Here is a 288,358-nt window from a genome sequence, read left to right as displayed (position 1 = left end):
AAGAAGGTAAAAGGGGAGAGGGCTTAGTTTTTAAACATTGTCAGTGAACGTTGCCGCTGTAATGAAAGCATTTCTCGTATCCGATATACGGGTCATTCCTGATTGGTGATCGATATGTGGGGTTCAACGTCTCAAAACCACCATTTGATTATGAGAGACGCCGTAGAGGAGGGCTCCGGAAATTTCGACCTCCTGGGGTTCTTTAACGCGCACCCAAATCTGAGCACACGGGCCTACAGCATTTTCGCCTCCATCGAAAATGCAGCCACCGCAGCCGGGATTTGATCCCGTGACCTGCAGATGAACAGATGAGTACGTAAGCCACTAGACCACTGCGGCACGGCTGCGGGTCAATCCTGAAAAATACTTGAGGTCAAGATTTGATCCATGAACATGGTGATGCAAATCTTAAAAATGAGTAAAATCTGGACAACCATTTTGATATTACTGTTTGTGTTTCATAATTACGCTTCAACAAAGATGAAAACATGGCGTGCCGCACAAAAACAATGCTTTGGACCACTCATTTCTGTTTAGTGCTCGCACATGCTTTTTGTGAAAAAAAAAGGGGGATGAACATACCTTTGTTTAGGGCACGGGCTGCAAGACGAGACGTTCGCAGGCAGGATGTGGCCCGCGGGCCGCGTGTTTTAAACGCCTGTTCTAGTACGTTGCTCGACCGGCACGCGTTCTCGTCGTTCTCTATTTTATCGACTTAGGTCCTTGATAATTAGGATGATTTAGGTTAAGATTGCTTACAACACTTTTAAGTAAGATCAAGCTACTTTATGATGTTAACAAGATTTTTATGGTAGTTACGGCCTTTTTAATTAACACGTTAGTTAAAACTTGCTCATTAAGAGCTTGCTTGTGAAGAATCTAATAATTAGAATCTTATATAAGACAAACTTCGTTTGAACAACGCGAATCAAGGACATGAGAACTTAGGTCTTTCTGATTCAGTCCAAGTAGAAAAACGCTGTTTATTGTTTACTTCACGCTGCCACGAGAAGACTTCTCTAAGTTCTACGCTCCGCATGACAAAGACTTCCAATGCCAAGGTAAACCCAGAAATGACTAAGACGAGCCTGTAAAAGCCAGCAGAATCTAAATCAGCAACAAGCTTCACTCTTAGTGAAGCCTTGCGTCACTAGAGCAAGCGGCCCACATTTCCATGAAGGCTCCCGTCAACTGAAGAGGTTTTTTTTAATAAAACAAGGTAATCTTAAGGGTAATCTAAAAAATTCAGAGTCTCACTTCAGAACAAGTAGTCGGCTCTTATCAGAGAAACCAACCTTAACGTTGACGCAATGAAGTATAATCTGACGAGTATCACTACGGAGTGTGCAGTGGAAGTTGGAGGCATGGTAGTCAGACGGGACACTCGCAAGCTGCCCTAAAAGACGAAGAACCTCATTAAAAAGCGTCAAAGCATGAAAGTCTCAAGTACAACAGACAAAATAGAGCTGGCAGAGCTTTCGAAGTGGATTAATAAGCGTAAGGTATCCGATGTTAAAAGGTATAACATGGAGAGAATTGAACACATTCTGCAAAACGGAGGAAGCATCAAAGCAGTGAAGAAGAAACTTGGGATAGGCAAACATCAGATGTATTCACTAAGGGACAAAGAAGGCAAAATAACTACCAATATGAATATGATAGTTAAAATAGTGGAGGAGTTTTACAGAGACCTGTACGGTAGCCGGGACAACCCGACCTTAATACTATAAGAACTAGCAGTAAGCCAGATGACACCCCAACAGTAATGATAGAAGTCAGAAAAGCCTTGGAGAGCATGTAAAGAGGTAAAGCTGCTGGTGAGGACCAGATAACATCAGATATTCTGAAAGGTGAAGGAGAGATTGTGTTCGGAAAACTAGCCGCCCTGTTTACGAGAAGCCTTCTGACGGGAAGAGTACCAGAGTCTTGGAAGAACGATAACATGATTTTAATACATAAAAAAAATGACATGGACTTGAAGAATTATAGGCCGATCAGCTTGCTCTCCAGAGTATATAAGCTATCTACAAAGGTAATTGTTAACAGAGCTAAGAAAACATTGCAATTCAATCAACCAAAGGAGCAAGCAGTATTTCGAACAGGCTTCTCAACAATCGACCATATTCATACTATCAATCAGGTAATAAATAAATGCTCATAATATATCTAACCGCTATACATAGCCTTCATAGATTACGAGAAGGCGTTTGATTCAGTACAAATATCAGCAGTCATGCAGACACTGCGGAATCAGGGTGTCGATGAAGTATATATAAACATCCTGGAAGAAACCTACAAGGAATCAACTGCTACCATACTGCTTCATCTAAGAGGCTGAAACCGGAACTGGCGTGACGGCTCAAGGCGAACACCTCATCGATTGCACTGTATCAAGGCAGTCATCGGAAAATGTAATTACAGAGAGGTTCCTCATCATTCTGAGCTCGATGCTCGTTAACTCAGTGGCTTGAAGACGACACCAGGTACTTAAAGAATGGCATGTCAATGAGGGCATATGGGAATGAAGTGTACAAGAGAGGATGAAGTGCATAATATATGCCTACACTATATGAGCACTCCGCATCAAATGCGCTGCGTTCATTCTGCTCTCACTGTAATTGCAGGAATAAACACGTAGGCGCCTTAAGCGTAAGCCTGTCATTTTATATGTATGGGTGCCCATGTGCATAAATGAAACGACCTGTTGTGGAACGAGACAAGATGGCTGCTGATGAGGCCGTTCCATGGTCGCAGCTTTTATTTGGGTGAAAACGTAGTGAAGCGGTCTCGCCTACAGCGTCCAGCCATGTCAAGAGCGCGCGTGACTCGCTCATCACGTGCCAGGTGGCTTGTTTTTGTCCGTGGCCAGTTGGCCAAGACTGGTGTGGTGCTACAGACATAATTGCTCGTTTGTTCGCGTTGTAGTACGAGTCATTAGCGATGAAGTACAGTGAGCTTTTATAAAGCTGTTTTGGTACGGAAATTAAGTGCTCATGCTCGTTGCAAGTGCCGTAGCCATGCTGTCATACTATTCAGCGAATTCGAGTTAACAGTATGCCACTGCAATGCGCTAGCAAGCAAAATCAAGAAAAAAAAGGCGCTGATCGCGATGTCCGGCTTTATAGCGTGCCATTTTTGGAGGTCACACGATCTGCGTTTAGCTCATGCATTGCAATTTAGATTATAAGAGTGGCGGTCCATGAAATCTAGGCTTTGAGACACATACACTTTACTAGCTATAGCGACACTCTTCGTCGCTTCGAGAGCAGCCAGTTCAACTGCTCGCAAATTTTCTTCAGTGCACCAGTGTGCTTGACACCGTCCTTGATAAATAAATAATTTACAGAGAACTGAGCTATATTGTGCCCAATAATTCAGTGTTAGTGTAAACGCTGCTTCTGGACAACTAGACACATATACTCTGACGTATAGAAACATGCGTAGACGCAGAAGAAAACGTATCATTAGCTAAAGCATCTTTCTCGCGCATCGGGACAGCAACATGCATGGCTTGTGCGTCATAACAGCCGATGTTTTTGTTTGTTTTTTGTATAGAAGTAGTCTGTGAGTGGCAAAGTATGCATGTCACAAAAAGGCCATGGTCAATAAAGCAGAGTCTGCTTACACCTCCGTTTAACATTGTGGCTCATGTCACATTCGGCCATAGTTCCAAGTCGACCATGCGTAACCTGGATATATTCTGATTATGATGACCTTGTACAGCAACCAACACGAAAAAAAAAGGTTGACATCGAACCAATTTGAATAGCACGTTGGACCGGTTGCCACATGCAAGGTTTGATGTCAGAATAGCTCTTTAGCGTCAAATGCACTAGAATTCAGAAGAAAATTACAGTACGATCAGAATGGCACAAGTGGCGCAGTGAACACAACCGAGTGTCCTAATCAGTCAGGCTGCCATAGATGACTCAGACTGATCCTGATGTGTTGGTCGCCGCTAGGAAATAACGTAATGACGCTATCGTATCATCATTATTAAAAACAAACCGAACCTCACAAATGAATTCCCTAGCGTCCGCATGTCGCTGCCTGCTAAAACAGTAAAAAAATAGTGGCCCTAAATCTTCGCCTTTAGGAGTTGAAAGCGATTGCGATATTCTGTTCCTAGTGTCTACTTCAAACACTTAGTGCATGAAACCTTTTCGAAATTCCTATGTACCCACTACATGGCCTTCAGGGAACAGATGCAGTAGCGTGTGTGCCTTTTGTAGTCGGATGCGCGCTTTCAACCGCGAATTCAATATAATGACGTGTTCTGACGCCCTATGACGATGGCAATTGTACCACGTATTATTACTAGAATAGTTCATGTTGTATTGTGAAGCTTGTAGCACGCGTGCGTCTGTAAAACATGCGTTACTTTTCCTGCATTTACAAGCAGATGAAGCTATTTTTGCTGTATTCAGAAACACACGCATGGCCGTGTGGTAGAATATTCGCTTGCCATGCAAGCGATCCGGGTTAGATACCGAATCGAACCTAAATGAACTGGGTTCAATCCCCACACTAATCCAGGATCCCCATCCCATCCAAGACTAACCAAAGAAGAGAGTGTGATTTTCAGACGCCTACAAAGCAACACCTGCATACATGGCACTATAATGCACCGCCTCTACTCTACGACACATGGCTACATGTGCCTGCTCTGCGGCATATATACTAGACACGCTGCCGGCGCACTTGTTCCTGAAATGCCAGTGTCATGCAAACCACGACGTGCAACTAGAGCGGGACCAAGCCCCAAGAATAAACGAAGACCACCTTATTGCAAACGCGGCAGGCCAAGCTCGTCGTCGAGGAGCAAGAGGGCAGTCGAAGTCCTGGACTAGGGAACCTCCCAACTTAGAGTGACACCGAGCCTCGCTCAGAACACTGTTTCTAAACAAACGTTTATTTCTCTCTCTTGCATCGTTTTCGATTTTTCGGTGACGCATAATATAATGATTTTTCGCTCACGACCAACCACGCCGACACCGACACCGGAATTTCTGCAAAACTAGCCCTGTAACATTATCTTGTTAATTTATTTGTTAGCTCAAGTAAGAAAAGACGCATGCATTGCTTCATTGCATGCATTGCTATCGCATGCATTGCTTCACCAAAGGGCGAAGCAATGCATGCGATAGAAACATATTCGAATGTTTTACGAAGCAAGACTAGCACTTTAGGGGTAATACTAATTGTGGGAAATATGCGCTTGCTAAGTATCCAAGTTTCCTGTGGCACGGCCGCAGTAGATGACCACAACAAGGTTGGTGCGTAGTGACGGCGTTGATAGGTCAATACATGGTCAGTCAGCAGTGGAATGAAAACTGGCCTGGATTCACTTCTGTTACCATTTTTGCGCACATATAGCCTCAGACTGTAAGATTCCTGGTAGTGGTTGCAGTCATGTGTTTTGTATATTAAGTGCGCAGCACCTTAGAGACCTGGTTTTTTGTGCGTAAATGCATCTCATGTTGTGCGATCCGAATCACAGTGAAGTGCTAAATACTGGCAATAAGAAGGCTACCGAAACTCAGGACAGATTTAAACGAACCAAAGTGGCTGCAATATTTTATTTATCGAAGATAACCAAGTAATTGCCTTGAGAAGTTCTATCGCTGAAAAAACTTCGGAAACATGCACCTGATTCCCGTGCCGCACAGCAGTTGGCACCACCGTTTCGCCAAAATAGCGATAGTACTTCAACGGGCAATTTACCGGCACATAGTTGCTACATCTGTAGAGGGAAACAACGGAATGAAACACGCATGCAAAAGACACGTGTTTAAACTGCCTTTATACGAGCCAGAGATCATTAAAGAGCATCAATAGGTAGTGCGCATGTTACGCATGAGTTTGATAATCTCCCTAACCTGATTCCGCTCGTGCAGGGCAATAATAATGATCCAAGATTAACGTCCCTAAAGCACGATGCGATTACGATGGACGCCGTAATTGCGGGTTCGAAAATTTTGACGATCTGGTGTTCTGTAACGTGCACTGGCGTCGCACAGTCGTAAGTGTGAACGTGAAGGGAAGGAGGTAGAGGGGAAGCTGCCCCCCACCTAGTTAAGAAGACAGGGGGGGGGGTGCTGTGACGAACATTCTCACCCCCCCCCCCCCCGCCTGAAGGTGCATCCTATGCACGCCGCCGCGCACAGTTACCGAGCGAAAACTCAGCACCACGGCCGAGATTAAAACCATGGCCACTGGAACAGCAGCCGAGCCCCCTACCCACTACAACGTCGCCGCGGAGGCACCGCGAAAACTGTACACGCTTAGCTCAAGTATTAAGATCATCATTCGTGCGGTAAATGAAGAAAATGGACGGTCACACAATGATGCCCTCTACGAACGGGCATCGTTGTGTGACCGTCCTTTGCAACATTTTCAGGTTTCGAAGAAGTGGAGCTGCATTTTTTATTACATTTTGGCTGGCTTTCTACGTAGTCTTTGTATTTGCTTGTTAGCTGGCTCTGTTGAAACGATGTTTTTCGGCCTACTTGAGTTCATCTCGGTATGTACCGTACCAAATACCGTACAAGCCGATGAAGACAAGCGTCACAAGCTAACAAAGGATACCTGATTTGGAAGAAAATAAAAGCGTGTCAGCAGCATTATCTTATTCGCTGATGGTAAGTAGGGAGCGAAACAGGATCGCTAAAGAACGAATGCACTCGTCAAGACTGACATTGAATAACGGTGCCTCTTCACTGTCGGCAGGGGGAACAGCTAGCCAGCCAAAATACTTGGTCAAAACCTCAACTGGTGACGTTCTTACCACTGAGTCTCAGGTAGAACAATAGCTAGCACTACCGTTACTTATTTAGTTTGGCTATTTTTTTAACAGTGTTATTTTTGAAATTCTCTAGAAATATGCGAAAGATTGCGTAAAATGAACATAGTTTTTAGATGAAGCGTAAAAATATAGAGTGGCAGTTTTCTTACGCTACAGTTGACAGGTTCTTGATAAGTTGGACGTAAACTGCAAGAGCGCATGAGAAAAGCATTCATCTCATTGTTCAGCAAATTAGCAGCAAGTTCTTCATCAGATACACAGCCCGTGCAAGGTGACTTTCGGTTACTGTACTTCTTGGGCGATCTGCTGCACAAATCATGTTGTTTTTTAGGACTCGCGAAACCTTACAATTTGAAATAAACTATGCATGCGATAACTCAATCAATCCTTTAACATTCATTTCTCTTTCAGCGAAGAAATGGAACAGGGAAATAATGAGACAAGAACGACAGTCTTCAGAGAAAAGGAGCTCTGAGCTTTCTACTTCGTTTAAATGCAAATAGACTCGCGCGACAATGAGATTGAAATCGTCGCGAGCTTCTCAAATTTGATATCACTCTTGAGCGAAACTACTCTGGCCGGCATCTGAAGTAGAGTGCAGAATAAAAAAAAACTGGAAAGAAAGAACAAAGTGGTCGTATAGATCTGGTATTATAGAAGCCGTATGCAAATTGGAATAAACGAGGCTCGTCGACACGCGGCTTGGTATTTGCGCGTGGCTGCTCTGAAACGTGCACATTCGAACTAAGGGGCTTGCCGCAACCTGCTTGCCTCCCTCCTATACTGTTTTATAATTCTCTCTCTTCTCCTTTAATCCCCTCACCTTTTCCCCCAGTGCAGGGTAGCAAACCGGACGTGCGTCTTGTTGACCTCCCTGCCTTTCATTTCTTCCCTTCCTCCTCCTCCTCCTCCTCCTCCTTTTTAAAGCTTGGTTTCCACTATCTGAACTCTGGACACCGTTCTTCGTTTCTCATGTAGTACCCGCATCAATCATTGAGTAGTGACATTTTGCTCAGTGAACACGTAAATGTAACGACATTTCTTTATTCATTGAAAATGTAATTTCAGGAATGCGTATTTTTTATTCGTCATCATGAGAGTCATATATGTTAGTAAAATCTCGTTTTATGGGGCGAAGGAGACCACAGCTGTGCTGCCTCAAAGACCCTCAGGCTCATCTGAACCCCACTTTTGGTGGTCTCGGCACATTGTGTACTCAAATATTATATATATATATATATATATATATATATATATATATATATATATATATATATATATATATATATATATATATATATATATATATATATATATATATATATATATATATATATATATATATATATATATATATATATATAAAAAATATGCAATGGCTCGCGCCTCGCGCCTATTGAGGGCTAAATAAAGTTGTTTCGCTCGCTTACTAATTTTACAGCATTGGCCTTTTATTTTCACAAAGATATTTGGCAGTAGCTTGATGCTGTGGGTGCGTGAACACTAATTATAAAGCCAGAAAGCAGAGAGGAAATTCATTTCACAGTATACTTACAGTTTGATAAGCAGCAACCATTTATTCTGTATAACGACTGTAATTGCTCGTGATGAGTACTTGCTAGTGATGATCATGTCATGTCCCTGCAAAACAACCATTAAATGTTCTGATGTACGTGTCGGAGTCAAAGTTGCACCGATATGAAACGAGATATAGGCTCTGCAAGTAAAAGTGCGTACTTGGCTTTGCCATGTATTGCAGAATTTTAATGCGCCAGTAACTTACTCACTGATGGCCTGTGAGCCTCTGTGAAGGTTTCCAAGTGGGTCAGCTGTCGGGCTGTTTTAACTGTACCGCCGTAAGCTGCAGCTACATGGCTCGCGCTGTTCCTGCCATCTTCTGTTGATTTGTTTGCGCACGCTTTGAAGTCTTATTGCATCTATACAGCTCCGTTCCCCAGCTGGACACGTTAGGTCACAACAGCACTGCATCCATCGATGGGCAAGTATATACCTGGTGGGGCCAATGAATGCCCCGATATGCGTTAATGAATGGACCGGCTCGACACGCTACATCTCGGTAGCCGTAGAGGCACCCGCATTAAGCTGTACTGCATATGCACATTCATGCGATACTCTTAATCAAGTAATTGGAAGAGAAGGAGGCATAGAGCAAAGAAACTGAGCTCTCCTTGTCAAAGTCGAGGACTAGACGGGACGAAGACTGTATTTCATCGCGGTCCTCCCGAGTTGCGTACTAAGCACGGCTATCTTTCTTCTCGTCTCCATCTGTTTTCGTTGGTGAATCAACACATTTTCTCTCAGTACTCATTCAAGTGTCGCACATTCATGCCTGGTATACCAGAGGCGAAGCCTCATGCACAGCAGTGTACAGCGCGTGTGAATTGCGACAAGGACTGACTGTGTGTGTACGCCTGTCTCTCTCTTTCTCACTGTGCATCTGTATACCTTTTTTTCAAACCTTCTTATTCCTTTGCATATAGTATAGAGTAGAAAGAGATGTGATCCGTAAAGACAGGGAGGAAAACCACAAAACAAATATCTGGTTGGCTACCTTACAATTGAAAATTTATGGATAAGTGGAGACAAAAAGTAAGGAAGAAATAAATGAGAGAGAGAGAGAGGTGAAGGAAAACAAACACACGCACACAAAGGAATGTCTCAATCGTACAACGAGGCGGATCGCTCGCAGGAACTTCAACAGCGCCTACGTCACTTTCTAACATGAAGCTCGATCTTTCCGGCATTCCAAGATTGCTTTCTCTGATAGCGACTGGTCAGTGATGCGTGCAAACACTGCCGCGATGGACTGCCTCTGAGAGCTGTACTAAGGGCACTGACATAAAACATATTCAGTGGTAGCATACCAATGACTGTACTTCTCCTTCCTTCCTCTCCTTAGTGGAAATATGGCGTAGCGAACCGAATATTACAACAATGGTTAACATCCCTGCATTTCCTGCATCTCATCACACATCGATCAGCGAGTATCTGGTGTGCCTAATGGATGCCCTGATATGTGTTAATGAATGAACTGGCTCGATGCGCAACATCTAGTTATTTATCCATCCATTCAACCTGTTCCTCCCTTCCTCTGAAATGCATACTTCGGAAATTTCCTTGAAGTGAGAAGTTTTCCAGGCTGAATGTGCAAATGTGGTGTTCGCCGGAGGAGTCGATTTTCACAGACTCTTCACGCAATTGGTGGCGCGAGTGTACGTGTGGTATCCATCATCGCCCTTCCTCGGACTGTCTTTGGTGGATGATGTTTTAAAAAAGGGAATATCGTTGTAGCATAGTTGTACGTGCCGACGGCGTAAAAAGACACGAAGGCTTGTAGTCTTCTTCGGTACGTGAAGTCAATGGGTGTGTTGTGCCGTTTTTAGACTTAAATTGAAATGTTGATCAAGTCATAACCGACCCCCCTCTTCCGGCGCCATGTCGGACACATCGAAACCTTTACGCTACTGACGACACTACGCTTAACGAGACCATTGATTGATTAACCGTATTGAAATGTACAGTAACTCTTCGCGCTATGATAAACATCATTTGTCGTGGTCATCATGCACGAGAATGATGATGGACTCGCTTTCTGCAGATGGCAGACATACAACAGACGCTAATTAAGCTATCGAAGAAGTGGATTAACAACTTTTTTTTATATTGACTGGATTTGTCTTTCGTAATGCTGGTACACGTGACAATCCACCATTGCAGACACTGCCTCAACTGTGTACATACGATGTTCAAGTACCTCGGCTCTTTCGCAGTTCATGCGTTGACAAATTAACGAGGTTGTCAGTATATTCTGCGATTCTGGTAAGTAGGAATTCTCAGTGCATTCCGTAATTTTCGGAAGTGTTCAACAACACTGAAGAAAGCGCGTTCACCACAGGATTGAAGGAAGGCAGGGTGCGTAAGCCTAATGTTCTATAAAGCGCCCCATTTACTCATTCGAAAAAACCCCCGCCCTATTTGCACGGGCCATCAGTTAGGCTGAGCGTATTTTCACCAAAACCCCTCCCGCCTTCTTTCTATATTTTGCTCTAGAATGTACACGACACCTCATCAGGACGAATGTTTGTCGTTTGCGTTGTGTTCTTGTTCTAAGGAACATTTCACAAGCAAGCATATACGGGCTGCTTTTTTGGAGTATTGCTTTTTCGCAGCGTGTCTCACGTAAATCCAATTGCAAACACACACAACTGCCCACATACCCACTCGCAGCCCTCTTTATTCCCCACCCCCAAAGCGCACTACACCATGATTGAGGTGCGATTGCGCATATGCAGTGATTAGTTTCAATATTCTCATTGTGTTAGACCTAAACTTTTTCTGCAGCTTCAGAGTCCTCGATTCTGCGCGGGAGATTAAAAAACGGCTCACGAAAGGCATGTACTCTCATTCAACACATATTGACTGCACCACTACACATCTGGGTGATGTTGATTTGACGACTACGTCTAACAAAGTGGGGCGTGATACCTCTTCTTCCATACGGGCGATACTGGAATATGCCAGTATTGTCTGGAGTCCCCACTAAATGTGCTTGTAAATAAACTTGAACGCATACAACGGTTTGCAGCTCGCTTTATGTGCTCGAGATATAAGCAGAACGATTCAGTCACAGAAATGCTACAATTTTGTAATCTGGAGATGCTCCACAAGCGCAGACGCAAAAATGGATTAAAGTTTCCTTTTCAATTATAAGAAGGTGAGTTTAAAATTAACAGAAATGACTACATAGAACAGCCTGGCAAACGAAGCGAGAAGGCAAACCATACACGAGTACTACAATCTTATTTTGCACGAACGAAGGCGTACCATCATACTTTCTTCCCCGTTGTCATTTAAGATTGGAATGGGTTACCGAGTAACATAGTCAATGCGGGTGATGTTAATGAATTTGTGCATTTACTTGATTTACATTTATGTGATTTGTTGTAAATATTACTACGATTGTTATTCGTTGCATTGAGAATTAGGGTGTGTGTTTTTCGTTTTTCGTTTGGAATGCAGAGCTTTCATGGATTTGTATATATGTATACCTGGTTTATCATTGGGAGATGTAGTTATATCCCCAATTTTTTTGTACAGTGTGTCGTACCTTTCCTGTAATTACCCTCAGTAGAGGGTTGACAGTATTTCTAAATAAATAACAAATAAATAAAGTACATATTTTATTTTCTTCAGTGTGGCATCACTTTAATTTGTAACGCCAGACAAGGCTATTAAGATGCCGCAGAAACAAAATTTCTGCAACCAGTGTTTGCACAAGAAGATCCACGCTTGGCAAGGCAGTTCTTTCTATGATTTCTCACAAAATAACGCACATATCACCTGAATCATATGAGGAAAGAAACAAGAAATTGGCATACGTGCTGCTCAAACGCAAATCAGCAGGTGGAGAGGCTTTACCATATTGCAACCACACAGTTATACACGCATACAATACTAAAGATGAAACAGGTAACACCAGCTTGATTCTTCTTTTACGAAAAACCATTCAAGACAGTCATTCAAGTCACTCTATTTGAATCTGCTCTATCTTTGTTCTTTCCGGGCCTCAAGTTAGGATATCCGAAATGTCAAATAACGTTCGTTTCGTACAGTGCAGTTCTGATATACGAGTGAGAAAAGATGATCGTTTCCCATTTCCACTCGGCGATGTGTTGCTCTGTTTTATATGGTTATGTGGAGAAATTCACACTTGAAGCTCATATATATTTCATCCGCTCCTCCTGAGAAAAAGATGATGTGGGAAATCGGCACTGCCGAGCTCCACTCCTATATCCACCGAAAGTGAGTCCCCCCCCCCCCTTCCCCTATTTATCCAACTAGCTCTCTTTTTGCCGGCTGGGGCGTCTTTCAGAATCGATTTTGACGAAAAATGACAAAAGCATTTTTTTTTCAGAAGCCCTTTCGCCTTTGGTTCATCTTTAGTCAAGATTAAAAATGGCTATTGTGAATTGTTTCTCGAGGCAAGAATTCTGAATTGTCTTTTTTTTTTCGCATTTTCCATTCTCCACTTTTTTGCATTTTTCAATTTTTTTTGCATGGTCCAATCTCAAAAGCAGCGGCTGAGTTCTGATGGGAGTGTCATGCAAACAGTCAGGCATGTATCATGTGTTGAGAAAACACAGATGAAGAAAAATTAAACCGTAGTCGCCGACTAACGCCTGCCTCGCCAACATAGACTGTCGCTGAAATCGAGGTTTCTACACGCTGTCTAGCCTCCTGCTATATAAGGCCAGTCGGCAGGCTCCAATTTTTTTCTTTATACCCCCCAAAGCAGCTCGGGAACTCTTAGAGTAGCCCGCGGTGATCACGTTTTCCGAATATGACAGCGCCGTGCAGCGCGCAGAGCCTCCATTTCGAAAAACAACTACCGCGCTCCTTTCCTATGCCTGACCACTCCTCCTCCCACGCGCAGTGACGCAAAATCGCCGATAAGTGACTTGACACAGCACGCAGCTCGTCAATTGGTCTAAACCAGTCACAATGACGGGATGCACCTTCCCCTCCTTGTGGGAGAGAAGGGTGGCGAGGCCGCGCGAAAATTTAAAATCAGCTAAATCTGCTGGTCCAACCCGTGTCAGCTCCTTAATATAGCAGATGTTCTCAAAATTCCTGCAGCGTCATGTCCAGAAAGCATAAGTGCATGTGACGAGGAGACGTGAAGGCTGTACGATCAAGCATTTATTTGTCTTCGTCTTCCTCCTTCTCTACCATTCCCCCACACCATTCTCGTGTGGTTCGTCACACGCTTGCCCCCTCCCCTGAGAGAGACGTAGATGCAGGGGCGGACGATATTGTTTAAGTCTCCCGACATGAACGATGTCAGTCTGGCGACCGAGTGGAGCCACGCTGCGGTTGATCTCGTAGTTAACTGCCGAAATCTTGTGTATGATCGTATAGGGTCCTTCCATGATTGCGCTGAGTTTGCCGCGGTTCGGGTGCCAGGGTGTTTCATATAGAACAAAGTCTCCCACTTGAAGCTCTATTGAAAGAAATTTCTTGTCATATATGATCTTGTTTTTCTCGTGATATGATACTAAATTGCGGACTGCGTTTGTACGAGCTTCCTGCAGATTTTCGGTAACGCCTGGAAGAAGATTGGGATACGATGGTGTGCTATACATAAGAAAGCAGGGCGGGTAGCCTGTGACTTCGTGAGGTGTTCTATTGTACTCGTCGACAACGTCCGAGAGGAGACGCGGCCACGGTTTCCGGGGTTCGTCGTTGATCTTGCATCGGTGGCGAGTAACGATCGTCTGATTAGTGCGCTCATTTAGGCCATTACACTGCGGGCGTTGTGAGCTTGTTAAAAGCTGATGAATATTGTTGTGCTTGAGGAACTGCTTAAATTTTCCGGCAGTGATTCCTGTGCCGCGGTCTGAAAGGAACTTCCGCGGCTTTCCAGCAACGAAGATACTCTTCAGGCAAGAGATGTACGCTTCGCAAGTCTCATTCTTGTGTGCGAAAGCCCAGACATAACGGGTGGCATGATCTACGGCTAAGTGAATGAATCTTTTGGATGAGCCGTAGTTGCCAAAACCTCCGATTGTGTCCATGGCCAGAAGATCAAACGGTTGTTCCGCTGGTGGAAAAGTCTCCAAGGAACCAAATCGTTTGGTCTTCGGTTTCTTGCAGCACTGGCAGGTATCGCAGTGGCGTATGTACTCGCTCACGTCAGTGATAATGTCGGGCCAATAGTACTGTGGAGAGAGAAGCCGCAACGTCTTTTTTACCCCGACATGACCGAAAGCGTCATGAGCTTTTTGGAGAAGAGAAGACCGGAAGGCAAAATGCACATAGACTTTTCGTATTCCTCTGCGTGTCACTATACTCAGTCCGTTCTCATTGGTATGCTTTCCGGCTGGTTTGTCGTTGTGATGCTCTCGCAGTTGCTCAGCAGCTAGTAGTTGAACTGCCGGGCTTCGAGATAGTGCATCAGTTTCAATGTTGTCAATGCCCTTTTGGTGTTTGGTGTTGACGTCGTACATGGAGAGTTTCAAGGACCACCGGAAGAAGTCGGCTTCGGGGATTCTTGATGCTTTTAAGCCATTGCAACGCTGCGTGATCTGTGATCACAGTGAAAGGTTTCCCGTGTTGATAGCAGTGTCATTTATCAATGGCGTCAATAATTGCCAAACATTCGTGTTCTGTGAAGCGTAATTAATTTCGTGTTTTAGTAACTTCCGGGAATGGTATGCAATTGGGTGTTCTCTACCTTCATCATCAGCCTGCTTCAAGACGGTGCCGATACCTCTGTTGGATGCATCGCAGTATAGCACACAAGGCTTAGTGGCATCGTAGATGTTAAGGATTGTCTCTTCTGTCACGCATTTCTTGAGCTGAGTGAAAGCCAGTTCACACTCCAAATCCTAGTTCCAGGGGGCGTCATTGCTGAGCAGGCGCGTCAGTGGGTGAGCGATTTGACTGAAGTAGTCGATGCATCGACGGCAAACATTGACAGTGCGGAGAAAACGCTGCAACTCTTTAGGGCGTGATGGGGTCAGAAACCGTAGGATTGCATCTATGTTGCTTTGCTTCGGAGTGACGGTGCCAAGCGAAACCTTGTGTCCCAGGTACTCAATGGAGGTTCGAGCAAATTGACATTTCTTTAATTTCAGCATGACGCCTTCGCTTTTGAAAGCTTTCAAAATTCTCTCCAGATGCCTCAGATGGTCTGGAAACGTGTCAGAGTAGACAACAATGTCATCGAAGTAATTCGTGACATTCTGCAAACGGTGTTTTGCCAATATGAATTTCACTGCCCATTCGAAGGTGGCCGGATCATTCCGAAGACCAAAGGCATGACGAGCCACTCGTAGTGACCGGTACGTGTGACAAACGCCGTTTTCGGAATGTCATCAGGGTGAATCGTCGCGTGCCAGTAACATGACGTCAGGTCTAACGTCGAGAAGTACGTAGATTTCCCCAGAGAATCGAGAACGTCATCGATGCGAGGGATGGGTTGATAATCAGGCACCATCAATTCGTTCAGCTTGCGGTAGTCGATGCAGAAGCGCGTGCGTCCTTCCCCTTTTTTCTCTGCCAGAAGTGCTGGCGCAGCGTATGGGGAGGTAGATAGTCGTATGACACCTTGCTTGATACGCTCGTTGATCTGTCTGTCCATTTCAACGCTGTCGGTTTCTGAGCATCGATAGGGAGCTATACGAATGTGAACATTGTTGGTGAGATAAATGCGATGCATTTCGCCATTGATGCACCCAATGTCGGTCTGTGACTTGGAAAAAATGTCATCGTACTTGTGGATAAGCTGTTTCGATGCCAACTGTTGAGTTTTATTTAGATGTAGTATATCGCAAACTTCAACACCTTGCAAAGACGTGCCCATGTTAGCCGTGGTGTGGTTTTGTGTACGAGAATGTAGGATGTCTTTCCCTTAGCGTAGAATCATGGTATCAAGGTCCAGCGACAACTTAAAGAGGCAAGCACTATCCAAGCCAAGAAGTAAGTTGCTTTTCATGCCATGTAGAACAGGAGCCTGAATTTGATTGATATGTGGGGTTTAACGTCCAAAAACCACTATATGGTTATGAGAGACGCCGTAGCGGAGGGCTCCGGAAATTTAGACCACCTGGGGTTCTTCAACGGGCACCCAAATCTGAGTACACGGGCCTACAACATTTCCGCCTCCATCGGAAATGCAGCCGCCGCAGCCGGGATTTGAACCCGCGACCTGTGGGTCAGCAGCCGAGTACCTTAGCCACTAGACCACCGCGGCGGGGCGGGAGCCTGAATTTCTCTTGTCACTTTTCCTATCTGTAACTTTAGATTAACGTGACTCAAAGTTTTGGTAGATGATGTGACTTGTTGAACTGAGATGCATGATTACCTTCAAGGTAATCGGAGAAGTAGCAGAGCTTGTCTCGCTCCGTCCATGCGGCGGCCGCAGTCCTCACCTCAAAGAGCCGGAGCCACTTGTCAAAGGGGACGTCCGTAGATGATCCCGAGTACTTCGGGATGTTGATGCCTTTCTTGGATATCGCCATGATGAAGGGCAAGGTAGATCCTGTCGACTAGTGTGACGCAGGAGACGTGATGGCTGTACGATGAACCATTTATTTGTCTTCGTTTTTTTTCTTCTCTACCATTCCACCACACCGTTCTCATGTGGTTCGTCACATGCACATAATTTTTTAATAAAAATTTTCCACCCGCGGGGTTGCTTAGTGGCTCTTGAAAAGATTGGGATTGTTTCAGCAAATTGCTGACACGTTGGCTCCAACGACACTTAGTTTTTCAAAACTTTTCAACTCCTCAATTTTTCATCTTATCTTGAACTTCTGCCTTCCTCGTATGCTTCCTAGTGGTGCAATTTCCAAAACCTTCCATTCTAATTTTCACAGCTAACGCTGTGGTATAGCATCAACCTTGTTGATTGCTTACAAGAGACAGATGCATTGTTGCGAATGGCGATGAGTGCTTCTTGCGAAGACAATCAAGATAACTTGTGACGTACATCACAATCTCTTAAAGAGCTTTCATAAAGAAACAGGAGCCCGAAAAGAGTGCAGGATAGAGTTGGTGTGTTTACACGGTAAAGTCTTATGCGCGCAAACCAATCAAAGCAAGAGTGATCACTGAGGTTTTTTTTTTTAGGAAGAGCGGAGAGATACCAACAAAACAAGTCTGAGCGCGTCGGAGTACACAAAAGCCATTACCTGTCGCACAATCTCAAAATACCATTGCAGACATTTCCAGGTTGCTCTTTGCGTTCGATAATACACGGAATATTGGCATAAGATAAAGTACTGACCCAACAGAAATAATAAAGAAAGTTGCTTTAAGGAGTCTACGATTTTGTGCAGGAAGAAGAATGAGCATCCATCAAGCTTCTACCTAACTACTTCTACCTAGCTACATCTAACTACTTTTGTGACATAGAGTAGTGGGCGAGTTAGTATATATTTATGTCGAAATTTAGTGCGAGGAAAACGCGACACTGCAAAGAACACACAGGACAGGCGTTAAGTGGAAACTAAAGCTTTATTTCTTAGTTATAGCCTATCCTGTGTGTTCTTCACGGTGTTCCGTTTATCTTGTGCTACGCTTTGACAAGAACGTTAAATACTTTAAACATCTTGCTCTTATGCTCCTGTGATTGTGACACGTCTCGTGAAAATAGAGGCTATTTTGTTCAAACTCATGTGCCACAAGATATAGATTATCGACAATGGGTAAATGAAGATGAATTATATCAGAGTTCTCGCCTGAAAATGCCCTACACACTTCAAAAGTGGCAGCTCGAATAATTTGCTATACCGAGCTTTGTAAAGCACTGAGGTGTATTATTTCAGTTTTCTTGTCACATATTAATACGTACTTCATATTCTCGAGTAATATCTTAGTAGTTGCAGTAACATCGCCGCAATTTCCCCGTAGCATCGTCAGCAAAAACCCCCATTTCGAATCTATCGTATGCAGACTGCGGTGTGAGGGGGGCAATGATTTCCTATTTACGCTGTCGTGTGAAAACTGATGTGCCTTCGCGCCTATGAACTTCAATCTTTCATGATTCAAACCTAGTTCCTCGGAATCCTCGACATGATTGGTGTACTCTTCTACAACTGCTTGACAAACACTAAAGTTCAAGAAACCTGTAACCGAGAGTACGTGCTATAATGGGGAAATATTGGCACAGCAAGCGAAAATTTTTAGGTCAACTTTGATGCATAATTCACATACCATCACACTGTTAGGTTAGAGTGGACAATCGGGCGTGTAGATTTTGCCTGATTCAAGGTAAAAGCACTGAAGGTGGTGATGGAATAGGAGAGACACACACAGACAACCCAAACAGAAGCAGGGCATCCTGTTTGTATGTTTGCGTGTACATGTCACAGTCTTTACCTAGGATACTTCCTTTATCGGTATTGATCACGTCTTCCACTATCTTTCAGTGTAATGTATCCAACTGGGCACAACCTCATTTAATTACCGACAGCTTGCGGGTTCCGGCCAGTCCATCGGTTAATCACGCGACTAACTTTCTGCAGTGCGAAAAAACAAGGAGAATGAGCAACACACACATCGAGACTAGCGCTAGTCCTGTTTTGTGTGTTCCTTCGTTGTCCTCATTTTTTTACGCTGCTTCCAGATATTGTCACCAAATCTTCCTCCACTTCCGTGTTCTTCTTCAAACTTATTTTAACACGTTCCCGTTTCCGACGCTCTCCAAACTTTACTGCGTCGAGAGCAACAGCATCAAGCTTAAATGCTGTTGTTAGAAACTGCCATCGTTAATGCTATTCCTAAATGAAGAGAGACAGAGAGAAGGCATGCACACAACAGTAGCGAAAGAGTCAAGAGACAATGCACAAGGTGGGAAAAGACAGGAATGAGAGTGAAGCGTCGCTAAATGAAGCCAAGAGTGCTGAAAGCGCAGGAAGAAAATGGGGACGGAAGGATTCGTGAATGTGAGGGCATAAGGGTGCTTAGAACTGCAGGAAGTTGACGACTTCCGCTATTAGAACTCACGGCTAATTGCCTCGCCGGCGGCTGCAGCGCACAAGAACGTCGTCGGTCTCCCGCCTCTCTCGTTCGGTCGAAGACGCCCACACCGTCCACTCACGTTGGCTGCGTATTTAACGGGGCCAGCAGTGAAAAAATGTAAGGGAAGGAAAAGATGGCTAGGAAGCAAGCAAATGACTTTTACTTCTAGAGGGAATCCACGGGCGTCAAAAATACTTTTTTTACCCCCGAAACTTTGAATCTTGAATGTACGCCAATGGGTCAATACCGGCTGTGACATGCCGGACAAATTTCTTTGCCACTGAAACAGAAATTGCTTCTCTCATTGTTGCGGGGCATCGCGGATTTGCCGCGAAAATGAGGAGCGAGCATTAGGCGCAGTTGTCCGAAAAGACCACGATAGGTCGTTTTGGTTTACGCGAAAAGGCGAGGCTATAAAATAGTTTGGAATGTTTTTTGCACCGCAATGACTCGTATGTGTAGCGCTTGCTTTCTCTAAGCGAACAGCTTAATAGCTTGATTTGAAGCGGTTTCGCATAACACGAAATCATTATTGGTTAACAGCAAATGATCTTTTCGACCACACACTTGTTCACTTGTTTTTTTTTATTTCATGACTTCTCGTGGAAAAATCTTGCTTCCCTAACTATTGTTTCTCCACCCGCGTAGGGCGGCAAACAAAAAATTGGCAGCATATCCACGGAGTGAATGATGGAGAGTGGGGCGAAGCATTCGCCCGTCCATTCGTTCTTGCTTCCGTCCGTCCATGCGTCCGTCTGTGTGACCGTCCATGCGTCCATCCACCCGTCCGTGTGTGCGTCTGTTCGTGCGTCCGTCCCTGCATCCGTTCATGCGTCCATTCATGCATCTGTCTGTGTGTCCGTTCGTTTATCTAGTCAACACTCCAAGTACCACCATCTCGCATTTTTTCATCATATATTCCCCATATAGAAGCACCGCCATGCAGCGGAGATTCCAAGGACTAAACGAGAGGTGGCACACGCACACTTTCTTGCGGCTTGCGCTTTGGGTCTACTTCCCACCTTTAACCACCTCGAGTTCATGGTACATACAAGTTCACTGTATTCAAGGCACTGCGGCCCAACGCTCGCTAAACCTTTCTAAAAAATAGGAGGTTACACCCAGCGAGTATAACGTAGCAACCCTTTCTTGTCAGATAGTGCTCAATGTACATGCCAATGGCTGCTAATGGGGATCGCAGCGTTCGCGTTAACTAAAAGCCGAGTGCTCCTGCTTTCATTCCCACTTAGCTGTCATTGCCATGTACATTGAGCATTATCTTTTATTGTTTAACAACGCACAGAAAAAATTTCTCACCGTCACCACTTTGGAGGTACAAATGTTATACTTGTTACACACAACAGCTACGAGGGACGAATGGGTGCCGCTATAAAAAGCTTCGCCCCTAACGATCCGCTTTTTTTCTCCTATCTCCATCCCAGAAACACAGCAAATCACAAAGCCACGGTACCACCATTACCCACTTCAACAATACCGGTAGCAATACCGGTACCGCCCTTACAGCAACGTAGCACAATATCGACAATGCCAGCGTGTAGCACTATAAGCGGTCTGTGTGAAGGATGTTTCAAATGCCGCGATTGCAGCGAAAAAAATCGTTCCGTTCGCTCCAATCACTTTCTTCGCAACCGTCGCTAATGGCGGTTTCGTTTCACATGGTCCGCAAACGGTCCGCGATTTTCGTTCTGCGACTGGAGCGGTGAGTTCTTGCCACCGCTCGTTGTGGCAGACGCGAATGTAGTGTATTAATATGTACATTAGGATATCATGAAGTTACCGTGAACAGTAACGAAGGGCTTGCTTGCTTCGTCATTTAAGAACACTTTCCAGTCTGAATTCATTTTAAAATGCACAGCATCGGCCATTACAAAAACAAACACGTCGACTCTATTTCGACGGCCTTGCCGGATCAGCCCTATTTCGACGGGTCCCGACCAAAAATCACCCCTCCGCTGCGATAAGAGCAAAAATTTCCAACATGTTGGAAGCTCGCCGCGGACCGCTGCGGCGGAAGCGAACTGCCTTTTTTTTCGCTGCGAGTGAATTCACAGTCTGAAAATCGCTACTTTTTGTGTCATGTGAAACGGCCTTTAGCATCCTACCTATAACATTGGTACCACTGCACATTGGCACCAGTACCTTGCTTTCACTGATACCAATAACAGCGGTATACGTACGATACCAATTACAAATAATTGCCGCTTGTGAAAATGGTCATATATAAGTATTTTTTTCAACAGCGCAGTTCCAATGCAGCATAACTCGTTTTACAATAACATTTCCCATGCGTATATTAACGGGACATGGGAGTTTAGTTTTTAAATGCGAAGCATTTCTTAGCGAACTTCGGCTACTTTTAGCGTATCTATCTATCTATCTATCTATCTATCTATCTATCTATCTATCTATCTATCTATCTATCTATCTATCTATCTATCTATCTATCTATCTATCTATCTATCTATCTACCCGCCTACGACTTTTAGCTCTCCTGGCCGTTTCGGCAATTGTATCTATACCAAACTTGATATGGCATAACATGACTGTATGAAGAACATATTTGAGTAGTCAAAACATGAAAATCGTGACATGTACGGCATGAATGTGATGATTTATATTTCATGGTCCTACAGTTCTTGCGGTGGTTTCGTTCGCATGGCATGTTGCAAAACTCGTACAGTATGGTATGATTGCATGGCGAACTCAAGCGACAGACCCTAAGATGATAATCATCACATTTGTCTAATGTAACAACATGACTACATGCCACGCTCACGATGCACTCGCGTCCGTTTCGCTAGCGTCACATACACCAAGTTCGGTGTTACGCGACGTCAATGAATGAGGAAATGTATGACTAGTGCAAGTATGATAATCCTGACACGCGTGTCATGTAACAACATGACAACATACCACGCTCATAGCGTGCTCGCGGCCGTTTCGCTAGCTCCACATATGCTAAATTTGGCATCAACAACGAGAAGAAATGACGAAGGTAAACGACACATCCGAACATCATAATCATGACACGGAAGTCATGTACGGCATCATTTACGTTCACCTCGTAACGTTGTGCTGATTTTAAAGGGACATGTCAAGATTTCTCAATCGTGCTTCGCATATCATCGATTCCCGCTGTACGTGGAATCTGCCAATTCTTTTATGCACATGGTGTTAAGTGATGACATATGTATGTATGTATGTATGTATGTATGTATGTATGTATGTATGTATGTATGTATGTATGTATGTATGTATGTTTGTATGTATGTATGTATGTATGTATGTATTTTAGAATGCGCAGGTTAACTTCCAGCCGCTTACTAACCACGCTGATTATTATTATTCTCGATCGCAAACTTTTGAAAATGCCCTTAGATCTTCAAACGACGTGTGTGATCTTCATATATATATATATATATATATATATATATATATATATATATATATATATATATATATATATATATATATATATATATATATATATATATATATATATATATATATATGATCTAACAGACAATAATGCCAAGGAATGTATAGGGGAAGTTATTAGAACCAATGTAATGTAAACAGGAAGAAAAGTGGGTGCAAAAATAACTTGCCGTGAGTAGGAATCAAACCTACGGCCTTCAAATAACGCGTTAGATGCTGTTACCACTGAGCTATCACGGCGGCAATCCCCCTAGCAAAAATATTGGGTTTATATATGAAGTTAAACGTGGGAGTGTCAGTCAGCGCCATCTGTAGCCATAGCGGCGAATGTGGAGTACCCTTTTATGAGCCTGTGTGGCGTCACGTAGCACGTGAGCTTATTACGAGTGGGCAGCTGACCGATAGTTCCTCGTATACAACCTGACAGCACCAAGTCTGCCAGTACGAGACCCTCGTTAAAGAATAAGGGAAAGAAGTGTATACCTAAGGGCTCGTTTTTTCATGTTTTACACTAATTTTTACACCCCCTTTATATATATATATATATATATATATATATATATATATATATATATATATATATATATATTGCTGCGACAGGTTCGCCACATTCAAGTAGCCCGCCACAATCATCGTCACCAGCACCAGCAAGACCCGGCTCGGCTGGCATGCGCCACGCGTTCGGACGTTCAACAACGAGGAAGAGGAAGTTAGTCAGATCTGTGCCACTCGGCTACTCGAACTTGACGACCATAGTTTTTAGAATCGTGGGCACAAGTTCGCCCTAATAAAGACGCTTGTTTTTTTAACCTGTCGGCGTCAGCATCGCTACATTTCTGGTGGAGGTGCTGGGTATGAATCGAAGCCCCACGAGCTCAAGACAGCGTAGCCCCGACGACCAGCGTATCAACCCCGTGGAAGTGACTCCTGTACACCAGAGGGCAAGTCGCCGTCTTCGAGGTGACTCACCTGAGTTCGGTCCTCTTCACTTCATACCAAGGGGAATTCAAACGATGGATGCCACCACTATGACTAGCCAGGTAACACCGGCACAAGTGTTCATTAGCCAACCGCACCAGCTGCCAGTTTTCCACGGCGATTCGTACGAGGATGTTGAAGATTGGTTGGACCTGTTCGAGAGAGTAGCGAGCTTGAATGGATGGGACGAAAGAGAGAAGCTCCGTCGCGTATACTTCGCCCTGGAAGACTTCGCGAAGACATGGTTTGAGAACCATGAAACCTCGTTGTCTACCTGGGATGTATTTCGACGACAAGCGGTGGCTACGTTCGCGAACATAGACAGGAAAGAAAAGGCGGAGGCAGCTCTTCAATCGAGAAACCAGCTAACAAACGAGAGTGCTGCTATGTACATTGAGGACATGGTCCGCCTGTTCAAGCGTGCGGATTACAACATGGCTGAGGATAAGAAGGTGCGCCATCTAATGCGCGGAGTGAAGCAAGAGCTGTTCGCCGTTCTCGTCCGCAACCCTCCGAGCACGGTTGCTGAGTTTTACTCGGAAGCGACGGCCATCGAAAGAACACTGGAACAGCGGGCTCGGCAGTACAACCGGAATCTTAACTGCGCATCTGCACAGGTATTTCCCGGAGGCGTGCGAAACGACGTTGAAGCCCTGCGAGAGCTAATTAGATCAGTTATCAGAGAAGAACTGAGCAGACTGCATATGCCCCAGACTTCAACTGCACTATCTGTTACGGACGTTGTTCGTGACGAACTGAGGCAGGTGATACGAGAGCCAGAGCGTGAGCTGCAGCCGGTTCGACCTATCCGAACATACTCTGAGGTTGTCAGACAACCCACGGTACACAGCAATGCAGCAGTTGCGATGGCAACGACTCCTCTCCCACCTGCGGCACGCAGCGCACCTCGTCCACGGGAACCGACAGCTACCTATCTGCCCCCAGGAGCACGTAGCACACATCACTATGTGGAGCGTAGGCCCAGGAAAAGTGACGTCTGGCGTGATCACGAGCGCAGGCCTCTGTGTTTTCATTGTGGGGAAGCGGGTCATCTGTACAGATTCTGTCCTTACCGACAGGCTGGATTAAGAGGCTTCCCGTCATATGCACCGTGCCCCCGAAACGGCGAACGACCAGCGGAGATTGAGGAGTACTTGTCGACGCGCCAGAACTCGCCAACTCTACGCCAACACCGGTCACGGTCACCATCGCCTATGCGCTACCGGTCATCCAGCCCACGTACACCTTCAAGGCTGCCTGGTCATCGCTCTCCAAGTCCACACCCGGAAAACTGAAGCAAGCGACCTGTGGAGGTGAGGCCGCTGATAACGTCAGTTACAAAGATCCTCCAATTTGGTTTGAGGGTGATGACGGTGTATTTCCGGTAGATGGGTGCAGCAACGAAAACGTTACTTCAGATTTGCGGTTGAGAATGGAAGGATGGGAGCTGAATGCCTTAGTCGACACCGGTGCTGATTATTCAGTGATAAGTCACAAGATGGTGAAAAAGCTAAACAAAGTTGTGACACAGTGGAGTGGATCGCAGATACGCACGGCAGGCGGTCACATTATTACGCCCCTTGGCAGATGCACTGCAAGACTTGAAATACGGGGCTTTATTTACGTGGCCGATTTCATTGTGCTGCCAGAATGTTCAAGAAAACTCATTATAGGAATGGATTTTTTGCGAGCTAATGGCGCCATAATTAACCTGCGTAGGTCCAGCGTGTCGTTTTCGACTGAACGAGCTATACCTGTGGAGGAATCTGAGGAACGACGCCTAACTGCTCTACGCGTTGTTCATGATGACGTAACTGTGCCGCCACGCTGCAGTATAATGGTGCTCGTAGAAAATGATGCATTGTACAACCGCGAAGGCATAGCGGATACAAATGTAGGACTGTTTTTGAACAAAGGTGTCTGCGTAGCTAGGGGTCTTGTTCACTTGACGAATGGCCGTGCAGATGTCCTACTCACAAATTTCTCCAATGAGCTTCAACACATCGCTCAAGGCACGGCTATCGCCTATTTACACGACTTCTGTATGGCGACCGAACTATGCAGCTTAACGACATCAACTACTCGACCAGTGGCCTGCAACAACGACACATCCGTGACCGTCAATCAGAGCCTTCCGGACAGTCAGAAGAAACAGATTTACGCCTTGGTAAAAGAATTCTCTGATTGCTTTTCAAGTACCTCGAAGGTCCAGCGCACGTCAATCACGAAACACAGAATTATAACGCAAGACGACACGAGGCCTATATGCCAGCATCCATATCGGGTGTCACAGAAAGAACGGGAAATTATCAAGAAGCAAGTGGAGGAGATGCTTTCTGATGATGTCATCCAGCCTTCGAATAGTCCATGGGCGTCTCCCGTAGTACTCGTTAAGAAGAAAGACAACACACTTAGATTCTGCGTCGACTACAGAAAACTGAACAGTGTAACTAAACGAGATGTCTACCCCTTGCCACGTATCGACGATACACTAGATCGGTTGCGATCCGCAAAGTTTTTCTCCTCCTTAGATCTGAAAAGCGGATATTGGCAAATAGAGGTCGACGAGCGGGACCGTGAAAAAACGGCATTCGTAACACCAGATGGCCTCTACGAATTCAAAGCGCTTCCATTCGGCCTCTGTTCCGCACCAGCGACGTTCCAGCGGATGATGGACACTGTCCTCGCCGGATTGAAATGGCAGTCATGCCTAGTGTATTTGGATGACGTGGTGGTATTCTCTGCAACGTTCGACAAAAATCTAGAGCGACTACGCACAGTATTGGAAGCCATCCGGTCAGCGAAATTGACGATCAAACCCGAAAAATGCCACTTCGGCTTCGAAGAGCTGCGATTCCTTGGACATGTCATTAGTTCTGATGGTGTTCGTCCTGATCCCGAAAAGACAGCCGCTGTTCAGAGGTTCCCTACACCCAAAGACAAAAAGTCAGTGCGTCGATTTTTGGGTTTATGTGTCTATTATAGACGATTTGTGGAAAACTTCTCAAAGATTGCGGAACCTCTAACAAAACTGACAAAAGACGACGTGCCCTTCACGTGGGAAAGCGAACAACAGAAAGCTTTTGACGAATTAAGGAAACGACTACAGGGTTCACCAATACTTGCCCATTTTGATGAGACAGCCGACACAGAAGTCCATACCGATGCCAGCAATGTCGGCCTCGGCGCCATCCTTGTCCAGTGGCAAAATGGTCAAGAGAAAGTGTTAGCCTATGCCAGCCGCAAACTATCAAAAGCTGAGGCAAACTACTCTGCAACTGAAAAAGAGTGCCTCGCAGTCATCTGGGCCATAAACAAGTTTCGACCCTACCTTTATGGTAGACCGTTCAGAGCTGTCAGTGACCACCATGCTCTGTGCTGGCTGGCAAATCTCAAGGACCCGTCAGGTCGACTAGCAAGATGGAGCCTTAGGCTGCAGGAGTATGATATTACGGTCGTGTACAAATCGGGAAGGAAACACAGCGATGCCGACTGCCTGTCACGCTCTCCCGTCGATCCAAGTGTACCTGAAGAGGACGACTTCCCGTTTCTAGGCGTTGTCGACACATCCAAAATCGCTCAACTACAACGAGATGACCCGGATTTGCTGGCACTTATACAACACCTGCAGGGTCTCGACGTTCAAGTCCCTCGCATATTCTCCAGAGGGCTCTCCGCGTTCTGCCTTCGAGGAAGTGTCCTTTACAGGAGGAACTTCGAACCTAATGGTGAAACGTTTTTACTAGTCGTGCCCACAGCCATGCGAGAGGAAATTCTGCACGCATGCCACGACGAGCCAACATCTGGACACATGGGTGTGAGCCGAACATTCGCCAGGATTCGCCTGAAATACTATTGGCCTAAGTTGCTCGCATCAGTGCAGCGCTACGTGAAAACTTGTCGTCAATGTCAACGGCGCAAAACTCCACCCGTAAAACCAGCCGGCCTTCTCCAGCCAATAGACCCTCCAGATGCCCCATTCCAACAAGTCGGCATGGACTTCCTAGGACCTTTGCCGACATCGCGTGCAGGCAAGAAATGGATAGTCGTAGCCACAGACTATCTCACCCGTTATGCTGAAACTGACTCTCTATACAGTGCGACAGCTGCCGAAGTCGCCAAGTTCTTTGTGAACAACATAGTGCTCAGACATGGTGCGCCAATCGTCGTTATTACGGATCGGGGCACCGCATTTACTGCAGACCTAATGCAATGCCTGATGCGCATGACAAATACCGATCACAGAAGAACAACGGCGTATCACCCTCAGTCAAATGGCTTAACCGAACGCCTCAACAGAACTCTGACCGACATGCTATCAATGTATGTTGATGTTGAACATAAACAGTGGGACGAAATATTACCCTACGTAACATTCGCATATAATACAGCCGTTCCAGAAACAACCCACGTTGCCCCTTTCGAACTAGTATTCGGCCGAAGAGTGACCACCCCGCTGGATGCCATGTTACCACTACAGGACGAAAGCAGCTATCCACCTGACTTAGATGACTTCTTGCAAAGAGCCGAAGAAGCACAGCAAATGGCAAGATACCGAATACACCACCAACAGCACGTCGATTCTAGTCGCTACAACAAGCGACGCAGTGACACACTTTATCATCCCGGTGACAAAGTGTGGATATGGATACCAGTGCGCCGCCGCGGACTCTCTGAAAAGCTTCTTTGCCGATACTTCGGCCCTTATGAAGTACTCAACCGTATCAGCAACGTCACTTATGAAGTTAGGTCCGCTGGACACGTGAGTTCAAGACGCCGCAATCCCACGGAAGTGGTCCACGTAGTCCGCATGAAGCCCTATCATGACAGATCGTCGAAAAACGAGTGAGAGTGCACGTGTATCTTTTCACTGTCTTAAGCATCGGGACGATGCGTCTGAGGAGGGGGGCAATGCTGCGACAGGTTCGCCACATTCAAGTAGCCCGCCACAATCATCGTCACCAGCACCAGCAAGACCCGGCTCGGCTGGCATGCGCCACGCGTTCGGACGTTCAACAACGAGGAAGAGGAAGTTAGTCAGATCTGTGCCACTCGGCTACTCGAACTTGACGACCATAGTTTTTAGAATCGTGGGCACAAGTTCGCCCTAATAAAGACGCTTGTTTTTTTAACCTGTCGGCGTCAGCATCGCTACAATATATATATATATATATATATATATATATATATATATATATATATATATATATATATATATATATATATATATATATATATATATATATATATATATATATACGTTCTGTAAAGGTTTAGGTGTCAAACTCATGCACAGATCGCACTCGCTAGCCTGTATACTATATGTTCAAGCGAAAAAGCCCCAGTATCATGCTCTAGATTTCAGCGACACGAAGTATGTGGCGTGCACGACTGAACATCCGACATGACTGGATGTCTAAATAGACCGAATATCCAACTATAGAAAATTTATAAGAGGCCCAAATTTCACAAGTATACTAAAAATGTCCATCTATTTGGAATATTTTCTTTTCGAAATCGCCTATTCTTACAAATTAAGGTCTGTTGAATGTCCGGACCGCTGTGACACTAATGTTTGGCCCTAAGGTGGCACTCAGGTTTTCTATAAAATGTCGCACGATATCTCAATATTGGCCGAGTCTATGTGAAATATACAGGCTACGTTTTCAGCGATGAGACAGGAAGCTTAGAAAGGATTCCATAGCGTTATGTTCATTATCACTTATGTGTTTCCGCTAGTGACCAACTCTTGATACATTCTTTTTGAAGAAGAAAGGAACAAGTGCTTGACCCTCTGTGATTGTCACTGTGTGGTAACGAAAGAGAGAGAAGTAGCTTCATGTTCCTAAGTACGCATCTTTGTTTTAATTTTTATTTAACGGAACTACATGCACTTTTAACGATCAAAAAGCGCCAAAAAGCGCACCCCTTTCATGCCCAGGACTGAACTACGCTTATGATTCTCTTTTAAAACTGTATTTAAAGAATAAACAAGTTAATAATCAAATACTTGTATATCAAAGCACGAACAACAGTTCCTTTTTCCAACACTTCTCCCAAATGCGAGCATGATGATTGGTTGAGAAATAAAAGCTCAGAGGAAAGTATTTCACAGGAATAGGCGATGTTTCAGTACGGAGCATGTTCTCGGGCAAAAATTAATCATTTCTGCTTTATTAGTAGTACTGACATTTGTCACGCTAAGAAGCTGTGGTCCTGGTGAAAACAAGTGTCCTTGCCCAGAAAACATGCTAGAGTCACAAGGACTACTCGAGCAACGTTGCGGGCTTTTAAATTTTTTTTCTGTAGTTAGGAAGCCTCAACGCCGAGAGGACAGACAAATGAATTCCTGAAAACCCTTCTTCGCAAAATAATAAATAAAAAACTCGCGACATGGTATACACACGAAAGAAGCGTTAAAAATCAGCGCGCAACTCATGTCTGTGATGCGAAATAGAAAAGTGCACTAGCATAACAAGCCACACGTAGATGTGTTGCTGATAAAAAAGGAAACGTTGTATAAAGGTATTACGTATATACCACCAGGTCAAAGCAAGCGAGAACGGGTTGGCTGCAGAGCACTCGCTCAAATTCACCGACGCAATTACGTTCCAACGTAGTCACCATCGCATGAAAAAAGACCAGCCATTGCATCAACGAGTGCGTACCGGCACAACTCGCCAAAAAGGCCCAACAATGACCAAAGTGTAGAACGACTGGAAAACAGTTTGCCCAGACGACAAGGATAGTGATTTGGGTTCACGAATAACCGAGAAAGTCTCCACGTTTACGTGTGTTCGTGTGGCGACGAAGGCGATGGTTTTAGAGGGTAGTTGTGTGGAAAGGATGCAAAGCGAGCGTCGGTGAAACCGTGTTTTGCAGTGCAGGAACAGTGTGAGAACAAAAGAAAACCCAAACGCGAAAGGGAAGAGTTGGGGAATGAACATAGTAATGAAATGAGCGCGAGATCAAGTCGCAGGAATAGGACTGGGTAAATGCTATGCTCCGAAGCGTCGGCTTTGAAGACCGAGGTGCGTCGTACGAGCTGAAAAAGAACAACTTTCATACCCACGCACGCGCAAACAGAGTATATAGCTGCGGAAAGCGTAGTCTTGCGAAAGGCCGTCGCGTTTAACTGGCGAGGAACAGGCAGCGAAACAGATGAGCGCGACAAAGCGCAGGATAAAGAAGCGATGAAAGTAGGAAACATCTTTGCGATGACCGTTCTTCGCGCAGGGAATTGAGTGACGTAAGGAAACGTGAGCCTTATAGTGATGGAAGCAAATGTATCGTGTTTTATCTGCTCGAATCGAAATCTCAGTCGTCATATTGTGCACATGGTACTGCAGGCCATACACAACGAACAATAGTCCAGACAGAGGCGGGAGCGTTTAATATATGTCCGCTGGTTTTCGCAGTAACAGCTTCGGCTTTGAATGCGCAAAACGCAGGTGAGCAAGAGAGGAAGGAACTACTGACTAGTAGTAGAGCATGATTTGCGAGAAAGTGATTGTATTACTAAGAGCCTTGAAAATATGACATTCAGCCCTTTTTATCTAAAAGGTCACATGTTTTGTTGCTTTCAGGTTTGATCTCCATCGTGCAGCTACAGACGCGAAACTGATTTCTTATTCAGAGTACTGGGCTTTGCGTGAGTAAATAGCTGGACTCAACAAAAGCAAATGCAACAACCTGGCTTTAACTACCATGCTATGTAAAGCAGAAGTTTTCGCTTGAGTTATATGCTCTGAAACTCAAACGTACTGGATAGCAGTACACGGTTTTGCGGAGTACCTCCCGAAGAGGAGTTACTAATTATTTATTTTTTCAGTAAGCTGGTAAATTGGGCCAGTTGGTTGGGATTCATCGTGAACCTGTTTACAGCGCAACACCAGAAACACAGACAAGAAAAGAGCAAAAGCAAAAGAAAAGACGGCGCTGCCTTTTCTTCCTATTTTGCTCCTTGCTTGTCTGTGTTTCTAGTGTTGTGCTGTAAACAAGTTGACGATGTATTCCTTTTCATTTTAATTCATTATTCTTTTCTTCTTCAGTATTCTTTTCTGAACGAGTGAATGAGAACCAGAGTGCCTGTTTTTATTACTGCATCCCACACCTACCCGTTCTAAATAAGACCGCATATAGACAGCATTTACCATGACTATATATCATTACGCGATACAAGCAACAAAGGAAGTGACATTATGTGCCCTTACTGACAACAATTCTCTGAAGCTTTCCTTGTACAACAACAGCTGACCGTGCGCTATCATACGTGTTCAATTTTCTTTTGCGCATTAGACAAAGTTGACTTGTCTGTCTTTTTAAAATGTTCCGCGGGGTTCTTTGTCATGCGGTAAGAACGCAACAATAAGACATCAGAAATTAAGTATATGATGTGCATCGCAAATTTAGATGCAAATGTACTGCAAAATGTGGCCTCACTGATGGGACGCGCAGCATCGAGTAGAAATAGAAGAAATAGTTCAGATAGAAAGAAAAAACAAAAAACGGGTGCCGCAATCGCCTTAAGTGATAGGGGCAGGGATAGTAGCAAGAACGTGCTCGCGAGAACTTGTAGTTCGATACTGTGCGTTCAACGTTTTCTACAGTAATAACAGCAATATCCACTGCATGTGGTTTCCCAAAACATTTTTTACTCCTCAACGTTCTTGAAATGACTACACTAAAACTTAAAAAAACCGCTTGTAAAGCTGTGCACCTTTTTTGTCTGCTGTTTCGCACAAATCAAACTGTGTTTACTACGTAAACACAGTTTGATTTACGTAGTAGCTTTACGTAGTAGCTCATGTAAGACTTCACAGATTTGAGACAGCGGGGGAAAAAAGCGATAGACGCAAAATGTCTACGTCCGAAACTCAGCGTGGTTGGTATATAAATATGCCTGATGCCACCACAAGAACAAAAAAAAAGGCAAGTAATCAGTAGATGGTTTTATCTTTCATGTATGCCTATTTCCCGCTATTCCATCTCATCTGCAATGCTACTTTAGTTTGAGTAAGAAAATGGAAAAGCACGGCATGCCTATGAATTTTTCGGTCCACAAGTCACACCATCATTGAGCGTCTGGGTGCCAAAGTTAGACCCCTGTTCTCGTTCACTCACATTAGCGTAAAGAATGTGTGCCGATGGGCAGTGCTGGATCCCTAACACTCAGCAAGTGGCCACAGCACATCTAAAGCGGCGTTGACGATTAGAAGGCCCGCGAGAGCGAGATAGTAGTAAGGAGAAACAGGGGGGTTAAAGAGTCGTACGTCCACCTCGACACCCTACACTGGTGCAAGAAATCTGGGGGCGAACTGAAAAACAGGCGAAACGAAAGTTATGGCCAGATTCACGCCTACCGCTTGTTATAGGTGTGTTAACCCTATAGTACCATGATCTGGTTACCTCACGTCTTTTAATATGCAAAACATAATTACTGGTTTAGATATTGCCTCTTGCTATTGCGAGGTTTTCTGGAAAAAAATGGGCATTATGGGCAGAAATAATTAAGTGCGAGGATAAATAATGAAAGAAAAAAAATCCCGTCAGTATTGTATTAAAAATGACGAAGCTTGCGTTAAGTCGCAGAAGACTTGAAAACAGCTTACCTGGACGATTCTCAAGTCTAATCTGCTTGCTTCTTGTTTGTCACCAGGGTTTATCTTGGTGTAATTAGGTTTTTGCTCGGTTGCTTCTCAGCGCAGAAACTACGTACAACTACAGATAATCATAGACATGACATGGATGTACCAATTCAAGAGAAAGAATGTTGCGTGTAAACTGAGCCTTTGCATTACTTATAGACGTACAAGAACGTTGCCGCTCGGATTGGTCTTCTACCGCTTCGTGTTCTTCTTGCAGACGCCGTCACCTTTCCGGCTCCGTTGTATTATCCGGTTGTGCGTATTTGCGGAAATACTTCGCTGAGATGTTTCAGCAAAGCTGGAACACGCAGCCACGGTTGTTGTCGCCAGGTTTATCCCGACGGTTTACTGAAGGATTTCTAAATTAGTGTTTACATCTATCTAGAAATCTTACTTGGTGTTTCCTGTTTATCTGTACCCTACATTTTTATTGTACTTGTGTGGAGTAAAGGAGTTTTCCCAATTTCTGTGACACATACCCTGTTCTGTTCTGTTTTAACTGTTTTGCTGTGGAGAGGGTGAGGTGCCTATTGCCTCGGCTACTCCATATCCCAAAGTTCCGCTGCGAAAAATGAAATAATAATACAGAACGGTACCCAAAAATTAACACTACGGAAAAGAAAAAAAACATAATAGCACACTGAAACAAGTTCATGCCAATACATGCCAAAACATATCATGCCAATACACAGTTTTCTTCGCGCAGTTCACGCAGTCATAAACTACTTACACACGCACTTTACTAACCTAATGTCAGTATATACATGACCACATTTTATATATTACCCATTTTTGGCTGTCAGTCATAGGCGCTTGTCCAGTTCGGTCTCCACTAAAAAGTCTGTAGGGAAGATTATGGCCTTTTTCTGGAGATGTATCTGAGGCCATGGTCCAAGTAGTTTCTTTATTGTGAGGGGCCGTCTGTCCAAACTTGCTAATTTGTTCTTTAAGTTTTCTCTTTCATTCGTGTATTTAACGCACTCCAAAAGAATATGGCGAACATTTTCTTCTGCATGACCACAATGGCATTCCGGTGAGTTGGATCGATGTATCTTGTGCAGGAAGCTGTTTGTGTATGCTTCTTCCAATCTAAGTCGGTGGATCAATGCCTCTAGGTGTCATGGGAGGTCTGTCAATATAGAAAATTTTCTGTGTGGATCAACTCCATGAAGTACCGTTTCCTTTGATTTAGGGCTTTCAAACCACTTCTCCATCGAACAATGGTTAGCTCCTTGCGATTTAAAATGTCGAATATTCGCCCCAGGCATATGGATTGCGCAATCCCGTCCTTTCTTCAATGCTTTCTTCGCGAGACTATCAGCATCTTCATTTCCCTTTATTCCAATGTGGTTGGGTATCCATTGGAATACGATGTTGTGACCCTGCGATGAGGCATATTCCACAGTTTCTGCGATACATTGTGCTATTTCACCATTTTTGTAAGGTGATCTCACATTTCTGATTAGCTGAAGAGCAGTTTTGCTATCAGTGCATATCACCCATTTTCGTGGCTCAGGATTCTCGCAGATAAGCTTAACTGCTTCAAAGATAGCCACCGATTCTGCTGTCGTCGATGAAGATTTGTGCGATAATTTATACATCTTCTTTTTCTGATTTTTGGGTATAAAGACACCACAGGCTGACGCTTCTTCTGTGCATGATCCGTCTGTATATATCTTCGTTTTTTTATTATGCATTACATGAAGCTGATGAAGTACCAACTGTGCCGCTACTAGAGGTGCCATGTCAGCTTTCTTCTCTATGCCGTCTACTTCACGCATAACGTTGAGAAGTGGCAGCGTCCAAGGTGGTTTTGAAGGTTTCCATTGTTTAAATTTTGGTACTACTGCTTTAAATGATGATGTAGTATCCTGTAGTCTCATTGCCGTCCTTTGTGTTAGTGCACCAGATAAAAAATGACTTTCATGTTGCGTGAAAATTCTAAATAAATTTCGAGATGTTTCTTTAGTTCGGAGTACTGCCAAAGGTGGCTCTCGAGCCTCCGCATACACTAAAGCACCTGAAGTTGACCGTGGTAAACCCAGCCATACCCTCAAGCTCCTTGCCAATAACAAGTGAAGTCTCCTTTCGGTGGAGGCTGGGAGTCCATGCAGCAGAGGCAGTGAGTAAGTTACGATGGGGCGTATCCAGGCAACATGTAGGGCTAATAACGACTCTGTAGTAGCACCCCATTTGGTCCCGCAGAGATGCCGGAGGATTCGAATGGCCTGATTCACTTTTTGTTCCAGGGACTGGACATGAGGTGACCATGTTAGTCTCCGGTCTAAAATTACTCCCAAGAATTTATGAGTTTTAACTATTTGAATAGGCTGATTATACAGAATAATCTAGAAATTTCCAGGTCTTTTTAATATAAACGGAAGCATGGCTGTTTTAGCCAGCCTCAGTGCCATACCTCTTTTTTTTAGAAAACGGTCTACATACTCCAATCCTTCTTGTAGAGTTTGTTCTACATCCAAAAACGATGGACCAGACGTCCATATACATATATCATTAGCATATACTGAACATCTGATGTTAGGTGGAAGATTATACGGGAGCTGCGCCATGACTGCATTAAAGGGAGTAGCGCTTAGCACGCTGCCCTGTGGCACTCCTTGGTTGACGACATGTTCTGACAAATACCCGTTAATGACATTGAAAGTTATCTTTATGCCCCCAAAGCTTTTGCGAATGACTTAATGAAAGAGCTCCGCTGTAAAAATACCGATTTACCATAAGCCCAGGATTGATCTTGAAATCACCACGAAGTTTTGAAACGGCCTTATTTTTTCGGATTCGAGCAAGTCTGGTTTGCAACGTATCCAAGAAGTAAGACCTTCACTCTAAGCAGTGTCTGCCTATTAATTAGCTGGATGGCGTTAATGAGCGCAGGTTGCGTCTGTTTCCGCTAACCAGGGTGTTTAGAGAGAAAATGGGCAGATCCCCCGTGCAGTGGGAATCGATCATATGCGAAGCAGGAGTGATAAATGTTCATATGTCAATTTAAAATCAGCGCAACGTAACGACGTGAAGGTAAATGATGCCGTACAAGACCTCCGTGTCATCATTATTAAGTATGAATGTGTCCTTTACCTTCGTCATCTATTCGCGTAACGGGATACGAAACTAAGTATATGTGGAGCTAGCGTAACTACCGCGAGCACGCTATGAGCATGTTATGTTGTCATGTTCTTACATGACACGCGTGTCAGGGTTATTATGTTTGCACCAGTCACATATTTCGTCGTCCATTGACGTGACGTAACACCAAACTTGGTATATGTGGAGCTAGGAAAACGGCCGCGAGCGCATCATGAAGGGCCAAATATACTCCAATGTAGCGTTGACGCGCGCGCACCCTGGGCACGGCGGCGCTACGTTAACAAAGCGCAAGCACTCTATATAGTCTGACGACAGGCTCGACCAGCGTACGTCGGCCCAGCCCGACGGCAACCGGCGCAAAATGCGACATCCTACATTTTGCGCCGATGCATTACCCAGACAGCACTGCTTCTCCCTCTTTTCGTGGGGGCGCTGCGAGCGCTCGATGGTGACGGACGCACTCCACATCGCCTCCGTAGATTTTCTGCTATTTCTGCGGACATCCACCCTGGTACCCCTGAAACTTCGGTTTATCGTCACCGCCAAGTTCTCCGCTTCGCTTAGACAACACCTTCATCCAGGTGGGTCCAGTTTTGACAACCTGAGGGACGTCCTTCACTCCTGGCTACAACGCCGCCTCGCTAAGGACTCTCAGCCCGGCGATGGCGGCCGCGAACGTGGTTACGGGCTATGATCCTATCTCAAGCCAAGTACTGTCCATGGAGCTTTCATCCTCCATAAACACTATGCCATAAGAAGACGAATACCTCGACGACATGGTGAGACTGTGGCAACGCAAGCAAGCGAAATCAAAGTCTGCGTGTCAACAACAACGAGACGCCCCAGCGGGCCGCCATTCCCCAGCCTTGCAAGGAACGCCGCCGCGCCATCCCTCCGATGATGTGCCTACCTCTGCTCCGTCCTCGCAGCCAGCGAAGCAACGCAAGTGGCGTCCGCGTCAGACTCCTCGCCTCTCTCGCGACGACTACATCGTAGTAGTGAAACCTCGCGTTCCCTGCGAGCTACGCACATTCGTCCCGGCCGATCGCGTGGGCGACGCCATCCGCAGCTATCTCGGCGACCGTACTACCACGCAAATTCAAGAATGGCCGATCTGGGAACAAAACATCTTGGTCTGTAGCACCACCATTTTCCCTATGGCACAGCGACTCTTCGGGGACTTCCAGCTGCAAGTGGGGGATCAGCAGCTGCCCGTTCGGGGCCACGCCAAGGCACCAGGGGATACATGCAAGGGCGTCATCAACATAAACCCTGCTGAAAGCCCGGAGAAGATAAAGTCAGAACTGCATTGGCCTCGAAGTACTATCCTCGCGGTCCGCAAACTCGGCGATTCCGCGGCAGCGGTGGTGACTTTCGAGGGCACAAAGTTACCCCGCTTCCTTTTCTACCACTGCGTGGCGACGTATATCCGCGCCTACAAGAAAACGGTCCCTGTTTGCACCAAGTGCGGTACCATCGGTCATCGACCACCTCAGTGTCCTCACCCCGCTCCAACCCAGTGTGCCAAATGTGGAACCCCCGCACCTGCAGGTCCCAATGCCCACGACTGCCACCCCAAGTGCCTCCTCTGCCACGGCGCCAATGAGACTGGGACCAGTGGCTGCACGGCAAAATATCGGAAACGCAAGCAGCCCTCAACATCTCCTCGAGGGACCACCTCATGTTCGTCACAGCCAGACAGCGGCACCAACCTGCATCAGTCGGCTCCACCACTCCACGCCGACACTCAGGCATTCCCACCGCTCGAAGCACCAGCGGCGGTACCTCAAGTGAGCAGTGTGGCAGGGAATGCTGCTTCTAAGCCTCTCTCAACCCCTTCTGTCGATCCTCCTTCACCCGAACTTGCGGCCCTTCGCCAGCAAGTTGCGGCACTTTAAAAGCAAAATTCTCTTTTAATTAAACAACTCGAACTCCTAAAAAGGCGACTTCAACCCCAACAACAGTGTACTGCAAGGCCATCCGGTATTGCCTCCTCTGTCCAGGCGACTACGCCAGCTACGCCCAAGCTTAGTTCTCGCGCTAAGTTCACTCCCATTAAACCGCCGGTTCAAGCAGCCATGTGTACTCCAGCACTCGGAACCGGTGCCGCAACTACTCCAGAAGCTCTTGAGGCTCCTGGGGCACCTCAGGTTCTCTTGCCCGCTAACCAAACTCTCCCTAGCGAGGAGCACTTCCGCGCATAGAGGAACGCCTTACGCGCGTCGAAGCTTCAAATATTCGTCTCCTCACCAGCTTCTCTGTCCAACGCATAGTAGTAGAGGTTACCCAGGCTATTCAAGCCTGGACAATCACCCAGTTTCAACCCAAGGCATCGCGTTCCCGCTCCTGCTCGGTGAGCAGTGAGGGTGCAGCTCCACGGCGTCGTCGTAAGGTGGCTACCACCACGCAGCCGTCGAACAATCCAGCCTCCGTGCCCCTCCCTGCCTCTGAGGATTCCGAGCGGGACATGGAGGACCAAATAAACCTAAGACAGTCACGATGGCTACCAATTGTACGTCCCGTTCAAACACCGTGCGCCTAAATTCGAGATCATACAGTGGAACCCTGGAGGCTTCGGGAACAGGCGAAAGCGTTCACATCTTTTCCTTTTCCTCAGCTCACTTGGCTCTCAGCCGGCCGTCTTGGCGCTCCAAGAATCTGGCCCTGCTCCATCCCTTTCTGGATACTGCTCCTATGTAGGCGGCACCACCACATGCCTCCTCGTGCATAAAGCTTACACGGCGATACAGATTGACCTCGATCTGAATCTTCCTTACGACTACTGCATGATATTGTCACGGGGTCGTGACGTGGCCGAAGACAGGAGACTTCTTGTTGGAATTTAACTGTTTATTTGGGCGAACCTGTGCCCGGTAAACAGAAAGTCCAATTACAGCAGCAGTCTCGCACAGATAGCAGTCTCAAACTGATAGCGGCGAACGGAGCGTCGGCCTTCGATCAACAACTGACAAGCGGCGAAGCGCGTCGGCATTTATACTCCCGCCGTCGAATGTTCTAGTGCTATCGCTGGCGGCGGCGTGCGTTCCAGAACAATCTGTACCATTCGCACAGTGGGCGTGATCTTATCGAAATGATCTACTACAGTCCGGAACCCTCTAGAAAACTGCAGGCGCGGTTTGCGCTCAGAATCGTGTGGTGTTTTGGGACGATAACAAAAACTTGGGAAATGGAACGTGGCATTGCCCCCCTCTGAAAACGGCATCGTCTCGATGCTTTAACTAAAGATGAAGGTACAATAATAATGCAAGAAAGTACAATGAATAAATTACGATACAACAATAATACAAAAAAAACACTCTTTCAGTTTGTTAACGCGCATGAAACGGCTTGAGGCGTGCGACATGGACGACGTCAGGTCGCGATCGACGTCGTTGAGAGTTCGTGATGCCGTCGGGGACAACCTCGTAATCAAGTGGGCCGAGACGTCGAACAACCCTGTACGGTCCGAAGTACCGTCGCAGAAGCTTTTCACTTAGTCCACGTCGGCGTATCGGCGTCCACACCCAAACACGTTCACCGGGCTGGTATTCCACGAAGCGTCGTCGAAGGTTGTAACGGTGGCTGTCGGTCGTCTGTTGATTCTTGATACGGAGCCGCGCAAGTTGTCGGGCTTCTTCGGCGCGATGAAGGTACTCGCTCACATCGAGGTTTTCTTCGTCGGTGACGTTGGGTAACATGGCATCGAGCGTCGTTGTCGGGCTCCTTCCGTAGACCAATTTGTATGGAGATATCTGCGTCGTCTCCTGCACCGCCGTGTTGTATGCGAAGGTCACATACGGAAGAATGGCATCCCACGTCTTGTGTTCGACATCGACGTACATTGACAGCATGTCGGCGATCGTCTTGTTAAGCCGCTCGGTGAGGCCGTTGGTCTGTGGGTGGTACGCTGTCGTCCGGCGGTGGTTTGTTTGGCTGTATGCCAAGATCGCTTGAGTTAAGTCGGCAGTGAATGCCGTTCCTCTGTCGGTGATAAGGACCTCTGGGGCGCCGTGACGTAGGACGATATTTTCGACGAAGAACTTAGCTACCTCGGATGCACTGCCTTTTGGCAGGGCTTTTGTCTCGGCGTAGCGGGTGAGGTAGTCGGTGGCTACCACGATCCACTTGTTTCCGAAAGCCGACGTCGGGAACGGCCCCAATAGGTCCATACCAATCTGCTGGAAAGGTCGGCAAGGTGGATCAATTGGCTGCAGAAGTCCCGCTGGCCTTGTCGGCGGTGTCTTGCGTCGCTGACAGTCCCGGCATGTCCTCACATAACGAGTGACGTCGGTTGTAAGACGCGGCCAGTAGTACCTTTCTTGTATCCTCGCGAGTGTGCGAGAAACACCGAGGTGCCCTGCCGTCGGATCGTCGTGCAGGGCCTGCAGGAGTTCTGGTCGCAGAGCTGAAGGCACCACAAGGAGATACTTAGCCCGAAGCGGTGAAAAGTTTTTCTTTTGTAGAAGACCGTTTCGTAGAAAAAACGACGCAAGTGCGCGCTTGAATACCTTCGGGACTTCGGCGGTCCTGCCTTCGAGGTATTCTATTAGGGCCTTAAGTTCCGGGTCGGCCCGCTGTCGTTCAGCGAAGTCGTCGGTAGTTATCATTCCCAAGAAGTAGTCGTCATCCGGGTCGTCGGGTGGTGGTTGGTCGACAGGCGCACGAGAGAGACAGTCGGCGTCGGAGTGTTTTTTGCCGGACTTGTAAATGACAGTAATGTCATATTCTTGAAGTCTCAGGCTCCATCGTGCGAGGCGACCTGAAGGGTCCTTCAAAGTGGCTAGCCAACACAAGGCGTGGTGGTCGCTCACAACTTTGAAGGGCCTGCCATAGAGGTATGGGCGAAATTTCGACGTAGCCCAGATGATGGCGAGGCACTCCTTTTCTGTTGTGGAATAATTTGCTTCTGCTTTGGATAGCGATCGGCTGGCGTAACTAATAACCCTTTCAAGTCCGTCAGCCCTCTGCACAAGAACGGCGCCAAGACCTACGCTGCTTGCGTCAGTATGTATTTCTGTCTCGGCGAATTCGTCGAAATGGGCAAGTAACGGAGGCGTCTGGAGGCGATGTTTAAGCTCCTGGAAAGCGTGTTCCTGTGGCGTTTCCCACTTGAACTCCACGTCGGCCTTGGTAAGGTTAGTGAGAGGATCGGCGATGCGGGCGAAGTTTTTCACGAACCGCCTATAATAGGCGCACAGGCCCAGAAATCGGCGCACGGCTTTCTTGTCAGTGGGCGGCGGGAATTCGGCGATGGCGGCTGTTTTCCGTGGATCAGGACGAACTCCAGACTTGCTGATAACGTGCCCCAGAAACAAGAGCTCCTCATACGCGAATCTGCACTTTTCTGGCTTCAGTGTGAGTCCGGAAGTCTTGATGGCTTGAAGTACAGCTTCAAGGCGCCGAAGATGCTCGTCGAAACTCGAGGAAAACACGACGACGTCGTCCAAGTACACAAGGCAAGTCTGCCACTTCAATCCTGCCAGTACTGTATCCATAACGCGTTGAAAAGTTGCAGGCGCTGAGCAAAGGCCGAAGGGCATCACCTTAAACTCGAAGAGGCCGTCCGGTGTTATAAACGCCGTCTTCTCTCGGTCTCTTTCGTCGACTTCGATTTGCCAATAGCCAGTCTTGAGGTCCATTGACGAAAAGTACTTGGCGTTATGGAGTCGATCAAGTGCGTCGTCTATTCGTGGGAGAGGATACACGTCCTTTCTTGTGATTTTGTTCAGGCGGCGATAATCGACGCAGAAACGTAGGGTCCCATCCTTTTTCTTCACTAACACCACGGGGGATGCCCATGGGCTCTTGGACGGCTGGATAATATCATCCCGCAGCATTTCATCAACTTGTCTCTTGATGGCCTCACGTTCTCGCGTCGAAACCCTGTACGGACTCTGACGGAGTGGTCTGGCATTTTCTTCGGTTATGATGCGATGTTTCGTGATTGGGGTCTGCCGAATTTTCGATGATGACGAAAAGCAATCTTCGTATTGCAGGAGCAGGGCCTTGAGCTGTTCTTGCTTATCGTTCGGAAGTCTGGGATTGACGTCGAAAGCTATGGGAGAGGCTTGGTTCCTCTGAGCAGGTTCCGCAGAATCGGCGAGAGTGAAAGCGCTAGTGGCTTCGACAATTTCTTCGATGTATGCGACCGTTGTTCCTTTGTTCACATGTTTGTACTCATTGCTGAAATTTGTGAGCATAACCATTGCTTTGCCTCCCCGCAACTCTGCAATTCCTCTTGCGATGCAAATATTTCGGGTGACCAACAGATGCTGACTGCCTTCAACGACGCCTTCGAAGTCAGGTGATTCAGGAGTGCCGACTGAAATAATGACGCTTGAGCGAGGCGGAATGGCGACTTGTTCTTCCAGCACATTCAAGGCATGGTGTCCAGACGGCGTGCGCGGCGGTAGTGCTTCTTCTGTGGATAACGTTATCGACTTTGTTTTTAGGTTGATGACAGCACCATGGAGGCATAAGAAGTCCATGCCAAGGATGACATCTCTCGAGCAACGCTGTAGGACTACGAAGTCTGTAGGATAAATACGGCCGTTTATGGTGACTCTCGCTGTGCAGATTCCTGCAGGCGTTACGAGATGACCTCCGGCTGTGCGGATCTCAGGGCCTTTCCAAGCTGTCCTAACTTTCTTTAACTTCGCGGCGAACGACCCACTGATGACAGAATAGTCGGCTCCAGTATCGACGAGAGCGGTCACACTGTGGCCGTCGATAAGAACGTCGAGGTCGCTAATTCGCCGTCTCGCATTACAGTTAGGGCGTGGCGTCGGGTCACGGCTGCGTCGGCTTGTTCCGCTGCTTCCCTGTTGCGTCGTCAGGCCACCTTCGGTAAGTGAGCTTTCGCCGTCAGGGCTTTGCCTGTTTGGCGTTGTGTTCGGAAAGCTCCGTCGCGGCGTCGTCGTCGTCGGAGGATCTTCGGTAGTTCGTCGCACAGCAACCGCACCTCCACCGGTTGCTGCCCTTAGTTTCCCGGATACGGGCTAGGAGACCGGCCCCGCGTTGGGCCAGAGTACTGTCGGTGGTGCGGTGACGTGCGGCGGCTAGGCGACGGCGAATGCGAAGGGCTTCGTGGTGTCCACCGAGTTCCTGTCAGGTAGTCGGCGATGTCACGTGGTCGTTCTCCTGGCTGTGGACGCGGTGCGTTGACGGCGAAGCCACGCAGTCCCATCTGTCGGTACTGGCAACGGCGGTATGTGTGTCCGGCCTCGCCGCAGTGGTAGCAGAGCGGGCGATGGTCAGGGGTGCGCCAGACGTCAGTCTTCCTCGGTGCACTGCGCTGGGCCGCTGGCGAACGGTATGACACCGGTGGGGGTGGTGGCGTCTGTCGACGGAAGTGCGATGGGGCGGCGTTTTGGCGTGGACGGGGAGGAGCGTTGTGGCGCAGTGCAGCGGCGTAGCTCATAGCTTCCGGCTCGGGCAGCGGTGCGTGGGGAATTTGAAGCGATTGCCGAACTTCTTCTCGCACAATGTCGGCGATCGAATCCACTTGAGGCTGCGCCGAAGGCAACAGCTTGCGCAGCTCTTCCCGCACGATCGCGCGGATCGTTTCACGCAGGTCTCCGTAGTTACTGACTTGAGCAGCAGCGCAGTCTGCACTCAGGCGACGATTATACTGTCTGGTGCGCATGTCCAGGGTCTTTTCAATAGTGGTCGCTTCGGCTACGAATTCTTGGACGGTTTTCGGTGGGTTTCTCATCAGCCCCGCGAAGAGCTCCTGTTTGACCCCTCGCATGAGGAAACGAACTTTCTTTTCCTCAGGCATGTCTGGGTCAGCGTGACGGAATAGGCGGGTCATCTCCTCTGTGAAAATTCCAACCTTTTCGTTTGGTAGCTGAACCCGGGTCTCGAGTAGAGCAGCGGCCCTCTCTTTGCGAGCGACGCTTGCGAACGTTTGAAGAAATGCGCCGCAGAAGACATCCCACGTTCGGAGCATGGACTCCCGATTCTCTAACCAGGTCCTTGCGGTGTCTTCCAGGTAGAAGTACACACGACGGAGCTTTTCTTCATTGTCCCAGTGGTTGAGGGCGGCCACACGGTCGTATGTTTCTAGCCAGGTTTCCGGGTCTTCGAACGATGACCCATGGAAAATTGGTGGTTCCCTGGGTTGATGCATGACCATCGTGGGCTGGGACGCTGCGATTGTCATTGTCGCTGCAGTCGCGGTCATGGCTTTGGTCTTCCGCGGCTTGTCGTGTAGAAGCCCGTACTCCGGTGGTAGCCCTTGCTGTCGGCGGCTTGTTCGCTGCTCCTGGTTGGCGTCGGTGTCTTCTCCGCGACGTGGGCTGGGTTCACGGCTTGACGGGGGCGTCCGGTACATGAACGAAGCAGCACCTCCACCAAATGTCACGGGGTCGTGACGTGGCCGAAGACAGGAGACTTCTTGTTGGAATTTAACTGTTTATTTGGGCGAACCTGTGCCCGGTAAACAGAAAGTCCAATTACAGCAGCAGTCTCGCACAGATAGCAGTCTCAAACTGATAGCGGCGAACGGAGCGTCGGCCTTCGATCAACAACTGACAAGCGGCGAAGCGCGTCGGCATTTATACTCCCGCCGTCGAATGTTCTAGTGCTATCGCTGGCGGCGGCGTGCGTTCCAGAACAATCTGTACCATTCGCACAGTGGGCGTGATCTTATCGAAATGATCTACTACATTCCGGAACCCTCTAGAAAACTGCAGGCGCGGTTTGCGCTCAGAATCGTGTGGTGTTTTGGGACGATAACAAAAACTTGGGAAATGGAACGTGGCAATATCAGTGCTGTCTCAGCGGAGGGGCCAACCATCAATACATATTTTAAACGTGTACTGTCCCCCTCGCTTGCGAGGGCTTCGTTTGCGCATCTCTTCCATCGGGCGCTGCGTATAGCGGCCCGACAACCACTGGTGATTGTCAGGGACTTCAATGACCCCAGCCCTCACTGGGGTTACCACTACGAGAAGGCCCGGGGCAGAGAGCTCAAGGAGCTCATTTCCTCGCTGAGCCTCACGCTTCTTACCGATCCGGCACAACCCACACGTTCCGGCAACTTGGTCACGCGAGACGCATGCCCCGACCTCTCCCTCACCCGTCACATCCGCGATGCTACATGGAAAAATTTAGGTGAAACCCTAGGCAGCGATCACTTTTTACTCCGCATTTCGTTCACACCGCGCAGAAAATGCGCCAACACTGGGGCCAAGCCCGTCTCGCCGATTGGACTCAGTTCAGAATGCAACCATTCCCCGCCGTCCTCTCCTCGACCGAATATGCAGCGTGGGCATCATACGCCCTCCATATGAAACAAGCGAACACTCGCACCCTTGCAACCTCTAATTTGACTCCTGCAATCGATCCACACCTCCTAAATCTTTGGCACGCTCGCCGCGGGCTTGTAAGGCGCTGGAATTGCAACAAACTTAATCGGAAACTTCGCGCTTGCATTGAGGCGCTCACTGCAGAGGCGGCCGCATACTCTGCACAATTTTCCGATTCTAACTGGGCAGGCACCTGTTCGAAGGCTGCAAACCAGATGAGCTCTAAGAGTGCGTGGCGACTCTTTAGAAGCCTTCTCGATCCCTCCACCACCAGGGGAGAAACGCAACGCCAGCTCCGCCGTGCTCTGCATGCCTTTCAGGGCACTACGGATGAACTCGCGCGAGAACTTTGTGACCGCTACATCTGCCGCACAATTGATCCCGCAGGTCCAGTATATACGTATTCCGGCGCCCCTAACACTGACCTCGACGCCCCATACATGCTTTCCGATTTACGAATTGCACTCACGAAAATGCGACGGGGCACGGCCCCTGGACGCGACGGAATCACAGTATCGCTCCTGGCAAATCTTCCCGACCAAGCACACCTCTCGCTACTCCACCTTATGAATTCCATATGGGACGGCTCTCCGCTTCCAACGAAATGGACCACATCGGTCGTGACATTCATACCCAAATCGGCAAAGTCCGTTAGTATCGAGGCACTGAGACCCATCTCACTTACGTCTTGCGCAGGCAAACTCATGGAAACCATGGTTCGCGAACGCCTTTCCGCCTACTTGGAGGCCAGGAGGACCTTTGCCGACACGATGTTTGGCTTTCGCCCGCATCTGTCGGCGCAGGACGTCCTGCTCCAGCTTCAACACGATATCATAGAGCCGACTACTATGCGCCATAACGATAAAGCCATGCTCGCTCTTGATCTCCGCGGGGCGTTCGACAACGTCAAACACAGCACTATACTCACTAACCTGTCTACCACAAACTGCCGGCAGAAGACTTTCAACTACATTCGTGCCTTTCTATCACATCGCACCGCCTTCATTCGCCTTAAGTCTACCGAACACGGCCCGTACTTATTAGGCACGCGGGGTACACCTCAAGGAGCAGTCCTGTCTCCTCTGCTTTTTAACCTGGCGATGATGAACCTTCCCTCTCTTCTAAGTGAGGTCGAGGGAATACAACACGCACTATATGCGGACGATATCACAATCTGGACGAACACCGGCTCCTTAGCGCAAATCGAAGAACGCCTGCAAAAGGCTGCCCTTCTGGTGGACACCTACGCTGGTTCATGTGGCCTGGAGTGCTCTCCAGCTAAATCGGCTCTTCTTTCAGTCTCTCCGCTACCGCCGCCTCAAATTTTTCTTCCGTCCGGGCCCGTCCCGTCAGTGCAAAATATTCGGGTTCTTGGCCTTCACCTCACATCGTCCTTGGATCCAATGGGCACAATAGCAGGCCTCAGACGCACCAGCGAACAGGTGAGCCGCATGATACGGCGAGTTTCTACCAAGCGCGGTGGCCTCCACGGGTCTAAGTCCCTCCGATTGGCCCACGTGTTTGGGACCAGTCGCGTCCTCTACGCCTTGCCTTACCTTCACCTCTACGCCTTGCCTTACACGAGCACCAGCTGGACGTCTTTCTTAGTTCAGTATACAACGCGCTCTGGACCTACCTATGGCAACTTCCAACAGCCGATTCGCGGCTCTGGGGGTACGCAACACCTTTGCAGAGATGCGCGAATCTCATCGCGTTAACCAAATCAATCGACTGTCGCAGACGCCTTCAGGGCGCCGTCTTCTACACAGACTTGGCCTTAACCCGATATCTGACCAAGATCCTCTGCAGCCGGTACCAGAGCTCTGGCGTCAAAAGCTATGGGTAGAACCTCTACCCGTAATATGAACCCCGACCTCCATGCTGGCCGTAGACTAGCACGCGCCGCGGTCCTTCATACGCGACACTCCGATCGTCCTGGTGTTTTCTACGCGGACGTCTCGGGTCCCTCCCCCTCGGGTCACTTCACGGCTGCCGTGATTACAGAGGGCAAACACGTCGATGGCCTCTCCTTTCGAGCAGACACAGTAACGCACGCTGAAGAGGTTGCCATAGCTTTGGCCGCCTCTCACCCTGCCTCACGCACCATCCTTACGGACTCGCACTCGGCCTGTTCTCAGTATCTACAGGGTTCCATTCCCCCCTGGCGGCTAGCCTACTACAGGCAGCCTCTTGGCGCTTTAACCCTCATCCCATTCGTATAGTCTGGACCCCAGGCCACTCGGGCCTGCCCGGCAACGAGGCCACAAATGCCGCTGCCCGCGCTTCTCCTGTCCGAGCCGTTGCCCCTCCATGTCCCGAGACGGAATCTGGCAACACCAACCTGACGCGCTTTCGCGAAATTTTGGCTTATTACTGGGCTTCGCGCCGCCTCTACCCGGACCCCGCACGCGGTTTGGAGAAAGCGGACGAACGACTGCTACGCCGCCTGCAGATGAACACCTTTATCAGTCCGGCGGTCGCCAGGCACTTTTTGCCGGAAATCAATGGCACCTGCTTGACCTGTCATGACCTCGCCGACACATATATCACGTCGTAGCAACGTGCCCAGTTAATCCCGTCTCTTTGTCATCCCCTTTTCTTATCCCAACTAGAGAGGCTTGGGAGGAGCACCTGCTCGGCTGCTCTACCTTGGCTGCGCGACGCTCCTTGGTGGAGCGCGCACGGGCAGCTTCCAGCTCCACTGGCGTCCCGGAGTAGGGTCTGGCCACTCTAGCACGCCGATGGGCCACGTCGGCACTCTCTAGTAGACTTTTTCTGAAATAAATGTTTTTTACCACCACCACCACCTCTTTTCGTTATGGAGGGAGGCTGGACAGGCTGAAACGTGCATGCGTCAAAGCAACGCAGTGCGGCGCACGCCTGCGAGTATACGGCAGGACCTGCGCCTGGCGTGGCTACGCCGGCGTGACGCGACGAAATGAACGCCAGCGAGCACGCGCACCACCTCTCGTCGAAATGTTTTGGCGCCTTGACTGTGGCATGTAATTATGTTCTTACATGACACGCATCTCATTATTATAATGTTTGCACCAGTCACATACCTTCGTCATTCATTGGGGTCACGTAATACGAAATTGGACATATGTGAAGCTAGCGAAACGGCCGCGAGCGCATCATGAGCGTAGCATGTAGTCATGTTGTTGCATGACACGCATCTCATTTTTATCATGTTTGCACACCAGTATCATACCTTCGTCATCTATTCACGTCCCATGATACCAAATTTGGTCTAAGTGAAGCTAGCGAAACGGCCGCCAGCGCATCATGAGTGTGGCCTCTAGTCATGTTGTTACATGACAGGCATCTCATGATTATCATGTCTGCAGCAGTCACATACCTTCGTCATCCGTTCCCGTACTGTAATACCAAATTTCGTAGATGTGGCACTAGCGAAACGGTCGCGAGCGCATCATGAGAGTGGCATTTAGTCATGTTACATGACACGCATGTCATGATTTTCATATTAGGGTCTGTCGCTTATGTTCGCCATGCAATCATGCCATACCATACAAGTTTTTCAACATGCCATGTGAAGGAAACCACCGCAAGAGCTGCAGGACAATGGAATGTAAATCATGACATTCAGATATGTTTTTCATATAGTCATGTTATGCCATACCAAGTTTGGTATCGATATCATCATCGAAACGGCCAGGAGACCTAAAGTCGTAGGTGGATAGATAGATAGATAGATAGATAGATAGATAGATAGATAGATAGATAGATAGATAGATAGATAGATAGATAGATAGATAGATAGATAGATAGATAGATAGATAGATAGATAGATATGCTCAAAGCCGCCGAAGTTCGCTAAGAAATGCATCGCATTTAAAAGTAGAGTATGAGGGAGGGGGGTGTATTGCAGTACCATAGTTCCAAAGTGTATGTGCCTTTGCAGCGAAAGCCATCGAGTGAATAAGCGCCAACGTGAGTTACAGCTGCTGTTCGCGCATGCATAACCACCCGTTGTCTACATGCTTGCTCTTGATGTTCATTTTTCTGTTTCGCTTTTATTTCTGCATAGCAGGTGTCGGCAAGCTCAACTTATGAAAGCCAGGGGAGCTGGCTTTCGCAAGATATCGAACATCAAGTATTTTAACCCGTTAACGTTTGCCGCTAAGGTTCTCGCCATGTGATCTCAACGCTAATTATTTCGGAGAGTACTATTAATGCAGTGACCTCGTTATCAGTCACAGCCTTGAGCGTACGAACGTGAAATAATAACAGATATGCGCAGAATGTTGAAACAAATAGATCATTGCATATTGTGCTTCAAGGAACCAGTGGCTTAGGTTGATCTCAGTTTGTACAGTGACAAAGGAGAAAAACTCCCAAGCATTTCCCCGAGGGTGAACATAGTTAAGTGCGAATACACGGGGTGATGCTATGAGGGGTATTTATTAATTCGCACTATTATATTTATTAATCACACTATGGTGCCTTTATGGTGTAATGGTTACTGGGAATCGCAATTTGATCACACGGGGGAGTTTACGTTAACTCACTGGCGAATGCCAACGGATTTTAACTTTACTCCCCCTCAGGACCCGCTCTCGATGGGAGACTGAGGGAGAAGGTGGGCGCGCGAGAGAGAGGGGTGTGCGCGCAGCTACAGCGAGCGAGGAGAGCGGAGGAGCGAGCGAAGGGAGAGGGGGTATAAGGCGCGTTACTGACACCGATATCAGCGTCGCGTCCGTGGCTTAATCGGTAGAGCGTCGCGCTGCGGCCCGCCAAGTCCTCTTTCTTTTAAAGATAGGGAGAAGACTGCGGACGCCGCCGACGGCGGTGGATGATTTGGGGTCGCTTATAAAGTGTATTCACACTTAAAAATCAAAAAGAAAAATTATGCGGAATGCCTGGAACAAACATTACCGGCGCCTTACTGATCCATCTTCAGTTTGTTCGCCACGGGAGCAAAGACAACGTTGTGCTAATACAAGTCATAGCAGTCCTCTTTCCGGCTGCGTAATGCAGCGTTTGAAATGATGTTTAACGCGGCACCAGTGATATCGTTATTGCCCCGCCGCGGTGGTCTAGTAGCTAACGTACTCGGCTGCTGACACGCAGGTCGCGGGATTGAATCCCGGCTGTGGCGGCTGCATTTCCGATGGAGGCGAAAATGTTGTTGGCCCGTTTGCTCAGATTTGGGTGCATGTTAAAGAACCCCAGGTGGTCGACATTTCCAGAGCTCTCTACTACAGCCTACCTCATAATCATATCGTGATTTTGGGACATTAAACCTCAAAAATCAATCAATCGATCAAAACAAGTGAAATCGAGTACTGCAACACAGCTGTTCAACCGGAACGCTTAGCTTTTGGAACACTGTGCGCGTGCAGTATTGAGAATACTGAAGGCCTGAAACCTTAGCCCATTCAGCGTTCTACTATGAAATGAGGTGCGCAACTGAGATACCTAAAGGCATTTGAGAACACTGTCACAGGTACAGGAGGGCACCAGGTGACGGCTTTCCAGCAAAAAAAAAAAACGCCTGTTGCCCGCCTACCACTTCTGAAGAGCCGAACGACCTATCTCAGAGGTGATGACTATGTGGATGTACAATACGGTCTGCTGTTAAATGAACACTCTAATTAGCCTGTTTAGTATTGCTTGCGCCACAACTGCAGGGGTACGTGAAAACGTGGTTTGTTGCATGGTGCTTGACTTTCAAGGGGAGACAAAACTTACAGCCATTAGTCATCTTGTGCAAACCAAGGCGCCTATGCTTTTCCAAGACAGGAAAATTTTGATAGCCACTGCGCGTAAGTGTTCCATTTATAGGTGGATTTGCCTCTGATTCTTAAAACCCACTATTATCGAGTTAATCTTTACGCAGATTATTGTGAGAGCTTATGTGCGTATGTGGGTCCAGCCAGTAACGCATGATTTTTTTTTTTTTTGCGCTGGTTGTACAATGCTTCTGAACATTCCTTATTTGCCTGGGATATATATATATAAAAGTTCAGTGCGACAAAATAACTCTGAACCAATCCGTCAAATATGTCGTGATAACGCTCATGAATAATATTTTGTTCCATACGATACATAAATATTCCAATGCAGGATTTTGCAAAAATTCAGTGAAATCTAATAATATATTGTACGAAAATTTGTTCGCAACTCATTCATAAAGTTCTTACCGTATATGGCATTACCGCCGTGAATTTCTGACAGCGGTGCCTGTATTCCTATGTACTTCCTGTATTCATGTACCACTCTTAGACGGGCCGTGAATGACTCGCAGTGTAATCCAGTAAAAGACAACGTTTTTAATAATATATTTTCTTGTTATGCAAAGGCTTCAGTTGTAAGCCTCACGCGAATAAGCCTGTCATTACAGTTGATATTTTGTTACAGCTTATATGACGGCAGCCCTCGCGCTTTTGCTCGAAAAAGGAGAAACGTCCCTGAAATGAAGCGTGCTAAAAACTATTCATACTTAGTTCGTAATAATGACTATCTACCATTGTTTTTTTTTTATGTTGACGATTAATAGTAGATAAAGTATGCGAGCCCTTGAAAGAAAAACAACCTTGTGAGACTAGCGCGGTCTTCCCCAAAGCTCCAACTTTTCGTTATTCTCTATATGGTTTCGTTTTTCTCGCTGTCGCCTCACAGTTGAGTCACTGTGAGGCCACAGGAGGAAACTTGAGTCAAGTTTCGCACACCACCGTAAGATGTGATGAGATACTTTCTTTACGACACACGTCAATCGAGAGCTGCTAAAGCCCTGAGCAGTTTCGAACCACACGACAGTCTATTCCAATGCTGCTGGGAGTCCTTAACAAGCTTGCAAATTAATAGCAAATAAGCTCTGAATAATCCTGTTTAAGTAAGGGTAGGGTTCTCAAGCGGTACTTTTCATATCCACTTGTCCGCGTGGGGAAGATACTAGTAAATTCATGTGGATTTTTCACTAAGGAAGCTTTCTTACTTGACGAACAATTAGTCCTGGGACCAGGTTCGTTCTCAGGACCAACACAAATCTTGTACTAAGGGAGCTAATCAAGACCATAGCAGACGGGAGCGCTAGGCCTCATTATTCGATAAATTAGTTCTTCAGATAAAAACGAAAATAAAAACTTGCGCTTCCAACTAGTCCCTGCTTGGCTATATTGCTACGGGTACTGCCCTCGAGAGGTGTTACTAAGTGGTCCCTCGTTGCTTTGCACACTAATCATCGTTCACTTTCCAGATATGCTGTGATTTTTGTAGTCTTTTGGCACAAGTGGGTGGATGTTAAGTTATCACTCTCACAATTTGCAAAATGAACAAAGCGTATAAATTGTCACGGGTTATAAATTACAGGGGGTTTATTTAAAAACACGGACAGTGGGACTTGTAGAGACGCTCTCAGAGAAGGCCGCTAAGATTATCGTCTTCTTCACTCTGCTGCGCTGCGCCTCTCGAGCAAATCCGCGTTCTTCGTTGTCGTCGCTATCTCGCCGCTAAATGCAGCTATGCACGCGGCATTACCCTCCCGCCAGAGTGAGCGTCGTCCCGACGCTCAACAGGTAGAGATGCGGCCATCTAGTGTTTACATCACTGAGAGTGGTAAAGTTTCATGCGGACCACGTGCACTGTCTCAGGCAGATGCTGGCGACGTTTCGAACAGGAGGAGGCGTCGGGCACGACTTCGTACGTCACGTCGCTAAGACGGCGCAGAACCTTGTAGGGTCCGAAGTATCGGCGTAAAAGTTTCTCTGAGAGGCCTCGTCGTCGTACAGAAAACCAAACCCAGACTCTATCTCCTGGTTGATAAATGACGAATCGATGGCGAAGGTTGTACCGTTGGGCGTCAAGTTGCTGCTGGTTCATTATTCTGACGCGGGCAAGCTGCCTTGCTTCTTCGGCGCGCTCAGTGAAGTCTGCGGCGTCTGTCTCTGAATCAATGCAATCGTAAGGCAGCATGGCGTCAAGCATTGTCGTAACTTCTCTGCCATGAATTAGTGCGAACGGCGTCATTTTTGTTGTTTCCTGGCACGCCGCATTATACGCGAATGTGATGTACGGCAATATTCGGTCCAGATTCTTGTGTTCTACGTCGACGTGCATGCAAAGCATGTCTGCGATTGTCTTGTTAAGTCTTTCTGTAAGCCCATTCGTTTGTGGGTGGTAAGCTGTCGTCTTCCTATGCGCTGTGCCATGAAGCGTAAGCACAGTGCGCAAAAGCTCGGCTTTAAACGCGGTACCTTTGTCTGTTATGACGACAGCTGGAACACCATGTCTCAGAACAATGTTCTCAATGAAGAACTGGGCCGCTTCAGCTGCAGTGCCACTCGCGATTGCCTTGGTCTCCGCGTATCGGGTGAGGTAGTCCGTCGCCACAATAACACATTTGTTGCCACTGTCGATGTTGGGAATGGGCCCAGCAGATCCATTCCAATTTGAGAAAACGGGGTTTCTGGCACGGGCACAGGATGTAATAGTCCAGCGGGTTTGACAGGTGGTACCTTGCGCCGCTGACAGTCAATGCATGTTCGGACGTAATGTTTAACCTCTGCTGCGATTCTTGGCCAGTAATATTTTTTTTGATGCGTGTCAGTGTTCTTGTGAAACCGAGGTGACCCGCAGTGGCTTCGTCATGGCAGACTTGTAAAATTTCGCTGCGGAGAGCTCCAGGAACTACCAGCAGATAGCTTCTACCTGTTAATGAAAAGTTCTTTTTGTACAGAATTCCGTCCCGTAAACAGAATGACGATAAGTTCTTCGAAAACACTCTTGGTGCATTGGCGGCTCGTCCGTTCAAGAATTCTATAAGCGAGTTGAGCTCCCGATCATCTTGTTGTTGCCGAGAAATGATAGCTGCATCAACAACTCCTAAAAAACCTGGGAAAACATCATCCTCTATAGCCGGTGATTCAATCGGTTACCTTGACAAACAGTCGGCGTCTAAGTGTTGCCTTCCGGACTTGTAAAATATGGTCTTGTCGTACTCTTGGAGCCGTAAGCCCCATCGTGCTAAACGTCCAGATGGGTCTTTCATGTTTGTCAACCAACAAAGAGAATGATGGTCGCTTACGACTTGGACAGCGTGGCCATATAAGTACGGACGGATCTTCGCAACTGCCCAAACGACGGTCAGACACTCCTTCTCCGTTGTTGAGTAGTTGGACTCGGCGCGTGTCAACGTTCTGCTAGCGTAGGCAACCACTCTCTCCACACCATCTTGGCATTGTACAAGAACAGTACCTAGGCCCACATTGTTGGCGTCTGTATGGATGGCTGTTGGTGCATTCTCGTCGGAGTGAGCGAGGACAGGTGGAGTTTGTAGACGCTGTCGCAGCTCATTGAATGAAGCTTCTTGCTTTTCACCCCATACAAATGCGATGTCTTCCCTTGTAAGGCGGGTGAGTGGAGAGGCGATGTGTGCAAAGCCTGCTATAAATCGCCGGTAGTAGGCGCAGAGACACAGAAAACGCCTGACCGCTTTCTTATCAACAGGCCTTGCGAACTTTGCGACGGCTGCTGTTTTATCTGGGTCAGGCTTCACACCTTCGCGACTGATCACGTGTCCCAGGAACTGGAGTTCTTCGAAGCCGAAGTGGCATTTTTCCGGTTTGAGTGTGAGTACAGCGGACCGTATGGCTTGAAGGACTGACAGTAGCCGCTTTAGATGCTCTTCAAACGTGGCCGAAAAAACGATCACGTCGTCGAGGTACACAAGGCATGTTTTCCATTTCAGGCCGGACAGAATGGTATCCATTAGTCTCTGAAATTTGGCTGGGGCTGAGCATAGACCGAAAGGGAGGACTTTGAATTCATAAAGCCCGTCTGGCGTCACGAAGGCGGTCTTTTCTCGGTCGCGCTCATCTACTTCTATTTGCCAGTACCCACTTTTAAGGTCCATTGACGAGAAGTAGCGCGCATGCCGTAGCCTGTCCAAAGTGTCATCGATCCGGGGTTATGGATAAACGTCTTTTTTTGTAACATGGTTCAGCTTACGATAATCGATGCAGAAACGCAAGCTGCCGTCTTTCTTTTTCACGAGTACCACTGGCGATACCCAAGGACTCTTTGATGGTTGGATAACGTCATCCCCTAGCATCTTCTTGACTTGCTGCTGGATTACCTCACGTTCTTTCTGAGCGACGCGATATGGGTTCTGTCGGATCGGTCTTGCTGTGTCTTCCGTAATTATGCGATGCTTAGTCAGAGGCGTTTGACCCACTCGTAATATCGATGAGAAGCAGTCCTTGAACTGGTCGAGCAGCTCCATAAGACGGCATCTTTCAGTCGGTGTTAGACTCGGACCGATATCAACTGGTGGTGTATGTGGAGGTGATTGAGCTGTGGCTTCCCCTTGCATTAGAAGACAGTCGTGAGAGTAGTCGAGCTCTTCGAGGTGCGCCACAGCCGTGCCTTTACCGATGTGCCTGCGCTCATTCGTGAAGTTGGTCAGAAGCACGTCTGCGCGCCCATCCACTAAGCTGACGTTACCGCGAGCGATGGCGATGCCTTGGTGAAAAAGAAGGTCAGTGATGCGTTCGGCTATGGCGTCTTCATTACAGTGCACGGCGCAACACACGGAAACAAGACTACAAGACAGTGGTGGCACGCAGACGACGTCGTCGACCACACGTAACACCCTGAGTTTTTGGTCTGGATCAGTGGTCACAGACTTGTCAGCGGCGAATGTGATGACACCGTCGCGTATGTTGACCACAGCACCGTACTCTCTTAAGAAGTCCATTCCCAGAATCATAGGTTTGCAGCACTCCGGTAGGATCAGAAATGTGGCTACAAAAGCCACATTCTCAATAGTGAGTCTTGCTGTACATTTTCCCGTGGGAGTCATTATCTGGCCTCTAGCACTTTGGATAGAAAGGCCCGTCCATTACATCCTGACTTTCTTGAGTTCGTCTGCCAATCGTTCACTCATTATGGAGAAGTCTGCAACCGTATCGACTAAGGCCGTCACTTCAACGCCGCAATCGTCACAGCGAGGTCGGCAGTCACAGTTTTCTCGGCGAAGTCTTTATCGTCGTCTCTCACGTGTTTCGGCAGCAGTGGGGGTTTTTCGGCAATTCGACGGCTTGCAACCTTTCCCCCAGACGTCGCTGCTTTCAGTTTCCCCGCCGTGGGCTGGAAGACCGACCTCTGACGGCATCAGCAAAACTACGGCGGCTTGGTGAAGCAAAGCGAGCCGGTGATGGTGACCGCGTCCGGAAGGTAGAAGAGCCTTCCCGCCTGCCAGCCTGGTCGTCGTCGATGGGGGCACGGCTTTCGTCGGACTGTCGGCGCGTAGCTGTAGGTGCACTACCGCGGTATTCAGCTCGACGATGTGGGCAAAAACGGCAAATGTGCCCTGGCTCTCCACAGTTATAGCAGAGTGGTCGACGATCCGCAGTGCGCCATATGTCGGTCTTCCGCATATAGGGTCGCCTGACAGAATCCTGCTGAGCCAAGGCTGCCACAGGATACGGTTCGAGGTACTGCGGCACTGGCATGAACGTGGGTCGACGAACAGCTTCTGCATAGCTGTATCCGTTCGGCTGGTACGATACTTCTTGAGCCAATGGACGACGCACAGCGTCTGCATAGGTACACGAGTTTGGATGGTGCGGTGGAGCGGAATTTTGCTGAGGAGGAGGCAAACGCTTGTCGAAGTTCATGGCGAAGGATTTCAGCGAAGGAGGCTACCGTGGACTCCTGCTGCGGGGGCGCCTGTGACTGCATTGTGTATTTTGCGTTCTCCTTCGCGATCTCCTCACGCACGATCTGTCTAATCAGGTGGCGTAGAGAAAACTCGTCGTTTTCGGTAAGTGCGGTGGCGCCTGCAGCTGCGTCGGTGGCCGGGCGATCAGACTGTCGGTACCGTTGCTGTAGCGCACGCTCTATTGTGATGGCCTCCCTGGTGAACTCGTCCACTGTTGTCGGCGGATTGCGCATAAGACCAACAAATAGCTGCTCTTTGACGCCCCTCATGAGATGGCTTAGCTTTCGAGTCTTGGGCATGTTGCGGTCCGCGCGGTGGCACAAGCGCACCATATCCTCAGCAAACATGGCGACGCTTTCATGCAGCTGCTGGGTGCGTCCTTCAAGAAGGCGTTGTGCGTTTTCGCGTCGGTCTGCGTTACCGAAGGTGTCAAGAAACCGACGAAAAAACTCCTCCCATGTCGTCAAGGTTGCCTCCCGGTTTATAAACCACGTCGTCGCGCCGTCTTCAAGGGCGAAGTATACGTGGAAGAGCTTTCCATCGAGACTCCAGTAGTTCGATTTAGCTACCCGTTCGAACTGCTCAAGCCAGTCTTGCGCATCTTCGTTCGGCCGGCCATGAAATGGTTCAGGAATGCGCATATTCTGGACCATCACCTGTGCAGGACTTCCTGCCATTTCTCGAGTAGAGGTGGTTGTCGGAAGTGTTGCTCCCTTTAAAAGGCCAAATTCTGGTTCAAGACCTTGAAGGCGAGGCTTGAGCGGTGCACAGGCGTCTACACGCGTGGCTGTCTCGTAGGGCTGGACTCGGGGCTTCTCACAGGGGTGCTGATCATGAGGTGGTAGTACCCAGCACTTCCACCAGTGTCGCGGGTTATAAATTACAGGGGGTTTATTTAAAAACACGGACAGTGGGACTTGTAGAGACGCTCTCAGAGAAGGCCGCTAAGATTATCGTCTTCTTCACTCTGCTTCGCTGCGCCTCTCGAGCAAATCCGCGTTCTTCGTTGTCGTCGCTATCTCGCCGCTAAAAGCAGCTATGCACGCGGCAATATTGACACATCTTGCCGGATTCTTATTCGCGGATCTCCATAAATCAAGCCTCAAAATACAACTCGTAGTCTGCTGCGCTCTCTAGCGCCTAGATATGATCCGCACGTTGCGCTGTGTTCATAAAGTTGAGATCTCCTTGCTATACTTTATGTTTTTGTAACAGCTGCATCGCTGTTATGACGGGCCCCGTCACTGCTACAATTTCACTACCGTGACGGGCCCCGTTATTCTAACGATAGTACTATGCCGACGGTCCGCGTCACCGAATCACGACTGCACTAAGCGGACGGGCCCCTCACTCTAGCGATAATACTGCGCTGACGGGCGCCATCATTGTGTTAACGATTACACTACGCTGACAGGCCCCATCCCTCTAACGGTGGTACTGTGCTCACGGGCACCGTCACTATAGTCACTGCCTCGCGCAAAAGGGTCCCAGGGAAAAAAGGAAACTCCAAACAATCTGCACGTCGCTGCATTGCCGAGCTCCACGGCGCCATGCCAGAAGGACGCAGTAGATGTGGGACGGAGAAATTCAATAGCTGTCCGTCCCGAATGATTCATGGCCAGGCTGCCGGTGAAATTAGGGCGATTCATCTTAGCGACATCAACGTCTTGCTCTCGGCACCGCTTAATGCCTTACTCTTTCCCTCCCTCGGAGAGAGGTACATTATTTTCTACACTTTTTCTTTGCCCATTGTAAGCGTTAGTGCCCGCTGCATCTCATCTATACATAATTCTGTTTATCGGGAGATGGAGTAATTTTTATTTGATGATAAATGTATTTGTTACCGCTCAATAATTGTTATCCAAAATTTGATTAACTATCTGGAAAAGCGAAAGTCAGATTCAGTGCGTGGCCCTGATCGTGTACTCTCAGATGAAGCAGCACTCTTGGTGTTCTGTGTGTTTTATCACGTTTCCACGTATTACCAAATTACGGTGGCACAGCGGACACTAATCTGGCTGCTCTGCCTACCCTTTCATTGTCTAGTCCACCCTCTTTCTCTAACTAGTGGGAAGTATTCTCCGTCTTGCCTGAGATTGAACCCTTACAAGCTTCCCTAGTTCCTGAATGATTTCTATATTTCTCAATATGTATTTTTTTTTTATTAACACTCGCACCAACAGACAGACAGATAGTGAACTATAATAAAACCGGAGGAGTTACTGCAGGACCCTCTAACGATAGTAACCGCTGACCGCGCCCACGTAGAGGACAGAACGCCATGACGGTCCGCCCGTTCCTGGGCCCTCTGGACTGTCTGGATTTGCCTGCTGAGTTCTGTACTTCTGGTGGTCTCCTCCCCACCAGCTTCGCTTGAGAGACGGTTGTTAGGCAGCGCGGGGCATCGCCAGAGCATGTGAGCCATAGAACAAAACACTCGCGCTAAGTTCCTTACTATTTCGATACCTTCCAATCCTTCATATGTTCCAACATTTCAACCGATCCACCCCCCTCCCTCCCTGTTGCTCGTCATATTAAACGCGTTATCATGACCTTCCTAAACATACGAGACCAGGTTATATCATCTATGATTGAAAACGTACTTTGGCTCTCGCTGAGTGCTGTCGTGATAATGGGGACTTCAATCAGATAAGACCATCTGTCTGGCATCTGTGCCTCTTGCCTTCGGCGGACACGGCATCCTTTCTATTACGCCACCATCCACGGCTCCACGAAGTCGGCGCAAACGTTGCCACGTCAGGTGCCGATATTGCCATATATTCGCAGGCGCGCGCCGCGCTGCGTTGCTTTGACGCATGCGCATTTCAGTGGGCCCAGTGTCCCTCCGTCACAAAAACAGGGAGGCACAGTGTTGTCTGGGTACCGCATCGGCGCGAAATGCAGCATGTCGTATTTCGCCCGGTTGCCGTCGGGCCACGGCGACAAACGCTGGTCGCGCCTGGCGTCAGACTATAGAGTGCTCGCGTTTTGCTAACACAGCGTCACTGGGCCCAGCGTGCGCGCGCTTCAACGCTACATTGGAGTATATTGGGCCCTTCATGATGCGCTCGCAGCCGTTTTGCAAGCTCCACATATACTAAATTTGGTGTTACGGGACGTCAATGGATGACGAAATATACGACTGGTGCTAGCATGACAATCCTAACACGCGTGTCATGAAAGAACATCACAACATACCACGCCCATCGCGTGCTCGCGGCCGTTTCGCTAGCTCCACATACACTAAATTTGGTATCACGTGACGTGAATAGAGGACGAAGGTAAAGAACACATCCAAACATGATAATCATGACACAGAAGTGTAACCTCATAACGTTACCTCCACCTCATAACGTTGCGCTGATTTTAAAGTGACATATCAACATTTCTCATTCATGCTTCGCATATCATCGATTCCCACTGTACGTAAGACCTCCCACTTTTTTCTTGCGGTGCCCACTTGAAGATCCCATGGCTTCGCTCTCTTACTACATATGTTACGTTACGTAAATAAAGGATTGGTGTTTCCGACTATATTAGCCTATAGGAATGAGTATTGGGGACTAAATATTCAATAAATATTTTCTAAGAGTCAGAGCTGTGCTTGGCAAAACTTGCAGCACAAAGGCACACTTGAAGCAGTATCTAACTGAAATTAAAAAAATGCCACATTTTATTTTGTGAAATCTCTCATATCGAAAACGTCGTCTTGTGTTATTTTCGCTGTACATAACAGCTTGCACTGTACATACACATGATCATCATTGTCTGTATTTCTGTGTGCACATAAATTATATAAGATGTATCTGAAAATAAAAATATCTTAAACCTTGTGCAGCATTGTCGACAGTGGCTGTTTGTGACCACCAGCCCGGGCCTGTCCCAAGCGTAATTTTTGTCAATGCGGCCTCATAAAGTGTAAAGCCCAAGCTCTCCCATATATAGTACAGTACCAAGTACACGTAGATGTTAACCACTTTTTCTAAACAAACAGCGCTTCATATAAGGGACAGCCTAATTCTCTCTCCAAGTCGACTTCTACGATTTATAAGATGTCGACCATTTGTTCTTAACACAATTCATACCAGTTTGAGCGAGAGTAGTAGTGAAAAAGCTGTGTACGAAGCAAACAAAGCAACATCGAAAGACGGAGGTGTCATTTCTGTCTAAAATCACGACCTGGTGCGACATCGCAAATGGCACAGAATTCAACGGTTTTAACGAACTGGAGAGCTATCTAAGATTGCGTAAGTAAGGGAATTGGCGCTGACAGCTGGAGCTGAATGCTTTAACAGCCCTCTCTTTTTTGGTGGTGAAACGCAAGGGAGCCAAGGTGACGAGTCCATCGAGAATTTTTTGAGGCAGTTAAGACCGTTTCGCGAGGAAGGTGCTTCAAACATACAGAGCCTTGCAGCGCAATTTACCGTGAGGACCTTTCCGAATGCTGTGCCAAATCGCCTTCAGTTTTCTCGTAATCCCAGTTTTGCCCTTTGTTAGTTCAGTGCGTTCCAGTGAGAGCACGGTGAACAACGTTGCGGACACATTCGATGCCAGTATATGTCTATCAGTGTACTTAATGCGAACGTTATTTTTGGTCCCACCCCCTCTAGAAGCAACTGGTCTTTTTTTAACACGAAAGTGTTTTATGCCGGGGTCTTCCAAGATATCAGTGACATATTTACGTGACGGAAACTATATAAAATGTCTGCTTGATGAGAATAAAAACTTGGACCACTTCCCGCAAAAGTGAACCATGTGTAGATGCGAAGCAGCGGATTGGATTGGATAAACTTTTATTGGGTCCAACACGACACAGATCACTGTGTCGCGGGCCGCTCCGACGTGGGGACTGAGCGGGTGCTAGTGCTTTCAAGGGCGGCGACGTTAATGCTGGCGCTCATCTAGAGAAAGCCAAGTAAAGACACCCTTGACTGAATTCCGAAGCCGCGATTCAGTGGCCAGTGAACGGTTGTGCAGTGTGAGCAGTGAGTTTTATACTTGCTGACTCTGCCTGCGTCTGCCTTTGGGAGGGGGTGGGCGAGACCGACAGCTTTGCGGGTGCTTTCCTGGGGCCGCACGAAACGAAAGCACGCAGCGATGGTGCGCAGTGGTGGTGCGCGCGAGGGACAGCGTTACACAGGCTAGTCAAAGAGCTAATTTACCTCTAAAAAGTTTTTACTATGGGAGTCGAACATATGACCTCTAGTTCCGCGAGTACAGATGCCTGGTACGCTATCCACTGCGCCATTTACGCATTCTTTAATGCGTGAAATCAACACCAGTAATCGCTAAGTACGCTCAACATAATTCATCAGAATTCAGGCACAAATGTCCAGAATGGAAGCCACTGTGGAAGGGGGTCAGAAGTCTCAACAACACTGCGAACTTTAGAAGCTTCTTCTCGGAAGACAGACCTCGTCGTCCGCGGTGGCTCAGCGTGTCTGTCAATCATGTGACTTTTCTATAGTAAATAAAGTCCCATCAACATACACAGATTCTACAGAGTATTGTCGGTCAGGCTCTTCTTGAAAAAACAAACGAACCTAATGCCATTAGCTGTGATTTGAAGTTCATTACCAATTCATTTTATAATGTTTCAAAAATGAAATGCGTCACAACAATGAATTAAACAATGCTCTATCATCCCAGGTTGGTTGCAGAGCCTACAATTCACTGTCCAGGGCGTATATATTGATATTTCATTGAGCCACGTTTTCACTGGTCGAGTGGAAGTGTACAGTTTAAAGAAAAATGCTTTCACAGCGGCAAATATCCACTTCCTCGCACAAGAAATAATACATTGCGTCCAGACAAATACGAAAGTGGCAGTCGATAAACAGGCTCAGAGAAAAGGTTATTCACAGGTGCAACTGTCAACGTTGTTTTATCGATATTATACAAATAGTCTAAACTAAATCTGGCTTTCGAAAAATTGACTGTATAACAATTTATTTTAGAAACCTCCACAACAGCGATTTCTTAGCAACGCCTGTTGCGACATACATGAAAGCAAGGTGGTAACACAGACAGTTACGAAGGACCGCTAAAAGAAACAGGTGACACACGTACTTGAGGTTAAAAAATCTCAACACCTAGCTTCGCTTCCAGAAGATCGACCGAGTGCCTCCTTCTGTAAGAGAGTATTGACTTTCCGTGAGTGCCTTCCAACAGTCTACACACCTCCGGAACGGATACTAACACCTCCTTGGTGCTTGGACCGACCAAAACTGCGCTTGACAGTGCCGGGGATTCGCAAGAAGGCGGAGCTCTCGGCGCCAGCTTTAAAGCAGATGATTCTACTCATGCTACACGAAGAATACAAAGATCATGTCAAACTTTACACGGATGGCTCGACAACTGTTGGAGGATCTGCAGGAGCTGTGATCTTCCCAGCAAGAGCCGAAACCATCCAGTTCAGAACGTCACACAAGACGACATCGACAGCCGTGGAGCTCGCGGCACTCCGCAGCGCACTCCGCAGGATTGACCAAGAGACACCACAAAAATGGAGCATTTTTACTGATTCGAAACCAGCTCTCCAATGTCTACACAATACTCTACGTCGTGGACCTCAAGATCAATTGGCGCTCGAAATACGACAACTGTACCATCACCTAATAGACGAAGGACATGACATATCTTTTCAGTGGTTACCAGGCCATTGCGGCATCATCGGTAACGAGCATGCCGACAATGCAGCTAAGAATGCTCACGAAAATGGAGTGATGGAACCCATTCCACTATCAAGAAGCGACGCAGCAGCAAAGATTAATACGCTTGCGCAGGATGTCGCAAGGTCTATGCGGAATACGCCCGGTTTTCTCCACACCCGTCTTCACCGCCTGGACCCATGCCTACGACTTACTATTCCATCTGGCCTACCCCGATCCGAGACGACCCTTCTCTGCCGTATGTGGCTTGGGGTGTCTTTCACGAACGCTTTTGCCTGCCGCATCGGAATGAGAGACAGCGCTACATGCGACCATTGCGACAATGACGAAACAATTGAACATATTTTATGTCAGTGCCCCCAGTACAGCTCTCAGCGACAGTCCCTCTCAGCAGTGTTTGCTCGCCTCGACGACCAGCCATTTTCTGAGCAGTCAATCTTGGAATGTCGGAAAGATCGAGCTTCACGCCAGAAAGCAACGAAGGCGCTGATGAAGTTTCTGCGAGCGACCCGCCTCGTAGAACGATTGTGACACTACTGTGTGCGAGTGTGTGTATGTGTGTTTGTGCTTCTCTTCCTCCCTTTCCCCTTACCCTTTCCCCAGTGCAGGGTAGCAAACCGGATATGTTTTCTGGTTAACCTCCCTGCCTTTCCGCATTAAAATTTTCTCTCTCTCTCTCAACACCAGCTGCCGCAAAAACAAATACACCAGTTTGAAGCACCTCTTTTCAAGCAGAAGAAAAAGCTTACCTCTCACCATGGGTTTCCATGAAGAGTACAAAATAAGCCAGGCAAATATCCTGTGAAAGGCTACAATGTGCACACAATAGCAGTGGAACACCTGCAGAACACATAAGCTTTGATGCAAGCTATACATTTTAAGCTTTTGCTCTCGCAAAAATAAAAAGGCCTTGTCCATGCCATGGTGCCACCTTTTGGTGGATCGTTGTTATCGCAAAGGTCCAATGTGGGTCACTATTACGATACTTATCGAGAGGCATACCAAGATACCGCATAGTATTCACCTCTATATAGATATACGAGAAGACCAAAGGAGCTTGGGTCCACATGTCCAGCCAGAATCCTCTGCTTTTATAAAAATGTATGCTGGCGCCAGTGACCTCACAGAAACAAAGCAGTGTTTATTGCTTCTCGAGTGCAGGATTTATAACAAAAAAGAAGGCAATGTTATCTGCATGAGCTAGAGCTTCTAAATTCCTCAGCCTCATATCCGTGTCCCCTTATGCTAGAATTTTGAACCACACTTAAATATAATGGTTCCAGATAAATTGTAAAGATCAAAGGTGAGAGTGTCAATTCTGACGTACAGATGAGTTTAACTCTTTCATACATTAAAGTGTGGGATTCACAATTAGACTTGCAGTGTACTTCTTTAAATAGAGTGATATACCATTGCATAGTACATCACCCTACTGCAGGTCTCTTAGAAGCAGGAACAAAAAGGCATATTGCACCTTATCAGATGCTTTGGCAAGGTCTGTTTGAAGAAGGGCCACCTGGTTCATACTACCATCAACACACTCAAAGAATTACCGGGCTATATGGATCGATCCCGAATTCCACATGTTTGGTAGTCACCTGCACTCTTAGTGATCACTGCCTGTAGCCGTTTTGACCGCACTTTCGCAAAGTAAACGTTACATAATATTACAGGCCTATATCGGATAACTCCCTTTAATGCTCCATGATCAGTAAATTGGGGAATAATAATGTATGACTGTGATAAAAAGGAGGAAGTTCTTCACTTTCATAAGCCTCTTTAAAAAGTTGCTAAATAAAAGGTATCAGAAGTTCCTGAAGTGCTATGTGAACTTCTCCACTGACGCCATCTACAGGCCAGGAGTTTTGTTGTTTTTTTTTTGCAACGTTGTTATTGCAAACCTTATTTCATCCCCGGTCATCTCCCTTTGTATTCCTCGTTTCAAGGTAGGCCAAACCAGGTCTAGCGTAAGGTAACCGACCGGCCTGCTGTCTGGCTTACCGCACTGCCATCTCCCTTTGTATTCCTCGCTCCAAGGTAGGATAAAGTAAGTATAGCGTATGGTAACCAACCGACCTGCTTTCTGACTAACCGTACTGCTATCTCCTTTTCTATTCCTCGTTCCAAGGTAGAAAAAGCAGATCTAGCGTAAAGTAACCGACCGGCCTGATGTATGGCTAACCGTAATGTCATCTCCCTTTGTTTTCTTTGCTCAAAGGTAGGCTAAATCAGGTCTAGCATACGGCGACTGACCGGCATGCTGTTTGGCTAACCTTACTGCCGTCTCTCTTAGTATTCTTCACCCCAAGGTAGAATGAAGCAGGTGTAGCGTAAGGTAACCGACCAACCTGCCGTCTGGCTAACCGTAACACCATTTCCCTTTTGTATTCCTCGCTCAAAGGTAGGATAAAGCAGGTGTAGCGTGGGGTAACCAACCGGCCTGCTGTCCGCCTAACCATACTGCCATTCTGCAGACTACCCTTTGTATTCCTCGCTCTAATGTAGAATGAAACAGGTCTACCTTAGAGTAAACGACCGACCTGATGTCTGGCTAACCGTTCTGCTATCTTTACTTGTATTCCTCGCTCCAAGGTATAAAAAGCAGGTCTAGCGTAAATTAACCGACCGGTCTGTTGTATGGCTAACGGTAATGTCATTTTCCTTTGTTTTCTTTGCTCAAATGTAGGCCAAAGCACGTCTAGCGTAGGGTAATTGACCAGCCTGCTGTCTGGCTAACCGTACCACCATTTATCTTTGTATTCCTCAATCCAAGGTATAATAAATCAGCTCTATAGTAACGTAACCAACTAGCCTGCTGTCTGGCTAACCGTACTGCCCTCTCTTTTTGCATTATTTGCTCAAAGGAAGGATAAAGCAGGTCTAGCGTAGGGTAACCGACCAGCCTGCTCTCTTGCTAACCGTACTGCCCTTTGTATTTCTCGTTTCAAGAAAGACTAAAGCAGGTCTAGCGTAGGTTAACCGACCGGCCTGCTGTCTGCGTAACCATGCTGCCATCTCTCTTTGTATTCCTCGTTCCAGGGTAAGCAAAGTGGCTCTAGTGTAGGGTTACCAACCGACCTGCTGTCTTGCTAACCGTACTGTCATCTCCTTCTGTATTCTTCACTCAAAGGAAAGATAAAGCAGGTCTATAGTACGGTAACCGACCAGCCTGCTGTCTGGCTAAAAATACTGCTATCTTCCTTTGCATTGGTAGGATAGAGCAGGTCTAGCATAGGATAACCGACCGGCATGCTGTCTGGCTAGCCATACGGACATCTTCCTTTGTATACCTTGCTCCGAAGAAGAATAAAGCTAGTCTAGCGTAGGGTAACTCACCGGCCTGTTGTCTGGCTAACCGTACTGCCATCTCCCTTTGTACTCCTCGCTCAAAGGTAAGTTAGAGCAGGTCAGTATAGGAATCGAACTGTTTCGACGCGACTCGATTGTGTTTGTCTGCTTTTCCGAGTTCGTTCAGCACCAGCATCAAACTTTAGAACTCATGTTCTTCAATGTCACCTAGAAGCTTCCTAGAGGTCCGATAACGCAGTGATAACATTAAAATGGCAACAGCGTCTCTATTTCGCGACCTGGATTGCCTCGACTTCATGGCTTTTATATATGAGCGGAAGTAGGAGGAAACGTTCACGCTCACGCTCTTCACTACCACTACACTCCACATTTCTTTTTTAGCATGCTCATGAGATAACAACAAATAGACATCGGAAGCTAAGTGCTATTTTTGGGCTATGGCATCTGTAATTTCTTGTATGGGTTTTAATGAATGTACTGTCGAGCCACTGACGAGGACGCAAAGACAGACGACACACGATATGCAAACCACTTGCTCGGGCTAGCACTGTTCTGAAGCTGCACTGTGTGTCTAATGTTTTTTGCGTTAGGTGTCACAGTTAGTTCAACGGCAACATTAGCTAGTACTGGTTACCAATTTTTAACAGGAGTTCGCTCTGTTTTCTATATACAGTCATCTCTAATAAAGCAATCTTCCAGCTGTCTATATAGCAATCAGACTGTCTATCTCGCTTTTCACTAATGAAAAAAAAAACATTCTTCAGTCTACCGTGCTATGAGTGTTCACATTATTTAACATATTCATCAATAAAACTGAATATCCTACTGTCAGAATTAACACATCAAACACGGTTACAATAGACAGATACGACATACTCCGCATGAGGGCGTTGCCATAAAATATTTTAGGGCAAAGAGGGGGCGGGGGGGGGGGGGGAACACCATACACGACGTGTAATCGTGTGTGTGCTTTTATATGCGCGTATATACGTCGATATAGAAAGCGAAAAAAAAATGGAGGGTGTGGCAATGGGGTTGATCCCAGCAAACTCTCCCGGCTACACCAATGCTCTACGCTGTTCAATTACAAAATAAAGTTCATAAGCTCCACCAATAGGCTGCCGTCGCCCCCATATCCACTTTTGTTGCTGTTAGATTTATACGAATGTGTTTATTTTTGGGGGGGGAGGGGGTAATCACATAAGAAAAGGGCATCAAATTGACAAGAAGAATAAGAAACTTTCAAATGTGTGTGCGTAACGTCTCTGCGTGAAGAATCTAAAAAGAGACTCCGTAGAGATGGTGCGTGCTGTGAAATTCGGCACTTCACTCTGTGAATACACAAAGTGTCCCCGCCTTTTTAGGCATAAATTTTAAGAATGTACGCCAGGTTCACTACGACTGCATTTTTTTCCGTCCAAGATACCTGTTTGCTCGACCGCTTCTCTACTGCGCTGTCGTCTAATACTTCGTGAGCTTAGGACGTTCGCTTTAGCTAAATAACAAGAAATGATCACACAGAATGTAGTCTTCTTAAAGGATTTCTGTGGATTTATATTATTCTATTTGAATTGATTTTGAATTGCTTTATTCAGCGCTGATAGGGAATTTAAGTAACAGAGCAACACGAATCTGGGGATGACAAACGTTTAAAGAAAGAATGAATGGCACGCCATTACCCTAGGCAACTGAAGACCGTTTCACGACAAAGTACAATTCTGCCTACCATGTCAGATCTTCTTTCGCTGTACAGTAATCTACTCCAAGACTCTTGATTAGCCAAGAATGTTTCGTTGCATGCGACGTGTCTTGTACTGACAGCGGGAGTACAAGTTAGGTGGAACTGTGTTGAAATTTTAACGAGGCGCCACTTCTCTTTTAATCTTTCGTCAATATAAAGCTCTATTCACGACCAGCCTGCTATATCCACGAAGTCTTTTTTTTAAGCTCAACAAGCAATTCGAGCATATGCACATTCAGTTCTGAATAAAGAGGCCAATCTTGGTATTCAATTCTCCCTATGGATTTAAAAGCAGTTCGTTTGCGACAAACATTCAATAAATTATCCCAGGAATTGATTTTCAAGAATGGGTCTGGCGAGAAGACACGATCTGTCCAAGGCGACTTAGGGCGTGATTAGAAGAATTTCAACTGCTAAATAATAAAGAAAGAAGCCTATACGTGAGTGGATAACATGCAATCAACTTACACTTTTCAGCTCTCATTCTGCTCTTCAACGATGGAGACCTATTGCAAAAAGTGAGTGAAAACATCTAGAGATGAGAAAGTAATGAAGTAGGGTTGACAATAAATCTTGAAAAGGCAAATGTAATGCTGAATAGCCTGGTCTAAAAACAAAAAATAAATGTAGCCCACCAGCGCCTACAGTATGTGCAATAATATTTGTATACTAAGGCCACTTACTATCAAAAGAGCCTATCCACCAAAAAAATCATCAATAAAACGATTGAGCGGGAGTGCGCACTGCAAGCACTAGCAGAGGCAATAACATGTGCCATGGGACACATCGGTTCACTCAGAAATAGATTTGAGTGAAAAAGGACGACACTTGACAAGTCGTTGTGTGTTCTTTTGTTATGACTTCGCAATTTTTTTTTATCATGGCCTGACAGCCTACCACTGTCCTTGTACAAAAAGTGTAGAATCATTGAAAGTTTCTAGAACTAGCGTACTGGGCTAGCTTGAAAAGTGCACTGACATTGGACAGCACACGGGCGTCTTGCATTTCGCCTACATCTAAATTTGTAGCCTTGAGGTCAACATGTAGTGCTTACTTTTTTTTTTTGTTAAGTGCGCTGTATAGCATGCACTTGCGCAGTGCAAGGTAGGTGACTTTAGAAACAAAAGACAAGGAGTGAGTTTTGATTGTCGCGAAACAAGAACATTACAAGTAGCTTCTAACGGTTGGATACAGTATTTTTTTTATACAGAGAAGAAAAGTTGCAAGAGAACTTTGTGAAAGGTTAATTAAGCCAAGTGATAAAAAGCGAACACCAACGCATAGCCAAGAGCACGAATCAATGAAGAAGCTCTTTCATTTCCTTATTGTTCAGCATAAGATGGTGACAGGAATATGCGCGTGCCACCTACAAAACAAGATCTTATTTTTCTAGGTTGGGTTAGACAAGCTGAGTCTTGCTATAATGATGTTTCTTAAGGATAACAATAAATAACAAAGGGAAACCTCGTCTTGTTTCTTCCACTCTTCGTTGAATAATTATGCATTATTTTTTACGGCTTCCAAAGCCTTTTGAACCCTGTCATCTCTCCCAAAAAGCTCAAAATGCAAACAAAGGATGGCTATGGTCCCTTTATGTTAGCTCGTTAAAAAGTATAAACGGACGCGCAGCACATTTCTAACTGACGCCAATCTGTCAGTCCTTTCTATAAAAGCTTGGAAGCTCCGGGGCCACTGTCACTCCCCGCAATATTTCCTCCAGCTGCCAATTTCAGAATTCTCCAAAATATTAGGGAACAAATAAAGTGGTACACGTAGAATCCACGTGAACTGACTGAACTTTTAAGATGTGTCCAGTGAATGAATGAACACAATTATTTCTTTAAAAAACAAATTATAAAAAATAGACAGACCTCACCACCAAGGGGTATAACTATTCAGCTTCAAAGTCAGCGATGAAAAAAACCTGAAGTTCACAAGAGAAAAAAAAAACATTAGGCGAAAATGTCTAAAACAATTATTCCACCCATACTTTTGCTGCAGTTAGCCTCACAAAGGCAGCAACAGCAACCTTCAGTCATATCAGCGCAGAAAGCGAAGCCGAAAACACGCGGGGCTAGCAGAGCGATGGGTGCAACGCACCCGTCCTGAAAGCAGGACGTTCAAATTTTGAAACAAATACAAAGTTCCACCGAGCGAATATAAAGTAACCAAGTGCATCACGAACGAAGGGCGGATTTCGAAGAAAACGCGAGAGAAATAACGCATACTTTGGCAGGCACCAGCGATTTGCCGCTGCAGACGAACGATCCGGCAGCGAGTATACCCTCGGGGCCACAGCAGACGTCCATCTATTGAAAGCCTATGTGCAGGCGCGCGCACGCACAGAGGCATCAATGCCATTTCTGTTCTTGGGGAACCCAGAGTTACCCGGGGAAACGAACGCCAGAAGAGACACGGAGGCAGGCACGCTCAAATGAAAGCTGCGATGAACGCGAGGGTGACAATGTTTCCTAAAGTACAAATGCTAGAAAAATGAGTGCCAGATAATCGAGATACCAGCAGGCAGCACGTGCGCGGAAAAACCAAAGTTCAAAAGAGACAAATAGGTCTGGTTGTGGCGTACTCTCATGATGGTGCGCGGGACAGATATATATATATATATATATATATATATATATATATATATATATATATATATATATATATATATATATATATATATATATATATATATATATATATATATATATTACGAGACAGACCGACCGAAGAGGCAAGACATAAAGCAGCATATGCCATTGAGAATTGTTTTTATACAAATATCTTATAAACGTAAGAATACGCTGTGATGACGCGATGTCAAAATCGTTGACATTACTTTCCATTTTTCTCGTTCTCTTTTTTTTCTCTCTCTCTAAATATAAAAAGTGAAGAAGAGGGAAAACAGCGTTATGCCAGAGACTGTGCACTCGAATATTTCAGCTGGGATATATTTTCTTTTCTATAATTATTAAGAAATAAAAGAACAACGTTCTCCTATCGGCTAACCTGTGTAGAGTGGCTAGTTGGGCTGTTGGTAATGCCTTTTTTAAAGGAATATACTTTATTAGTGCACAGGGCACGTTTCACAAAGACGACAAGACAGGATAGTACACTCTGTCCTATCTGTTTTCTTTCTGAAACGTTTGCTGTGCAGTAAGAAAGTATGTTTCTTTCAAAATTAACGTGTGTATGTGACAGCCTGCTCTATATGCTCTGTTTTCGTGAATTTTTCGCGCACTGCTGAATGGCACGCGCTGAATCTCATATTCTCACCAGGAGCCACCCACCAAATGGCGCCGACGCAGGTGTCCTGTGGAGCGGACTTGTTGACAGCTGAAAGGGCAGGTCATTTTTCACTTTCTCGGCAAGAGCGCGTTCTTCATTTTGCGTTTTGAGGAATGGCGTTCGCCAGAGCAATGAGAAGAATGAAAAAAAAAAACGCTTTCTTATTGGTGGCAGCAAGAGTAGAGCGCAAAGAAAGTAAAGAACTTATGTTCGTAAATGGTGCTTAATGACGTAGAGAAAATTGACTCTCATCAAGGCAATGCGGTAGTCACAGCTGACACGGATTACGAGAAGAAATGCTCTAAGCTTCTCTTTAGGCTTCTCTTTGCAGCTACGTTCACTGCATTTCCAAGCAGAGGAAGTTATTTTCAGTATTCTCGCAAGAAGAGGCGTGGCCTTGTGGTAGAACATCCGCTTGCCACGCCAACTACTTTGGTTCAATCCCCACTTGGACCTAAACAACCCTGGTTCGGTCGCTAACTGCTATAGGATTTTCTTTCCATCGTTCTAAACTTTTGGGTCACGCATAACATTACAATTTTAACGGCCGACACCGATGCTAACGCCGATACCGATGCCGACACTGGCATTTCTGCAAAATGAGCTCTCTAACGCTATTGTGTTAACATGCAGATGTTGAGGGTCATGAAAGTAGAGCCACTAAAGCTTCTTGAGAGGGCCCATGGTTCCTCGAACTTGTCATCGCCAGAAGACAACATGAACACGGAGTGCCAAAAATACACTATCGTCTTTCACTCCCCAAAGATGTTTACAAGAAGTAGTTAACAAATTAAAGTACGTGGTACTCGACTATGGGAGAGCATAAAGCCCTCCCGTGAGCCTCACACTTGATGAGGCTCTGTCGATGCCAATAAAAATTACGCTGTGAATGAGTTCAAGAAATGAAACTACAGCTCTCAGAAATGATCCTATGAAGCACGTACAAATTGTGTAGGAAAAATTGGTAGCTACTTAGAGTACTAGGTAATACTATGGGAGAGCTGAAATTTGCCTTGTGGGCCTCACATTTGATGAGGCTATACACCAAAATTTAAGGCTGCGAAGGACCCCCAAGAACAACCTAGGGGAATCAGACAAGGACACGTTCAACCCGTGCAATGGTCTAACTGCAAGGTTACGAACGCGCCATTGCTGCCTGAACAAAAAATGCCATGGTCAATAATCTGCTCGCAAATTTTGAGATAATGTAATGCAATTTCACGTTAGAAACACATGTTAAGTACATTATAACACTCGTTTTTGGTACGATGCATAACATACATTGTAATCTTCCTGTAAGTAATGAGACGTATATTGCAGTCATGATGGGTTCAAAAGTAGAACTTAATAACTAGTCAAAAAATATGATGTACCTAACGAAAGATATATATATATATTTATATACATATACATATATATATATATATATATATATATATATATATATATATATATATATATATATTCAGAATATGAAACACCATACCTTCTGATCGAGAGCGCAAAATGGGGCGAGGCAAAGCACCATGGCAGGTCACAGCAGCAAAGAAAAAGCCTCAAGTGTTCATCTCATATAGGGCTCCGAATAGGGTCATAAAGACTGCCGAATAAAGCATAGGGAAACATAGCAGTAAACGAAGAAAATGGCTGCGGCCCGTCACGGACACCGGGAAACCGGAAGGCCTCTCTTGAATCCCCGAAGGAGCAGGGCAACGTATCCGCGATTCAACACGGCGATCGACTGCCACTGCCTTTGTCCTAAATTCTGTCTCTCCTTTCACGTCGACTGGCACTGGTTACGTATTTACTGTTATTTGCCCCAGTCTTGTCGTTCTGTCTCGACTGCTCGGACGTGGTGGGCGAAGCGTGTAAACACGTCGCCGCGACCGTAACAGACGCCACGGCAAAGAGAAGAACTATAAAGACATTACCGACATTTCATCGGAAAGAAAGAAAGAGAAAAAAAGCAGAGCTGCCACCAACGAAATATACATTGGTTTTTTTCGTTACGGCTGCCGGATTTTATCCCAGTTTTTATAGCTGAATTTATGGCCATAATATTAGCTCTCCAAAAGTTACCCAGCCTAAATACAGTAGTAGCAATCATCACTGACTCATTATCTGGGTGTTCTTCTCTCTTTGCATCTGGTGAAACCTCTCTTCTAAAGCTTTTTAGAATACTAGTTCCCGCGTACCTACAATGTCTCCACTTAATTTTGGTACCAGGACACAAGGGTTCGCTTTCAAACGAAAGCGCTGATTCTTTAGCAAAGGCGGCGCTTTTGATGCAAATCATTCCGATTTTTCCACAGACAATATACATTACAATTGCACGATTCCGCACCTTAACTTTCAAAAAATGCTTATCAGACCCCGTCTTGACAGCTTCTCCAGAATATAAGTACCTATTATTCTCCTGGAAAAGTGAGTTATCGTGGACGAGAATAATGGAAGTAGCCATAACAGAACTGCGCTGCCGGGTTACCTCCTTCAACTTTTACCTGCATAGAGAGTGTCCAGCGTTGTCTCCTCTGTGTATCTTCTGTAATGAGGGGAAACAATAAGTCATTACTTTCTATCCTGTCGCCGCTATACGTTCTTGAGAAGAAAACTCATAGCACCACCTCTTCGAAACTCGGGTCTGGAAATATCCGCATCAGTTGTTCTATCATTCGGTGCCTCTACTCTGGGGTACAGTCACAGGGATGTTTACTATGCAATAGAGGAATTTATCAGTCAGACTCAAAGAATATAGAGTTAAATGCTTCCTTCTCTTAACTGTTAAAAAAATATTATTTTTAAAAATATTATTTGCTTTGAAACATATCCCTAGCATATACGAGTAGTATTGCGAAGAAACAAAAAAAAATCAAGTTCACCTAACACACGGCCAATCCCCTGCATTGGGTAAGAAGAAGAAGAAGAAGAAGAAGAAGAAGAAGAAGAAGAAGAAGAAGAAGAAGAAGAAGAAGAAGAAGAAGAAGAAGAAGAAGAAGAAGAAGAAGAAGAAGAAGAAGAAGAAGAAGAAGAAGAAGAAGAAGAAGAAGAAGAAGAAGAAGAAGAAGAAGAAGAAGAAGAAGAAGAAGAAGAAGAAGAAGAAGAAGAAGAAGAAGAAGAAGAAGAAGAAGAAGAAGAAGAAGAAGAAGAAGAAGAAGAAGAAGAAGAAGAAGAAGAAGAAGAAGAAGAAGAAGAAGAAGAAGAAGAAGAAGAAGAAGAAGAAGAAGAAGAAGAAGAAGAAGAAGAAGAAGAAGAAGAAGAACAAGAAGACGACGACATATCGTAGTCCACAAAATTTTGTATATATCAACTCTGATGAAACGAAAAAAAAACAGGAAGATGAAGTAGAAGAAGAAGGAACTGAATATGCGCTAACCAGATAGTGGCGCTGACTTGCCGGATCCGCTGGTCACTCAGGTTTTACAAATGTGAAGGTGGTCACAACGTTTTCTTTTTTTGAAGATATAGCCAGTTTTGTAGTCTTAGCAACAGCTACAACCTTATTCTCGAGACTACGTGCTGGTTATATTGGGTGCCAAGAGAGAGTGCATGCCTCTGAACGAAAAACAGGACGTAGACCTAAAAGCATTGATCTGGTTGGTGAAACCAAAGTTGTCTTCCTGAACAGCTTCCGTTATTCAGTTTTGTTTACAGGGTAGCATAAATCAATACGTTAAGTCTGTTTTTAAGTAGTCCTCATTTCTTGATGTTGCCATTTTTGAACTCCGCCCTTAGAAATCTCCGCGAAATATACGTGTTTTAACTATCCTATATTTACTGACATACACGTAAATTTAGGTTAACTAGAGGCTAACATTACAAAACTCATCCCTATTCACCCTCGCTATCCTCTTACTCCCGTCGGAACGCTACCACATTCCCTTAAAAAATTGGCTTTTGGAGAATCCAAACGTGATTATGAGACATGCCACTTTGAAACGCATGGAATCATTGTTGACAACCTGAATTTCTTCAGCGAGACATATCTGCACGTGCCCACATGAACTTTCATTTCAGCTTCATCGAATAATCGAACTTTGCGTACTCGAGCTAAGCAGTGGAACAATGTAGCTAATGTAGCTGCAAATCCACCATGAAAGGCGCCACTACCTTCGATCCTCTTGTAACTCATTCGCATACCAGTACCATTCCCATCCACGGCGACCCAGAAAGGATAACTAAAATGAAAATGGCTCTAAATGACAGTCCTAGTGAACATGTGTCAACTCTGCTGCGTTTTTGCATTCGCCAAGATATTTAAGACTGACCAACTGTAGCTGCGGTAAACAATATTGGAAGTCTAGCTCTCTGAATGTGGACCAACGATAACAAACTGGCACCACTCCCAATCTTTCGCGGAAATAAAAAAAATATAATTTTTTTCAGATAGAGAGAAAAGATGTACACTTCGCTGCAGAACCTGATACCTAAGAAAAATGATGATGATCTTCTATTTCTGACAGTGCTCTATCTGATAACGCCTTATCAGTAACGTGACCCTATATTAGCGGCTGTGGAGATTGCCAGTGTCGCTCAAATACAACCACGCCCAGACAGACTACTTTCGTACACTACGCTATCTGTGCGAGCGGGGGCTGAAATCAAATGGCGCTGATGATGCGCTTCCCGTTGGAAACAGAAATTGTGACGCTGCTCTAATGCGTTTCCATAGAATGCAACACGAGCAGAGGTAGCTGACATTTGTTTCGGTTGGGCTATTACTGCGCGCTCTTTTTCTTCTTCATTTTTCATTTTATTATTTTGCAGCAGCGACACTATATACACTAACTGCCGGGCACAGATGGGTCAACAATATGCGAGAGCAGAAGCAATAACGGCAACAGCCACTGAAGTGTTTGAAGGTCGTCCAGCCGGCTGTTGTATGTCACCATTTGCGCCCCACACATTCTGGCATTTCGTTCAAATAAAAAGTCACCATACTTTTGACAACTGTCCACTCGAATCAATAAGCTTTCTTGACTTGTCAGCAAGCAATTATAGTGATGTAGAATCCGCAACCCCCCAGACACAGCTTACAATAAGCGTCATATTGATTGGTTGGTTGGTTCCTCAACAGATTGGCGCAACCCAACCAGGGGGATAGGCCATAAATCGGACGGTGCCTTGCTTGTTAAACCAATTGACTTCTTGGAGAAAAGTGTTTAGTTCATTAGGTAAAACAGGTAATAATTTAAAGTTGTAGGACTTTAAAAAAACTTTGAAAAAAGTGACATAATGAACGCAAACACACACAAAAAGAACGTCATGTATCATCACGTTTTTGTTGTTCGATGGTTGGCATCATCGTTGTTCTTCTTGTTCTTCTTCTTGTCGTTATTCTTTTTGTTTTTGTTTATATCCCTTTTCATCCAATTTTATTTTGTCACATTTACATTATAATTCCTTCTGATAACACACCCTGCACTTTCTTCGGGATCTTTGCCTGTTAGTCCACTTTACTATAATGCGTTTAACAGAGAAAAAGAGCCCTCAATTTTACACCTATTTCCTTCTTTGTTTAGCTGTGGCTTATGACGATGATCAATTATGGCGGAACATTTGTAGTGCGCCTGAAGCAATCAATGACGCGGTCACTCGTTGCACAAGCTGTATTGTGGAACTCTGTTATTTTAGTCTTCTACGAAGCCATATTACATTAATAGCATCGTATACATAGGTCGTTATTGCCTGACCGACATGGAGCTTGTATAGGGCATATTTGTGAAGGAGCCTTGAGCACCAGCGCGGTTTTTTCGTAGAATACTCGAATGCTGTTCAGTGGGCCCCGTTGAAAGCCCATCCACTCCTAGAATATATTTTCTATTTCGCACAACGGCGGTTACGAATACTGTGGCAGCGGCGGTGGATAACTACGGCACCAAAATTCGCTCTTGTAATGTCAAAGAAGCTTTCGCTATAACATATATCAGTGTCTTGTGATGCAGGTTTAGTGTAGCTGCTGTTCAGGCTGAGGCTGTGTCTCGCACGAGGAGAGGAAAAGCGATTTTCACACTCGCTCATCACAGGCCACAAACACCGCCCCACTCTCACTGGAGACATGGCCGAGAGAACAAAGTGACTGCTTGCCACTGACTCGGTAGGTGGTGAATGGAAGCAAAGAATAACAGCAGTATCTGTCGCACAGGTTGAAGCCATCGCTTGATCTTCAAAAGCGTGGTTATGAGCATTGAACCTTACCCGCTCTTAGATGTGCTCATAATTGGATGATGCCGCACCACGGTAGTCTAGTGGCTAAAGTACGCAGATACTGACCCGCAGGTCTACGGGATCGAATCGTAGCTGCGGCGGCTGCATTTTCGATGGAGGCGAAAATGCAGCCCGTGTGCTCAGATTTAGGTGCACGTTAAAGACCCTCAGGTGGTCGCACTGAACCAAAGGCCCGTACCCTGCTCATATTAAGCAGATGGGCTGGTTGTAGGGTGAACTCTCATGCGCACACAGGTGTGGCCTTTATGAAATGCCACTCTATTTTCTAGCACGCCCACTGGCTCTAATACTTTTTTATTCTCAGTTTGTGTTATAAGTTCGCGATATTATTATGAGGCGAGCCATATTGGCGAGCTCCGGAAATCTAGGCCACCTGGCATTCTTTATTGTGGACTGGCATCGCATAGTACCCGGGCCGCTACTGTTTCGCCTCCATCAAAATGTGACCGCCGATGCGGGATCGATCTGGCGACCTTTAGGCCACCGGCCGAGCACTGTAACCACTTCAACACCGAGGCAGGCACTTACTTAAATGGTGAAGTCTTATGCTCCAATATCGCGTCAGCATTATCTGTGGCAAGGTACTACGGAACAATTTCTGACACTTGCAATTTTCTAACGCTTTGGGAGGGGAGCGAGAATATAATGTAGAGAAAGGGGAGCCCCCTTTATTGGCCAAACACAGGGCCACAACTGTCTCATGCTCTTCGCAGCCTTCTTTCTTGCAACCCCAGCGACCCCACAAATTGCACTTGAAGCATCATTCGCACCCCCATTGAAAATCTGGCTACCGTATTCGGCAAGAAGCCCGTGCCCTCAAAATCCCAGGGCAAGGCCACCACTTCAAGTTCTCCACTTAAATTAAAAGACTATATTACAGTGGCACATTTACTCCTGTATTATTGATTTATAACCTACTTTGATGAAAGCAAAGGTCGATACACACAGGAACACTGACCTTTTTTTTTTGTTGTTGTTCAGTGCGTAAATAAAGGAAGACCGACGCCTAGAGACCCGACTTTTGGTGGTGAACAGGAAAGGGGAGGTCGAACGTGGGAGGTGCATCAATTTGCATTGCATGTAATCTCTAGAGACAAGCACCGCACGACTCAGCGTGGGAGCGCGAGCACGAGGTCCATTAAAATTCATTACTGTCTGGCTCGGTGTTCTAAGCGGTGGCTGGCGTTAATGGACGGTGCGCGCCAAATTACCTTGAGAAGGTGTATAATTCATACGCTTCTGATGCGGCCCGCCAAGCAAAATGCCCCCCTCCCAGAAAAATTTTCGTGATGGTGTCTCGGGCCCTTTTTGTTTCTTTGTTAACTCTAACACTGGTTGCCCGCCTTGAAACGGCATCCGTGTTTATCCGTGACTTGAAAATACACTCTGTGTAACACGGATCGGACACGTTCATACATCAACCAGCGTGGCTTAGAAAGAATCATGGTTTCTTAGAGGCATGGCTTTTGCAAGGCCTAGTAAAGAATGCATAGAGTCTGGGAGTCCACGTAGCTCAATCGACAGCTTCGAACTTCGAATTTAAGGACGAAGTCATAAGCACTGGCACGTGTGCTATCCGACAGACATCAATAGACAGCCCACATACATTGTGGTTATAAGAGGGAAAAGAAGAGAAAAGTGAGCCCCGTAACTGTCTGCATCAGCGTGTGACACCTTAACAATAGTTCACAAGGGGTGGTGGTGAGGAGGGATTAAAAGGATATGATTAAAGGTGTATGTATATATAGAGAGAGATGCGCTAGGACAGCGAGCGATGACATAAGAGAGATAGGATAGATGGAAACACGGTCACAGGAGTCCGAGAACGGGGCACCACTTGCGAGAGCTCTCGACTGGAGGTGGCGTAGGTCTAATCCAGTCGGCCAGAGCTGCACTGACGTCATCGTAGGGGATCGGCGGCAGGAGTTGGCGTAGGATCAACTCAGTCGGCCAGAGCTGCGCTGTCATCGGAGATCGCGAGGGCACAACCGGTCGGTACAAAATCCAGCGAGCAAGTCCTGCTAGACAGCCCGTTCAAGAGGTGTGCTCTCTGAGTGCTTACTATACACCGACAGCACGAAAATCCACTTTGCTCTTTAGAGTGGCGGCTATAAGACACTCTAATCAGAGTTCCGTAGATTGGCAGGAGATCGCATTCAAGAGCTGGCTACTGTACCCTTAATTTGTATAACACTCCAGCCGGTTGCTATTAAATTCATCGCTTCGGTTTTGCGGTGAAACTGATTTTCATTAGCAAGCCTTTTTTGCTAAATCTTTGAAAAAAAAACACAAGTGATAAAAAATACAGCAGTCACTCTTTGCTCATTCCACAAAAACGTGCGTCCGTATGTGCTTCTTTCGCACATCTTCCCGAGGGTAATTTGTATAAGGCTGTTTCATTCTCAACGTAACCATGCAGATGTATTGCAGAATATCCGAATAAGCTTAATATGAAGAAACACTGCACAAAAGCGCTGAATAATTAAGTCAGTACGAGGCTGTAAAACGCAAATGTGTTCTATTAAGCGACCGAGCGCACTTCATATTGCAACAGCCGTGCGGATATTCTATTTATCTGCAGTTTAACTTCCCACAAAGAGCCATATGATTATGAGAGATCCCGTAGTGGAGGGCTCCAGAAATTTCGACCACCTGGGGTTTTTTACATGCTCCCGAATCTGAGCACACAAGTCTACCGCATTTTCGACTCTATCGGAAATGCAGCCTCCACTGCTGGGATTTGATCCTGCGACTTGCGGGTCAACAGCCCAGTGCCTTAACCAGGGCGGGGCTAGCCTTACAAATAAGCAGCCGGCAAATGGCAAAAAACATTCACATGTTACATTAGCAGCGTGCGCTGGGCGAGTTCCCTAAGTGATTTAGTACCACCGAACTCGTCACAAAATAGATGAGATTGCCCCGGTGCCTTTACTACGAGGTAGACTCCCAGCAGCGAGAAGAAACTTGGTTGAAGTCTACGCAGCACTCATGAGGAAAGCAGCCAGTGAGCAGTGAAAGAAAGAAAGAAAGAAGGAAAGAAGGAAGGAAAGAAAGAAAGAAAATAGAAAGAAAGAAAGAGAGAAAGAAAGAAAGAAAGAAAGAAAGAAACTATCACGATAGATTAGGCAGGGAGTAAGTAACAGCATTATTAAGCAGAATTTCCAAGTAATTGACTACCTGGCCAGTCCTGTAGACGATGCAATCAAGGCGATGATATCGTCAGCAAACCTAAGTGCGAAAGTGCTTTTGCTACTGCTTTGCATGAAATCTGTTTGTGCAGCTTGCATGAAGGGGCACAACATCAACTTCAATGGACCATCCTCGACCTTTAAGAACTGCGCCCATAAAAACGAAAAACTAAACGTGGCTGATTCTTTTGTCATAGCAATAGGTAAAACACGAAGGTCAGATGAGTCTTCACTGAGGTAGTTGATCGTTTATTATGCATTGTTCCGCCGCAAAGGCAAACGAATGAATGCTATAGCAAAGAATCGTAATGTCCCTCAAAGAATGGCAAGCAGTTCTAAACGTGCAGCTCACTGCTCAGGTAGAAAGGACGCATGCAAAGAACATACACAGGACGAGCGTGTACTACACTACTATCAAACCTCCATGCATCGAGCGCTCTGCTCAAATACAATTAACTCCCTAAACGGGTGCACAAGTTAACACACAAGGCGCGCACGCACTAACAACTCCCACATACTTCAATTCTTTGTGCGTGGCCAGCGTGCTCCTTTCGCAAACGCAGCCGCGGCAGCGAGCGAAGTGAAACTCCTGAGCAGTCTCTTCAACGAAAGCTTCAAGTAAAAGAACAAGCCGTACAAACCCCACCTATCAATAGAACAGCACAAGCGCTTTGCAAAGCGTGGGGCGACGACCTTTAATAAGAGCCCTCCACGGTCTTCGCGCCATCTCACCAGTGAAAGCTAGAACGCCTTGACGCAACGAAGTTGTGAGTACCATCAAAGTTAAATCGTGTATAAAGAATAGCTGGCTGTTAGTAAGCTGAGAACGCACACATTAGGGCCGACTCGATTTGTGCCACGTGCTGAAGAGCGAGAAGCAGTAGGTTCGACTCCCGGATACGAAACTCTTTCTTGCAATTTTTTTCGTTGCCATCTTTCAGTGTATATTTTACCACGTCATATATTTCATGGAAATACTTCAGTAGAGCCCTGGTAGATCTAGACATAAAAAATTGGCACATCCCATGTACAGTGGAACTCGATGATATGCGAAGCGAGAATGAGGAAGGTTGATTTTGTCGTATTAAAATCAGCGAAACGTTACGAGGCGGACGCAAATTATGCCATACGTGACTTCCATGTCATGATTATCATGTTTTCACTTAGTATTTGTGTTCGCCATTGATTCACGTCACGTGATACCAACTTTGGTATATGTGAAGCTAGGGAAACGGCCGTGAGCACGCTATGAGCGTGGCATGTCGCCATGTTTTACATGAAACACATTTATTTACTTATTTATTTATTTATTTATTTATTTATTTATTTATTTATTTATTTACAGTACCTTACAGAGCACCTCGAAGGGCATTGTGTAAGGGGGGCGGCACAGATAATATGTTAGAAAAATATATATACATAATATCTCCACATACATGGGCAAATAATGAATATAATAGAAAATGCAGTTCAACTTATGAACATGTACGCAAAATACATACTAGAAAAGTGAGTTACAGTATGTGAAGGTAAAATACAAAAAAACTATTATGACAGTAACTACAACCTAGCAATAGTGCAAAAACATCGGCAACAGTCCTATACACACTGATGATTACGAAGATGCGATAGAGCAGTTTTTGGTGCATAAGTATTTTTTAGAGTATGATAGAACTTTGTGTGGTCTTCTTCTGACGCGAGATCATCTGGCAAATCATTCCACAAACGAATAGCTCGTGGAAGAGCCGACTGGTAGAAAGCGTTAGTATTGCCGTACATGCGTGATGCCATGATTGTCATGTTCGGGCGTGTACCTTCATCGTCTATTCACGCCGTCTTATACGAAATTTGGTATGTGTGGAGCTACCGAAACAGCTGCGAGTGCGCTATGAGCATAGCATGTAGTCATGTTTTACAGGACAGGCATGTTATGACTATCATGTTTGGACGTGTCCTTTACTTTTGTCGTCTTTCCATGTCACGTGATACCAAATTTGATATATGTACAGCTAGCGAAACAGCCACGGGCACGCCATGAGCGTAGGATTAAGTCATGTTTTACATGACACGCACGTCATTATTATCATTTTTGGACGTGTCATATACCTTCGTCATTCATTCACATCCCGTAATACCAAACTTCGTACGTGTGAAGCTAGCGAAATAACCGCGAGTGCACCATGAGCATGGCGTGTAGTCATGACTTTCATCACATCCATGTCATGAGTTCCCCGTTACGGTCGGTCACTTATGTTCACCATGAAGTTTTGTCATACCATACCAGTTTTACAATGTCATGTGAACGAAACCACTGCATAGATAGATAGATAGATAGATAGATAGATAGATAGATAGATAGATAGATAGATAGATAGATAGATAGATAGATAGATAGATAGATAGATAGATAGATAGATAGATAGATAGATAGATAGATAGATAGATAGATAGATAGATAGATAGATAGATAGATAGATAGATAGATAGATAGATAGATAGATAGATAGATAGATAGATAGATAGATAGATAGATGTGCTCAAAGTCGCTGAAGTTTGCTAAGAAGTGCTTCGCATTTAAAAGTGGAGAGTATGACAGCAATTTTTATGTACGACCTGTGAAGTGCTGAAGGGTTTTTTTTTTTTCACGGCGGAGTATTCTTACGGCTCACGTCGGTGTCAATCACATCCCACGTTTGGTAAACACAAGCTGGGCAGGCTGCACGTCTGGAACGCCAGCGAGCACTTGCCCGTGAACGCCAGAATTGCCGAAGGACTACAGGCCTGACCACACATACCAGCTGCGGCGCGTCAAGGCAAGGCTACAGAACACCTATGTGCTACCATTTTGCGGGGCTTTCCGACGCGGCGCCGCGCTCTCTTCCTAGAGAAAGAGGGTGCGTGGTTAAAAGAAGCTGCCTGCCCACTCTCTTCATACAAAGAGGGCACGGCACCGCGTCAAAACTCCATGCGCTGACATGCTGCAACAAGGTTGGTGTGGTCAGGCCTTAATGCGTCAGTCCTAACGAGCGAAGCGACTGCAAAACTTCACCATCGGGAGTAACAGGCATAGAGTTTCACACAATATTACCTAGAGAGGAATCTGGCGCTGCGATCGTGTACCTCCGAGGGAATTATGGGAAGTACAGGCTTTGGATTGGAAAGGGTTAGCTAGCGGCTCACTTTTCTCTTCCTGTCTCTCTTAGAACCACTTGTTAGCGAACTGTCTAAGGACTTGTTTTTATAGTTTCAGTTTCGTTTTTCGCGCAGCGAGGGTTGTGGGCTGCGGTGAAAAAGCACTGAAGCAGCGCATTTGTCGTTCAAAGAGGCTAAAGACCACTAGGTCTAAAGTTTGCAGCGACGATAGAGCTTTACGAGTCGTATTTGACACTATAAACGAAGCGTCGTCCACTCACCGCTGTGCTTAGCTGTAGCGTCTCATGGCAGTGCAAGATATTGCATCGAGTTCATGTTTTTTCACAAACGCGTCTAGTCTCAACTTGTTTTAAATCGACTGTAAAACTACGAAGAAGCTAAGACACACCGACACGCTCCGCTGCCTCAACTTCACAACAGAACCAGAGGTGCGCTGGGGGCAGACCACTTGGACAAACGCCCCTAGCATCGTAGCAGACGAAACGTTGAGTGTTTCTTACTTAATATTGTGCTGTTATTTCTATAAATAGATCATTCGTAATTTCGAAAGAAAAACAAACACGTTTGCTTTCAAGCATTGTATAAAATATTTCATCGAATCTTGATGCCAAATCTGGAACGGAATGGCAGAGCAATGCATACTCTGATGATTAAATTTGCTCAGGTTTCACTTTTTCCACCTCGTCACAAAAGCTTTTTCCAATAAAGTTTACATAAAAATAAAGCAAGTTTCAATGAAATTCAATTTCATATCACTTTGTTTTACAATAGGAAAAGGAGCGTCGCGAATCTCAAAAACGAAATCCATTCGAAGCGGATCCGAAGCCTGTACTTCCCATAATTCCCATGGGGGTACAAGTGCCGTTGAAGGAGCCCGTATAAATTCCCTAGAAGAAACAACTTGTTTCATCTAGGGACCTTTAGCCCGCATTTACACTAGCACCAGATTCCTCTCTAGGTAATATTGTATGAAACTATATGCGTACAGGCAACGTGCTGGGACCAGCAAACAGTATAAAAACATTAGAAAGGATATAACGAAATAGAAAACGGATAATTGCATAACAATCCAGATTTCCTCAAAAAAAAACAACAGGAATGAATATAAGTATTCAGTGTTTTAACAAAACAAAGCTCAGAAAAGCGAGCATGCACCACAAAACAACACAAATGAAGAAAAACAGCAGATAATCCCAAGGTATATATGAGAGAAACACAGGCGGATTGATACTCTACAATTTGTGCAGCTGTCACTTTTTGGTGGAACATGTTCTAAACATGTGTTGTCTGCGGTTAATGTACGGGACGGCCCACAATGAAGTACCTCGTACTCTAAATTGTCAGCATTTCTTGGCGAACTTCGACGACTTTGAGCGTATCTATCTATCTATCCATCTATCTATCTATCTATCTATCTATCTATCTATCTATCTATCTATCTATCTATCTGCCTACGACTTTTAGCTCTCCTGGCCGTTTCGATAATGGCATCGATACCAAGCTTGATATGTCATAATATGACCAAATGAAAAACATGTTTGACTAGTCATGAAATGAAAATCATGACATTTGTGTCATGAATGTCATGATAGAATAACAGAATAGAAAGTTGGGCGAGTTGGTGCGTATTCATATTCAAAGAAAAGCGGCGCACAAAAAAGACGGAGACAAAGAAGAGAACCACACACAGCTAAGTCATGATCTAGATTTCATGGTCCTGCAGCTCTTGCGGTGGTTTCGTTCAGATGGTATGTTGAAAAACTGGTATGGTATGGCATGATTGCATGGCGAACACAAGCGACAGACCCTAACATGAAAATGATGATATGCGCGTCATGTAAAACATGATTACATGCTACGCTCATAGCGTGCTCGTGGGCATTTCGCACCTCCACATATACCAAATTTGGTATCAAGTGACATAAAAAGATGACGAAAATAAATGACATGTCCAAACATTTTAATCATGATATGCATGCCAAGTACAGCATGGCTCTGTCCTGCACTGATAGCGTGCTCACGGCCGTTTCGCTAGTTCCACATATACGAAAATTGACATTACGCGACGTGAACAGACGACGAAGGTAAATGGCTCTTCCAAACAATATAATCATGGCATGGAAATCATGTATTGCATAATTTACGTTCACTTCGTACCGTTATGCTCATTTGAAAGTAACATATCAATCTTCCTCAGTCGTGATTCGCATATCATCGATTGCCACAGTACGTGGGATCTGCCCCTTTTTTATTTTACCAGTTTGTCATTCAATATCCAAAAGGCTGGCTTCAAAAGCTGTACTAAAACAAATTTTGAGGCGTTTGTGGGCGCACAACGGCTCTTTAATTGCTCTACGGTTAATACATTCTCTCGCGCTTCAGCGGCAAGACAAAATTTATCTGAGAACAACTACAATGTAGTTGCTTGTCGTGTTTTTTTTTTTTTTTATTTCAAGAAAAAATGATGACAGCTGCACCGACAGATGACTAGAAAAAGGCAATAAATGGTTAAGTAAAGACCATTAGCACAACTAGATTACACTACCCTCTCCTGATGCTCAACATGGTTTCTCAAGTACGCCAGTAATTCTAAAAGGGGAAGGGTGAGACCATAAAGTGTGCAAAGAATTCAAGGAAATAAATATATATGTTGGTCCTTTGGCAAGTTGCCCCGCCGCGGTGGTCTGTAGTGGCTAAACGTACCCGGCTGCTGACGCGCGGATAGTGGGATCGAGTCTCGGCTGCGGCGGCTGGGTGTTATATGGAGGCGAAAACGCTGTGGGCCCGTGTGCTCAGATTTGAGTGCAGGAACCTCCGATGGTCGAAATATCTGGAGATCACCAATTCGGCGTCTCTCATAATCATATGGTGGCTTTGGGACGTTAAACCTCCGTATCATTATCATTTGGCAAGTTCTAACATGTCACACATACATCTACCTTTAAATGTGCTTGTTAATTTTGTTTTAGAAATTAGCAACTTTCGGAACTCTTCTGAAAAAGTGCAATGATCTCCAAAAGAAAGTTATATTATATTTTAGGGGCGAAGCTCCTTAACGCGTGTGTCTGTACATCCTCCGATGTATGTAGTATAGGTAGCCAACGGTGGCACATACGGGCACTGGAGCTAGCATGTGCCACAGGGGATGCGAGATGAGAGATGGCCGTACTTGGAGTGTTCACTAGATGGAGGCACGGACGGACGCATAGGTGGACAGACAGACATACAAGCAGACGGATGGACGGACGCACAAACGGATGGACAGACAGATGGACGGATTCACGGACGAACGCATGGACAGATGAATGGACAGAAGGATAGAGAATAGAAGCAAGGATGGTCGCGCGGACGGACGGAAAAAAGAACGAACGGACGCACGGAAGCACGGATGGGCTGATGAACGCTTCGCCCCACACATCATCATTCACTCCGTGGATATGCTGTGATTTTTTTGTGCAGAGTCATATATATTGAAAGTCAAGGACCACAATGATAACGTTACAGACAATCATATTTATTTATTGTGTGCCCTCTGTTTCTGCTCTTATCACTCTTTCTCATAATTACACATGTATTATTTCTCCACGATACTTCACTGCTCCACGTCACAAAATATTCGGCAGATCCCACGTACCTGGAAATGACGTTATGCAAAGCATGCGGAGGGAAGGTGACCATGTTTTAATTTTTTATTGAGTGACAGGTCATGAAATGACGCTTAAATATGTACAAATGTTGCACGCACACTGCAGACATCGGTTGAATAGTAGCAGATGTTTATATAACCAGTTGTGTGCACTTGAGCAACGATGTCAACTGGAACAAGCGTATTAAAAACACCAGAAGCTGATATGAAGCGCTGATGCTCGCGGGGATGCTGGCCCTGGACACTGCGACATAAATTAACTTCAGCGCATGGCACCTAACCGCAATTGACGTTAAACCGATGTGACGGCTGTGAATGATCAAAAGAGTGTTTGTGATCAAAAGAGCACGTATGTAATGTTTATAAAATTGAGTAGGCAGCACTGCAACCACTATTGACGTTTCACAGAGATAAGCGTCTATTTGAAAAATCGTTCCGAGCCCTGGCATATCTCTGTGGTAAAACGCTTTACTGCCCCGCAGAATGCTTGGGTTCTATTCCAGCTGGGACCCTGACATTTATTCTTTGCATTCGTCAGGTGGACGCTAACGATGCCGGCTATTTCTCAACGCTCGCGCGTCAAAATTGCCCATGTGTGTTCTCGTCGTTCCTGGGTGAATATTAAGTGTCAATCTACCGGGATACGTATATAGCAGCGGCACTTACCCCCCCCCCCCCTGGGTAAGTGCCACGGTCTGGTGGGAAGTGTTTGACAACGTACGTGATGATATTGTCAAATAATTTATGTCTTGACCAGCGCGTCATATTCGTCAAACCATCTTACCCTCCCACACTAATTTTGGATCACGCCAAGTTAAGGGGGTGATTGCAAGAGCACCCAAACGTAAGCGGCTAGAAAGATAGATACGCTGAAAGTCACCGAAGTTCGTTAGGAGATGATTCGCATTTAATAAAGCAAACCTATTGAGATCTTCGCAGCAACGTTGTTGAAAGCGCGAACCTTCCAACATTATTTGGAATTGCGAGATCCCAGACGCACGCAAGGTCTGCGCAGCGCACAGGAAGAGATCAATATCGCTCGGCGTATTGAATAAAGCGAAACAACGAATCCGAAAAAAAAATGTTTGAGACAGATGAGGCATCGCAAGCGCAATTGCGAAATTGCGGTGAAATTCGGGTCAATTTCACTGCCACGCCGGATTGCATCGTTATCAATTTCGGTAATGATGGTTTCGGGTGGAAGCGAAGATGCGCCGCCAAGGGGCGCTGACGGGAATCCGGTGCGACGGTGATCTCTTTGCAAATCTGTTCCCGCCTCCTCAATTCTTCTACCTGGTCTCGCTGTGATATCTCTCATTGTTTTTTTCGCTGTGACCTGGAAACACGCCTAGCTGACAGAGCACCCGAAAATCACATCCTTACAATGCATCACGGAGTTTGTTTCGAAAGTCAGCACAGGCAGAAATCGTTTCCATAGGCGTGCACAGGATTCCCCTTCAGGGTGAGGTGGTGGGGAATTCGTCTCAGCGATCTCCTCCTTATGATGTCAATGTATAGGGTATACTTTGCGGCCACCTTCTAGAAGACATGTGAGAATGGGGGGGGGGGGGGTACCCCTCCCTGCCTCTTTCCCGTATCGGACGCCTATGATCGTTTTGACTGGTGTGGTAGATAACGAGCAAGATGAGGCATGGTGCAGAAGCCGTGGAGCACGAAAGTCTGGGATGGAGGGGGATAGTGTCTTCATGAGAGGAACTATTTCGTCACACGCGTCCATCGACTCCAGCAATTTCTGGTACTGATTGCGCCATCGGCGACCCGACCCCATGTACCGCAAATATAAAGCTTATAGGCGCCACGCAGCAAGCACGAATGATCTGTTGACTCCGAAGTTCCAATACGAAAACATGAACGTCCAACTGGGCAGTTGCTTTTGCTTTTCTTTTTTTGTTATTTGTTTATACGTAGTCATCGCATGATGTCGCTGGCCTTAACTGCGGTTCCCGGAGTTAAGTGATGTTGCCTCACAATGAATCTTACTCGCCCTAACTAATAAGGCGGCATAAGCTAGAGTAGCCTAATGGAGTAAACAATCTTTTAATAGTTTGTTGTGCCCAATAAAACAGTGTTAAAAAGACTTATATAGCGGCAAACACTTTTTTGCGTTTTCCCGAGGTGACTAAACTGACGCATCTAAACCACTATTGTGCTCGTGCTGGTACGTTAAGAGAAAAGTTGAGCTTGGCATCTCCTGTGTCTAAATGCGCAGAAAAACTGAGACGAATGTTCTTTGAAGATATTGAATGGACCAGATATAGTGTGCTGCGCCTAAAGGGTGCGTTTAGAAGCACAATAGTCGCCATAATAGGTGAGTTGTTTGCTTCTTGCAGCTATCCTGAAATGAAAACAAAGAAATGTCGAACCTAAATAATTTAGAAGACGGTGAGTATGACGTTTGAAGCACTAATTCAGCAATAATATATCTGTTGCAATTTATTTGGCTACATATTATAACACATCAAAAAAACGTGCTTCGTTAACATTTGGCACTTTTAAAATCCCTCAAGATAATATGCATTTTACTGTGTTCATGCAAACAAGCAGACACAAAAAAACGACACATGCATTGCCCCTAAGTGAATCATCACGAGTGGGCATCACGAGATTGGTTCTTACCGTAAGTCATCGGTGACATCACCCACTCGCGCATGTAAATGGGGGACATCGTGTGTGTACGTTTGTAGAATGTTTTTGCCTTGTCACATAAGAAGTGGAGGCGCAAAGTCTGCCCCATACATTGACTTAAGGAGAGGAGGGGGGGGCGCTGCAACAAGCCTCCCCCTAGTGAAGGAGAAACATGCGTACGCCTAGGCATAAATCTACCCCATCCCTTTAATTATACCGAATACCGCGTAGCGGCTGTAGTGTACTCAATACCACTTTGCCCACTTAAACTTCAATACAAGAAGCGTGACAGCGTCTCGGTCAATGTCAGTGTGACTGCTGGTACGAGGTCGAACGGGCATCTGATGTTCAAAAAACGGGATCATGGAAGAGTAAGCAATTTTAAAGTGGCAAGGCCTATCACACCGAAACGTTTTACGAGGTGGAACTAAAGAGGAATGAACCTTAGCATATTTTGTTTACGTCGCGGTAACAAGCATCCGTAGGTAAAAAATCACAGCATATCCACGGAGTGAATGATGATGAGAGGGGCGAAGCTTCGGAGGTTTTCATCGGTAAACCATTCGTGTTTCCAGTGAACGGAAGAGTACTGAAAAAAATGAAAGACTGATGCGACTCACATTTCATTGAATGAGGGATGCATGCACCAAAAATGAACACTTTTTCAAAACTAAAGGGCCCGCGTTTTTATGAACTTTCACTATCTCATGCGTTTGGCGGTTTAGCACACACTGTTATTACAGTGTGACACATCTGTACACTGTTTATTTCTTTTTTTTTCTTGCTCTACGCTGTGATGATGAACCCTCACCCTCCATAATTACTACGCAGTAGCATGACACGTCATGACTGATATGTCAGGTTTAACGTCGTCTCAAAACGACCATATGATTATGAGAGACGCCGTGGAGGGCTCCGTAAATTTCGACCACCTGGGTTTTTTTTTAATGTTCCCCGAAATCTGAGCACATGGGCCAACAGCATTTTCGCCTTCATCGACAATGCAGCCACCGCCGTCGGGATTCGACACCATGACCTGCGGGTCAGCAGCCAAGTACCTTAGCCACTAGACCACCGCTGCCTGGCAGCGTGACACGTCAAGGAAAGAAAATATGCATATACAGCTTTATATTTGTGTTCTTATCACTCCTTGTTATATTGCACTACGCCGTATTAATTATGAATCTCAACCAAGTAGCATGGTATAACGTGCCGTAGTAATCTCTCCTGCTTCCGCATGAGACCACATTCCCCAGTATAGAAGAAAAAATAGCCCGCTATGCTCAGTATAACGTAGCACATCGTTTGCCCCCTTCTAGTCAACTTACCAGCAATTCCCTTTCCTCTGTTTTGTGCTTTTCGTACACATAGCCTTAGTGAACACCTAACTGGCCAGTAAGCTATAGTAAATTGACGCGTGATTTATATTTGCAACTGGTGTTCGTAAATTTCCTTCAATAATGAATGAAAGGCTCTCTTTTAAACAGGTTCTTGGAGTACGTGATTCAATTTTACAACTGTCAAGGATTCCAAACACGGTGCCTATAGCATGAGCCTACCTTAAGAAAGTCCAGCACAATTCGAAAATTATGAACTTGCGTTTATGAAAAAAAGAAAAAAGAATGAGAGCGTAGATAGACAGATCAATGGATGAAAAAACTTTATTGAGGTCCTGAAGGATTCAACGGGCGTTGTAGTGGGGAGGATCGCGGGCCGTTCCCACGTAGGGACGGTGACACTTCTGGACAACCTCGGGTATTTGCAGGAGGACCGGGCTCTTGAACTTGAAATGAAGGTCATTTTCAAAAAAAATTCTTGAGCTTTTCCCTTTGAAGAGGGGCACTTCCGCAGCACTTCGCTATTGAAAGAGCAATTTAATGGACACATAGAGCGGCCCGCAATCCTACCCCTATAAAACGCGGGTGAATCGTTCAGGACCCCAATAAAAGTTTTTCATCCATCCATCCATAGACAGAAAGTGTCGAAACTAAGTCACCTGGCTGACAACGACATCTTCTTCTATGTCACAATTTTTAGTCAATCTTTTCAAGGAAGAATAGCTGCCAACAACCAATACTACCTTATCACAATGTAAAGCAGGTTAAATAACTGATTCACCCATTTCAAAATTTAATTGTGTTCCTGCTATCCGTGTATCCTATGTTTTGAGAAATGCGTGGTGTCATGAGAATTGGTCGCAACGCTGACGGGCATTTTTCCTATCAGGTTTCTTTTCTATCTACAAAAGCAAAAGAAAGGCTTACACGTGGCAGCCCAAAGCCTGCACGTGAGCCAGTTGTCAGAAGCACGAAGCTGAATGAATGAGAAGGGGGAAAGAGAAGCGCCCATAAGAAGCGAAAAACGTGACATAAGAAAACAAAATCTAGAAATAGTGATAGCCTTGATTCATTTTCTATGGGCAAATACATCTAAGTTGATAGAAGAGACAAGAGGAAGATTGGGTGGCCATACCATTGCGGCTGAGCCACCGCAGACATTTGGCCCTCATCATCAGACGCCGGATCGGCATCACAGACAGCCGCCGGTGGTCGAGAGTTCTTTCGGGGTGTTGTGGCAGATGGCGATGTTATCGAACATACCACGCCAACCAGTCGCCATTTTCCATCCCCAACGTCCGTCGTAGAATTCGCCCCGTGCTTTTCTCGGTGTACTAAGCTTAGGTTGTCTCACCACTGTGGCCGGATGACGGAGAAAAGCTAAATAAAGCATCGACTCTTGGCTAAATTCTAACGAAAAGAGGCTAAGAAGGACCATGAGTACGCAATCATATAAAGTGAAAGTAATCTGAGCCAAGGGCCTGGTGCAAAAACATAGACATGAACGATGATGATGAGCCAGCCATCGGGCAACCCTGCCCACTTCTATCTATCTATCTATCTATCTATCTATCTATCTATCTATCTAATTATCTATCTATCTATCTATCTATCTATCTATCTATCTATCTATCTATCAACGCAGATGTGAAAATTAAGTTAGGCACATGTGAAATTAAATAACGAATTAGTGCTTGAGAACTGCTACATTAAATAATTTGTCCAGTATTCCTCACCCGCATTCTTCCTTACTGTCATTGAATATCTCGGTGTTCAAAATGCGCAAATCACTGACCGTATACTTGACTGTAGTGTCTATACAGTTCAACCCTCAAGCATATTGTCGAACGCCTCCAAGGTTACCCTCAATACGCAAACCCTTTTGATGTCCCATACGTACCCGTCTTCGGCAAGAATGAAGGCATACGAGGGACCATTGAAAACGGTTCGGCATAGAAGAGAAGGAGACAACTGCAAAACGCAAGAACCCTCTTGCGACCCCTTCGATCACGCGTGACCTTTGATGCTGCACCACTATCATAGCCTCTTCGTGACATTGTTAGCCAAGCCTCCCCGTTTCATATCAACGCCCTTGTAGGCACTCACTGTCCCCATCCATGTATATAAGCATGTTCGCCACCGACGTTTTGAGCACACCTCGCTGCGTAGACACCAAACCAGCGCCGCCCGTCTATACAGGCACCCTCTCGCACCTTCTCTCTATGCCTCTAAGAGATGCTTCGGCGAGGTGATATTGCTCGCGTTGACAACTTGGTACAGTGGGTGTTCAAGTCCGACCTGCTCTAATTAATAAACTACGCGATGCTATGAAAACGCGGCTTGCCTTGCCAGGCAGTTTACTATGCTATCACTTACGCGAGGGCAGAATTATGGTTGACGTCATTAATTAGGAGAATTAGGAGAATGACGTCAATAATTAGGAGAACGCTATTCTTTATTCATCAATTTTTCTCTTAGCCATAACTTAGTAGAGACCTATTTGAAAAGGTGGCTTCATGAGCGTGCCTGTTGCCATCGATGCGTGGAATGCATGAACTGCCTGTTCCATAACGAAGTTCCGTGTTCTTGGTCAGTTGCCCAGCAGTGTTTTGTTGGGCCAGTCGGTCACACATGGTAATAGTTAAAATCAGCACAAACTAGAAAAGGCGAAGTACGTCAGTCATTTCTTCGTACTTCACCTCTTCTAGTTTCCGCTGTTTTTACCTTTTACTTTGTCGCTTCCTCTATTGATCCTTTCATAGCGTAAGCAAGGAAGCGCTCACCGCATTCTTTTTTTTAACAAGCATTTGGCTTTAATAAATGTACCCGAACGAAAGAACGTGGTCAAAGGTCAAATAGAACTCTTTTGTTTGTAAAATTTATTGTAGAAAGCTTCGCTGAACCTAAGATTGAAATGAAGCATGAACAAATTAAACCACACGGGTGTGCATCCCATTATTATTGTAATCTACAGTGGATATTTCCAGGGAGCAAAAACTTTTGTTTCTCTTTTGACTGGTCATAAATATGCCTAATTTTTGCTTGAAAGTAAAGAGCATTGATCAAATAGTGTTGTGATTCCGATAGACACACAAAAGATAACGTCGGCTGCAACTCCTGGGTGCGTTTGCCCGTGCGCACAACGACAGCAGCGGTGACGCATCTGTCACTCCACTGAGAAAATCCGAGCGACGGGAGTGCGACGGCACGTAACGATGACGTCATAGGCGTGCCCAGTGTTCCCCATCGAAGGGGGGAGGGGAGCGTTCAATGTTAGCCGCGGTGCTCCCTTCCTATTATATTAATGTATTGGGTTAACTTCACGCCTGGCCCTTTTATATGAGAAGGGGAGAGGGGCGCCTCCTGCACACGCCAATGCCCACGCCTATGAATGACGTCGTTTAGCATGCAGCCAAGTCAATCGCGTGTTGGCAAGACGTGCTTATCAAAAACGTTCTTTACGCAGTTTTGCGTATGGGATCACGGCGTTACGTTTTTTTTTCAGTGTGAATCGTGAATCACATTTTCCTGAAATGCTCATATGCAACTTTCAAAGCCACCATGTCCCCGCATACAAATAGGCGTAGCGCGCTTGGGCCACTTTTGAACAAGAACACACTTTGAATACTTTGCGACGCACCACGAAATCTGTGCCATAGAACACCGTATGCATTGCTGCTGGATGTAGCATGCAGAGGCCACTAGCAGAACGAAACCAAACTTCAAGAAATAATACTTGTAAACAGTTGACTAGAAAACACTATCCGATCCGAAGCCTGTATTTCCTATAGACGGCTTTCCGCAGCGGCGAACGGGCGCTGCCACGTTTGAAAACGTGATCTAAGGGCCTTTCCCTTGCCACTTCACCGTCACCGATGGCCGGCCGATTCGCGCCGCCGCTCCCGGGTTGAAGGCCAGCAAAGCTGACGCGGTGCGTACTTCGCGCCGCCCCTTTCTCTTTAATTTTTTTTTCTCTTCGACACTGCGCCGTGTCGCCTTATGACTGACAGAAATTAGCTGCCTTTTTCCTTCTTCAAGAATCACTACACCCCCGTTTCTCGCCGTGGGCTACAGGGCAACGTCCGCCACACGCCATATCGCGGCTACGCCACCAAGGAGAAGGCCGTGGCGCTTCGGCACGGTGGCGCCATCTAGTTCAGCATAGACAAATTAGCTACCGAAAATGCTCCATAGTGGTTGAGCGATTGCAGCGCACAGGCCTGCATTCGGAAACAATCACGAAAGATATCGCCTTCAGTGAGCGCTGTTTTGGGCAGTAATCGCCTTCCCACAGGCGATCATCATGTGGCGTCCTTACGGCTATGACTGCTAGTGCTGCGACGATAATTTCAGGTTGGTCTAATTAGGTCAATACAAATCTAATATCAGAGGCATAATTTAGTGTAGCGATAAATAATTATGCAAGCAAACGTGCTTAGTCCTGAATCACGCTTGAATTACTTAAGAGATTGTGAGAATGCGAGGCTGCCTAGTATAAGCCTTAATGTGCGTACTTGCGCTTTCTTTAAATCTTTCAAGACAGGCGCCATAAATCAAACATTGCTTCCTCTCGGCTTCGTAAGGAAAATGGATCGCAAGTGTGGATAGGCGAACATTGTTATTTTTGTATTTGTAAACCAAAAGATAGCGAAAGAGGAAAAGCAAAATTAAGGAGCGGTTAAAATGTCTTGCTTTTATTTGTGATTTATTTTGTTCAGATTTTACGATAATGAATACGGGCTATAAAATAATCAGCAATAAAATGTGAAGCGAGATGCAGGGATTCTCGCTTGAAAAGTAGACAAAATATATGATGTGTTCCCAGAGTTCGTTACTCCTGTTCCTGAACATGCATGTAGCGGGTAAACTTTTCACTCACTTCGTCGCAGCTTTGTTCCATGTTGGGACATAAGTTATACCAGGTGGGTTTTTTTCGCTCTCGCAATAAGTATACCATTAATTACCATGAACATGAATACCAAGTTCGCGATGGGCCACAAACATAACCACGTGACTAAGATAACCATGGCGCCTGTTATATGAGAGGAGAAGGAGGAAAGAAGTAAGCGGAAGGACAGGTAGGTTAGCCAGTTCTGAAAGCGGCTGGCTACCCTGTGCTGGAAAAGAGGGCAAAGGGAATAAAAGATGATAGAAAACAGATGTTACAAAGAGAGAGAGAGAAGACAAAACACAGCGATAGAGGAAAAGCAAAATTAAATAAATGCGACACCAAAATTTGTCTCTAAGGCCAGTTGTTCGCAAAAAAAAAGTACGACAGCGTTCAAAGCCTTCTGGGCCGAGCATGGACTCAGCCAATGACACAGAGGGCTTTGTTCTAACAAAGGCCGACCATCTAATTTTATAGAGCTTTGGTAAGTTGTTGTCTTGGAGCGTTGAAATGGATATAATCGCACAGAAGATGGACGATTGTTTCTTCGCAGCTGCGGTTATTGCACGTGGAGATGCTGATCAATCCAATAAGAAAGGAATATGCTTTCGTGAATACCAATCCAAGCCACAGACGGCACGGAAGTGTCTCCTCAGCTCGAGGTATTCCTGGGGGAAAGGCTTGAGATCGAGATCGAAGTTATGTAGGCGAGCATTTGGTACTTCCATCGAGTTCAACTGTGCCAATGTGAGGTCCCGTGCGAGCGAACAAAGCCTTGTAGCAGCGTCAGTTCTTGAAAACGGAATGGCTGTGTATTGCGTACCATCATGTGCAGATCTAATGGCCTCCTCTGTGCAGTCGTTGCCACATGTACCGCAATGACCTGGTAACCACTCATACGCTATAATGTGCTATTTCTCGATTACTTGGTAGTGAATAAGCCTTATATCGGCTACTAAGTGCTCTTTAGGTCCATGACAAATGGGTAGCATGAGACATTGAAAAGCTGCTTTTGAGTCGGAGAAGATGGACCAAGCTTGCGAAGGTTTTCCAACAAAAAACGCCAGTGCTTCACGTATAGCAGTGAGTTCTGCAGCCTTCGATGACGTCAAATGCGATGTCTTGAATTTAATTGTAACGGACTTCATGGGAATAACACCACTCTGCTGAGCACTGCTGAGCTTACTGAAGAAACAGAACCATCCGTGTAACTGTAAGTGCGTCCATTGCACTGCTCGTCCAGAAATATAGTATGGTCTGTTTCAGGGCCAGATGTTTAAGAGTAATCGATTCAGTGCACCTAGACGAGCGGTATAAGATAGTGTTGATAGAAGATCGTTATCGAAGGAAACCGTTCTTGGAATTCTCACTGACAAGTCATCGCGTCAGTGGGGGACGTGACACCACCACGGTGGTTTCCATCGTGTTTCTTAAGCGCAAAAAAAATGCAATGCAACTGGCTTCACTATGGAAATGAGCAACAGTCACAATATAAATGATCAGTGCATGGACCAGTTCACGTTGTTCCCGTGTTGTCTTTTTGCTACCTATTCGTGCCGGAAAAGCTCGGGTACTTAGTTTTCAAGTGTAATAAAAAGGAGATAATTACTAAACAAAGTTAACATTATCACCAAGATTAAGCGGCCAGTTCAAACCTCTGATTTGCCTATAAGTGGTCGTTCAGAAAGTATACTTATATGAGCGCATCCTTTCGCATTGGTATGGCAGACACTCCTACATGCGTATACTGCGGAGCTGAAGAGACCATCGAACACGCCCTGTGCAGCTGTGCTTGCTTCGACACACAGCGATACCAGCTCCGGATGGTTTGAATCAACTTGACCCCAGACCATTTTGTGTGCAGAAGATACTAGGACCTTGGGCATCTGCCTCAGTTGCGCAGAAAGCGACTAAAGCACTGCTACCTTACCTAAAGTCAACAAACCTGAGTGACCGCCTGTAGACTGTGTGTGCTCTCCGAGTGTGCTCGTGATCGTGTGTACCTTCTCATCTCTCTGCAACCTCTTTTCTCCCTTTTTATCCCTTCCCCAGTGCAGGGTAGCAAACCGGATGTGCGTCTGGTTAACCTCCTGTCACAGAACGAGCGCTAAAAAAAAGGGCGCGGCGCCAAATTCTTGCGATAACGCGCAAAAGATACGCCGCGAGGTCAAAAGAAAAAAAAAACAAACATCCAAGGCTCCCGGGCGCGCACTCTCCCCGCAGAAGCATGGCTTCGCAGACGAACCTCCTCACCCCACATCGGCGGCCCAGCAAGCCCGCGATTTTTCTAGAACGAAGGGGGCGGGGCCATACCGAGTTGACTGACCGGCCGGAGAGGGCATTCCAACCGTCTCGCCCTCTTCCCAGCTTTCGCGGCGTATCGGGCCGACGAAATGACGAGAAATTTCTGGAAGGTGGCGCGGAAGGTATTTAATCGAGCGGCCGAGACGAGACATCAGGAGGAGACGGAAGTGAGCGCCAGAGCGCGTAGGGATTCCGCCGGGTAGTCGGCGAAGTTTTTGGTCCGAAGGGACGAGGCCGGAGGTGAAGAGGATTTCCACCTGAGGGGTGACGACTCGAGCTACCGGCAAGAGTGTGTGTTTACCGCTATCGAGCGGAGACGCGGGGCAACAGCTGCGTGTGTGAAGCCGACGTGTTCCGGCGAAGAAGTTGAAGTTGGAAGAGTGGCCAATTGAAGACGGGAGGTTTCCTGGAAGAGAAACTTCGAGGGCTGCTGAACGACAACAACACTGAACTTTGAGTGAGTGATTCTCGGAAGAGTATCATCTAGACTTTGGTTCCAAGAACTTTGGACTGAATAGGTTTTCTATCTCTTTAGTCTTTAAGTGTCTTGGTTGTTCAATGCATGCGACTGCATTGTAGTGCGTATTGTTGTCCGTGTCCGTTGTTTCAAGCGTGGTTGATTGTATTGTGTAGTACGTTGATTGATTGGTTTGATTGGTGACATATTGTATGCAACTATTGTGGAGTGTGCATTTTTTGTGTATTGTTTTCGATCTGCCATTATTGAGAATATAATTTGTTTGTTTATCAACTCTCGGCTCTGACTTGTTCTTTGGGCCACAACCGGCGTCTGCTGGCGCGCCAATAAGGACCACTTCTAAATTGTCCACGCTTTCGTGGTGCGGTTCGGGGGCCCGATACTTCGGCCCTTGGAATTAGCCCGGCGATCGCCTCCCTAATTAACGGGAAAGGTGTGACAATTAATCTGGCGTCCGCGACAGGACCTTTTGGTGCACAGTGTGTCCAAAGTAGTGAGAAAGAGCCTCGAGTTGTTGATAGTGCTATCGGAACGATTTTGTGTGTTGTTCAGTGTTCTCGTTAACGAGTGCAGGGGAGTGTTCTGATAGACTGATTTAGGCAGATACTTTTTGCACGCGGCAAGGTTTTAGTTGCGAGTTGTGAGACACAATGGATCTCGAAAAGTTAGTTGCTCTTGGTGAAAAGATGGGTCTTTCTGGCGCCGAACTACGGAAGTGGGTCACCCAGAAGGAAAAAGAAGAAAAAGAGAGAGCCAAAGAAGAAAAAGCAGCCGAGCTGGAAAGAGAGAGGTTGGCAGCCGAGAGGGCGAGAGAAGAAAGAGAAGCGAGGGAGCGCCAGCTGAAAGAAGAAAGAGAAGCGGAGATGGCTGAAAGGGAACGGCAGCGGCAGCACGAAATTGAACTCGAGCGGCTCCGTTTGCAACAGCGAAACGAAACTCCCGTCCAAGCTAGAGTTGAAAGCAGCGAACGGGAAGACCATGGCTTTCGCTTGAACCCAAGCAAGCTGCTCGTAGCGTTTGATGAAAGGAAGGACGACCTTGACGCGTACCTTCACCGATTTGAGACGATTGCGAAGAGCCAGAATTGGCCGGAACATCAATGGGAAACTGCTTTGAGTACTTGCTTGAGTGGTGAAGCGCTCAGTGTGTACGGTAGGCTGACGCCGACCGATGCAGCCAACTATGCAAAGGTGAAAGCTGCTTTGCTGAAGCGATTTAGATTTACCGTGGAAGGATTCCGGGACAGATTTAGGACAGGAAAGCCAGCTGATGGGGAGACGGCTACGCAGTATGCCGCCCGACTTTGCCATTATTTCGACAGATAGATTGAACTTTCAGGGACAGCGCAGGAGTACGATGAGCTTAGAGAGCTGCTAATTAGAGAACAATTTCTTACTAGTTGCCACCCAAGCCTGTCACTGTACTTAAAAGAGAGGAAGGCTGACTCACTTGAAGACATGCTTGAATTGGCTGATCAATTCTTGGAAGCGCAAGGTGGCACTAATTTGGCCAAGGTAAAGAAGGAGTGCCCCGATGATTCGAAGAAATTGGCTCCAGAAGAAAAGAAGCGTGCACCAGAGAACATTCCGCGATGTTTTCTATGCAACCGAGTGGGTCATCGCGCGAAAAACTGTCGAACGATCTTTACGAGCCCTACGGTAGTGAAATGTTTCAAGTGTGGTCAGACTGGGCACAAAGCAGATGCATGTCGGAACGGAGTGAGTCAAACTCACCAGGTATCCTGTGTGCAAGCAGCACCGAAATCTGATAATAAGGCCGTCACTGATGGATTCGTAGAGTTGAAGAATGGGGAGAAAATTCCTATTGTGGGTGCTGTAATGTCAAAACAGCCAACCGGTGTTACGAAAGGAATGCCAACGCTGCCTGGAAAAGTTGCGGGCAAAAAGATTACGGTGTTAAGAGATACCGGCAGTTCCACTGTTATCGTGCGGAGAAATTTGGTACGGGAAAGTGAGTTGACAGGCAGGACGAAACCGGTTTGCCTAATTGACCGTACGGTCCGGATGCTTCCCGAAGCAGAAATTGAGGTTGAAACCCCGTACTTCAGCGGGAAGGTTACTGCTTTATGCATGAAGACCCCCCTGTATGACCTTGTCATCGGAAACATCGACGGGGCGCGAGGGCCAAGTGATCCAGAATGTTTGGGAGAAGACCCGAAGATAGAGCCCTCGCCAACACAGCGGCCGCGAGATACAGTGGAGGAACATCCCGTGACGGATCTCACTAGACCCCAAGGTGAAGCTGCGGCGCAAGAGACAGCGAAGGAGAAGACGATCGTGTCGAATCAGTTCACGGGCCGAGCAACCGGACTTACGTCGGCACAACCTCAACCGACCGACAGTGTAAAGGAGACGGAGTTGGCCAGCCGGGAAAAATGTAGAGGCATGATCAAGCGGGTAAATAAACAGACAGGACCCGTCGAATGTAATGACGCGTTAACGGTGTCGGAAGAGACAACGATGGCTGAGACGACGCCTCAGATATCGTCGTTGGAAAGGGCTCGCCGAAAAGGAACGTGGAAACACAAGAAGAGATCGAGTGAGCACCGCAAAAAGGGGCGCAAGCGCTGCTCGAAGTACTCAGGATAAGTGCTGAAGTCAAATCAGAATGGGGTTGGCAGTGCTGAGTGACATATGTTGTGTTAATGTTGTGTTATCCTGTGTCTCAACTGTATGTTGAGTGAGTCAAAATGTTTGTTACGGTGATGTGATGTGATGTATTGTACAATTGTTGCAATGAATGAACGTTGTACATTTGTATAGTTGGGAATGTGTGGTGGAGTGTTGTACTCATGTGCTTGTGGTTGTGTTTTTACGTGTCGTGTAATTGAATTACAATGTACAATTGTATTGAGTGATATATTGTGAATGTGAAGTGTCATGAGCGACGGATCGTGTTACAGTCTGTGAGAGTGTGTGGTGACTTTTCGCGCTCGTTTGTGTGGTCTTGAATATTATGAGATAATATTCTTAAAGTGGGGGGCAGTGGCAGAGAACGAGCGCTAAAAAAAAGGGCGCGGCGCCAAATTCTTGCGATAACGCGCAAAAGAGACGCCGCGAGGTCAAAAGAAAAAAAAAACATCCAAGGCTCCCGGGCGCGCACTCTCCCCGCAGAAGCATGGCTTCGCAGACGAACCTCCTCACCCCACATCGGCGGCCCAGCAAGCCCGCGATTTTTCTAGAACGAAGGGGGCGGGACCATACCGAGTTGACTCACCGGCCGGAGAGGGCATTCCAACCGTCTCGCCCTCTTCCCAGCTTTCGCGGCGTATCGTGCCGACGAAATGACGAGAATGTTCTGGAAGGTGGCGCGGAAGGTATTTAATCGAGCGGCCGAGACGAGACATCAGGAGGAGACGGAAGTGAGCGCCAGAGCGCGTAGGGATTCCGCCGTGTAGTCGGCGAAGTTTTTGGTCCGAAGGGACGAGGCCGGAGGTGAACAGGATTTCCACCTGAGGGGTGACGACTCGAGCTACCGGCAAGAGTGTGTGTTTACCGCTATCGAGTGGAGACGCGGGGCAACAGCTGCGTGTGTGAAGCCGACGTGTTCCGGCGAAGAAGTTGAAGTTGGAAGAGTGGCCAATTGAAGACGGGAGGTTTCCTGGAAGAGAAACTTCGAGGGCTGCTGAACGACAACAACACTGAACTTTGAGTGAGTGATTCTCGGAAGAGTATCATCTAGACTTTGGTTCCAAGAACTTTGGACTGAATAGGTTTTCTATCTCTTTAGTCTTTAAGTGTCTTGGTTGTTCAATGCATGCGACTGCATTGTAGTGCGTATTGTTGTCCGTGTCCGTTGTTTCAAGCGTGGTTGATTGTATTGTGTAGTACGTTGATTGATTGGTTTGATTGGTGACATATTGTATGCAACTATTGTGGAGTGTGCATTTTTTGTGTATTGTTTTCGATCTGCCATTATTGAGAATATAATTTGTTTGTTTATCAACTCTCGGCTCTGACTTGTTCTTTGGGCCACAACCGGCGTCTGCTGGCGCGCCAATAAGGACCACTTCTAAATTGTCCACGCTTTCGTGGTGCGGTTCGGGGGCCCGATACTTCGGCCCTTGGAATTAGCCCGGCGATCGCCTCCCTAATTAACGGGAAAGGTGTGACAATTAATCTGGCGTCCGCGACAGGACCTTTTGGTGCACAGTGTGTCCAAAGTAGTGAGAAAGAGCCTCGAGTTGTTGATAGTGCTATCGGAACGATTTTGTGTGTTGTTCAGTGTTCTCGTTAACGAGTGCAGGGGAGTGTTCCGATAGACTGATTTAGGCAGATACTTTTTGCACGCGGCAAGGTTTTAGTTGCGAGTTGTGAGACACAATGGATCTCGAAAAGTTAGTTGCTCTTGGTGAAAAGATGGGTCTTTCTGGCGCCGAACTACGGAAGTGGGTCACCCAGAAGGAAAAAGAAGAAAAAGAGAGAGCCAAAGAAGAAAAAGCAGCCGAGCTGGAAAGAGAGAGGTTGGCAGCCGAGAGGGCGAGAGAAGAAAGAGAAGCGAGGGAGCGCCAGCTGAAAGAAGAAAGAGAAGCGGAGATGGCTGAAAGGGAACGGCAGCGGCAGCACGAAATTGAACTCGAGCGGCTCCGTTTGCAACAGCGAAACGAAACTCCCGTCCAAGCTAGAGTTGAAAGCAGCGAACGGGAAGACCATGGCTTCCGCTTGAACCCAAGCAAGCTGCTCGTAGCGTTTGATGAAAGGAAGGACGACCTTGACGCGTACCTTCACCGATTTGAGACGATTGCGAAGAGCCAGAATTGGCCGGAACATCAATGGGAAACTGCTTTGAGTACTTGCTTGAGTGGTGAAGCGCTCAGTGTGTACGGTAGGCTGACGCCGACCGATGCAGCCAACTATGCAAAGGTGAAAGCTGCTTTGCTGAAGCGATTTAGATTTACCGTGGAAGGATTCCGGGACAGATTTAGGACAGGAAAGCCAGCTGATGGGGAGACGGCTACGCAGTATGCCGCCCGACTTTGCCATTATTTCGACAGATAGATTGAACTTTCAGGGACAGCGCAGGAGTACGATGAGCTTAGAGAGCTGCTAATTAGAGAACAATTTCTTACTAGTTGCCACCCAAGCCTGTCACTGTACTTAAAAGAGAGGAAGGCTGACTCACTTGAAGACATGCTTGAATTGGCTGATCAATTCTTGGAAGCGCAAGGTGGCACTAATTTGGCCAAGGTAAAGAAGGAGTGCCCCGATGATTCGAAGAAATTGGCTCCAGAAGAAAAGAAGCGTGCACCAGAGAACATTCCGCGATGTTTTCTATGCAACCGAGTGGGTCATCGCGCGAAAAACTGTCGAACGATCTTTACGAGCCCTACGGTAGTGAAATGTTTCAAGTGTGGTCAGACTGGGCACAAAGCAGATGCATGTCGGAACGGAGTGAGTCAAACTCACCAGGTATCCTGTGTGCAAGCAGCACCGAAATCTGATAATAAGGCCGTCACTGATGGATTCGTAGAGTTGAAGAATGGGGAGAAAATTCCTATTGTGGGTGCTGTAATGTCAAAACAGCCAACCGGTGTTACGAAAGGAATGCCAACGCTGCCTGGAAAAGTTGCGGGCAAAAAGATTACGGTGTTAAGAGATACCGGCAGTTCCACTGTTATCGTGCGGAGAAATTTGGTACGGGAAAGTGAGTTGACAGGCAGGACGAAACCGGTTTGCCTAATTGACCGTACGGTCCGGATGCTTCCCGAAGCAGAAATTGAGGTTGAAACCCCGTACTTCAGCGGGAAGGTTACTGCTTTATGCATGAAGACCCCCCTGTATGACCTTGTCATCGGAAACATCGACGGGGCGCGAGGGCCAAGTGATCCAGAATGTTTGGGAGAAGACCCGAAGATAGAGCCCTCGCCAACACAGCGGCCGCGAGATACAGTGGAGGAACATCCCGTGACGGATCTCACTAGACCCCAAGGTGAAGCTGCGGCGCAAGAGACAGCGAAGGAGAAGACGATCGTGTCGAATCAGTTCACGGGCCGAGCAACCGGACTTACGTCGGCACAACCTCAACCGACCGACAGTGTAAAGGAGACGGAGTTGGCCAGCCGGGAAAAATGTAGAGGCATGATCAAGCGGGTAAATAAACAGACAGGACCCGTCGAATGTAATGACGCGTTAACGGTGTCGGAAGAGACAACGATGGCTGAGACGACGCCTCAGATATCGTCGTTGGAAAGGGCTCGCCGAAAAGGAACGTGGAAACACAAGAAGAGATCGAGTGAGCACCGCAAAAAGGGGCGCAAGCGCTGCTCGAAGTACTCAGGATAAGTGCTGAAGTCAAATCAGAATGGGGTTGGCAGTGCTGAGTGACATATGTTGTGTTAATGTTGTGTTATCCTGTGTCTCAACTGTATGTTGAGTGAGTCAAAATGTTTGTTACGGTGATGTGATGTGATGTATTGTACAATTGTTGCAATGAATGAACGTTGTACATTTGTATAGTTGGGAATGTGTGGTGGAGTGTTGTACTCATGTGCTTGTGGTTGTGTTTTTACGTGTCGTGTAATTGAATTACAATGTACAATTGTATTGAGTGATATATTGTGAATGTGAAGTGTCATGAGCGACGGATCGTGTTACAGTCTGTGAGAGTGTGTGGTGACTTTTCGCGCTCGTTTGTGTGGTCTTGAATATTATGAGATAATATTCTTAAAGTGGGGGGCAGTGGCAGAGAACGAGCGCTAAAAAAAAGGGCGCGGCGCCATATTCTTGCGATAACGCGCAAAAGAGACGCCGCGAGGTCAAAAGAAAAAAAAACATCCAAGGCTCCCGGGCGCGCACTCTCCCCGCAGAAGCATGGCTTCGCAGACGAACCTCCTCACCCCACATCGGCGGCCCAGCAAGCCCGCGATTTTTCTAGAACGAAGGGGGCGGGACCATACCGAGTTGACTCACCGGCCGGAGAGGGCATTCCAACCGTCTCGCCCTCTTCCCAGCTTTCGCGGCGTATCGTGCCGACGAAATGACGAGAATGTTCTGGAAGGTGGCGCGGAAGGTATTTAATCGAGCGGCCGAGACGAGACATCAGGAGGAGACGGAAGTGAGCGCCAGAGCGCGTAGGGATTCCGCCGTGTAGTCGGCGAAGTTTTTGGTCCGAAGGGACGAGGCCGGAGGTGAACAGGATTTCCACCTGAGGGGTGACGACTCGAGCTACCGGCAAGAGTGTGTGTTTACCGCTATCGAGTGGAGACGCGGGGCAACAGCTGCGTGTGTGAAGCCGACGTGTTCCGGCGAAGAAGTTGAAGTTGGAAGAGTGGCCAATTGAAGACGGGAGGTTTCCTGGAAGAGAAACTTCGAGGGCTGCGGAACGACAACAACGCTGAACTTTGAGTGAGTGATTCTCGGAAGAGTATCATCTTGACTTTGGTTCCAAGAACTTTGGACTGAATAGGCTTTCTATCTCTTTAGTCTTTAAGTGTCTTGGTTGTTCAATGCATGCGACTGCATTGTAGTGCGTATTGTTGTCCGTGTCCGTTGTTTCAAGCGTGGTTGATTGTATTGTGTAGTACGTTGATTGATTGGTTTGATTGGTGACGTATTGTATGCAACTATTGTGGAGTGCGCATTTTTGTGTATTGTTTTCGATCTGCCATTATTGAGAATATAATTTGTTTGTTTATCAACTCTCGGCTCTGACTTGTTCTTTGAGCCACAACCGGCGTCTGCTGGCGCGCCAATGAGGACCACTTCTAAATTGTCCACGCTTTCGTGGTGCGGTTCGGGGGGCCGATACTTCGGCCCTTGGAATTAGCCCGGCGATCGCCTCCCTAATTAACGGGACAGGTGTGACACCTCCCTGCTTTTCCTTGCATCTTTCTTTCTCTCTCTCTCTCTTTCTCTTTGTACAGCCGTATGCCTTTAGAGTATTCAACTAAACAGGCCTTACCAGACGCACTTGAAAGGGAGATTTTTAATCGAAAACAAGGAGAAAAAATCGCGAGATCGTTGGCAGCCTGAACATTTGGCAAGGGCCTAGCGACTATCACGCCCAGTTCATAGAGATAGTGACACTGTTCCAAACCAGCCACCAAAAGTTCTACTTTTATCCAGAAAGCAAATTACCAACAACCAAAAAGAATATGAGGAGACTTACCTCTTTTTTTCCCCTTCTCATGTTCCAGACAAGTGGTGAATGGAAGGGCTCGACCTCTGCGCTTGACACCTCAGCGAAGCGATAGCCCGCAGGCGGTAGGCATTTTCCAGCTTGATATATCGTGCACCGACAGGCGTTGTACATCACAGGCTTTTTCTTAAACGTATCGTTCCATCCCTTCACATGATGCAGCGGACAGAAAAAAAAAGGATACTAGCACACTTGCAGCGTACACTTCGGTCCTATATCGGTATGGTTGGCTTACATTTCGCCCGACACAGCGCACGTCGCAGAGCCTGCCATTCTTGCGGCAGTACGAAATGGTTAAGTAAAGGGCTTACGTTTCATAATGAGATCACGAAGAACATTAAAAAAAAAGGGAGGCTACACTCACCAGGAGGCGCCGGAAAAAAAGACGCTCATCTTCCGGTTTCCGCGACGTTTGCTGCGAAGCATAATTTAAGCAGACGATTGATAAAACTGTCGGAAGCAGGAAACACGAAGCGCTGCGGGGATAATAAGAAACAACACTAAATAATGAAAAACAGAAAAAGTAAGTCAAATGAAATCTGCCGTAGCCGGGCTGTTCAACGAGTGACAGACGCTCGCGCAAAGCACGACATCTGCTTCCAGACGTTCCTCCTCGCGGTGCTTATCAGTTTCCCTGTCTCAACATTGGCTTTACGCATTTCGTCTTACATTTCAATATATCTTTTTTAAAAATGATAGTCTTTCTTGGGGACCTTCGACGCAGAAATTTTGGTCTGTCTGCCTGTATATCTGACTGTCTGTACATTTCTCTGTTTGTCTGCCTTTAACGCTACCCAAAACGGCACCAAAGTGGCCAAACGATACTCCAAACGGCCGACCTATCCGCAGCGCCCACCAATATTGCTCAAGATTCAGCGTTTATACTTGTGCGATTGTCAATTTTTCTATACGATTGCTTCCCATTGCAAAAACTGGTGCTTTTGGCTGTCTATAATTTAGAATAGTTTTTTTTTTACCTTTGCCTCGTAAGAACTCGGGGTATAGTTGTTGCCTCCGTATCGGCTACTGTCGTTTCTTATAGTTATTCTGTCACCGCCAGCGGGAAATTCAGAAAAGGACACGTTGTTCGAGATGTTGCGAGAAGCATGCGACAAACTAAGACTGCCTTATTTTTCTCGACGGCCAGAGGAGAATTGGTTAATGTTACACTACCGCCACCACCACCTCCAGCACCACTACTACTACAACTACTACTACTACTAATAATAATAATTATTATTATAGGTATAAGTAAAATAATAATAATAATAGTAATAATAATAAAGTTTTTATTGTGTCACGTCTCATAAGCGCCTTATGAATATGAGGAACACCATTGTGAAGGGCTCCGGAAGTTACAAATATCTGGTGTTCATAACATGCACTGACATGACGCAGTACATGTGCCTCTATCGTTTCTCATCTATCGAAATTCAATCGCCGTGACCGGAATCAAATCCGCGACTTTAGTGACAACAGCTGTGCACCCTAGCCTTTCTGCCTTTTTATTTTACTGCCTAGGCGGATCATTGGTCATTACTGCCTAGGCGAATCAATCTTAGGCATTGCTGTATAACGTGTCGTGCAGATTTTTTAATGTGCTCGCTTGTGAAAACCTTCCTGTGCTATTTCTTGCTTATCTTGGTTAACGTAGTGTGTAGCCTGCGCACGTTTTCTTGTTTTTTGTCTTCTTTTCTTGTTGAAAAATTGCTGTTGTCACTGATTACTGTATGAAACCCCCCTTATGTAATGCCCTAGAGGCCCTTAAGGTATATAAATAAATAAAAATAAATAAATAATTGGTACCCTTTGAAAAAGTGGGCAATGTGCAAAAGGCAGTGCAGATAGTTTTAATTTAAGCCATTAGGTATGGGTAGGGGGGGGTAAATATTTGAAAGTTATTCTACAAATACGCCCCGCCAATGCTATCACGCTCCAATTCGGGTAAACTAACGCACTTGCACTCGTAAAAACGAACCCAAAGACCCAGAATAAGCTTTCTCCGGTAACCGAGCGCACAGATACGCACGCTTGAAGTAAATCAAATGTGAGATCGGTGCTGCAGTAAAAACAAAAGAAAACCCCAGCCTCCACGAAACTTCGCCGGATGCCTCATCTCATTTCCATGCAAATTGACTCGAGCCACCACGAGACTGATTCATTCGCCCTTGCACAGTTTCAGCATCACTATTCGTTTGAAGCCAGCCTGACACACGCAGAGAACGTAATGAAGTTAAACTGAACAAAACGCGAAGTCCTGCGTTTAATGAGCGTCTTATACAAATCGGGTTACTTCTTGCTGCCTGAAACACTAGCTCAGTATTAGGAGAAGTGATACCCAGATTTGTATGCATACTAAATTAGGTGCGGCTTGCACCGCGTTGTGGTTCTTAGCTGCCATTCACTATCGTTTTATCTCAACTTTCAACTGCTCCAGGTTGACAGTTACAATGACTCCTTCACATTTTTTCGTCCCTCAAGTAACACTACTACCTTTGTTATCTCGGCTGCTGACCCGCAGCTCGCGGGCTCAAATCCCGGCTGCGGCGGCTGCATTTCCGATGGGGGCGGAAATGCTGTAGGCCCGTGTGCTCAGATTTGGGTGCACGTTAAAGAACCCTAGTTGTTCGAAATTTCTGGAGGCTTCCACCACGGCGTCTCTTATAATCATATGGTGGTTTTGAGACGTCAAACCCCACATATCAATCAATCATCAAGCGACTGCGATCCCGGCCACTGCGGTCACCTTTTGATGGAGGCGAAATGGCAGAAGCCTGTGTACTGTGCGATGTCAGTACAGGTTAAAGAACTCCAGTTGGTCCGAATTTCCGGAGGCCTCTACTACGGCGTCTCTCATGACATCGTTGTTTTTGGACGTAAAACCGTACATATCATTGTTACTACTTTCCTTATGAACATCGATCAACGAGCACACAGACTAGTTTGGAAAGTTCATATTGGAATTTGGTGCGTGCGTATTATGAGCGTAAGCTTTTAACCAGTTTTTCATACGCAAAAGCGCGATACACCATTATGCTGTTTGTCGTCTTCATTTTACTCGATAGTTTCCCAATTTCGCAGTGCCACATAAGCCCGTTTTATTGTTTTTTTATTACAAAAACTGTGAAAATATTAGGGCAGTGTATAGGCGACACATTACGCAGTTCCTCCTGTCATAACGGCATACTACCTTTACTACTGGTGAATTAGGCCAAAAAAATTCTGTATCTATTGTAAGAGAAGTCATGTCATATTTGCTTTGTAACACCGATGTCAAACTCACATAAAATGATTGTCGAAGTATAGAGTAAGAGATAGCACCTGTTGGAAGAATGGTAAACTCAACACAGAAATCACTCTTCACCTTTGAACTCGGAGGCCTTCAAGGGCCTTTTCATTTATTAGGTAAGTACTTCTCCCGTACGTACACATTTAGAGCATGTCTTTGTGGTCTAGTGAGATAATAAATTCGACGCATTTCTTTGAGTACAAAAAGGAACAAGCAGGATTTCGAACAGGCTACTCAACAATTGACCACATTCATACTATCAATCAGGTAATAGAGAAATACTCGAATATAACCAACCACTATACATAGCCTTCATAGATTACGAGAAGGCGTTTGATTCAGTAGAAATATCAGCCATCATGCAGACACTGCGGAATCAGGGCGTCGATGAAGTATATATCAACATCCTGGAAGAAATCTACAGGGCATCAACTGCTACCACAGTGCTTCATAAAGAAAGCAACAAAATACCAATCAAGAAGAGTGTAAGGCAGGGGGACACTATCTCCCCAATGCTATTTACTGCGTGCTTACAGGAGGTTTTCAGAAGCCTAGAATGGGAACAGTTAGGGATAAGAGTTAATGGAGAGTACCTTAGTAACCTGCGCTTCGCCGATGACATTGCATTGCTGAGTAACTCGGGGGACGAATTGCAACTCAGGATTACGGAGTTAGACTAAGACAGCAAGAAGGTGTGTCTTAAAATTAATCTGCAGAAAAACGAAAGTAATGTACAAAAAACCTTCAAATAGAGCAGCGCTTCGAGGTAGGTAATAGTGCACTTCAAGTTGTAAAAAACTATGTCTACTTAGGACAGGTAACAACCACGGAGCCGAACCGCGAGATTGAAGTAACTAGAAGAATAAGAATGGGGTGGAGCACATTTGGCAAGCACTCTCAAATTATGACAGGTAGATTGCCACTATCCCTCAAGAGGAAGGTATATAACAGCTGTATCTTGCCGGTACTTAGCTACGGAGGAGAAACCTGGAGATTTACAAAGGGGGTTCAGCTTAAATTTAGGACGACGCAGCCAGCAATAGAAAGAAAAATGGTAGGTGTAACCTTAAGAGACAAGAAGAGAGCAAAGTGGATTAGGGAACAAACGGGGGTTAAGGATATCATAGCTGAAATCAAAAAGAGGAAATGGACATGGGCCGGGCATGTAGCGCGTAGACAGGATAACCGCTGGTCATTAAGGGTAACTAACTGGACTTCAGAGAAGGTAAGCGGGTTAGGGGGAGACAGAAGGTTAGGTGGGCAGACGAGATTAAGAAGTTTGCGGGTATAAATTGGCAGCAGCAAGCACAGGACCGGGTTGACTGGCGGAACATGGGAGAGGCCTTTGTCCTGCAGTGGACGTAGTCAGGCTGATGATGATGATTTCTTAGAGTACTGCAGGTTCTTTGGGCTAATATCTATCTATCTATCTATCTATCTATCTATCCATCCATCTATCTATCTATCTATCTATCTATCCAGCCGCCTACGTCTGAGTTCCCAAGTGATCACCCCCTTAATTTGAAGTGACCAAAAATTATTATAGGAGGGTAGATGGTTTGACAATATTACCCGCTGTTCATGACATGAATAATGTCGAAATCCCATCACGGACTTCGCCGAACACTTTCCGTCTGACAGTGCGGATACAGACCGGCGGGTATGTGCCACTAGTATACGGGTGTGTGCCACAGGTGATTCGCACTTTATAACTAACCAGGAACAGCGACAACACGCATGGGCGTTAAGAAAAAAGCTCACATTGGCAGCATTGACCCGATGAATGCAAAGAATAATCGTAAGGGTTACAGCAGGAATCTAAACCCAGCATTCTGCGTGTCAATCAAGTATTCTACGACAGAACCAAACCAAGTCTCAGAATAACTTTTAAAATATACCAGAATGCTTATGAAACGTGAATTCTGGTTGAGGTGCTGGCTATCCAATTTTATCAACATCACATATGTATCCGCATGATACAGCCGTTACGTCTGCTAAACGTCACTTGTAGTTAGTTGCGATCCACTGAATTTGATTTATGTAGCAGTGTCTAGGGCTACCTCGCGAGCACCAGCGCTTCGTATCAGCTAACCGCTTCTCGTGTTCACATTCATCTTGGTGTTCAATAATAATTCAATAATAATCATCTTGGTGTTGGCATGGTAACACAACTGTAAACTGGTATTATGAAACATATGTGGCTGTTTAACGCATGTCTTGCGTGCACTTGTAGATATATTTACACCGCTTCACGACATCTCGCTCAATACGAAAATTGCAACGCAGTCAACTCGCATGTACATGCTTCGCATAAGATGGATTCCCGAGGTAGGAGGGATCTGGCGAGATTTTTTCTTTCTTTTTACAAGTCACTCAAAATATTTCCGGTATTTTCTTTAATATTTCGTAATGCGTTCCTTTACGTTTGCTCTTTCGTGAAGTTTCGAAGCAATGCATTCAGCCCCCCCCCCCCCACCCATTCATTCTTCAATCCATCCACCAATCCATCGATCCGCCAATTTTTCTACCCATACTCACGCTTCACATGATCGTCTGTCTTTCTACTTTTCTTTTGTATATCTATCTCTCAATCATTCTGCTCGGCAGGCATCATTCTGTATTTGTCAGCCTTGCCACCCATCAGTCATATCCGCTCAGCTCTAACATGATATCAATACAAGAAACGTTGACGGCACTGAATATGGCATCTATTACTCTTATATGTTTTTTTAGTATAAATAAAGTGGAATAAAACATGCTGAATCGGGAGGGAAGCACAGAGAGAGAGAGAGAGAAGACAAGGAGGTTAACCACAGGGACTTTCGGTTGACTACCCAACTCTGAAATATAAGGGAAGGGGAATCAAAAAATGAGAAAGAGAGAAAAGGTAGTGAATGAAGATGCGTAAAAGAAATAAGATAGAATCAGTGAATTAGAATCAGCACGCAGACCTCCACTGAAAAAGGACACACAAAATTATAGCACAGTTCGTCACGCTGATGCTTGCTAAAGCTGAGCCTGCAGCAGCTCCACTTGACATGTTTGATCACCAAGCTATTTTTCCTTGCTATTGTAGAGCCAATGTTTTTAATTCAGCTATTTTATGTGCGTCTTCATTCAACCAAAGCTGTTAAAAGGACGTGCTAAGTTACCAAGCGTGACATTTCAACAGCGAACAGAAGAAAAAGGCTGTACCACTGGAAGTGATTTCATAGCCATAGTACTCAGCCATGCAGTGCGATGCACCCACTGCATGTAAATGCGTCAGGGTTACACTTATGAAGCATGCCGTCATTGCCAGTTCCGCTTCCACGCACGAACTGTGCGACTCCCGCAATACTTCAGAAACAAGCATAGAAGACCTTGCGACCGTGCTACGACGTACATTGCGGCGTATTTTTTTTTCTTTCCTTCTTCATTTTACGTCTCTCTTTCTCTCCCAATTTTCCTTTACAAACAAAGTTTGTGTTCTCTCACTACTTGACTGGCAAAAAAAAAAAAAACTCTTGGTGCCCTCGAGGACAAACAAACTGGACCATCGAAGGTTCCTCGGTCCCAGGTGTAATTTGAGTACGCCGTTTTCCTCTATGTTTGGCTGGTAGGTGATCAGCCACTTCTCGCATGACAACTTAATCTTTTATCGGGGTTATCACAAAAACTTATCATTTCACAATTCCTCGTTGCTTTTATATGTGTGCGCACAACTTTCGTTGTTGCCTGTACCAACTGAAGTGTTGCGCAGCAAAAAGACGGGTGATGATCAGCTTGAGGAAGCAAACAGTAAGGAAGGAGTGAGAAAGTGCTCCAAACCTTGATAATGCTTCGTTTCACAGACAGCTTTTTTTTTTTTTTGAAGATTGCGCACAGTAACATTTGCAATACAGTGGAAACGTTCACGTCGCAATATTGCTCCCAGGGAAAGGGAAAAAAATAGAGAAGTAAAGGGGCAGATTGCGCCGTGTTATAAAGTTGAAATGTCAGTGCCATCTGCTCACTTATTCCTTTTCGGCGTACCTGTGGGGAGCAGCATGCAACGCAGATAAGCATGGACAATATGAAATGAAAGCGAAATAAATAAACGCAGTCTTGCGCCATCGCGCACCTGTCTCCCGGATTTATTGTGCTTGTTTTCAGTTATGTGTTTGTATTTATAGCTTTGGTTCTCTTTAGTGACAACTCAGATACCGAGATTGGTGGCTTATCCGGCTGCTAAATTGTTTCTGGAAAATGTTTCGCAATGCCGTTGTGGCGTGAGCTGAGCCGCTGAAGTATCAATTTCTATGACGGGCTAACTATTTACTGGCGTTGTGTTGGAGATATCTTATTTTTTGCTCTTCTGAACCCTTGCGCGGAATAACTGCTTAGCCGTTTCACAACGTAAGACGTTGCAGGCTTGGAAAGCCTGGATAAGGAAAGAAAATTGCGAAGTTATAAAGTTGCTACGTTTAAACCATTGCCACCTAGAACAATATTTTCGGGCATGCTCACTGCTGCCGTGATGTAACTTGTTTTGCCACAGCGAGGGCGCATACGGAAGGCTGTGAGTCTATTGCCACTATCCTATCCCGTTAAAATATCAACTGTTCGCGGTCAGTTTTACATGTTTAACTTCTTTATCCTGCCCTTTCTGTAAAAAAATGCGCTGGTTTGATTTGATTGACTGATATGTGGGGTTTAACGTGCCAAAACTATCATATGATTTTTATAGACGCTGTAGTGGAAGGCTCCGGAAATTTCGGCGACCTGGAGTTCTTCAGCGTGCACCCAAACCGGAGCACACGGGCCTACAGCATTTTCCCCTTCAACAAAATTGCAGGCGCGCCGCCGCCGGAATTCGATCCGGTGGCCTGCGGTTCATCAGGCGAGTACTTTAGCCACTAAACCACGACGGCGATGGAAGGCACTGATTTGTGTAATTTATTACGCTTGAAAGTGTTTCGAGATTTACATCTCAGCCATTTCTTTCACGAGAAAGTAAAATAAAATGTGTGCTATCGAACGTGTGGTAAATCTATAGGAGCAAAATTGATGGACCAACAAAGTGATGAAATGAATTGGGTAAATTTTATTCGTTTCTTTTACATACACACACACACACACACACACACACACACACTATCTAGAACATGCAAAGAAACTGTTTATATTCATTTGTGCAATTTTCGCAGTTTAATTTGTACTCTTTGAACGTTTGCCATATAAACACATAGTTATTGAGAAGAGTGTGTGCTGGTGCCACGAGTATGTTATTCAGCCCAATATCAGAGTGATTATTATTGCAAGAGAAAACAAAATCTTTCATTTCATAAAAGTCTTCCGTGACCAACCCAAGGAGCGGCGTTTCCTCTTTTCCTCTGGCCCCTCTCGCATTGGTGCGTATTCACTTATACAACTAAGGGCCTGGAAAAAAATCTTAGTACTGGGTCTACATTAAACCGTTCAGCCCCCATGGATGTTAAACATAGTTGTCTTTTTGGAGCTGTCCATAGCAATATTTATGAACGAGTTCATGCTTCTACTTTTTATGAGCCTCACAAAAATTGAATAGAACTACAGGCTAGAAGCACTGAAGTACAAGCTTTGGCCCATGTTGACCGCCTACAGATATTTAGAGTAACGAGTCCATTTCAAAGCTAATTCAGACAAAAAAAAGCATGTAAAAAGACAAGCTTCGGAAGAACGTATCTTCAACCCAGCTTTGCCCCGCCGCGGTGGTCTAGTGGCTAAGGTACTCGGCTGCTGACCCGCAAGTCGCGGGTTCAAATCCCGGCTGCGGCGGCTGCATTTCCGATGGAGGCGGAAATGTTGTAGGCCCGTGTGCTCAGATTTGGGTGCACGTTAAAGAACCCCAGGTGGTCGATATTTCCGGAGCGCTCCACTACGGCGTCTCTCATAATCATATAGTGGTTTTGGGACGCTAAACCCCACATATCAATCAATCAACCCAGCTTTTCCCTTCAGAAGCAAGTAAGAAGGACAGGCCAAGATATGAGGAACATGAGGCGTCGAGTACAAAGCACAAGAAAAAGTGTTTGGGAAAATAAAGCACTCGCATTTGCAGCATAAAAAGATTTCCTTCACAAAGTCTATTCTCATCACAGCGTGACGCCAACCAGCAAAAGCATGCATTTCCCATGAGGAAAAAAAGACAAAAAAAGTGCGCTACACCGACAACCACTCAGGAATGTTCATCTCTTTCTCACTCTCGTATAACTCGCTTCGTTAACTTCTAGCGCACCTTCCTTCAGGCAAGCTGTGCACAACATGAGAAAAAAACAAAAGAAAAGAAAAGTAACAAGCATGTCCACCTTCTTCGAATCAGTAGCCACCGACAGTCGAGCACTCCCTGGCAAATACGAAGCCCCACAATTAAGGTAAAAGCACGAAACCAAACGAATGATGAAAAAAGACGATGCGCTGATATAAAATTGCGTGCAGCTGCATGTTCACCGGCGATGGACAAAAACTGAAGGCAAGGAACTACTTGTGAGGCATCCAGACATGAAGGTGCCTCTTGTACATTCGAAGGGAAGGCGAGTCATGGCAGAACCGAAGTCACGGGCCCAGGCGACTCACACGGATAAACAGCTGTTCTCTATCTCTCTCTTTTCTAGCTTCGTTTCCCTCCAGGGGCTGTAGAGCAACAAGTATTTTTCCGTGTCTTCGTAGCTGATGCATGGAGATGTGGAAGGTCTGTCCGAGCACTCGGGACCCTCTCCTGCGCATCACTACATTGTAAAAGAAAGAAGCCAAAAGAAAATGAAAACACTTGTTTATAATTACCTGCTCACTTCGACAAATACATTATTGGCATATTAAGGGTTACTGGAGAACAGCAAATAAAGAAAATAAGGTTGGAGGACGATCAACAGAAGGTAAGTGAACAAAAATGAAAGTTGCCATGAAACACTTGAGGTAGTGGAAAGCGGTGGTTACTAAGCCGAAAAGAATAAAAATTATGGATCTTCTCCCCGAAGGGAACCGTGATGGGAAGCGAAGCAGCAGTGGTTCGCACGCCATTGACCCAGCTCCTCTTTTTAGGGGCGAAGCTCCTTAGGGCATGGGCTGTGCGTCCCCTGTAGCCTGTATGTAGCCACCTCTAGTTTAGTTCTTGCAGTGTTTACTAGATGGTGGTACCGTCCCCTGTATGTAGCCACCTCTAGTTTAGTTCTTGCAGTGTTCACCAGATGGCGACGTCGTCGTCTGCAAAGCCTTGTAGAATGAAGCGTGCGTTGTTTCGTTCGATGCACGAGCGCGCATGTGTGTGTGTGTGTGTGTGTGTGTGTGTGTGTGTGTGTGTGTGTGTGTGTGTGTGTGTGTGTGTGTGTGTGTGCGTGTGTGTGTGCGTGCGTGTGCGTGTGTGTGCGTGTGTGTGTGTGTGTGTGTGTGTGTGTGTGTGTGTGCGCGCGCACAGGGGATGCCACAGGGGATGCGAGATGGGAAAGGGCGGTACTTGGAGTGTTCACTAGATGGATGCACAAACGGATGGACGGACAGACAGACTAGCAGACGGACGGAAGGATGGATAGACGCGCGGACGCACGGTCGGATGGACAAACGAACAGACAGACAGAAGGATGGATGGACGGACGCACGGACGGACGCATGGACAGATGGACGCACGGATGGTCGCACGGACGGGCTGGCAGACGCTTCGCCCCACTCATCATCATTTACTCCGTGGATATGCTGTGATTTTTTTTTTATTATTATATGGTTGTAGCCTTGAAGCGTCAAGCATAATTCAACTCTCTGCAGTGAACATCAAGTGTTTTTGTCTGTTTCTAATTCCCGATTTTTATTATGTGCCTTCGTCACTCAAAACACGAATTATGATTTAGAACAAATCGACACATCAAGTTTATTTTTTTAACTCTGTGCGTACGCGAAAGATGTGTTGAAGAAGCTTGTTATAGGGACTACTAATGTTGATAAATGTAATTAAAGCTGCTTCGTCTTCAAAATTTTGCACTGCATGACAATAACCTGGTACTATCGTCCTACATGCCCGTTCTCTATGCTAATCATTCCCAAGACTTCGAATGGAAAACTGTTTTATATATCTGCGCAAACAGCAATAACGCAAAGCAAAGCGAAGAGAAGACGTGCAAGAGCTTCGCTTTGCGCTGGGTTATTACCTTTAGCACAGAATGAACCTAATACCCACATAACCTACATATCTGAGTTATGATACATGCTTTACCTCCGTCAATTTCAAAGCGAACCGAGCGCAGCAGCAGAACACTGCGAGCGGTTTGATCACCACATCGATCCCGACGAAGGGGTGATTCTGGAAAAAGAAGGAAACCCTCACCGGCAACTCTTCCTCGAATCCTGGCACACTGAGCTGACAGCGAGGAACATAACCACTCCAAGGAGACATTGCCCTCCCTCTACTATCAGGTCTCACGAGAAGTCATGGAGAACTTCTCCCACACGGCAAGCAACCTGATGTAAGCGCCGAACATCTCGGGCTTTCTCACCATTGAAGAAGAAGCCGACTCAGCTTCCAAATGACGGGTTTATTTCCTAAAATGTATTTTGGTAAGAGTTTTCTCATTCCTTCCCTCTCTATCCCAATCGGGCAGGCTTCTGGCAAATGTTCACTTCTGAAGTTATCTTACTATTTTCAACGAATACACAATGTGCTCCAAGTATATGACACTAAAGCCTGCCTAGCACGTGCATTATATTTGTGTTTAAAAAATATATGAAGTCATTAAGGAAGGGAAGCCATTCATTCATTCATTCGTTCGTTCGTTCGTTCGTTCGCTTTGATGCAAGTTCCTAAGTGAGCGAGAGAAAAAAATCCTCTGTCATCACACATGGGCAATGAAGACAAAGATCGCGAGAACGCTGCAAAAACGCGCGCACGAACATAAAACGATTTAATGATCTTCGCACGGCTTCGGCGCGCATTCGTGCGAGGTTCTCCTCTGAGGTCACGTGCATAAAAAGCGCGGCAAATGTGCCGAGGAGGCAAAAGATGTATAGCAGGTCGGACCTAGGCGCCCGAAGTAGTGCTCACAAGTACATCTACAGTGGCAGAACACCGCGAGAGAGCAATGGCCATCAAGCTAAATTCCCCGGTGGGATATTGATGGGGGTTCCCTTCGGCTCTCCATCGGAAGGGGTCATAAAATGCGAATTCCTGGTCGGCTGTGGAGGTAGAATAAAGAACGCTTCCTTTCCTTTACCACATGTATGCCTTTGATCGTCATCCTTCTCGATTATGTCTTTTCAAATCCATTCGTTCATCATTCTTTCGTGATATTTTTTTTATCCTGAAACCCTGTGCGAGGTGCCTCGCTCATGTGGAAAAAAAAAATATTTCGTGATACTCTGGGTCCATCAAAAAGCGACTCTAGGGACGGTATTATTGAACCTTCGAAGCTTATTGAACCCTAATTTCCCCCACTTCTCTTTTCTAAGGCGTCTTTCTTTATATATTATGACTTTCTTTTTTTCCTCCTTATTGTAACTTTCAAATCGACTCAGGTTTACTTATAGACACTTACTTTCATTCTTTAAACTTCACGCCATATACTCAGATAACTTCTTATGGTCTTCTTATTTCGATCACAATATTCATTCGTTATGCTCGGCCAAGCGCCAGTTGTAGCAGAAGTACTAAAGCACTTGGGCCGCCACAAGAAAAATACACGAAGAAATGGCTCTCTGGGTGCTCGCTCAAGTTGCGAAACGAAAGATCGTGCCTACATAGTTGCGTTTTGGGAATACCGAGGGAACAATCGCGGCTGCATAAAACGGGAGCTTTAAGCTAGACCCTCGGTGCTTTCCTTTGTGCCAGATTTGTCTTATACAAACCGCCTACGCAGTAACGCAACTTCCTAACGCAGAGACGTTGCTCTTGTGGTTGCTCAGAGTGTTCGAATTTGAGTGACACACCTTGCGTTAGGAGCATGCTAACTTCCTCAGCTGTGTTTGCCTTGACCTATTTATTTATTCTCCACAGACGCAATTCGTTCCCGACTTTATGTTTATTTATTTATTTTTATTTATGTTACGGTATGCCCGGTACGGCTACACACTAAGGGGACCGTAGCGGCCAATCTCAGACGGACGCTAATGCGAGTAATGTGGCCTAACATCGTAGTGAACCAATTTGCTGGAAATGAAAAAAAAATGCCAAGTTTGTTCTAACTCGTGCAATCCTTGAAACGATAAAACTGAACGATTCTCAACTCTTAACATGTTTATCCTAGATTGTTGCTGTTCTTCAACTAGGTGACGCGAGGTGACGCAGATTTCTGAATTTAGTGCGCTTGTTTGGTTCTGTATAGTTTTCAAAAGCAAAGCCGCTTTGCCAATCGTTCCTTGTTCACCCTGTACCAAAACAACTATCATCATCTTAAACATGTATGCGCCCCATAAGTTAGGTAAATGCTTATGCACACAACTTTGAATAAACAGAAACAAAGTGACAGTTACCCCAACAAATGGCTGTGAATTCACCGCGGGAAAGGCTGTGGGAGAGGCAACGGCGGCTGCGCGAGGGCACAGAGGTGACTGAAGGCCTACGCCAACGACGTCGACGTGCCCATGTGGTGTCTGTGGCTGTCTGTTAAGTAGAACTTGTCTGCGATGAAAATTGATGTGAATAAAAACCCATTATCTTTTAGCTAATGCCTAGCAACTATACATAAAAGAAACCTATTGAACTCCTGCTTGTCATACTATATATATATATATATATATATATATTACCAGTACTATTACCTAGAAACAACCTTGACGCAACCAGATTAGTTTTCAGAATAGACCAGTTTTGCTGTTTCAGTGTTTGCGGGGCTTATTGTGCATTTGACCAATTGTTTGCTAGACAGGATTTAAAAAAAAACTGCGGGGAGTATACACGCTACATATTAAAAACTATGTGGCTTATAAGAATACCGATGAATGAAGGCCCGTGTGCCCAGAATTGGGTGCAACGTTAAAGAACCCCAGGTGGTCGAAATTTCTGGAGCCCTGCACTATACATGGGTTGTTCGTTTTGGGTTTTATATTTTTTTCAAATTCGGGGGGTAAAAATCAGGCGGTATTTTTCAAACTGATATTCGGGGAAAAATCGGTTTTTTTTGCGAAACCATTCCTTACTTCGGGTTTTTTCGGGTTAAATATATGGTTGTACTTATCAGAACTTACACTGAGCTTATCAAAACGTATCACAGGCTTGTTAAGTATAACACGTTAAATTTGGTGTTTCAAGCTGGTAATTGGGACAGACACCAGAGTATTATAGCAAATACAGTATACTACCCGAAATTTTGTGTTTGTTTGAAAATGAATCAGTGGTGTTTGAAAATGAATGAATCAGTGAACAGTGACTCTTAGAAATTATACATTTTATTTTCGAAAATCTGTTCATCGATTTTTTACACGTCCTTGTTGACATACATTATCATCTGCATGCGCAACATGTCAGTCTCCATTCGAGATCTGTCCGGTCGTTGAAGATATCTCAGCTGGGAGAAAGTTCTCTCCACATCACAGCTACCATTAGCTAGGCACAACAATGTCAGTGCAGCTTTTGCAAGCCTTGGGTAGCGAGAAGTAGAGTCATGCCAATACTTGATTAGTTCGACAGCTGGGTTTGTGGGGCTCGCTGCCAGCAAATACTGGTTGAAATCGTCATTAAGGGAATCTACATTGTCGGTTACGGACATGAACAGAGGTCGGTATTCCTCAAATGACTGCCCCAGCAGACGCTTCTGAAATGGATCAAGGACGGCTCCCAACTTCCACAAAGTTAGCTGGTTTTCCTCTTTTTCTGAGACGTTCCGTCCAAGAGTGCAGCGCCATTTTGTGGCGAGTTTCGTGCAGAACTCTTCAGAACATGTTTTTACTAAATTAGCGCTGCGCTTGGATAACATAGACAAAACAGCTTTGGCCTGATCGCTTTTACCGATCATCGCCGAAAGCTCTCCGACAATCTGCTGCAGCTTCACGTTTACCAGGTGATCAAAGCTGGGCATCAAAAGCTTCCCACTTTCAAGCGTTTTCTGGGCTTCCAAAAGTGGGCCGAGTGCATCTCTTGTCAAGATTGCCTTCGCATAAACAACTTCTTTTTCAGAAAGTATCCCTCGAATAGCTTCCGCTTTGCTGCTATCATGCGAGCTTTCAGCAAGTTCTGTTAACGAGCTCCACATTTCTACGACTACCACAAGTGCCTTGTAGAAGCTTTGCCGTCGATTCGGGACAACAGAAGGTGGCTTCTTAATGTCAGGTCCAAAGAGGCCATTAGAAGAACAAATTTCAGTGTACTTTTGGTAAAGCTTGTTAGCATGCTTAAATAACGCTCCAAACTTGATCACTACGGATCGAACATCAGACATGCATGGTAAAGAAATGGCATGGTCAACACTCACATGAATAAGGTGTGCTATATCTTTCACATGCAAGATTTGGATCCCTTCAGCCTGACAGATTTCTCGAACCATCTTTCGCATGTACTCCGCTGAGTCTGTGGCTACTGCCACAACGTCTTTCCACGTCTTGCCAACCGTCAGGAGTGCCTTGATAACTGCGCTGGCCACCGTGTAACTGTTCGATGCATTTACCCTGTCGACGTCGACCAGAACAACGTGCTTCTTCACGTTTTTCTGGCTGTAGTATCACAGGAGAGTGTTCATAATAGGCACACCAGTGATGTCTGGGGATTCATCGACGATGACGCTCACTTTCACATCTCGCATATCATCGCGGATTTTCTCCATGTCCTTGTCAAAAGCTTCTTTCAGGTATTTCAGCCGAATTCTTTGTCCTGTTGGCATGGTCTTCGTGGCCTTGCAGTATTTGCGTGCGAAGTCTCCCAGCGGTCCGCCCACCTGGTGCATGCTTATTCCGCTGTACGCTAGGGCACGAACAAAGTCATGGATAACGCCGTCCACTTCAGTTTCTTTCGCACGCTGTCTACAGGACATATCAAAAAGCGTCTGCTGAGACGTTCCCGCAGTCTCAGCTTCCTTGGAAGCCGTCTTGAACTTCTTATGACGAGATGACATTAGATGCTCACGAATTCGGTCGTAGGGCTTCTTCGCTGGATCGGTGACCATCTCGGTGTTGCAATATTTGCACACTAAAGTGCGGGTGCCTTCACTGTCTTTCATTGCGATCTGGAGATCTTCATGTTCTTTACACCAGTCATCCAGTGTCTTTCGTTTTCTTCCCATCTCCACGCTGAAGTTTCCGGTGCCGCCTTATGTCCGCGACGGTGGCTTTGCGCTCACAAGACGCGCCTGGTAATGCTAAGTGAGGATGGCGATATGCGTCTCGTCTCGTGTCGCGCGAGAGAGTGAGGGGCGTTCGCGCGGAGTTGGACGCTGGGGGAGGGTATGGCTGGCTTCTTGGTCGCTCAATCTCTCCCCCACTGACTGGTCACCCGTCCCTTCCGCGTGAAATTCTTGGAAGCAGGTGCACATACCCGAGACTAATCTGCAGTGGGCAAAGGGGCAGATTTCTTTGCTTTTCTTTCACCTTAAATTTGTTCACGATGTACTCGAAGCGTGGCCGGCCTCAAACGTGTTTCCCACTTTCTTCTGCAAGCATTTTTTTAGGGGGGGGGGGGGGGTGCATGTACGCTCTCACGCATGTGCGTGCAGAGGAGAGAGGGGATGTAAAGAATAGAGAGGAGAAAGGGGTGACAAGGGAGACAGGTAGTGGTGAGAAGAGAAGGGGAAGAGCATCAACACGAGTTAGCAGCAACTCACGATTGTGCAGATCGCTACAGGGAGGTTTATTCGGGGAGAAATCGGGTTTAACCCGATTCTCCTGAAACTTGTTCGGGGTGCAAGAATCGGTAAAATCGGGTTTTACCCGAAAACGAACAACTCTAACTATACAGCACCTCTCATAATGCTATCGTGATTTTGGGACGTTAAACTCCCCATATCAATCAATAACACTAATGAAGGCAACGCATTCATATTATACAGAGTAGTGATTGTTACATAAGCTGTGAATCGTTGATCTGCTCAATTTGCAGCGGGATTCGACATGCAAGCATTCTGTTTTTATCTCATAATGGGTACAATGTTAATTCGGTGCCACTTTATATGATGACAGCCTATGCGCAGACGCACGCAGCTATAAGGAATGTACGCGTTGACGACGCAAGCTTCTGTTACGCACGTGTACGTGTTTCTCCAACGCAAAAATAAGCACTTTCTGTCACGCGATAGCGGCATTGCGTAGACGGCTCCCATACGGAGCGTGAAACAAAACCCTGCATGTGCTTTATCTCGCACGTCGATGCGGACTCCGGGCCGCGTTTAGTTATCGGCACGCGTACATTCAACAGTGCGTTTACTTAGCATACGCACGTGCCACCCAAGATGAATCTGCAAGCTCCGTGGCATGTCGCAATTGTTCCCGTAGTGTGGCCGTTCTCTCTTTGTGGCAAGTGGACCATCAACTCGTAACTCGTGACGGCCCGTCAGATCTGGACAGGCACTCGAGCTTTCGGTAAAGCACCGATATTAAAATAGGCGCTCAATAGCTTTCGCTACAGCGGTTTCTGAGGCTATTCGTAATAACTTGTGATAAAAAAGAAAGCGAAAGCTTTACAGCCGCGAGCTTTTGGGTTGAGTGACAATATATTTTGTTCTCTTTGTAGAGTCACTTTGAGATTGCTTTCATTTGCAATGGTTTGTAGGCATGCATAAGATTACCTGCAAGCAACAAAAATTCTGATGGGTATAAACGTAATCGCTTAAACATTAATAGGAGAGGTTATTAGAACCAATGTAATGTAAATAAGAAGAAAGAAAAGTGGGTGAAAAAATAACCTGCCGTGAGGAGGTTATTTTTTCACCCACCTTTGTTTCTTCTAATTTACAATAGATTGGTTCTAATAACTTCCCCTATACATTCCTTGGCATTGTTGCCTGTTACATCTTATATATATATATATATATATATATATATATATATATATATATATATATATATATATATATATATATATATATATATATAACGAAATCTTAATCGAAATCTTTCTTAATCGAAATCCCATCAGAAAGTCTGTTTATTTCCTCTTTCAGAATTATTATTTATTAGCAACGTTTTCTTTATAATCTAAAGATAATGTTTGTTTTTAGTTTCGTAGTTCTCCAAATTAAAGACCCTGCACACGATTCTTGCCCCATCTTTCTTTATGCGGGACCGCCATCACAAGGAGGACAATAACATCATCATGATTATAATCATCATCATCAACCTCATCAAACTCCTTACATATGTATAATATTTAAAAAGTTATAGGTTAGCGGTAGTCCTAATGACCGGTATGACTAGGTCTACTATTTAAAATGCAGGACGACGGCCTCTACTATTATCGGTTGATGGCTGATTCCATCAGATGCAGCGTGAGACCCAATACGAAAAAAAAAAAACTGGAAGGAATAAATTGTAGCGTGCGAATACTTACCAAATTCAATTTCAGGCCAGTGGCTTTCCTTGTTTTCGTCTATGTCATTTCTTTCTTTTTTTTTTTGGCTAAGAGTATATCTTTGTTCAGGCAATTTTTCTGGTCCACCCGTCGGTATCAATCGTGCATGGCTAACAACACCGGGTCTGCGCACAAGTGAGTCATTGTCTTGACTGCCACTGCGGTGCTCCAGAATCAAACCGGTGTAACCAATCTGAGGATAAAAAAGAACTTACGCGAGTTTGTCGAGAGAATTTTAAATGTGGCCAATGTTTTCAAATCGCAAAGCACGGAATAGTGTGGAACATGTTCGCAATAAAAATGGGCATGAAGTACTTGCTGAAACCGACGCCATGTTATTTGCGAGGCGAGTGATCACAAATAGCCACTTTGGTCCCGTGCACCTGCTTTTACATCTCCGAACCAGTCAAATGCGAAGGATCACGATGTGAGCCTTATTTTACGGAGTGATTGCTGCGCCAGCTGGTGCGAATTCAGTGCGGTGGCGAAGTGCTCACATGCGTGTGTGATTGTCGGTCTCCTTGCATCGCTTTTTGATAGCCACGTCGAGAATGGTCGAGCGAGAGGTTCTGTAGTCGGAGAGTGTGAATGAGCCGAAAGCTTTGGGGCTAGTAAAGCTTGTAGCTGGGCGGGTTGGTTCATAATTCTGACAGGGACAAGCGCTTGTCCCTGTCCTTTCTTTTCTATTGTCATTTGTCTGCATTTGCGCACACAAGTTTACCCAGCACGGTGGGGCTACGTCCCGGTAAACTTAAATTCAGTACTATGAAAACTTTAGTAGCCGGCCGTACGGTATATTCAGCTTGTACTGACGTCCCAGAAAAAGCCCCGTTGGAGTACCGACACACGTGCGACGAGAAATTTGTAACGTCACGTTAATGTTATCAGTACATCGCACGCTATATGTTTCGCTATGAATGCACAGAGGCCCGGTAATGTTCTAGCGTCTTCTTGATCACACTGAAGCAGGTTAGTAGCCGCGTGATTATACTGCCACGGCGTTATCTAAGGCGCCTTGTTAGAGCCAGGTTGTATGTTCATGCTTTCACTTGCACTATATCAATACGGGCCGTCTTGTGACAGAATTGAAAAAGAAGCACACAGAGACGCCGTGGTTTTCGGTCGTATAAACAAACGTTCCCGTTTCCGCCTTTATTGTGGTCTGTAAGATGCGCACAAGAAAAAAATGACAAATCACATTTCGAGCAACACCGCAGGTCGGGTAAAATGAAGGAGGCCGGGTAGGGTGACACAGAGAGATTCCAAACAACTTTTTTTCTTCCACAAAGGTACCGATAACAACAGCCAACAGTCTTTTTTTTCCCTTTCTCAACTAGATATTACGTATGTACACGTCAAGCACAATGGTATTTTATATTCAACACCTAGTTCGAGTATATTGCAGTTTGGAAAACAAATAAGTGGTGAAGCGCGGTCCTTTCGAAACAATGAAAGGACCACACTCCAATCAGTTTCTCTAGTGTTCATCAGTTATAGGGAGTTTTGAAAACTTTGTTCCCCAAAAAAAACGTTGGCAAAAGCTGAGACGAGTGACAGGTACAATGTCAAACCAATTTCCTTATTATACCGACAAACAACGGTTACGAAAAGATGAGACCAATATTCCATGGTCTTGCGTGCAAAACCATACGTTTTAAACTCAATCCAGAGCCCACACGCAGTGGGGTGCACCCCGAAATAATTTCGATCACCCGGTGCTTTTTAAAAGGCTCCTAAATTACTCGTTGTCCAAATAAGAGAGTGTGGTTGTTTTCTCGCATTCCCTGTGCTTTGTACCGGAGCTATCTTCTCATTACTTCTTGTTTCTGCATAAAACTCGTCGGCAATGTTCGCAATGAGGGTGGAGTTCATCAGGATTTCGCGCTTCTCGGCTGCTCACCGCTGCCTCGGCTTGCACAGTTGAAAGCGCACACAGCGAAATGGAATCATTTGATCACACGGGACAGTCGTGCGAGACAAAGAAGAACGAGCACGCAGAAGGAAGGGCGGTAAATAACTTTATTTTAGTCCAGCAGTACGCGACTGAGTCTGCACGGAAAATTAGGATATAGAACACAGTCCGAAACTGATACTCCTCTTGTATCGACCAATATAAAAGTGATTTATTCCAGAGTTGACGTAAACAATCTGATGGCGTTGCAAATTGCGCTTAATAGACTGGAAACGTCCGGACAGAATAGCGCGCTCGTTCTTTGTACGACTACAGGTAATTTAGGGGCCCTTTTACGTGCTCCTAAACCTAAGCACACGGGTGTGTGTTCCTTTCATTTTGCACCACTCCATCGAAATGCCAGCCCCCGTGACAGGCACTCGAACCCGCACCCTCCCACATTGCGACGCCACCCCTCGACTGCTAAGCTAAAACGGCATGCGTGTGATGAGATAAGCAGTCATGAGTGTGAAGCTGATACGGTACTCTGAAGAGAACATGTCAATCGAGACTGGTCAAAGAATTGTTTCGAAAATCCTTCCTTAATCTTGTCTCCGAGGAGCATCGGTCGATTACGGTCAGCTCGCGAAATAAATACCCGTTATCACTTTAGTGTTTTGCTGCCAAGTGAAGATGTCATTAATTACTCGTTGATTTCATACCTTTCGATATATTTCTGCAGCATAGGTGTGAAAAAAATACAGCTTTTCAATGTTAAATTTTTCTTGATACCAATTGAGAGCCGGGGCTTTTTTAATAAAAAGTCTGATTAGTCTATTTGTTTTATTTTAAACAGTCTGGTGGTGCGTACCAAATATTACTTGCTCAAATTTTTACCTTCTTACAGTACGATAGTTATAGCGCGAGAACAGTACGATGACAAAGAGACAAAAAGGACGCGAGCGCTCGTGTCCTTCTTGTCTCTTTGTCGTCGTTCTGTTCTCGCGCTATAACTATCGTCATGTTATACCAAGTAGCCCAAACTGCCACACTTCTTACAGCAGTTTACATTGGCGTTTCAGATATTTTTCTTTTTCCAGGCACGTCCTAGACATCAGCTCCTGTGTGGTCAGTTCGGATAACTTATTTGCACTTAATATAACCTCTTATCTCCTTACCAGTCTGTAATAACTGATTGCTTTTATTCTAGTGTCTTTTTATAGACACAAGTTTGGAGATACTGATTCCTCAATAAAGTTTTTCAGAGCGATGACTCCGCTGGATCGGACGCGCACTTGCAGTGCAGGACCAGACCTGAACGTTATTCTCCTCAGCGCAACCTTTTCAATGCAAAAAAAAGAAAGTTGCTAAATGGTCACGTAACATTGTCCGAGCAAATATGCTACAAATACCAAAAGTGCCTCTACGAAACAATCGACGATCTCACTCCTGCCCTTTACCCGTGTCGTGACGCCGCCTATGTTTTGTAGGGTATGAGCTTTCCAGTCATCGCTGAGAGTCAGTAATGTGTTCTGCCACACACCCTCCTTATTATTCCACCTGAACTATCTCTTGCATCAATTCGATAAAATCCGGTGAACAATACTGACTTGAGCTTTGAGTAGCAGTTCTCTTAAAATAACGCGTTAAACAACTATCACCGCTTCGAAAAGAGAATATGGTGTCCATGCACCCTATTTTCCGATTCGATGCCTCTATAAAGAAGCTGTGCTATCACGCTCATTCTTTCTGTTATCTGCGTATTCTTAAGGCTGCGGGTTTTACCGATCTAGTGACCATCGTGACGGGGTTAGTGTGTCAATGTCGTAGGCTGCCAAAGACACTAAGTAATGCGAAAATCCCGCACATGTGATATGTGCGTTTTGCATCATTCATTCGCAGCATTCGAGTTTGCAACCAGTGTTCGATCATTGAAGCTGCCAGCTCCAACATAACTTATTTCCGTACCCACGTAAGAAAGGGTGGCGGTAGGATGTTATTACTGGAATATCCACTATATATAAACACGTATTATAACTCTTGCACCAAGGTGAAGGGATCGAAGCTAAAATCCTCGACGCTTAATAATTGAAACCTTCTCTTCAGAATTTGGCTATCACTTTTCATACTTGGATTTGTAGCGTACATCAAAACCTCTTAACCACGAAGATAGAACGACACAAAGATGAGCAGGAGATCTAAAGTATACAGAGATATGAACGGCATTTCAAGCTTACTCTTCAAATGATTTAAAACATCTAGTTGGTTTGAGTCCGCCCACAACGCAAGTGGTGACCGGTAAAATGACTCCTAAGCCACACACAGATTGAGTACAGTGCGAAACAAAAAGCTACCATAGGTAGATGGTTCAAATGGTGCGTTTATACGGTCAGTTCTAAACAAGAGAAACGTATACAGTGCAAGATGTGTATTCATAAGAGTAGTGCCTTGATTGACACTCGTTCGTGAAAGAGGCCATAAATTGTTCACCCACGCGAGCAGGCAAAGCTAGAACGCATTTTGCGAAATTGCTTCCTCTTCTAATCTTTGTCCGGGGCTCGTCCCCAAAACTCGCCTTGAATAAAAGGACCACGAGGAGTCCCCAAAAGCATACATCTTGCGCAGCAACCGGTCAAAGTGTAGCGTGTTCAATCAAAATTTTGTTTTTGCTGTTGCTGTTGTTCTTACTGTTGTTGAGGGACGGGGCGAGGTGGGCCAACGTCTCAAGTATAGTGGGCGGTTTGCATCTTTCTTGGCAGCCCACTCCCGTCTGCACTGGCGGGAACTTGCCCGTTTCAACTCGTGACAGGGCAAATTCACCTTATAATCGACCAATCCCCTTCTTTGGGTACGAGCCATTTGCACAGGAAAACAACAACAACTCGTGACGAGGATGCCAGGTATGAACAACTCTGCGAACATTGCAATAGGCCTCTTTACAGACCTTTCATTTACCCGCTTCTTAGAGCTTAGCAGCGTGGCATGGTGGGTAATTACTCTTGCCCCCGTTATACTATAAAGTAACATTTTGTGCAGTCCTCATTGGTGCCTGACACTCAAAACTACCGCGATAGATTTGACAAGTGCGTTACTTGACTTGGTTCATCCTTTCGTGTAAACCTCCTTAGTGGACTCGGCTTTGTACCCTTTCCAGGTGCGTCTTTGGATTGCGGTATACATGACGGGTTCGCTTGCGGGAAAAAAGCGTGCGCGAACCATATGGGAACGACAGGACTCTCTTCTACCCACCACTCAAACAAAGAGACAGGGCTATAAAAAAACATAAGCCACTAAATATTAAAACGTGGTATTACGATTGCTCACTCTTCGGCAAGCTTTACTAATACCCATTACCACAGTAAACTGAAAATTCTTCACAACGACGCTGCGGTGACGTACAGCATTAACGGATTGAAAGTTTGAACATTTTGGGCTAAGTGATGCACGTTATTCTACAATCTATCAAAAAGGTGTCCTTTACCCATCTTTCCTGCATGTGTAGCACTTGCTTTAGAAAGGCAAGCTAACTCTCTTTAGCAGAGCATTGCATTGACTCTCTTTTGAAATGTCGTGCGTCGTATGACTCTTGTGAAGAGAGTCAGCTTGTTTCTGTAAAAAGAGTTCTACATATGAGAATGTCTCGTGTATATAAAAAAAGCCAATGTTCTCGCAGTGTAAAGAAAAGAGGGCGTCGTTTGGCTATACTCTCATACATGTGAATGTCACATGTGTAGCACTCCATTTAAAGAGTCACCTTGACTATATATTGGAACGGTGTTTGTCTCATGACTTCACTAGAAAAAGTCAAAGTTGAATCGAATTGAAGTTTATTTGTCCTGAAATTCTTACAGTATCGGGAGCAGAGACTAAAGGCTATATTCCTCGTCTATACCATCGTTCTCATCTTCTACATTTTATGTCACATCGTCGCTACTTCGACTTGACCACTGGTAATCACGACTAGCTACTGCTTCTTGACGAATTAATTACAAGCGCATTTGCAAGCTCTCTCACGCGTTCTGAGGAATGAGCAGCATGGCGGTTGCCCGCCTAAGTTTCATTAAACATTCACATCACAGACAAAAATTGCTTCCCGAGGCCACCAATTGCCCCATATACGAAACGAAGTCTCGAGCAATATGCCTAATCAGATATGCTGGGCCATAGTTTATTTTTCCCTTTATTAATCATACCGGGTCGCCGATGCGTGAAGCACTCTATATTGTATTGACTGCTCAATTACGTCTTCGGTAGTTCACGAAGCGTGTGACGAGTTGTTAATAATAATATCTAGGATTTGACGTCTCAAAACTATGATAATATATAAAAGACCCCGTAGTGGAGGGCTCCAGAAATTTTTTGACCATACGGTTTTATTTTACGTGCCCTGACATAGCACGGTAGACCTCAACTCAACGGCTTCAACCCTTTCGCCTCCATCGAAATTCGACCGCTGCGGCTGGCATGGAACCCGCGACCATGATATTGTTGACACAGGGAAACGCATGCACAAGAAGAGTCTGGACATGAGGCAAAGCGCTTATTGCGGGTAAGAAAGGGGGCGAGTGAGCCGTGCTAGTTGATAAGTAGCTCCCGCTCGTGCTTTCTTTTTTTGCCTTCGTTTCATCCAACGATTGAGATGAAATGCCCCTTTTATGTAACAGACGCATCAATACAGGCCCTGAAGAAAAATCCGGGAACACAGTTAGTAAAAGACTACTAAGACGTGCAGTTAAATACGGATGATGTCGATGACGTGCATTTGTTTTTTACAAAAAAAAAACAATGGTGTGTACGCGCGCGTGTGAGCAAGATGCAAAGTCAAGCGCGCACGTTCAATGATGAGTTGGGCTTAGTGTCGCCATTTTCGCACACACCTTGCCGCCACAAGGAGTTAACGTGTGTTCGTTACAAACCACCTCGCGATTGCTGGCGGAGGGCGCAGTATATTTTACGAGTGGGGGAACGCGCTGACCAAACTACGTCGCACTACGCATGCATGGCATTACGACACATTGTTACAGCGGCTGTTCAGTTCGTTTTCTTTGTGTGTTTGATTCTGTGTGTGAGTGCGTTTGCTTGTTTTTATCACACACGCACGTAAACGATTACAACTACACCAGGCAAGTAGACAGAGACAGCTTGGAGTACGATGCATGCACGCCCCTATTTACATGCGAGGAATCGTGTCGATGTGGTCACGTGTTTTCTGTGACTTGTCTACTATATATATATATATATACAATGTATAGACACACAGATGTCGTCACGCAAATGAGAGAACAATTGCATTCCCGAGACTGTGTGACAATTGCAGCTACACTCAAACATTGGCCTTAATTACGCAGTTGTCGGCCTGGAATGAAGAATCAACATGGCAGTTGCAGCAAAAGAATTGAAAAAGGTCATCTTGTTTCAACCGCTTATACAAATGTGCCTAATCTTTAGCAGCAGCGTACTCCACCAGGAGTCGTGCTACGAAATTGTAGTTTGGTGAGTAAGGCGAGCGTCAGTTGTGCAACTTGTCCAGTTCGAGAATTCGAACCGAAAAGTGGAGCTGAACCTAACATCCGAGGTGCGAAGTGCTTACGCACTAAGCCCATACGTCGTGAATATGCAGAAAGCAGGCCACAAAATATTCAAAGACCATCTTCCTCTTAAGAAAGGACTTTTCGTGATTGTATTACTCATGATTTATAATACAGCAATACCATACGTATGGTACATTGCTCTCATGATCTTGATCGTTCATTACAGAAGTATTCGCTCATTTTATATATTTGGACAACTAATTTTCTCAATTTTCATACCATTCAGTGTTTTTTTTAAATTGTCTACAATGTTACTGTAACTACTGATTTATGAATACCTCACAATAGATAATGGCCAAGCAGTGGAGTATTCGCCATAAATATATAGACTATAGGAACTCGAAAAAATATTTATAACATTTCGAACTAAGTTCACAATGCGCCTTCCTCCGAGAAATTTCAGCATTGATTGCCAATTCAGAAGTAGAACAAAACTCATTGGCTCCATGCTGAACACACATGCTCAGACACACACATGCATGCACACGTAACAGGTGAGGTATTGCTTCACGTCTGAAGGTTACACGGGCACAGCTACCATTGTCGGGGCTCTGCGGAATGAATTACGGAGAGCATATTTTCCGCGGATAGCTTACGGAAGCGCCAGACTTGGCATGCCAGCAACGGTTTGTTGGCCGCACTTGAAGTCGATTCGGTACGTTTCAAAAACGGCTACACATTACGACATTACAACTACGCAGCAATGGCTGAAACTTTTATGTAAGGGAGCTATATGATGACGAACAATGAAGTGAATGAAATACTCTCGATGAGTCCTTTTTTTAATATGAGAGATGAGCGAGGACAGTTTTGCAGCCGGCAGCACAGCAGAGTTGTGACACAGAAGAGAGATGTAAAGCGTTACAATGCGACGAACTACGTCATACGCGTCAAGTTCTTTGTTGAACTAAGAAGGTTTCAACAGAAATATTCGTTAGAACATTCATCACGCAGTCTCTAATCGCAACATCGTATAAATTCCGTAGCAGCTTCGTCCCTTCAACCAGTCAGTACGCGCGCAAATAGTGAAAAGAACACATTTCGAGCAGAGTTTAATTACTTAAAAACAACACACTTATTGTTCACGGAAAAAATAACGCGCACCAATTTTAATCGTTTTAACCACGACATTTTAAACACGTAAGATTTACAAGCAAGTTAGCAGTGCATACAAGAGTCCGGCGCGTGAAGCCAAATGCAATAATTTAGGCAACGAACGTGACACGCAAGTTGCTCTGCTGCAAATTATTTGGGGTTACGCACTTCGACGCGCTGGTAATTCGGAATTACCTGAACACTAATCGCGAGGACTCGCTAAATTACCGCGCCTGCCCTCCTGCCACAATGAGTTCTACTTAGCACAAATCATCCTCCGTATGCACTGAACTTTCAGGCTGAAGAGAAGTGTTAAATAAGAACGACCGATTCTCTCACCTCACGACCACCAAGGCAACTTGTGTTTTAAACACACATTTTAACCTTTGTGTGTATACAGGTGCATCATACCAACTTTACAAAATAAGAAAGCTTTATATATACAAATGTTCAAGTTGCAGGATCTGCACGGGTCACAGAATTCGCGTTACCGGATCGCCGGTGATGTGAATGGAGAAGGTCTCTTCGTCTTCATCTTGACGTTTAGATTGTTTTTTTTTACCTATAGCAGCGATTTATATCCAACTGAAAACCCGAAGTTCCAACTGCGTGCGTGAAACCTCAGAGGCATAATGACGTACGACAACACGCGGAAAATTCATTTCACTTGTCTACGTAGATTTGGAGCTGGCAGGTATCTTACACTGGTTGTGTCGCAAGTCGCGCGTCTTAGAACGACCACGCTGTTTTCTGAATCCCGGTATTTCATAGTAGCAATGACGAAATATTTCAGTTTTTTTTTTGTTGGCTACAATACTGGGTTAGAATTCGCGAAACTTCTGATTCGTAAATGCGTTTTGTTATTGGTAATCCATCCTAAATACTCATATATCGCGCATCATGATTGGCTGATATATCCTTTTACGACTTTTTTTTTCTCGTAAGCTGTATTTGTGTATATACAGGTTTTCATTTCCACTCAACAGCGATCACAGGAAGGATGAAACTGGTTATGATGTGCATATTGTCTTCGGCAGCATACGACAATATACAGTGGTAACGATAGAGATATTGCCTAAAGTTTTGTAAACTACAGCTGCAATACAAAACATTATAACGCGTCATTCACCTCGCCAATCAAGATGGATTCTAGTGGAAGTGTATCTGGGCACTTATATGTGAAAAACGTTTTGCGGAGCAGGTATACACAGCTCCTATTGAATAAAAAAAAGAACTATTGGTATCGTTCCTTTGGAGTCATCGCTTAAGAGGTGCGTTAAAATATGACTTGATACTTCTTCATACTTAAAAGCGCATGCTCTTGAATCCATGAAAAACGATTTGAGCGAACATGATCCTAAAGAAAGTGCACAAAATGAGCCTCGTAATAAAAGAAAAGTGGTGCTTGAGCCGTATAACCTAGATTTTCCTGCCTTTAAAAAAAACAAGAAAGAAGAAGATCATTCCATATTTATAGTTTTAACTCGTAGTACACTTCATCGGTGTACTTAGTGAATCGACACTCATCATTTAATAAATTGCACACCAGGACAGTTCTTTAACGTGGTGCGTAGGACAAACATGTGATAACTGTAGTTCAGCGTTTGTATTCGCGAACACGTGAAAAACTTCAAACACGCATGGTCTCTAATGCAACTCTAAAAACCGCAATGAAACATTTGGCACAAGATCCAGCACATTCTTGAGTGAACTCTTCAAGGCGTGGTCAGAAAACGAATACGATACATACTCGTTTCGTCACTAGGATGTCTTGACGCACGTACCATCTATTATATACAAAAATGGTGACCTTTCCTTTTTTCTTAAATAGCTATGTACAGAACATATACAAAATCCCTCTCTCACCCGACACTTTGATACCAACTTCACAAGTTCTCGCACTTTTTTTCCGCACGCAGTGTACGTGTAGAATGAAATATATCCCTGACCTTTGAGACATTCTTTATATAAATGCATTGGAGTACCTCCGCCACAACACAGACTTTACGAGTCTTGTTCTATCAGATGTGTCCTTCACTATAGGTGAGAAACAGCAACTGTCCGGGCTGTCGCCTGGTAACGGAGACTAGGTTTCCATCGACTGCAACGTCCTTATACCACTAGCCAGGTAAACTCCACTTACGCAATTTGACGACAGGTTCACCTTTCATTCCCGCAAACGACTTGCGTGACGCGTGAAAAACTACGCACCCTGCAGCTGGACTAGACTAGAAGAACTCTCTTGTAGGAAAAGTCCAAACTAACTTCTGTTTGATTTTTTGTTTTCTTTTTCGGGAGAGCTGACGCACGTGTCTGCCAACCAATGCGGTCGATTCGAAAGTTGATTCCAGAGATTCCAGTAGTAATACACTACAGGCACCATTATTTTCAGCCTATCAAATTCGTAAGACGAATAAAGTAGATGAAGAACTAATGAGAAGACACCAGACAACCACGGTCGTATTCCCGACTCTACACCTTTCTATAGTCTACACAAACAAGACATTGAGCTAATGGTGCACCAGTCAGCAATAATGAGATGTCACTATGTTAGCGTTACATATTTTTATGAACCACCAAAATTTTCATGCGCAATTTGTGTTCCTTGATTGTTATTCCGTTTTGAAACCCCGACTTTTCGAGTTCATGACGCTGTTCAATCTGAACTGCTGAACGGGCATGGGGATAAACACTGGTGCTGGCTTATGTCATTTACTGAAGCCTACTTGCAGCGCTTCTGTGTACTAATGGTAACACTCGAAGGACACTGCTTTGAAAACCACCTGTTGAAGACAAGTGTGAGAAAAAAAAATAACTGTATCAGTAATACTGCAGGTAGTGTTTGTGTTTGTTCATGGAATAGGAGGGATCTTGAACGTTTCACAACAGCAGCTCGACTGTTTTGATAAGAACATTGCACTGCAAAGCAACACAACTGGGAGCACAGAGCGTGAACCGGCTTCGACATGTACATACTGCACCGACAAACACGCGAACACAAATTGTTTGGCCCAAAAAAATGCTAACTTGAGCTGTGTAACAAACCCGGTATTTGGTGAACAATCGCAATACAAAGAGTCTTTAAACGCACTCCGGCAAATGGCGCACTCATACCTCTGCTGGTCGGGCCCACTCGAGAGAGCTTTGCCAGCAAGGGAATTTACTCGTCTTGAGTGACAACGACACATAAGCTCTCGACGAACCTGTCGGCCATCATTGCACCATGCATCTCTTGTATCATATCTTCTCAACAATATACTGCAAACGAAGCCTGTAGTAACAGCTTGTAGAACTAGAATTGGTGGTTTAAACAACAAACCCATACAGTTACTGATTGACAAGCCCCGGAAAGCAGCACTTCGCTTCTGCCCTCACAATATACAACCATTGATCTCAATTCGCTGGTTCCTGAAAAAAAAAGTGACAACGCACAAACGTCCGCTTCTATTCGTTGGATTAACGACACAGGGAAAGGAACATGAAAACGACTAGCTCTACTGAAGGTATATTCTTCGCCAGTGGCAAACGTTTCCGCATCACCGCTTGGTATTAACAACTTCTTGAGCACCACTCCAGTCGCTGCTAATGGCGACAAGGGTGTAGAGGTTTTTTTAAATACTCCGGTACAGTATAAGCACAGAAAGAATAAACATGTATTCGAGAGCACGGTAACACGAAAGGAAGAATGTGGTAAAAGAAGCTTGCTTCGATTTGCGTATTTACAAGTGCCAACACACACACACAGCAATGACAGAGATAAACAGCACGTGTTTTTTGAACATCGAAAGGATAGAGATGATTCAACATAGAGCTACGGAGAGCAGACGCCATTTCGAATGCGCACTGTTAAGCTGTTAAAGATATGGGTTGGTATTTTCGTGACATCAGTTCGTTTGTCTGCGTTTCTCTGTGTGTGTGGGGGGGGGGGGCAGGGGGTGTATTGTGTTCGCCCTTGCCAATCAAACATTCAGTTCAAGTTTAACTAGTCAATCCACTAGAGCTTCGGAACACACCTTTAAAAAGTCACCCTAATTCCCACGTGTAATGCACCATATAAATATATTATTTTGCAATCTATTATTTTGTAAAGCAAAATTTTATAAATATACTTCACGTCTACTCTACACACTCGCCGCAGATTCTTTATGAACCTCAATTTTGACTACATTATTCAGCATCATAGTCAGAAGACATACGCAAATGGCAGCGTCCAATATAAACTCATTATTTATAAAGGAAGGGCATCCATGTCTAGGGCTAAATGTTTTCATAGCGAGTTATTCTGATTTTTGAGCGTGGAAATAAATGGCGCCTACTGACTCAGCCACAATAAATAATCACGATAGATGAAAGCCTAGCTGTGAGAAACACATAGAAGAGAGAACTGAACAAAATGAAGGTACATATCTGCCTATCGCCTTGCTTTGCATCAGTTCCATTCGAAACGACGTAGGAATGTTTTAACGAGTGGAAAGCTGCTTTCTCGCCGGTGTCGTTCGTATTGGCAGCGATAAAAATGAATAATGAGCATTGTTTCTTCACTTACGAAGCACACGAAGCAGGGAATGTGTTGTGTAATAAAGTAATACACTTATGGTGATGAGTAAAAAAAAACTGTGACCTCGCGTCGACTTTGTCGACTTTGAAAAAAGCGAACAACACTGCGGTTACAAGGAGCACGCTGAAAAATAGTGAAAACTGCTCGAGTTTCACAGCTCGTCTGTGCATGGTAGGTTTTGTATCGGGGTTATTAGTACTCCGCATACTATAGACTACTTGATAACACAGGTTGACTACGGACAGTGGGCATCATCTCAGGCAGCGATGATGTTCAGCCAACAGAAAGAAAAACGGTGCAGACACTTGGTAACACGCACGGGAAGGGTTTTCCCACGTGCACCCGGCAATGAAACGGGCCGTCTTTCACTTGCCTATTGAAGCAGGAACACACGGTCGACCACGATAGGCTGTGGGGTAGAGGCTGCCAGAGGTCACATTCATAATCGCGTGAGAGATAGGTTCTCGGATGTCGCATGTGCTCTCCCACGACACGGGAAGACAGGCTTTGGGAGCCGAAGTAAAGAAGTGATGACACTCTTGAGCGGCACGATTCGCGGGCGTTTCATTTGAAACGCACACGCTGCTCCCACAAAACACGCAGAACACACAAAAGAACACCAACAAGGGCAGCGGTAGCAGAGCCACCCGTCGTCCGCTGCCGTATAGCAATTCACACGTTTGCCGAGGGGTGCCCGTCTGAAAACTGCAAGCATTGTGGGGGGGGGGGGAGGGGGAAGGTCTTGGACTTGAGAAAGTTGGCCTCGATAGATAGAAAACTTTCACCGGAATATTAAGAAGCGCCGGGGGAGACACGTTCACAGAAGTAGAAAACAAACAAACCCCTATTCTGCAAACCACTCGACGGTACCTTGAAATGGCTACTGTTGTAGCCACCGCAGTAAGGGGCATCGAAGAGAAAGCCGAACCATTCACTTGCCGAAGCGTTCTTGGCCTGAGCATCCTGACGATGGGCCGGCCCAGTACGAGGGCTGTTGGCCGGTCCCTTGAGCATTGCCATTGTAGGACCTGAGCAGTAGTTGGGCCGACACTTCGGCCCACGGGGACGAAGATGTCGACGCAGCGGCCATGGCGTCTTCGCCGCTATTTATGCTTCTGGCACCGCTACTGCCGCGACGGGGCGTTATCACCGGAGATGCTGGAGTCTGACGCACTCGCACCGCGTCGGGGCTTCCGAGACTGATGATAATGTTCTTGTAGACGGCGGCGTCCTCGCTGCCGCTGCTGGCGCTCTCCTCAACGATCGAGGAAGCGCCTTCCAGCAGGGACTCGTCGCTCTTGAAGGCCGCTGAAGCACCGCCGCTGCTGGAAACGCTGCGACCGTACCGGACTGAGCCACCCGGTAGGTGGTGGTGATGCTGCTGCTGCGAGCTACCGCCGCGGAACACGACGTCCAGAACCTCGTCGTCGCTAACGGAGGGCACGTGACGGCAGAGCTTCCGATGTCGGAGACCGGGCACCACGTCGTCTTCGTCGTCGGGCGACAAGGTCGACATGAGCGTCTCGGAGCGCGCGATGCGCCTGCGAAGGCAGGGCATCCACATTTCGACCAGGTCGTCCGTCGTCTGGCAGGAGACCTCGCGCTTCGAGGCCGACGCGGCGCCGTACGCGATCTGCTGCTGCACCAGCCTACGGCGCTCGTGGGCGCCGGGAGGCGAGTCGGAGGAGGTGCGCTGCGCGGGCACCTTGGTTGTGGTGCCGAACAGCGGCTCGACTGAGTGCCGCAGGTGAGTGCGCCGGTCGAGCGCCTCGGCGGCTCGCACGGCCCGGATGTGCTGGGCTACGCTGGCTGCGATGCGGTCCTGCTTGCTCGCCCGGAAACGCTCCAGCAAGTTGAGGCTCTTGGTTCGTGTCGGCGGTGGTTTGATGACTGTCTCTGCGGTGTGGTTTCTGCATCAAACACGCGAAAGGTCAGGTCAGAAAACCCCTTTCGGTATTGCATTTCATTTGCGAAAGGGAGACTATATTTGTGTTTCAACAATGACATTCAATACTGATTACTACACTTCACCGAAAACATGCAAGTAACCACAGGTGGTCGAAATTTCTGGAGCCCTTCACTACAGCATCTCTCATAATCATATGGTGGTTTGAGAACGTTAAACTCCGCATATCAATCAATAAAAGCATGCTGGTGATATCAATAACTCTGGTCTGCCCACCGATCCCTCGAAGTGGCTGAAGGGCTCGGTCTCTCGGTCATCACGTGGATGTCACCCACGGCGCAATGACCTGTGTTTTGGTAGACGCCATAAGAGTCTACCCAATCTAATAAATTTATTTGTAGAAAGTACGGCTGCTGCACTGCGCTACTTGCGACCACCAAGTGGACTAGGGTCTGATTAAGGGAGTTGCGGTAGTTTTAGAGTAAGGTAGAATATAACAAACGAAAGTGCGTTACATCTGTTTTCTTTTTCTTTGATTGTGCTTAAAACGAGGCCATGTTATCATGTCTGAGCCACGATAGTTCATTAGACGTGAAGTTTACGCAACAGGCCCCAAGATCGCAAGTTTTGCTCTTTTCCTGCTTACAACAATTCATTCTAACAGTGTATTGCACATGATGTCAAGAAGGGACGCAACGCTCTTGTCCGTAAGCGTGTCGTAGTTTATATAGCCTCAGACTACCGCCCCCCTCCCACACTCACGCACACAAACAGATGCATGCAGCCTCGGCGCAAGGCGGCGCAGTTTCCAGTGATTGGACGCGCTGCGCGACCGTCAATTATGCGCACGTTTTCCAGCTACAGAACGCGGTAGACAAGAAAACGCGGAACAAGAACACAGGCCACGCTAATCCGGTTCTTCCGCAAACAACTTCGGCATAGATCGATGGCACACAGCAAGCTACCGAACATGAACTGCGAGGGACAATGGAGAGGAGGAGAGGGTGATACACGAGAAGGGACGACCGTGTCCCTGGGTGCGAACAGAGGATGAGGCATGTAGCAAAGGCTCCAAGCTGGCAGCTCTGAAGCTGCAACTGGCGCGCGCTGCCGGCCGAATACGATGTAGATATAACTACGAATAGCAGCAAACGAAAAGGTATAAAACTCGTTTATAAATAGCAGAGCTACAGATACCACCACCACCAGAGAGAAGTGGAACGAAGGTGGAGTTGCTCAGCGTCGAAGTAGATTACGTAGCACGATGACAACAACGCGGTGCTTGTTTCGACTTCGCTGACGATCTGGAGCCCTCAGCTACCAGAAAGCATAGGGGTTGGTAGTATGTGAAATTCGGCGGGCTTATTCTTCTTATTGATTATCAATGTTCTATGGTTTCGATTTGATGCATAACTTGTTCAGACATCCGCGAGTCGTTCAAAATTATATCAGGAATAGACAGTTTTAGAATAATGTACGCAGGGTTAGCTTTGGTCAGGTACAATGCGTGGTTTTCAGAACTTGACATGGATGCCCAAGTGTAGAGTGAATGACTCATGTGACACGGCAACAAATGCTTTATGACACAAAGCTTTGCTTACTCTAGTCTAGAACTGCGCAAGTACAACATGTATTCCCGTTCAAAATATTTTAGTAGAGATGAAAAACAGTTTCGTCTACACTGATTGCAATAATCTAATTTCGGTGTTCTTACTGCAATTTTTCACATTCACTAATCCGTGCAGAGCAACGCATACGTGACGTGCCGTTACGCAGAATACCCCGAAGGCATCACACAAACTTCACTCCTTTTTTATATTTTTTTGTGCTTTGTTTCATGTCCGACACATGTCTTCCGCGTTGCTTTGCGTTTTTCTTATGAATCACTCTAATCAAGCCTGTTCAACTCCAGAGTAATGCACAATGTAATTGCATTAGCATCGCTAGAACCCGAACCAAAAATCTCGCTATCTGTATGCGTTGACTACAACTAGACGTGCCACATTATTGCTGTTATTAGATGCGGAGCATCTTATACTCGCGCCTTGTAGTGCGCCGTCCGCACCGCTTCTCGAACATTCGACAGCTGACGCGCGCGCATGCGCCGTCGCGCCGTCGCCCACTCTTCCACCATCTGTGCATCCCTTCCTCCTCTACACACCGCGCGCGCTTCACTCCTCCACCATCTGTGCACCCTTCCTCCTCTACACACCGCGTTCGACATCTACAATTCTCCTGATTCTCCAGTGGACGCGCATGTGGCGTCGCGCTTCGAGAACATTCAACAGCTGACAGTGCATGCGCCGTCGTGCTGTATATATACTCAAGGTCGGCGCTCGCTCGCTCAGTTGCCGCTCGTCGGTTGGTTTGTACGGCGCGTCGACGTCCAAGGTCGCGGTGAAATGAATTCCAACGAATCCACAAACACAATGATCGACGTCCCTTCGACCAGCGCCGCCCTTTCGCATACGTGTGTACGTGTTCACTCATTTAACACCCCCTCCTACAACCACGTTAACCAATTTAGCCATCGACCCAAGTAAGTCGCAATTTAACACCCCATTTCACAACCACGTTAACCAATTTAGCCATCGACCCAAGTAAGTCGCACTTTAACACCCCGTTAACCAATTATATGGTCCGCATCCTCCTCAGTGTTCCCCCGAGGGAAGCTGCGGGCAATTTTTATTTCTTTATTATTTTCTCTGCACAAAAACAAAGCAGACGAATATTTAAAACTGGCCAGCTTCCAAGGGGAGTACTCAATTTGTCGTTCTCCCGAGAAGCAACGCCGCCGATAAATCGCTGGATGCAGTGGCTAAGAATTTCGTGCCTAGGGAACAAATTTTTCGTACACTACAGCGCAAAAAAATACAGAGAAAACGCGCAGAAAACACAAAGACAACAAGGCCGCCGAACACGCATGCATATCTTACCGACGACGTTTCGTCGCAATTTCTTCGGCAGGTCTAGACGCTTGCGAATCCGACGAAACTTAGCGGTAGTCGTGGCCAACAGTCTAAACCCAGTCCGGACCATGATACCAGGCGGTACCACACCACACCAAGTGTGAGATTCATCTTAAGAGCTTACTTGGCGAAGCCGATCTAGGCGAAGTAACGGTCTTCAGATGCGTGGACAATTTTGCAATCATTTTAAATGCAGATTCAATTACTGGACTACCGCTACTGGCTACGTCAATCGTAGAAATGTTTGGACAGCCTCTTTCATACTGAAGTTCAAGTTCGTCTTACAACAGGCCCGCTTCATTCAATATTTTTATCTGCGACACTTCTTTAATCAAGGTGACCCCATCTTCTGGGCTTACAATCGGTGAACAAAAAAAAAATGGCAGCATATCCACGGAGTGAATGATGGATAGTGAGGCGAAGCATCCGTCCCTCCATTCATTCTTGCTTCCGTCCATCCATGCGTTCGTCTGTGTGGCTGCCCGTGCGTCCATCCACCCGCCGTGCGCGCGTCTGTTCGTGCGCCCGCACATTCATCTGTGCGTCCATCCCTGCTTTCGACCATGCATCTGCTCCTGCGTCCGTCCATGCATGCATCCGTTTATGCAGCCATCCGTGCGTCCGTCCATGCATCTGTCTGTGTGTCCGTTCGTCCACCAATTCAACACTCCAAGTACCACCTTCGAGCATCTTTTCATCATATATTCCTCATATAGAAGCACCGTCATCCAGCGGACATTCTAAGGACTGAACTAGAGGAGGCACACGCACACTTTCTTGCGGTTTGCGCTTTGTGTCTACTTCCCACCTTTAACCACCTCGAGTTAATGGTAATACTAGTTCACTGTATTCATGGCACTGCGGCCCAACGCTCGCTAAACCTTTCTAAAACCTAGGAGGCTACGCCCAGTGAGTATAACGTAGCAACCCTTTCTTGTCTTCCGTGCGTTGTTGAACAATAAAAAATTCGCAGCGTGCGCGTTAACAAACAGCCGAATTTTCCTGTCTCTCATTCCCCCTCAGCAGCCATTGGCATGTACATTGAGCACTATCTTATTTTTCAACAACGCACAGAAGAAGTCTCTCAACTGCACAACCTTGGAGGTCAAAATGTTATACTCGTTACACACTACTACAACGGCGACGAGGGACGAACGGGTGCCACTATAAGAAGCTTCGTCCCTAAAAAGAAAAAAAAACCGTACTGCTCTGCGGTTCCACATATCCTAAGGTCATTAAAAGGGTAATCGCCAAATCATGTCTCAGGTCAGCCCTTCTGAAGGCTTGTCCACACAGGTTAACGGAGAGCTACAGTCTCCAAACTGTACGATTGCACCAGGCAGGGCACTCCTATTCACTTCATCTTGAGGTCGCAGAAACTCTGCTTAATCAGCTTCGCTAGGAGCATGCTGTAGACGTAGGCGCTACGCCGAAAAGGCGTGCGTACGAGATGGTCTCGTATGTGCACAAATTGTCACATAACTTGAAAAATCTCGCAGTTTGTTTACTATGTTTCTCCAATTGGGTTCTACACTACCAAAGCTACGGGGTGTAAGAAAGCCGCACGCTTGCGCAGGTAAAGGTAGTCATCCTTCGGCAGAAACAAGAAAAATAGAGAAAAGGAGCGTTGCAGCGGGAGACGCGAAGGAACGCAACGATGGAGAAACAGACATACGAGAGCCACGAACAGCGTCGGAGAGAAACAACCACAAAGTGAAGTTATCCGCCGGCATAAGATTTTAACAATCTTCAGCAGAGCAACCTATTCAACCTTCTCGATGTTCCCGGTGTTCTTGCTTATTTAATAGCTTTACTGCATTTTTAAGTTAACAAACTAAACATAATAACTACAAATCGTTAAGCAGACGCCATGAATACGGTGGGCAGACGACACGGCGCGAATGAATACATTTGGAGGGGCTACGCCCTTCCTATTGGTTAAGGGGCATCTAGCCTCAACAGTGGTGAAGGGAACTTCTGAAACAGAGCTTCTTTTTCCACACCATGTAAATTAGCAAAATAATGCAGACGCGTTCCAAGCACTCTAACAAGTAAACGCTGCACTAACAAACACGAATACCAGTATGTCGAGTGAACGTATGTCGTTGTGTGCAAAATCCTATTAGGCTGAGGTCTTGCTTACTTTGGGCAGACCGGTCAGTGCCTTAATAACCGGATACGACATTACTAGAGGTGCCTAATGTCAGGTAAGGCGTCAAAGCACGATTTAAATTCTGAAGTATGCGATTGTTTCCCATGGTTTAGGAATGTGGTAGTAGTAAGTTGCGGAGACACAGAACTGAAACGAGAGATGTTAGAAGAAACTCTGATATAGGATTGTGAACCAGACATGTGCGTGAGTGGCGCTTCTGTAGCTATTTTAAGTAACAAAATGCGTTTTATTAATCACCACGTTTAGCTGCGATTCTATACGATGTCTTCCTTAACAGTGTCTGCCTTTATCCTTGTAGCTTTTTTCACCTTTTCTTCCTCTTTTCTGCCTTTAGGTAATGAACAGTGTATCGACGTGCCACTTACCAATTGGTCATTTTAAAGACGATATCCTTCCTTGGGATACTTTACATTTGGTCTGTCTGTATGTCTGTCTGTCAAACGAAACGATTCCTTGCAGCCACTTGGCCAAACACTAAGCACTTGTTCAACGCCCAGGCATCTTAAACTGGTGGTTGCACTCATACTTATGAGCGTTGTAGATGAAAAACAAGCTAATATAACGCATTTCTGACCAGCAATATCAATACGTAAGTATTTGGTGCTGTGTTTCTTTACTATTAAAGAAAACACACACATACGTAACTCTAAAGACGCTAGTGTTTCTTAGAATGCACTTAAAATGCGACGCTATGTACGAAAGAAGGCTGGCAGAAGACTATCGTCTTCTGACGAGATTTGCAGCGAAGTATGCAGATACGCGGTTAAGTTTCAAAGATGATAGTGTTTCTTCGGATACTGTGTTTAGAAAAAAAAATTGATAGATCCCACGTACAGTGGGAATCGATCATATGCGAAGCACGAATGAGGAAGATTGACATGCCATTTTCAAAGCAGCGCAACGTTAAAAGGTGGAGGTATACTATGCCGTACACGACTTCCATGTCATGAATATTATGTTTGGACGTGTCGTTTACCTTCGTCATCTATTCATGTCACGTGATGCCAAATTTAGTATTCTGGAGATAGCGAAACGGCCGCGAGCACGCTATAAGCGTGGTATGTTGTCATTATCTTACATGACACGCGTCTCACGATTATCATGTTTGCACCAGTCATATACCTTCGTCATCCATTGACGTCACGTAACACCAAATTTGGTATTTGTGGAGCTAGCGAAACGGCCTCGACTGCATAATGAAGGGCCCAATATACTTTAACGTAACGTTGACGCGCCGGAACGCTGAACACAATGACGCTACGTTAGCAAAATGCGAGCACGCTATAGTCTGACGCCAGGCGCGACTAACGTCCGTAGGCGCGGCTCGACGGCAATCGGCGCGAAATACGACATGCTACATTTCGCGCCGATACGTTACCCAGACCACACTGCGTCTCCCTCTTTTTGTGACGGAAGGTCGCCGGACGCGCTGAAACGCGCATGCGTCACAGCAACGCAGTGCGGCGTGCGCCTGCGAGTATATGGCAAGAGCGGCGCCTGGCGTGGCAACGCTGGCGAGCACGCGCACCATGTCATGTCAAAATGTATTGGCGCCTTGACTGTGGCGTGTAGTCATGTCTTCACATGAGACGCATCTCATGATTGTCTTGTTTGCACCAGTCTAATACTTTCGTCATCCATTGGCGTCACGTCATACCAAATTTGGCATATGTGAAGCTAGCGAAACGGCCGAGAGCGTATCATGAGTGTGGCATGTAGTCATGTTGTTACATGACATGCATGTCGTGATTACCCTGTCTGCATGTGTCATTTACCTATGTCGTCCGTTCGCGTCACGTAATACCGGGTTTGGTACGTGTGAAGCTAGTGAAACCGGCGCGAGCGCATCATGAGCGTAGCAAGTAGTCATGTTGTTACATGACACGCATCTCATGATTATCAAGTTTGCACCAGTATGATACCTTCATCATCCATTCACGTCCCGTAATACCATATTTGGTATAAGTGAAGCTACCGAAACGGCCACCTGAGCATCGTGAGCATGGCATGTAGTCATGTTGTTACATGACACGCATTTCATGAATCTCACGTTTGCACCAGTCAGATCGCTTCGCCATCCAGTCACGTACCGTAATACCAAATTTGGTATATGCGACGCTAGCGAAACGCCCGCTAGCGCATCATGAAGAGCCCAATATACTCCACCGTGACGTCGACGCGCGCGCACGCTGGGAACAGCGACGCTATACGTTAGTAAAACGCGAGAACTCTATAGTCTTACGCCAGGCGCGACCAGCATCCATCGGCGCAGCCCGATGGCAACCGGCGAGAAATGCGACATGCTGCATTTCGCGCCGATGCGTTACACGGACAATACAGTGTCTCCTTCTTTTCATGACGGAGGGACGACGGACGTGCTGAAACGCGCATGCGTCAAAGCAACGCGCCGCGGCACGCGCCTGCGAGTATATGGCAGGACCGGCGCCCGCTTGGCAACGCCGGCGTGACGCGACGAAACGAATGCCGGCGAGCACGCGCACCGTGTCGAGTCGAAGTGTATTGGCGCCTTGACTGTGGCATGTAGTCATGTTGTCACATGACACGCATTTTATCACTATCATATTTCCACCAGTCACATACCTTCATCACTCATTGACGTCACGTAATACCAAACTTGGCATATGTGAAGCTAGCGAAACGGCCGCGAGCGCATCATGAGTGTGGCATGTAGTCATGTTGTTACATGACACGCATGTCATGATTATCATGTTTGGCCTTGTCATCTACGTATGTCGTTGGTTCGCGTCACATAATACCGAATTTCGTACTTGTGAATCTAGCGAAACGGTCGCGAGCGCATCATGAGCATGGAATGTAGTCATTTTGTTACATGACACACATCTCATGGTTACCATGTTTGCACCAGTCGCATACCTTCGTCATCCATTCACGAACCGTAATACCACATTTTGTATATGTGACGCTAGCGAAATGGCCGCTAGCGCATCATGAGCATAGCATGTAGTCGTGTCAATACATGACACCCACGTCATAATTTTTATGTTAGAGTCTGTCGCTTGTGTTTGTCATGCAATCATGTCTTACCATACCAGTTTTGCAACATGTCATGAGAACGAAAGCGCCACAAGAGCAGCAAGACCATGAAATGTAATTCATGACAATAATGATATACATATCATTTTCATGTTACGTCTGGCTAAATATGCTCGTCATACTGTGATGTTATACCATACCAAGTTTCGTATCGATACCATTATCCAAACGGCCAGGAGAGCTAAAAGTCGTAGGCGGCTAGATAGGTACGCTCAAAGTCTCCGAAGTTCCCTAAGAAATGCTTCGCATTTAAAAAAATGGCAGCACATCCACGGAGTGAATGATGGAGAGTGGGGCGAAGCATCCGTTCGTCCATTCGTTCTTGCTTCCGTCCGTCCATGCGTCCGTCTGTGTGACCGTTCATGTGTCCATTCGCCCGTCCGTGCGTGCGTCTGTCCGTGCGTCCACACGTCCATCTTTGCGTCCGTCCCTGCGTTCATCTATGCATCCTCCCCTGCGTCCATTCATGCGTCCATCCGTCGGTGCAGCCATCCGTGTGTCCGTCTACGCATCTGTCTGTGTGTCCGTTCGTCCATCTATTCAACACTCCAAGTACCACCATCTCGCATCTTTTCATCATATATTCCTCATATAGGAGCACCGCCATCCAGCGGACATTACAAGGACAAAACGAGAGGTGGCACACTCACACTTTCTTACGGCTTGCGCTTCGTGTCTACTTCCCACCTTAAACCACCTCGAGTTCATGGTAATACTAGTTCACTGTATTCATGGCACTGCGGCCCAACGCTCGCTGAACCTTTCTAAAACCAAGGAGGTTTTGCCCAGCGAGTAAAACGTAGCAACGCTTTCTTCTCAGATAGTGCTCACTGTACACGCCAATGGCTGCTAAGGGGGAATGAGAGACAGGAGAATTCGGCTTTTAGTTAACACGCACGCTGCGAATTTTTTTTTTCAACAACGCACAGTAGAAATCTCTCACCGGCACCACCTTCGAGGTCAAAATGTAAGACTTGTTACACACTACGACTACTACTACGACTACGAGGGACGAACGGGTGCCGCTATAAGGAGCTTCGCTCCCCCAAAAAATAGTAACACAAGGATGCAGTTTGAGCCCTTTCTGATCCGAAAAGGTAGCCACGTTAAACTCGCTGGGCGAGGAAAACGCTCTTTCTTAATCGCCGAACGCCAACAGCTCATCATGCGCCTAATAAGATGACTGCCGCAGCCGCCATCTTACGGTTGGCACGGCTTCACTCGTAGGCAAGAATTCACATTCCAGCATGTTTTTTAAACCTTCTTGGTCCAACCCGATGTAAGTTCTCGACCGGGTATTGTTGGAAAAGAGAAAAGATTGTCACTGGATGTTCGTTTCACTAAGTAAAGAAAAAAACACGATAACGAAATGTTATTTATAGAGGTCGTTGAGCTTTTATTTTTCATTGTTTGACCACATCGATGAAGGATTGGATGTTTTGAGATTGAAAGCTGCGGCTGGCTCCCCAAGGAGAAGGGTCCCATGAAAAGAACATGCACAGGACGAGCACGAAGAGCTGTCACAGCTGGACACTTAATTCTCGAACACAAAGAAGGGCACATGAGAAGGGTGCACAAGTATAATACAAAGTACGAGCGCAAACTGACAATAATATCTGGGGTTTAACGTCCCGATACCGCGATATGCTTATCGGAAACGCCGCAATGGAGGGCTCCGGAAGTTCCGACTACCTGGGATTCATTAACCAGCGGCCAAATCGAGGCGCAAGGGCGTCAAGCAATATCACCTCCACCTATATAAAATGCGGACGCTGCACCAAGGATTACATCTCGCGATCTTCAGGAGATGGCAGTGTTTACGGTTTTGTCCGTAAAGGAGAAAGAGTAAACCCGACGCTCACGCTTTGTTGACCCTTTCCCGTTTTGATCTTACATTCTTTTGTATGAACGACTCGGTGCGTAATAGCCAGGTGTGCCGGCTGGGCCATAAAACCCTGTTTTAAGTACACGCATCCCGGTGTATAATAGCGAAAATATCGTAGCGGGTGGACTAGCGCTACTCTCTGTTGACTTGAAGTAATGCTATCCCGTCTCTTCCTACTAGATATTTTTGTCAGAAGACTATTCGTATGCTGAAAAGCCCCATACATGTTCGTAGACATCTCGTGTTAGCCGACAAGAACAAACATTTACGACCACGAAGCCGTCACCCGACAAAACTCCACTACGGCCCTGTATTACACAATCTTCGTGCCATGTCTGAGTTTGTCTTGCTTTTATTTATTTTTTAGCTTTCTTGTAAACTACCACTCCAAACTCTTTTGCATTACCGCTGTGCCAAAACACATCCCGGCAAAAAGATTGAAACGAGAAATTCGATGAAGCAAAAGGTAGAAACACGGGTGAACTTTTTTTTATTTGAAAAGAAGGCAGTCAACGTAGGCGAAAAGGATGGGGAGGAGGGATTCACATGCTCCACTCCTTATGCAGGTTTTCGCATGCGTGACCGGCTTTGAAAAGCCAAGCACCAAAGCCCAAATACGAGGCGTACTGCAGCAGCGTCACGGTGGCAGCTGCTGGTGACGTCGTTCAGGCAAATAGAGAAACACAAGATATAATAATAATGATGATGTCCGCGAGAGGCAACTACGCTGCGGCTATGACGGCAGCTTTTCCACCAGTGCCGCATAAAAAGAGGATTTGTTGTTGGCTCGGCTGCTTGGCTTCTCTTTTGAGTGTGCGTGCGTGCATGCGTGCGTGTGTGTGTGTGTGCGTGCGTGTGTGTGTGTGTATGTGCGTTTGTGTGTGTGTTCTTGTGTGTGTTCTTGTGTGTGGTGCTTGTGTTTAAAACCTCATTTCGCGTTCTCCGCTGCAAGTGATGTGTATAGGCACGCATACATACACGACCACGCAATGCGGCTTATGAAGAGAGCCTTACACAGCCACGCCACAGTCGCCCGAACAAACTTTGGGTCAAAAAGCAACGCTGTGAGCTCCTGCGTGTGTATCAGGTGTCGTTGCCAAGCTGCGGGCAGAATCCTACCATCACCTCCTCGGTACCGACGTTTCTTCAGAACACCGGTGTTTTATTTATAATGATTATTTTTCGTATAACTGCGTTGCTTCAAATATGCTACAATATGGCTAAGAGGTAAAATACATGGTGGTTTGTGACTCTGCAGACACAATATTGGAAAAATGATGTTAACATACACTACATGTAAGGGTTTTCATTCTTGTGCTATTGTTTATTTTCGCGTTTTGTCGGCAAATATAGATATGTACGCTCCCAGTCCACCATGGATCTCGAGCTTTAAGATCACCTGGGTGTTTTTATTCAAAACTTCGCTAGTGTCACCAAACAAAATGTTCAAAGCATGCACTGCCTAAATGTCGTGATAGAGAAATTGAAATTCACAGCTGGAGAGAAACTGACAGATCCCAGCTCGTGATAAACACCATGGTCACACGTTTCAGCTGCACTGGTTTAGCTCCATCTGTTTAGAGTGCTTGGGCGCCGATTTTTTTTTCTTGTCGATCCTGGTGTGTGTAGGTTCGAAGACTGCATGGAAACTGCATACGCTAACCTAATAGCGCATTGCATTACAGCAAACGATCTCGCATTATTATTTCTCCATTCATTCACTGCTTCTCGCGGTACATTGGTGTCAAAGTTCCGGAAATTTACAGCACGAATTTCAACGAAACTCTTCTCACTGGGACCATACGCGTGTTACTTACTTAGCAATTCTGCCATTCTCACCGTAGATAATAGCAGTGAAGCCGTATACATATAAATAGAAAAAAGCACTATTAATTCCCTTGTCATACGCAAAACAACAAGTAAGCAATACATGAAAATTAGTAATACCAGCTAGGACGCATTGCATGACTTCCAATGGCGAAAAAACCACAAATTACCGCAATCACAATTGTAAGACTCAACCTATAATATAATTTCTATGTTAAACAATTGTTCCAGACACCTCAAAGCCAACAGTATTTTCTCCAGCGTACATCCAATCATATAGCTGAGTTTGTGGTAATGATAAACACATAGCTAAGTATTTTAAAAACACCCTGCTACATGCGTATGACACATTTTTACCGATTACCGAATTCGTATGACTAGTAAACTTTGACGCGTTCTCACACGTTGTCATGCAAATGGTACCATGGGCCCCGTCAGCATTCTACTTTGCGGCATTATACGCCTAGAAGCGTGCTCGTAGCCAAAAAAGGTGCCCTACCCCCCCCCCCCCCCCTTTCGAAATTTGTATGATGGAGGTTGTTTTCCTGAGAATAAATGAAAATAGGTGTTTTAAGGCCTTGAAAAAATGCGCCCTCACCCCCAAAGAACATTCCTGGCGGCGAGCCTGCCAGTAAGTTTATCCAAAATATTGTGTATGCAGTTCTGGCAAATAAATATAATTTAACTGGTTGAACGAAACCTTCTGACCAACCACACACAATCAGATGAGTCAAAATGTTTTCCCTCACCTGGGTGATTCCATGGAGAACTCTGACGTGGAGTGCGACGAGTTCCTGGAAACGGCCGAGGCACCCGAAGCAGTGGCCGTGGCCATGTTTGAGTTCATGTAGCCAATGTGGCATCGCACGTCTTTGGCCGTGGTGAAGGCGCTGCGGTTGTTCTTGTCCGGCCGGAAGAGGATGATGTAGACGCGGGGCATGAAAAGCAGCACCAGGGCGACCTCGGCCGAGAAGCTGATGCAGAGGCAGAGCGTGATAACCTTGTGCTTGCTGCCGAAGTAGATGGGCACGAACGCGGCCCATATCACTAGAGTCGTGTACATTGTAAAGCCAATGAACTTGGCCTCGTTGAAGTTCTCCGGCACATTGCGCGTCTTCACGGCGTACACCGTGCACATGGCGATGAGGAAGAAGTCGAAGCCCAGCGGAGCGATTATGCCCAGCGTTGTGGTGTTGCAGATGAGCTTGACGCGGTCCAGGGCCGGGTAGTCGAACATGGAGTCGGGCGGCTCGAGCACCACCATGGCGCCGATGATGGCGCCCTCGACGGAGATGAGCAGCCACGTGATGACCACCTGGGCGGTGGCGCTCATGAACCGGGGCTTCTTGGTGATGATCTTCTTCTTGGAGCCGGCCAGGATTCTGGGAGGTCAGAATTGGTAATACGGTTGAGTTACATAGTTCAGTATTGGCAGTGGCATTAACAAATGGGCTTCCATCTAAAACTTTCAAATATAGCGACTCGATGGTAAGCGGAACGACCATTTTCTGAGGCCAACAAACCTCCGTTAGTACACCCAAGTCTGTACGCTAAGTCTCCCTGTGCGCACCTGTTTGAGCAAAACAAGAGCACAATAAAATTTCGTTTCTGTATCCTGCAAAACCAATGCCAGTCACATGTGTAAATCTTGTGAAGTGTGCCAGCGATCGTGAAGTAGGAAATTTCAAGTATATTGTAAATGGCTGAAGAGTGGAGTGCTGCCGAGATGCACGGCGGCACAGTATGAAAGCCAGCAATATGTGGGTCATTTGGCGCGAGGCCCCGCGTCTGGCGTCACCGAACCCCCCACCCCCGCTTCAGACGCAATGTCTTTAAATGAGTACGTCAATCCTTTCCAGTCATAGTCCTTGGTCCGATCCCTGAATCATTCAGGAGCAGTCAAGACACGTCCTCTCAAATGAAAGTTTCCGTTCTGTAAGGCCTCCTATATACTCCTAAAAGCGGCGTTCAACGTCACCTTTTGTCTTGCAAGCTACTCCCAATGAAGTTGAGGGGAATACGGTTTTGTAAACACATGATTAGAACATTTTGGCGCTGATCCCGCGTGGTGAAAATATAGCAAGGAGGTCTTTGAGTGTCTGAGCTTTAAGGTTACGCCGTAATGATGACGTGGATAAGCTAATCCAAGAATGTAACTGGACGCGGTTTCACTTAGAGGAGATCCGCCTTTGTTCAGAGAATAGAAGCAGCAGCACGACGCTCTTTTTTTCTGTACACGACTAATATAAGGGGCCCCTAGCACCTACTATTCACAACGAAATGACATTTTCTGCAATGTAGTCAACCATTCATACCGGCAGCATATAGGATCCGGCCATGGAATGCACGCACAATCAAAAAAGAATCAGTGCTTGCTGTATCCTATGATGTATTTACTGGGATTCACTTGTATTGCGGAAAATACATGTAACGAAAGACGCTGAACTGGGGCCTAGTGGGTCTTGTGGGAAGCCGGTGCAGTGAGCACCACCAACTGAGGAGTCCAGACAACAGAAAAAAATAACACGACTGATCCCTGTGTCACAAGAATCGGCATAACATGATAGTGAAACGTGCATTCACAGATGTAGTTGAGCGTTTACTGTGCATTGTTTTGCACTTGGAGTGAAGGAACGTAAAGTGTAATGTCACGTGAAAAACAGCAAGGAGTTCGAAATTTGCGGCACACTCCTCAAGTAGAAAGGACGCCCGAAAAAACATACACTGGCAAGTGCAAGTTAACTGTCACATGAAAACTCTTGAAATTCTCTGCTCAAACTCAAAGAAGCACGCCGGAACAAGCCCACATGAATACACACGAGGAGTGTTAGCAAAGAAGTGGCACATGTTAGGAGCACGCTCCTTTTGCAGATGCGGCTTCTAAAGCGAGTGAAGTGACCTTCGTGTTCCCTGTACATTCAGCGCACACTTGCGGTGACAGCAAAAGATGTGCAAACCAACCCCGTGATGAGATAAACGCGCGCGCGCGAGTGTCCACGCTCTGTTGAAACGTGCGCAGGTCGCAAGGCTCGGTCCGACGACCTTCAAAGCGCACCCTCCGCTGCCTTCGCGCCATCTCGCTACTAATAACAAGAATACGCTGAAGCCACCAAGCGCTGAGCAGCACCAATGGTAAATGGCGTATACAAGTAGCTCGCCGTTAGGACGCTGACTAACCTACCTCTGTGGCCGAGTCGATCCGTGCACCGCGCTACACAACAAGATGTCGTAGGTTCCACTCCTGGTGGTGCAACTACTTCTTTAGTTTTTTTCTTTGCCAACGATTATTGTGCAGACCCTTTCAGTGTTTACAAACACAGGCCCTTGGTGACATCCCGTTTGTCCACTGATGTGCCATAATAGTATCGAAGGCAACAAGAGGTTTAGAAAATAGGCCGCTGATTTTTTAGTTTCCTGCCCTTATTTGGCAAAAGATATTCAAATAAATGTTGTTTTGAGCTACATAAAAATCACAAAAGATTCCTCTGTACACTACGCACGTTCCTTTTATGTGTGAAACGAAAGGGAGACTTTCCTATTTCTTGAAAAGAACTTGAAAACGTGCTTTCTGTTTCGACGTTACGAGCTGGTAAATGCGGTGACCGGAAGTTTTTGGGGGTACAGCGCTTACAGCTTTAAAACTGTCTATATTTTACGGCGTCATATCTGTGACAGATACGCGTTGCGGACACCAGAATAAAACACTCTCGTGTTCTCTCTTTCATAACGGATACCCTGTTTTGGGGGCGAAGCTCTTTTGGGTCGAGCAATGTCCCCTGTCCGTCGGCGTGACACGCTTGGCACATACCCACTCTAGAGTGGGTATGTGCCTCAGGGGATGCGAGATGGCAGTACTTGGAGTGTTTACTAGATAGAAGCACAGACGTACGCACGGCCAGACAGACTAGCACGGACGAACACACGAACGGACGGACGGATAGATGGATGCATGAACAAATGGACAGACGGATAGACGTACGCACGGACGGACGGACAGACGGACGCACGGATAGACAGAAGGATGCATGGACGGACGCATAGATGGTCACGCGGGTGGACGGATGCAAGAAGAGACGGACGGACAGGCTGAAGGCCGCTTCGCCCCACTCATCATCATTCACTCCGTGGATATGCTGTGATTTTTATATTTCGTTCCTTTTTATTAATACGAACAATAGCGTCTACAGATACCGGCGGCAGCAGCTGCGCCAGGCCTGTGCAGAACGCACAGAACGGTCACAATGAAAGTTGGAAGAGCTGCATTTCCGAAACCCGTTGTAAAATTCCTTGGGGTTACCGATACAAGTATGCTTACAAGGCGCCCACTACGCCATAAATCATAAATTTTCTGAAGTTGGGAGGCACCCATAACGACATTCTTTGTCATTCTGTGAGACACGAGGTAACCTCGACGCATGTCAAAGGCATCACGTGCCCTTTGCTAATGCGGTGACTGATTACAATAAATTTTGGCTGAGCCCTTTGTAATGGGTTGGAAGCATTCAACGACCCATTTGTGACACAATTCGTATTGAGTGACGTCTGTTTACGGAATTCCCATTGTGTAACACCTGATCATTATTTCGCTTTTACAACCCTGCATATTGCATATGTTAACACGGTTCTTTCCCAACATGACTCCTGTATACGTTTTTCTCGCAACGGAGTTTCAACCAACGGCATATATCTGTGGTGCAGTGCTAAGTGGCCAATGAGAGGACCAGTAGTCGAACCACGTTCCACCAAGAGTATTTTTCTTATTCGTTTTTTTTCGTATCGTTTCTCGCAATAGAGGTTACCGACACCGGCGGCGGCAACGGTGGACAACTAAAGCACCACGAAAGGCCCTTACTATCGCATAATAGCTTTCGCACGGTGGGTGAAATGCCTCGTCCTATTCGAATGTGACGTTTCAGTCATTCATACAACATGACTAGAGATTTCGCTTTCTGGTCGTCCTACCAATAGTAGCATACCGTCGAAGTTGTTAGCAGTACACTCCTTGATCTACAACAAGTACTATCAAGTGAGAGAATGCAAACAGAGCTCAAAGCCACCTTGGGCGCCAACTACAGGAGTCGTGAGATTTCGTATCGCGGCAAGGGACGCGTTTGTGAGGCTTGAAAAACGTTTAAGGTCACTCTGTACCCCATGCTCAGCACCAGAACACCGACGGCAAATAAACATGTCCGTCTGAAATGAGAGACCGCGGGTTCTTACACGCTGTCGGTGGCCTTGTGTCCCAGATTAGTCATTGCGATTGCTACCAGGCCGTGTGCGGCTGTATAGGTGAAAGTCGGCTGCACCTAACACCCCCACTTTGCCAGGGGAGCTTAGAGAGACGTCTTTCGGCAGATGGTCTTGTACCGAGAGTGTAACAGGGCTCGCCAGTTGCGTGAAGTGCGTCCTGCTCATTTCGATTATACATCTCGAGTACGTTTCTGGCGCGGGGTGCTTTATAGTACTTCTCAACGAACTGCGCTGCGCCTCGTGGTGAAGTGCAGCTGGTGCGGTGTTTGTAACCGAGTGGCCTTCACAAGAAGTGTAGGCCTGGCGACGCTCGTTCAGTGTGTCTCAGAGCAGGCAACTCAGGCATACTCGTATCTGCATGAAGGAATGCACTCATACCACTCATACAGTCGGCAAACACGCAATGCGCGTGCCGAGAACGGGTAAGCGTTGAATCCTCATCGCTCGCAAAATCACCGGTGCGCTGTTCTCGGGAACCGCTTGCGTGTGACTGATGTACTCAGGATGGCTCAATGATTCAGCACTTTCAGACGACCCGATTTAGCAGCTCTTGAGTACAGAACCCTGATTTTGCCCGTTCCACGAGCTGACACGCATTGCTCATTTTAGCAGGTTGCTCATTTTTGCTATTAGCAACGGTCAAAAACAGCCTTAGACAGCTAATATGTATGCCTACTTTTGCCTCGCCTTTCTCGCATGTTGCATTGCGCTCGTTTCAGTCCCTTCGCTTTCCCTCTAAGACGAAGCGAAGTTCTTATGGTCGCCTACGAGGCAACCACCAAGAGCACGAGTCACGGTGTCTTCACAGCCTGCACTTGACCTCCGTTTAAGTACTGTCATCATCGCCACAGGCTGTAGTGAACGTTGCGTGAATGTACCCCGAAAACAACTAAAGACCTACGCGTTCATACTTGTAAGGAGGTAATGCCAAGGTACTAAGGATCATTGATTTATAAGACAACGTACCTTGCGATCCGGTTGGTCTTGGTGACGAGCGCCGCGTATATCATGGCGAAGCTGAGACCGGGGAGCACGCGTGTGATGAAGCATGTGAGTGCGCTGGGCTTGGCCAGCAGGGCGAACGTGGTTCCATGGCAGAGGAACATGCCGATCAGTATGATGTAGGACAGTTCGCGCGTCGAGCTCTTCACCACGGGCGTGTCGTTGTGACGGATGAAGATGATCATGGCAGCCAGCGTGGCCATCAGGCCAAGGATGGCTATGCTCATGGCCGCCAACGACTGGCTGTCAGTCCAGTGGATGTATTCCTCGGGAATACGAACACAACCTGGAGAAAGGTGTGTAGTTTCTAAATAAAAGAGCACTATTCACAGTAGATTACGAGTCTTCGCAGATATACAAAACGGAACCACCATCATCATCATCATCTTCATAGCCATTATATTTAGCCTGTTTATCAGCCTATATTTCGATTCACAATATGATGGGGGCCTCTGGCAATGATCTTCAGTTTACTCTATTCTGAGCAAGTTGATTCTTGTGAACTTTTTAATTGTACTTCCCGATAGATGGGCGACATGAAAATACCGCGATAACAACACTAAATGTGTCAAAGTCATGACCGTTCACTCATCATCACTCAGCGCCTGAGGCGTGGCCTATAAGAGCTCGCCGGACACGTCAAAATACTGTCGATGTCTCATGGACGGGAACGCGCCATTGAGCACAAAATACAACAACGTCTACGCAGCCGACCCCATTCATACTTCACTAAAAAAAGCCATGCATACTAAGCAATCGAATGAATGCTGCCACTGGAGTTTGATATTTGTGTGACCGTTCCTTTAAACGATCGCTGCGCCGTTTTCGCGCAACATTCTCAGAACAATCTCACTTTGTGCTTTGTATAGTTTCATGAAATTACTTGCCCTTGCGTGTAAAGTTTTGCTGCCCTAAATTGAAATTACTATTCTTTTTCTATAGAGCGTTAGAAGCAAAGTGCCTCACCCGTGAGGTTCTCATTAGGCCACCAGCCCCTCTCGCAGTCCAGGCAGGTGTACTCGTCCTTGACGTACTGGTTCTCTTTGCAGGCCACGCAGTTCCAGCAACACTTCATCGTTTCCGAGTGAATACTCTGCAATAATACAGCCGTATAAGTGAAAATTGCAGAAAGATGAAGTAGTTGGAGTGTGCATGTGCGCATAAGCGTGCACATGTCTCCCCCTAAAGGGGCCGGGGTGAAATCTCGTCGCAGCACCCTCCGCTACCAGAATATAAGGCGTGAAAAGCGATACGTCAAAGTACGGGGCAGACTCTACGCCCTCCTTTTTTGCCATGCCCGTTGGCCCACCTGTGTGTGTGTGTGCATGTGTGTGTGTGTGTGTGTGTGTGTGTGTGTGTGTGTGTGTGTGTGTGTGTGTGTGTGTGTGTGTGTGTGTGTGTGTGTGTGTGTGTGTGTGTGTGTGTGTGTGTGTGTGTGTGTGTGTGTGTGTGTGTGTGTGTGTGTGTGTGTGTGTGTGTGTGTGTGTGTTTGCGTGTGTGTGCGCATTCTGAGCAAGCTAAGCATATGCACCACACTGTCGGGTACACTTCAAGATTTTAAAGAATCTTAGAAGGAGATGCAGGTGCTTCCCATAAAGAATACTGCTTCTTTAGAAACATTAAAAGGGGGTTTTAAAGAAGAAGAGATGCCATTTTATGTGACGCTTTGCATTAGCGAAACTTGAAAGACACGCGAACGTAATTGAAGAAAGAGCTGTTTGGAAACGCCAGAAAGTGTAATTAGTAGCAGTCTCGCAATGACGGCCTTGCCGGAGCCCTGGGCGGGTCTGCCATTGGTGCACCATCTTTGAAGTACGGCTTGAGACTTAGGTTAACGAGGTTGTTAATGGCGAATTCCGGCGCACAAGAGTGGTCATGTACAAGCACTTTTGACTCGAGATTGTCCCCCCCCCCAAAAAAAACACACAAACACACAAAACTGGACCAGATGGAAGTACTTTAACTAAGTGGCGCTTTCTTTCAAAACGACCTGTTCTCCGAAGCCCTTGAAAGAGACCGTTAAAAGCTCCTGTCCAAGAGTCTGCTGTTCAAGCCGCTACTCGCCTGTTCCGTTCATTAAGCTGTGAATTTATGCGTTAAGCATGCCATCTCTGCCATGCTACTTTAAACGTCAAGTATAGCGCCGTTTTCAACAAACCTTCTTCCGCTTTTCGACTGTACTTATTTCGACTCTCTTGGTATCCCCATCAAGCAGTTGAAAGTACAACTGTCGAGTGTGTAAATGCAGCATATGCAATGACAAGTAGGAGCTATGATGTGGTATAAAAAAAGAAAATAAAAACGTCATCGGGAGTCGAACCCGTGACCTGTGGGTCCGCGGCAACCGATGCCAAGCACACTGTCCACTGCGCCATTGTCATTTTTCAGAGCGAAAGCTGTTATGAGATCACAACGCGGGTCACGTGCGCGCCGTAGTTGTCCGCAGCCACTGCCCTCGGTGTCCGTAACTACTATCGCACGAAAGAAGAAAAAAAAAGTAAATAAGAACACTTAAGGAACACAGTGGGATTCGAACTCAAGCCCCATGCGTGCCAACTCAGTATTATACCACTGAGCCACGCAATTGCTTTTTTTTTTCTTTAATGAATGACATTATCACCAGTAAAGTACACAGAACATACTTCGTCAGAATTCAGACAAACACACACAAGCGTCAAGAACGGGAAGCCACTCCGGAACGGGGTCAAAAGTCTCGACAACACTGCGCACTTGAGCAGCTGCTTCTCGGAAGACAGATCTCGTCGACCGTGGTGGCTCGGCGTGTCTATCGATCATGCGACTTTTCCATAATGAATAAAGTCCCAACAACATAAACAAGTCGTAAGGAGTACTATCAGTCAGACTCTTTTTGAACGGAAGGAACCTAATACCATGGGCTGTGATTGGAAGTTCTTTTCTTAACGTTCTTTTTGGAATGTCCCAAAAATAAAAAGCATCACGACAATGAATAAAACAATGCTCTATAGTCTCTGGTTGGTTGTAGAGTCTACAATTCACTGTCCAGGGTACGTATATTGATTTTTCATTCAGCCACGTTTTCACTGGCAGCGTGGAAGTGTGCAGTTTAAAGAAAAATGTTTTCGCTGCAGGAGATATACACATTCTACGTACACGAAATAATACATCGTGACCAGACAGAAGCGAATATGGCTTTCGATAAACAGGTTCGGGGAAAAGGTTATTCACAAGTGCAGCGGTTAAATTTGTTCTGTCAATAGTATACAAATACTCTAAGGTAAACCTGGCTTTCAAAAAACTGACAGTATCAACAATTTCCTTTAGGAATCCCCGCAACGGCAATTCCTTAGCAACGCTTGTTGTGACATGAATAAAAGGAAGGTGGTAACAAAGACGGTTACGAAGAACCGCTAATAGAAATGGGTGGCACACATCCTTGAGGTAGAAAAATCGCAACACCAACTGTCGCACGAACAAATGCACAAGGCCGAGGCCACCCTTTTCGAGTGGAAGAAAAAGATTGTCTCTTCTCATGGGTTCCCAGGAAGAGCTCCAAATAAAGCAGTCAAATATCCTATGAAAGGCTTGAATGTGTACCCGAGAGCAATGCAACACCTGCAGAATATAAATAAGCTTCGATACAAGGAATATATTGCACGCTTTCGCTCTGGCAAAAATGGAAAGCTCCCGTCCGTGCCAGGTTGCCACCTTTCGGCGGATAGTAGTTATCGCAGCGGTCCAGTGTGGGCCGCTGTTACGATAGTTATCGAGAGGCACACCGAGGTATTTCATAGGAGTCGCATTCCAATGAATATTTGCGAAGACCGAAGGAGTTGTAGCCCACATGCCTAGCCAGAATCCACTACTTTTATCAAAATTTATGCTGGCGCCAGCGACTTCACAGAAACGTAAAGTAGTGTTGACTGCTTCTTGAACGCTGGGTTTATCAGCGCAAAAGAAGGCAATGTCATCTGCATAAGCTAGCACTTTAACTTCCTCAGCATCATATCGGTAGCCTCTTATGCTGGACTTTAGAAGAACACTTAAACATAATGGTTCCAAATAAATTGCAAAAAGCAAAGGTGACAGCGGACATACCTGACGTACAGATGAATTTAACTCTATTATATTGGAAAGTGTGCGATTTACAATTAGCCTAGTTGTGCACTTCTTATAACAGAGTGAGATACCATTGTATAGTACATCACCCAACTGCAGGTGTCTTAGGAGGCGGAACAAAAAAACATGCTGTACCTTATCAAATGCTTTTGCAAGGTCTATTTGAAGGAGGGCTACTTGGTCCATGCTACCATCTATACACTCAAGAACTGAACGTGCAATATGTATGTTTGTCTGTATAGAGCGACCACGAATTCCACATGTTTGGTGGTCACCTACACATTTAGTAATCACTGTCTGTAGCCGATTTGTCAACAATTTAGCAAATATTTTGTAGTCAACGTTACATAACGATATAGGCCTGTATTCGTTAACTCTCTTTAATGCGTTAGGATCAGCACTTTTTGGGATTAATGTTGTATGGCTCTGATAGAAGGAAGGAGGAAGTTCACCACGGTCATAAGCCTCTTTAAAAAGTTGCTCAAGGAAAGGTATCAGAAGTTCCTGAAAAGCTATGTAAAATTCACCACTAAGGCCATCTGGGCCAGGAGTTTTGTTTTTCTGCAACGTTGTTATTGCAAATCTAATTTCCTCTCTGGTTATTGGCCCCTCTACAGGGAGTCTATCATCATCTTGTAACTGAGGCACAAGGGCAATGAAGTGGTTAGCTTCTTCCTCAAAATTCTCCTGAAGCTCAGCCGCGGTGAACAAACATTTGTAATAATCTTCAAATGCAGCTCTTATTTCACATGTCTCTGTACAAAGGGAACCCCGCGACTCAATTTGCAGTATCTGTTTAGAAAGTGCATATCTCTTTTCATCCCCAAGGGATTTTTTAGTGGGTTCCTCTTCAGTGAAATGGGTAACACGGGAACGAATCTTAGCTCCTCTGTATAAATCTGTATCATGTTTTTGTATCTGTGCTCGAATCACATTTATCTCGTCCCCGTACAATCCCGGCTGTTCACTTTCAAAAGTATGGAGCTTATGAAGTAAATCATGAAGATAGCGCTTTTCAGCTTTTTTTCTTTGCGCTATTTCGCATGAAATACTAATTGCCTGATACTTGACTCTTTCTTTGAACCTTTCCCATTGAGCGAAAATTGGTAACTGTCGACACCGTTTTACCTCTTGTACCGATTCTTTTACTATTTTAACAAAACAATCTTCGCGCAACAACTGTACGTTAAGCTTCCATAGGTCCCAGTTTAGAGGGGTTTTACGAAAATTTTTAGGACCCCAAGAAACAGTGACCAAGCAATGGTCTGTAAAAAATATGGGCTTTACAGCATAATTATGAATGTGAGACCATAAGCTTAGAGATACATATACACGGTCAAGCCGAGCATGAGAGATGCCTTGAAAGTGCGTGAACCTCACCGAAGAAGGTGCATGCGCTCCCACATCTATTAAATTGTGGTCATTCAATAGTTTCTGCAATAAGGCTGCACTTGCATCATAACGATTTGTTATGTATGAATGATCTCTAGCGTCACAAACACCATTAAAATCTCCAAAAACTACCAAAGTTCTGTCAGTGTTTAGTAGCGAAGTTAAAGAAAGGAAAAAAGAATTCCTTTCATTCACTTTGGAGGGAGCATAGACACAGATAAACCTCCAATTATGGGAATGAAAAGATAAGTCGCAACAAATAAGGCGTCCTTCCCCATCAACATGTAGTGACGTCAAAATATGATTCAAGTGCTTTCTAATTAATAAAAAGCATCCAGCGGATGCACCACGTGCTGGGCTGGTGTATAAATTGTAATCACGGAAAACTTCCAGTGCAAGATCGGCGTCACGAGCAGCGGAAATCTTAGTCTCTTGCACTGCAAGTACATCTTTGTTGTACTGCTCAAGCACGTGGCGCAACTGCCACTGACGCCTTACATTCCTCAAGCCGCGTACGTTGAGTGTCGCTACACACATGGGAAACGTTAGCGCGGTAGCCATTTTGATATCTTACTACTTTTGTAGGTCACCTTTAGCCACAGGCCAACCTGTGGCTTTACCTCCTTTGCACTTTTTAGGAGCACTTTCCTCAGGACTCTGGCATAGGCGGCGCGTCTCTCGGTCCCCAAAGAAGGTGACACGTGGACCACACGAAGACACTTGCTCTGTCGTGTCTGGCGCACTCGTTGTTGCTTCATCGGTAACCGATGCCTGACGCTTCCTTATCTGACTGCAATCCATTCCTTCTTGTTCCTCATTGTCAAGAGGCTTGTCCTTAAGGCCTTCCAAGTGGTGTTCGTCAGCAGCATTGCATTCATTTATGCTTTCACTGGCGTCGTTAGCGGTGTTATTTTGCGTTCCAAGGGTATCCGTGGACAAGTGTTCCGCTTCCTTGAAGGCACCTTCTGCTCCTCCCGCTGCTTCTCCTGTCGCATCAACTACCTCAGTGACATCCATAAGATGATCGAGACGTTGGTCTTCTGTCCCTTGGCCAGAACGGAGTTTGTTGGCATAAGTTGACACGCAGGCATCCGACGAGTGACCAAAACGCTGGCATTGCAAGCACCTCGGTGTTTTGCACTGTCGTCGTACATGCCCCACTCGCTTGCACCGAAGACACAGTGGAGGCCTACCGGGAATAAGTACGAGGCATTGGTGGCCATAAATTGACATAAGGTGTGGTATTGAGCTCACAGTGATGGTGTCCTTGAGCTCCAAGGCAACGTCTCTATTTGTTGTCATCCATTGTTCCATTCCTGCACATCTTCATGCCTCTCTTTCAACGGACTTCACAACGCCGTAAGCTTGGAACGCCTCTTCAACACGTCGCGATTCAAGATGAGGCGGAAGCCAAAGTAGTTTCAGCCTAATATTCTTGGTCTCCGGATCTAGCACCATGCACTTCAGCCCTTTTACACGGAGCTCACCACAAGTAACGAGTTTCTGTTTCGCCATGCTGTTTGCACACGTAACCATCCATACATGGCTCATTTGATACTGGCCAACTCCAATAATGTCCGCTGTGCTCACCACTTTAAGCAGCGCGTCACGGAAGTCAGGGGCACGGTACGGCCTACCACTCAAGTCGGCATGAAGGAAAACGGAATTCAAAACATCGTTACCGGTTGGAAGACGTGGCAGGACGACTTTATAGCTTGAGTCTTCATCATGAAACGGAGTCGATGATCCTCGGCCGTTGGCCGATACGCTGTTACCAGCAGAGAGCATTTTGGAACGCAGCCGATCGGTGCGGCTTCTTCTTCCTCACACCACGCCAGTGCTCGCAATTGCTTGGAACGCTCCTGCAAGCTTGCCTTAGGCAGGCTTGATGTCGGGAAATCATCGCGTTAATATGAGTAATAAAGTGTTTTAGAACAGCAGAGGAACAACCAGGCGTCATACAATGCGAATTGCGTAACTAGTGGGTAGTCAAATGCTCCCAGCCATAACAAAAGCTTGTTCTTGTTGCCCTTAACTTTTGGCTCATACCCACTGTGGGGGATCGACCAATAATTGAGCGGTCTTATAAAGTATTGTTCGATTTTAGAGTAACGAAGCTTACACATTCTTGATCACTGTGGTGCATACCCACTTCAGGCCTAATAATTCATCGTCGTCAGCTACAGCATAAAAATATAGCACAAAATTCCTTGCGAGTGTGTAGCGGATACCACGCTTCTCAGAAGAAGGACGCAGCATTGCATAGTGAATTCCGTGCTACACAACTAGACTCGTCACTTTCTGATTACACCCAAACATTTTTGGCCGAGTTCTTGGCTATTATATTAGCACAACGTTAACTTCCTTTACCTATTACTCCTGTGGCTATAGTTACAGATTCATTGCCGTTGTGTTCGGCAGTAACTGCTTCAACAGATTTGGATATTCTAAGATTGTTGCGATTACTTGTTCCTCATCATTTGCGACACCTGCGATTAATTTGGGTACCGGGACACAAAGGAATTGTACTCAATGAAGTTGCGGACTCTCTGGCGAAAGCTTCTCTGACAGGTCGAGTTCTCTCTCTCTCCTTCCTGTTACGGCGTTTGTTAGTGCGGCAAGATTCAGAATCTATGCATTCTCTGTGTTTACTCCAAGTCTCGATTCATCAGCGGACTTTCTGTACCTACAGTTCTCTTGGAGCAAGAAATGGTGTGCAGCAAGACGAGCTTACCAGAATTCGTTGCAGAATTCCAAATATAAACTTTTACATGCACAGGGCGGGTTCGGCAATCTCCATTTTTTGTTCCTATTGCAACCAACTCGACACTATCGAACACATCTTGTGGAGCTGCCAACGTTTTTCCTTACACAGAAAACGTAGTATAGAAATTATATTGCGGCAACATGTTCTACCGGTTACGTCGGCCGTTCTGTTATCATTTGGGGCCTTTGCGCTGGGACACTCGGACAGGAATATTTTCAAAGCTATCGAAAAATTTACATGCGACTCGTATAGATTTGGTAGGTGTATCAACTACTAACAATCATTTATTCAGTCTTCCTAGTCAAAAGAGCTTCAGTCTCTGGGAGATTAAACAAAATAGTGCAACTTAAAATTACAATTATTCATACTTAACGTTACATTAAAATTATCTTAAAATTATCTTAGCTCTTACTAAATAATAATCACAAATTCAGTATGTATGATCCGCCCGACTCATGGCCGATCACCCAGAGTGCACGTGCCAATAATCCAAGGACCATCATCATCATCATCATCGTTGTTACTACACAGAAATTATAAATATTTATGGTGTTGGGGGTACCGAGCAAGCGTGCTTGTAGCAGTTACCGAAAGAGTGTTCAGAAAACATTCTGAAAGACCGAGCTTTCGCTGTGACTACGCTGCGCGTTTCGCGCACGCCTGGTGGGTTTTTTTAAGGTTCAAAGTGTGCGACCTTGGCTCAGATGCCACTGCGCCATAGTCAAGTGCCTTCAACATTAAAAACGCATTTTTTTTTAAATCTGCCATAGTCCTCTCAGCATTCTTGGTAAAATGCAGTAATGCGTAATGACCACAGCATCCGCGATGAGTTCGCGTCTTTTTAAGTGTCTGTGCAGTTTTGTCAATGCCGAACACACCCCCAGGTGACGATATTACTTCCAGCGTCGGTGTCACTCATAGCGCACGTCCATACAAAAAAAAGGCAGATCCCCCGTACAGTAGGAATCGATGATATGCGAAGCACGAATGAGAAAGGTTGATATCTCATTTTAAAATCGGCCCAACGTTACGAGGGGGAGGTAAATGATGGCGTACATGACTTCAGTGTCATGATTATCATGTATGAATGTGTCGTTTACCTTGGCCCTCTATTCACATCATGAGATACCGAATTTAGTATATGTGTAGCTAGCGAAACGGTCGCGAGCATGCTATAAGCGTGATATGTTGTCATGTTTTTACATGACACGCGTGTCATGATTATCATGTTTGCACCAGTCATATACTTTCGTCATTTATTGACGTCACGTAACACCAAATTTGGTATGTGTGGAGCTAGCGAAACGGCCGCGAGCGCATCATGAAGGGCCCAATATACTCCAATGTAGCGTTGACGCGCGAGCACGCTTTGCACAAACAAGGCCCATCGTAACCTTGATGATGATTCAATTGAAACCCTGAAGGATATGATCAATGCAGCATGGAAAGAAGGCAGGGTGCCAGAGCAGTGGAAGCTGGCCAGGACGATCCTTATTCCTAAGCCAGGAAAGCCCCCTAACTTGGACAACATGAGGCCAATATCCTTGACATCATGTATCGGCAAGGTTGCAGAACGTGCCATACTGCACAGGATAAACAAGCACTTGGAAGATAACAACATACATAGACACAATGTGGTTGGATTCAGGGCAGGGCTAACCACACAAGATGCATTGAAGCTTATCAAACACCAGGTCATCGGCAACAAAACGAGAGACGTGATAGCCATTCTGAGCCTAGATCTAGAAAAAGCGTTTGATAACATCCACCACTCATTCATACTCGAAGCAATTTCCAAGCTTGGTCTGAGGAAAGCCTTCTATGACTACGTATGTTCCTTTCTTACAGATCGGAAAGCCGTGATGAAGACTGCAGATATCGAGACCACAGCAATCGAACTAGAAACAAGGGGCACGCCGCAAGGCGCAGTGATTTCACCAATGCTGTTCAACATTGCCATGATTGGACTGTCAAAGAAATTATCGAGCATTGAAGGATTGAAGCACAGCATCTACGCAGATGACATTACCATCTGGTGCACAGGTGGAAGCGAGGGGCAGATTGAGAGCGCCCTGCAAGAGGCGATTGACACCGTAGAAGAGTACCTTCGTCCTTCTGGGCTCAAGTGCTCCTCGAGTAAGTCAGAACTTTTACTGTATCGGACTGCACACCGGGGACCGAAGCCCACGGGATGGAAGCCGTTAAACCAGATAGACATCCACCTCCGTACAAATCAAGGGGATTCCATCCAGAAGGTCGACTCTATCAAAGTCCTGGGCATGCTGATAGAGTCTACCGGCGCCAACAGCAAATCTATAGCCAAGTTAACTTGGAAAACAGACAGTGCGGTGCACCTCATACGCAGAGTGGCCAACAAAAGAAATGGGATCAAGGAAGACAACCTCATCAGGTTGATGCATGCGTTTGTTCTAAGCCACTTCACGTTCGAGGCAGCAATGCACAACTGGTCAAGAGCAGAGTCCGAGACACTGAATGTGCTCCGCAGGAAAGTTATCAAGAAGGTCCTGGGCCTACCCATACATACCAGCACCGAGCGTCTGCTTGAGCTTGGCATTCACAACACGCTCGAAGAAATAGCAGAAGCCCAAGAGAGAGCACAGTTTGCAAGGTTATCTACAACAAGGTCGGGAAGAATGATCCTGCAGGAGCTGGGCCAACACCCAATGGCAATCAGGAACAATTACAATGATATCCCCGACAACATCAGGGAGAATATCACGGTGTCTCCTATACCAAGAAACATGCATCCAGAACACAACGTCGGAAGAAAAGTAGCGAGGGCCAGGACTATACTTCGTCAAGTCTCAAACGAGGAACGAGGGGTCGTATTTGTTGACGTGGCTTCCTACGCCAATGGGAAAGCGTTTGTGGCAAAGGTGGTCGATGGGGCTGGCCATGTCGTCAACTCAGCGACGGTCAGGACGAAAGACCCAATCATTGCGGAACGGGTGGCCATCGCCTTAGCACTCAAGATGGATAACATTGAAGTCGTCTACAGTGATTCCATGGCAGCACTACGGGCGTTCGCCCACGGAACGGTCTCTGAACAAACGCTGAGAATACTGCAAGGCAAGAACATAACGCATCATCTTCTGAGTTGGTTCCCAGCTCACCTTGGGCAAATCAACGATTCTCCTCCCAATCTCAATGAAGCAGCACACGAGGCGGCGCGAGAACTCTCCAACCGCGCCTCCCCGGGGATGCGTTCTACCGGTGAAGGGGATAACCGGGAAATTCTTACAACATATAACGAGCTCACTAAACGTTTCTACCTCTCTAGAAGGATTTTCCCTCTACCTCACGAAAATCTAACCCGGCCCCAAGCACTTACATTAAGGCTTTTGCAAACGCGGATGTACCCTACTTTGAAAATGTTACACATCATGTGCCCTGACCTATACCCAAGTAATCTTTGTCCACATTGTGGGGAAATAGCTTCATTAGAACACATGCTCTGGCAGTGCACGAAATTCGCTCATATATCGAACATCACCTCTGCCAGATGGGAGGCGGCAATCCGCAGTTCGTCCTTGGCAGATCAGCTCTGGGCTGTCCACCAAGCCCGCTAGGCGGCTGAGGAGTTTGGCATCTCAGTCCCCACGTGGGAGCTGCCCGCAACACAGTGATCTGTGTTTTGGAGGACCAAATAAAAGTTTATTCAATCCAACGCTTTGCACAGCGACGCTACGTTAGCAAAACGGGAGTACTGTATGGTCTGACACCAGGCGCGACCAGCCTCTGTCGGTGGGGCTCAACTGCAACAGGTGCGAAATGCGACATGCTACATTTCGTACCGATGTTACCCAGACAACGACGCATCTCCCTCTTTTCGTGATGGAGGTATGCCAGACGCGCTGAAGCGCGCATGCGTCAAAGCAACGCAGCGTGGTGCGTGCCTGCGATTATATGGCAGGACCGGCGCTTGGTGTCGCAAAGGCGGTGAGCACGCGCGCTGCGTCACGTCGAAATGTATTGGCGCCTCTACTGTGGCATGTAGTCATGTCCTCGCATGACACACATCTCATGATTAAGTTTTCACCAGTCCCATAGCTTCGTCATCCATTCATACCACGTAATACCAAATTCGGCATGTGTGAAGCTAGCTAAAAAGCCCCGCCGCGGTGGTCTAGTGGCTAAGGTACTCGGCTGCTGACCCGCAGGTCGCGGGTTCGATTCCCGGCTGCGGCGGCTGCATTTCCGATGGAGGCGGAAATGTTGTAGGCCCGTGCACTCAGATTTGGGTGCACGTTAAAGAACCCCAGGTGGTCAGAATTTCCGGAGCCCTCCACTACGGCGTCTCTCATAATAAAATGGTGGTTTTGGGACGTTAAAACCCCACAAATCAATCAAAGCTAGCTAAAGGGCCGCGAGCGCATCCTAAGTGTGTCATGTAGTCATGTTGTTACATGACATGCATCTCATGTTTATCATGCTTGCACCAGTATCATACCTTCGTAATCTATTTACGTCCCGTAATACCAAATTTGGTATAAGTGAAGATAGCGAAACGGCCGCGAGCGCGTCATGAGCTTGGCATGTAGTCATGTTGTTAACTGACACGTTTGTCATGAATTTCATGTTGGTGATCTTTCGCTTGTGTTCAACATGCATTCATGTCATACCATACCAGTTTTGCTACAAGCCATGTCAACGAAACCACTGCAAGAGCTGCAGGACCATGAAATGTGAATCATGACATTCATGACATCCATGTCATGATTTTCATGTTATGACTACTCAAATACGTTCTTCATACAGTCATGTTATGCCATACCAAGTTTGGTATTGATACCATTATCGAAACAGCCAGGAGAGCTAAAAGTCGTAGGCGGCTAAGTAGATAGATAGATAGATAGATAGATAGATAGATAGATAGATAGATAGATAGATAGATAGATAGATAGATAGATAGATAGATAGATAGATAGATAGATAGATAGATAGATAGATACGCTCAATGTCACCGAAGTTCGCTAAGAAATGCTTCGCATTTAAAAAAACGCCCCCACCTTTCCGAAGGGAATCGTGAGGAAACGCGAATGCATTTCTTGCGCCGAGAGAGGGCACTGTTGCCGCAACGCCGACTAAATTTCAAAGCCGAAAGGCTGCCGCAGTGACGTCAGAGGGTGGGGGCCCAGTTACGCCACGAACGCGGCGGAAAGCCTGTGTTTCGTTCACGTTTTAGGAGAACCAACGCTCCCGCTCTCGCAGCTGCTGCGGCTTGATTGGGCCGAATAAAAGATGTGGAAAAAAGTCTTTCTGAGCATGCTCAGTTGGGCAACTGGGCCCCCAACCTCTGACGTCACTGCGGCAGCCTTTCGGCCTTGAAATTTAGTCGGCGTTGGTTGCCGTCAGACGTCCGCCTTCACCGAGTTCTGCCATCGCCTTGAGAGGGGCCCAGCCAGCAAATGGTCGGGAGTGAGGAGGATTGAGCAGACGGGAGAGTGGGGCGCCAGCGTTCTCGGTTCTTCGTTGGTGTTTCACAGCAGCGTCTCGAGCACACCTTTTCGGATGTTCTTGAGAGGCGCCCAGCCAGCGAACGGTCGAAAGTGAGAAGCGAGCAGACGGAAGAATGGGGCGCCAGCATTCTCACCCCTGCCTTGTGGTTTCATGGCGGCGTCTTGAGCACACACTTTCGGGTGTTCTTGACAGGCGCCCAGTCAGCGAACGGTCGAGTCAGACGAGAGTAGACAGGAAAGTGGGGCACAGGGATGAGAAAGAGCGAACGGTGAGAGAAGAAGCGGTGAAGCACTGCATTGACCCGTTCTTACACACTCTCGCTCCAGATGTTCCGGTTGCTAGGGGCGAGGAGAAGTGCGCGCGCCCGCAGCTGTTGCTATGAGAGAGGGAATGAGAGCGAAGAGATAACTCCTGCCGGTGCGCGGCCCCCGCCACGTACCTTGCCACCGGATGCCTGACATAGCCCAACTAAGTACATTCCCATTCAAAAATCGCGTGGCCATAACTCAGTAAACGTCTGCAGTAGACTGGGGCACCCCTTGTGCCCCCGCCATGCGCCCACTTACGGTCACTAGCGCCTACTGCTAGTGTATAATCTTTAGTGTGCTACTATGGAATTATATGATTTCAGGCTTGGTGATTCAGTGGCATACCTTGACTTTTCCCTTTTCGCAGGGCAGCGAGCAAATGGAGATTGGCGGCGCCGTGCGTTGTGCTCGGTGCCACTGCACGTCTCGGGTCATTGTGAGCTCGCCGTTGACCCACGAACCAACCTGTACGTAGTCGTAGTGGTGCTCACCCAGTTGTTGGTAGTTCATCAGGTCATACCTGCATTATCGAGCATGAAACTTGAATCAGTCAGATACACATCGCAATGCGTCAACGTCAGATGGTCGCTTTATCAAATCACAGCGTGTGGTATGCAACGAAAGTTTCTAAGATTGCAAGCTTTCTCTCTTACTCATTTTTTTAATGAATAACAGCGACGTAGACACAAGGAGAGGTTCTAGATCAAGTTTGTTTGCATTGGCCTATAGGACTGCGTGTATTTTATGTCTCGTAAGAACACACTTCGATCGAGCGAGTGAGTGGGTGAGTGAGTTAGCAAGTGAGTGAGCGAGTGAGTGAGTGAGTGAGTGAGGAGAAACTTCATTGAATATGTCCGGCAGTTTTGCGCCGGGTGGGCCCACAAGCACGCCGGCCTAGGTGACTGCCTCAAAACGCAAAAATTTTAGGACAATTAGTTTACTAATTTTCTGACGACAGAATCTGATGTAATTGAGATAGCCAAGAAAAAAGGTGCCTTCTGTGAAAAGTAGTACTCATTTCAAACATGACACGGAAGAAGAAAACGAAATATATTAAGTTAACCACGTCGTGAAGACAAAGTCTGCCGTGTGAAATGCTTGAAATGCTCTGCTGAGCAGCTGCTGCGTTGGGTAGTCGCTGTGCCACGCGGCAGGCGTTTACTATGCGAAGCGAATAGCACAGGACGGTAAAACGCTCGGCGATTTGAAATCAGCACTAACGTATACAGCTGGCGTCATTTTGCAATGAAAAAGCACAAAAATAGCTGCAATATCTCTCAAAGCACGCACGCGAAACCCACCACCAGCTGTGGCTCTGGCTCCAGGAGAGGCGTCGACGACGGAGGCAGAGAAGGTGGCTGTTTTGTTTTCCCAGCCTAGCAGAAATCATTGGTAGTGCGGAGTTCTTTTCCGCGAACCATCTGTTTCGACGGTGCACCGCAGTAAAGAAGCCATGCAAAATATTTCGCTTAAGTATAATTGACTCGCAACCGATTCTCCGAACGCGCCTCCGCGAAAAGAAATTCGCGACATTCGGTTCATCCGTGCTGTCACCTTCACTTTCGCTTAAAGAAAAAAAATGAATCACACGTGGCTCGTCCGAGGATGCTTTCCGGCTAACGATAACTGCGAGTTAGTGGGAAAACATCGCTTCCAGCTTGCACGAGTAACAGCGCGTTCGCTAGCGGCAAACAATGAAGTTAGTAAGAGGCAGGGGTACCTTTCGATAGCGTTAGGTAAGGTTGGTGCAGTTTATGAAGCGTGAAATATCCTTGTACACGCAAACATCTCAAGCGCCTAGAAAAAAAAAAAAGCACAATGTCGACTTCCGCATCCATTAGAAATTCATGCGCTGTATCAGCCGAAGGTAAAGCTTGTCAGGGAATTCTGCAGTTAATTGCACAAGCTAATGAGCCACACGATAACACTCGCATGAAGAGAGCTTCCTTACGCCATTTTAATAACCCCGCCGCTTCGGGGTATTACCTATAGGTTTGCAGTGACATTCCTAGAAGGCTTAGGTAACACAACCCTTTCGTGACGGTTGCCGCCAATGGCATGACGTACTTCTTAATTTAAACAGCAAGATAACGCGTGCTGTTTAAATGCTTCCTGATAAACGATAATGCTCCCTGGCGCAATTTGTTAATTCGGATAGGCGAGGCGAGGCAACGGATAGGTTAGAGGCTGGAAGTTCAACCTAATAGAGCCTGGTTGAAGGCCCTCCGATGAGAGAATGGGCAATTGGCTTGATATGTAGGGTTTACCGTCCCAAAACAACCATATTATTATGAGTGACGCCGTAGTGGAGGGCTGCGGAAATTTTGACCATCTGGGATTCTTTAACGTGCAGCCAAATCTGAGCACATGAACTCACTGCATTGTCGCCTCCATCGAGTACAGCCGCCATAGCCTCGATTCGATCCCGCGACTTGCGGGTCAGCAGCCTAGTGCCTTGTATAACCCAAGTGATGTCCTGTGACGTTATAACTTCTCTCGAATCGGTCCACGACCGTCTCATAAGCCAACCGATAAGCGGGTGATTTTACGAGGGGGTGTCGCATGTTACGTCTGGACGTAGGAAGCTGTGCAGAAAACGGCGAAATTATTATCGCAAACACGCCCAACGGTACCCAGAACTTCACCGTTACGACAGAAAGGGGGAAAAAGAAAGGCGGAATTAGCACTAAGCCACGCAAGGCTTGAAACAGTGACACTGGACAAATGTTTAGGTTTTTTGTGTGTGTGCCTTAGTTAGGTGATGCAGGTTCTAGGTTTATTCTAAGTTATTGCTAGGTTTTATCTAGGTGATGTATAGTTGTTTCTAAGATGATTCTCAGCGCAGAGAGGTTCGAGGTACGCCACACACAGTCACAGGCACGACATAGATGTCCAAACTTCAGAGACGCAAACTCGCGTTGAAACCGAGCGTTCGCACCTGTCACACATCTACGGACACGTCATCGTTATGGTAGCCTTTCCATCGCATCGGTGTCTTCGAAGCCGCCGTTACCTTTACCGCTCCCTGCTATTCTCTCGTTTGATGCATAGCGTTTCCTATAAATACACTAGAGGGAACTCTGGCGCTAGTGTCTATGGGAGCTGCAAGGCATGGCACTTTAGCAAGCATGGGAATGATGGGTAGTTCACGGATTTGCCTGATTGCCGTACTTTCGGCTTCGCTTGGCTTTGCGTGGCTTGAAGCTGCATGGTCGCTGAAAAATCGCAGCGCCAGAGCCCCCTTTAGTTATTTTTAGAAGACTCTATAATTTGACTTACTGGTGGTTTTCGGCTCATCGCAGCTTCGCAGTCATTTGTCGGGCCAAAAGTTGTCTACGTTATTTATAGTGGACCTGTGGTTAGCAACCTGTCACTGGATTTACCTTATTTTTTAGACACATACACCTATCGTGATGATCATAGTTTTCTTGTAGGCCACTCAGGAGGACATACATGTTAAGACAATGATAGTTTACTGCGATCAACTCCTAACGAACGATTTGAAAAACAGCTCAGACGTTGAAACTGAGTGCGTCGAATTTCGTGTCGCGAACAGCTCGCAAAGTTTCCCTGTGTTCCGTACTGCTTTCTGAATAGTGGTTCTCATATACCTCGAAGAACTTCCAGGAGTCGCAGCGTCGTCGTCACCTATGACAATGAACGAAAACGCAGGTGCTGCACGAACAAGCGGGATGACGGAAGCATCATCTAGCAGACTACACGTGTTCCTGTTGAAGCCGGTATACACTCATAACTCCTGTATGCCGCTTAATCGAGTATGGCGTTGATTCAGCAACCCACCTGTTTCAGTGACCAGGTACATATGGTCCCCGCGCAAGTGATTTCCGATAGTGGCAGCGTCCTTACGACGAGAAAGTTGTCAAAAACGTCGTCGCTCTCAAGTTTTAGTGCAATATAAAGAATATCTCAGGTGGTCAAAATCGATCTGAATCCATTCATCCCGGCGTATTCGACAGCGCTGATATTTAAGTCGTTAGGCCACCCCAACATTCTTTGACTGAGTCATCACCTTTGATTAGGTGTCTACGCGCGGTAAATCCTTTATTTTAACCGAGGCCATTAGAGACGACGACGACGATAGTGTATACGACAGTAGCATACGACATGACAGCTCAGTTTCATAAATTGCCAAATCGAACACTGCACGCGAACGGAAATACCGAAGAGCTGTATACAGTTACGTCGCTTGGTGTCACGCAGGAAAATCCATGCACCGCATAGCGATCTATAGCAAAGCGGTAGAAATGTTTCGTGAGGCTGAGGAACTGCTATATGCGTGGGCATTGTGGCTTTGAAAAGGGAAAAATGAAGAAGTGCGGCAAACTTGCTGAAACCCGCCAACAAGACATCGACTATACCATTGCGCTTGCCCGCGGGAAATGCGAGCGCAAACGTTTAGCCACATTACGTTTACTGCGTTTTTACCAACACTCACCAATGATCATTCATTCCGAAATAGTTCTGGGCCACTGTGGTTAGTTGTTCAGTGTGATTCTATAACTTTCCTAGTTATCAAATTTATTTTAATTCAACGTTAATTTTTCTGTATGTTGCACGATTCATGTTGCACGATTTGTAACAACAGTATGTAAGAACAGTAATAGATCATCGGTCGGTCGGTTGGTCGATCGGTCGGTTAGTGCTCCTGACGCAATGGCATATTACTGTTGTTACATACGTGCTATAGCGACATATACACCGCTAATACAAAGTGTTGATCAAAGTACACAAATCGTGCCACAAGAAGGAAGTACTACAAAAAATAAACGTTGAAATAAAAATGAATTCGTTGACTAGGAAAGTTATGTAATCATACTGAACAACTACCCAGAGGGGCCCAGAACTATTCCGCAATGATTGATGAATGGCGAGTGTTGGCGAACGCATTAAACCTGATGCGGCTAAATGTTTGCGCTCGCATTTCCCGCGGGTAAGCACAGTGGTATAGTCGATGTCCTCTTGGCGCGCTTCAGCACCAGTACCCACGGCGCTCGGCAAGGGGCGAGGCTTGTATTGCACAGTGATCATGTGCCTTCAAAGGGACGCCTTCTGAGCAAAATTAAAAATGAAGACAGAGCAGAAAGGGAGCGGATACATTCACGGGAGTTTTGTAAGAGTGCGGATGCGAAACAATTTCTTTGATCCCCGCTTTCGAGTCACACTCATTTTCGCCGCAAGCACTCGAAGCTGCCGAAAAACAGAGAAGCGGAAATCGTTATCAAGATGCCATCGAGAAACTTTTCTTTTTAGCTAATTGTGAGGTGTAGAGGTGTTGTTGCCATATGCAGTTTTCTTGTGTTTGAATAACATCAACTTATCGTTTCGCGTTTCCTTATCGCAAAAGAAGTAAACATGCCGACAGTTAGACTTACAATAGCACTCCTCATAATTTCTCTATACCTGCAGCAAACGCGCTAAACTCGTCAACGAAGCTTGAACAAAATGAGATCAAAGTAAACACTCGCTTAGTCTAAGCCATGGCAATCCTCCTTCAAAACATATGATGATGATGATGATGATGATGATGATGATGATGATGATGATGATGATGATGATGATGATGATGATGATTATGATGACGTTGTATTGATGGCACTCACTCACAAAGGAGGATGGGTCAAGGACGAGGCGGCAGGAAGCCTTAAACTGGAGGTCTGTGACGCTAAACCAAACTGGGAATCGGTCACAACGATATTAAACCTTGTTTTTTATCTTATTTTTCTTTTTGTCTGTGCGATCGCGAGCCCTCTTTTCACTCAAATATTGCAATACCAGTTAGATAACCAATCTATCCCTGGCCCATACAAAGAATAAAGGAGGTAATGAGGGGAACCATAATTGCAATAGCTGCAAAGAGGTACATTTGCTGACGCCTTCTGGAAAACAGCTATAGATGCAACATAGGAAGACGAAAAACATTGGCCCCGTATCTGGATGTTTCTCTGCAAATGTCATCGGAAAATGATAGTCTGGCGTGTGGAGAGAGTGAACAAAACGTTTATTTGATGTTCTGCGCGAGAAAAATTGGTGAATTATATTCTAGAAACACTGCGTTAGAGAGTCTCGATCCGTGCAGGGAAGGCGAACGAACGCATCGAGGCACGTTAGACACGAGCGCTATCTGGCAGTTATCTTCGAAAACGAAGGAAGGCCTGCGCGCCCACGGAGAAAGATGCGCGCCTGTCTCGGGGGCGCTATGGCCTAGAACGCAAAGGGACGGGCAGGTGCCACCACAGTGCCGTATTAGCAAAGCGCTGGAAACACTTGACTTTTTGAGCGTCTAGTTGCACTGTCAGCGCAGCGTGATTAACGCGACGGACCTTAGAATTACTTATGTATTCCTTCTCTTGTATGAAGACGCACATATTAAATATTGACGTGTTGTCATGGTGCCTCAGATATGCGCAATAATTGCTTTTTATTTAAAATCGCACAAGTATGAACGCTGAAACTTGAGCAATATTGGTGGGCGCTGTGGATAGGGATACCCGTTTGAGGTATTGCTTGGTGCCGTTTGGGGTATTGGTACGGTGGACAAGCAAACAAATGGACAGTCAGACAGACAGACAGACAGACAGACAGACAGACAGACAGACAGACAGACAGACAGACAGGCAGGCAGACAGGCAGACAGACAGACAGACAGACAGACAGACAGACAGACAGACAGACAGACAGACAGACAGACAGACAGACAGACAGACAGGCAGGCAGGCAGGCAGGCAGGCAGGCAGGCCAAAATTTTTGCGTCGCAGTACCCCAGTAAAGACTATTGTCTTTAAAAGTCACAGATTTGCCACAAAGGCAATGCAATGAACGCGATAGCAATAAATTTGAAGCTAACGCGCAGAATGACAAGCAGATCTAAACATGCCCCACGCTTTTTACGCACAAAATGATGCACGAAACGTACTCGCAGTACAGATGAACGCGAACAAGCGTCTCAGTTGTTACTTCGCCGTGTCTAAAAAGCGTGCCCTTTCCGCAAACGGAGGCTCTGCAACATCTGCAGTGACATTTGAGCACCCCGTAATTACAACGGAATTGTTCTAGTGCAAGCCCATCGCCAGCCAAGACGTATGATCCTCCCCACCGGGAGATAAGGGCGAGAGAAAGATTGTCCACTCCCCTCCTTTCCACGGGCGAAAGTACGCGCGAGAGATGACAGCCACCACGCGCTCATTGCGCCATCTTGCTGATAATGCTGAAAACACGATAGTTCCCCCCGAGATGCCCGCCAACAGCGGTAAATGGTAAATATAAACAGCTTGCCGTTTGAACGTTGAAGGAGGTACACTTTGGTGGCTAAGTGGTTACCGCCTCGCATCCTCGACGTGAAGGTCCCACGTTCGATTCCGCGCGCCGGGGTCTTTTTTTTCAGTTTTTTTTCTTTCTTGAGTTTTCCTATATATAGATACGTATACATATACAGTGCAGGACGCCCACGCCTACACCGGCGGTGAAATGCAAAATCCAGCCGAGAGTGTTCATATAATGGCTATATAGCAATAACAATCAAAGTGGAATAAAAGAAGTGAATATTTCAGTGAGACAGGAGGGGAGGGGTTCAAGTAGCTTGTTTTTCTGCTACGCGCAAGCAATGAAAGCAACAGGCGTTGTTTGCTGCGTTCGGCCACGTCGTCATGATTACAAGCTAAATTGAAAGAAGTTGCGGGTTTAGATCACAAAGGTAAAAAGGGTACTTTTTTGTCCACTTCAATTGCTTTAAATTTAGGTCATAGTCATTACAGTACAGTTGAACACGACAAACACATCCCGTATGCTTTGCTTGACATAATTGCCAGTTGTTTTCATTGTGCCGAACTAATGTGACAAATAAACACAGCCAAAAGCAGCGCATGAAAACGATAACAATGTAGTGTATAGAAACGGGATGCCTTGGCAGTTTTGTGAAGAAAATTTAGACAGCCACAATTAGCCTGCTGGCGTAAAGAAGCAGATGCACTCTCACGCTTAGGTTAAGATGATGTCTCTCACAAAAAAAGGTGAGGTATGTACGTCACTTCACGTTCGCTCTCTCTAACGCATTAAGTGTGTCATCATTTACCTGAACCTAAAGACAAGCGATGCTAGGGGGGGGGGGGGGAAGGGACCAGGCACGGCAAAGTGAGCGCACACAAGCACCACAGTGACATGTGCGAAAAGCGTGAATGGGCGGCACCGATGAGCCACGCCGGGAAAAGAAATAATTAGTGGGTGGAGGGAAGCTCGGCTGCCTGTGTTTTTGGGCGTCGTCTTGGTTCGGGAAATGGCGCGTCTGGAAGTAACGACCCGGTGACGTTATTAGTCACGGGTAACGGACAAGTAAAGAATGCGCTTGACACTCGGCAAGGCGGGCCGCCATTCCAGCTAACTCTTCGAGAACATCTTTCTTTTCGTCTTTCCAGGAAGCCGTAGCTTCAGATTAGCTTACTGCTTTGCTCGGTCTGCTTGAACACTTCTGTGCCAGTGAGATGCGTCTCGTTACACCACTCTCGGCCTCGGCGTAAAGGCTGCACCGTCTTGCCTACAGGAACTAAAGGCACACGTCAGTTCTAGACCTATTATGGGCTCTCCCGGAATCTGGCAGGCGCTGCTCCGATAATAGGATAACCTGCACCTGCGCCATCTCTCTCTCTCTCATTCTGTCTCTCCTCCCCACTGCTCTTTGAGCCACAAGATTTGATTGGTATGTGAGGTTTAAAGTCCCAAAACAATCATGTGATCATGAGAAACGCCGTAGTGCACGGCTCCGGAAATTTCGACCACCTGGGGTTCTTTAACGTTCACCCAAATTTGAGCACACGGGCCTACAGCATATTCGCCTCCATCAAAAATGCAGCCGCCGAAGCCGCGATTCTATCCCGCGACCCGCGGGTCAGCAGCGGAGTACCTCGGCCGCTAGACCACCGCGGCGAGGTCTCTGCACCAGAAGGGCGACCTTAGTGTGTGGAGGCAAATCTCAGCTCTGGTGGTCGCATTTTGACAGGGGCGAAATGATAGAGACCCGCGTGTTACGTGATTTCACACCGGTTGGCCAATATTTCAGGAACACTTGACTGCAGTATGCCTCATTTATATTCGTATCGTAGATTCGGCATGCAAACCCTTACGCTTGCCGCCCCCCTTTTTCTCTCTGCACTGGTAGGGTAGCAAATGAGAGCTAAGTTTACCTCTCTGCCCCTCATATCCTTTTCTTTATCTCTCTTTCCGTCTCTCTCTATCTCTCTCTCTCTCTCTCCCTCGCTCTCTGGCTATAAACACGTATATATAGATATGTGCGTACGCACGACGTCAAATCTGGGGTTATATGTTTTTTCTTTACTTCCACGCCCTGAACCACTGACCATGCAGGGACGTCAGGCCGCGGCATGTTACATTTCGTTCATTCATGACCTTATTCGGCAAGCGAACTGTATGTAACATAAACTGAGATAACGTGCGGCGTATCAGTTGGCTGTATATTGCACTGCTTCCACGAACATCAGCTAAATGTGGCAGAATATCACGGAAAACCTGATAGTGACGCCACCATCGTCTTGGCAGCAAGAGCTCAACAGCACGAAAACTGTTTCGCTTTCTCGAGCAGCCATGCCCCCTTTTCGCCGAGTTATGACCGAACGGATCCCTTACACCAGAGCTGAGACATTCCAGAGTGGAGTCACGCCAGAGTGGTATTGGCTGCTATCATTACCTCTTTTAACATTTCAATTAGTGCCTATGACATTCATTGCTTTGCCGTAGCGGCCAAACAAAGCTTTTTTTTCTTTTACAGCCTGCATGGGATATTTCTAAGAAGCGATTGATATGACACTTAGAGGATTCGCTCACCGTCCTGGGGGGTCTCCGTTCTCGTGGAAAAAAACCGTCTCGTTGTTCCACGCGAATGTGGCGTTCATCAGGTACTGCAAGAAGACGGAGCCGTTGACGGGCACCATGGCGGGGCACACGCCGGACGTGTTGGGACAGAGGTCGCGTTGCATGTTGTGCAGGCCATACGCCATGGTGTATATGGACTTTTTCACAAACTCCACTTTGGTGTCCTGCTTGTGGCCCTCTCTTAGGTCTTCCTTGCCTAGACACGAACAGAGGATTACGATGAGAGTTGAGCAGTAACATAGGATTTCATTAACTTGTAAGCGATAACGAAATTGTATCCTCCACGTATGCTACCTCTGTTGTCACGGTGTTGTTTCCGTACCGAGCTAAAAGTTGTAAAGTAGAAAATAACGTTACAAGTTCATGCGATGCCTACATTTTACGTATGGCAAGTCAACCATGTTTATTCACGTAATGCTGTTGGCTGCTGTATTTGCTGAAACAACACCAACCAAGTTGGCTAATGTTGATTTGCTTTGGCTATAAAAGCAAGTGAAGATAACTAGTGATATTTTGAAATAGCTCTGAAGTATTCCAAACGCGTTCACCATTAAATCAGCGCTGTCTTTTTTACTGTTAAGAAATAACAAAATGTTGTGTAGTATGTACCACCATTTAAAGAGAGCAACCGACGTTTTCTTCATTCACCTACATAAGCTTCTATCGTGTAAAAAAAAACAAAGTGAGGATTGTGGTTGCAGCGGACATTCAGAAGCAGAAAGATATTCCGAGCTGCGTGAATATTGTTTCAAGAATATACATCTGAGATGCATCTTGTCTTCAAAATGAATGTCATAAGGCAGGTGATCAGTGTCGTCCGGAAAATCCTATAGAATTTCCCGTACCTCTTCCAGTTAGAATGAGTGTGATCTTTATTAGCCGCTTTTGGTGGTGAGGCGGGGAATGGTCAAGGATGGTGAGCAATTTCATGTCAAACATTCAACAGAGTAAACAGTTCTTACATTACTCTAAAGAAGCCACTTCGACTGCGGTATATTGCATGAGCTTTCTATCCTGATCGGAAGATATTTAATTCTAAAGGTCAGGTGAGCTTACTGCGATTGGTATGTGTGGGTGTATGCATAGTAGGCCATAGCTTTGTAACAAATAGTTAGGCAACTTCCCTCTAGTGGCGCCAAGTCTGAATGAAGGGCAGAGCTGGGCAGCCTTCTTTGTTTCCGAGTCTCCGCTTTTCTCCGTCCTCCTACCTCTGTATTTAGATGCGAAGCATCTCTTGCTCGGGCCTATGTACCACGGCGTCGGCTTTGTCCGTGCTCACTCTACGCATGCGCAACTCTCCTCCTTAACTCCCTCCAACATTTGCGTGTCGCTCTCTCCACCTCTCTCCTACCCCCTGCTTGCGTTCGCTCTCCCCATTATATATATATATATATATATATATATATATATATATATATATATATATATATATATATATATATGTGTGTGTGTGTGTGTGTGTCGCTCTATAGCTCACCCGTGCACGTTCGGTTGTAGCGTGCCGAGCCCGGACCGACACCCAGTGAGCAGTTGAATCGCACTTCCCAGAACTCCTTGAACCAAGGGTTCCGCGTGTTGGTAAAAGGGTTCAGGCCGAAGTAGTAGTGATCGAAGGCGTGGTCGTAGTTGGCGTGAAAGCGGATCGAGAGGCTCCCGACGGACGCCTTCTCCTGGTTCTTGACCACGTCCTGGCGGTCGGACCAGCCGTCACTGCAGAAGGACAATAATGGAGCAGAGAGAGCAAATAAGCAGGTAATGTGGCAAATAGTTCTAGTTCTGGAACATACTCATGATGATCAACGCAACAAAAGGACACAGAAAACTATGAAGTACACGCCACAAGCGTGTACTTGTGCACTTCTCTACACGCCACAAGCATGTACACAAGCGTGTGCCTGGGACTGTGTTTTCTTTTTTTCGTGCGCTGACTGTCATAAGAAATCAACACGAGTCAAATGACGTTCAACGGACCATCAAAAGGGTAGCAGCGTCAAGGTAAGGCGAACTCATAGAGGCATATACGCCTCATCAAAAGCGAAAAGTGAACGTCGGTGGCATCGGCGCCAACACGAGTGATGCAAGAAACAACCATGTGTTAACGTCACCCTATAACGTTATTACCGCGTCATAAGTCGTCAAATTTTGTGACGTAATGATGCCGTCACCTGAAGAGTGAACATCGTATCACATGAATAGACGACATAGTCACTTGTGTAAACGAGAAGCGATTCCTGGGGCACTACAAAACTAGATGAGGCGAAAAAAGGTTCCAATGCGTCCGATATCAACACACAGTGCGAATTGAGCTACCTTTGGGTAAAGAAAACTTTCCGAACGTGGGAGGGGAGTACAGGTGTTTCAATACAATCAACGACGACGAATAAGAATTTTGTCTTTTGCCGACGAGTTGACTTGGGAAAATACATGACAGAACATGTGATAATTTAGCAACCGTGGATCTCTTTATCTAGCATAAAGGGTCTCGAAGGCATTCATATTCAGCTTTACGGTAATACAAACAAATAATCAACACACAAAACCAATGTGTATTGTTCGCGTATCACACACAACCGAAAAACTTCTTGCTATAGGCGCGTTGTAGAAGGCCGTCAAAGTCAAAATATAGCAACTTTCTTTACGGCTCTCTTTATCTTTTTTGAAGTGCAATGATATCAACTACGCCATCATGTTCTGCCTTTCGCACGTTATTTATCACTCTTTCCGTCACTGGCTCGCTTAATATGACGCCATGATATAAAAAAGCCTTACCTCATTTTATTCCTACATATCTAAAGATGTCATCTGGTTGATCCATTAGCGAAACGTAAAAGAAGGAAAGCATCTAGCCATTGATGCATCTGCAAGGTCTCGAAATCTCCAAAAGCAAAGCATCGTCACACATGATTCGCGAGACAGTACATACTAAATCAAGCGCGTAGACGCATTAAGGTAACTAGATAACTACCTGACTGGAATGGATGAACGCTCGGGTATTGCGTAAATAAAAAAGACGTGAGAATGGCCGTCTGCTCCGGTCATAACTTATGAGCAGCCGACACGTGCGCAGGAGTTGTTCCGCTGTCGTGAATTCTTTATAGAGAAAGGCTGCCCTCCCAACCTTGTGCGTTGATTCGCTTTTTTCTTTGTTGACCATCGCTTCCGCGAACATTCCCAGCTGTCCAGTAATGTGACGATCACGCACGCTCGAGGCACATTTCCTGTGCACAGCTGTGGCCAGCGGCGACAGCACGCGGGGTATCTAAATTGCAACTTTACTGTTCATCCCTACAGCGACCGTGCATGAAGATTCGAAGCACGCAACAGGAAACACCTGTAGCGTGGCGCGGTTACGGAGCAGAGAGATGTGAGAAACGATGAGCACGTGACCTGACATGACGCAGATCTTCGCTGCACAACACAGATGATGATGGATGAATGAGATTTGAGGTTTTGATTGATATGTGGGGTTTAACGTCCCAAAACCACTATATGATTATGAGAGACGCCGTAGTGGAGGGCTCCGGAAATTTAGACCACCTGGGGTTCTTTAACGTGCACCCAAATCTGAGCACACGGGCCTACAACATTTCCGCCTCCATGAGATTTGAGGTTGTTAGGGACCAAGAATATTACCACCATTACTCCGCTGTACTGCTATATAGTCATATATATTATAGTAATTTGATACCTTGTGACTTCGTTTTACATGCGCTTGCAAAATAATTGAATGACAAACGCAAAGATGATCGCAATGTGGAAGAAGAAACTAACAAAGACCTCAAGAAAACAAACTAAAGAACGAATGTAACGTAGGGTAGAGTTCGTTGTTGTCGGTGTTGGCAGCTAGGAAAGTATTGGGAGGGGGTTGTAGGTGGGCATCGAAGAAAGGGTGTAAGTAATATCGTGTAAGCAAGGGAAGCACGTGAGACTCAGTGAGCTCAGACGAGGAGGAGTTCCCGGAAATATCGTCCTATATGGCACATATTGAAAATATTCTACTACTCTGCACGCACGCACGCACGCGCACACACACACGCACACACTCGCTCTCTCACCCTTATCTCAGCTTTTCGACCAAACAAACATGCCCCGAGGGCACATGCGAAGCTTGGTCAGGAGGACTCGTGGACGGCTGCACTCGCGGAAAGCGACGAGGCTACACAGTAAGGCTGGCTAGCGATTTATTTGCGTTTCGTTGGTTTGTGTGTACTGACGCTGACGTCTCAGCGCCGAAGAAGAATTCAGTCGCGAAGTCTGTCGATAGGAATGCGAGAGATCGAGGCTTTTCAATTTAAAGAAAGAATCAAAGATCACACGTCGCAGACGCGCAAAGCATGTGTCAGGGAGGATGTAATGAAAAAGAAATGGAAGCAAAAATATATCAGAAAATAGACGAGATCTTTTCTGCAGCAGTAGGTTTAGGTAAATAGAACCTATACTCTATAATTTATAGCCATGTTTCTTGGCAAAAAAAGATGCAAACGTCAAGTCGATTCCCTGTCTCTATCTCCTCCACCATCCCAGGCTCTAGAAAGTCGGCATGTTTCGATAAATTTCCTGAGTGGAATATATATATATATATATATATATATATATATATATATATATATATATATATATATATATATATATATATTTATATATATATATATATATATATATATATATTCTTTGTTTCTCCTTTCATGTTGCCTGATGCCTTGCTTCGGAGGCATGCATTGTTCGTTGAGGAGCCGAGAGTTTCTTCAGTTTCAAAAAAGATCGCTTCAAAACACGACACACGCTTTAGGACTAGTGAGAACGCGTAGTAATGACGTGCAATTCTTGTTAACTTTTTTTTTCCGAAGATAAGCCCAGCTGCTTTCCACAAGCGGTAAATCACAGCGTCGTCTTATCTGCTTTGTAACTTGCTATCCAATGGGTTGCGTTTTCTGACTCGGGGACTGGGGAAGTGGGGATCATTAACGCGACAGTTGGTACCAGCTTACCGGTAACTGCTTTTGCGCAACGGTAGAAAACCATAGCTGTGGAAGCCCTAAAAGGCTCTACGAAAAACGTTTCTATTTTGCCATTTGTTTACGATGAGACAGATGGTGGCGCACATTAAAGCACAACGACTTTCAAAACTCCAGTTTGGCCACCCATCCATATTCGTCCGAAAGATTCATTACTGGAATGTCAGACATTATCAAAGCTTTCATCACGAACAGCTCAAACTGGGAAAACTCTAAAGAGCATTACGGGTCGCAACACATCCTCTATGACTGGCCTTGCCTTAGTTGCGAAAGTAGCAGACTCTGACATCAGCTTTGGCAACGCATCAAGGTGGGCATTGTGGTGCTAGCTATATTCTTGGCCCCGCACATGGCCTCACAACACTAAAAACAGTTACAGGGCTGTTTTATGGAAGTTGCGGGGCGTTCAGACTAGACATGATGCTTTAGAGAGGCTACCGGTTTATATAACTGCAGCATGTACTAGGACAATGCGTATAAAAATGAATCACAACATGCCTCCTACAATGCCTGCCCGCCCGCCATAATACGACACTGATGTGCACACGCAGACGAAAAGTCGAGCAGGCGCCGTAGGCGACAGAATAGCGCTTACCTGTTTCTACGTGTGTATCCTGGTTCTCTTTATATATCTCCCACTCTAATACTTGCTGCAGTTATGGGATACCAACTCGCCTGATCAGCAAATCCGATATGCCCCTTGATGACATCCGGTTTTGTTCACCGATGTACCATAATTACATCGGCGGTTAAAAAGAGCTTTAGAAAATAGCCCACTGATTTTCTACACTTTCTTTCACTTACTTGGCAAAATACATTCAAATAAATGTTCTTTTGCGCTACTTAGAAAAATGTGAGAGATTTTCTTGAACTGTACGCACGTTCCTTTTATCTGAAAAACTAATAAGAGATATTTCTAGCCCTAAACAGAATCTGAAAACGTGCTTTCAGTTTCGACTTAGGAGCTGGTAAATGAGGTGACCGGTAGTTTTCTGGGGTCGCTGGTGCCCACTGAGGCATGTTCCCTCCATGCAGGTGTCCTCCCGCGTCGGGTTTATCACGTCATTGTCGTGCGCTCTGCGGCCCGTAACTTTCAGACTCACGCTAGTCTTTGCTTTCGATTTGTTTTGGCGCTTCGGTAGCAATGGATTCCAATACCAGTTTTTTCTTACAAAGTTTCTTCTTTGGAAAAGAAACTGGCGCACTGCCAATGAGGCCTCTTGCAGTCTGAGCAGTACTCGCGAAATCGAAATTGGGAAATTAAAGTAATAACCGAAAAACCGAATGAGAACCTTGTTGAAGTACTCCAAGAAATTGGAGAGGTAGTTGGCGAGACTATAACCCCTGAGGACATTGACGTTTGCCACAAGGTTCGAACAAAGCAGGTTGGTCAAACCAATATAATTGTTCAATTTCAGCGGAGGGACAAACGTGATCAACTGCTTCAGAACTCGCGCAAGAAAAGGCTAACAAATGCCACCTGCTGAGTCTCCTGTGTTCGTGGTGGCGTTGCGATTTTAATTTCTTTCAATGGTTACGATATTCTTCGAGAATATAGCGTCGCTACCGAAGATTGCGAAGTTATATACATTAAAAAAGAAAAAAAACAGTGTTTGCGGTCTTATATCGACACCCTAATGCCGCCCCTCTGCCTTCTTTCAGTTTTTAGACAATCTGCTGTTATTTGTAAATGAATATGGCTACCTACTTACACTTGGTCGGGACTTTAATATCGACATGACGACCAGTACGGCAGCTACTACACAGTTTTTGTCAATTCCGGAGTGCAATGACTTCTACAGTGTAATCAAAGCACCAACACGTGTAACCGCTACGACGTCATCGTTACTAGACACTTTCATAATAAACTCGACTATCGATAATTCAAAATCTGGAATCATAAGCCATGACATCAGTGATCACATGCCCATATATCTTTTCCCCGAACGAAAGACGTCAACTAAAAGCACGTTTACTAGTAATGCAACGTACCGCAAGGTATCGGCTCAGTCACTTGATAAATTCCGAGAAGCTGTGCGCGAAACAGACTGGACTGGCATATTTTCCATTAGGGATACCAATGAGCCATGTAACAAGTTCATGAACAAACTGAAAATGCTTTACTTTAAATCATTTCCAATTCAACGCTACCGAAATTAAAAGCCATCGCGCAAGCCCTGGATTGCGAAAGAATTCATAAGACAAATCAACAAAAAAAAATAAACTTTACCAGTGTTTCCCGGAGTCAAAGGACTTGTAAATGTGGAAAGAATATAAACAATTTCGACATAAATTGAACAAAAAAAGAAAAGGCAAAAATGACTACTACACGCGCATATTTAATAATGATTGTATGCGCCGAAATAACAATGTAAGGGAAAAAATAAACGATACACTAAATCGCAGGCTATCCACTGCACGAATAGATACACTGAATATCGATGGTATTTCTATAGGCGGCACAGAACTTGCGGATTTATTCAATGATTTCTTTGTGAAAGTGGGATGTGTAGATCACGGCATTCAGCCCACACTGCATCAAACCTCGTTAAGGGAGTCTATATTTCAATCAATCAATCAATCAATCAATTTATCAATCAATCAATTTATTCAGCTTCTTTGGATACAATGTAACATCTTTAGTAGTAAGTAATACATTCGGAGGTCCCATAGTTTCAGGAACTGACGGGGGGACCTCCTAATACTAGAACATGTGTAAGTTGAATAACGTGGGCAGCATGAAAAAAGCATGCTCTGATAGCAAAAAAAAAAAAAAAAATACATGTATAAAATTTACAGGAAAGCTAAAGGAGCTACATAAGAAGAGTAAAAGAGTAAATTTCTAAAGCCTTCTAACACTTCTGAGGTGATTGCAACATTTCCGTGTCTGAAAAATAGCCGCGGTAAGGATATGGACGATTTAGAAATCAGACCAATTAATTATGCCATAGACCTTCTCGCTCCTATTATAACGCACATTTTTAACGCATCTTTGTCGACTGGAGTTTTCCCTCGCAATATGCAAGTAGCACGAGTAATAGTTTTACATAAAGGGGGTGATAAAATCAATATTGGCAACTGTAGATCAGTTTCTATTCTTCCTATATTATCGAAGGGCCTCGAAAAATCTATAAACGTCCGTATTGATAATTTTTCGCAGAAACATAACTTGCTAACCGAGTGTCAGCACGGTTTTCGAAAAAGACGGTCTACGGAAAGTGCATTAAATATACAAAAGGATCTTATTCTTCAAAAACATTGAAAAAAAGCTTCTAACGTTAGGGTTATACTTAGACTTTAGCAAAGCATTTGATAGAGTCAACCACCAACTGTTGCTTACGAAACTTGAAAGGTATGGCTTCCGAGGAATAACACTTAAACTTATCCGATCTTATTTAAAAAGTCGACATCAATTTGTTGAAATAATGAAAATAGGTCACAAACGAAACCTCTAACAGCGGGTGTGCCTTAAGGTAGCATCCTTGGCCCAATATTTTTTTCTTTATTACAGTAATGATATCGTAGAAATTAGTGATATGTGTAAGGTTGTCGCTTGTGCAAATGACTGCTCAATTTTCTTTACAGGAAAAGACTTAGAAGAAATATTGCCTATAGCTAGCACTGTCTGTAACAAAATTCAACGCTGGTCAAAGGCAAACTACTTGATTCTTAATGAAGCCAAAACAAAATGTGTCATTTTTCGTGCCCAAGGAAGTTCTACTTCATTACCAGATAACATTGTTCTGGGTCCATATAAGATTACCATTACGTCCTCTACGAAAACACTCGGAGTTATATTCGCCGAGCATATGTCCTGGAATGCTCATGTTGACAATGTGTGTACGAAAGTGCGAAAAGTTATTGGTATTTTAAATCGCTATCGAAATATATTGCCCTATAAAATTAAGCGCCTCATTCATCATGCTCTCTTTCACTCACACCTCACTTATTGCTCACTCATGTGGAGAAACACCACCGCACAAAATATTCAGATGACGGAAACACTTTAAAAGAAGGCAGTTCGAGCTATTGCGAATGTTTCTTTCTCCGAACATACGGAAGAGATTTTCGGCAAATTAAAATAATAAAAGCTGGTGATATTTGGAAACTGAAAACTCTATAATGCTACAAGAGTGCTATGCTAGGAAAGCTAGATTCATTTTAACCCTCGCTGATCTAATAGAAAACAAAAGTACATATTCATTTTGCCGTCAGGCCCCATGGCAAATTCCTTTTTCTCGTACAAATTATGGACAACAGCGCCTTTGTCATACACTGCCTTCCCTACTTAACCATTTAAACAGACAAAGTGTTGATGTGTTACCGCTAAACAAAACTAAAATGTTGGACCTGTTCCTGTAACGGCTCTTTAACATAGGATTAGAAAAAAAAATCCCACCGGTTGTTGATAGCATGCTGCTGTTATAGTTATTTTCTACGTTATAAAAAAAGTGTTTTCGGTTGTACTTTGTAGTTGCTGTATAGTTTTTAATTTATACATTTCTCTTCCTTCATCGCAATGTTTATTTTATATTCAGTTGAAATGTTATAATTGCTTTAATGCTTTATACTTTGTATCATGCTTTCTTCTACTGCTTTGAAACAAACTTCACCACTGTCTGCCTGGGGGACCGGAGCTTTGTCAAGCCGAAGAACTTTCGGCTTTTTCTCCAGTTCTTCCTTTTTCACCTTTGCATGAAATGGTGAAAAAAAAAGATTTTGATTTGATATATTTGACGTCGGGTTAACGTCAATAGCGGTTAGGTGCCATGCGCTGAAGTTGATTTATGTAGCAGTGTCCAGAGCCAGCACACTCGTGAGCATCAGCGCCTCATATCAGCTTCTGGTGTTGCTAATACGCATGTCCCAGTTGGCATCGTTGCACGAATGCAAACAACTGGTTATATAAACATCTGCAACTCTTCAGCATATGTCTGTGCGCACAACAATTGTACATATATTTAACGTCATTTCATGGCATGTCGCTCAATAAAAACTTTTAACATAGTCGCTTTCTATCTGCATGCTTCGCATAATGTCGATTCCCAAGTACGTGGGATCCGCCGAATTTTTTTATACTCTTTCTTTCTGTCTTAGTCATGAATATATTGCATACGCTTGGTTAATCTAAGCATGCCTTACACGTTTTTGTGCGTACGTGCATATATACACATGTAAAGTAAAAAAAAATTCTGGGGGAGGGGGGGGGGGTCGTTTGAACGTTCCTACCGTTCCCCGTCCCCCGCCGAACAAGTGACTCTCTTGAAAAATTGTAACAGCGCAACAAAACACCCATTGGTCGCCTTCGTCCGCAATGACGTCTTGGACGAGATTCTAACATGGTTACTGCCGACATGAGTCCACGGTCGAAGCATGATTCGAGGAGTTATTGTCCGCTGCAGGAGTTACTGCTATCATTATAGTGCTCACCTGCCGAAGAAGATGTATTTCCCGGCGACCTTGAGCCTGGCGGTGGCGTTGATAAGCGCTTGCACGGTGAAACCTTCGCAGAAGCAGACCACCACTTTGGCTGTGCCAAACTTGTCGATGCTGCGCACCACCGCATTGTAGTCCTCGTCGTCCGCGTCCGTTGGAATGGCGTGCGAGTTGGCCACACAGATGCCGGCGTCTTTGGCACGACTGGTGAACTCGTCGATGCCGTTGTAGCCGTAGTTGCCTGCGATAGAACAAGGTGCAAGGCATAATGTCATCGTAGTGAACTTTGCAAATGAAAAGCGTCATGTACAGAAACGTCTGTCCTGTTCTGTCCATTCCGCTCCTGTAGCGTCATTTCCTGCCCTGTCTTATGTTTTTTTTTCTGCAATGCTTTTCCCTGCATGCTTTTCAACCAATGGTCCTAGTAATTTTTGAAACGAGGAAAGGCGTATAATAAAACTTGCTTGTAAGTTTTTTTCTCTTTTTTGTCGTAATAATGAAGCCTGCTTGAGTAAGTCATGTAAGATATGTCACTTCATCCGCAATTATTATGCGCTATTCTAATTATAACATTTAGAAATAAGTTAATACTACGTGTAATGCCGCTTACTCGTTTTCTCTGTAATATATATTTTTGCTCGTGATGTTCCTAACACAATAGAACAATGAACACGTGAGAAAACGTTCCAATGAAAATTCTGAGTGGTAACTGTTAGACTTATGAAACTCTATGAAACAGAAACGTCCGCAGAGCAAGGATGTTCACAAATTATTATGTTTCACAGCTACTTAAAAAATAAAAAACAGGTTGTGGAAGAATGCATGTTTTATAGTGTTGCGTTATTGAGAATTTCTTTACGCATTTCTAACTATCCCAGAACTTTACCTATGTGCACCGCATGAACATGTCCATCGCAGTGATACGGCAGCTACGTTGCTCGGCTGTTGACGCGATGGTTTGGGGGTCAATTACGCGTTTGTATTTCGATGGAACCGAAATGCTCAACACCCTTGCAATGCGCGGTGTCTTTGCACCTTAGGGAACACCACGCGATTTGAATTGCCGGAGCCTTCCACTACGGTATGTTACGTAATGATACTGTTTTTCTGGCGTGTGAAAGTCTCACAAATTTTTATTATCTGCATACGCATAAACTGACTCGCCGTATCTGAATACTGCACTGAAAACAGACCCTTTTTCTGACGACGTTGCCTTGTCGTTTCGGTGTCACGCACAGAAACACCCTACGACACTCTTCCTAAAGCGGCGCCTGCATTACCTCTGAAAGTGAAAACGAGCGCACATATCACCGGCACACAAACAGTGCAGCCACCGGCGAAATAACAAACTCCGATAGAAGAGCGCATCAGTGCGCGCAATAGAGTACCGCAATCGCTCGATGTCACATTGTGCAGTGCGTGTAGCGCACGCACGCTTTTCCTATATACCTCTCTGGTTGCATCTACAACTCGGAAGCACCCGATGAAACGCACCGCTTTGATTTGTGGGCTGACTGGTGAGGAGGAAGATGCTGCAGACGTTGTCACCAAAGCGGAATGGAGGCGAAAGCGTTCGGCCACCGTATATTTCCTCGCCCTACTTCCCGTCTCCACCTCACTTCTCTTTTCTTCTTCTTTTTTTATCGAGTTTTGACGTTGATAGGAGCTATGCTGACGCTTGTTTTTTCGCAGCTTTATGTGCCATCCCCATCCCACCTTCCACGGCTTTTCTGAGCACGTATCGCCGGTTGGCTCCGGGCCAGAAAATACCGCCACCGTCGCTCCATTAAACGATTCCCCGCTTTTCCTTGTTTTTCTTTTCTATGACTGCGCTGCAGCGCTTTGGCAGGAGGTGTGTGTTTGCTGTGTTAGACTAGCGGCCTGCTGACGTTTTATGTTGTCCCTACCATCGCCGTGTCTTTTTGGATAGCGTGTCATTATGGCATGATTCGACAGCAGAATCCCCTTTTTCATTAAACAAAGAAAAAAAAACTCGGCAGTTTTCTGAATTAGAACCAGAGTACACGGCGTCTGAGATGTTGGCGAATATAAAACCAAAACGAAACAGTCATGTATATTAAAACTCTAGAACATGGCGCTTATAATGATCTGTGTGCCCTGGCTGCTGCCTTCCGTTTTTTTTTTTCATTTCAACTCTGTAGAGTGAAGTAGACTTGTTTGATATTCATGCTCAATTTAGATATTTGTCGCCCCCCCCCCTCTGTCACACTATAAAGTTTCGTCGTGAATGTATCTTTTCTCTTACTTTCCACGAATCACACGTGTTCTCGTTATCTCACGCGTTTTGGAAATGTCAGGGACAACGCCAAGTTCTGATTCTCAAATACACACTCTGCCATTGACTGTCTGAATTTATGTTTATTTGCGCCTCGTCGGTCGCGATGTTTATAGATAATGCATTTCAACTCGTTCGCATCTTGAAACTTCCGGTGAAAACGAAAAGATGACATTAATGTGTATCATCAAAATAAGTCACAATGGTGAAAACTAAATTCTTTTTAGTCACACAATCAGTGAATCACATGACTGAATCACAATTACGTTCAGTGTATCGGTGACCACCTAGTTACTCCAAGAATTAGAAGAGGTTGAGATGTAGCAAGGAGAGGAAGGGGGGTTAACTATACGCATGCCCAGCTTGCTACCTTTCACAGAGGGAACAAATGAAGGGGCGAATAGAGAAATGAAAGAAAACAGAAGGATTGGCAGAATCACGCGCACACTTGGAGGAGCATATCGGGTCTACAGGCGGTGGCAGAGGCCTGTTGACTGATTATTTTCGGAGCACTTTCATTGCCTCCTGTGGCTGCCAGGCATATATGTCCAAGATTTTAGAACTTTGGTTGAAGAAAACGGTTTCGAGTTCAGTTATCCGAGAATCATATGAAGTGAGAATGAGTGAGGGTCATAGAAAGCGCCGCTGCACATGACGTGTCCAATTGTGTGTTTCATTGCGCAGGAATCACACAAGAGCTTCACATCAGAACGAGAAATTTGCTATGGCAGTTGCAGCATTAACAAAAGATCAAACTGGTGTAGATAACACCTTATCAAGTTATGAGACCGCCAAAAAGCGTGCACAGATGTTTGAGCCCGGAAGTGTAGTTTTCTTGGCACGTACGTCGTTGACGGAGGTATCAAAACAACTCGGGTTCCTTTAAGTGCTAATTGGGCTGCTTCGTCGCCTAATTGATTACTAGAAATATGTTTATGTCCTGGTAGCCATTATTCCATCCTTTCTCTCAAACTTGATGGTAACTGTTTCTTTTTTATTTGATGCATATACAGCCCTTACAGAAACAAGCTCTGGAGCAGTATATGTCGTTACGTGCGATAATTTAAACTTTATTCTCATCACTGTAGTCGGTATTATATTATCACCTGCCTGGTGAGTTGATTGGCGAGACCAACCCATCAGCACAGATCCGCCATCGGTTCGAGTAGGTCTCATGTAACAGCAGCGCCACCTTTTATAATGCTATCTTGAAATGTTAGCTATATCCCTGGAATTTCAGGAACATGACTTAAACCGCGGTTTTTTCAATGCTCTGCTTGGCTTAGCTGATTGGGATCGAAAGTGTGCGGCTAACTTACATTCTCAGAGCAGAATTTCAGCAGTCATTCCGATGAAAAAGGTTCACTTGATCAACTTGGTTAACAATTGCACGAAGGATGCAGAGAACTCACACATCCAAGTACGGAATTATACGTTATCGACAAAATGAGGTTCCGGAAAAGGCGAAGAAATGAAGCCTGGATAAGTGAAAGATAGGCAGACAGAAAGTCGTGAAAAATTGTGGGAAAGAGGTGCAGTTTCCCGTACGAGACGGCCCCAGCCGTCCCTGCGGCGACAAAAAGAAATCCGCGAAGTGGCGGCCCGAGTCGACAGGCGGTGGCGACGGCGAGTGTCGCTAAAGTCCTTCTTCTACAGGCGCCTCCAACTCGAGGGGATAATGGAGTTCGGTCGTGAACAATGTCCAGAAAGACATGCCGTGAAAAAGTGGCGGCGGAATCGAGCGTCACCTAAAAACGCAGTAGGCCGCTGGACAAAAGAGCTGAACAAAGACTGGACAGAATACTCGGAAGTACGCTACGATGACGCCTGCGTGCGACACTCGCCAAGCAAAGAGATCAAGAATGAGAAACGGAACGAAAAACAGAAAAAGCAAAAACGAAGTAACACTTATGCAGGGAATTTCGGAAGCGTTAAGACAAACGCTCGTCGCACCACAGTGGTCTCTCCACTCCAGTCTATACTTCTTTTTCTTTAATCCCGAATGATGATCTTCCATCAAGGGAGGAGATAGTAGAACGATTGTTATAGTTTTTTTACGTTGTACTTTCATTCTACGAATAAAAAAATAACATATCAAAGAACAATCAACGATACGGAAGTAAAACAAGTTTGAGTTGTTTTCTGTCTGGCTTATCTTCAAGTGCATCATTGGCGAAGCCAGGGAAGTTCAACATCTCCCCCTTCCTTTGAAATCTAATCGATTTTCAATGCGCATGCGTAGACTCGAACACATTCAAATTACCCGCCATGGTAGTCTAATGCTTATGGTGTTCGACTGTCGATCCAGAGGTCGTGGGATCGAATCCCGGTGACGGTGGCCGCATTTGTGGTGGAGCCGAGAATTTTTAAGGACCGCGTACTTAGCTTTAGGTGCACGCTAAAGATCACCAGATGGTCGACATTTCCGGAGCCCTTAAAAACGGCGCCTTTCATAGACGTTAACCCCCATCAATTACACATACCATATGAACACACGAATTTCCATGAAGGATGGTTCAATTTCCCACTCCGCTAGATAGAAAGCCTCGCTATATACATTCATAATGTGCAGAGCTCAAAAAATAGTAATATAGTAATAAAACCCTTGAGTGGTGGTGTTAGCGGAAACGAGCACACTGCGAATTCACCCCCATCCCCCTACTTTCATCATCTTTATCTCTCACCGAGATACAAATGAGCTCCGAGAACATCGTGCTTTCCGCGCGAATAGAAATAAATGCCGGATGAAAAGATAGGGGAGAAGTAGGTATAGAGAGGGGGTGGGGGCTGCTTTGTTGACACGGCGAAAATGTAGAGTGCGGGAAATTGGCGTCCTCACATGATGGTGTCGCCTAGTACGGTTCGTTATGCACGCTGGTATCTGCATGGCGATATCTCTCATAAAACGAGGGGAGCGCGCAAGAATACGACCCTCTCTTCGTACGCGCTTCCGGGAAACCACCTTCGCTGAGATCTCCTCATCTTCCTGCGGTATAGTATGCGCCGAGGAAGACGCTGCCCGTAGCAACACAACCGCCCTGCGAAAACACCGCCCCAGTCCTATAACTACGCGCCCAATAACGGTTCTTACTACGGGTGACCAAATCGACGACAGGCTTCCTCCTAAAAGAAAGAACCCCGTCAGCCCTCATATAAAGCTATAGGGGCTCTTCGGATAGTAGTGTGATATCCCGCTATCTTCTTGGCAGGAAAAAAAGTGTTATATACAAAGATTGACTGCTTCGTTTTCTATCGTATAGATGAAGTGGTCGGACACAACAGATGGCGCTTTGCATAAACAATCAGCCGTTTAACGTGCGTTACAGAGCCCGAGCATGCTACGACGTGCAAGTAAATGACATGCGCCGAGCTAGCGTGCTGGATTGAGGCGAGGGCTCACGCTGCTCTGAGCTTTGCGATCGGTCCGCCGGCTTTGGCATTATCAGATCGTGTTAGTTTTCCCTTGAGGGCTAAGAATGCATACTGTCTATTCGGGAGGCAAGGTCAATGTGGTTGCATTTCTCGTATTTTCACGAACGTTCAAGAGATCGGGTAAGAGAGAAAGGGTCCGAGTTCAGTGAAAGGCATTGCAGTGTAGGAGAAGTTATTGTCCACGGGTTACATTTTTCACAGATTCGCTCGCGTAAGTCTTGCCTAATTGAATAAGACGGCGTCCTCCAGCGTGCTCTTGCACCGACGTACTATTCGACTCTTCCGCGACTTCTGAGGTAAAGCCACAGTGAAGTATGGAAGCAAGAGATGCGTTTCCGTACTCACAGAAGAGTTTGCATGGTTGGGAATTGCGGAAGCCTTAACCTTAACAAGATGTCATGAAAGGCTCAGAACAAAGGCAGGCGGGGGTCTGTAACTGACTAATGACCGAAATTATCCGCATATTCGTTCCCCGCTCTCTCTTCCTCGATCTCACGTTAAAGGTGGTTAAGCTGCGTCAAATCCTCAACCGCAAGTTATTAGAAAGCTTTATATAGTATAGTGAAAAACAGCAAAGGGAAGAATTTAGGAAGAAAGGAAGGAAGGAAGGAAGGAAGAAAGTTTAAGCGGAAAGACAGGGAGGTTAGCCAGTTCTTAGACCGGCTGGCTACCCTGTGCTGGGGAAAGGGGTGAGGGGAATGAAAGATGTTAAAAAAAATGTTGCGAAGAGAGGGAGAAATTACAAAAAAAAATTGCGACAGAGGAAAGGCAACATCAAAGAGTATAAGACACTAAAGTCTGTCTCTCAGGCCAGTTGTCCGCAAAAAGCGCAGCAAAGCTTTCAAAGCCTTCTGGGCTGAGGATGGGCTCGGCCAATGACCCAGAATCCTTTGTTCCGACAAAGGCCGATCGTCTACTCTATCCAGAGCTGCAGTGAGTTCTTGTCTCTGCGCGTTGAAATGGGTGCACTCACACAGAAGGTGCGCGATGGTTTCTTCGCAACTGCAGTAAGTGCATGTGGGAGAGCTGGCCATCCCAATGAGATAAAAGTATGCGTTCGTGAAGGCCACTCCAAGCCACAGGCGGCATAGAAGAGTCTCCTCAGCTCGAGATATCTTTGGGGGAAGACGAAGCTGCAGATCGGGATCCAAGTTATGCAGGCACGCGTTTGTGAAGTCTGTTGAGTTCCACTGTACCAGTGTGAGGTCACGTGCAAGCGAACGAAGTCTTGTAGCTGCGTTGGTTCTTGAGAACGGGATGTCTATGTATTGAGTACCATCGTGTGCAGATCTAGCGGCCTCATCTGCGCGGTCATTGCCATATATACCGCAATGTCCTGGTATACACTGATACACTATGCTGGGCTGTTTTTCGATTGCTTGGTGATGAAGAAGCCTTATTTCAGCTACTAACTGTTCATTAGGTCCATGGCGAAAGGGTGACATAAGACATTGAAGAGATGCCTTCGAGTCCGAGAAGATAGACCAAATTTCCGAAGGTTCTTTCACTATAAACTCCAGAGCTGCACGTATGGCTGCAAGTTCTGCAGCTGTCGACGACGTCGAATGGGATGTCATGAATTTAATTGTGATGTGCCTCGCGGGAATAACCACCGCCCCTGCGGAGCTTACTTAAGACACCGAGCCATCCGTGTAAATGTGAAGGCGTCCATTGTGCTTCTCTTGCAGGAAAAGTAATGTGGCCTGTTTCAGGGCTAGATGCGACAACTTTTTCTTATTTTGGATGCCAGGAATTGTGAGAAGGGCTTTGAGAGGGTGTAGGCACCATAATGGTATTGGCGGCTGTGCTGCATGCGTGAAGTGCAATGGAAGCACTGCGCAATGCTGAGCTACAGTTGCGCAGAACGCTGAGTGGGGCCTGGAAGTTCGAAGTGAGGCGAGGTGATGAGATGGAAGCCGAGCGAAATGTCCTATGTGCATTCTCAAAGCGTCTACGCGGATGCATGCGTTGACTGGATAATCACGCGCAATGATGACTGTCGCTGCTGCAGACGCGCATCTCGGGAGACCAAGGCATATTCTCAGGGCTTGGGCTTGGATCGACTGGAGGACGCGCAAGTTTGTTCTTCGGATCCCGCAAAGTACGGGTAAGCTGTATCGCATATAACCGAGGAACAGAACAGTGTAGAGTTGGAGCATTGCTCGTACCGATGCACCCCACGTTTTTCCAGCAAGAAACCTCAGTACGTGGGTGATCATGGTGAGTTTAGTTTTCATGTGGGCAATGTGAGGGCTCCCGGAGAGGTCGCGATCAACTATGACTCCGAGGAATCGGTGGGTCTTCACGTAGTTGATCGTGTGTCCGTTGATTTTAATAACATATGGGCTCCTAGCCTTATGCATGAATGCTATAAGCGAGCAATTCTCTGATGACAGCTCTAGCCCCCGTTCTTCCAGGTAGGCGGCTGCATTTCCGATGGAGGCGGAAATGTTGTAGGCCCGAGTGCTCAGATTTGGGTGCACGTCAAAGAACCCCAGGTGGTCTAAATTTCCGGAGCCCTCCACTACGGCGTCTTTCATAATCATATAGTGGTTTTGGGACGTTAAACCATATATATCAATCAATCGTTCTTCCAGGTACTTTGTCGCTATTGTAGCCACTCTCTGAAGCCGGGCACGCAAATGAAGGCGTGTTATGCCTGACGCCCAGATGCAGATGTCATCTGCATATATATTGATATTTGGACAGATTCTGGAAGTGCGTCAACCAGGCCGAGTAGGGCTAGATTGAAAAGTGTGGGGCTAAGAGCATCCCCTTGAGGCACACCTCGACGGTTGCAATGGTGCGTTGTTGTGCCGTTCTCTATATGTACAAAGAAAGTTTTGCCTTTCAGATAGCTGTGGATCCATTGGTAAACCCGACCCCCTAATTCAATATTTTCCATGACATCCAGAATGGCTTCATGTGATACGTTATCGTATGCACCTTTCACGTCCAAGAACAACGCCGCAGATAAACGTTTCAGTCTTTTTTTGATGCAGAACAGATGAGACCAGGTCTATAACGTTATCAATTGCGGACCACCCACGCCGAAAGCCCGTGATAGCATGAGGGTATACATTGTGGCGCTCCAGGTACCACTCTAGGCGAGTCAAAATCACCCTCTCCATCACTTTCCCGAAACAGCTGGTAAGCGCGATGGGGCGATAAGAGGTCAAGTGCAGATGAGATTTACCTGGTTTAAGCACAGGGACGAGGTGGCTGGATTTCCATGAATGAGGGATAAATCCGCTGCTCCACGAGTCGTTGTACACGGATAGAAGGGCCCGCCGAGCTGCTTCTTCTAGGTTGCAAAGAGCCATGTACGTGATCCCATCCGGACCAGGCGATAAAGATCGTTTGCATGCCGTAAAGGACGCTTGTAGTTCCTCTAGAGAGAAAAAGGTGTCCATTCTTGAATCTCTGGAAACTGGAGCGTTTTCTAGGTGGCGCGTGGTGCACGCGGACGCATGACCGGCAACTTTCATGCAAACATCTTCTGCTACTTCAATTTCGGTGCGCCTTGGTGGAGAGAAAGACACTTGAAGGGGCGATGTTGATGTGGCGATGTTCGTAGGCCACGAAAAATCCTCCATGTCTGCGTCAAAGGCTTGTCTGGATCCAAAGATTCGCACAGATATTTCCAGCGAAAGGGTTGAAGTGAAATGATTCACCGCTGATTTTTTTCTGTAGGCGCCTTGCCTCCTTCAAGTCGTGAATGGACTTAGTGCGCCTATATCTTCTTTCTGCGCGACGACGGATCGCTCTGAGTCGTTCCAATTCCGCTTGATGTTGACAATATTCTGAAGTATATTGAATATGACAGGTCGCTTCTTGAGTAGCACCTCTGATCATATCCTCGAGAGTATCAAGAGGACGCGCTTTATTTTCTTGACGCCTTTTTTCTGTCAGTGACCTGAACTTTGTCCATTCGATGCGAGTCGAAGTGTCGTAGTTTGGCGATTTTTCTAGGCCCCTGATCTTCAAATAAGTTGGTATGCGGTCGCTTCCATGACTTTCATAGTCTGCGAACCACTTGACCTTTCCAATTAGGCTTCGTGACACAAATGTCAAGTCAAGGCAGCTGCTGTATGTCGTTCCCCGTAGAAACGTTGGGCTTCTGTCGTTTACACAAAGCAGCTGCTGCTCCAGAGCAAAGGAGAATACTTGCCTTCCGCGACTGTCTGTCTTCTGACTTCCCCATAGTGAGTGGTGAGCGTTGAAATCTCCGGTGATGATCCATGGTCCAGGTGTGGCTGTTAACAGTTCACGTAGTCTTTCAGGTTCAAAACGGTTTGAAGGTGATATATATGCGCCTACAAGCGTGAAATTGAGGTCTCTACGTTTAACTGTCAAGCAGACGTACTGGTTGTCGTCGTGAGGTGCTACACGGTGCTCGATATAGGTAAGGTTGCATCTGATATATACAATGACTTTACTCTGTTCGTTGCAGGTAGCGGACTTGAAGGCTTCGTACCTGGATAGTCGTATTGCATTGTGTAGCCTTGGCTCACAGATAACAATAATTGGAAACTGCTTTTTAAACACAAATTGTTGGATATCAGAAATGCGGGGCTTGAGGCCTCAGGCATTCCACTGAAATATCGGAGCTCCTTTGACCTCTTTACGAAAGGCTTGCAGAGGCAGAGCCATGGTGCCTTTCCAGACTTGATAGCACCGGCTTCAGCGCATCAACTAACTTAAGTGCACTCTTTGCAGCCGGACTGTCAATGCTAGTGAGAAGCATACGAATGGTATTCATAAAGGCCTTTACCATGGCTACGATTTCTTTGTCGCGACTATCACCGCATTCTCGTTCCGAAGTGATTGTAGACGAGCAATGCGGTGGCTCGAACGGTGGGTCTATCGCTGCCAGCGCTGGCCATGCTTCAGGAGAGCCGGTGATGCTCTTGTCTTGCTTGGAGGATTTGTTGTCGGCGTGTCTGGACGCTTGAGGTGGTACGCCGGCGGTCGTTTGGTGAGGTTCAATCCTTGCTTCAGCACTGGGTCTCCTCAGGGACCTCCGGTGACGAGGCCGACGGCGTCGTACTTCGGCAGCGGCCTCCCTGTGAGTTGAGCCATCCCGGACCAATTGCCTCAACACTTGCATTTCCTTTTTCATAATTGGGCAATCTTTTGACGATGCTTCGTGAGGGCTATGACAGTTTCGACACTTTCGAAGTTCTGCCTGGCAAGCGTCTGCGCTATTTGATTCTAAGCATAGCGAGCACACAGCCAGGTTTGTACAAGCAGCACTGACATGTCCCAATCTATAAAATTTCCGGCATTGAAGGGGCTTCGGTAGAAAGGGTCGCACTGTGTGTCGAAAATGGCCGACCTTGACTTGCGATGGAAGGCTGTCACCCTTGAACACGAGCTTCACAGCTTCCCGCAGCGTGATTTTCCAAGGCGACGAGCTTGCAGTATAGTAAGTTCTGCAGACACCGGTTTGATGAGAGCAGCAAAGTCACTTTCGCTGATGGAAATGTCGACGTCGTAAATGACGCCTGCCGTAGAGTTGCGGCCATCAGGTATATATGAGCGAACATTGATATTATCCAACATCTTGACGTTGCTCAGCACTTCCAATGTGCTTCGTTGAGTGACGTCTACGGCGAGGATATTCTTACGGCCATTGATCCGCACGTCCGCGATCTCTCCCTGGGTGAGTTCCTCAAGAAACCTAAACGTGACTTGACGATTGAGCCGGTTGAGACTATGAGCCACATCGACCGGCACAAACAGAATTGTGTGTATCGAGGGCTCTCGCGTCGTCGTCACATTCTTACTTGTTGTTGGAGACGGCATCACTAGTCTTCTTTTTCGCTGCCGCCTTCTCACAGGCACGAAGTCGCCTTCATCGGAGCTCTCGTCACTGGCCGTAGAGTAAATCAGCGTGTCTTCGCTGTCGGCATCACTCGGGTGGCCCGTACGCTTTCTCGTGGTAGCTGCGGACGACGTCGATGGTTGCGGTGGAAGCCCAGGCGAATCCACGTCCATCGCCGCAGTCACTGGAACGGTGTCTTCCACAGAGTCGCAGAAAAACTTTGAAAAATTACAGATAGTGACAGCAGTGTTCTACGCCAGAATCACTTCGTCGTCGTCCTCTCAGAAGAACTTAGCTTTAGCGTTAGCGTTACGTGCTCTACACCAAGCATGTGCAGAACGTTACGTAGCCTGCACCCATATACGTATTAACGCTATTTCTGATATACGGCATTCGGCACTAACGCACGCAACAGATCCCGTACGTAAGGCATGGTGGCGGTGCCTGTTGAACTGAGATTCATTCACTTCGAATCTTTATAGTCGTCAACCTGCACTGTTAAATTTCTCCATTTCCAGACGCTTGTCGTGTTTCATTTAGTTGGAGTAAAAAGGTTTCACCAGTTGTAAATTACCGATAAAAGAGCTATGTTTTTTAGATACGCAGCGAATTTCGGGTGCAGAAGGCTTAGTCAAACTTATTTAGAAAGTTCGCCCTCGTTTTTGGTAGCCGCGCAAAAATGGCCACTGCATTCATTCGCTTGTTTCCATGTTTAGGCAAATTCGGCTGCAAACCAAGCTGAGGCAGATAATAGGGGTCTCAAGGAATACCCGATTACGGCATACGTCGAGAGAAAATGATGTGTTTGAGGCCGTCAGACGTAATACTGAACCAAACGCGGCACGGTGACGCTTGAATGGTGACTTCGGGTCAGTTCGATTTAGTGGCACACTTGAGGTTTTTGTAATGCATATGGTGTTTTAAATACAAAACATTTGTTAGCGAGCATCGGCGACTTTGAGCGTATCTATCTAGCCACCTACTACTTTTAGCTCTCCTGGCTGTTTCAATAACGGTATCAATACGAAACTTGGTATGGCATAACATGACTGTATTACCAGCATAACTGACTAGTCATAACATCAAAATCATGACATGTATATGACGAATGTCATGATTTATATTTATTGTCTTGCTTCTCTTGTGGTGGTTTCCTTCACGTGACATGTTGCAAAACTGGTATGGTGTGACATGACTGCATGGCAAACACAAGCGACATACCCTAACATGAAATTCATTGGATGCGTGTCATGTAACAATATCACTACATGCCATGCTCATGATCCACTCGCGGCCGTTTCGCTAGCTTCATATATAACAAATTTGGAATTACAGGACGTGAATGGTTGACGAAGGTGACTGGTGCAAACATGATAATCATGAGAGGCGTGTCATGTAACAAGATGATTACATGCCATGGTTATGATGACTTCGTGGCGGTTACGCTAACTTCACTTATACCAAATATGGTATTACGGGGCGTGAATGGATAACGAAGGTATGTGACTGGTGCAAGCATGATAATTATGAGATGCGTGTCATGTAAAACTTGACTACACGCTACGCTCATAGCACGCTTGCGGCCGTTTCGCTAGCTCCCGATATACCAATTTAGTATCAGGTGATGTGAATAGATGACGAAGGTAAATGACACGTCCAAAGACGATAACCATGATAGGGAACTTATGTACGGCATATTTCACCTTCACCTCGTAACGTTGTAATGATTTTAAAGTGACATATCAGCCTTCCTCATTCGTGCTTCGCATATAATGCATTCCCCCTGTACGTGGGATCTGCCAATTTTTTATAACTTCATGGCGCCGCAGCTGCTTGCATTTGCGTTAGTGGGAGTACCTTCCGCTGTACTAAAAGGCCACCAGTTGACAGGAAGCGTGTTCTGTTTTAGCGTTAGCGCTGAGACGCACGCTAACGCTAGCATAAGTGTCTTCCGATATACCAAAACTCTCTAACAGCGTGTTTTAATTTGTTAGTGTCGAAGCACTAACGCTGAATCAAACTGCAGCGTCAACGAAACAACAGCCGTCAACGTTAGATGCATGCCAGGAAATATACGCTTGATGAATCAACTTTTGGTAGACTTCATTTTTGGGGTCTCCCTTATCTCAGAATAAAGTTCGATGCAATACTCTAGTTTACAAATTGGTGTGTTTGCGCCAGCGTAGCCATTGCACGCGTTCATAAAAGCTTTTCCGTTGTTTCATTTTGACTTCAGCCACATTAAGGCAAGCGCCAATCAAAACAAGCTTATACACGGGAAATTAGCGCTTGTTATGCTTAACTGGAGAAAGCTCGAATTGGAAAGAAATGGTTGCTTCAAGCCCAACTCTAAGACCTGTTGTTCCGTTCTGGTCGGAGGACTGCAAATGAAAAAAAGTTTGACAGATCCTCCGTACCTGGGAATTGACGTTATGTAAAGCACGTGGAGGGAAATAGACCTTGTTGCAATTTTTCTTATTGAGCAACACGTCAAGAAATGACGCTGATTGTGTTTACAAATGTTTCACGCACAGACACATGTTGAAGAGTTTCAGATGTTTATATAACTAGTAGTTTGCACTTGCACAACAATGACAGCTGGAACATGCGTATTAGCAACACCAGAAGCTGATACCAAGTGCTGATGCTTGCGCAATGCTAACCCTGGACAGTACTACATAAATTAACTTCAGCGCACGGCACCTAACCACAATTAACGTTAACCCGACATGACGGCTGTATGAAAGGAGTACATTTGTAATGTTTGTCAAATTGGGTACGCACCGCTGCAACCATTATTCACATTTCACGAAGATTAACGTCTTTTTGAAAAGTAGTTTCGAGACCGGGCGTATATCTCTGTGGTAAAATGCTTCATTGCCATGCTGAATGCTTGGGTTCAATTCCAGCTGAGACCCTGACATTTGTTCTTTGCAATCGTTGGGTTAACGCTACCGACGTCGGGTATTTCTTAACGCTCGCACGTTAAAATTGCTCATGTGTGCCCTCATCAATCCTGAGTAGATACTAAGTGTCTATCAATTGTGTCACATACCAGCGGCACATACTCGCCCGTGGGTATGTGCCACTCTCTGGAGGGAAGTGTTTCACGACGTACGCGACGTCATTGTGACAATATTCATGTCTTGACCAGCGCTTCATATTCAACATACCATCATACCCTCCCGTACCAACTTTGGTTCACGCCAAGTCAAGGGGGTGACTACAAGAGCATCCAAACGTAAGTGGATAGATAGATAGATAGATAGATAGATAGATAGATAGATAGATAGATAGATAGATAGATAGATAGATAGATAGATAGATAGATAGACAGATAGATAGATACGCTCAATGTCACTGAAGTTCGCTAAGAAATGCTTCGCATTTAAAAAAGAAATACATTCAACTGTTCGTTTACTACGTCTGGCATCACGTATTCGCACTGCGCGGTTTCGTGAGAGCCACTCAAAAGAAAATAATGACTTCTTCTACCATATTCACGGAAACGCAAAGCGAGTAAAATTAGTGTATAGAGAAGAAAGGGAGGATAAAAGTAACGGTGCGTACCAAATAACGTGTTTGCCAACGTTCATCTCAGAAAACATGCAAAAAAAGTGTGCGTAAAATAGACCATACTAGACCAGACATGTGTGGAGTACCAAGCACACATCGCCAAGATGTCTTACCAGGAGAGAAATGAACATAGTGATGTCGGACAGAATAGAAGCATCGCGCCTGCCCTCACTTTCTTTCCTTGCAAACATAGGTTTCATACGCGAACGGTTTTCATTGCAGTCGGAGTAGGAAGGCGATAAAAAAAGAGGAAGAAGAAGACGAAGTGGCAACTTTTTCTGAGAATGGGAGGATTTTGGTGAATCTGTTCGGGTAGAAGGGTATCGGGGGTGAGATGAGTGCAAAGTTTTGCGGGAACACCGAATACATCCAGAAGACGGCGCTGCCTGCTACGCAGCCAACAAGCCAACGAAAATGGCGACACCAAACCGAATCAGGCAACAAACACTGGGCGCGCATCGTCATCTGCTTTGGAGGTCGTGGAGCACGGAAGACGTGACGCTGTGCCACGTAGGGGTTGAAGATGACCTCACATCTTGCGAAGGTATACGCTATACGTGATGAAATGGCGTGATGCAAGGAAAGGAACAAAAGACAAAACTGGCAGGAAAAACGAGCAGCGTTGAGAGGCAGCTGTGATTTGGCCGTGCGGTTGCGACAGAACGATAAACACGCGAAAGAAAGTAAGGACACGTATGCTCGGTAAATGGGCAGTGGAAGGCAGGAACAAAAGACTTCGTCTTATCCGGACATGCAGAACTATTTTCTGACGCGTATGTATACTCGTAAACTTCACAATGCGATGGCCTGTTTTCTCCTTGTTCTTTTACCACAGCCGATACGGAACAAGATCAGAAAAAAAAGGAAGTCGGTAAATTCTGCAAGCTCCTTCAATATTCTTCAATATTCTCCTTCAATATTCTTGAGAGTAGCGGTGTCTCCTTTAGAAGAGCCGAACGTAGAAGTATGGAAAAGGAAGAAAAAAAGCCTGCGAACGTGAATAAAAGCCTGCGAAAGTGAGGGGACGCCGAACAGAAAGCACGGGTCGTATTTTGTTCGCTCGAATCGGAAGTCGCGGCCACCAAGGAAATCTCGCACTTGCTCCTGAAGCAAGGTCGCTGCAAGCGATCGAAGGCGTTCGTAAAGACACGTGTCTCGAACATTGCGCGCTCGACTTACATTACAAGTACACAGAAGCCTGGCGACAGGCCTCGCCGCTGTTCAACGCCGGAATAAGGAGAAGCAAGCAGCTTAATCCAGTGTCCGCACCTTGATAAAACAAAACACTAGGAATTCCAAGGATTCCTTCTATTGTAAATATCTCAACTTTCTGGGCTGCCCACAAGTCAGAGGAGCTAGGAACTGTTTCCAAACTATTCCGCTGTTCCTTCAGTTTTTTTCTTCGCAAGTTCCCTTTTCATTTGACCACCTCTACAATTTCCCTCTTAACCTACCTACCTACATACCTAGTTATGTTAACCGACCTACCTACCAGTTGAATCTTTTCCCTGTTAGCCTGCCTGCCTGCTTGCTGCCTTAACTTTGTTCAGCTCTTTTGTCCAGCGGCCTTCTGCGTTTTTAGGTGACGCTCGATTCCTTGTCTTGCCTGCCTGAATCTATGTATCTATCTATCTATCTATCTATCTATCTATCTATCTATCTATCTATCTATCTATCTATCTATCTATCTATCTATCTATCTATCTATCTATCTATCTATCTGTCTCTCTGTCTGTCTATCTATCTATCTATCTATCTATCTATCTATCTATCTATCTATCTATCTATCTATCTATCTATCTATCTATCTATCTATCTATCTATCTATCTATCTATCTATCTATCTGTCTGTCTGTCTGTCTGTCTGTCTGTCTATCTATCTATCTATCTATCTCTCTAAGTATCTATCTATCTATCTATCCACCTATCTATGTATCTATCTATCTATCTATCTATCTATCTATCTATCTATCTATCTATCTATCTATCTATCTATCTATCTATCTATCTATGAACATCAGTTGTTGCAGGTGAAACATCTACGTTGTCAATATTTAAAGCATAATACATCCTGCAATGTGGTCAAACAAAACCTTTTGCACTGACGTTACCAACGCTGACATCCCTGTCAAAATGAAAGGACGCGAAATAAGCAACTTATTTTACCCGAAAAACGCTCATCAAACACACATATCAAACAAGCATGAAAAAGAAACCGTCGCGGATGGTTATAATGTATTCCCATCTACAAATCAGATTAAATGACGCAAATGCCCACTTTGGCGTTTACTTTCAGCAGCAGCAGTATGCAAGAAATAAATGCAACGTTCGCTGGCACATCTTACAATCAAGCTTTTGAATTTATAGCGAATTCATGAGAGAGAATGAAAAAGAATTCATGAGAGAAGATGAAAGAAAGGCAATGAAGGTTAACCATAGCTGAGCCTGGTAGACTACCTTGCACTGGGAAGAGGGTAAGGGGAATAAAAGTTAGAGAGAGAGAGAAAGAGAAATGTCCCTCATGTCATCGAAAAAACGACAGTTACGTGCTTAACATCACATACGGTGAGTCACACCCGTGTCTTAATCAATTGAGGGCATTCGTTGCATTAGTTTGTATGCGTGGTTACATGCACCCAAAATCTTGCCGATGGTGAAGCCATGATGGTGCCACTTGCGTTCTCAAGCAGCAGACTTCTGAAGGCTTGCGAGAACTGGAGTCATGGTGTCAAACAGTTGCACCACCCTTTGAGCTGTCGGTGTCTGCATCTTGCTCAGCAGCACGCGCGTAGCGCTGACCAGGGTGCTGACCATGGCGATAAGTTGTCCTTCGTCCGTCAAGTTATAAGGTACCGATTAAGCGTCTCTCATTGCCGAAGTCTGATTCTTCTCTTCAGGCACATGTATCTTTGGGAGTTCGGGCCAAGCGTCACCTGCACTGCTGGTAGAGGCATCGTTTTCCTTTCAAACGGCTGGGTTCTGACTGGGCAATAAGGATGAAGCGTCAGCTCCACTGCTAGCAGAAGCGCCTTTGTTATTAGAACCAACAGCGCTTGGCCAGAGTGGGAGAGGTGGAGGTGGCTTTGGGCGTGCTTCGCGAGGCGACAAGGTTATGACGGCGTTGGTGCAGCGTCAGCGACGGGACCGTCGTCGCGTAATGGATGCAGCTGCTTCTCGGTGTGAGATGCCATCTCTGGCCCTTTTCTTCAGTATTGTTAGCTCCTTTCGAATAAAAAGACAGTCCTTCGAAGAGGCATCATGTGGCCCATTGCAGTTTGAGCACTTCAGAGTCGTGGCCTGGCACGTGTCCTTGTTGTGGTGCCCAGCGCATCGGGAACAGATAGTGGAGTTCTTGCACACTGTTGCGAAAGACGGACCGATCCCGCCGAAGCCACCACTGTTGCGAAAGACGGCGACGCCAACACGGCCCCGAAGGCGCCACTGCTTTCAACTCCGCCGGGAAGGTCACCAGCCGTTTGGTAGCGTATGTTTCTCAGCCCGCGACTGCTTCTGCGCGGAGCTGATAAGACGAGCGGACGAGACGACGGTGAGTTAAACAAGGTTTATGTACAGCATATATACAGAGGCGTTACAATTTCGGCACTGGGGCCGAAGGAGACTCGAAGAGCCGAGCTCTCCTCTCTAATACATAGGTCAACTTTTCGCCTAAGACCGCCGACTCACACATATGTCGGCTCTCCGACATGGGGACTCCTCTCTCGTAGGACCGCCGATCGCGACACACCGCAGGGCTTCTTTTATTTGCACCGGGTCCAACCAAAATGTCCAATCAGAAGCGCCGCTGGTCGTCAGGGCAGATTCCTTCAATGGGGTCGCCGCGCCATGCGTCAGACCACCAGACACGAGGACGCCGGCTCGCTGTCACGTGCGCAGCTGACTCAATGCACGTGGGCCAGAGAAGCGCCGCGCGTGTTCACGCCGTCGAGTTGATTGCACCAGGCAGACTGCGGGCTGGCCTTGACCCAGATTGCCTTTTTGAGAGGCACGGTCGTTTGACGAGGACTCGCTGGCATAACAGCACCCCCGCCGCCAGACAATGCACCGGAAAGACGAGCTGCTTCCACGGGGCTCGGATGTCAGGTGCGCTCGTTCGCCAGGTCCCTCCAGGTTCGCCTCCAGGGCCATGGGGAGAATACAGCTCCAGACAGTTCCGGGAACACGTCCCATTTTTGACGACGGATCCCAGCTCCACTGGCTTGTCGCCACAACTTGTCGACCAGCTTCACTCGTCTCTTCTGACCATCTTCGGTTTCAGCACTTGTCGATGGTTCTGCAACTTGCTAAGAACGGTTCGACAACAGACAACACACGACACACGCAAGTGCCCTCGATCACCCGACAGAACACCAGACAAAGTATAGTACAACATATACCTATATTCGTGTCTATCGGAATTTTGTTCCCTCTACATCAAGAGGCACATGTGGGACACAAGACTCTTAAAATGACAACTCAAGATTTTTTTTCCACGTACAACAACGTAACGAATTAGAATACCACAAAGTTGGCCCCTTGAGATCACTCTGAACGAGAGCGCTCAGCCCAGGTCGTGATGAGGTCAAAATTTTGCTCCGAATTGCCAGCGAGAAACCGAAAGGTTGAGAAGGTACTAGCTAGAACGCACTGCTCACTGCACCTTCATTAGCGTTTAGCTTTCCCTTTTTTTTGATAGCGAACGTCAAAGTTGCGCTGTGGAGCAACATGCTCCACCTCAGTAACCGGCCACTTTTAGGCGACGATACCTATGCGGCACCAAGAGCGGCTCACACTTTCGACGTTGCACAGGGGAACAACGATACGGCTTGCTACGGATTGACTCCTCACCGCTTAGCTCGATATCGTGTTCGATCACCCTCATGTTTCCGGGGCAGTCCGAAAACACGTCTTCAAACTCGGAACCAATCTTTCTCAGGTCCTCTTTCTCAGGTCCTCCTTCACTTAAGCTAGGCTCTAGGTTTATCTGCTCCCGGATTACTTTCGATCCCCCTTCAATCACCTCACTAGAACTCAAAAATTCTGCTTCCTCTTCCTTTGAAGCATTCAACAACAGATTTACGACCGCTTGATGTTGAGCATTGGGTTTCATCAAGTTGTAAATTTTGTTCTGCCGCCTTCCTACTTGCACCTCATAATTTGTATCGCAAGGCTTCGATAATACTTTGGCGGGCCCTTCCCAATCAACCTCAAGCTTGTTCTTTTTGAACGGCTGCAGCAGCATTACCTGATTACCTACTTCAAAAGCACGCTTCTTCACCGATTCCTCGTAGTGCTCCTTCGACAGCACTTTTGCCGCGTTTTTCTGGCTTTCCACTAGCGCTTCAATTTGGCTTTCCACTAGCGCTTCCATCGAGAGATCCTCACGCTGCTCTCGAATGAGCGTCTCTCGATCAACTCTCAGCAGCTCGCTCCAACTTTCCGCTACAGGCGAGAGCGTTGCAACCCCCTCGCTCTGACTCAATGGCGCCATGTCGTCTCCCCTTTCTACGGAAACCGCGCCGGCCGGTTCGGCGACGGGCCGCTCGCGTGACTGCTCACATGACTCATGCGGAAACTTTCCTTTCTGGGGTTCCGTCGACCCGCCGACAAGGTCACTTGAGAGTTCACCGCATGGAACCAGATCAAGCTGCCGCGATAGCTTCCGCGCTTGCGATCGCGTGAGAGCCATGCACGCTAAGTTGGGGAAGAACGATTTGCCCTGCTCTTTGAGAAGCTGCTCTGAGTTGTTGGAGAAAAGATAAGGAAAACGATCATTTAGCGCGGCAGACACAGCCGCTTCGGTGCGAAGCTCACCGAACGGGCCTTTAATGACAACCGTGGCGATTGGTAAGCGAACACTCTGCTTCTCGGCGACCTGGCTGATCCACGCGCATTCTCCTGTAAAGTCATCCGGAGACACCAATGAAGGATGGACAACGTCCATGGTTGCCGCTGAGTCTCTAAGTGCTCGGCACGTTTTCTCATTCACCCTAATTTCTTGGAGATACGGCTCCAACAACCGAATGTTTTTTTCTGATTCTCGGATCGTTGCGAAAGCAAACTTTTCCTGACAGTTTCTCGCGATGTGCCCTTCCTTTTTGTAGTTGTAGCAGATTAGCGGCTTCCGTTTGTTTTCCGATTCAAATGCCTGTGTGGTAGAAACCTCACTCGATTTCTCCGCTTCTGTTTGCCCTTCCCCTACACTGTCCTTCGTAAGAGACGGGTCCTTCTTGAAATTACGGTGCGGATCGGGTCTCCGTTGATCAGGTTTCTTTGAAAAGCCCTCTTTTCTCTCATCCTTTTCAACGCGCACTGCCCTGCTGTGCAACTTTCGGCGAGTATAATACTCCTCAGCTAACTCTGCTGCCTTGTTTAGCTTTACTTCACCAAGTCTGTCCTGCAGCCAAAGCCTGACATTATCCTCGATGCAGCGGTAGAATTGCTCCAATGCAACGCATTCCACCACTTTATCGCGGTCGTCGTAACACCTTCGCCCTTGAGCCATTCAATCAAATCGGCTTTAAGACGAAACGCGAAGTCAACGTGTGACTCATTCCCTTTTCTAGCATACCGGAACCTTTGCCTGAAAGCCTCGGGTGACAACGTATAACGTCTCAAGAGCACTTCTTTAACCTCGTCATAGCTCTCAAACGCTTCCCTCGACAAGCAAGTTATCGCGTCGGACACTTCGCCGGGAAGAAGAGCTAGCAGGTTCCGCGCCCAAAGAGACTGCTCCAAAGCATTTCGCTCACAGACGTGTTCAAACTTGACGAGATACTTCGCCATGTCCTCGCCTACTACGAACGGTGGCAGTTGATCCCGAATTCTAATACCGCTGACCTGAATCGTCGGAGAAGCTGCGCTAGGCGCCTGCGAACACTGTAGGATTGCATATTCTATTCGTTTCATCTCGAGGCGTTCCTGTCTCTCGGCCTCCTCGCGACGTCCGCGCCTTTCAGCTTCTTCGCGAGCTTCGCGCCTTTCAGCTTCTTCGCGAGCTTCGCGCCTTTCAGCCTCTTCACGTTCGCGAGCATCTCGCCTTTCTTCACGTTCGCGAGCTTCTCGCCTTTCAGCTTCTTCACGTTCGCGAGCTTCTCGCCTTTCAGCTTCTTCACGTTCGCGAGCTTCTCGCTTTTCAGCCTCCTCGCGGCGTGCTTTGATATCCACCCAGGCCTCATCGACTTCCTCAGCCGACACTCCCTCATCCTTCATGATCTCAAGGATCGCTTGCTTTCGTTTCGCACGGCCCAAAGTAATGCCGAGTTCCTTACAAATTTCGATGAGTTCCTTCACTTTAAGGTTCTCCATCGTTCACACTAGCCTCTTGCTGTTTGCCCCTGTTAACAATTTACTTGCCGTACCCACTATAAGTCAACTAGCAAGACGCGCAAGCAATTTTTCACTCTCCCGTGTTTACCCCCTCCACATTAACTTTGGTTTCAAAGCACTTCGACTTTGCTTGAAACGATCAAAGCTCACTCTAATGCTTCACACAGCCCTTCTCTAAACTACTACAACCTGAGCTAGAGTAGTCTGGTGAACTGAGGGGAAAACATCAGGCACTCACCGCATCGATGTCGCTGACGCCGGCCGATCCCGCAGCTGCCAACCACTGTTGCGAAAGACGGACCGATCTCGCCGAAGCCACCACTCTTGCGAAAGACGGCGACGCCAACACGGCCCCGAAGGCGCCACTGCTTTCAACTCCGCCGGGAAGGTCACCAGCCGTTTGGTAGCGTATGTTTCTCAGCCCGCGACTGCTTCTGCGCGGAGCTGATAAGACGAGCGGACGAGACGACGGTGAGTTAAACAAGGTTTATGTACAGCATATATACAGAGGCGTTACAATTTCGGCACTGGGGCCGACAGAGACTCGAAGAGCCGAGCTCTCCTCTCTAATACATAGGTCAACTTTTCGCCTAAGACCGCCGACTCACACACATGTCGGCTCTCCGACATGGGGACTCCTCTCTCGTAGGACCGCCGATCGCGACACACCGCAGGGCTTCTTTTATTTGCACCGGGTCCAACCAAAATGTCCAATCAGAAGCGCCGCTGGTCGTCAGGGCAGATTCCTTCAATGGGGTCGCCGCGCCATGCGTCAGACCACCAGACACGAGGACGCCGGCTCGCTGTCACGTGCGCAGCTGACTCAATGCACGTGGGCCAGAGAAGCGCCGCGCGTGTTCACGCCGTCGAGTTGATCACGCCAGGCGGACTGCGGGCTGGCCTTGACCCAGATTGCCTTTTTCAGAGGCACGGTCGTTTGACGAGGACTCGCTGGCATAACAACACACCACTTACGTGACCTAACTTCATGCACTTCCAGCACTGAAGTGGTTTCGGTATAAAAGGGCGAACTGCGTGTCGGAAGTGGCCCAATTTTGCGTGTGATGGAAAGTAAATGTAATTCCCCTTAATGTAATTCCCCCTTAAATGTAATACTTACTCATCTTGATGTCCCGATACGACATATAGTTGTAATAATGGCATGTTCCGAAGCCGGCCTATTCAAGACTGGTAGGTCCGAGTTGGCAATGGCTTCGGCAACATCATATATCACCCCAGTGCTCACTTCATTGCCCAGCAGTATATGAGAGTGGACTTTCATCCCATTACGTTCCGTTACTTCACGCAATCTGTCAAGCGCAGTCACATGATTGACGTCAATCGCTAGGATGTCCTTGCAGCTATTCACTCTTACTTCCTTTAGTTCATTTGGTACCAGCGCCTCTAGCTGTACAGACACGGCTTGCCGGTTAAGGCGTCTCACGTTGTCACTAGCGTTCGGTATTCCGCGAAGATCGCATGGTGGGCTCACTCAAACTGGGTGACGTGCTCAGAAATAGTCCCTTTCCCTTGTGATTTCTGACGGGCTCGAAGTGTTCGTCCCCTGATTCATCACTGCTGACGTTGTAGGGTTCGGTGTCGTCACCGTAAGTGCCACTCTTGGACCTGTAGCGCTTCCTGGAAGCAACACCCGCGGTCATTCAGGTGTCCGGTAGTCTTCCGTAGGGCTCTACCTCCATCGCACACCTGCAGGAGACCGTGCTTGACAAGCGATATGAAAATTATTCACAGAAAACCATAAAACTGAAACACTCAGCATTCTGTCACACCGGCACTCCGTCGTCGTCCATAAAAACTTGGCGGAACCCACATACCTTGGGAATCGACGTCATGCGAAGCATTCAGAGGGAAGGTGATCGCGTTTAATTTGTTTATTGAGTGATACTTTATGAAATGACGCTAAATATATGTACAAATTTCGCAGGCACAGACAGATGTTGACCTGTTGTAAATGTTTATAGACCAATTGTTTGCACATTCGCAACGATGCCAATGGGACGATGAATATCGGCAACACCAGAAGCGATAAGTTGATATAAAGCACTGTAGCTAGCGAGGACACTGTTGCATAAATCAACTTCAGCGCAAATCATGCACAAACTCGTCCAAGAAGAGGCTCTTCTAAGATAATCTTTTTTAATAACACACGCTTCGAAAAATCTGTAAACCGCAATTTAGTGTTATCTGGTCTTTTACATCCCAAAACCATGATCCCAAAACCATGATATGATTATCAGAGAAGCCATATATTGAAGGGATCCGGAAATTTTGAGAATCTGTTGTTTGTTCCTTAACGCGCACTAACATCGCACATTACACAGGCCTCTACTATTTTACCTCCATCGAAATGCGACCGCAGCCACAGGAATCGAACCCATGACCTTTCGGGTCAGCAGCTGTGCACCATAGCTCCTTATCCAGCGGGGCGAACTGAACCGCAATTTGCGGTCGCTTCATAACGGCTGTAGCATCGTCTTTCACGGCTTCAAGCTCGTAAACTCAACTGTTGATCTGGGGCTTATTAAAATATTCCACTTTGTAAGCGAATAAAAAAAACTAATGAAAGTCTTTTTTTTCTGTGCGAGAAACAGATTAAACTGGCGTATTTTCGGAAAAGCAGCTGCAGCAGCATCTGATTTTGGAAAAGTTGTGCAGAAATGCGAAACTTGGTGAAATTCTTTTAATTTCAGTTCAGTCGGTCTACGGGGGAAGTTATGACGATTCGTGTGATGTCCGTTCCTCCTTGTTTCTTAAAAAAAACAACACGGGGCAACCGATTAGACCTAAGTACCTAATGCCCTTGTTACACATGCAGTCTCAACCGTGGTTGCGCTAACCGCGGTTACGTTAACCGTGGTTCGCTGATGTTACATGCCACACGAAACCGCGGTTATGCCGCTAACGGCGGTTTTAAGAAACCGAGCTTGGCTACCTGCAGATTACCGAGGAAATGATGATGATGATGATGATGATGATGACGATGATGATGATGACGAACCTGCAGCTTTGCTGGCACTCGCAAAGGAAATGGAAGCGCCCACCACCTATGAGTGCATGCCGCGAGCGTACGTGGCGTTTTTCGGTCGCGAGAAACGCTGTATGCGTTTCCGGTTCCATAGTAGCTGTGCAACATCGGCAAACCGTGGTTGGCGCTAACCGCGGTTCCACGCGGTTAACCGTGTTCGGTCGTAACCTCGCTTAGCTTGCCTGTGTAACATGGGTATAACTGTCAGAAACAAGGAGATTTAACGAAAGTTGCTAAAGTTGAAGCTCCCGCAATGATTTTCCAGCAGAAGTGAAGCCAGCTTTTGCCCTCCAAAGATCTCAGAAACATGCTATTTTCTGATGGTGCCCGCTTAGACATCAAGTGCCTTTAATTTGGCTACGTTAATTCTAAATAAAAAAATCGTTGTTTTCGAAGAAATACTCCAAAGAGGCTATAGTATTGGTGACATCATCATCATCATCATCGTCATTATCATCATCATTATTATCGGTGACATCACCTCCAATAAAATTTGCCTTGATTTCGAGGCTTACTAAAGACAACTAGTTACTCAAGGACGCAATTTGAACACTATGTGACCCTAAAAAGTTGCCACGTTAAACTCGTTGGGCGTGCGAGGAAAACGTTCCTTCTTAATCGCCGACTGCCGACAGCTCATCATGCCCCTAATAAGATAGCTACCGCAGCCGCCGTCTTGCGGTTGGCACGGCTTCACTTGTGGGCAAGAATTTCCACTCCTATGAGCAACCATTCACACCTGCAGAAACTTCTGACTTTTTTGTCCGTGTCGCTGTAAGCCGTGACAGTGAAATAAACCAAACACCTTTGTTTGCTTTTCTCTTTAGCTCTTGCCTTGGTGTAGCCAGATAATTGCATTGTGTGCTGTAGAGTTTAGAGCAAACTAGGATGAACTACATTTCTTACTGTCACCCTAATTTATTTCTTTTCGCCCTACATTTATTTTTTTTGATGATTACGACGACGACACAGACAGTTTGTGATGCGATGTGCTAATGTGATTTCATTCAATAAACGTTGCCCTGTTTCACTTCCACCAGGGGAAGACAGTCTAAATATTTACTTCCTGCAAGCGAAACAATGAAGTGCCAGCTCAGGTACACTCAGACGCCAGTGACAGGGTATGATCCGACATTTCTCGTAAAGTACACTAGAGCAGACGTATGTAGAGCACTGAAAGCTCACGCGTGCATGTCCAGGCCAAGGAAGTGAATGATGTGGCTTATTGAATTTCTTGCATTATGATTAATTACTCTTTAGTGATCTGCTCTCAGCTAAGAGAGAGGAAGAAGAGGTGGCAAGGTACGTAGAGGCTACTTGAGGAGCATTGGTTGTGAAATGCTCAAATGCTCAAGAAATGCTCAGAGGGCGTGTTTTCTAACTGTATTGTAGAATGTTTAGAATCTTTATTTTTTGTAGGCTTTGTTCACGAGTACTAACGAAAAAATTAACGAATGAATGAATTAAATAAAGAAAGAAAGAAAGAAAGAAAGAAAGAAAGAAATAAAGAAAGAAAGAAAGAAAGAGAGCACTACAAGGCACTTCTGAAAATGTGCGAGTATTATTATGGCGAGAGCACTAAGGCGCATACTAACCCAAAATAGACGACGTTTGAAGTAAAAACCAAGTCTAAACGAAGCTTGAAGTAAAAAAATCACGTTAAAAAAACCCAAGTACTCAGAACTTCCAGAGCCCACCACTACGGCGTCTCTCATAAACATAAATGGTGGTTTTGGTACGTTAAACCCCACATATCAATCAAATCAATCAATGAATTTAAAAAAAAACGAGAAACGTCACAGTTTTCTCCGGTATTTTCGAACTCTGCCTCACTAGAGAAGCATCTTTCGTGAACACAACGCGAACACACCTCATCAGCAACAGAGGTACGTTCACTAACGATCCTTACGTACATTCAGGCCCAAGCGCAGACTATTCCACGAATTTCATAGGCGGAGGGCTTCCATGAACTCCAACTTATACACCCATCCAAGAAAAGACAACTGTATCATCTCGCGCCAGAAACTTGTCTTTTCGTACGCACTGACGCGAGTGAGCGATAAGAATTATCCTGCACTGATTACCCTCATTGCGTCCACCCTCAGAGAGCCATAAATGGACTGAGCCAAGAAACAAACTCCGTGAGCTCTTAAGATGGGGGTCGTGATGTGATTCTGGAACACTTAGAAGACAAGAACGACAGATTTACATGCTCGGTATGACACGAGAACGCAATCGGTGCAGTCTGTTTCATGAGGTTACAAGCGAACTGAGAGGTTCTTTCTTTCTTTTTGGTCAAGGTTTTCTTTTTTTACACGCTTTGGAGCTCGCAAGAAAAAATAGATACTAAAGAACACTATTAAGAAAGGGAGTCGTCGAACATTCAAGTGTTACCATGAGTACACTTGGTGCTGGCGTGAGATAGCTGCCATCCCATGATGCAGCAGCTATACAAACAAAGAGACACAGTGTTTCAGCGCCCAGTGAAAAAAAGCATTTCAATATATCAAAACAATATCACGTCGAAAAAATATTTCCGTGGTCAAGAAATATATATATATAATATATATATATATATATATATATATATATATATATATATATATCAAATGAATAGCACGTCGAAAAAATCTTTCCGTAAATATACTGACGTTTGGGACCGGCCTTGGTCAGAATATATATATATATATATATATATATATATATATATATATATATATATATATATATATATATATATATATATATATATATATATATATATATATATACCTCACCCTCTTATGCAGCAATCCACACTCATCGCGGGAACCTCTTGGTTGAGACTGATACAGGTGATATCTCAAAGCGTGAGAAAAGTCGGGGCCGCAGCGCCGAAGCAGACAGGCACGATGGCGTGACCACGATCGCTTCGCCACCTCCCGCTCACCTCGTTCGTAGGCCGCTATACATGAAACAAAAGAGCGAGAGAAAAACTCCGTTTTTGTTCCGGAGTTGCGGCCTCAGTGTTCCAGCACGCTCGGCCTGCCTCGAGCTACAGCGTCGAAAAGAAACTCGGCAAAGGCAGGCGAAGCGGCGGAAATCACGGCGCTAGAACACCAAGAGGCGAGAACAAAGGGATAGCTGCAAGCACGTAGGGCAAGAAATAAAGAAAACAAAACGCAACACAAACGGTATTCTTTCTGCCTGGCGTACACCGTACAGTCTTCGCGCTCCTGAACAGTCTTAAACAACAGGAGAGTGAATGAGCGGGGGGGGGGGGGGGGGGGCGAGGAAACCCTGGAGGGCACAGCGCTGAATCAGTAATAGCAGCAGTAGCGGAAGTAGCGGCAGCGCTGACAAAATATAGTGAGTGGCAGTGATGGCCAAAGCGTGCGCGGCAGAACAGGAGGATCATAAATAAAGAGAAACGGAATGAGCCTCGCAGTTATAGGACAGTGGCGATGGTAGCTGCCAAGGCTTCCAAGAAAAGGAAAAGTGGAAGAAAAAAAACAAACAGAGACGCGAAGAGAAAGAGGAGAGCTGCCCGTGTTTTTTGTCCGGGGTCGTTTCAGCCGTGGGCGCGCTTCTGGAGACGATAGACAGAGAATCGCTCGCGTGCTATTCCCACAAGCCATGCGGCACGTCAGACAGGAGCTTGCGTTTGCTTGTTTACTTGTTCATGTTTCGAGGCGAATGACCCGCGTGCGCCGTTTATGGTTTTAGATCTAAAGCAGTGCGCCTTTCCTTTGCAGTTCGAGGCGTACACAGGTGTTCAATATTTACGTCGCAAGGGTGCTCTGCCGAAGCTGCCAACACGTTCTTCGGGTGACAAGTCTCTTCGAAGGGCAGTAAATTCACCAGTTGGAACTTCGAATGTCGTTCAACCGCCCGTTTTTTTTTTTTTGCTTGCTTTTTTGTGTGAAAAACAAATATGTTACAGGAATCGGAGGTTCAATCCTCGCATCACTGCTGACACAAGAGACACTTTGGGAAAGCAGTTGCTGCGCGGACGTGCTGGAATGTTTAGGCCTTAACGGAGCCGCTTTGGTACTCATTTCCAAGGTTTTATGGACTTGTAAAAACACCTGTCTTACGCGTTCACGACGCTCTCTTCTCGCGCACTTAATTTCAAAGATCTTGAACCGTCGTGTTTCTGTTCACGTACATAAGCCAACGCCACAAATGTCTGAGATACTGGCAAATGGTGTTACGACTATATGCGTCTTAAATATGGGTATAGCGAGGCGCTGACGTAAACCCACAACGCATCTGCGATATCGCAAAATTAGGCACAAACTTAGTTGCTTATGTGTAGCACGGCCACGTAGCAAGGTTATGGTCTTGCTTACACAAAAGCAAGACTGTATGTACACACTAACGCTGTATGTCGTCTTGCTTACTCCGTCCCTGCGTAGAACAAGTATGCGCTATTCTCCTTAGGTTATGTACCAACAAGCACAAGATGTTATTTCTAACAACTGGTGCTTTTAGAATGCGAGTAATTTTTTACTGAACGAAAGGCCCTTTGATCGTTTCTATCTGTCCATCTATCTACGTAGACACCTATGTCTGGGTGTTCTGCTAATTGTCTCCTTAGTTTAATGTGGACGTAAGGTAATATGGGTAGGTAAGAAGGTTCGGCGAATACGACTTTATGGTCGTGACATGAATGAAGTGAAAATTCTATCCCGTACCTCTTCAGAATCGTTCCTCTAAACACATGCGAACCATAGCTGTATACCACAAACGGCGGTATGCCGGCAAGCGCCACGGGTGAGGGGCACTTCTTATCTACCCATGAACGGCGAGAAAAGGCATTAATGATTTAGGTGTGAGAGCGTTAATAATGACCGACATTGGCAGCGTTGATCCAACGAATGCGAAGAATGAAAATCAGGATGGCAGCAGGCATTGAACCCAAGCATTCTGCGTGACAGTCAGGTATTCTACCGCAGAACCACGCCACTTTTTGAAACTGCTTTGAACGTGTCTGACATTACGCGTGTAATAAAAATTACATATATGCTTACACATGACTACAGTGCGCAATATCAATGCATTTATACCTGTAATGTATGTGTACAAGTAAACAACACATATGTATTTGCGTACCGTCGAGTTAACATCAGTTGCGGTTTGAGTGTAGGCTGCACATTTATAGTAGTGCAGCTAACATTTGTATATGCGTGATTCAGCAAGCTACATTGACACATTGCTCGACTCTTGTGGAATACGCTAACAAACGCTACGTATAATATTCCGTATATTCACACTGTAAAGTGCACTTCGTTGCAATAACCCTGACGTCTCGGTGCTAAGATTAGTACTGACGTTACGTCGGACCATAAGCTATAACCTTTACACGCCAGTGTCGTGGACTTTCTTGGTAAGCCCACGATGTACGTGCGAATATTACGCTTACAAAACACATCGGCCCACTTCGTAATGCGCGGCTTGAAGACGAAAAATGGAGAATAAACAATTACTCACCGACTGCTTCGCATAAAGACGATTCCCACAGGGCGTGAAATATGGATATTCATTTTTTTTCTTTTTTTTAACGAACGACGAACACGGCGAAGTGTTGAGCGCATTCTTGAATGTTTGTCCGAACCTGCCTAAAAATTATTGACGTGAAATGTTCTTTAAGAAAAAGAGTACGTACGTTGACTCTCTTTTTCGACTCTTCACCACGTATGTTATTCTTTTTAAAAAAAGGGGCGTGACCTCTTTTGGAGGGGGATGGTTATACTTCCCGTTGGAAAGCCGAGGGACAAACAATAGAAAGTAATCGTGTCTCTTTTAAAGAGACTCGATCGCATACGTGACACGGCAGCACTCAGCCAAAAACGTAACACGTATTCATTATCCTTTGTTGTCGTTGTTGTTGTTGTTGTTGTTGTTGTTGTTGTTGTTGTTGTTGTTTTCTATGGGTCTGGAAGATGCACAGCGGGGAGGATCACAACGAAGGAATCTTTGAAAACGTACGGAAATTCTGTGGAACCTCGTAACCATGTCAGATATGCTGCCGCGTTGTCAAGAAGCAGCATGCAGCATGTTTCGCCGTGTATGCATAAGCAGCATTACAGATTCAAAGAATCTTGAATTTCTGAAAAAAAAAAGAAGCACGGTTCTCTTTTGTCCTACGAGCTAGTCCTTCCCATTTGATGTTCATTCGCATTGGTTAGATTCACTAAAATTGACTGAACGCGGAAGCAGGTAGATTGGAATTTTGAACTGTACAGTCGGAATTCCGTTTTTTTTCGGGTGAAAGTTTAAAAAAATAAAAAATGTCAGCACCGGTCTCAAGCATACCTCGTTAAGATTGCAGCGCAGTCATACACCCAGATTCGATGTCTCACCGATACACTTCATTTTGTTTTTTTTTTGCCGGTCTGCTTTCAGCAAACTCAATTTTATGTACGTAGTTCTATCAAGTGAACTAGACTTCTCACTAACAATTAAAAGAACGTTGAAGGGAGTGTGAACTAGCGCAAAAAAGCAAATTTAATAAATCCGGGCTCATCTAGGTCAGCGTTCTTTCTTTTTCTTTTTGAAGACTGAAGAATACGCAAAACGTACAAAACACAACTAGGCCGTCTTCGTTATTGCGTAGGCTGCCTTAAGAAAGAGTGATCTAACGCTGCGTCTCTTTTTTCTCCCTAACTTGCATTTCGGCCCCTCTTTTTAAACAGCGAAACTTTTAGACTGGTAATAAGTTGTGTGTGCAACTTCTCAGAGAACTATCACCGAAATTGGGCCAATCCCTCCATTCGCCACACGTTCACTAAAAATGAAGAAGGCCAGAGCTAGCTGGACAATTAGGTGCGAAACGACGGCAGCGAACCGAAGACCCCGAGTATGTACAACGAGAGAATACTGGGGGGTGGAGAAGGCTGCGACAAGACACCGAAGCGATGGAAGACCTGCGTCGAGGACGACGTGCTCATGGATCTACGAGAAGTTCGAATGCCATGCTTCAAGGCGGGTTTCTGTCTGTGTAGTTTGTACATCCGTGTCCTGTCTGTGACTGTGATTGGTTTAACTCGAACCTCCGTGTGCTAATTGAAAATACCGAGACACGGGCACAAGCGTTCTGTGAGAGAATCACTTCGTCGTTGTCCCCTGGAAATCCTGGGAGCTGCCGCTCCCTCCTTTGCGGTGATGCTTCAGGACACACCTGAGAATGTTCCAGGCGTGCAACCGTCGCGCCGGGCTTCGTCGTCCAGGAAGCGTAGCAACGCGTCGAGCGACACGGACAGCGAGGCAACCGATTTGTACTCGGACGGCTTTGAGTCATCGGATGATGACTTCGCTATCGTCATGAATCGATCTACAAAACGAAGACTGCTGTGGACGGCATCGTCGGCAAGTGTTTCCACCGTTAAGACTGCACCACAGCGGTGGCCGCACACCATGCTGTTTACGCCCAAAGACCCTGCACCTAACTTGCGACTCCTCAACAGGCAAGTTCTTTCTGTGCTTCTCGAGGAAATCGCGCCGAATAAGATCAAAGACGTGAGGATCAATGCACGAAAAAATGTCCTTGCTGCAGACGTTATGCACCGTAGCGCACTGCAAAACCTTCGGCACATAACAGAAATTGGCAACGTGAAAGTTCTGCCAATGGTCGCTACAGGTTGTAATGGCTAATAGGCGTCATTTATGATGTGGATCTTTCCATCTCAGCTAATGACCTGCCAATACTAATAAAGCCAGTGACTGAAGGCACCCACATCACGCACATTACCAGACTCGGCAACTCACGCTGCTTGAGGCTTGTGTTCGAGGGAGACAGCCTTCCCTCGTATGTCAAAGTTCGCCATGTTCGCCACTCAGTGCCTCCGTACATACCGACGCCACTGCAATGCTACAAGTGCTTCAAGATGGGACACGTAAAAGGTGTCTGTGCGAACGAAGTTGTGTGTCCACGGTGCGCTGAGTCTCACTCAAAAGACGCCTGCGGTGCCACCGTGTTACGATGTCCAAACTGCCACGGCACTCATGAGGCCTCATCCGAAGATTGCCCGCGGGTGCGAAATGAGCACGCGGTACTCAGGCGTATGGTGCGGGACAATTCAACACACAGGGAAGCTGCCGCTAAACTACGCCGACGACTGCGTCGTGGGCGGAAAAACGGCTCTACCGATAGAGAGATGTCATACTCTATCAAAGAGGCTGACCCACAAACACCAAGCTCACTGAAGACGGATACTGCCAAGCAGAAGAAAGCGACAGCAGTCGCACCTTCCGAACAGTGGCCCTCACTTCCACGAAGTCAACCTACTTTGGAGCTGCATCAAATCCCGCCGCCCTCTACGACCCCTCAAACCAGTGATGCGATGAATGAAGATCAAGTGATAAGCTTGCTGCAGTCGCTGATGAGTACCATGCGTGTCCTATTGAGAAACATGAAGACTTCGGCTGCGCAGACCGCACTGCATGTGCTGGACACCCTGAGTCCGGTGCTTGCAGCTCTAAGGTAAAACCATGGCCAGCGAGGCACCGTCGTTTCAAGCGGAAGTCAAGAATGCATCTGTCTTTTAGTGGAACACCAGAGGAGTGAAGTCGCGCATGTCTGACTTTAGACAGTTTGTATTTGTGAACCGCTTCCCCATTAGCGTGATTTGTGAACCCAACCTGCGTGCTTCAATCGAGCTGTCAGGATATGAGTGCTTTATGCCCTCCACTCACAGAGACTGCAGCAAAGTTATTGTATTCATGCGCCATGACCTCACTTACGTTCACCACAGAGTCTCGCCTGATGAAGGGAATCAGTATGTGTGCCTTACTGTGAAGAAGGATAAGGTTGCTTTCACGATTATCGGAGCTTACTTATCTCCGTCAAGCCGCCTTGACTGCGAGCGCTTACTCGGTATTCTGACATCGACTCCAAGGCCATGGGTGATCCCTGGTGACTTCGATGACCACCATTTCATATGGGGAAGCTCCAGGGACAACTCTAGAAGAATAAAATTGGTATCCTTAGCCTCGGAGTACGAACTCTGTATTTGTAACGATGAAAGCCCTACATATTCACGCGGATCAGCCTATAGCAGCTGCCTGGACCTTACATTGGTTTTGCGCTCACTTACCAAGAAAGTGCACTGGTTTTCGGATCTGGAAACGCGGGGCAGCGACCATATACCAACTTACCTGTGTATAGAAGGTTTCACCAGCTCCAAGTCCTCAAGAGGCCTCAAATACACTGATTGGCCGAAATTCAAAATGTTAATGGAAGACTGCTGTACTGACGGATCATCATATAACCTAGAGGACTCCATAAACGATGTCCTGCAGAATACCACTCATACACATTTGACTAGCCACAAGCGCACCGATTTCGACATCGAGCTTGAAAAACTTCGCGCAATACGCCGTCGTGCAGCATGAAGGTACCGACGGACAAAGTGCATGGATGATTTGAGGCAGGCTAGAAGCATTCAAAAGACAATGCAACGGCACATGGATAAACTGGCTAGGCGACGTTGGACATCCTTTTGCGAGTCGTTGGATCCACAAAAGCCCCTATCGCTGATATGGCGAACTGTCCGGGGTCTTAGCACAACATTGGGTCAGTGACACCCGTTTACATCTCTGGCACTTCACCGTCGATACAGAGAGATTGAAGTCGCAAAATCTTTCTGTAGAAGAATTTCCGGTGATTCCAATTTCACAGTATCAAGAACGGGCACATTTGACAATCCACCGCCCTCACGTGATCCCCGTATGGAATGCCAGTTTTCTATGGATGAGCTAGAAGCGGCACTGGCACTGTGCAGACGTTCTTCAGCACCCGGACCTGACGGCATTACCTATCGTGTCCTTTGTAATCTTGGAGACCAAGCTCGGAAGGCACTCTTACGCCTATACAACGACTCCTGGCAGACTGGTACGGTTCCCCGGGCATGGAAGTCAAGTCGCCTCATTCCACTTCTAAAGGCTGGTAAATCTTCTTTTGATATTGCCTCATACCGTCCTATCGCACTTGCCAGTTGTGTGGAAAAAACGATGGAAGGAATGATTCTAACACGAATGGAGTGGTATTTAGAGCACTATGAAATCTATCCAGTATCCATGACCGGATTCAGGCGCGGTCATTCGTGAATCGACCACGTTGTTGATCTGGTGACATATGTTCAACACCAGAAAGCCTGTAAGAGACTGCGCCGCGCTGTTTCTAGACGTTAAGGGGGCTTACGACAATGTCACCCATGAAGCCATCCTTAGTGCTTTGGAAACAGTAGGTCTTGGTGGCAAGATATATATGTGGGTGTACAGCTACTTACAGCTGAGATCACTTTACGAGATGACAGCGAATGACCCAACACCTGATTATTACAGCAGCCGGGGAGTTCCACAGGGAGGAGTTCTAAGCCCTACAATTTTCAACCTAACTCTCATTGGTCTAGTCGAGCAGCTACCTAGCACTGTAGAACTTTCTGTTTATGCTGATGACATCTGCATGTGGGCATAAGGTGTGACAAGGCCTCAGCTTCGCGCCCGCCTTCAGAAGGCTGCTACAACGACGTCATGCTACCTTCGTAAACAAGGCCTCGAGGTGTGCTGCGGAAAATGTGCAGTGGTAGCGTTCACGCGGAAGCCAATGTCTGCTTACAGCATATCGATTAATGAAGAATACATATTGTTCAGCAGAAGCCACAGGTTCTTGGGAGTCATAATAGATAGAAACCTGTCGTGGACTCCACACGTGAACTATGTGAAGAAGCGGCTGATCACAATATGCCACATGTTCAAATTCCTTGCAGGAAAAAATTGGTGAGTGCCCATACCATCCATGATACAACTGTACAGAGTGCTGTTTATCGGATTCTTACGGTACAGCTTACCTGCAATATCTAACTCCGGCAAGACCAACCTGCGCGCAATTCAGAGCATTCAAGCCCAAGCACCTAAGATATGCTTTGAATTAACCCCGCAGTGCTTCAACGGCTGAAACCATTGCCATCGCTCAAGATCACTCGATAAAGACGCATATTATTACCGAGACAATGCGCATGCACCTCAGACATTATGCCAGGACCCCTTCTCACCACCTGGCGAGCCTAGATGCTGAAAGGCCCTGCACGACATACGGCACTATTGTCTACAAGCATCGTTCATCGTTTGCTGAGACATACGCACCTGCATCAAAGCTACTGCTTCCTCCTTGGAGCTTGAGCCGGCCGCTAGTTCATTTAATGATTCCAGGAATGAGGAGAAAATCGAACTTACCGACACATGCCTTGGAACAACTGAGTCTATTTTTACTGGAACAAAACTACAGTAACCACGTGCACATTTACACGGATGGCTCTACTACGCCGTCTAGTTCAGGTGGAGCAGTGGTTATACCATCACAAGGGGTAACTCGGTGTTTTAAGACTTCACATGTGACAACTTCAACGATGGCAGAACTTGAGGCTCTGCGCAATGCACTGGAACACATCAATTCAGAAGAAAGACCAGGTAAATGGGCTGTGTTTTCTTACTCAAAACCAGCGTTACAGTGCCTGATATCAGTTCTCCGTCGCGGATGCCACGACCAGTTGACCTACCAAACCGTGAAACTTCACCACCTTTTAATACAAAAAGGCCATGACATCGTCTTTCAGTGATTACCTGGGCATAGTGGTAAAGACGGCAATGATTCTGTAGATCATGCTGCTCGCACGTCACATAAAGAAGCGAACAGCGTTCCGATTCCGCTTTCAAGAGCAGATGCGGCGAGGCAGATTCGTCAACTGGCCCGCAGTCTCACACTGACTGAGTGGAACTCAGCAAGCATACGACGTACAAGACTGCACGAGCTCGACCCTTCACTACAACTCCGGCCTCCACCCGGCCTACATCAACGTGCAGCTTCGCTTCTCTATCGCCTTTGGCTGGGAGTTGCTTTCACGAAAGCTTATACCACGTTAATTGGAATTACTGACAGTGCGGCGTGCGATGTTTGCGGCACCAACGAAAATATCGAACACCTGCTGTGCCATTGTCCTCAATTTGCCTCAGATAGACAAGTATTTGCCGACGCAATGCGGCGACTGGATGATCGGCCTCTTTCTGTGCAGGTGCTACTACAGCAACGTCCACATGCCTCGACAGCCCACAAGGCAGTGAAAGCCCTGCTGTATTTCCTGAGAAAGACAGGCTTGTGCGAACGCCTCTGACATGCGGTAGAGTTCTACACGCTGCAGTGAAATTACTGTCAGTCTCTCCCACACCCTTTTTTTTCTTTTCCCTCTCTTCTATCTTTCTCGTCTTTCCCTAATCCCCCAGTGTAAGGTAGCCAACCGGATGTCTTTCTGGTTAACCTCCCTGCCTTATCCCTTTTTGTTGCTGCCTCCTCCTACCCCTGGAAGTTTCCTTCTGTTCATGTATTATAGTCTTGCGACCATGTTATATGTAAGCATCAGTCTCTATTTTTTTTGTGCATATTCTAGGGATTTGGTCACGTAGCGCACGGCACGATATTACGTAAGTGCTGGTGCATCTGCATTGTAGAAATTTTAGGGGCAACGCTCCTTAAGGCCTGGGTCGGTCGTCCCCTATATGTATGCATGCTATGTAGTAACCACCTCACAGCATATCCACGGAGTGAATGTTGATGAAGTGGGATGAAGCTTCGGGGGGTTTTATCGGCAAAGCACGAATCATCCGTTGACCGCGTCCATCCACCATCTGTCTGTCTGTCTGTCTGTTTGACGCACGGACGGACGCATGAACGAGCGAATGTATGGGCCAATGGACGCACGGACAAACGGACGGAAGCACGGACGGACTTACGGATGCTTCGCCCCACTCATCATTTGAACTCCGTGGATATGCTGTGATTTTTGATAGCAAAAGCATTAGATGCCACATCAAACACGAAAATGGACCACCGGCTGCGTACGCGTCAACGTGGAAGATGCAAGAAAAAGTCATCACTTGGTGAACGTATGAGGTCATCATGACGACAGAGGTGGCCACATTGATGACTTCATCATGACTTTAGCATGACGTCGTTGCATGAAATCTTAACTTCGTCAAACGTGAGCCAATCGCAGAGGCACAGCAATAACACGTCGCGGGCTGAAAGCCCTCTATACCGGGAACAAAAAAAAAATGGGTTTCTGGTTTGAGTAGAGTTAGGCAAATTCATAAGAGACCAGGTCACTTTTTCTTGCTCTTCTTTTTTGCAAATAAACCAACTCAACGCCAATCTGTATAACTTCGGGAAATCGCTCTCTCCGAACATGATTATTATCGGTCGCCCCAAAGCTTCACGGCTTCGAAATTTCTATATCTGTAGAGAGAAGCGAAACGAGGCGTGCCAGCCTTTTAAAATATTTCTGTTATTTTTACACCGCGCTTTCATTTATTCGCCGGATATCCCGACAAACTGAAAATACTGAACCCTCGCTACGGTGGTCTCAAACAAAAGACAAAAGAAACAAAACGGCGGCGAAGACTCCGAAATGGCGCGAAAGCAATGACAAAAGTCGCTCGCTGTGCCAACAGTGAAACGACGTAAAACTGTGGCCTTTTGCTTTTTTTTTAATTGAGCGTGGCTGTATATGTCTATTCCACGCAATAAAAAATGATGAATAAATTGCGGGCGCATCGTAATTACGCGGGGCTCGGAATTCAGAGGCGGTCTCGTCTTTCATATACGACGCGTCTAGCTGTACGCGCCGGCAAGGTTTTGATTATCCTCTGCTCCGAGTGGAGCAAATGCAGTGCGATGAATTAGGTCGACGAAGTAGGTGCGACACAAGACGACTAGCTCACTTGAGAGAGAGAGGAGAGGCAGAGTTTGCAATATGTACGGAGCCAACGAATTTCTCATCCGAATGCTAACGTCATACAGCTCGGAAAACGTGTTTACGCAAGACGAGGCGCGAACTCTTTTCGCAGGAAAACTAAACGCGAGCAAACCATAAAAAGAAATGAGCTCACCCGTGAAAGAGAAGTCGCCATTAAATTCTCACGCGAGGCTTCGTGCGAAGTCGCCTCGACCAAGGCGCTTTTAGAGATTACAGGAGCAGAAGCAGCGTACAGTTCTGGGCGACGTGCCTCGAACTTTTGGGAGATTAAAGCGGCCCCGTGTTCGAGAGAATGTGCGCCGTGTGTACGGTACAAACGGCTCGCGCTCGTCTCGACTTGGCGGGCGCAACTGTTCCACTTCGGTTTCGAAGGCGAGCAATACCATCGTGGAATGGAGCGAAACGAACGATTAGATTGCAGGCTGAGATTACACCGAGTGTTACAACGAACGATTACGACGGAATCCCCGTCTCCTTGTTTCTAATTGTCGTTTTGATTTATTTTATTTTTATTTTTATTTATTTTTGTCTCAGCATGATTGGTTCCCTTTAGTCGGGCGTGAAATTACCCTGGTCGTAAATTTCTGAGCCGGTTCAATCTCAAAACGTCTTTCTTAGTTCGCCGTATCTTCTTCTTCGTAGACAAACTTTCCTCCTTTTTCTTAATTCTCTCGTTTAAATTCGCCCATGCTGCGAACTCAATACAGCAACAAGAGCTACGGAGACTGGTGCGTCGATGTGACCCAAATCTCGCATTCATTCGCTATTTTTTCAATCGCTTGAGAGCTGTAGAACATAGCGTCAACACGAAATGCCCGATGTCCGATAATTGAAGCAGGAACAGTGGTCATTGTGTTTATTATTGCGAAAGATGCCTTGATAATTGATTGATTGATTGATTGATTGATTGATTGGTGGGGTTTAACGTCCTAAAACCACCATATCATTATAAGAGACGCCGTAGTGGAGGGCTCCGGGAATTTCGACCACCTGGGGTTCTTTAACGTCCACCCAAATCTAAGCACACCGCCTACAACATTTCCGCCTGAGATGCCTTGATAGGCGAAATGCGAGAGAAGTGTAATATATATATACGCTCATATGCTACACCGGGATAGGGCCTTCGAGGCGAACTAATTTAATGCATGAAGACCCCTGTAGTCATCTTTTACTTGCATTAAATGAAGAATCAATTCGAAATATGTTCATGTCCGCCCGTTAACACCAGCAGTTGACGAGTACCACTCCACATTGCGAATCTTAGGTGTGGTGTATGGTCCACTACCAGATATTTTTTTAGAACGACGCACTCGTGCCTTATTCGAAGTCCAGCGTCTGTGCTTCAACAACGCTTTCGCGGGCTGCTTCTGAGACATAGAACATGTGTCGGCACCGTGCTCAGCGCTGCATCTAACAACAGCGAGAAGGGGGTAGACAGGAGAGTGTCGAGGATTGAGGGCAGACCTATAGCTAATCGCAAGAAGTTGTAATTTTGCGGCTAACCTGATGCAGCGCGAAAAAAAAAAACGAGAAGAGAACAAGCTCAGCAAGACGAGCGCTGGTGGGCGCTCGTCTGGTAAGGTTCGTTCTCTCTTTGTCCTCATTTTTCATTTCTTTTTTTTTCGTGTTGCTTTAAGTTATTTAGGCAATATATGCAGGCAATCCACCCACCAAATTGTTTGTTTGTTTGTTTGTTTTTTCAGAAAATACGGGAAACATGGGCATCCTTCAAAACCCCTGTGCGTGCAGGTGCACGCAAAAGCGGAGAGCTTGACACGCTGGCGACCCTTATTCCAGCCCACACACACTTTTTCCATCCCCAAAATACTGCACAATGCCATGAGATTAGTGTCAAGTATCATAGCAGCAAGGCTGTTTCATTGACGGCCAAGGTAGATCGGGCTTAGTCAAGCTGCAAAAACTGCAACTGCAGCTTCTTGTCGTTTCCCCACTTTTTACCATTGTATAAGTGTTGGTATAAAATAAGCATTGATTGATTGATTGATTGATTGATTGATTGATTGATTGGTAACGTTCTTTAAAGCAGTTCATTATCTCCTCTTTCACGCAAGACCCCATCGCTAAGTGTTGCGATCGTGTTTCGTGTAACACGCTTAACGTGTTACGTGCGTCGATTTTCAAATGTTGCGAAGCACGTGCGCACGCCGTTACATTTATATCTTCATATTGTTTTGCCTCCGCGTAGCATTGAATTCGAACGGTCTTTCCTACCAAGCTGTAGCGATCCCTTATCCATTAATATTTTTGAACAGTATAGCTGATATCCCTTCCCAGCAACGTCGAGCGATCATGCTCTCAACCCGCCCCTTATGAAATGCCCGTTATGTGTATGTTCAAGATATATAGGTGATTTGATGTAATGTAATATGAAAATGTCCGAAGCAATCAGGACCTGTTCTTTCTGAATGCCAAGTGTACATGCGGAAGCAGCAATTTGTTCACTTTGGTGATTGGAAAGCGTCACCACACAAATTTAGGAGATCGGAAATACACATTTCCGATCTCTTAGAAGCACAGTACAGTACAACAGCTTCAATTGTGCAGTTCAGTTTTTTTATCACTTAAAAGTTCAGTAGTCATCCTTCGCTCCAAGTTCCTTTCGCTTTCTCAATTTGTTTTTCTGCTGTCCCCTTTCATCGTGCAAGCAATGTTCATTATCACGTCGAGGTTCGGAAGTCACGCATAAAGGGTTGATTGATTGATATGTGGGGTTTAACGTCTCAAAACCACCATATGATTACGAAAGGTGCCGTAGTGGAGGCCTCCGGAAATTTCGACCACATGGGGATCTTTAACGTGCACCCAAATCTGAGCACACGGGCCTACAACATTTCCGCCTCCATCGGAAATGTAGCCGCCGCAGCCGGGATACGAACCCGCGCCCTGCGGGTCAGCAGCCGAGTACCTTAGCCACTAGACCACCGCGGCGGGGCTCACGCATAAAGGGTGTCTCATATGCATGAACACAGTGCTATACCTATAATTTTAGCAAGAATAACTTATATGTATTTGTCGAAAAATTGGCCACTACATGCTTTAACATAGCGAAGCACTTTTCCTACTTTGCGCCAACATACGGGCACCTGGCGTCCTCCTCCTTCAGACACTTTAAGCTCCATATATTTGTGCAGGGTAATAAATTAAAAACTTCCCTCATTTCTATCCTTGAAGTAAAAGACACTAGCAGGAAGATAACTATGCGTGAACAACATAGAGCGGCCGTTCCTCCAAAATCTTGCAGCAATGTAACTCGTTCATGATCGAAGTTTGTCCAACTGCGTCAGACACAGCGTCCATTACACTAATGACCTCCTAAATTTAATTGCCCAAGAGTGTATCTTAAATTATATTTTCATGCTAAATGCTGGGTCCCAGTTGTATGTTTATAGTGATTGTTTATAGTGAAATGACGAGAGTGTGCTCCGACCATTGCTCAAAAGGTCGCGCGATGGGTGAAGGCGAAGGTTGTGTTTCTTTAAGCCGTTCCACTTCAGCGACGATGAACTACTTCGGACGTCAAATGCAGTGTTTTTTTTTACTACTAAGATGAGAGTGCATGAATCAGGAGTCCACGATACATCCCCCCCCCCCCATTTTTTTTTTCGAGAATGGCAAAGAAATTCACTTGGAACGGGTTGAACATGCGACAGGGCTGCTGGTAAACAAAATGAAACAGATATCCCGATTCTTTACTAAGAAAGGAATTGGGAGACTTCGCCGTTTAGATATAAATGACGTTTGCTGCGTTTCCAGCTCAAAATAAAAAAAAAGATATACCGAACATGTTCAATGGGTCGCAACAGAGTTAAGAGCAAGAAATAGATCGAGAACTAACCCCTTCGTGACAGCAGGGACATGCATCATCCGCGTACACTTCTATATATGGAAGCGTCTGAGCGTGGTTCACAAAGCTCTACGTATACACACAAACAAAAAAATAATAATTATAAATTATAATACTAAGCTCATACGACATGCCGTACGTACGCACGAATGAAATTAAAAAATAAACTAACGGATGATTATAAGGTTCCACGACATGGCGTCGCTATATGCCAGAAGATTAAAAGCGGTGCGTGATTTTAAATCGCAAAAGGAGCGTGAAGCGGTCGGGAGGTGGAATCGGAAGAAGCAAGGAAACATTTTGCTGGAAATATTTTTGTGCCCATCGAAAAACGTGGAGCTAAGTCGCGCAGTCCTTTATGTATTTATTTATTTATTCATTTAATTATTTATTTATTTATTTATTCGAAACTGCCAAACAAAAGTCTAAAACCGTGCTCTCCTCACAGCATCTCTACCTCTCTTCCATAACGGCTTCTTTTCTCAACTTTTCGCCTTCATGCTTTCTTCTCCGTGCTATTCAGACTTTATTGCGTTTATTCGCTTTTTCTCCAAAGGATACGGGCATTGAGAAAAAAAAGGACAGACCGTGGTGTACGGGAAAATATCAGAAAAGTAGGTACAAGCGATTGCTTCCTCTGTAACCATGTCGCAGCCGAAAAACGTGCGCTAGCAGCAAGAAAGGGCCTTACCGGCTATCAAATTCACTCGATTCTATTTTATTGGCTAGCTATATCCTGTGATGCTCTGAACCAAACGCTAGGTTTGAAACGAACGCAATCACACCCAACTGGTCAAAATCAGATCGCGAGACCAGGAGGCTCAGCCCATATAGTTTACTGCGAATGCCGACTACGACAATCACAATTTTACTACTACTACTACTACTACTACTAGTACTACTATAATAATAATAATAATAATAATAATAATAATAATAATAATAATAATAATAATAATAATAATAATAATAATAATAATAATAATAATAATAATAATAATAATAATAATAATAATAATAGTAATAATAATAATAATAATAATAATAATAATAATAATACGACACTGCACGGCTAGCATATGACCGCTTCCTTGGAAAAGCACATGGCCAGATCATCAGTCTGGCTTTCCTAGAACCGCACTATAGGAGAAGTAGTACATTTTTTTCTCTGTGTCTTCAGAAAACCGCCGCTACCTATGAATAATACGTCCGTACGTCACAACATTCATCTATGAAAAATGAGATAAACCAATATGTTTGAAAAAAAATCTATTCAGAAAATGTGTCTAGTTCCATATTCATCTTCTGTTTTATTCAAAAGTAAGCCAGCAATGTTGAGCGAACGCAATCAATTTTTAACACAAGTGTGGTGCGAACGACACCCTGTGTCAAGATTGCAATATTATTCTCAGCCATTTCGGGGCAAAGCGATATGCTCCAACTATGTCGCTTTTTGGAGAATGTCGCCAAGGTTCACATAATACAGCCAGACCACACAGCAACACTGTATTCACATATATGGATAACAAACCGGTGCGGGTTTCTAACCTTGCGCCTAAAATTTTGAAGGGCGTTACGATTAATCTTTATACAAATTAACAGACAACATGAATGGACTCTCCCCCTCTCCACGTACATAGAGATACCCGCGTGATCTTATCAAGCAAGCATTCATTTTCACAACCCTGATGGGCTGAATGACCCCGCGAACTGATTGCAAAGAAAAAAATGCCTTGTGCCGCTAGAATTTCATCACGTCTGAGGGGGATAACCTATGCGAAAGAGAAACACTGTCACATCAAAAGCTGGAAAAGCGGAATTTCTAAAGCCCTTCTTAGGCTATCCTGGGGCTGCTATAATACGAGTACCCTTGGAAGGTACCCACTACGACATAAAGTGAAGTGGGTGCCGATTACGATAAAAAATTATGGCTGTGCCCTCTGTAATGGGTTGGAAGCATTCAGCCACACACTCGTTACGTAATTCATACTGTTACGTGAGAATAAGATGAATCAGTCCGTGAGCAGAGCGCAGCTCACACACATTGTCAACCTCTTCACTTCTAGTCTGAGGCGCATTCCAGGGTATGTCCCACTGTGCCCTCTTACCGTCAGCTGAAACCACGTAATACAACCCGTGGCAGCGAAAGCGCTGACCCGGTGCGTCTACGGGGCCACAGCAGGAAGAGTGCGCTAACGCTCGAGCCTTGATACACGGATGACGTTACAGGACAACAAAGCAGAATAGGTTGAGGAATCATTACGAACAACTTTGTGTGTGACGTCTGTCACTAGTGAATCCAGCGGTGTGGGACCATGAAAAGAGAAAGGAGCTTCGCGGAAAGGTCTGCATGTCGTGTCAGTCTGCATGTCGGTCTGCATGCCAAAGAAGAACGAGAGAACCAGTCGAGAATGGTTCGTCGCAATGCCGCTCCTCGTTACAATGCTTCCGTTTTTTCTTGCGAAGCAGTTAATCCGCGACGGGCAAGCTGACGAGCGTGGTCAGCCGGAGCAATAGCGTCGCTCGCTTATTCAGAGGTCGACTGTGCAGCGGCCGGCAGGACATTATCCAACGGCAATGTTAGTTAGCGTCCAAACAAACGATGAAATTGCAACTACCCAGCAGTTTCATGCCAGCAGGAATTGTGCGCGAACGCCCCGCACAGTATATAATGCAAGAACCCACTCACAATGATCGGCCGAGACGTATTTCGATAGCATGTCCGTCAGGCTGCGTTTAGGCGTTTGTGAGCCTGTTTGTCTGGTGGTGGTACGAGCTTGTGAGCTTGTCTTTGGTGGATCAGGAACACAGGATATCGTCAACCACTTTACAAAGGAACGTACGGCCTCGGTTGATATGTTGGGGTTGAACGTCCCAAAACCAACATATGATTATGACAGACGCCATAGTGGAGGGCTCCAGAAATTTCGACCACCTGGGGCGTACGGCCTCGATCTGTCAGCAGTTGAAGAGAGCACTAAAATGAGGTCACGTAGTTAGAAATCTGTGGCGTCTGTAGCTTAGCTTGTTGGCGTACTCGTGCAACTGCATAGTGGCTCACATAATCTGTATAGAGTAGTCCCGACCCACTTATTTTCGGAGGCTGATGTTGGGAAGGGACCGAGAAGGTCGAAACCTACACAGAAAGAGGGCTCGAAGGGAATGTCAATGGGCTTAAGATACGTGGCAGGGAGTCCCGACGGCTTCTTGCAGCACTAGCTAACTTTGCAGACATTGACATAACAGCGTACAGAGCGCGAAAGGCCAGGCCAGTAGAAGCGGCGGCGCACACGGTCATTTGTGCGAGAGAGGCCAAGGTGACCAGTGGTTGGTGCGTCATGGAGCTCGCGGAGGACTGGGAAGCGCCGGTGCTTTGGTATGACCGGAAGTGCGTCGTAATTGGCGGGTGACAAATTATATCGATACAAGGTGTGGTCCTTCAAGGTAAACATGCGAACAGAAGCGTCGTACGGTGAGGATTCGTGACGCTGTTCGTCGTCGAGATGCAGCAGCTGGGAGATTTAAAGGACACAGTTGATGGTGTCAGTGCTCGTGGGGTCCCAGTCGGTCGCAGGGTATAGCGTGAGAGGTAATCAGCATCCCTGTGCAGTCTTCCAAACTTATTCACTACGGTGTAAGAATATTATGTGACGCAGGGTTATAGAATTCGCATTGGGTCACACCTTCTTGTTACTATACTCTTCTACAACGTTATACTTCAACGTGGTTCCTTCCCGACATAACTAACGCTTGTATGGGTGTTTTTGCAACTGACTTTAGAGCAACGGCATATCTCTATGGTAGAATACTTGGCTGCCAGGCAGAGGACCCAGGTTCATACCGCACCCAATCTTAAATATTTTTTTTTATTTTGTTCTTTTTTCTTTTCTTGCTTCGAGAGATACTGGTTACGGACACCGGTGGCCGCGGCGGTAGTAGCGGCCAACCTCGGCACCCTCCGTGCAATCTCCTAACGGCTTTCGCAGTAAAGCTTCAACGAGGCACATGCATGAGCTATTCCGTTGTTGATCGATTATGCAGCCGACATTGTGGCATTACGTCATTGCACGCTGGTGTCACATACAAAAATGTTTTCGTTTAGTTATGCTAATGCGGGAGCAAGCGCAATTTGTCCGCATGTGTAAATAAATGATGCGCGAAGATTAATGATCGCCAGCATTGACGAAATGCGTGGCGGCCACTGGCTGCGTTTGCCGGTCGCGGGCTGTGTACGTTGTATACGCCGATTTCGAAACTCCATAACATCTGCCTTTTTTTTTATACGCACTACCAAAATGTACGTGCTTCAACGTACACGAAACGCGCTTAACGAAGCACATTTCATAGTACACGTCTTTTGCCCCGATATACAAATTTGTCATTTAGGTTCCTTTCTGAGAGTTAAGGCACATATGCCGGGCAAGAAAAAATAAGGAACGCGAAAGCATTGGCCAGAAAATGCCGAAAAATTACGCAACAGCCGACATTGAGCAAGCTGTTTCAAAGTGATTTCATTATGCTGTTCAGGCTTATTCGGACACGCGAAGTTAGAAACGCTGCTGATAATGCAGAAGCCACTGGCTAAATTATATTGCGACTTTCTTTCACGTTCTCTCCTGCGTAACAGTAAGAGATAACATCTAACAATACAAGTAGTAGACGAAACGGGGTGTGGAATGAAAAGTATAGAGAAATTCAGAAGATGTGCAAGAAATATGAAATTCAAGTAAACAAAAAAGAAGAGAGATGCTCAGATGCGGAAGGGGAGGGGGATAAAATATTCAGATGGTGGATCACGCTCTCAGCCAGCATGGTGCGACCTTTACGTACTCTATCCCGCGAGAACTCGCGGGAATTGGGGAGAGAAAAAGACGCGAGAAATTCAATGGCGAGGACCACTCGAAATGATTCATGGCAAGCCACCGAGAAAATTACGGCAATACATCTTTGCGACCTCACGTCTTCTTCTGCACGAACCAGACCGCGCCCTTCGTTCCGTTTCTCTCTCGCTCTGTCTTTCTCTTCTCTCCTTGTCTCCCATCATTTTCCTTTTCCTCTTGCAGGGCCACTGTCCCTTATCGTTGCTTGCCAAGCTAGTAACAATACCAAAAGTGCAGCCATTCCTCACCAGCTCCCGTTTTCCTCTTTTCCTTTCCCCATTGCACGGTTTTCCTACGCAGCGTCTGCCTCATTCCTGCGCGTTCATAGCCTCTCATGGCCGTTGCACCTATGCCTACTTCAGGAGCGTAGAGGCTCATTGTTCCGCTTGCTGTCATTCTTAAAGTGTCTTCTTGTTGCTTGCGGCAGTTCATTGTTTTATTCAGCAGTATTTCCACGTTCCTACTTTTCACGTTCAGCTTCATCTATTCGAATTGATATCCCTCACTTCGACAAAGTATTTTTTTTTCGTCGACGTACTGACCGCAACACTCGTGAACATGGTTAATTGACCTATATTCCTTCATAATGTTGCATTTATGTTTTCCAGTACTCTGACCATTTTTATCTGGTCCCAAATCTCCATACATCGTCTCTTTACTCATCTCTCGGCCAGTTCTTCTGCGTGTTTCGTTTACATCACTGCATTGCTCTTACTGCATTGCTTAACTATGCATGATGTCACCAAGTGGGCAACTTTCACAGTAGTAACAGGGTCGAATCGAGAATATTTTATCAAAAAAGTGATGAAATTATAGTATTTTAATTATTATTTTAGTCGTATCATGCGAATCTAGCGTTATATATTTAGATGGAGTGGGAACTTGTACTAGTCAAAATGGAAGGCAAGAGACAGCATGGCCATCTATGCGAGGATGATGAGATAGTATTGTGCAGTCCATACGAAAACGCCCACGTTAACTTGAAACTATAGTGCACAATAGGCGCCATTGGCTGTCATTTATATCCTCACATAATCACCAAGAGTAGCCTGCGGTTCTACAGCACTGCACATACGAGATACTCGCCCGAGGCGCAAGCTTTTTTTTTTTTTAATAAAAAAGCAGCGTGGTTAAAGCTTCGAAGCGCTCACGGTAACGATGCACATGGCGCACACGGCGCAGTAGATTTGTCATTGCCGATGATGAAAGCCTAATAGCAGCATAGAAACGAGCATACTTCAATAATCCACGCTTACACTTGCCGCCAAGTTCGAGTACATATGTTAACACAGAACATAGAGTTAGTATACAGACTCGGTATATTAACTCTATGGTACCGAAATCCTATAGTAAATCAAATAAAGCGTCAAGCTTCCGTATGATACAAAATATCTCAGGGCTGGATGTGTTCTCGTGTGTGCAATTCTGAGGAACTTCAGGGCACTTACTGAAAAGTGGCGCGAAAAGAAGGAGCTTTAAAACGTTGAGCATCTGGAAGAGAAGATATGGATAAAGCTGAAGTACGTCGTCAATCTTCACTCACTCAATCATGCCCTGAATACATAGCAGACATACACTCTTCGAGAAGCGTGTAGTCTGTCGAACGAGCATTACACTTTCGAACGCACTGAAGGAGCAAAAATACGAACGAGGCGAGCGCCGCTGACACGTAGCTGAGTTTGTCTACGCAGGAACTCGTATATCATCCTCGTCCAATACTACCACCTACACCGAGACAGCCTCTTTCACCAGCTTGACAGATATGGAATATTCATGAGTATGTACGGATTCCTAATAAATGCAACCGGTGGAGGGGGCGGGGGGTGAAAGCCGGAGCCGCGCTTTCAACAACGTATTCGTCTCCCCGTGCAGCCCACTCCATCGCCCGTAAGAAGACTCTCCCGCCTGTACGGTCAAAGGCTCCGTGTTGGGGAATATTTAGGACAGATTTAGTGTTAGCTCGCTTTCTATGAGAGCATCCATGTGAGCTTCACACGTTGCATTTGGTGCACTTTCACAGGCAGCAGCAAACCATGCCAGAACTTTTCTACGGCTTCGCTCTGTATAGAGATCTTCTGCAACAAAAAAATTCGTTTCCACAATTTTTTTCGTTGGAAACAGAGAAAGTGTGATCGCCGCGATGCGGAAATATTATAACACTGTTCGAGTGAGCTTTGTTGGAAAATAGAAAGGAAAATAGAGGGAAAAGAAAGGCAAGGAGGTTAACCAGCCTATAGGCAGCCGGTTTGCTACCCTGCGCATGGGGGAGGGATGGGGGAGATGAAAGAGAGCAGAGAGGGAAGATAGAAACAGCACATTTGGCAGCACATGCGCGCACACTCAGTCATAGTCCGGAGCTTTGTTGGGAAAAAAAAAAAAACAGAACGCAAATGGCCTTTTATGACCGTGCGCACGATTCCTGAGAAAAATTTGCTAAATACAACAGCGAGCTGGTAAAGAAGCAGCAGAACTTACTGGGCTTGCGGTCGTGAAATGTTTTGAAAGGCAGAACAGATCCTCAGCGAGAAGTAGCTCTATCGAAACGAAATGAGCAGTTGATGCATAAATGAAGGCCGATACCCCCCCCCCCCCCCCCAAATTTTCTTGCTGAGCGCTTAGACAAAGCCACGTGCTTACACAGTCTGTTGTTACGGCCTTGATTATTTTGAACGCGGAAATTCGTACAGAGTAGAAGAAGACGACTTTATTGTGGCGTAAACAAAACGTTTGGACAACTTTTGAGCTCGCGAGATGCTGCACTTTTTGAAGGAACTTGCCGAGAAAGCGCCACTGAACCAGCTCAACGTAGAGTGTCGGAGACAAGCATATCTAAAATTCACCAAGGTCAACGCGTCCTCCACTGGGTATTACTGTCTCTGCACCGTGGTTTACGGCCTGCCTTAGCGTATACAGCCAAACATGATGATGTAGGGGAGAAATTAAAAAAGAGCAATAGACGCTAACACACTCTATCTTTCCGTCTGAAGGGACGCCGACCTAACAAACGTTCTAAGGGTGACGCGGCGTAAGCCATCGCTGTCTCCCTTGGCTGCCCTATCGAGCGAAACGCCGAAGGCTTGCATGGACTCCGGTGAAACTCTCGACGATGTAGGCGCCGACCCGCATCGTGGGAAATGTACGTACTCATCACTGTTTAGCGGTTTCGTTTTACCGAGTTTCATATAGCCAACTTGCGCCAAACGTCCCCGGTGGATGAGGCGTATATATTCCTTTTTATAGCTTCTTTAGATTTCATCGGGTAGAGATTACGTTACTCGGAATGTTTCGTGAGAGTAGGTTCTCACAAGGAGGTTTTAAAAATTTGTAAACCTCCTTGGGTTGTCGTACGAACTGAACGCGTCGCACACGAAGTTTAGCGTTGCCGATACGCAACAAAACAAAACGTTGTGCAAGTTTGCGCACAGTAGGAAGATCGAGGGCCCGCACAAATGCGGGGCCATGAAAAAGTCTATGATTAACACCGGAAGCAATGAAGGAAAGAGAAAGACTAAAGGCAGGACGGTTAACCAGTAAAAGTTCGTGGTTGGCGAAGTTGAAAACTAACTTGAAAGTTTGTGGAAGGAGCTACACCTTAGCGAAGCGAACTTGAAGTACTCACCACCTTTCTGACTATAGGAAGCAGAATCACTGAAGCGTTGCCGTACGCAGCAATACAGGATAAACTTCGTTTCTTCACGCTGAAGTGTTCTTTTTCATCGAAGCGACTGAAACGCACTCTAGGGACGGCTTTCTGACCTCCCATAGTAGAGTACCCAGTACTCTAAATCGTTACCCACTTTTTTTAGACACACGTGACCGCGTAGAGCTTCTTTACCTAAAAAAAAGTCATTGCATCTGCCTAGGGCTCATTTGTCGGGAAAAAAAAATCTCGTGGGCACCCATAGTAGAGCGAAAGATCCTCCACTGCACTTCTCCAGGACAAATATTGGCAACAATTCGTTGTTGTAGAAGCAACCATGACGTTTCTCGTCTCTCCCGCGGCCATGTTTTGAGCGCTTTTCAGCACATATAGTCTGCGAACCACTTGATAGTACGTACTGAATGTGAAACGGTAGGCCTAGACGGGCCAAAAAGTTACAAGAAGCCCACATACACAGCGCTGCCTTCACATCTGTTTTCTTTTTTTTTTCGTAAAGTCATTTTCCTCGCGTGTCCATGTACTCCGATATTTTGTAATTCTTCGTACAAATTTCATTCTAGTGCCTTTCTTCTACTTGTAAATGCTCCTGTTTGTAACACTATGATGTGCGAGTGTCCCTTGGTTGACGCCCTTAAGAACGATAGTAATCAATACCTGCGGGCAAGTATAACGCACTATGTCCACGATTAACTGACATTAGGCGTCTGGAAGACATCACAGGCTTCAAGGAATAACCAGACGGTTGTGTGGCTATCTTAAGTGTCTACTGTTTGTAAAAAAAGCGTGATAGTGAAAAAAAAAAACGTGCCTTGTAGCGTAGCCTCTGCGTTTACTTAATCCACCTGTTCAACGCGTTTTTTTTTTTCACCAAATTACCGCTTTTTCCGATGGGCTGGGGAGATGCGTTGCAGTTTCCCACGCAGTTTTTTTTTTTTGTGGGGGGAGTGGTAGGCAGAACAAACGCCATATCCCTATGTTATAAAATTCAAAAGAACAAAACCCTTCCTACGTTGCAAAAGACGACGTACAAGCCATCATATGAAAACATAACAAAGGACGAAATATGAAACACTCTTTCATTCCATTCTTTAAAACTAAAATATTATATTTTTATTGAAGTGTACCATGTTTACTACTATAGTGGCAGCAACAAAGCTGTCCAGTTTTGGTTTTTGTCGGGTCACCGTGTATCATCCACGTAAAGAAATACACGTGTACTGCTATGCCTAATGAAAACTCCCTTAACTGTTTGCACTTAGCTGTTTTTTTTTCAGGAATTCGCCGTCGTTCACTTTTCCGGATATTCTCGCAAGCTGCGGCCAAACGCCTTGGTCTACGACGTCACCGACACGCTTGGCCTGAGGCTTTCCCCGTAGGGCTATATCTAAACAGGCGCAAGCCTGCGCTCCGCCATCGATCCGTCGTGCACGTGTTGTAACGGAAGCGGGTCGCCACCTGCGCTTCATGCGCCTTCATAAAGGAGCCGGCTGTGCTACGTTTCTTTCCCCGTGAGCACACGTTGCCGCTGGCTTCGCCCGCTTATCCCGTTTCTGCAGGAGGCACAAGACGGTGTTCTCGCTACCCCTTTGCGCCTTCGACGTGCCTCGCGTGTGCATTGGACAAAAGCGAGACAGATGAAAAATGGAGCTCGCCACCACGGACTTAATGGAAGACGTACGCGACTTCTTGAATTCAGTTGGGAATGCGCCGAAGCGAAAAACGTACTGACAGGTACTGCAGATTGGGCAAGTTGGTGAAGTATAATGTCGGACTGATGCGGAATTATTGAAGTGAATTTCGTTGCGAAATGTGTCAAATTGTGTGTTAATACGCCGTTTCTGGCCTTATCAAAAAAACAGCTCAATTTTCTTGGGCGTAGCAAGTGTGTGCACTGAAGTGCTGACGTATGTATACTCGTTGATTGGAAGATTTGATGTTGGCATAAAAGTAACTCGGTGTGTGTGTGCGCGTGTGTGTGTGTGTTTGTGTGTGTGTGTGTGTGTGTGTTGCGCCACACGTTTAGTTATTGTCTGTAGTCACGTGTGTGTGTGTGTATGTGGCGTGACGCGTGCTGTCAGTGAACCGTGTAATGTGTTGTAGGGTCACGAAAAAAAAGCCGAAAGTTAAGCACTCGTCATTCCCTTTTTCGCTCTTGCCTATTTCTCTGGCGCTGAAACTGAGCTCCTACATAGCAAAATAGGATTAGCACGCACTGAACAAGCAGCTACAGGGCGGGCTTGTTGGTATATGTTTGAAAATGAATTCACATCGCGAGAATCGGAGCAAGTAGGAAAAACACGAGTACGGGCGCTGAGTGCCAACTGATTATTTATTTGAGGAAAACATACATATACAAATTCCAAAATAATAGTAATAAATCAAGAATCAACAAAGATTAAGACCTATTCAACAAGCAGGTGACGACAGGAGCGGACTTGCCTATTTGGTCATTCGGGAGATTGCGTGCTTACACACTGTTCGCAAATTTGGCTAATAACAAAGGCTTCAGATATCTCTGACGCGCCTGTCACAGTAACATTTTAGCGTGGTAACGTCTGACAAGCTGTTGGTGCATCCCTTCTCGGCACAATTTATGGCCAAGTATCCTAACAACCTTGGTTTCGTTTAGATGGTAAGAACCAGTCATAATTCCTGCCAGCTAGTTGCTGTCTATTTAATGAGATTTAACTTGCATTTATACATTGTTGCTGTGTTATAGTTGGTTGTGGGAATGGCCTTCGATATGATCTGTGAACATTCGCCGAGAAGATATACGCATATAAAAAAACTGACACTTGCTGTAACTGAACACGTAGGGTAAAGTGGACGCAAAAAAAGTGTTTGCCCGCGAGAACAGATACGAGCACGTAAACAAGAGGTGTTAAAGCTGGAGGTCCAACTTTCGACGAACACAAGAAAGCTATCATGATCATAAACGAGTATGTGCCACAGAAATGGGGCAACTCCCCCTACTCAACACTGGCCCAGTGAAAATAAAGAAGAGTACAGTGAGCCCTAACAAATGGTTCAAGGCCCCGAGTCCAAGACCCCGAGTACCTACAACGAGACAATACTAGAAAACGGGAAAGGCAATGGCGGCTGCAAGAACACACCGAATGATGGGAGGCCTGTGCCAATGATGACGTGACCGAAGATCTATGAGAAGTGCGACCGCTTGGTTTCAGCGCGAGCTCCTCTCTCTGCAGTCAAGACATTTGGGTCTGACTGCCTGTGGATTGACGTGAACCTCTCTGCGCTGAGAATCAACCTAGTAACAACTTAGCATCACCTAGCTAAAGCCTGGCAACTGAAACCTAGAAGCAACTGAATCAATCTCACGAGTCATCCAGTTCCACTATTTCAAGCCTTGCGCCACTGAATGCAAGCATCGTTATTTTGTTTTCTCATAATAATGTGTGAAGCTTTACAAGCCAAAACGGCGATCATGATTATGAGACACGCCATAGTGGAGGGCTCCGGAAATTTCTACCAGCTGGTGTTTCTTCAACGTGCGTTGAAGGAGCAGATTACGGAGGCCTTTAACGTTTCTTCTCCATTGAAATGGGACTGTCGTGGCCAGGATCGAAACCCGTTACATTCTGGTCAGAGTCTGAGCACCATAGGGACTGTTACACCGAGTATTTGCGTCATCACATCTTCAAGTACTCTGAGGTACATTCTCTGTTGCACAATGAAATCAACAACCAAATCCACGGGACACTTTCGTTAAAGATTGTTTTTCATGTGCTTTGACCGGTATGCGTCAGGACCATGGAGCTTTGTTAGCTAAGAAAGAGCGCCGCGATCGGCTTCTTCACCGGCTATCTGCAATTCTGCAAATCCGCGTTGTAAGGCGCTGCACTTCTGAACGTATAGGTTTCCCTACAAGCTCGCATTTCGCGTATTTCATAAATAGTTTTTTTTTCAAAAGCAGCCCATAGGAGCGGTGGCTTCTACAGCTCCCTCTGTAGGCATCAGCCAATGCAGTTTACGAGATCTGATGGTAGCACCAGGGCACACAACCTAGGGAGTATGGGCGCAGCAAAACCGAGTCTACCTATGCGTCACCCTAGCGAGTAAACGCAGCAAAACTAGACTTGCACGTGCATATTATCTTCTTTTTTAGCTGTGAGCAGGTGGTCACGGTTGATTATGTAAGCGCCCAGGAAGCGTTCTTTGAAAACATGCCGCAAAGGGCACTGACACTTCAGCGTGCCAATGTGTTCAGCGAGAGTTTCATTTTCTTAGTATCCCTGGCGGTCGGTACCAGCAATGCCGAGGTGGCCCAAAAAGCTTCGTCGTGCCCTCTCGTTCATTTCCGGGTGCCTATAGAGTGTACCGAGCTGCGTGATCTAGTTATCAATGCCTTAGAGACAACCCAAACAACACAGTAGGTGGTCTTCAACTATCACATTTTTTTTTTTCGAAGAGATGTTGCCGTCTGAAGACACGGTGGAATGACTGTTTACCGACACGATAAGCTACAAAGGTGGCACAAAAAAGGAACGTTGGCTGGACCACTAAAAGCACACGGCGAAGCCAAAGAGTCAATTCAACGTTACAAGCTTTTCCACTTAGGATACCTGTAATCAGTAGGGGGACGGTAGAAACGCTCTTGAGTTGAAATTTTAGTGCTCTGCTGCCTGTTCATCGTTTAATGCGTAAACGGACAACTACAACCGAACCTCGTCGAGTTGTACGCTTCAACTTTGCTTTCAAGTATTTCACAAAAATTTATCTTGGGTCTTACGATATCTTCACGAGGCACACCGTATGGTGTAGGAATTCGAGTTGGCTTTGAACAACTTACTTTAACGAGCACATACGTCTAATCTCAGAGGCGTTTTCGCGCATTGCACTTGAGAAAATGTAACTGCCATGACTGGCAAGCAACACCTCTACCTCTTGGTTAGAAGCGATGTGCCGTAGCTGCTATTTCGGGGCTACGGGTTATCAAAATATAGTGGTTTGCTGATCCAGGCCGCCAACATTAAATAATATACGTCTGTCAATGTTTTTCTAATTCCATTCTTTTCAAATCGCTTTATTTATGGAATTTTTAGGAGGTAACTACAGAACGTCCTACGTCCCTATTACTGCCAATACCTCCCTACATCCCCTATTAACATCCCCACTGAACATGCATTTCCACAGAAATCCAATACAAGCGTCTCAACGAGGGCTCTGGGCAACGATCCGTGCTGATCCCTTTTAGGCTCGATACGGGCAAGCTGCTGCTAAACGGTCAGCTGTAACAGCGATGAGGCTCCTTCGGAATGAGGACGATCGCGACCGGAGCATAGCAATGTGGCTGCTAAATTGTGATTAGGTTTACGTATGTGCAAAACACAATTTGTGTTAAATTGAACCACATGAGCGTGGCCGACCGATACCGGTACACGGGATTGAATAATAAGAAGCAGAATCACTGCACAAAGTTGACCTGAACTTTGCAGAGATGCAATCAAAATTTGTGAAATGCCTGTGCTGGGTATGTTTGAAACAATTTCTTTATTATACGGTACATGAGTAGACGTTGCTATCAATATGTGGCTCCCGCTACTCATCTTCTCATGCATAGTAGTTGCCGGGATAGAGCAGTGAAAAAGACAACTATGAAAATAGATCCATGGGCGCACACTCACGCACTTAGTTCCAGTTTTTCAATACAAAAATGCATTCGACCACCATTGAAGTTCGCAAAACACCAAATGCTCCCACAAACTAAACGTCTACACGCTACATAAAGGTTAGCCGATATGTAATAGCCGAACAATAGGCGTTCAAAGAAAACACTTTGCCTGCAACAATTACATTTACACAATGAAATGCTCCTCAAGCACGATAATAATATTGCACAATTGCAGTTTACACTTTTCAAGTTCGGTGAACTTTGCCGTGAATGCGCTGGTATTTTTCAAAGTTGTGTTATTGAGATGCTGTCGTGCTTCTGCTAAGAAATCCGCGTCAGTTCAAGTAACTGCAACCGACAGTGTGCAAACTTATGCTGTATGCTAACTGTAGACCAACATTACAAGCGCATACACGTAAAACTGTTTTCCAATGCAAACGCTTTAAAATCTCAGGCAAATAGATTGGTAAGTATTCCGCGGCCATATTACGGTGTACCTGATATTCTCCTATTTGAATAAACTATGAGCAACGGTTTCGTACTATTGATGAAAGAACTACACTTTTCTTCACCATTTTCGTAGAAATGTTTTGTCCCTAACCGATTCCTTAGGAGCACTGTTTAATCAATGAATCGCTTGTCACATACACCATCCCTAACCCGTTTTAGGCAATAATGAGAGTACCCATCACTTGTCGTTTCCAACGACATCCAGTTAAAGACAAAATTTAAACTTGTCACACAAGCCATTTAATAAGTAACAACTTGAAATGGGTTATGAATATATAGTTCTATACTAGCAAAAGATACTGAAGTTGTATACCATCGCATAAGCGACGCTGTATGGCTGTTATGTTTTGCAGAAACAAATATCCCTGAAAGGCGGCATCCTTAAAATACCATGAGAGGCGGCTCAAGCTTCGAAGCTTATGTAGGGTACCTCTTACAACACGCGAAAGTGGCTTAGTCAGTGCCGGATAGGCTCGGTTTGCATTAGCGGTGCCTAAATATGCATAGAACTGCATTTATTCTTCATTTCTTTGGTTTCTGTTTCAATAGCTGCAAGTGACGCCCAGCCAACTACCGCGCAGTGGGTGACACGCCCGTCAGAATGACCCCCATCTGGTGATGACCGCACCGAGCAAACAGCGGCGCTCGCTTGACAAGAGCCGCGGAATGGGGGACTATGTTGACACGTGTGCCGAGCAAACACACTCAGCCTGCTCTAGAAGAGACACACCACCTACGGTGACCGTCAGTACCAGACTTAATGTGACAGGCCTCAAAGCAAAGGAGAACCCCCCTTCTCGACTGTACGCCGGCTTCGGAAGCCTCGATGACAGATGATTGGCTTTACGCTTGTTCCCTAGTCTGATACTTACTAAAGCGGATCAATCGCCTAATAGACTGCGGAACGTCGAAACTTAGTTTGATCAAACATAGACGTACGAATGGAAAAGGAAAGGTATTTAATGAAAGAAGTTTTTTCGCACTCTCGTCCTTACTGCTTTCCTACCCGGGTTGAAAAAAAGATTAACATATGAAAAGCCCTTCCGCTGTTGCGAAGCTGGAAGCTAGCGGCGGCGGCTGCACGTCATTTTCGTGTCCATTCGCACTTGTGTGCACTTTTGGCACTCCTTCAATTCCCGCACTTCTTCCGACGAACGACACCTGTCTGTCCCGTAGCGAGTTCACAGGTCCACTACTGATAACAGCGCTAGTGCCATGTGCACGTCACGAGACAAGAACAGTACAACGACTGTTGGGATGTGCCGGCTCCAATTAAGTATCGCAACACTAGTTTAAGAGGAGTCGCTAGTGGCAAGAAGGGTCGAAAATTGTTCTACGCGTCGTTTTAACGAGAACTGGGACCTTAAGAAGCTTGTGGACCCAAGAAATTTGCGAGCGACCAGGAAACATGCGTAAAACTCAAGGCGCTCATGGACTCGTGCACTCGCATTGTTACAAGACTCCGAAAAAATCGCAGCATATCAACGGAGTGAATGATGAGTGTGGCGAAGCGTCCATCATTTCGTCCGCGCTTCCGTCCGTCCATTCGTTCTTGCTTCCGTACATCAGTGCGTCCGTCCGTACTTCCATCCGCCTATTCGTCCGTGTGTCCATTCGTGCGTCCATCCATCTGTGCTTTCGTCCGTCCATACGTCCATCCGTCCGTACGTCTGTGCATCCATCCATGCATTCGTCTGCCCGTTCATCCGTTCATTCGTCCGTCCGTGCGTCCGTCTGTGCGTCCGTCTATCTGTTCATGCGTCCGTCCATGCATCTTTCTGTCTGTCCATCCATTCGCGCGTCCGTTCATGCGTTCGTCTGCTTGTCTGTCTGTCCTTGCGTCCATCCATCCATCCATCAACACTCCAGGTATACCGCCATCTCGCATCTTTTGACCATATATTGATCATATAGAACTACCGCCAACCAGTGGACATTTCAAGAACTAAATGAGAGGTGGCTACCTACTACTAGGCACTATACTCCTCCTCCTCCTCCTCCTCCTCCTCCTCCTACTACTACTACTACTACTACTACTACTACTACTACTACTACAACTACTACTACTACTACATACATCGCGGACGCACGACCCACGGCTACTAAAATCGAAATCTAGCGTGGGCCCCCCAAGGCGTCTTGGATCGCTAGGAAAACGATGCAGACGCAGCGCTGTCCACGTCGTCACATTATTTGAATTTCGCCGCTTTTGGCACTCCTTACGTTTGATACAACGCCGCCTGCGTTTGCCCCTATTCTCAAACTGTGCGGTTCGTCTAAACGCAAGAGCCAGCTGCGCAACGCAGTCTGCAACTCACAAAATGTAATGTATTGAGCCCCTGATTGAGCCCCTGGTGAAATTTTTTAATATTACCTTGGGTTTCACGTCCCGAAACCATATGTCTATGAAAGACGCCGTAGTGGAGGCCTCCGGAAATTTCAACCATCTGGTGTTCCTAAAGAGCCCGTAAACCACCTCCAATATTTTTTCAAGCATTTTAAGGAAACGCGTGCATCATGTCCAGTGTGTTGTCGCGATTAACGATTCTTCACGTGGCAGCGCTACGAGCCACCGGTGCGCCACGAATTCCAAGAAAAATTCCCCTAATCTTTCCGGACATTTCGGGCCTCCACGTGACGCACCGTACAATTATCTCTGACGCCTCTCCGTGCCAAGCAACTTCAAACAGAATAGACTAGACCAAATGCAGTGATACAAACTGAGCGCTCCTACACACAACCCAGTTGCGCAACGCTTTCATCTAAGTGAAATCTAAGATCCATAATAGCGTGCACTCAAAAAAAACGAAATAACAAGGCTGTACACTGCATCGTTTACCACCTTTCCTTTCGGACTCAAGCAAATAGTGTGGCGCGTGCTGTGTTTACACTCCTGGACTTGATTTGTTTCCCGACAGGCGAAATGTGTATCCTAGGCGCCACCGATGAATGCACTGCACGCAAACAAATCGAATTCATGACCAGACGACTGCGGGAGACGTGACTAAAGGAAGAGGCACACCGCGGTGACTGAGGAGACAAAACTATAAAAGTTCGGTGCGCCGTTACTTCGGTGTTTGCCGAAACGCGCGTGGGCACGTGGCGGCCTCCCGTGGCGGCTTAGGTAACTACGTGGCTTGCATTACTCAAATCATCGAATGAACGTGCTTATGGGTATATATGGCACGGTTATAGGGGTATACGGAGAAGATGGAAACAAACAGCGTGAGCACGGCACAGGGATAAAATTACAGACGAGGGCGCTGAACTAATTCAGCGAACCAATTTTGGACTAGTTCAGTGTCCTCGTCTGTCGTCCTTTCTCCGTCCCGGGTCCAGCGCTGCTTGGTTCCGTCTTTATCGTGTACCGTCCAGCCCCCATAGGCGCACTTCTGGGTACAAGGCGTCATTTGTGGAAAGAAAAGTTGGACCATCTCTCCGAAGATATGATGGGATGCGAATCAGCAGCTTTGCGCACGGGAGGCGTCACGGGCAGGACAGTGCTAACGCGTGTGCTGTGGTGAGCACTGAAAGATTCGTTTGAAGCGATGGCTGGCGTATGTCTTGTAGGTTACACGTAGATACATGTTTCAACGCATACGTTAGGCGCGCGTCATGTTTATAGCACGTGAAACGACGAGTCGGCGGTGCAGCGAGCGGTGGTTGCGGCCGGTGTTGCGGGCGAACGGACGAGGCGGCAGCTGCAAGCGTGGGGGCGAGGTAAAGGATGACGTCAGCACGCACTATGGTGGGAGCGTGATGTTAACGCACAGCAGCAGCGTGACCTACACGGCACCGCGCCAACACCTGCGGCACGTGGCGCGTTCGTATGGAGGGACAGTGTTGCACAGGCCAGTCAAAGAGCTGCATCTAAAACGTGCAGAGAGAACCCGTTCGCATAAACGAGGTATAGTCTACGCCACCTGAGGGAATCGAGGAAGCAAATTGATGCATTCCCCAGTGAACAAATCGAAGCGGGAAGTGTACACAGTCTGCCTCATTTCGCAAACAATTTGAGCAGCGACGCTGTACAACGCGCTGCTGCACATATGCTGAACTACGGGTGCGCCATAATTCGGCATTCGGTGCACGTGCCCGCCAGCGCGAAGTGCGGCGCAATCCTGGGGAATACGGCAACTCGGTGCTGGAGCCGCCGAAGCCACTACCCGTCGTCGCGTATATGGTATTACTTCGCCTTCGTTTACTTTGGTGCAGTGCGCGTTATTCTTCCAAAAGAGATGCGTCGGTACGACGCGATGCTTTTGCCATGGAGACGCTTTTTACTATAGATTTCTCATATCCTGCTATCCAACGTCGCGACGCCATTTCGGCGGAATATGTGGAGCCGTAGCTACATCTCCTCCTCAGTGCACGAATTTCGAATACACGCTGCAGCGGAATGAAGTCACGTATTTGGAGCGGAAGCTAGCTGGCTTCACGAAAGATGTATATTGAACACATACTGTTTGCGAGACCGACACTTATGCAGAGAGTGAGGCACTGAGAAAAAATTCATAACAAGGAAGGACGCTGAATTTATCCAGAAGTAGTTTGGGTTGATTAACAAGCACCACCGGAAGGGTCAATAAAATGCTAAGGGATACTAATGGGAGCACGAACAAATACGAAAGCAATGTAGGCGACCCAGCAGTGGCATGCAGCGTTCTCAAGTGCTACATTATGGGTCCATGAAACTTACAGGAGCATGAATAGCACATATATGTGGTTCTGTGCTCAGGTATAAAGTGGGCACAACTCTATAACATTTTGTTCGTATCGTGGAGGACCACCTGAAATTTCGGGCAAAATGGTCGGTAAAAAGGCAGCTTTATTGAGATAAAATAAAAAAAGTAATTTTACTCAGAGCAGCCCTATTAATGCATGAAAATAAAAACGCTCTTTCAGCGTCTATTCTCAGCGTCGAGAAGTTTGAGTTAAAACCACACACAATCACAGACACGACATGGATGTCGAAACTCCAAAAACAAAATCTCACACTGAATCCAAGCGTTGGCACATCTCCTAGACCGTCGGGCACGTCGTCATTGGCATTCCATCGCTTTGAGTTCCTTCCGCATCTGCTCTAGCATTTCCCGTTCTCCAGTATCTTTCGCGTATTCGAGGGGTCTTCGGCTTGCCGCCATTGCCTCGCAGCCATTTTATGTTACGGCGCCTGTAGCCTTCTTCAGTTTTTTTAAAAGACCAGCAGTGAGAAGGTTTTACCAAATTTATGCGGCAGATATTTGTTTAATATGACGATAGCTTCTTATAGGCCGCGCAGTGGAACTGTCGCACTCGGCACAAATTACGTCTAGCTTAACTAACGTTGCAGTTAATAAGCAGCAATGAAAGTGCGTACGATGCAACAAAAAAGACAAACATACCTTCCAATGCCAATCTGCATAAGCGAAACATATTCTAATGCGTTATACAACAAATAAGATTGTGCAAAATAACAAAACCATAAAACAAAAACGCCGACCAAGGTGAATTACACAAAACCTAAAAAGACGTTTCAGCTCTCCACACGGGAGCGTTGTTCACAGTCTTTTTAAGTTTTGTGTATTTCACCTTGGTCGGCATTTTTTGTTTTTGTTATTTTGCACTATTTTTGTCCCCGACCAGACGGGATTCCGTCGGACTCTTGACTAAATAAGATTGTATACAATCTTAACTTAGGGCCACTGAGTACTTGGACACTTGAATGTAGCCCTGTAAGATAATTTCACTTTATCGTTTATTTTAATGCCTTACCGACTATCCCTAGTGTTGCCTATTTAAAGGCATTGCCACAACCGCAATACATCAAACCATAATATCTGTATGCCCTCGAGAATATCAATCGGAGGAAGGTGTGGCATGCGCGTGCCGACCGCCTCCGCGTAACCACCTTCTCTCTCTCTCCGTTTTATCTTTCATCTCCCCCTTCCCCCTCCCATGCGCAAGGTAGCAAAGCGGCTGCTTATAGGCTGGTTAACCTCCCTTCCGTTTTTTTTTCTCCTATTTTCTTTCCTTCAAAACATTTGGAATAAATTCAATCTCAGTCACTCACTCACTCCACGTGACATCTAAACTCACTTCGTGATTTCATTGTAAGCACATCAACTCACACAACTGCGCCTCAAACTTGGCTCGAGCAAAGCATAAAACAAGGAAGCGTTAAGCGGCCAGAGACATGTTTATGGGACAAGTAAAGAACTAGTGTTTATAGCTCCTGACACACACACAGATGGAGGGCGAGATAGAGAGAGGCGGAGAGAATGCAGAAAGTTTAACCAAACGATATTGCCAGTCGACTACCGTGTTCTTAACGAGGTAGAGAGGGTGAGGAATAGTAAAATGGGAGAAGAATGCATGGCGACACTACTAGGTTGTTATGACTACAACAATATCCTACCATGAACAAGTACGCTAAGTTTTCTCGGCCGACCCCGTAGAGTGGGTCTCTGCCACATTTTAAAGGAATCAAATCAGATGGATGCCGTCTTAGTACACAACAGTTATGATGGTCTGCGGCGTAGTAGATACCCTCCAAGTGTGCTTGTGGCAGTTACCCAAATTGAGTTTTAAAAGTGCTCAGAAAGGCCGCTTTTCCAGCAGTTGCTGGGTCTGTGATGCGCGTTTCGCACAGGCCTGGTGGCTTTTTTTTTACATGTGTTGCCTACACATTCACTTGGAAACACCAAACATCATCATCATCATCATCGTCATCATCATTTTGTCATGAAATCTCCTCAGCGAGTGCGTAAATAGAAGGGGACAATCTTTTTTTTTTTTCTTTCAGTGCTCCCAACACTATGTTTTTGGCCGTACGGCATTTAGCGCACTTTCGTCCAAACGAAAAACAACAGTCCTACGCTCAGAATAAAGACTTTCTCCTTTTATAGGAAACCTCGGCAGTGCCGCCTACACAACTGTTGCGGTCTTCAAGTTCATCCAGTGTGAGTGCTTGATTTGTCTAAGCGAACGAAATAAACAGCTTGGTCGCTGTGCTGTGAATGCAAGATTTGCCAATGTATCATAAAAATTGTCGTGTATTATAATTTACAGCTAAAACACGTGGTCCAGGTTAATGTCCCTGTTCTTTCAAGCGTAAAAGTGTGGTGAATTGTTTGTACAAACCTTATCTGAAACGCCAAAAATGTCACCTGTAAAGCGTGCTTTGCTACACAGTCTATCTGTGTGCAAGAAAGCTAACTTCATACGCAAAAAGGAACAGCCGATTTTGCTCGGCCTAGCAGTCACACTGTTCTTTTTACAGCCATTATTTGTCCTCTTACTTCCTACAAAAATCGAAGATACTTTCAACAGCACCTTACCTGAATTATCCAATAATGCTAGCAGGCGTTACTCCAACAGAATGATGCACGACTTTGATTTTCACGATTTCAGTTTTCACAGCGGCGAAACGTAATGAGATATCAATGTGAAATGAGTGAGAAACAAAACAAATTAAAACGCAGCTTCCATGCGAGACACAAAAAATAAGAGATGCTTTACGTCAAGATTCATTGCTCTGCCATGTTCAGTTCGAGAAAAACAGCAATGAAGCATGTACCAAGCCAAATAGCTCCCACACCCTGCCATCCTATTTGCATTGTTGTCCACATGTTTGGTTTTCGTTATCAGTAAAGACAGATATTGTAGCCTGATATTCAGTAAATCGATTCTTTGTGAAACGCTATCTTTTCTTTTTACGAAAGAGGAACAACTCCAAATTACAACTTACAGACAGCCTGGAAAACGCAAGTGGTTCGGAGGGTCATTGCCTTAACGCGGCAAGCCAGATCCAACGAGTCAAGACAAGCGCATTAAAGAGCAAAGACGCCATTAGGTACAGCCATCAATGAAAAACTATTCCTTTCTATAATCAGTTTTTTATTGCTTTTCATATATTCGCTTTATTCAGTAATCACTTAGGCCCGAAAGAACCGCATAGAAGAACCTATTTGTTTGTAAACTCTAGCATATAAGGACGCTACTGCTGTCCTTCCGGAGAAGATGTGTGTTCACCTGGTGCACGAAAACTCGAAAACTACCATGCCCTTTCATTTCCCATTACACTTTCCCCGTTTTTCACGCAACTCACATCGGCTGTGCAATGCAGGCCCGATTCTATAAATGCGGGCACATCGTTCCATCGCATCGCCTCTATTCCGTTTCAAGGAAAAAAAGGACGAGGGTTGGAGAGGCCTCCATCTACTTCGTTCTCATCTACATCTTCACATATACTTTCATTTCCCCCACCTATTTTGGATCCTCGGCTTTGCATTTATTGACGCCCATTCAATGATTCGCCCTCACCACGCTCCAGATGTTTCGTTCTATCTCCCCCTATCTAGTTCACCCATTTTACCTTCGTAAACTCAAGTTCACTTTTGTGTTTTTTGTGTCTCTCTGTATATCTCTGTCCCCAGTCCATCTTGCCGCATTTCGCATTAAACCGGAAGTCAGAAAAAGTGCTTCCGCTCAGGGGCCCAGAAACCGCCACTCGGAAAACTAATTTGCCTATGGTAATGGCCGCTGGCTCCGTCGAACGACGACTGCTGCCAATTACATGCGAGGTCACCTCGGTGCACCCTTACGAAGCCACCCCCGGTGTAGTTTGTCGCACTGCCATTCCCATTCTTCCAGTCACGCTTCCACCTCATACAATACGAGCTCTTCACTCCCGAACGGCACCGGAGCATCTGGCTTCATATTTCGTTTTTATTGCCTGATGGCACTGCGTTGCTTGCGCGACGCATGATGGTTCCCCGTTTAGATTAACATACTTTATTCGGAAGAGTCATTACTCACCTGCTTATAATCTAATCCACGTGAGCAACTTCAGGTGAGAATGAGTATGAATACCAGCAAAAACTGAGATCCAGTGGCTCCCAATGCAATAAGCATTCCGTTTGTATACGGTGTGGGCTACTCTACAGCAACTTTCAGTTAGCTCAGTTTCGCGACTGCCTGCAATTTGTTTTCTTAGCTTATCCCAGCGTATCGACGTCTCTCATAATCGTATCATGGTTTTGAGACGTTAAACTCCACAAATCAATCAATGATCCCAGCGTATCGACGTCTTGTAAGCACTCTGGTACAGATTGGACTACTCCAACTACCTCTTTGCGTGTAAAGTGGAAAGAACTTTCCTTCGATAGAGAAGCCTTGTCACTGTAAAACAGTGCACAGTGATGGCAAGATGATTGATGTAGCACTTCACGAGTACAATACTACTACAGGTTTCAGAGTAACAGGTAAGTGTTGCTTCTGAGATGTGCTAGTAGGGAAGTATAGGGTAGACACATCGCGAGCATGTTGAGCTAAGACTCACCTTGGCAGCAAAATTTAACTGGGCCCTTATGAATTCGCTTTAGATGACTTGAATTGTGAAGCCAACCTAAGTGCATCTTTTATAGTGCGCCTTTTGTGACCCGGTAAGTGTTTCGCTGCTACAATACACGACTTTCGAAAAGCTCTGTCCCTGCCGAGACTGCATTGTTAAAACAACACACCGACAAGCTGGCAAGAAAAAACAACGACCCAGGCGTGACGACGCGAGCCACTCCTTCATGTGAACGTTCCTGTGAGTGTTCAACGTCGACAAGATCATTCACTTCCTTCAAGAGAAGTTGTTAATTTTTACAGAAATTCTACTTCTATTGCCACAGTCATGACTGTCCGTGCAAATGAACGCATCTGTAAATCTGCTTTATCTTTTTTTTTTTCAATGAAAGCCGAGTTAAACAAAAATGTATACTCGCGTACGCTCGACAACTTTCGTCTGACTCAAAACCCTAACTTAGGTGTCAATTAAAAAAATGTTGAATGAGTAAGAATCAAAATAACAGCACCGAAATTGCTGAATTTGTGAAATACGTGACATCTGTTCGATGATTTGAACTGACAGAGGCAAACATCTTGTTCACTGATTTGTGAGAAAGTAGTGACACCTCTAACCCAAGCCAAATAAGGATATGCGATGCAATTAAAAGCGAATAAAACGAGGTGCGAGTGACCAATCGCCACGTAAATAAAATGATCGCAGAGGAAAGGGTTAGCAGTCGGTATTTGGAAAAAAACATTAAAGGAGCAGAGTTTCGTGGCATCTGATTCTCGAGGGGGTATTTAATTCAAGTTGGTGCATCACTGAAAGTGCCGTCGGGTCCCGGGAACTAATTAAAACTGGTCTGCTTTAGTCTGCGTGCGTTCGGGCTTCGAAAGAGCTGCCATAAAAGGACAGCGCAAAAGTACTGAAACCTACTGACCATGACGTCAACCTGACACTTTTGTTGACAATATCGTTTCGGCAAGACGAAAAGTTTGCCACGACGGGTACGTTAGGAAAGAGCGAAAACATTTTCTTGTTCATTTCGAAACCATGCACACAGAGGCGTGCTTCGAGCTTGCGTCATCAGAGATGGCGAAGTTCTTGAACAAATAGTAAACGTATCGAGACGACGTTTGACAAACGAAAAAAAAAGGACAGTCGCCAGGCGAAAAGACCATACGCAACAACCATTACTATCGTACTGTTACTTTTAGCCTAAAATAGGCAAAAATATAACGTGAAAAATTATATAAGCAAATACTAATAAGACATATATTCAAGGGTGTATAGAGACTTGACGAGCTGGCGATAAGTCGCCGAACAAAAAAAATATGTCAGTGGCGTCGATGTCACAGAGACGCATGTATTGCCGAAGGAAGAAGCTTCTCACGCCGAATGTCAGTGCTATCGTGTGAGCTCACTCGCGTCTAATAACGCAAAACAAGTTAAACTGAATCCCTTCGTACTTTTCACCATCGAAAAAGACTCTTCCAGCAGTTCTACCAAACGATCCGCTTGAGATCGCATTGGACGGATGGGTGGGTGTTCGTCAGTGCTTGAAAAATTTTCGATAGCCGAACCAGATACTCTCATAACAATAATTGTAGATAATTGTTGGGGTTTAACGTCCCAAAACCACCATGAGAGAAGCCGCAGTGGAAGACTCCGGAAATTTCGACCACCTGAGATTCTTTTACCGTGCACCTAAATCGAAGCACACGGGCCTCAAACATTTTCGCCTCCATCGAAAATGCAGCCGCCACGACCTGAACTCAATCCCACGACCTGCGGGTCAGCAGCCGAGTTCCTTAGCCACTGGACCACCATGGCGGGTTGCTTTCATAACACACAAATTGATTTCGATACACTTAACATTCTTGCAGGTAAATTTCGGTGAACGTAAAAATTAGAATACGACCAAAGTTTCCAAAAGGCACGGCATGCCCATAGTAACGTGCTACAAGAGCTGTGAATATGCAAAAATGTGGTCATGATAAATAAATATGAGTTAAATACGAAGGAGCTTTATTGTTGGGACAGTAATTAGGCTTGCTCAAGCGAAACAAGCGTTCAAAAATAATGCAAGTAGCGCTGTTGAAAACGAGAGCGTTTCAACACGTCTTTCTAGAAAAAATACAGATAAAGTGGTGAGAGCTTTTCTTCTCACTTGACTTATCAAACGTTAATCAATACAACTAAAAGTCAAGAAAAAAACACAAGCAACGAGAACGCAATCAAAATGATTCTGAAGAAACATGTAGCCTTCGTGGTGGTGCAGTATAGGTTTCCGCTGCTCAGTTACTACGACTCATACAAGCAGGTTTCCTTTTGCTTCTGTGCAGCCCTGGATGCACTATTCAGCGCCCACTCTCGCTTGCAGAAATATGTATGTTACTTTCACGAAGAGAAATATCTGTGGAAATTAGCAGAGCGGATTAGGATGCGTAACTGAGGGCTTCATTTTGCTTCAGTCCGGAAAGCTAGTCACATAAGCAAAGAAACTATTTCCGCGGATACTATTTGAAGAGGTTTCCTTTTTTCATATTAGCTGCCGGAGCGACAGCATCAATCTTACTTAGTCCCTCACCGTGAAATAGGTTTTTTATATTTTAAAGTTTAGACGAACTAAGGTGTAAGCTTATATTTGCTAGTTACTTGTCTCCACAAAGACTCGCAGCACCTGCAACTGGCACTTTCATTGCGCTTCATAAGTGGAACGAGTGGGGGAGTTTCCGCACGTAACGTGTAGGTTACGCATCCGGGAGCGTGAAATGCGGCTAATGCGTGCGCCTAAAATACGCGGAAGTTAGTCAAAGCGGTGTAAAAGGCGTTGCCTTAATGTGGGCCACCAACCAATCTTTCAGAGGCGGTTCACTTCCTGTCGAAAGGTTTACGATTCAGCGTAAAAATATGAACCAAAATTACGAAGTGGTGTGTGTGGCGGGGGCGAATGTATGGGAGTGTTTCTGTGATTTAAAGAGCGCTGAAAACGTGGTCAGGGGCAAGTATTGAACGTCGACAGATTGCTTCCTAATTACTTAATTAGCAAGATGAAGAATACATTTTTGACGATGATGAAGAGAATCCGCCACGAGACTTCCACGAACTAACTAAACTGCCAGTTCTGTCACACTCTGGATGCATGAAAGACGTAAGGTTTCCGAATATTATGAAGCTCCAAGTGAAATAACTCTTTAGAAAAAAAAGATATGAAACTTACAACAAAATAAGAGCGTATTTCTAAGCACGACACTATCTTCGATACATCTGCTAGCCACGAAGATCCATCTAGCAACGAGGACCCCTCACTCAAGAAGCGATGTGCATTACATCAAAGCCTGCGTATGATTGTGCGCTCCGGGCACTCAACTGACGTCACTCCCGCGTCCTCTGGAAATTCGTTATTACCCTAGGGAACTCATGAAAGACGTTGAGATGGGCACCGGAGTTTCTGGAACGAAAACAGCGACGCCAGATAGCGAGATGAGAGTAAGTTTTCACAGGGACGCTCGAATGAAAGAAGAACGTAGTCAGATGAAGACAAAACGCGATAAATATTTCATATTTACTTTCTCCTTCCTGTCGCTGTTGAGGAAACTTTGTCAGGAGAGCGGAAAACATGCACACGAAAGAGGAAAAGCGAACGCTTTTGCACACTTGATCGCGTAAAACAACCACGCAATTATCCCTGTCTTCACTGCCTCGTAATATGCGGAAGCACGAGTCCATTCTTCTTTCACGCTCGTCTTCCAAGTTCTTTTTTTTTCTCGCTAAACCCTGCTCCCTGATGATTATGCACGCTGGGTGCACAAGTGCTGTCGGACCTGTAAGCGAGTCATTATTTGTGATTTTTTGTTCTCGCACCAGACGTGCACTATAGAACACTCAGCGCGTGAGTGCATGCAAATGAATTGATAAGCGAACGAGAAGCAAGGAAATACCAAGGAATAAAACAAAAGAGGAACATGTCCCCTGAGAAGAGATGAAAGGTGGATGCAAGACTGAAGGTATACGTCAAGACTGAACATAATAAGCGCGTTGATAATGAATAGAAATGAACCTCCTCTCCTTGTGGAAACGTTTTTTGATAAGCCGTTGCTGGGGATGAAAGAAAAGTTAAAGGGCGGGAAAGACGCGCAGGGTGAGGGGAGGCTTAAGAGTGGCGAGATGCATGAAAGACGAATGACAGAAAAGTGCACATTAATATACTGAGAAATAAAATCGAAGTAAAGAACCCGTGGGAAGCACCATCATATTCGAGAATTACGACAAATTTGGAATCCAGACATATATGAACGACGGTAATCAGAACTCGTGTTCTAGGACCTAACGTAATTTTCTAGTAAGAAATTCTCCACAATGTGCACTAATCGAATTTCTTTCCCTTTCTTCCTTGGTCTCGTGGTCTCATTAGGAGATGGTTTGTACTTTCTAGAAGGAACGTCATCATCTTTCTGCTCCGCCTTCGAGTACACGCTGTACAAGTACAGTTTCGCGTGATGGTGAGAGCGATTGTGGAGTTCACCGGTTCTACAAGTGTGACGTCAGCGCACAACATTGAGTTTACGCGAAAAAAGTAATGAAATCTGAATGAGTTTGCTCGTGCATTAAAGCGATGCGGCGCCGCTCATGCCTTGGTAATCACGTCCGACGGCTATATTTTCGGTTCAGTTACGCGCAACACAGTTGCTAAGCAATTTTATTGCTGGCATTGCGTGGCCAGCCTTGCCACGAGGCGGGAATATGCAGGGCGCCTATGAAAGTTAGAAGTGTGTCATACAGCACTTTGATCATTTATATCGCACGCTCTAGAAGACACTCTCTTCAGATGGCGACAAAAATCGAAGGGCAGTACAGTATGATTAGGTTCAGATCTCTGGGAAAGAAAATGCATTTCGTTAGGCACGCTTGCATTACGGTTTTTTAATGGACATATTCCATCAAGGTGCTGCCACGTCAAAGTGCGTTTTTTTTCTCGCGTTTGTAAAAAAAAAGCCAATTACAATGTTCTTATGCAGCACGCGTGATGACGGCAATAAGGCAGAAGCACACACTTGTGCTGCCGTAAGTATGGCTACAAGAATGACTGGAATGAACTATGACGCTCCAGTCGTTCAGAGTCTTGAAGAATGACGGGCAGTTCTCGATTTTGTCTGATTTGTACTAAAGAGCTAAATTATTTGTGTGACTTTGTTTTGTAAAACGCACGTACCTTTATCAGCTCAAATGATGGTGCATATCTATTTTTTTCTAAACACGGAACACAGGTCTACTCTGGGCAGATGCACAGGCGCAACGCATTGCTGAGCTTCTAGCACGCTATTTTGTTCGAAATAGTAAGTTAGTTGTGAAGTTGTTCGATTTCACGAGGCTAGAGATTAGGGGAATCTATGTTCGTATTACCATTAGCGTGTTTGAAGGCTCGCCATGCTTGCAGCTATACCAGACACTAGCGCCACGTTTCCAACAAGCAGCTCTAGTGAGATTAGGTGTGTGCTGCTCTACTCGACATTGCGTTCTTCATTAAGAGATTGTTAATTGTGGCAAGGCTGCTATTGGCTAAACTTTGCCATGGGTAGTATTTATTACGTAATTCGATACGCAATTTCCTGAGTGCTGCTCCAATCGTTTATTGCTTACTTACTGCTGCGTTCGAAATGCTTCTCTCAGTGCATCTCTTGTGCGAAGACTTCGTGAAAATTATTACCCAGATATGGAGCGGTGGCGCAGAAAATGAGCGAAATAACGTTGACGCAAGTATTCACTGAAAAGCATGCTTCACTGCTAATGCACCCTTTGTGTGGTGAAACAAACATTGAAAAAAATTGAAGTAATGATAATTGAGTTTGCGTGTAAACCTATATAGTGGATGCATTAGACCACTGTTACATGATGTGTCGGCTTCATTTCAGTGCTTACATCAAATTTACACATATCGTAGTGCAGCCAACAATGACTACCATCGGCTCTATTAACGCCGCTGTAAACTAATGGCACCGCCTCTGATAACGTTATTTTACTTCACAGTGTACATCGAATTGGCAAACTACAAAGAAGGAAATGATATCACTACCACAGCAGCCATAATAACTAGGGGAAATGTTTCTCTTCTGCTAGGCGAAAAACTGGGCAGCTGCGCGGTAGTGTTGCAAACCTGTCATAACAGCGGAGTTGGCAGCGTTGCCTTCTCCTTTCCCTCCGCCTCCCCCTCACTTACATTTCTCAGCCCTTGCTTGACAACGCCATACAATACTATGCTGGTTTTTTTTCTGTGTCCCTTTTGTGTTTCTTCCTTTGTATGTCTTTCTTCATAATTGTATTTTTGTCTCTTTCTCTATTTCTTTTTATCTCCCTCTCTGATTATCTCACCCATTAGAGTTATTGCATCCCACGCCAAACAGATTGGGCCCGCGCGTCCTGGGAGCCAAGTAGAAGATAAAAAAGAGGACGAAGAGATCACGTGCTCCTTATTGATGATGATACTTTCCTGGTGTCACCACTTGGCATACCGACAATCATAACTGCACCGCTGTTGTAAGGAACATGGGGTCAAAAATGAACGGTAAATAGGAGGATTCAAATATAAAAAGGTGGCACATCTTAGTAAGCTAAGTAAAGTGACGACCACAGAAAAAAAAACGTGACATGGATGGATGAAAAACTTTTATTGGCGTCCTGAAGGATTCCACCCCCGTTTTATAGGGGTAGGATCGCGGGCCGATCCCACGTTGGGACGGGGAGGCCCAGCCTCATCGCCGCATCGTGGGCCTTCTGGACAGCCTTGAGTTGTTGTATGAGAACCGGACTCGTGAGCATTAAATAAAAGGAGTTCTCAGAAAATTCTTCATTTTTTCTTTGTAAAGAGGGGCACCTCCAGAGCATATGGTTAAAATCACTGCGATTCTGGCAGTCTGGACAAAGTTCTGAAATATCGGAGTAATGGCTATAGGTTACGAGGCTAGGGTATGTTGCCGTCTGAAGCATGCGAAGAGAGATTGCCTGTGGCCTAGACAACTTTTCGTGTGGCAATGGAAATGACCTACGGCCTAATTGATAATGCTTCGTGATCTCGTTGAAGGTAGTCAAAATGTCCCTAAAATGAAGGCTGCTGGCTGACTCCTCTGTCTGAGAAGCACAAGTCCCGGCGCGGTAAGTGAAGCCTTGCGCCTTGGAGTGGGCTAGCTCGTTGACATTGGGAAGGCCTCCAACCCTTAAGCCAAGGTGAGCAGGGAACCAAATAATTGTGTGGTGGGTGAGTTCCTTGTGAGCGAGAATTCTCAAAACTTCCTTGCAAACGCAACCAGAAGCGAAGGCCCTAGCAGCGGATTTAGAGTCCGTATAAATATCAGTCCTTTGTGGATCAAGGAGTGCTAGTGCAATGGCCATCTGTTCTGCTTTGTAAGAAGAAGGGGTTCGAACCGACGCCGAAGATAAAATCTGACCCTTAGTATCTACGGATACTACCGCAAAGCGAGCGGAAACGCCATACTGGGCGGCATCAACAAAGCATGAAACAGACGATTGTTTGTGAGCTTGAGCTAAAAGAGAGAAGGCTCGAGCGACACGCCTGCCCGCGTTGTACTGTGGATGCATATTTCGTGGAAGAGGGCATACTTTGATGCGAGAGCGTATATAATCATCGAGTGGCGTATTTTGCACTTCGAGCGTCAGGGGGTTGACTCTAGTGTCAATCAGAATCTTTCTCCCCGCTGGTGTGATCGAAAGCCTGGCTACCTGTGCCATTTGTTGAGCCTCGATAACTTATTCAAGCATGTTGTGGACTCCAAGTTTCATAAGGTTCTCAGTGCTTGTACGCATAGGAATGCCAAGAACTTTCTTGATGCTTTTCCTTATGAGGATGTTCAATTTATTTATTTCATGGAGTTGCCACCTGTGCATAGATGCGACATAGCTTATGTGGCTCATCAAGAATGCATGGAATAGTCTGAGGAGATTGTGCTCTCGAAGACCACCCCGACTGTTGGAAATGCGTGAGATTAGTCGGATGACCCCTTCCGCCTTGGAAGTCAGACGGTCGATCGTGCGGCCGTTCTGTCCATTAGCCTCGATAATCATGCCCAGAACGCGTATGAAGTCCACCCTTGGAATACGCTGCCCCGACGCCGTGTGCAGCCTAATGTCGATGTCAGCCAGTGGTTGCCAGTTTTTGGGTTTGGGTCCCCGTCTCGTGGGTCGATATAAGAGAAGTTCAGACTTTGCTGGCGAGAGCTTGAGGCCCATTTCATTTAAATAGACTTCAACACAGTCTACGGCCTCTTGAAGAGAGTTCTCCACAGAGCCCTCTGAGCCACCGACACTCCATATGGTGATGTCGTCCGCGTAGATGGCGAACTTGATGCCCTCTTGATTTGAGAGCTTTGCAGCAAGGCCGCACATTGCAATGTTAAAAAGCAGTGGGTAGACGACTGAGCCCTGCGGGGTGCCGAAAGAACCGAGATCGTAGGGCTCAGGCTTGAGATTCCCAAGCTGTATAGTGGCTTTTCTATTCCTGAGGAACGAGCTCGTGAACTTGTGAAAGTTGGCTCCTAAGTTGAGAGAAGAGATGGAGGCAAGTATGTGGGAGTGCGAGACGTTGTCAAAGGCCTTTTCAAGATCCAGACCGAGAATAGCTCTAACGTCTTTTGTCTCCTGATCTATGATGTGATGCTTCAGCATTTTCATGACGTCCTGAGTAGATAGGTGTGGTCTAAAACCTACCATGTTGTACGGAAACAGGTTAGTCTTCTCTATGTGCTTTGATATTCGATCGTTGATGACATGCTCGGCGACCTTGCCTATACAGGACGTCAGTGAAATGGGTCATAAGTTGCTAAAACTGGGACTCCGGCCAGGTTTAGGTATCAGAATAACTGACGCCTTTTTTCATTGCTCAGGGAAAGTCCCCGTCTCCCAAATACGATTGATTTCTTTGGTGAGGTAGGTGATAGAGTCATCGTCTAAATTTCGTAGTGTCTTGTTTGTAATGCCATCTGGGCCCGGGCTGGAGTTCCCGTTAAGATTGTTTAAGATGGTGCGGACCTCTTCTTCCTGGAACGGCTTGTCCAACTCGAAGGCTGGTGATCCCGTGTATTGCGCGTAGCCAGAAGGAGGACGGGTTGTGTCCAAAGGGAGGCATCTCTGTGCCAGACACTTCGTTATTTCCGTGTCCGATTTAACCTTCCTTTCTGAGTGCAGCATTCGGTCTACCAAGCGCGTCTGGTTGTATTTAGATTTAGTCTCCTGCAGCAGGTGTTTGAGGAGGTTCCATTTTCCCCCAACTTTCATCTGACCATCCACCTTGTTGATAATCTCGTCCCAATGCTGTTTTTCCAGCGTCTGACAATAAGTTGTTATTTCTTGGTTAAGACTTGCGATGCGTTTTCGCAGTCTTCGATTCATACGGTGTGCTTTCCACCTGGCTAGGAGGACGCTTTTAGCCTCAAGAAGATGAGCAAGCCTACTATTCATTTTATTGACCGGTAGATCAGTCTCTAACGTTTTGGTGGCCGACTTGACGTCTTCGACCAGCTGAGACAGCCACTTGTCGAAATTCGGTGAGTAATTAATCTCTTCTGCGCTCTTCGCTCTGATCTTACGGAAGAGGTCCCAATCTGTAACTTTGAAAGCTTTAGGGGGCTTTGCTTGAATTTGTAATGTCGTACTCAAAATACAATGGTCACTCCCCAAGTTTTCTCCTAAGTTCAACCATGATACCTCCCCCATGGTTGTGACAAAGGTGAGGTCTGGGGTAGTATCCCTAGAGCAAGAATTTCCAGTGTGGGTAGGAAACATGGGGTCAGTGACCAAAGTAAGATTCAGATCCGATACCGCTTGCCAGAGCTCGGCTCTCTTGGCAGTGGTGCGAGGGTAGCCCCAAGCTTGATGGGGTGCGTTGAAATCTCCCGCTATAACTATGGGTGCGTCCACTTTCCTAGCGATCGTAACGGCTTTTGATAACAATGAGGTGAAGCGATGGTGCCTGCCTTTTGGAGGGCTATATTTGTGGAGTATGAAAATGCTATTTTTAAGGTTGCTGCCAGGTATAATTTCTAAAAGAGAGTGTTCAATCTTGCTATTTGCCATTTGCAAATTGTGCTCAATGTAAGTGTACTTCTTGGACACAAACGTGCAGATACCGCGGCCATCTGGAGGTTTCGTGATGAGATGGGTGTAGCCTGGCAGGCTCATTGTTTCCGTAAGCGTCTCCTGTAGCAGAATAACATGTGGTCGAATTGGCTGGGATTTAATATACTGCTGGAGAGCTGCCTTCTTTGATTGAAAGCCCCAGCAGTTCCACTGCCAAATTACAAAATTTTTAAGGTGTCCCGCCATTGTTGGGACCCTCAAAAGCTGTCTCCTGAGAGACGCTACGGGTTGCCACCTTATGCACGATCCTGACCTTAGGTATTACTTGGGCCGGAGTAGCCTCGCCTGATTGTAAAGCTTTAACTTGTTCAGCCTCGATCTTTGTGACTCTGCTGTCCAATACCGCAATCGACTCGACCACCGCCCTGAGAGCATTTTTTGATATCATTCAAGGTTTCCTTGACCTCTGTTTTGAAATCTCTGTCCTCGTTATTGGCCGGTTGTGCTAGCGCTCTCCTTTTTGTTGGTTTTGCCCCTGGATGGACGTCCATGGGTACCTCATCGTGACTCGCATCCGATGTGGCCTCTGTACAGGGAACTGTGTTTGAAGGAGACGGAGACGAAACCTGCTGTGATTTCCTTAAGTCAGCTATTTCTGCCCTGAGTTGCTCGACAATGGCCCTGAGGTTAGCATTTTCCCTTTGCATCTGCGCATATATATCTGAGTGTTGCTCTGGATTGGTACCCCCCTTTACCTGTGGTTGGGAGCCCTTGATCTTGGATGCCCAGGTCTGGTGCTGATTTCCTTGCTGTACACCATTGCGGACGGTAGGCACACGTGAGTTAGAACGGCCCTTGGATCTAGAATGTCCTCTGGATCTCGAACGGCCCCTTGCTCTGCCTCTGGAACGGGATCGACCTCGCGGTGGTTGTAGCTGTTGGCTGACGTCACGCGGGCGCCAGCTGCTGCTCAGCCGCTCAGTCGTAGCGCGGCCGCCTGCAGCGGCTGGTAGCGATAGGAAGTCTCCTCCACTATCTGTGAAGTTCATGTCGTCGGCGTCTTGTTCCGCAAATTCCATCGCATATTGCATCCGCCGCTTTCGTCTTCGTCGACGGACTATGTAGGGCACTTGAAAACGATGCTTACACGTCTTGTCTGCCGTGAGATGTGGACCCCCACACAACTTGCATTCTGGAGTGCAGACGTGACCCTCCGAAGGAGATGACATACCACGCCCTCTACAGACGGCCTCCTCTGGATGGGGACAAACATCGGCTCGATGACCTAGCTTTCCACAGGCATAACAGACATCGGTCTGTCGACGATACAGGGTGCAGCGAACCAAACTATTTCCACATATGACGTAATTTGGCACTTTTAGTTCGTCAAAGAGGACGATTACCGTGGTGGAATTCTTGATTCTTTTCACTTGGAGTGCAGTCGGGTTCCTTGGGTGTACAATAAGTGAATAAAGTTGTTCTTGACCGATGTCCGCGTCAACACCTCTGATGATACCTTTGCAGGTGTCCTCGGGGGCAGCTCGGTAGGCACTAACATCAAAACTGGTGGTACCGAGAGTAATGGCGGTGATCTTGGAATACGCTCTGGCGTTCCTCTCCGCTGGAGTGCTTATAACTGCAATGTTCTGCATCATATTCGGGCATACCACGTCTTCCGTGACTTCTTCCTCACTGAGCGCTGCAGCCACTGCGAGTGCCTTCGCGAACTTAATTTGACTCACAGTTCTCATGTCCAGGCCATTTCTAGGTCTCACGATGACTCGATGGTGATCTCTTGGAAGGTAAGGAAGTCTAGAAGCAGCGATAAGACGCTTCTTCACCGCAGCCCGGGAGCGCTGAGGCGACCACGCTTCGCCATGCATGGAGGCGCTTGCTTGCGTCTCGGTCCTGGGGGTATGCGTCCCACGAAGTTTACGTTTAGTGGTAGCCACAGACCATCCAGAATCTTGAAGATTATCGGGGGTGATATCCTCCCCATCGACAGAGACTTGCATAGACATTCCGTGCGTAGAGTGCTGGAACACCCTTCCGAGAAGGGTCGGTGGTCGCTCCGCCGTAGCCTAAGCCTAGCGCGCTCAGCTGAGCAGATGGGCAAACAGAAGAGTCTTGAAAAAGTGTCAAAAAGCTCACCCAAAGTGAAATACTTGGTATCGATGTAGCCCGTGTGGTTTTAGGCGTCGACTGGCACCAAAACACGCTCACAAATACACGAAAAACTGTCCAAAAACATTTTCGAACGCGGAGCCGATGTTTTCACATTCACACGAGACCTTCAACAAATCGTGAAAAAACCAGCGTGACGGTAAGATTGAAAAATTACAGCATATTGACGGAGTGAATGATGATGAATGGGGCGAAGCGTCCATCAGTTCATCCGCGCTTCCATCCGTGCGTCCGTAGATCTGTCTGTGTGGCCGTCCGTGCGTCCAGGCATCTATCCGCCCATCCGTCCACCCGTGCGTTCATTCGTGCATTCGTCTGCCCATCCGTCCGTGCGTCCATCCATTTATTATTCCGTCCGTGTGTCAATCAGACAAATACACAGACGACGGACGGACGCTGCCAGCGGATTATTCACAGTTCGCCGATAGAACCCTCTGAAGTTTCGCCCCATTTATCATCATTCACTCCGTGGATATGCTGTGAGGTGGTTAATACATACATGCATACGTAGGTGACGACCGACCCACGCTTTAAAGAGCTTCGCCCCTGAAAACGTGTCAGCGCACGTCGAACAAAATGCAAGAAAATAATTTAACAGCTAAATGTATACTGTTAACGCTTGACCAAAGAAATCGACGCAAGACTCGTAACACCGTGATGCTCACAACACAAACGTAGCCTAAGTCACATTTTCTGTAGAATTTCAGCGCATGCTCCATCGCGAGGGCGAAGGGTGAGAACGTGATTATATATATATATATATATATATATATATATATATATATATATATATATATATATATATATATATATATATATATATATACATATATATATATATACATCTATATATATATACATATATATATATATATATATATATATATATATATTCGTACCATTCGTTAATAACAACTTGTTCTGGCAAATTTATTCTACAGAAGGGTAACTATGGGTAAAGGCTGCAATGTGTTGGCTGGGCTTCCATTCGCAGCACAATGTTGTAAATCCATCTCTAAAGATAATCAACAATATAGTAGAAAAAACGAAGTCATCGCTGCACATCTTCAGTTGCTAAAAAACAGCAAAAGATAATGCGCAGGCTACGGGCTCGACTCGTGTGAGCACGGAGTTGTTTCTTTCTAGTGTTCTGTCATCAACTCTCCATTTATTTTCACGAAGGCTTTATCACAATCATCCATCATTACTAATAACCCAGCAAAAGTTGATGCCCCACTTAACAGTGAACAAAACAATAACGTTGATTATGCATTGCCTTCATTGTCATCCGTAGCGTGCTTGCTGCATGAGCTCGATACACAAGAGTCGAGTCCCCTCTCGTCTTCCTCTCATCATCTTCATCCATACATGGCACGAATGGCATTTGCCCTAAGCCATGTAATGTCACCTACACAAGACATCGAAGGAGTTTAGTGAGGTGAGGCGGCTGAGAAAGGGGGAGGTGAGATAATTGCCGGAGCCTGAGGGACTCGCACACACGTACAATGCCAAGTAGACCCGACCGCCACCATCTTGTATCGGGCAGGTCGCGTCACACCGGGTTCCAAGCCAAGCACAGTGCCAACACTTGGGGGCAGCAGCTAAATGCCCTGTAGCAATACCGTGCGGTACCGGAGACCCGGAAGAACCCGATTCTCTGAAGGAGTGCGTTAATGCCTCCGTGGTTCAAGCAGACGAGTGCCGTTAATGCTTCATTCTTTGTCCCCCGGATCCTGTCCCTTTCACGCCACCATCACTCGGTCCTTATTCCCTTTATCCCTATTCTCAGTTCTCCTCTTTGTTTTTGTTGCGCCTGCTCCGATGTGCTCGGTGGAGCGAGTAAGCACGTCGACCAGGCGTAACAGGCCACCGCGCCGAAAGAAAAACAGAGCCGAGGTTGTAGAATGGCGACAACGCCCTCGCATAAAGAGGAGACTACCAAACATAAAAAGACGAAAGAAGCAAACAAAGCCAATAATGAAGCGTACATGTCCGTGATTTCGGATGCATTAGGCTTCAATCTCCTCCTGGCTGACCCGCACTCTCATGTATTCCTCCCCCTGGTGGCTGTTTTTTGAGCTTTTGTCATCTAAATTGCCAGAACACAAGGTTGTGAAAAAAATAAATGTTTAAGAAGAAAAAACTAAGGACGCGGTGAACTCGCTTTAGAAAAGTTAGGAAATGGTGGAGAGAGCACAAATGATTTTCGTCTCGAAGAACTGAGATCAACGAGAAAGGGTGAATAAAATGGATAGAGCAAGGGGTCTGAATGAAAAAATAAACAAAAAAGACGCCACGTGTATTCCTTCTAGCGCAAAAACGAAAAACTGGCCGAGACTTATTCTCGTAGGCCTACTTAATAATATATGAAGGCATGTTTGACTGGGTTTGGCAAAAATTACGCATACGATATCATTAAAGTTTGATGTTTTTACCTTGTTGGTGTTCTTAAACGAGGCTGGCGTCTGCAACAACTTAGATGTTGGTGAGCTTTCCCGCTTGCTGGGCTTTATATTGGGCTAATGTGGCCTCTTTTTGCCATGATGTTTCAGCAGGAAACTGGGTTTTTGCTTGAGATTTCACAGCTTGCGGTGTAGCGGTATCTACTCGACGATGGCATTCAGGTTGTCACTTCCACTGAAGCACACGTACATTTGGTCCAGCAATTGCGCCACCCATCGTGAGGCTGAACGACCAAGCGCCGCCGAAGCAGCCGTTATACGCCTTCTCGCGTGGTACCGCAGCGGCAAGGCTCAAAGAAAAGACAGCCATGACGCCTCTACGCAGTGGTTCACGTTTCATGGCGTCATGCCTGCCCCACTTATGCTCTGGTGGCTCACAGTCACTGCGACCGTCCCCAATTATTAATCACCACCTTTAGATATTCAGTTCAGTGTGCGCTTATATGAAGCGAAAACTCATCTAAATTATTAGATGCGAAGAATCACTTTCACTAGCCTGTGTAACGCTGTCCCGTGCATCCGTACGAACCCTCTCACCACAGGTGTTCTAGCAGTGCGAAGTAGGTCAACTATCAGCTGCGCGTTGACGTCACTCTCTTCCTTATGCGCAACAGCTGCCCGCCCCTCCACCCGCTCGCAACACACTTCTCTCTCGCTTCTCCCTCTCTACCATGCGCAACGCTGGACCACGCGTCAAGGCTCGTTTATCTGCGACGAAACTTACACGAAACTTAATCCGCCTCCTCTAGCTTTGCGTTTCGAACAAACGTTTATTCGAGTAAGTGATACACCTAATTTCCCTTGAAACCGTTCTGCCAGAACTCGCGTCGACGCCCGAATTAACACGGTCAATGCCGTGTGCACCACTGCTGCTTCGCATCTCATCAGGGTAGCCTTCTGAGAAAGGGTCCATAATTATTTAGAAGTAGAAATCACTTGCGACTTTTGCCCGCGCATTCAAGCTTCTTTTAGCTTCTTTGTTCAGTTTTGTCGGAGCCGTAGTCAACCACTGAATTTTCTTTTTGTAGCTTCGTCTATGTTATATCCGTAAGCTGAACACACGCCCTGCTTCACAAGTGGTAGCTTAGAAATGACGCATGCTAGTGATGTGATAAAGAAAGGTCCAAATGTTCGCAAATAGCGCGGCTTTATTCTGAGACCATAACGAGAAAAAAAAGCGGCAGAGCCACTTTGCGAACACAGTCAAAACTGTGTCACAATCACCCCCTCTGTCACATTCACCCTCACCCACGCTTGTGAGCCTTCTAGTGGCTCACCCTTTCTAGTGAGCCTCGACACAATCGTTCGTTCTCAGCGCATCTATTATTGGTGCACCCTTCCCACTGAGCCTGGACACTCCCGCGCTGAGCGCACATCTTATTGTTTCATCATTTCCACAAAGCCTCGCCGTCTTTCATCTTGGCACGGCGCAGCCCTTCCTCTCTTATAGAGTCCTACTCTCGCTACGCTACAAAATCCCGTGACCAGAGCTACGCCTACGGACGAGGAAGCCTCGACTAAAGACTGCTTCGCTGTGAAAAAAACAAAACAAAAACATCAGAGCCCCTATGCACTTATTACAGACTACCAGTAGCCACAATGTAAAAGCCACTTGCTTTCTTAACATTCGCTTGCTGTCTGGCAATTTGCCGGGAACATCAATTTAGCCACCAGATGACACTGCGGACCAGGGGAAGGAAAACTTGCCTGGTACGCTGTCGAATGAAGAAAGATGAAGTGAGTATTTGAGTAGTGAGATAATATTAACCGCCTCTGTAGTCTGTAGCAGTTCGTTCTTATTTTTGTACTTTTAAATTGAACAGGAAAATAATTGAATTAGCTGTCATAGCCATTTCTTCACTACAGCTACCTAATACTAGTTTTTTGTTTAATAAAGTAAATATTTAAAACACACACACTCATTTACACAGCCCAGCAGCTGGCGAGGCTGAAATTCTTAATTTTAACATTGCTCCCACACAAGCACAACGCACAGTTTCGATATCGCTCTCTCAGTACTGATCACAAATGTTAGTGCCTTCAAAAGTTCAAAAGACCGTTGAAGCTTTTCTAATGCTTTTCGAAATATTCCTGATGGCCATGAGCTCAGTGTTCTCACTAATAAAAGAGTAAGCGGAGCTCCCGCTGGAGTCATGATTTACGAACGTGGATAAGCCTCATCTGTTGCTCTGTTGTGTCATTGTTTTTGTCTGCAGAACGTTCACAGCTCAAGCAGCCTTGGTGTCTGGTTCGTCGGTGAACCCCGCCTATCTAAGGAATTTCCCAATGATTGAGTGTCATGCTTCTTTCTCTACAGCCCCGATCAAGCTGCTGTAAATTTTCGCATAAGACGTGTGTCTCGGTTAACCGCGTCTCGCAGACGTCGGGAAGGAAGTTCTTGATTACTCAACGCTTGAAATACAACACTGCAGCCTTGTCTGGCCTCCAAGCGGATGATTGATCGATGTTAGGTTTGTAAAAGATGTCGCCCACACCCACCCGCCTCGGTTCTCTCCAATTTACAGTGTGTGACATGGAGCAGTTTCAATCATGCTGATGCTTCATTGCTTCCTACTTCGAAGAGGCGCTTCCTGATGACGTGTTCACCCACTATGAGTCGGCCAGCACCTATTATTCATTGCATATTGCGCATATAGTTCCTCTTACACGTACTTTTCTTAAGTTCTTCTTTACACGTACTTAAAGCCAACGAGGTCTTCAACGATTATTAACGGCAAAAAAAAGGACTCCGCTCATATTTAGTAATATTTTCTCTCAGCCAGATGTTCATTAAACCTACAACCAAAGTCATCTGGTGTCAGTTATAATGTTTGATGCAAATAACGTAAAAGTGATTTTACGAAATTCTGTCAGCGCTGCGATAACGCGCCCAGCATTTCGAAATGCTAGTTTTGCATAAAAACGATTTTTGAGAAAATGATCAGCGTAGTGGAAAAAACGAGAACGCGCCAACCATCTGCACTCGCTGGATTAATTGCTTACATGCGGGTCATTCCTAACACCACAGTATTCAATCTGAGAACACGTGCACTTGTTACGTAACATTGATGACATCCATGCAAGACAGCCGATGTTCAGAGTACAGATAATGCCTCAGAAACATTTTGAACATTTTAGGGGCGAAGTACCTTAGGTTATCGGTGTGTCGGCGGGCATCGTCCTCTGCTACTGTTTCTTTGCTTGTGCGCAAGAAGGGCACCACCTCAGCACTCGTCGTGTGGCGAAGAGAGGGAACGCTTTTTGTGATGAACGCTGAACTAACAGCTCGCAATGAACGAGAACGCGCCCTCACCCGCGAGAAACAACATCGACGCAGGCAGCGTCTTTTAGTGAGTTTCTTCATTGAAAAAAAAATCACAGAATATCCACGGAGTGATTGATAATAAGTAGGGCGAAGCATTTGTCAGTCCGTCCGTGCTTCCATTCATCCGTGCGTCCGTCCCTGCGTGGGTCTGTGAGTCGATCTGTCCATCCGGGCATCTGTCTCTCTGTCCATACGTCTGGGCGTACGTTGTCTGCTTGTCTGTCTCTTCGTCCATGCGTCCGTCCGTCCAACTAGTGAACGCTCCAAGTACCACCATCTGGCATCTTTCCATCATATCTTCATCATATACAAGTACCATCACCCAGCGAACATTCGAAACACTAAACGAGAGGTGGCTACCTACAGCTACGACGACGACGACTCCTACTACTACTACTAGATACGTCGGGAACGCACGACCCAATGATCGCAGCAGAGTCCCCAATAGTGTTTTAGGAAACTCTATGGGGGTCATACACCCATGGGAAATCCGTCATGCTAACCAATAATAGATCCTAAAGGTTCCTTAGTAAGATGCCTCGTGCAAGTGTTCGCAGAGCTCTGCAGCGGAGCGGTCAGTTGTCAGTTCTTGCTGTTTCATAACGACACTTTCCGGTACACCATAAAAAATGTTCATAATTCGGCGGTGAATTTTATACGAAGCGACCAAGTAGGATTTCCAATGCCATTTTCTAGGTGTTTCAATGCCGTCAACAATCTCGAATGTTGAACGAAGTTCTAAAGATTCTTCTACATCAGTGTTCCTATGCAGCGCAAAGAAGGCGGAGCATTGAGAAGGAGCAACGGTGCACACTTTGACTGTTCTGTTCTGCTTGTCTTGTATGTTCGTACGGAGTGCATGCGTGCGGCTTCATTGCATTTATAAACAGCACTTTATAATCACAGCCACGTGTTTATAAGCAGGCCTAAGACAACCAAACATTTATGCGTGGCTCTGTTAATGCAAATGCCAAAGACCAGCGGAGCTGGGTGCAGCCCAGTAAATTATCAAACATTAGTCTGTCTCGATTAGACGCAGGAAGTGCGACCTTTGTATGACCGTCATCACGTTCCAAGTGTGCAAAATTCTTGCCAAGCAAACTGACATCAAAAACCGTGATTGTAGGTTCATCTTCTTACCCCGTGCCAAATGCATCGTGATATCTATCTGTAATCGTGTCAGGTGGTTGTTCTTTTAACCGTGGAAACTCAGCACACAAAGTTTTGTGTGCATTAGCCTTCGCCTGGTAGCAGAGCCACCGCTCTCGAAGGAAGGAAAGAGGCGGCGACCGCCGACTTACCTTCCGTGTTGACGGTGGAGATGTAGGTCCAGTTGTACATGAGCAGCGTGTCGACCATCATCTGCGACTGGTACTGGTCGGAAGGCACCACGCGCAGGAAGTACTTGAAGAATTGCTTGTTGCTCAGCTGCCGCGACGTGGCAGAGTAGCCGATCTGCGGGATGTTGAACAGCTGCAGCCGGTTCTGCACCTGCTCGCCCACCAGGATGAGGAGGAAAGAAGAAGACGAAATCATCAATACGCAACAATTTTCTTTATTGGCTGCTTTTTTTTCTTGTTTGATGTTTTTGTTTGTTACAATGCTCATTTTTTGGTTTGCTCATGTATGGCATAAAAGTTGGGGGAATCACAAATAGGTACGCAATCCGCTTAAGTATTTTTTTTTCAGAAACAAAGACACTGATGCATTCATTTGAATGATATAGCATGTAGCTTAGGCACAAGTCTACTTACACTATAATTACACTTAGACCAAGTGCAATCAAGACGGATACTGTCTAGCAAATGAACCACGCAGTCTTGAACTTTCTCATTAGAGCGGCCACCCTACAACAGCTCTTCCACTTCAAACTAACGTATGCCAGCCCTTGGGGTTATGGGATGGATGCTGTTGTTTTTGGTGACCCACATACAAATGATCTTCCAAATGAATATCTGTAAAACATGGTTCCCAGAGAAGCTGACAAAAGCAGTCAAAAGAGTTTCATGTTTTATTGCGTCCTTATAAAAGACGCTGGTCTTGAGGAGATGCGGTAACGTGCAACAGCGACATCTGGTAACAAAGTAAGTGAAAAATAAGCAAGAACAGAAGTACAAGCAATGCTGAAAGGGCGGAAATAGCATAAGTTCTTGTCGCCACCTGTGTGCTGCCGCAGTGAGCAACGGTTGCAGGTACGCTGATGAACGTATCGCGAAGTAGCGGGAAAAGCCGTCGTAAACATCCATGAGTCTCTTTTTATACAACTGACGTGCCTCCGCTGCACGCTCGATGCACTCTAACGCAGCGCCTCCAGAACACTATTCACCAATTTTCTTGCGAAAAACATAAAAAAAAACGTTTTGTTCACTCTCTTCAGACGCAAGACTATCGTCTTTCGACGACATTTGAAGTGTAACCTGCAGGTACGGGGCCATTGTTTTCGCTAGATAAGTTATAGAGATGAAAAAGCCTAGGTGAGTAAGTGAAACAACCTTATTAGGTCCACAATAGGCACGAGTTGACTCGAGGTCACCTGGCTAGGTCCACTCGGGAACGGTCAGGTTAAACCTGCCTGCCCTCACACCGGCTTTCTGGACGGCCAGGATTTGAGAGATCAGGCCCTGGGCCCTATTGAGCTTGTTTATTTCTTCGGTGGGAAGGGGGACCGGGAAAGGCGCTGGACATGCTCGAAGTAACCACCACACAGAGGACAATCCGGGCTTGGGAACCATTTGTGGTATATTGGTGGTATAAAACTAAAACTCTCCGCAGCAAGCCCATTAAAGCAGTAACGGGAGAACGTTCACGATTTCAGACCCACCTGTATGGTGACGGCCGACGAGCCAGGTCCTATGACGCCCACTAGGTTTTTGACGCGCCTCGCCGGGCCCTTGGGACAGACGGCGGGCAATTCGGTGACGTTCGCTCCGCCGCCGCCGCTCGTCTCCTGGGCGCTGATTGCGTCCCGGATGAACTCGATGCTCTGTTCCAGAGCGGTGGGCGAATACCAGCACGAGTCGTGGATCTCGATGCCCAGCGTCACGTTGGGAAGCAGGGTGTCACTGCGGTTGATGTCGTCGATGGTGTGCAGAGAGGCTTCCACGCGCTGGATGCCGTAGTGCTCGCGGACCTGCGCCCACGATAGGTAGGGTGAGTCTATACGTTGGTAATGTAGCCTACAAACGTAACTTCACAATTAAACTATGTATTGCCCAAGGTCACCTAAAGCCGCCTCTATATCCCATCAGTGTGTTGTCGTTGAACGCCGACTCTGGTTTGGATGCACTAGCACATCACCATTGCATCGCGAGCTTATTAATATATCGTAAGTTCTATAACAGTTCCCTTCGCCAAACACCTCACATTCTACCTTCTATGCGCATTTAACTGCGGACTTGCCATCCTTTTAACGTTTCTCGTCTAATTGCACGAACTCTCAATTGCTCATCATCATTTTCCCCTACATAGCCAAATACAGAAACGGCCTTCCCCACCACATCACTTCCATCACCACCTCGCCCGCCTTCACGGAAGAAATGACAAGATTCATTCGTGGAGAAATTTAGTAATTTTTGTTTGGATAACCATCCCTTAGTAACACCCCTCGGGGGTCTTTAATGTGAATAAATGAAATTAAATGAAATAACCTAAAGTAACTTACAGTGTTACATAAGGTAATTTAAAGAAGTGTAAGTAGGCTGTATACCTGCAGTGAGGGACATGAAAATGTGAGAGGAGGAGGAGAAAGACAGAAACTTAGACAGTTCTCAGACCAGCTGGCTACCTTGTGCAGGAAAAAAGGGTGAGGGGAATGAACGATCTTAGACGAGAGAAGCTACAGAAAGAGATGAAGAAAAGAAAACACAGGATCGGCGTACGTACAACGATAAAGGAAAGAATACAAGAAACGCGTTATGCGAAGGTTATATGTTCGGTGCCTGTCAGCGGCAAGTCATCTATTCATTCACTTTATTTTTTTGACATTTGCATCATAATTATAAGGATTACATCGCCCGTACATTTCTTGAGTTTCTTGTCAGTTAGTTCTGATTAAAATTGTGTGTTGACCAAGAAAAACAAGTCTAATATTCCCCTTATTTCACGCATACACCTTGTGACAGATAAGACGTCTGCATGAAACTGATACGATAGTGACACACGCTGGATGGAAGTGTAATAATACAAGTATACCATACCCAAAATTACCCGAGTGTGGAATCAAGCATCACTTCGGAAGAAATAGGAACGCACAGTAAATTCGATTGCATACAAGTACCAGCAGTTCAGGTGAGCAGAAATGCGTCGGGTTACAAAAATTGCCTCGACAGCACGTACCGATAGGAGAGCACGGGTACGGTGCAACTTGTGGCACAGCAACATGGTACTTACGTTTACGTTCTCGATATCAAGCGCTTTTACCTAAGAAGATAGCGTGTTTCACCTGCGAGATGCATCTTTGCATTGTTGATTTGAGGATGGAGGCTGAATATTTGTGCCAAGTTTTGCAGGACGTCCACACGTCAGCATCAGGCGAAGACAACATTTCAGCCGAATGCAGCAAAGCTTTATTTGTAAGAATATCTAGCATTTTATAAACAGAAGAAAACATTGGTCGGATTCCAGCAAATGTGACTCAATTACAGAAGAGAAGGGCGAGTTTACGAGTTTCATGGCTGAATTTCGCACTCAAGTGCTGGGCTGCTCTCCCCGTAAAGGGGACCCTTAGTAGTGTTCGAAGCAGCTATGGATCGACTTGAAGTTTTGTAAAGAGGTGTTTTTTATTCATCACCGCAGACGTTCATAATTGATAATACAGAGCAGCGCAGCGTCACTAGTGGTCGCCAATCTTACCAGATCAGATGCGGAGCGGAGAGAACACTCTACCACAGAGCCGTCTGAGAGGCTAAGCGCTTTTATTTTACAAAGCAGCGCAGCGCCGCTAGCGGCCTCCACTCATACCAAAGCACGCGCTGGATTGGACGGACGGACGGACGGACGGACGGATGGATATATGGATGGATGGATGGATGGATGGATGGATGGATGGATGGATGGATGGATGGATGGATGGATGGATGGATCTGGCTGCGCCCTTAATCGGGTGGTGCTTCACACCATCCTGCCATAAAGCAAGTGCTCTACCGCGGAGCCATCTAGTGGGCGCTCCAAGTAATAGCGTCGCCACGACGACGGACAAGGGACAAGCCTCAACCATAAGCTGCTTCGCATTTTCAACATGCCACATTTTCTCGTAGTTTCCCCGCTGCCTCTTTGATTTACGCTGCCTGTGCGATTGCCGCGTCTGGAGCTAATCGTGGAGGCCACGATGGAGTGTTTTTGATAACATCGGAGTCGTGCATGTCATCATATTCACGGTGTAAAAAAAGCTCCTAGCATAACACAGCCAGGCATACCTTATAGTATAGCGAAATGTGCAAAAGAGAATGGAGGATGAGGAGTGTTGTGAGGGTGAGGAAAAGAAAATGAAGGAGATAAGAGTGTTCGATAGCATAACAACGTATAGCATATTATAAAAAAACGCGTCATATACCCGAAATGAATTATGATGAGTGGGCGAAGACGTGGGATCATCCGGTGATGCCGTAAATCACTCATGCCACAATTACGGATGTAAATGCGTGCCAAGCGGAGTACAGCTATATACAATGTTTATTAGTCAAAAATGGTATGTTGTGTTGGATTGCAAGTTCCGTTTGACGTATTACTGCTGAGTGGAATCGGATTTAGACATCCCTCCAATAAAATAATTATCCCTCTCTCATCTAATGCATAATCCCATCCTTGTCCGTGATCGTCTTCGTCATCACTGTCATCGTCATGGCGTATAGTGGGTACCTTGCATGTGGTGTGCCGTGATGGCTGAAAGAAAATGTGTGGTCTAGAACGCGCTTGTTCTTCATCTTCATGAGCATCACGTTATCACCAGCAGCGGCTACGGCGCAACGCCAATGACGACTCCAACGGAAAACCCTCAACCATAAAAAGAGAAATCAAGGGGAGGATTTGGAAAAGAATGAGGGGATTGGTCAACATAGCATAGTACAGTCTTGCCCCAGTAGTGTATCAAGGTGAGAGAAAGGGGAGTAAAAGTAATGAAGATGGAAAGGAGGAGAAGAAGGCCATCAGCTCCACTGCTTCATCGTTCATCGCACTACCAGCGCGTAGCTACCCCAACTGTTTAAATCAGAAGCACAGCCATACGGAGCATCCTCAGTAAGAGACGAACCGACAGACGTACTTCTCCACAGGTGCGCGTCTGCGCGTTCTTGGCGTCCGGTGACTGGTGCACGGGGAAGAGGGCGCCGATGATGAAGTCTCCCGGGATGCTGCCGGTCTGCCGCTGGACGCTGGGCGGCACGGCGGCGAAGACCCCGTGCCGCTCGGCCGCCATCTCCAGGAGCAGAAGCAGCACGCAGACCCGCAGCAACCTCCTGCGAAATTTATATGCGTTTAGAAAAAGTTTATTCTATCATGGGAAGCAACAAACCTAAGGAACGAGCGTCTGTAAAACAAGCACAATTACAAGCAAACGACAAAGCACAACATACATTACACATTTAAACAAATGTGTCCAAGTCCGTAAGGTGTCCATAGTCCATGGTACTAATAACTACATACACTACACATATACACTAATCACAATATGCACAATGCACATGATGATATATGTACAGAATTCACAAGACTTGGTGAAGATGTTAGAAAACATGTACAGCAAGTATCAGTATTTATAAAATTTACATAACTTACAGCGTTAGAAGGAAGTGCATATATATACAAGAGCTCACACCCATATGGGACATACACAAACACATAGAAATAGTAAACACATACTGATTACATGCACTAATCAGATATTGACAGGCGACCTGGCTATAGAAACCAGGCCAGGTGGAAGACTAATCGAATGCGTCTGACAACTGCGGACAGAAAGCGGCACGATCATTATCGCAGAAATTCTTCCTCCCAAGGAAGAACAATTCTTTAGACAGAAACGATAAGAGTTTAGAGTAGAGGCGTTCCATAATCAGAAAGAAACAAACTGAAGCATTCTGCCAGCGATTGGTGCCAGCAATGCGGCGACGTATAGTACATAGCAATTCGTGCTTTAAGGCACCATTCCTTAAATACGTGGATTAAGACATAGTGTTCTAAAGACATTCGGTTACAGACACGCGTCTTCAACCGCACGTAAGACAGGTAATTGAGGACACCAACACACTACGTCATTATATTTAGCTCCCTTATACACACGCACACTTTAATACACAATAATGAACGATTCGGCTAAAAGTGACGAAGGCTGTATTCCTTGTGCTACAAATGGGTAGTTGTCAGTTTTTCCTTACTTAACCCATCCGCCATCTTCGGCGATCCCACAAAACGCACTAGCAGAGGAGCATACTGTAAAGTGAAGATAGAGGAAGTTGAATTCACGCAGAAGTCACCATTTGTAAAGAGTTTATTCGTACGTTTTATACGAAAAAAGTCGTGTCGATCCCTGCGAAACAGTGTCTGTCTGTGATGGCACGATAAGTCTAGGTACTTTCTGCACAAAAAGTAGTCACTAGTCTAAAGTTATAACATGATTACGAAACATAGTTTCACTTTTATCAGATATTCTCGTGCTGTGGACATTCAAGGTGGCAATGTTCAGCAGAAGCTCTAACTGCTCTATAATTTTGGTCACTCACATAACGACCTTCTCTGTACGTAGTACGCACAGGTGAGGCATATATATATACAGGCTACCTCAAGGTGTAAATGAGGTTTCTCAGTCCCCAAAGCATTGAAACTGATCACACAATTTTCTTGTGTGCGCTATTCTTCGGCAATGGCCTCTAAAGCGATGTTTAAAATAGAAAATATTGTTGAAAGAAAAAAAATTGCAGGCATATTGGTTCCAGTTTAGAACACGTAGCTTAAAGACTTTCATTTTTTACTGGCAGTGCTAAATGGCCAATGATTGGAGGAAAGAGGAATTACAAAGCATGCGACGTGTACATTAGACGGAATAATGACGAGAAAGCTAATTCGAGATCAAACGACGCTTTTTTTGCACCACAATATCAGAAGTATCTCATTAGGATACCCTTGCAATCCTTTCGTCTTGAAAAAAAAAAGAAAAAAAAGAGAGCAGAGCATCATCGATTGTACCTCATGCACCATGAAGCA

General features: G+C 46.0%; 1 protein-coding gene and 1 pseudogene across 1 annotated transcript; both read right to left on the bottom strand.

The window, feature by feature from the left end:
• Nucleotides 1-141,200: 141,200 nt before the first annotated feature.
• Nucleotides 141,201-286,553, bottom strand: LOC142786660 (metabotropic glutamate receptor 5-like; the record flags this gene model as incomplete). The annotated part of the gene is made up of 11 exons (XM_075884290.1): nucleotides 141,201-142,371; nucleotides 155,046-155,678; nucleotides 160,513-160,834; nucleotides 161,515-161,641; nucleotides 174,940-175,114; nucleotides 184,447-184,690; nucleotides 185,972-186,204; nucleotides 194,940-195,186; nucleotides 281,464-281,653; nucleotides 282,984-283,292; nucleotides 286,422-286,553. Coding segments are annotated over 11 exons (3,591 nt in total), but the record flags the coding sequence as incomplete, so codon positions are not given.
• LOC119169261 (uncharacterized) lies at nucleotides 166,612-167,859 on the bottom strand (annotated as a pseudogene).
• Nucleotides 286,554-288,358: the final 1,805 nt, after the last annotated feature.

The sequence above is a fragment of the Rhipicephalus microplus genome, unplaced genomic scaffold (assembly GCF_043290135.1).
Source record: "Rhipicephalus microplus isolate Deutch F79 unplaced genomic scaffold, USDA_Rmic scaffold_27, whole genome shotgun sequence".
Classification (NCBI taxonomy): domain Eukaryota; kingdom Metazoa; phylum Arthropoda; class Arachnida; order Ixodida; family Ixodidae; genus Rhipicephalus; species Rhipicephalus microplus.
Note: the sequence above shows the minus strand (reverse complement) of the source record. Positions and strands in the feature narration are given on the sequence as shown.